Raw genomic sequence first — 268830 nt, 5'->3', positions numbered from 1 at the left:
TCCGCAAGGCCGTCGGGGGCCGGGACCGGAGCTCACGGACGCAGGAGCCTGAGAGAAAGCGGTAGGACCGCGGATCCTGTGGCGAGGCTGTGGGGGTGGGGGCAGAGCTATGCGCTGCGGAGAGCTGCTCTTAGGGTCAGGGCGAGTGTAGACACGGACCCCCAGGCACTTGCAGGCAGGCTTTGGAAGCGGCTGATTTCCCGACGCGGGGCCGGGCCTTAGGTCTGTCTGTGGGCGTGGCTTGTCTCGCTGACCCCTGGGGCCGTTCAGGGCCCACCGAGGGAACGGACACGGTCCCCAGCTCGATGGAAGGGAGTTTGAGAGATTAACCACCTGTTCTGTTAACAGTCGAACAGGAAAAAAAAAAAAAAAAAAAAAGCCTGAAGTCCCACACCCTCTGCGAGACCTGCCTGGCTGGAGAAGAACCCAGGACTCCTGGTGTGAGGAAAGAGGGCTGGAAGGTGGGGCTCGGGGTCTGGGGCCTCACTCTGTTAGCTCCTTGTCGACCTTGATCTCATCACTTCACTTCTCCAGGCTTCAATTTCCTCATCTATGAAATGGGGATCACAAGAATCGCTACCTGACAGTGTTTGTGTCAGAATTAAATCGATTTGAAAATGCATTGTAGACTGCGACTCCTGTGCAATCAATGCAGTCGCTTTTATTTTTTTAAGATTGTATTTACTCATTTGACAGGGAGAAAGAGCACAAGCAGGGGAAACAGCAGTGGGAGAAATAGAAGCAGGCTCCCCCGTGAGCAGAAGTCCAACATATGGCCTGGATCCCAGAGCCCCAGGATCGTGAGCCCAGAGGAAGGCAGAGCCCTACCCTAACCAACCGACTGAGCCACCCAGGCACCCTAGTCGCTTTTATTTATTGAGTGCTTACCATCGGCCAGGCCTAGATCTGAGCATATTCCTGTGTTATCTCAACTTTACAGTAGCCTGCAGGAGTAACTGTAGTTAGCAACACTCCCATTATACAGTAGGGAAAACTTAGATATAGAAGGCCTAAATGGCCTCTACCACACATTCGTGAATAGGACAGGGAAAGGACTCAAACCCACACTTGTTTGACACCAGTGCCTAAGCACTGAACCACTGCCAGACAGCTGCCAAATACAGAAGTGAGGTGAGATCATTACAGAAAAATCCCACCAAATTGCACACTTCACCCAGCCTTCCTATCTGCTCCTGTCTCTAGCTTCCACTCCTAGCAGTAATGTGTTAGGTGATACTTAGGGCCACGTCATTATGTAGACTGCCTGCATCTCCAGGTAGATATGATCAAAGGAAAAAGAAAACTTAAAAAAAAAAAAAAAAAAAAGGATACCTGGGTGGCTGAGCAGTTGAGCGTCTGCCTTCCGCCCATGGCGTAATCCTGGGATCCAAGATCGAGTCCCGCATCAGGGTCCCTACATGGAACCTGCTTCTCCCTCTGCCTATGTCTCTCTGTGTGTGTCTCTCATGAATAAATAAAATTTTTTTTAAAAAAAAAAGGAAAAAGAAAACAGTTACATATACAAGTTGTCCACAGCAAATGTATGTTTGCAAATAACTAGAGACCAGCCCAACTGTCCAACAATAAGGGAATGACTCTACACCACTGAAAATCCACTGAGACCACATGTATACTACATATGTATTACATACACATGTATATATAATACATAGATGCCATTTATTCAACTTGCTGTACATTGGCACATGAGCTGGCTAATTTATAGACATTGTCATTTAAACCTCACACATCTGGGGATCCCTGGGTAGCGCAGCAGTTTAGCGCCTGCCTTTGGCCCAGGGCGCGATCCTGGAGACCCGGGATCGAATCCCGCGTCGGGCTCCCAGTGCATGGAGCCTGCTTCTCCCTCTGCCTGTGTCTCTGCCTCTCTCTCTCTCTCTCTGTGTGACTATTGTAAATAAATAAAAATTAAAAAAAATAAAATAAAAAATAAACCTCACACATCCTGCACAGCCTGTATATTATCTCCATTTTATAGATGGGGAAAGTGAGACAGCACTAATAAGAACAGACCTGTATTCTAACCTGGCTCTGTCTGGCTACCAAGCCCATTTACTTCTCCTTTCTTCAGCCCACATAGCAGCAAAGGATGAGTTTACAATCCATTCATTCATTCAACAATACCTACTGAATATCTCCCTTTTTTTTTAAAGATTTTATTATTTATGAGAAACACAGAGAGAGAGGGGCAGAGACACAGGCAGAGGGAGAAGCAGACTCCATGCAGGGAGCCCGATGTGGGACTCGATCCTGGAACTCCAGGATCACGCCCTGGGTCAGAGGCAGGCGCTAAACCGCTGAGCCACCCAGGTATCCCCAACAATACCTACTGAATATCTCCTATATGCCAGTCACAGTGCTAGGTACACAAGCCCTAGGTTCCAACAAGATAAACAAGTAGGGTGGGGTTTTTTAAGGTTTTTATTTATTCATGAGAGGCACAGAGAGAGGCAGAGACATAGGCAGAGGGAGGAGAAGCAGGCTCTACACAGGGAGCCCGATGCAGGGAGTCCGATGCAAGGAGCCTGATGTGGGACTTGATCCCAGAACTCCAGGATCACGTCCTGAGCCAAAGGCAGATGCTCAACCTCTGAGCCACCCACACGACCCGATACACAAGTAGTTCTAAACAAGATAAGTGGCTCACCTCACAGGACACACAGCCCACTGAGAGGTAGGATCCCACAGTGGTTAAGAGGATCGGTGTTGTATCCTGATTTTCTACGTTCAAATTTTTACTGTGCCCTTTTTGTCCCCCATCTTTATTGAGATATAACTGACATATATCACTATGCCAGTTTCTATCTCTGTGGTCCTAGGTGACTTTTTTAATACCCATAACTTTCCATTTAATAATCTATAAAATAAGAATATTGAAATTACTATCCCTAGATTATTATAAGGAAAAAATAAAATAATGCTGATAAACTGCTTAGCACAATTCCTGGGTATAGTAAGCACTGAAAAAATATGAGTTATAATTATCTTGGAAAATAGGCATCAGTCAAATAGTTTTATTTTATTTTTAAAGATTTTATTTATTTATTCATGAGAATACACAGAGAGGAGAGAGAGAGGCAGAGACACAGGCAGAGGGAGAAGCAGGCTCCATGCAGGGAGCCCGACATGGGACTCGATCCTGGGTCTCCAGGATCACACCCTGGGCTGAAGGCGGCCCCAAACCGCTGAGCCACCTGGGCTGCCCAGTCAAATACTTTTAATTTAGAGTGATAAGTATCAAAACAGAAAAGACACAACTAAAACACACACACACACACACACACAGGGTATGATATGTATATATGATATATGATATTCAGTAAATATGAGAGAAAGAGAAAGTGAGAGAGGAAATAGAGGAGGAAGAAAGAAAGAAATATAGCATTATGTAGTGATTTTTTAAGGTGTTTTGTTTTGTTTTGTTTAGGAATCTCTACACCCAATGTGGGACTTGAATTCACAACTCTGAAATTAAGAGTCACATGCTTTTCTGACTGAGTCAGGCAGGCACCCTTATGCATTGATATTTTAAAAGTATGAGTCTTATGCTCTAAAGACGGTAGAGCAACCTGAGAAAATTAAGGGTAAACACTTGTGATAAATGAGAACTTCATTCCACTTGGCTTTTGGAAGCTTCACTCTAAAGGTAGAGAGGGAGAGGAGGAGGGATCAAGCAGGAGGCAAGAGACCTGGGGAGGATAAGAGATCAGACTTCTTTCCCAGGAGCAAAGCCTGAAGCCAGATCCTTAAAAGTCCCCCCACGTATTGCCCTGCTTAAAAAAGACTAAAGAGCCCCAGACAGACTTGTTGAGAAAGAGCTCTGATACAGAATTCCTCCCCTGGGAGACTGTTTTCTATGGTTATAATGGGATGGGAGGAAGGAGAGAGGTGATGTGTCCAGAATAAGAGGAGGCTAGCAGAGAAGGGCAAAGGATGTAGAGCCAGAAAAAAGACTGATGTATGAATGTGTATATGTACATGTGTATGTGTGGGTATATATATGAGTATGTGTGTGTATTTTATGTTTTGTGTGTGTGTGTGTGTGTGTGTGTGTGTGTGTCAGCAATCACACAGTATGGACAATGCCAATCTGCTGTGCCCCAAACAGCCCACCCCCAGGAACTCTGTAGTTGGAGGAACACTCTACCCCTCCACTGTGGTCAGCTGATGCCTCTCTGCTATAGCCCAGAAATTGGCCTTAAACACACACACACACACACACACACACACACACACACACAGGCCTGGCTCACCACCAAACCACAGGGCACAGCTCCCAGAAAAAAACAGTTCAGTCCCAAGGGATGAGAGGGAGAAGGGCAGAGAGGAAGGGGAGCTGCCCAGCTAACTAGTCTCAAATTCACTCTGAAGGCCCTACAGTCTGGATCTAGAGTCTGGAGCCCTAGTCAAGCAAGGAAGCCTCTCTATGCATGGGCTCCAAGGCAGGAAGCAGAGATTCTTACATCCCTGACCTCCCAGACCCAAAGATGGCAGGATTATGTGAGTTTACACAATCCATTGCTTAACTGCTTTCCATAGATCATCTCATTTAATCTTCAAGACAACCTAGGAAGTAGGTCCTGTTATTATCCACAGTAGGCAGAGGAGGAAACCATGGCTCAGGGACCTGAAGTGATAAGCCCAGTCGGTCTGGCACCAGGACTTATTGTGACATCACACTGCACCCCAGGAGAAGTTTGAATCTTACTGGAGGCTGAGAGGCTTGCAAAGCCTAAGAGTCCATAGTGCCCTGTGGGATAGAAACCAAACCAAGTGCTTCCCTTATGCGTCACTTTTTAATCTGCAGTGTAGCCTTGTAAGGCAGGCTTTATCATCTCCATTTTGCAGAGGAAGAAACCAAGGCTTAGAGAGGGAAGGGGATTTGTCCAGAGTCATGCAGCTAATAAATGGCAGAGCCTGAATATGAACTGAGTTATTTCTGATTACAAAGCTTTAGTCCTTTCTACTGGACTATCCCAGGATCCTAGCCAAAGTCAGATTCACAGAATATAGGCATGTGAAACTTAGAGATAAAGGAATGTTAGTATCCTTTAGTCTTGGTGGTTAGAAGGAGGACCCATCAAATGTCACCAACTCCAATTCCCCACCCAACCCCAACCAAGAAGCCCCTTAATAGCATCCCATAGGGACACCTGGGTGGCTCAGAGGTTGAATGTCTGCGTTCAGCTCAGGGCATGATCCTGGAGTCCCAGGATCGAGTCCCACATCAGGCTCCCCACAGAGAGCCTGCTTCTCCCTCTGCCTATGTCTCTGACTCTCTCTGTGTGTCTCTCATGAATAAATAAATAAAATCTTAAAAAAAAAAAAAAAAGAGCAGGGATGCCTGGGTGGCTCAGCAGTTGACCATCTGCCTTGGGCTCAGGGAGTGATCCTGGGGTCCTGAGATCTAGTCCCACATCGGGCTCCCTGCGTGGAGCCTGCTTCTCCCTCTGCCTGTGTCTCTGCCTCTCTATCTCTCTGTGTCTCTCATGAATAAATAAATAAAATCTTTTAAAAATAATAATACATAAATACATACATAAATAAATAGCATCCCATAGAGCTTACCCTCTAGCCTGAGCTTGGATGCCTCCAGCAATGGGGACTTCACCTCTCCACAAGGCAACCCATTCAAGGTAAAAGGCCACTCCCCACCACCTAAGCCCAGGCAGGGAGAGGGAATTCACACTCACATTTTTTAATCTTGCTGTCTCAGTACAGGGGACTCAGGCTGCCTTCTTAAAATGCTTGTCCAAATCGGGGCACCGGGGTGGCTCAGTCAGTTGAACATTTGACTCTTGATTTCAGCTCAGGTCATGATCTCTGTGTCGTGAGACTGATACTTAGGTTGGGCTCTGCGCTCAGTGGGAGTCTGCTTGAAATCCTCTCCCTCTCCCTCTGCCTGCTTGTACTCTGTCTCTCTGTCAAATAAATAAATATAATATTTTTTAAAAGATTTATTTATTTATTTTAGAGAGCGAGTGAGGGAGGGGAGGGGCAGAGGGAGAGGGAGAAGTTCCCCCCCTGAGCAGATAGCCCAGTGTGGGGCTCGATACCAGGACCCTGGGATTATGACCTGAGCCAAAGCCAGACAGTTAACTGACTGAGCCACCCAGGTGCCCCTAAATAAATAAATCATTAAAGAAAAGAAATCTTGTTCAAATTAAAGCTGAGAAAAAATATAATTATCCCATGACCATTGTATTCATTTCCTCCACAGCACTCATCACAATTTGTACCTTATGCTTAAAGTGTTTGTTTACCTAACTATCATCTGTCTCCCCCACTAGACTGGACACCCTTTGAGGGCAGCAACTCTATCTACCTAGCACAGTGCCTGGCACTATAAATATCTCTTAAGTGAATGAATGAATGAATGAATGAATGCTGAGGGAGAGTAATAAGAGCTTAAGTCCCTGAAAGATAAATAGAGAGATGGTTTTCCAGGCTGAAGGCTGGGAGAGGGGCTGAGCTCAGCACTTCATACCTTTAGGCAGGATCTCATGATTTCCCACTGTTAGGGAGGGCACTGTATTGCCCACCATTAAAGCCCCACAACAAGACCTAATAAACAGTAAAAGTCCAGTAATGTTTGATAAATGAATGATGAATAGCAGAAAAGGTTCTGGTTTCCACTTAAAAGGATGCCATCCACAACTGGAATTCTTTCCTTCTTACTTTATTTCTCAATAAATTTTGTTTAGTGGGGCTCAGGTAGGTAGGAAAATCACATCCTTTCTGATCAGACACTTCTTGGGCTTCCTCTCTCAATGTATCTAACATCATTTACTTATTCATTCAAAAATATTTACTAAGTCCCAACTCTGAGGCAAACATGGTACCATGTACCAGGGATAAACGATGGACGGGTGTATACACTACTAGGGCACCTGCCTGACTCAGTCCGTAGAGTATATGACTCTTGATTTCAAGGTCATGAGTTCAAGCCCCACATTGGGTGTGGAGCCCACTTAAAACTGAATGAATCAGAGATGGCTGGGTGGTTCAGCGGTTGAGTGTCTGCCTTCAGCTCAAGGTATGATCCTGCAGTCCCGGGATTGAGTCCCACATCGGGCTCCCTACATGGAGCCTGCTTCTCCCTCTGCCTGTGTCTCTGCCTCTCTCTCTTTGTGTCTCTTGTGAATAAATAAACACAATCTTTAAAACAAAATGAATGAATGAATGAAGGAGATTGTATATATGCCCACCCCACCCTAATGAAATCTATAGTCTAATGGGGAAGTCTTTCTTTAAAAAAAAAAAAAAAGATTGTATTTATTTATTCACGAGAGACACAGAGAGAGAGAGAGGCAGAGACACAGGCAGAGGGAGAAGCAGGCTCCATGCAGGGAACCAGATGTGGGACTCCATGACGGATCCCAGGATCACACCCTGAGCTGAAGACAGATGCTCAACCGCTGAGCCACCCAGGAATCCTGAGGGAGTCTTTCTTAAATAAAACAAAACAATTAAAATTATTACCAAATCGGGAAGCCCGAGTGGCTCAGCGGTTTAGCACGGCCTTTGGCCCAGGGCGTGATCCCAGAGTTTCGGGATCGAGTCCCACGTCTGGCTCCCTGCGTGGAGCCTGCTTCTCCCTCTGCCTGTGTCTCTGCCTCTCTCTCTCTCTCTCTCTCTCTCTCTCTCTCTCTGCGTTTCTCATGAGTAAATAAATAAAATCTTTAAAAAAAATTATTACCAAATCTAATGTGTGCCTGAAGAAAAAAATGAACAGAGGACAATGATGGAAGATAACGAGGCAGGAGGACCCTCTGGAGGATAGTAAGGGAAGGAGATATTTTCAAGCCAAGACCTAACAGTTAACCAGGAGGGATGCCTAGGGTGGCTCAGCGTTGAGCACCTGCCTTTGGATCAGGTCCTGATCCCAGGGTCTGGAGATCAATTCCCCCATCAGGCTCCCTACGGGGGAGCCTGCTTCTCCCTCTGCCTATGTCTGGGCCTCTCTGTGTGTCTCTCGTGAATAAATAAGTAAAATATTTAAATAAATAAATAAATAAATAAATAAATAAATAAATAAATAAATAAATGTTAACCAGGAGGCAAATATGCCTGGAGGAAAGAGCCTGTGCAAAGGTCCTGTAATGGGAAAGACTTTGGCTTCTTTGGATGGCTCTAGTGACCAAGGGAGGAGGCACAGAGAAGTCAAGTCACAAGAGCCAAACAATGCAGATCTTCTGAAATAAAGAAATACACCCAGATTTTATTCCAAGCTAGAGGATACTGGAGGGTTTCAGTGTAGGACATGGTTTGTTTGGTAGGATTACACTGAATGTTTTATTAACTATTAAAATTATTTAAGGAACTCCTGGGTGGCTTAGTCACTTAAGCATCTGACTCCTGATTTCAGCTCAGGTCTCAGTCTCAGGGTCATGAGCTCATGCCCTACATCTAAATTAATTAATTGAGGGATCCCTGGGTGGCGCAGCGGTTTGGCTCCTGCCCTTGGCCCAGGGTGCGATCCTGGAGACCAGGGATCGAATCCCACGTCGGGCTTCCGGTGCATGGAGCCTGCTTCTCCCTCTGCCTGTGTCTCTGCCTCTCTCTCTCTCTCTGTGACTATCATAAATAAATAATAAATTTAAAAAAATAAATTAATTAATTGATTGATTAATTAATATATACATATTTTAAAAATAATTACAACATCTAGGTAATATGTAAAGAATAAGAAAACAATCATGCACCTAGCATGCGGTTTAAAGAATAGAAGATGATCATAAATAAATAAACACTAAAATAAAGAACAGAACATAATCAATTCATCTGAGGCCTTCTGACCCCCCTCTCTGATCACATTCCTCCTTCCCACATCCAGTGACTACCACTAACAAATTTTGTTATAATCGTGTCCTTACATTTCATTACAGTGGTAATATATATGCATGAATCTTAAACAAGCTATTATTTACATTTACTATTTCTTGAATGTCTTACTAATGGACCCTTCTCCTTCTACTATTTGTAAGTTATATTCCCTAATTATATTAATTCTGTTACCTTCAATTACTCTCTCCCAAATTATTTGCTGTATTTACCTAGTACTTTGGCTATCACTTGTTTTTCTCAATCCCACAAATTAGATATCACTGTTGCTTTACACAGTGAGGATTCATTCAAAGTAACCTACATTTTTTTCTTTGCTCTTCACTCTTTCTTGCATCTCAGTACTTTCTTCTGGGGTTATTTTCCTTCTCTGAATTATATCCTTTAGAATTTCCCATAGTAAGTGAGGGCACACTAGTAGTAAACTCTCTGGTTTTCTTTCTTTCTTTCTTTCTTTCTTTCTTTCTTTCTTTCTTTCTTTCTTTCTTTCTGTTTTGACTTAAAGAATTTTATTTTGGGGTGCCTGGTGGCTCAGTTGCCTAAGTGTCTGCCTTCAGCTCATGATCTTGGCGTCCTGGGATCAAGTCCCACATAGAGCTCCCTGCTTAGTGGGGAGCCTGCTTGTCCCTCTCCCTCTGCTCCCTTCTCTCCCTGCTTGAACTATCATTCTCATTTACTCTCTCTCTCAAATAAATAAATAAATATATTTTTTAAATTTTATTTTCTTCCTCCAGATAGGATGGAGGACACAAGTTAGAAATTTTACCAAAGATTAACAATAATCTTTGATTCTTCAGAGATGGTGCAGGCTTCTAGACGGTCCTCAGTGTACACAAAGCCTTGTGAGGGGCAGCCCGGGTGGTTCAGCGGTTTAACGCTTCTTTCAGCCCAGGGTGTGATGCTGGAGACCCGGGATCCAATCCCACATCGGGCTCCCTGCATGGAGCCTGCTTCCTCCTTCTGCCTGTGTCTGTGCTTCTGTGTGTGTGTGTGTGTGTGTGTGTGTGTGTGTGTGTGTCTTATGAATAAATAAAATCTTTAAAAAAAAAAAAGCCTTGTGAGACTGATTCAATGGGAACTATTAAGTACCCTTTCTCAGTAAAACACAGGGTCAGTGGTTTTCAAGAGGGCACCTGGGTGGCTCAGTCAGTTGAGCAACTGACTCTTGATTTTATCTTCGAGTCATGATCTCAGGGTGGGAGATGGAAGTCTGGGATAGAAGGCTCCCCCAGTGCACTGTCTCTCTCTAAAATATAAATTTTTTTAAGGTTTTTATTTATTCATGAGAGACTCAGAGAGAGAGGCAGAGAAACAGGCAGAGTGAGAAGCAGGCTCCATGCAGGGAGCCTGACGTAGAACTCCATCCCCGGACCCCAGGATCACTCAACCGCTGAGCCACCCAGGCATCCCCAAAAAAAATTTTTAATAAAGATTTTTATTATAATTATAATAAAAGATTGTTTTTAATTTTTTTAATTTTTATTTATTTATGATAGCCACAGAGAGAGAGAGGCAGAGACACAGGCAGAGGGAGAAGCAGGCTCCATGCACCGGGAGCCCGATGTGGGATTCGATCCCGGGTCTCCAGGATTGCGCCCTGGGCCAAAGGCGGCACTAAACTGCTGCACCACACAGGGATCCCTAATAAAAGATTTTTATTATAATTATAATATATTATAATCTTTATAAATATTTATTCTAGTTTTGCAATTAGGCTGTTCCTTAAATGTTAAACATAGGGTTATCATATGACCCAGCACTTCTACTCTTAGGTACATACCTGTCTCTCTCATAAATAAATTATATATATATGTATATATATATATATGAAAAAAACTTTTATATATGAAAATATAAAATGAAAATCTGACTAGATTATGGTGGTAGCCTCATAACTCTGTAAATATACTAAAACCACTGTATACTTTAATTTTATTTATTTATTTTTAAGATTTTATTTATTTATTCATGAGAGACACAGAGAGAGAGAGGCAGAGACACAGGCAGAGGGAGAAGCATGCTCCATGCAAGGAGCCTGATGTGGGACTCGATCCCGGGTCTCCAGGGTCACACCCTGGACTGCAGGCGGCGCTAAACCGCTGAGCCCCCGGGGCTGCCCACTCTTTAATTTTAAAAAAGATTTTATTTATCTATTTGACAGGGAGAGAGAGCACAAGCAGGAGGAGTGGCAGAGGGAGAGGGAGAAGCAAGCTCCCCGCTGAGCAGGGAACCTGACATGGAGCTGGATCCCAGGACCCCAGGACCATGACCCAAGCTGAAGGCAGATGCTTAACCAACTGAGCCACCCAAGTGCCCCCCACTGTACACTTTAAATCAGTAAACTTTATGATATGTAAATTATATCTCAATACCACAATGTACTTATGTGATTCCAGTCTTATTCCAATGAAAGAAAATTTATAATTTTCAGAACCAGATTCCACCATCATACTTGACTCATGTCCCTGAATATGAGAGAGAAGATCTAGAATGGTTGATTGTTACTCCTGTCCAGTCATGTCTGAGATTTATATGTGGCAAGCCTTAATGAATTGATAATTTCCTTTATTTCCATATCATAAGTTGTATGATTCAGATGTTGCAGAAATACTTGTGTATCAGAATAGGTTTTGCCAAAAAAAAAAGAAGAAGAAGAAAAGAATAGGTTGTGCCATATCCATTTCACTCTTAGCAGCTCAGTAATATATTTTTAGATTTTTATCCAACACTTGTATTTTTTTTTTTTTTTGAGCAGGAGAGTTGTTCAGAGTATCTAATCCCCTAAACTGTTAATTGATCTATGTTTGTAAAAGATCCCTCTAGCCACCGAACAGAATATGGACAATATGAGGAAGCAGTGAGACCATTTAAGAGTATTCAGGGCAGCCCCGGGTGGCGCAGCGGTTTAGCGCCGCCTTCAGCCCAGGGCCTGATCCTGGAGACCCGGGATTGAGTCCCTCGTCGCTTCTCCCTCTGCCTGTATCTCTGCCTCTCTCTCTCAGTGTCTCTCACTAATAAATAAATAAAATCTTAACAACAACAAAAAAGAGTATTCAGGTTAATATTACTGGGTAAAAAACAACCCCACTCAAGGCTTAAAACAGTGACAGTCAATTATGTATTCACTATCTGCAACTGGGTCAGAGCTCAGTGGGGACAGCTTATCTCTGTCCCACATAATAGTTGAGCAGCGGCTTGCCTGGAGGATGGAAGATCTATTTTCAAGATAGCTCATTCATATGCCTAGCAAATTGGTATGGACTTGGCTGAGAGCCCAGGTGAGGCTGGGACTGGGGGCTGCTGTTCCTGTCCATGAGCTGCTGGACTTCCCCACAGCATGGTGGTTGGAGTGCAAGATCAAGTGTCCCAGGGTGGCTGGGTGGCTCAGTCCATTAAGTGTCTGCCTTTGGCTTAGGGTTCAGGTTCCCAGGGTCCTGGGATAGAGCCCCACATCAGGCTCCCTGCTCCCTGCTCGGTAAGAAGCCTACTTCTCCCTCTCCCTCTGCCACTACCCCTGCTTGTGCCTCTCACTCTGTCAAATAAAAATCTTAAAAAAAAAAAAAAAAAAAAAAAAGATCAAGTGTCCCAGGGAAGCAAGGTGGAAGGTCATGGTATTCTTATTATCTAGTCTGGGAAGTCCCATAACATCATTTCTATTGTGCTCTATTGATCAAGACAGTCACAAAAGTCCCCCATATCAAGAAGAGGAGAATTTGACTCCACCTCTTGATGCAAGAATAAGAGGTTTCTAGAAGAGCATATGGAATGGGAGCTATTGTTATGGCCATCCCTGGAAAATACAATCTGTACAGAGGCTGTTGAAGTTGTCCATATGGCAGATGGTGGCAACCAGGACTAGGGAGTGGCTGCAGCAGGGATGGAGAGGAGTAAATATAATTAGGAGGTATTGAGGAGGGAAGATGGATAAGACTTGCTAAAGGCTTGGGTGCAGGAGGTTAGGGAGAGTCAACAGCAGTTGGAAGGCGTTGAAAGTATGTGACAGATGAAGATAACCCAGGAAGGGCACAGAGAAAGAAGAAAAATGAACCAAGGGCTGCACCCTGGGATAGAAAGCAAGCAAAAGAGGAGAGAGCAAGGTTAAACAACCATCTCAGGAAGCAAGACATTTATTCTTGTGTGTGTTCTGCTGAGTGGAGGATTAAGAGAGGGTTTTTCTCTTTCAATCATTTAAGGGCCCTCATTCTAACCCTCCGGGCAAGAAAATAAACACTGTGGGGGGATGATAATGGTTCAAACTGGGTTTTGATAATGCTCAGGTAAGAAGCAAGAGGGTTTCAGATGCTAGGAGTACAGAGACAGGAGTCAGGGTTTGGCTTTTTTCCTAGAGATAATGAGGAGTCAAGAAGGTGTCAACCTTGGCAGAGACAGAGTCACGGTCTAAGAGCTTTTACTCCCAAATCCAACACTTCATAAAGGAGGAACCAGAGGTCCTAGAGGGCCTCACTAGCCTTGTCTTCCACCCCCCACCCCCGCCCACCCCAGACCAGTATTGGTCACTGGCAAAAGACACTGTTAAGAAGCTGGAGACCAGCTTATGATGCTGAGGCCACATGGTTTCCACAGTCTACCGCCACATCTGACTGGTGCCAGCAGAGGGCAGCAGAAAGCGGGAGCTGGCGGGTCTACGCAGGCTGGCCTTCAGCCGGGGCAGAAGGTGGGAGTCTAGAATGAGGGTAGCACTTCCTTCCTTCCTCATGTAAGAATTATACAGGGCAGGTGGCTCGGCGGTTGAGCATCTGCCTTTGGCTCAGAGCATGATCCTGGAGTCCCAGGATCGAGTTCTATGTCGGGCTCCCTGCATGGAGCCTGCTTCTCCCTCTACCTGTGTCTCTGCCTCTCTTTCTCTCTGTGTGTCTCATGAATAAATAAATAAAATATTTTTTAAAAAAGAATTACAAAGGGGATCCCTGGGTGGCGCAGCGGTTTGGCGCCTGCCTTTGGCCCAGGGCGCGATCCTGGCGACCCGGGATCGAATCCCACATCGGGCTCCCGATGCATGGAGCCTGCTTCTCTCTCTCCTCTCTCTCTCTCTGTGACTATCATAAATAAAAATAAAAAAAAAATAAAAAAAAATAAAAAAAAGAATTACAAAAAAAAAAAAAGAATTACACATCCACCCATTATACATACAGATGATGATTAAAATAATTGTTACCATTATTATACCAGCCACTATTTTTCAAGGCCATCCCATCTCGGCACCCCTACCACCCAGTCACTGACCCAGCTGATGGAAAAAGAACCAGTTTTGTGGGGTCAGGGCAAACTTGACCTCTCACCCTGGCTCTTCCACTAACACCATGTGACCTCAAACATGTCACTTCTTCTCTGAGGCCTACTTTCTGCGTCTGTAAAATGGGGATAGTAAAATGCTAAAGGGCTCTGAAAGAGCTAAATGAGCCTGTTGGGAAGAGCCCCCTTCGATTTTAATTCCTTCTTCTGGCTTCCATAGACTGTTTTGTTTCAACAAATGTTATTAATGTCACTTAACAAACATTCACTCGGGATGCCTGGGTGGCTCAGTGGTTGAGCCTCTGACTTTGGCTCAGGTTATGATCCTGGGGTCCTGGGATAGAGTCCCACATCAGGGCCCCCACAGGGAGCCTGCTTCTCCCTCTGCCTATGTCTCTGCCTCTCTCTGTGTGTCTCTCATGAATAAATAAAATCTTTAAAAACAAAAAAACATTCACTCTGTGCACGCTCTGTTCCTGGACCTATCCTGGGTGCTTGAGGACACAGTATGGGCATCCCAAATGGACAGGAACCAGGAAAGCCTCTGTGTAGGGGTAGGTCTCCACATGCTATCCCTCACCCCCTCCCAACTGGAAAGCATATAACAGGCCCCTTCTATCACCCTAGTGCAGCTCTTTCTACCCACAGGTTCTGTCCCCATGATTTAATAAAACCACCTTTTTGCACCAAAGACATCTCAAGAATTCTCTCTTGGCCATCGACCTAGAACCCTAGTATCTTTTCCTACATCATCCACCAAGTCTAGGGTCTGCCTATCTGGATTAAGAGCCAGGATTCCAAATTCCTGTTGCCTTGCTTGAAATTTTTCTTGTGCCACTCACTATGTGACCCTGGGCAGCTGACCCTGTTTTCTGAGCTTCAACTGCATCATCTGTAAAATGGGGATAGTTGCAGTACCTAGAAGATCCAAGTGACATTTATTCTTTTTAAAGTTTTATTTATTTAAGTAATCTCTACATCCCATGTGAGGCTTGAACTCATGACCCCAAGATCAAGAGTTGCATGTTCTTCTCATTGAGCTGACCAGGTGCCCCCAGAGTGACATTTAAAAGTGACCAAAATTTTTCCTTCCTCTGCCTGTGTCTCTGCCTCTATCTGTGTGTCTCTCATGAATAAATAAATAAATCTTTAAAAGTGACCACCCAAAAATTGTTTTAAGATTTTATTCATTTATTCATGAGACACACAGAGACACAGGCAGAAGGATAAACAGGCTCCATGCAGGGAGCCCGATGCAGGACTCGATCCCGGGACTCCAGGATCACTCCCTGAGCTAAAGGCAGACACATAACCACTGAGCCACCCAGGTCTCCCTAAAGGTGACAAAAACAAATTTAAAATAGGGGCAACCTGAGTGGCTCTGTGGGTTACGCGTCTGCCTTTGGCTCAGGTCATGATCCCAGGGTCCTGGGATGGAGCCCCACATCAGACTCCCTGTTCATCGGGGAGCCTGCTACTCCCTCTGCCTCTGCCTGCTGCTCCTCCTCCTCATGTTCATGCTCTTTCTCTGTTTCTCTCTCCTTCTATCTCTCAAATAACTAAATAATAAAAAAAATTTTAAAAAAGAAATATAAGTGACAATGCATAAGCAAATGCACGTAGTAAGTGCTCAATAAATTTGAAATCAAAACAGTGCTAGCCTCCGGTAAAGTTATTTCTCACCTGAACAGACTTTACTGCTCACTCAGGTCACCAACTACCCTCTTCAGGTATACCAAAGCAGGCTGGTATCAGAGAGGAAGCACAACCCCAGTATCTGAAGATTGGCTCTGTGGGGACTTGGGCATCTTGCCTTTAGGTTCTTCAGTTTCCTATCTAAAAATACTGATTCACAGTTGTCCCTACCTGTGAGGTTCTCCAGAGGTGAAATGAAGGCCATACCTAGAAAGCGCTTAGCAGTGTCCTATAAGTGAGTACACAGCATAGATTCAGTTTCTTATTTATTTATTTATTTTTTTTTTTTTTTTACTGTTTCTAGTACCATTCTATTTTCCACATCCACTCTGTCAACATTTCTTACAGAGTCAACCTCCTAAAGCCTCTCAAAGCAGTCTTCATGCTCCACTTCCAGACCTGGTCCTGCCTATCATCCCACATCTCTACTCTGGGCTTCTTCAGACACCAGTTGCCAGGCCCCATCTCAGAGCCTGGGATCCAGCAGGTCTGTAAACTCCTGGGCGATGAAGACACTGTGGGGCAAGTCACACATTGACACCTTCTGCTTCTTCTTCTTTTTTTTTTTTTGAAAACCTTCCGCTTCTAAGCTCTCTTCCCAGCCTCTCTCACTCAGGGGTCTTCTTCTTCTTCTTCTTCTTCTTCTTCTTCTTCTTCTTCTTCTTCTTCTTCTTCTTCTTCTTCTTCTTCTTTAGATTTTATTTATTTTATTCATAAGAGACACAGAAAGAGAGGCAGAGACATAGGCAGAAGAGAAGCAGGCTCCATGCAGGGAAACTGATGATGCAGGACTCGATCCCAGGACTCCGGGATCATGCCCTGGGCCTAAGGCAGATGCTCAACCACTGAGCCACCCAGGTGCCCAGGGGTCTTGTGTCTTACCCTTCTCTAGGCAAGGGGCTCAGAACTGGAGTGACTGGGGCAGGAGATCACTCAGAGTCAGAGGCCACAGGTTATCTGCGAGGGTAATTTTAGGGCCTAAAATCCCACACACACCCCTCCCTGTACCTCTCCCAAACCCCACTTCAGCATACACACATGCACACACACACACACACACACACACCCCAAAAGAGCAGTGCTGGGAGCTCCCCTCTACTCACGCACTACAGGAGTCCCAAGCTGTGGAGTGTGGAAGGAGCTCCCCCAGGGCCCAGAATCTACCACCCTCATGCTGCATCCAGAACAATCCTTCATCCTTTTCTCACAGATGTTTCACTCACCCTCCTCTCTGCTCTGAAATTCCCTCAAAAGCATTCACTAGTAATTTTTCCAAATCACAGTAATTACCTTATTACTTTGATATTAATAGACTTCACTTGGCATCAAGGAGCCAGTTGGAACATGCTCGGACCCATTGCGTGGGGAGGGATTCCTAGAGGCAGACTGGCATGAAGGCTGGCCTGGCTGCAACTCCATGTCTAGCCTCTGTTAACCTCCCTCCCCATCTGCCTTCCTGCCTTCATGCCCCTGCCCAGGTAAGAGAATCCTGGAAGCAGACTCCTGAGAAACAGTGGAGGTCAAATCATCCCCTCTCCAGACACCTAGAGTCACCCAGCAAAATAGAGACAGCACCCAGAAGGGACACCCAGGGCAGCCTTTCCCCCTCCTCCCCTTTGCTGCACCCCAAGACAGATCTGAATTGAAGACCCTTCAAACCCTAGCCCTCATAGGGGAGTCAAAAATGACTCCTTGCCTCACAATAGTAACTAGTACTGATTGAGTATGGTCCATAAGTTCTCCAGGTGAAAACTGACTTAACCCTGGCAGACAGCCTCTCCTCTGTTGTCCTGCCTGTCACTCCTTTGCAGTGTACTCAATAAACATCTATCTCCTTTAAAAAAAATTTTTTTTTTTACTTAATCCTTACAGCCCCCTATAAGGTAACTGTTGTCATTTAACCCATTTTACAGATAAGGAAACAGAGTCCTGGTCAAGAAGAAGGTCACAGAGACACCTGGGTGGCTCAGTGGTTGAGCGTCTGCCTTTGGCTCAGGGCATAATCCAGAAGTCCCAGGACAGAGTCCTGCATCGGGCTCCCTGTGAAGAACCTGCTTCTCCCTCTGCCTATGTCTCTGCTTCTCTCTCTATGTGTCTCTCATGAATAAATAAATAAAATCTTAAAAAAAAAAAAAAAGGAAGAAGAAGATTACACATTGTAACTTGGAGAGTCCTCAAGGGAGATCCCAGGCCTGAACTACTCAACTACTGATGCCCTAGGATCCTCCTCTCCTCATTCCAAGGCCTTTTTTGTCTCTAGCAGTGCCAGCACCCTCTTTCTGGGTCCCAGGATAATAATGAGATGTAGCTCATATGTACTGGGAGCTAACTCCATACCAGATGCTTTCCAGGAATTATCTTACTTCTCCCTCAGGACTGTTTCTTGTGATAAAGATTTAATTAGCTCCATTTCAGATGAGAGCTTAGGTGATCCCAAGAACTCACTCTCAGTAACAGATCTGGAATGAATTCAGGTGGGCCTGACTCCCAAGTCTATTCTTCCAACCTCGAGACTTGGCAAGTGCCCTCTTCTGTAGGCTTCAGTTCTTCCATTATAATAGTCACAGGGACCACTGATGAGGGCTCACTGAGTGCCAGGCACCAGTTTGCCACAATCCCTATCTGGCCCATTGCACTTGATCTTATTAGTACATTTGAATCTGTGACCAGTCATAACCACTGGGAAACACTGCCTTGGTCATACCTGCCCACTCTCAGGTGGATGATGAGTGGGGTTCGAAGTCCAAGGTTCTCCAGGGACATTGCTTGGGAAATTTCCTCCATAAATGGGATGGGGGAAGGGATCTTCTAGGCAGAAAGGCTGCCCAGGGCAAGGCAGGCCAAGGCTGAGAGTGATTGGCAGTCAGACTAGCCCAGCCACGCCAGTCAGGGTGGGGGGAGCAGTACAGAGGATCCTTTGTCAGGCCAGAAGCTGCAAGGCCGCCCCATCCCTACCATCTGGCTCCAGCTCCAGCCCAGTGATGCATGATGGGGAAACAGGGGTGAGGGTGCTGGGGGCTACCCACCTGCTCTGCCTCCTGGGATAAGCCAACCCAAGACCTCCCAGGCCCATCTGGCCAACATATCCCCAAGCCCTAACCACCCCCGGGGACTCCTTTCGACAGGCTGAAATTGGCCGGGAGTGTGGCCAGCCTGTCAGGGTCACAGGTCATCGTTAATCTGCCAGAACAAGGGAAGGCGGGCGGGTGGGCAGGCAGCCGGTGTGGGCAAAGCCCTGGCAGTTCCTGCCGTCTGTTCTGGTGGCTGTGGAGAAGGATTTTCCTCTTTTGGGAGTCAGGGAGATGGGCCGGAAAGAATACAGGACGCTAGGAAACTTGCAGATGCACACATCTTGCTACCTAACGATTGCACTTCTGTGTGGGGACCCCAGAGAAGCTCTCACAAAGTGTAATTGCAGCAATAGGTGTGATAGCAAAATACTGGCAATAATCTAAATGCCCATCAATAGGGGACTGGATAAATATAAGAACCTAGGGATGCCTGGGTGGCTCAGTGGTTGAGCATCTGCCTTCAGCTCTGGGCCTGATCCTGGTCCGGGGATAGAGTTCCCCATTGGGCTCCCTGCGAGGAGCCTGTCTCTCCCTGTGTCTTTCTCTCTGCCTCTCTCTGTGTGTCTCTCATGAATAAACAAATGAATAAAATCTTTAAAATATATATATATATATATATATATATATATATATATATATATATATATATAAAAGAACCTAGACAACTGTCCTCAATGTTACTCAACTACTGGGCCTGAGAAATGAGGCCCCCCCATGTCAACATGACTCAACTGTCCGATCCAGGGAATTCTTGCCTGGAAAGAAAGGACTGGAAACCAATAAATAACTTCACTATTTGCCCCAGGAAATTCTTGCAAATCAATTTGAGAAGTTTGTTCACTGTGGCAAATACCTCTCTTTGACAATAAACAAATGAATTGTAGTCTATACTGTGGAAAAGTCTACAGCAAGTAAAGGGAATGGACTCAAAATGGATGGATCTTGAAAATATAAGGTAAAGTGGAAAAAATCAAGTTGCAAAAATATGTGGGAAAAATATGCTGACATATGTGACTTTTTAAAAATATTTTATTTATTTATTCATGAGAGACACAGAGAGAGACACACACACAGGCAGAGGGAGAAGCAGGCTCCACACAGGGAGCCTGATGCGGGACTCAATCCCAGCACTCCGGGATCACGCCCTGGGAGGGAGGCAGACGTTCAACCACTGAGCCACCCAGGAGTCCCCATATGTGACATTTTTAAAAACACACAAATAATATTGTTTATGACTTTAGTGCAACAGAAGCACACTCATATAAAAACAAGTCCAAGTATAAAAACATGTATGTGATGTATGGAAACCCAAAATTTGAAGCATTTTTGGAAACCATCAAACTTTCTGATGGGGAGGCAGGGAGAGCAGTTGGGTGAAGAAGGAGTAAACAAAGCTTTCAACTGAAGCTATAATGTTTTATCATTTTTGTTGAAAAGAAAAACAAAAAAGATTTGAAGTAACATGATTAAAATGGTAGTACAGTTTTTGATTATTTGGGGAAATAGGTACCCAGATTTTTTTTTAATTTCCTAAATTTTTTTAAGATTTTTTATTTATTTATTCATGATAGACATAGAGAGAGAGAGAGAGAGGCAGAGACACAGGCAGAGGGAGAAGCAGGCCTCATGCTGGGAGTCCGATGTGGGACTCTATCCCGGGACTCCAGGATCATGCCCTGGGCCAAAGGCAGGCGCTAAACCCCTGAGCCAACCAGGGATCCCCAAAATTGTTTTTTTAATTTCCTTTTTTTGTTTTTAAGTAATCCCTATGCCCAACATGGGATTCAAACTCATGACCCCAAAATCAAGAGTCACCAACTGAGTCAACTAGGCGCCCCCGTGTTCTTGCCTTTAGTTCTTTTGAATATAGACCCAAAAGTGAAATTTCTAGCTCATATAATAATTCTATATATTTTTTAAAAATTCTATATTTAAATTTTCAAGAAATTGCCATACCATTTTCCGTAGCACCATTTTACATTCCCATTAGCAGTGCTCGAGGGTTTCAATTTCACATCCTCACCAACTCTTGTCTCTTTTTTGGGGGGGTAACATCCGACCTAATGGGTGTGTGAAGTGGACTTTCAATTTTTAAAAAAAAATTTATTTATTTATTCATGAAAGACATAGAGAAGCAGAAACATAGGCAGAGGGAGAAGCAGGTTTTCTGCAGGGAACCTGATGCGGGACTCGATCCCAGGACCCAAGAATCACGACCTGAGCCAAAGGCCAAAGGCAGGCACTCAACTACTGAGCCACCCAGGCATCTCAATGGGCTTTAAATTTTTTAAGATTTATTTATTTATTACACAGAGAGAGAGCTCACACATGTGCCAGTGAGGAAGGAGGTAGGGTGGGCAGAGGAAGAGAGAGAATCTCAAGCAGGATCCCACACCCATAAGAAGACAGGCCAGAGTCAAGGACCTGCAGGAGTCAGAGGTTCAGTGGCCTAACCAATGGGATTGAGCCACGCAGGCGCCCCAGGGCTTTTTTTTTTCTTTAATGCAAATACCTTAATGCAAATAATCTTGTAGACTTTTTGCTTTCTTTTCTTTTTTTTTTTTTTTAAGATTTTATTTATTTATTCACGAGAGACACAGAGAGACAGAAAGGCAGAGACACAGGCAGAGGAGGAAGCAGGCTCCATGCAGGGAGCCCAACATGGGAGTCGATCCCAGGTCTCTAGGATCACACCCTGGGCTGAAGGCGGCACCAAACCACTGAGCCACCCAGGGATCCCCTAGGCTTTTCTATATTAAAAAAGAAGAAGAAGGAAAAGAAAAAAAAAAAAAAAAGGGATGCCCGGGTGGCTCAGCAGTTGAGTCTCCGCTTTTGGCTCAGGATGGGATCCTGGGATCCTGGGATCTAGTTCCACATCAGGCTCCTTGTATGGAGCCTGCTTCTCTTTCTGCCTATGTTTCTGCCCCTCTCTCTCTGTGTCTCTCATGAATAAATAAATAAAATCTTAAAAATAATAATAAAAATTTATAAAAACATTTCCAGAGCTAAAGGAAGAAGGGCAGGTCAGACTCAAGTCCACAATCCAGGAGTTAGGCCTGTGTGGCATTGGACAAGTCGCTTCATCTGTATGAGCCCTCGGTTTCGCCACCCAAGGAAAGGAAGAGTTACCTCATTCCCAGAATTAAGGAAGTAACAATTATTCAGATGTTTGTACAAAGAAAAAAAATTGGTCAGAAGGTCAATTTGTCAGCCTACTAAGATTTGGGAAGCAGACTATGGGTGAAGAAAATTGGGAAGTCCAGTAACCCTCTAGTGAGGACCAGGCATTTTCTTTTTTTTTTTTTAATTTTTTTAAAATTTTTATTATTATTTATTTATGATAGTCACACACACAGAGAGAGAGGCAGAGACACAGGCAGAGGGAGAAGCAGGCTCCATGCACCGGGAGCCCAACGTGGGATTCGATCCCAGGTCTCCAGGATCGCGCACTGGGCCAAAGGCAGGCGCCAAATCGCTGAGCCACCCAGGGATCCCGGACCAGGCATTTTCAATTTTTTTTTTTTTTTTGGCATTTTCAATTTTTAAAGCCCTCTCCATTATTAAAAAAAAAAAAAGGAAGTGGAGCCTCAGAGGGTCTAGGGACCTGCTCATACACCAGGCAGAGATGGGATCTGATCCCAGAGCTGAAACTCTAAGCCCCACTGCTTTGCATATGACCTTTTCCTGATCTTAATATTTCAATAGATTAGGGTTGCAGGTCAGAAAGTCTGAGTAACTCGATGATAACAATAATTAATATTTAGTATCTGCCATGTGCCAGGCACCATGCTACACTCAGGATCCTCATACCCTAGTAAGGATGTATGCTTCTTGCTCACTGATTGTGAAATGGAGTCTTAGAAAAGTCAGGAGTTTTGCCCAAAGTCATTAAGCTAATAATGCAGGCCAAATATTGGTGTTTGGTCTGTGTGGCTGCAGGGTTGGAACTCGCTATCTAAGTATAGAAGACACTATAATTTGAAACCTGAAAAAAAAAAAAAAAGAAACCTGAACACACCAGGACTATGCCACCAGTGCACATTCTTGGCCCCCTTTGCCTCCCAGGGAATAAAGAAATTCCTCAGACCACTTTTCTGCTGTCCCTCCTTGTGTACCTTTCTCCTTCCCAGGCATGGGCACAGCCTATGAGACTTCCCATGAAACTTTGAGGTTGGCCTGCCACAGGTCCTTGGGCACCATGGTGGGGAACCTGTAGTGATGTCACAGCATCTCTGAACTTGATCAGCAGCACCTTCTTCCCAGGCTGCAGATGCTTCTACAGCTATGTGATCTTCATTTTGGTCTCCTGGGACCCCAAAGCCTCCTCCCAGGCCCAGTCAGCCCCAAGCCAGGTAGATCCTTGCCCAGGTACCAGGTACTTGACTCTTGCTTGTGCGTCCTCAAAAGAGCCAAGTCAGCTCACACATATACACGTTACCAAGAGGTGGCCCTGGAGGAGAGCTGGTGGGGAGACGGGTGTAACTGGTGAAAAGGATTAAGAGTACACATATCATATTATGATGAGCACTAAACAATGTATAGAATTGTTGAAACAGGGGTGCTCGGGTGGCTCAGTCAGTTAAGCGTCTGCCTTTGGCTCAAGTCATGGTCCCAGGGTCCTGGGATGGAGCCCCATCTAGCCTCCCTGCCTGGTGGGAGGAACGAGGGGAACTTCTCCCTCTCCCCCCTGCTTTTGCTATCTCTCAAATAAATAAAAGTTCTTCAAAAACTATATTGTAGGGCGGCCCTGGTGGCGCAGCAGTTTGGCGCCTGCCTTTGGCCCAGGGCGTGATCCTGGACACCCGGGATCAAATCCCACGTCAGGCTCCCGGTGCATGGAGCCTGCTTCTCCCTCTGCCTGTGTCTCTGCCTCCCTCTCTCTCTGTGACTATCATAAAAAAAAAAAAAAAAAAAAAAAAAAACCTTGGGACACCTGGGTGGCTCAGCAGTTGAGCGTCTGCCTTCTGCTTGCGATGTGATCCTGGATTTCCCGGATCAAGTCCTGCATCAGTCTACTGCATGGAGCCTGCTTCTCCTCCCTCTGCCTGTGTCTCTGCCTCTCTCTGTCTCTCTCATGAAAAATGAATAAACTCTTAAAAAATAAATGATAAAAATAAATAAAATTAAAAAAAAATGGACACACCTGGCTGGCTCAGTCCATAGAAAATGTGACTCTTGATCTTGGGGTTATAAATTCAAGCTCCATGTTGAGTGTAGGTGTGATTTAAAAATAAAATTTTGTTTTTAAGATTTTATTTTTATTTGAGAGAGAGAGAGGGAGGGAGTATGAACAGGGGATGGAGAGACAGAGGGACAAGCAGACTCCCTGCAAAGTGGGGAGCCCAAGGTGTGACTCTATCCCAGGACCCTGAGATCACAATCTGGGCCAAAGTCAGATGCTTAACTGACTGAGCCACCCAGGTGCCCCTTAAATATAAAATCTTACTCTGGGAAACAAACAAGGGGTAGTGGAGGGGGAGGTGGGCAGGGGGATGGGGTGACTGGGTGATGGGCACTGATGGGGGTGCTTGACGGGATGAGCACTGGGTATTATACTATATGTTGGCAAATGAACTCCAATAAAAAAATATACAAAAAATTAAAAGAGGTGACCTTGGGTCATCCTCACCTCCAGATTCCCGGCACTTACTCCTGTGCTCTGCCCTTTTATCATCATCTCTTTCCAGTAATCAGCTTAGACTTCAGGCCTTCATAGAGGAGAACAGAAACCAGTTTAGGCTTTAGAATCAGGCCTCAGGCCACAGACTAGTTTTTAAAGACAGGGGAGGGGCACCTGGCTGGCTCAGTTGGTAGAACATGCAACTCGATCTCAAGAGTTGTAAATTCCATGGAACACCTGGGTGGCTCAGCTTTGACTCAGGGCATGGTCCCAGTTTGGGGATCAAGTCCCACACTGGGCTCCCTGTGAGGAACCTGCTTCTCCCTCTGCCTATGTCTCTGCCTCTTTCTGTGTGTCTCATGAATAAATAAATAAAATCTAAAAAAAAAAAAAGTTGCAAGTTCCAGCCCCACATTGGGTGTGGAGCCTACTTAAAAATAAATAAATATGGGGATCCCTGGGTGGCTCAGTGGTTTAGCGCCTGCCTTTGGCTCAGGTCCCACATAGGGCTCCTGGCATGGCGCCTGCTTCTGTCTCTGCCTCTCTCTCTCTCTCTCTCTCTCTCTCTCTGTCTCTCATGAACAAATAAATAAAATCTTAAAAAATAAAAATAAATAAATATTTTTTAAATGAAAATTAAAAAATAAAGGCAAGGAAAAGAGGCCTGGACTAGAATAATTGTGAATAATTATTATCATCATAGTTACACTAATTACTGTACCAAAAGAGCAACAACAGCAATTGCTGAGCTTGAGAGCTTATCAGTATGCTAAACACAAATTTTCTCATTTAATCATTTCATTTTCTTAAGAATGCTATAAAATTGATTTCTTCCCATTTTGAAAAAGGGAAAACCAAGTTCAGAGGGGTTAAGGAACTTGCTTGAGGTCACACAGCTGCCAAGTGGTAGAACCCAAAGAGTGAAGAGACCTGGTAACCTAGATCTTACCCTGCCTGATGCTTCCTGAGGGACTGGGAAAGTTAAACACTTTTAGAGCTTCAGTTTGCATAGACGCAGAGGGGAGGAAAAGACGGAGGATAGAATAAGAGCCAAGAAGCATGGAGCTGAGGTTATGAAGGCCAGGACACGAGCTATCTTTCCACAGTGTCAGCTTTATTCAATCATACAGCAAGATTAACGTAATTATAAAGCAGGTTTAGGATTCCAAAGTCAATGACATTTCACTATGCATTTAACTTGGCCTCATACACATGACACAAAACAAAGCACAATACAAAGTCATGCAACGAACGTGATACAACAAGGTTAAGACGTTAACAAATCAAACCCAAAGTCAGTCTGTGAACTTGAGATGAAGACTTGGTCCTGGGTCGGCTCTCGGCGCCTACTGCTCATTATGTTCAGGCAGTGGAGGATCTCTGTTATGTTCAGAGATCACTCAGGCCTCGGGCAGTTACCTTTCTAATGTGGTCTGACGTGGAAGAGTCAGTGTCTGGAAAGTGTGACAGTTTGCTGCAGAAATCCTCCCTTTTTAAAGGAATCTGATCAGTGTTTAGCCCTTCCAGACATCTTCTGGTTCTAGTGATTATCACTTCTCGGTTCTTCCAGACTCTCTTGGCTCTGTTAGTTATCAGTTCTGTGGGCTGCCAGCATGTTCTGGTTCTAGCGATATCTATTCTCAGCTCATCGCCCTTGGCTGCCTTCCTTATTTATTACGTCACTCCGTGGTATGAGGGACTGCTTGACATGAGTGACTCCATCTTGCTTTCTGTAAGCAACACAGTTTGTTATGCAGTGGAACCAGTATCCTAAGGACTGCAAGTAAAATCTAATTAAGCATATGAGGTAGGAATTTAGTCTCATTTCACAGATGAGGACTGGATGGTATAGAGAGGTTAAGTGACAGCCAGCGCCACACACTTTGTGGATACAGATTTACATCCAAATCTATTAAACAAAACAAAAAAACAAAAACAAAAAACAAATCTATTAAACTCCAAAGCATTCACATTGTGACTGTTACCCCAGAGGTCAGTCAGTCAGGAAATTCCTGATCCAAAACCAAAGGTCTTGAGTGCTATGTGAGGTTTGGACTTTTTCCTCTCTGGATCTGCACTAACCAATACAACAGCCATCAGCCACATGTAGTTATTTATAATTGTACTTAACAGTTCAGTTCCCCTGTCATATTAACCACATTGCAACTGCTCAACCACATGTAGGTAATGACTACTGTACCAGACAAGCAGATATAGAATGTCTCCATCAGGGGCACCTGGGTGGCTCAGTTTGTTAAGAGTCTGCCTTCAGCTAGATCATGATCCTGGGGTCCTGGGATGGAGCTCTACACTGGGTTCCCTACTCAGCAGGAGAGTCTGCTTCTCCTTCTGCCCCTGCCCCTCCCCACCGTTCATGCTCTTTCTGTCTCTTTCATTTTTTAAAAAAGATTTTATTTAAAAAATAAAAATAAATAAAAAAGATTTTATTTATTTATTCATGAGAGACACAGAGAGAGGCAGAGGGAGAAGCAGGCTCCCTGCAGGGAGCCTGATGTGGGACTCGATCCCAGGGCCCCAGATCACACCCTAAGCCAAAGGCAGGCCCTCAATCACTGAGCCACTCAGGCATCCCTTTGTCTCTCTCTCAAAAACCAAAAACAAAAAACCCACAGCATTTCCATCATCTCAGAGACTTCTGTTGGCAAGTGCTGATGGAGATGTGGGGGAGGCAAGACACTGAAGCACCGAAGCAACAGGAATAGAAGCGGGGCAGGTATTTAGGTTGGAACCATCATTCATTCGGAGTCTGGGGAGGAGAGAGGTGGGTACCTGTCCAGTTAAAGTAAACAAGTTATGGTAAAAAGACAGAACCCAGATGGCAGGTGGGGGCAGGGAGGTGGAGGCCCTGAGGGAGCAGGGAGGCATGCCCAAGAGTTCAGCCTTCTGCTTCCCACAGACCTAGAATCCCCTACTTGCCACTTGCCTTATGGCTTTGGGCCACGTGTACATGCAACTTTTCTGAGCTTCAGTTCCTTCAACCAGAAAGTGGAAATAATAAAAGTACCAGCTGCACAAGGCTTGTTGTGAGTTTTAGAGGGATAATGTGGATAAAGTGAGCTTCTCCTACCATCTGTGATAAGGGAACAGTTTACGGTTTCTTTTTTCTTCTTTTCAATTTACTGTTTCCAATCCACTGTGGGCTGATACTTTTTTGTAAAACACATTGGAAAAAGAGTCACGTGCCTGGATGTCATAGCAATGTCAAACTATCATAAAAGTTCCTTTTTTAAAAAAATTTTATTTATTTATTTATGAGAGACACAGAGAGAGAGAGGCAGAAACACAGGGAGAGGGAGAAGCAGGCTCCATGCAGGGAGCCCAATGTGGGACTCGATCCCGGGACTCCAGGGTCACACTCTGGGCTGAAGACTGCACTAAACTGCTGAGCCACCTGGGCTGCCCTGAAGTTCCTAAACACTCTTCATTCCTTATTTAAAAAAAAAATAAATAAATTTTAAGATTTTATTTCTTTATTCATGAGAGACATAGAGAGAAAGGGAGGCAGAGACATAGGCAGAGGGAGAAGCAGTTTCCCTGTAGGGAGCCTGATGTGGGACTTGATCCTGGGACTCCAGGATAATGCCCTAAGCCAAAGGCAGACACTCAACCACTGAGCCACCCAAGTGTCCCTCTTCATTTCTTACATATTTTGTGGTGACAATTTTGGAACTAACACTATCCAGGAGCCACACTTTGAGTAGCAATCATTATAGATGACTTAGTTTCATGGCTGACACAGCCAAGGGCAGCCATTCCTATTATTAATAATGATATTGATGGGGGTGCCTGGGTGGCTCTGTCAGCTAAGCAGCTGCCTTTGGCTCAGGTCATTATCCCAAGGTCCTGGACTCCCTGCTCAGCCGGGAGCCTGCTTCTCCCTCTCCCCATCGCCCCCCCACCTCATGCTCTCTCTATCTCTCCCTCTCTCAAATAAATAAATTAAATCTTTTTTAAAAATTATATTGATGGAGAAATGAATAATAAATGTGGGGAATGGGAGAAACAGTCAGGCCATACCAAATTATAGTTAATATTCATAAGGGCAAGAGGTAGGACAGGCCCAGATACAGTCAGAGTCCTCTCACTCAATGCAGTAGGAAGAGAGCTACATAGGCCATAGGCCTGTTTGGAAGCAGACCTGGAATTGGGGCCTGACTAGCCCAAATGTGCATTTATATATATATATTTTTTAAGATTTATTCACCTATCTGAGAGAGAGAAGCTGGGGGAGGAGGGGGAAGGCAGAAGGAGGAGACAAGCAGGGTGCCAGATGCAGGGCTCAATCCTAGGACCCTGAGTGGAGACCAAGAATCATCAGATGCTTAATCTACTGGGCCACCATGTATATTATTTTTACCAATTTCTCTTCTCCTGAAACTCTGGTGTCATGGCTCAAAGGTAGGGAAACAGATCCTTCTGCAACAGTTTGTCTTATCATTTGAATGGCTGGGTAGGGGGCAGGTTCCAACTCCAAACCTCTCTACCCTCCTGCCATAGGACTCTTGTACATGCTATTTGTATTTTCCTCCTGGGCATTATTCCTGCCTTCACCTGGTTAACTCCCACTGATCACTGAGAGTTTTGCTCCGTAGCTGCTTTCACATGTTTCCTGATTTTTAAGGAAGCCTAACAGCCAATGTGGGGCTTGAACTCAGGACCTCCAGCTCATGAGTCACATTCTCTATTGACTAAGCCAGCCAGGTGCCCCAGGGAGGGTTCCTGATTGATTAGAATTTCATGGCTTCAGAGTTGTATTAGTTAGAATTTCACAACTAGAGAATACTATTGATTAGAATTTTATGGCACCAGAGAAGTATTGATTAGCATCCCATGGCCCCAGAATTCTATTACTTAGAAATTCATGACTTGAGAATGCTATTGATTCAAATTTTATGGTGTCTTAGCATTCCATCAATGCATGCTTCCCTCCAGACCAATCCTCAGCTCTATGCTCAAACTGTTACCTTCTCAGGGAGGTCTTCTCTTACCTCCCTATTTCAAAAGGTCTGTCTGCCACCTGCTCCTGTTTATTTTTCTCCATGGTAATGATCACCACTTAACATACCCAATACATTATATACTGCCTCCTGTACTAGAATGTAAGAAGCTCCACCAGGGCAGCAATTTGTTTCTGTCTTGTTCACTGCTGTATTGCCAAGGCCTAGAACAGTGCCTTGCACACAGTAGATGTTCAATAAATATTTGCTCAATGTTTACAAATGAATCAATTACATAATGAATAAACTGTTGGAATTACTACATAAAGGTACCATGCAATCATTTTTAAGAGTGACTGCCAACTTAACCACTTACCTTCTGTACCTGACTCAATTCAGCTCAGGATGGAGAGGGGAGTGTCTCTCTCTCTAGCTGTGCTCCTCTCCCTAAGTCAGAGGTCTTATCTGAGTCAAGATCTAGGCTCTGAAGAGAGGAAAAGGAATTGAAATGGGGAAGTGAGTCTAAAAGGGGTACCTACAATCTGGAACCCTACTAACTTTTCAGATCTCGAATGTTACCATCATCTTTTCCAGGAATTTCTCCCTGATGACCAGATTAACTTCGTTCCCTTGTCAAATGTCCTCATACACCCTGTTCACAGCACTCTGTACTGTGTTTAGAGATGGGCTTGGTGACTGTTGAGATCCATAGATATGGACCACATCTGCTTTGTCCCTTATGCCTAGACCAGTGCCTGCCACACAACAGGTGCTCCAGAGCTGTTTGTGGAATGAACAGAAGATACCATATCACACTCCTGTTGGTAGGATGGAAAGGGATATGTAAGGGTCAATAATAGCCGGGAAAAAAAAAAAATAGCCGAGGGTGAGAGAATGTCAGAGGAGGACCCTCAGGGGACTATGAGTTTGGGTGCCCAGCCTCCCTCTGGAGCCAGGGAGAGGGTAGGATGGGCAAACCTTTCTTGTAAAGGGACAGATAGTAAAGCATTGGCTGCCCTATTGTTGGAGCGATTAATCATAGACAATATGTAAACAATAAAGTCGGCTGCATTCAAAAAAAACCCTTCACTTACAGACATAAAATTTGAACTTAGTATCACACGTCACAAACAACATTCTTACTTTGGTCTTCTCAGTAGTTAAAACGTGTAAACACTTCATAAACAGTACCAGTGAGGAAGGCAAGGTCTGTAATTTGCAAAACCCCCAAATAAAACTTTAAGTAGAAAGTAAGGGTGGGGGGCGCCTGTGTGGTTCAGTGGTTGAGCATCTGTCTTTGGCTCAGGTTCTGATCCCAGGATCCAGTCCCCGCATCAGGCTCCCCACAGGAAGCCTGCTTCTCCCTCTGCCGCTGTCTCTGCCTCTCTCTGTCTCTCATGAATAATCACAATATTTAAAAAAAAAAAAAAGAAAGAAAGGGTGGGAGACTAAGAAGAAAGGATGTTTTGTAAGTCTTTCATGTTACACTAATGTCTTTTTTTTTTTTTTTTAGATTTTATTTATTTATTCATGAGAGACAAAGATTGAGAGAGAGGCACAGACACAGGCAGAGGGAAAAGCAGGTTCCATGCAGGGAGCCAGACACGGGACTCGATCCTGGGTCTCCAGGATCACACCCTGGGCTGATGGTGGCACTAAACCTCTGAGCCACCCAGGCTACCCCCCATGTTACACTAATGTCTTAAGCACTCTGAGCTTCAGGCTCCTCCTTTAGAAAGGGAGAGAATAAAAGTCCTTGGTTCCCTAGGTGGTCCTGAGGATGAACAGAAATAACACCTTCCATTCTAGACGGGTGGGCTGAGCTACTGGGCTACTAATGTTAATAATAATAATTATTATTATCACCAAGGGATCTGTGGGAAGAGCAAGTGCAAGGATGCTTGCAAAGCCCCCAGCAAAAAGTCTGGCACTAAAGACTTCCATGGAAGCTCCTAACTTCCTGTCCCTCCCCAACTCTAGGTCACACAAGATAGACCTCCCCAGCATCCTGCACTGGCCTCTCAGGTCTCCTGCTCCCCAGGCCTTGTCCAAGACAGGAGAAGGTGTCCATGGCAGCTGGCCAGGGCACGGGAGAGGACCGGGTGTGGAGGGAGGAGGGTTCTGACCGGGTCCCCCGCCCATTGTCTGAGCCAGCCAGCCCCGCCAGCCAGCTGATGTCCTAGGTCTCCGACACCAGCTGGCTGGCCCCACCCCCACCACAATTCCCCCTCCTTGTCACTTGGCCTCCGCCCCCACCCACCCTCAGTCTAGAAAGATGCAGGGTGTGACCAGAGGATCTGAGCTTTGTCCCCCAAATTGTAGATTGATTTGCATTCCTTCAGCAATTTGCACACTCCATTCACTTGTAAAGAGCTAGAAGTTGCAAAGCCTGCAAGGGGTCTTTGAGTGTATTTTATCTGACCTGGTTTTGAAAATGTGATTTTGGGTGTTCCCTCTCAAACTTCAGTCTTTCCCAATTCTGGAACAGGGACCGGATGATTTGGCTACTCTGATCCTCAGTTTCTTCATCTGTAAAATGGGGACAATCACACCTTTCCTACAGAGTAGCAGTGGGGAGTAAATAAGAGAATGTACCTGGCACAAAGTGTATGCAAATGTTAACTTGCTATTACTTAACCATATCATCCTAATGTCCTCCAGAGCCAACTATTAAACCTGTACTGTCCAATAAGGCAATCAAAAGTGGTTATTTAAATTGAAATTGGGGACGCCTGGGTAGCTCAGTGGTTGAGCGTCTGCCTTTGGCCCAGGGCATGATTCTGGAGTTTCGGGATCGAGTCCCACATTGTGCTCCCTGCGAGGAGCCTCCTTGCTTCTCCCTCTGCCGGTGTCTCTGCCTTTCTGTGTCTCTCATGAATAAATAAATAAAATCTTTAAAAAAATAAATTGAGGTATCCCTGGGTGGCGCAGTGGTTTGGCGCCTGTCTTTGGCCGGGGGCGCGATCCTGGAGACCCGGGATCGAATCCCACGTCGGGCTCCCGGTGCATGGAGCCTGCTTCTCCCTCTGACTGTGTCTCTGCCTCTCTCTCTCTCTCTCTGTGACTGTCATAAAAAATAAATAAATAAATAAATAAATAAATAAATAAATAAATAAATAAATAAATAAATAAATAAAATAAATTGAAATTAAATTAAATCGGAACTTTACATCCTCAGTCACACCAGCCACACTTTGACTGCTCTATGTTCTGGTGGCTGTCATACCTAGCAGCGCAGATACAGAACATTCTCATTACCGAAGAAAGTTGTATTAAGCTGTGGGGGTGCAAACCCTCTAATTCCCCAGAGCTTTTCTCCTTTTCCCAAATAAGGCTCTCCCTGTCGCAGTGTTTCTCCCCACCCCCTTCAAGGTAATGACCTCGGTGAGTGGGTGGGTGTTCTTTTGTTCTCTGCACCTGGGCTGGAGGGTGGAGAACAGGTGTGGAGCTGTGCCCTGGAGCACGGAGGGGGTGGGCGCGATCATCCGCTTTGTAAAGCAAACAGCTGCACCCAATTCTACTCCAGCCACCCGCAGGAGCCTCCTTGGGCCCGGATGCGGATGAGGGAGGGGAGACACTGGGAGTTCCAGGCCCTGTCCTCACCGCCTCTCATAGGCGGTTTAAGGTCACACAACGTGTCTGAGCCTGGGATGAGCAGTTTCCAGCACAGCTGACACCTGGAGAAGGTGCACCAGATGGGAGGCCCAGAGTGGAGGGGAGGAGAGGATTAGCAACCTCTCAATGCCAAGGCTCAGCTGCACCAGGGCTGAAAGGCATAAATAGGTCACATTCAAGCTATTTCCAACAACAGCATCCGCTGTGGTACTACCTCACTTTTGGAGTTTAACAACCACGGCAAGACATGCACACCTCCACGTGGCTGAGGACTGGCATCCCAAAGTTAACATCCTGGAAACGGAATCCTTGCTTTTGCCTCCAGGATATGTCTGTTCATTCTACAGCTGTCTCTACCTCAGGGGATGGCTGCCTCATCCTTCCAGTGGTCTGGCCCAGAACCTTCGGATCGTCCTTTGCCCTTCTTTTTCCCATACTCTACAAAGGAGCCATCAACAACTCCTACTGGCCTCACCTTCAAAATATATCTTGAGGGGTGCCTGGCTGGCTTAGTTGGTGGAGCATGCAACTCTTGATTTCTTGACCTCAGAATTTGAGCCCCACGTTGGGTGTAGAGATTACTTAAAAATATATTTTTTAAAATCTTAAAATCAGGGGCACCTAGGTGTAGGTACAGTTGGTTAAGCATCTGCCTTCAGCTCAGATCATGATCTCAGGGTCCTGGGATCGAGTTCTGTCAGGCTCCCAGCTCAGTAGGGAGTCTGTTTCTCTCTCACTCTTTCTCTCAAATAAATAAAATCTTTTTTAAACATCTTAAAATTAATCAATTGATCTTGAATCCAACCCCTCCTCACCATGGGCCTGCTGTCATCTTGGTCTGAGTCACCATTGTCTCCCTCTCAGATTGCTGTGGCAGCTTTCCACCATTGCCTCCTCCAGTATACTCTTCATCCTGGAGGCATGAAGATCATGTCACTCTTCTGCTCCAAACTATTTAATGGCTCTGAAATTCACAAAGTCAGTTTCCTTACTGTGGCCTACTGGGCCCCATTTATCTGGCCCTGACACATACTGGTGTCCTTTCGGTGCCATGCACACACCTGCCTCAGGCCCTTTGCTCTTGCTACCCTCCATCAGGAGCCACTCTTAACTCACACAGCTGCTAGCAACTTTCTTACCTTCTTTCTTCTTCTTCCTTCTTCTTACCTTAAGGTCTTAAGAATGGAAATACTCTTTTCAGAGAAGATTTTCTTTTTTTCTAAATTTTATTTCTTTGAGAGTGAGAGAACAGGAGCAGGGGGAGTGGGAGAGGGGCAGAGAAAAGAGGGAGAAGCAGACTCCCCACTGAGCAGGGAGTCAGCCATGGGGCTCAATCCCAGGACCCTGAGATAGATCATGACCTGAGCAGAAGGCAGACGCTTAACCAACTGAGCCACCCAGGAGCCCCAGAGAAGGCTTTGTCACCTTATATAAAACACTACTAGCTGGGCCCCCATGCCTCTGTCTTGTTTTATTTCTCCTTAGAGCACCCATCACAGTATTTATTTACTTGCTCATGGTCAGTTCATTGTCTGCGTCCCCTCGCAAGAACAGGTGGCTCCATGGGTCAGGGATTTTGGCTATCTCGTCCACTGCTATGTCCCCAGTATTCACATAGTAGGTGCTCAGTAAAGGGAGGAAGCACAAGCCTTGTGCTAGGAACCACACTTAGGACCTAATATGGTTATCTCGCCTAATCCCCAAGGCCCCTATGGCAGGCACTGTTATTATCTGACTTTTCAGATGGAGAAACGAGGCTTAGAGGCACCAACTGGCCCCAAATTAGTAATAGACTTAAAGTGTGTCTCTTGTACCACTCCCCCACATACAATCAGAATTGACAGTCAGGGAGCTGAAGGAGACTGAATTCTGAGCGCCCCAGGGCATTCAGTTGCATAAGTATGACGTCTGAGACCCTCTGCTCTATGAGTGGGCAGCTCTCAATAGAGAGTCTTTCAGACCTCAGAGGAGACTCTAAATCTCTGGATTTCACTTTTCTTTTAGTGTGGCTGGTGGCCAATTGTTTAAAGGGAGGAATAAAAAAGCAAATCAGAGCCCTCCAGGGAGTACTTGAAACCTTTCATATGCGTTCCCTTGCCTCAGGCTGTGTCATCCTTTCCCAGTCTCCAAGTGGCTGCCCTGCCTCCCCACCCAGCTGAAAAGAGTAGTGTGGCTGAGGGTCTGAAAAGCTCTGTGCCAGGGAACGTACTGGGAGATCTAAGGGATATAAGACTTTGTAGGCCCTGCTGGGCAGTTTGAATTTTATTCTTAGGACATTGAGAAGTCTTGGAAGTATTTGTTTTCTCTTGTTTTTGTTTCTGATTTTTTTTTATTTTTTAATTTTTTTTTAATTTTTATTTATTTATGATAGTCACAGAAAGAGAGAGAGAGAGGCAGAGACATAGGCAGAGGGAGAAGCAGGCTCCATGCACCGGGAACCCGATATGGGATTCGATCCCGGGTCTCCAGGATCGCGCCCTGAGCCAAAGGCAGGCGCCAAACCGCTGAGCCACCCAGGGATCCCTGATTTTTTTTTTTAATTTCAACTATTCATGAGAGACACAGACAGAGGCAGAGACATGAGCAGAGGGAGAAGTAGGTTCCTTGCGGGGAGCCCCAGTGTGGGACTTGATCCCAGGATCCCAGGATCAAGACCTGAGCCAAAAGCAGACACTCAATCACTGAGCCACCCAGGTGTCCCTAGTTCTGATTTTTGACTGAGGAAAAACATATAGAACATCAATCATAAGTGTGAATTTCTCAAGCTGAACACACCTATGTTAAGGTGAGCACCCAGATCAAGAAGCAGAATTATCATCAGTGCCCAGAATCCCTCCTGGAGTGCCAGCCTAATCACCATCCTCCCATCCTACAGCTCACCACTATCCCCATTTTTAAAAAAAATATATTTATTTATTTATTTATTCATGAGACAGAGAGGCAGAGACATAGGCAGAGGGAGAAGCAGGCTCCATGCAGGGAGCCCGATGCGGGACTCAATCCTCAGACTGGAGGATCTGAGCCAAAGGCAGATGCTCAACCACTGAGCCAGGCGTCCCACTATCCCCAATTCTAATAGCACAGATAAGTGTTATCTATTTTTGAAATTTTGTATGTAAATAGAACTTCACAGTATATATACTTTTTTTGTGTCTGGCTTTTTTTTTTTTTTTTTTTTTTGAGAAAGAGAACAAGCAGGTGGAGCAGCAGGCAGAGGGAAAGAAGCAGGCTCCCCAAAAACCAGGGAGCCGATGTGGGGCTTGAAGCCAGGACCCTGGGATCACGACCTGAGCCGAAGGCAGACCCTTAACTGACTGAGCCACCCAAACATCCCTGTGTCTAGCTTCTTCAACTCAACATTATGTGAGATTCATTTCTATTGTCTGTATAGCAATAATTTTTTCACTATCCTTGATATGTAGTATTCCATTATATGACTATATCACTATTCTCCTGTTGTTTTTTTTAATTTATTTGATAGAGAGAAGGGGGTAAAGAGAAGCAGGGGCAGGGCAGAGGGACAGGGAGAAGCAGAATCCCTGCTGAGCAGGGAGCCCCACATGGACCTGGGGCTCGATTCCAGGACCCTGGGGTCACGACCCAAGCCAAAGGCAGATGCCCAACCATCTAAGTCATCCAGGCGCCCCTATTCTCCTGTTGACAAACACTTGGGAACTTTCTTGTTTGGGCTCTTGTAAACAAAGCTCCTACACTTGTGTACATGTCTTCTTTTTTTTTTTTAAGATTTATTTATTTATTTATTTATTTATTTATTTATTTATTTATTTATTTATGATAGACAGAGAGAGAGAGAGAGAGAGAGAGAGAGAGGCAGAGACACAGGAGGAGGGAGAAGCAGGCTCCATGCTGGGAGCCCAACGTGGGATTCGGTCCCGCGTCTCCAGGATCGCGCCCTGGGCCAAAGGCAGGCGCTAAACCGCTGCGCCACCCAGGGATCCCCTGTGTACATATCTTCTCATGCACATGTATTTTCTCATTCCTCTCCTGTATCTAGCTTGGAGTGAAAAGCTGCATGACAGGACAGGCATAGCTTTGGCCTTCATAAATATAGTTTTCCTAAGTGGTTGTACCGCTTATACTCCCACCACCAGAGTATGAGAGTTCATGACGGTTTCAGGTACGGAGTGACACAATATGCACCCTAGTCCAACATCTATGGACTAGATAGCACTGTCTATGGCACCTTCTCATCAGACATCCTGGGCCCAAGGACCAATCATTAACAAGATCCCTGCCCCTGAGGAGTTCACAGCTTATCTGGAGGGTTTAAAACTGCTCCAGGGCACCGGGGTAGCTCAGTGATTGTCTGCCTTCAGCCCAGGGAATGACCCTGGGGATCCAGTCCCACTTCAGACTCCCTGAATGGAGCCTTGTCCCTCTGCCCCTGTCTCTCTCTGTGTGTCTTTCATGAATAAATAAATAAAATTTTTACAAAACAAAAACTGTGCTCCAGTTGGAGTTCATGGGGTCTGTGTTCAGTACAAGGGACCCTATATTGTCTGGAGTGACTATGGGACCTAGAAAAATGAATGGATGTGGAGGAACATGACAACAGTCAGAGAGGACTTTAAGATTTATTTATCTCTAGGCCTAAAGAAGATCCAGGGACCAATGTGGGCAGAGGCCTGGAGGACAGCGTTTGTTATCTGGAGAAGAGCAAATGTAGTGACCTACAGGTTTTCCAATCAGTCACTTAACCAGCTGTGTGTACTGGGACAAACCACTCCATCTTTGTGGGCCTCAGTCTTCTCATCCATGAAAAAGGATAATATGATAGCATTCAACCTAGCAGGACTGTGAGCTATTGATTGAACTTTGCCCCCAGTACAGGCACGGAGGAAACATTCAATCAATGTAGTTCTTGTGAAGTATTTCTTTTTACTTTTTTTTTTTTTTAAGATTTTATTTATTTATTCATGAGAAACACAGAAAGGCAGAGACATAGAGAGTAAAGCAGGCTTCCTGCGGGGAGCCTGATGCAGGATACCTGGACCCTGGGATCATGACATGAGGACCTGAGCAGAAGGCAGATGTCAACCACTGAGCCACCCAGGTGTCCTCTTCTTGTGAAGTATTTCTGTTTGACTGAAGAGGAATGTAGGGCAGGCAGAAGGTGAGGGTAAGTGAAACTACAGTGCTTGAATATCATGCATTTGAATAGTTCCCGTCAGGCCATGAGGAGCCAGTTAGGATTTAAAGGAGGCTGGAGGGATGCCTGGGTGGCTCAGTGGTTTAGCGCCTACCTTCGGCCCAGGGCGTGACCCTGGAGTTCTGAGATTGAGTCCCACATCGGGCTCCCTGCATGGAACCTGCTTCTTCTCTGCTGTGTCTCTGCCTCTCTCTCTCTCTCTCTCTCTCTCTCTCTCTGTGTGTGTGTGTCTCTCATGAATAAATAAATAAAATCTATTTAAAAAAAAAAAAAGGAGGCTGGAGAATGGGCAGGGAAACTAAATCAGGGGTGAGCTGTGGTCAGATCCTCCAGAGGACAGGTAGCAAAGGGGCAGGAAAACCAATTTGCAGAACTCTGCAATAAGCAGTGTGCATGTCTGCAGCCATGACATATTTGTAATAAAATATCTAAAGGGAGACCAAATAAATAAATAAATAAAGAGGATGATGAGAACATCAGCCTGGACGTTGAAAGTGAGCGTGAGGAGAAATGGATTCTGCAAAGTCAAAGGGATGGAGAACAGTATAGTAGTTGAGAGAAGCAAGCCTCTGTATCCTTGCCTGCAGAGCATGGGGTGCACTACTTTGGGGTGGCATCCCATTCTCCTCTCAGTCACTTCTGAGTCTCATGAATTTACTGACCCATCGGGGGCAATACTGGCCAGTAGCAGTAGATCACATTTTCATCTATAAATGCAGGAGAGTTATACAAGTGATTTTAATAGCCATTGTTAGGGTGTTGTGAGATGAGCATGCACAACCACTATTGATGGAAATCAGATTGGGTAAAACTATAAATGTTGTTATTCTTTGATCCAATAATTCCATTCTGGAAAAAAATCTGTTTTTAGAATCAGAAAATAGGAAAGACTGATGTACAGTGATGTTCAATAAGGCATTATTTATGATAGAAAAAATAAAAAAGCAGCAGCCCTAATGATTACATGTATCAGATTCTACCAAAAAGTAGACTATTATTTGACCATCCACTGAAGTGACGTTGATGGGTAATTTTTATGACACAGAGAAATGCTGTTATACACAGCATTTAATGGCAAAAAAAAGGGGGGGGGAGGCAGGATGCAGAAATGCATTAAGAGCATGATCTCAATTAGGAACAAATACTCATGAAGAGAAAGAAATTGAGGCTATTGAGGAAAATAGTGAGAGCATTTATTTCTCAGTGTTAAGGACTAAGCGTGATTTTCATTTTCTTTCTAATCTTGTCATAGAGCACACAAACTCGTCACCATGAGTATTCTCACATTCCTCTCATGATCCTAAATAATACTGAAGTTTAATATAACTCAGCTTGTTTGCATTTCCCTCTGGGGGCTCTTGGACTCTTCAGCCTTCTATGGAGGAAAAAGTCTTGCTTACTAGAAAAGCCCCGGCCATGCCAAATAGTTCTCCAGTGCACAGAGAGGCTTTCTCAAGTGCCAGGGACATTTCAGGCTCCTGTTTATCCAACAAGGATCATATATCTTTAAATCGCTTCCCTTCACTGCCTGTCATCTGGCCAGACCTTGTGTTTATCATACATTAGCAGAAGGGGCATGGCCAGTGCAGATGGCAGGCAGCATGCACTTCTCCCTGCCACCCATCTTTATCCTCTTAGTCACTAAAGAAAAACAATCACTTGGTTTGGACAAGAAACAGCCAGGGCCACGAGCAATTTCCTCAGGTCTATCAAGTCTATAATTCCTTTAAAAAGTTGTGAGAGAATGTCAGAATTCTTTTTTATATTTTAATTAATTAATTAATTAATTAATTAATTATTTAAACTAATCTCTACACCTAACTGGGGCTTAAACTCATAACCCAGAGATCAAGACTCACATGCTTTACCGAGTGAGCGGGCTAAGGTGCCCCAGGAATGTCAGAATTCAATTTTGTCACCTCAGACTAAGCTTCTGACTCAGGCAAATTATTTTTTGGTAAGTCTCTTAACCTCTCTGAGTCTCAGCTCCTTTGGCTGGAAAATGGAGCTGTTGCAAAGGCGCCTTATAAATTCAGTTTATAAGGCACCCAGTCCTGACTCTGCCTCTTAAACGTTAGTGTCCCTGAGCCCCTAGGCCTTAGGAAACCAACCAACCACAGGCTGATGTGCTGTGACTCCGTTTCCAGAGGGCCTCTCTTCCCCACCTTCAATACATATACAACACACATCCTACCATTTCTTAAGAATGATGAAGAAATAGAAAAGGTAATGAACCTATGGAGACCAATTTATTTTCTCTATATCAGAAACCAAACAGAACTTGAGAAAGCTATAGGTGTGAAGCCAGGCCTGCCTAGTCTTCAGCAAAAAAGTTTTATTTTAAAAAACAGTAGAATGTGGTATATCCAAGAAATGGAATACTACGTGACAATAAAAAGGAAGGTAAACTATTGATGGATATAACACAGATGAATCTCAAAATCATTGTGCCAGATGAAAGAAGCCAGAAAAGAGAGTACATGCTATATGTATTCACATGCAATTCTAGAAAATGCAAACCAATGCATAGTGATGGAAAGTAGGATTGCCTGGGTGGCTTAGCTGGTTAAATGTCCCAACTCTTGATTTCCACTCAGGTCATGATCTCAGGGTTGTGAGATCAAGCCCTGAATCAGGCTCCTGGCTCAGCATGGAGTCTTCTTGAAATTCTTTCTCTCTGTCCCCTGCCCCTTCCCCCATGTTTTCTCTATCTCTTTCTAAAATAAACAAATAAAATCTTAAAAAGGAAGGAAGGAAGGAAGATTGATCAATCAGTGGTTACCTGGGTTCAGATGCAGGTAGAAGGATGATTACAAAGGAACATGAAGAATCTTATAGGGGTGGAAATGTTCCTTATCTTGATGGTGATTTTACAGGTATATACAACTGTCAAAATTTATCAAATTGAGCCGTTTAAATTGATGTGGTTCATTATACATAAGTGGTACGCCTCAATAAAGTTTTTAGTTTCTTTTTCTTTTTTTAAGTAAGTTCTACAACCAACCCAGGTCTGAATTCATGACTCTGAAGGATCATGAGTCACATGCTCTATGGACTGAACCAGTCAGGCATCCCTCAACAAAGTTGTTTGTTTGTTTTAGATTATTTATTTATTTATTATTCATTCATTCATTCATTCATTCATGAGAGACACACACACACACACACACACACAGAGAGAGAGAGAGAGAGAGAGAGAGAGAGAGAGGCAGAGACACAGGCAGAGGGAGAAACAGGCTCCATGCAGGGAGCCTGACGCGGGACTCCATCCCAGGACTCCCAGATCATACCCTGCGCCAAAGGCAGTCACTAAACTGCTAAGCCATTCAGGGATCCCCTTTTTTAAGTTGTTAAAAAAGCAATTTCAGTGGGATGCCTGGGTGGCTCAGGGATTGAGCATCTGCCTTTGGCTCAGGTTGTGATCCCAGGGTCCTGGGATTGAGTTCCACATCAGGCTCCCCTTGGGGAGCCTGCATCTCCCTCTGCCTGTGTCTCTGCCTCCTCTCCATGTCTCTCAGGAATAAATAAATAAAATCTTTAAAAAAATCATCTAGGGATGCCTGGGTGGCTCAGTGGTTGAGCGTCAGCCTTTGGCTAAGGGCATGATCCTGGAATCCCGGGATCGAATTCTGCATGGGGTTCCCCGCAGGAAGCCTACTACTCTCTCTGTTTGTGTCTCCTCCTCTCTCTGCGTCTCTCATGAATTAATAAATAAAATCTTTAAAAAAATCATTTAAAAAAGCAATTGGTGTGTGTGTACATGTGTGTGTATGTGCATTTGTGTGAGCATGTGCATGCCAGTCTGGTTCAATAGGTAGAGTAGGACTCTTGGGGTTGTGGGTTTGAGCCCTATAATGGGTGCAGAGATTACTAAAAATTAATAAATAAATACACTTAAAAAACAATTATAAAAGCAGGGGAAAGTAGGATGGGGAGTGACTTCCTAATGAGCATGGGGTTTCTTTTTGGGGTAATAAAAATGTTCTAAAGTTAGATTCTGGTGCTGGTTGCACAACATTGTGACTATGATAAAAACTACCAAATTATACACTTTAAATGGGCAAATGTGTAGTATATGAGTCATATGTCAATAAAACTGTTAAACAAAAACCAATCACATAGCTATAGTAATAGAAGTCAGTATAGTAGTGGGCAATCTTTGGATGGGATATTGACAGGAAAGTGATACTAGAAAGCCTTTTAGGGTGGTGGAAAATGATATAAGTAGTAGTTATAGGCATTAACCTGAAACAATTCATTGAACCGTATGTATGAAATTCATGCATATTTGCCATATATATATCATTATATTTCAATTTTTCAATTTTTAAAAAAATTTACTTATTTTTAAAGATTTTTATATATTTTTTTAAAACAAGCTCTTTGCTTAACATGGGGTTCAATCTTTTGACTCAGAGATGAAGAGTTGTATACTCTACTGACTATGTTAGCCAGGCACCAATTTTTCACTTTTTTTTTTTTTAGGATTTTATTTATTTATTCATGAGACACACACACACACACACACACACACACACACACATAGAGAGGCAGAAACACAGGCAGAGGGAGAAGCAGGCTCCATGCAGGGAGCCCGATGTGAGACTCGATCCTGGGTATCCAGGATCATGCCCTGGGCCAAAGGCATGCACTAAACCACTGAGTCACCCAGGGATCCCAAACTTGGAACTTGTTAAAATGTTCAGTTCTTTGAGTTTTGACAAATGCATACAATCATATAACCATCATGATAAACAGATATAGAACATTCCCATCAGCCCCAGAGTTTCCCTGTACTCTTTTATAGTCATACTTTACCCCTACCATAGGTAACTGATGACACAGATCCATTTTCTGTTCCTATATTTTGCCTTTAAAAAAAATCCCATGGGATCCCTGGGTGGCGCAGCGGTTTGGCGCCTGCCTTTGGCCCAGGGCGCGATCCTGGAGACCCGGGATCGAATCCCACATCGGGCTCCCGGTGCATGGAGCCTGCTTCTCCCTCTGCCTGTGTTTCTGCCTCTCTCTCTCTCTCACTGTGTGCCTATCATAAAAAAAAAAATAAAAAAAAAAAAGAACTGCTAAAAAAAATCCCATGGGGTGCCTGTCTGGCTCAGTTGATGAAGTGTCTGACTTTTTTTTTTAATATACATTTTTAAATTTTTTATTTTTTTAAAAGATTTTTATTTATGTATTCATGAGAGACAGAGAGAGAGAGGCAGAGGCACAGGCAGAGAGAGAAGCAGGCTCCATGCAGGGAGCCCAATGCGGACTTGGTCCTGGAACTCCAGGACCACACCCTGGGCCGAAGGCAGGCACTAAACCGCTGAGCCACCTGGGCTGCCCTAAGTGTCTGACTTTTTTTTTTTTATCTTATTTTTTATTTATGATAGGCACACAGTGAGAGAGAGAGAGACAGAGACATAGGTAGAGGGAGAAGCAGGCTCCATGCGCTGGGAGCCCGACATGGGATTCGATCCCGGGTCCCCAGGATCGCGCCCTGGGCCAAAGGCAGGCGCCAAACCACTGCGCCACCCAGGGATCCCAGTGTTTGGCTCTTGATTTCAACTCAGGTCATGTTCTTCTCAGGTGTCGTGAGGTAGAGCCCCATGTGAGGCTGCAGTCTGCTTGAGATTCTCTCCCTCCCCCTCTGCCTCTTTCCTCACTCACACTCTCTCTCAAATAAATAAATAAATAAAATCTTTAAAAAAAATAAACATGCATGGGGTACTTGGCTGGCAGTCTGGTTGAGATTCTTCTCCCTCTGCCTCTGCCCCTCCTCTGCTCTCTGGCACTCTCTCTCTCCCCTTTGATAGAAATGAATGAATCTTTACATCCCATGAGTGAAATCATAGAATATGTAAACTTTTGAGTCTGTCTTCTTTGTTTTATTTTATCTTATTTATTTATCTTATTTTTTTGAGTAATCTCAACACACAATATGAGGCTCAAAGTCACAACCCCAAGATCAACAGTCACATGATCTTCCAACTGAGCCAACTAGCTTCATCAAGTCTGGCTTCTTTGAAATTCATCCATATTATTATGAGTATCAGAAATTTCTCCCTTTGGGGGAGCCTGGGTGGCTTGGTTGGCTAAGTGTCCAACTCTTGATTTCAGTTTCAGTTATGATCTCAGGGTCATGAGAATGGAGCCTAAGGCTGGGCTTAGCAGGAAGTCTGCTTCTCTCCTTCACCCCCTGCTCACTCACATGCTTGTGCAATCTCTCTCTCTTTAAATAAATCAATAAATCTTTTAAAAAAAATTTGTTCCTTTCTATCACTAGTGTTCATTTGTATGATGAATATACCACAGTTTGTTATCCATTCACTAGTTGAGGGACATTTAGATTATTGACAGTTTTTTGGTAATTTTGAAGAAGACTGCTATAAAAGTCAGTACAGATTTTTCTGTAAATACGTTTTTAGGGGTACCTGGCTGGTTCAGTCAGTAGAGCATGCAACTCTTGATCTCAGAGTTGTAAATTCATTAAATTCATGCCCCATGTTGGGTGTATTTTATTTTTACTTAAAAACAAAATATTTGGGACACCTGGGTGGCTCAGCGGTTGAGTGTCTGCCTTCAGCTCAGGGCATGATCCCAGGATCCGGGACCGAGTCCCGCATCAGGCTCCTTGTGAGGACACTGTTCTCCCTCTGCCTATGTCTCTGCCTCTCTCTCTCTCTCATGAATAAATAAACAAATCTTTAAAACAATAAGCAAAAAGGGCAGCCCGGGTGGCTCAGTGGTTTAGCTCTGCCTTCAGCCTAGGGCGTGGTCCTGGAGACCCAGGATCCAGTCCCATGTCAGGCTTCCTGCATGGAACCTGCTTCTCCCTCTGCCTGTGTCTCTGCCTCTCTCTCTCTCTCTGTCTCTCATGAATAAATAAATAAATAAAATCTTTAAAAAATAATAAAAATAAAAATAATTTTTAAAAAATAAAATGTAGGGATCCCTGGGTGGCTCAGCGGTTTGGCGCCTGCCTTTGGCCCAGGGCACGATCCTGAAGACCCGGAATCGAATCCCATGTCGGGCTCCCGGTGCATGGAGCCTGCTCCTCCCTCTGCCTGTGTCTCTGCCTCTCTCTCTCTCTCTCTCTCTGTGACTATCATAAATAAATAAAAATTTATTAAAAATAAAATAAAATTTAAATTTAAAATTGAAAACAAACATAAGTTTTTAAACCAGCCTTGCATTCCCACGATAATTCCAATTTGACCATAGTGCACTATCAAATTTATTTTCAAATTCAATTTGTTAATATTTTCTTTAAGATTTTTGCTTATTTATGTCTTCATGAGACATATTGGTCTCTAGTTTTCTTTTCTGGTAATATCTTAGTGTGGTGTTGCTATCAGCGTAATCTTAGCTTCATAAAATGAGTTGGAAATGTTTCCTCTTTAATTTTCTGGAAAAGACTGTGTAAAATTGATACTATTTCTTCTTAAATATTTGGTAGAATTAGCTAGTGAAGCTGTTTGGCTCTGAGGTTCTCTTGGCTAAAAGAGTTTTTCTTTCTTAAAGACTTCTTTATTTGAGAGAAAGAAAGAGAGTGGGAGTGGGGAGACAGAAGGAGAGGGAGAGACAGAATCTCCAGAAGACTTCCTGATGAGCTAAGCGAGGAGCCCGTCACAGGGCTCCATCTCATGAGACCATGACCTGAGCCAAAATCAAGTGTTGAAATTTAACAGACTGAGCTACCTGGGCACCCTTTAGAATATCAACATTTTGAGTGAGTTTCAATAGATTGTGTCTTTTAAGAAATTGGTGAATCTTGGGACGCTCCGGTGGCTCAGTGGTTAAGCTCCGCTTTCCGCTCAGGGTGTGATCCTGGAGTCCCAGGATTGAGTCCCACATCAGGCTCCCTGAGGGAAGTCAGCTTCTCTCTCTGCCTAGGTTTCTGCCTCTGTGTGTGTGTCTCTCTCTCATGAATAAATAAATAAAATCTTAAAAAAAAAAGAAATTGGTGAATCTTATCTGAGTTATCAAATTTATAGGCATAAAATTGTTATTACCCTTTCACTATTGATAAAATCTATAGTAATAGTCACTCTCTCATTGTTCTTTCTTTGTTTCTTTCTTTCTTTTTTTTAAGATTTTATCTATTTGAGAGAGAGAGAAGGAGCAGCAGGGAGAGGGAGAAGTAGATTTCCTGCTGAGCAAGGAGCCCTCTGGAAGGCTCCATCCCAGGACCCTGGGATCATGACCTGAGCCAAAGGCAGATGCTTGTCCAACTGAGCCACCCAGGTGCCCTTCCCTTTTTCATTCTTAATATCGATATATTGTGTTCTCTTTTTATTGTTAGTCTTTTTTTTTTTTTAAACCAGAACGTTTATTGTGAATAATCATTGAAATCCTTAAGATGATCAACAGCTGCCCTCTTGGGCTTAGGTGTTGTTCCTTCATGGAATCCATGCCTAAATCTACAGTAGACAATTTTTAGGTGCCTCATTCAAACGGTCCCAATGGTATTTCGTCTTTTCGCCTTGGAACTCCAGTTATACTTTCTCTTTCCTTTGGCAGAGTAGCGACATTTGCCACAGGTGGATTCTGAAGGTGGTAGGCCTGAGAGTCACAGGGCAGCACAATATGTGGTCTTATTGTGACACTTTCCAAATGATGACTGTCCCCTTTGTCATCTTGTTTCCACGGCAGACTCTCTTATTGTTAGTCTTGTTGCAGGCTTAGCAATTTTGTCAATCTTTTCAAAGAACTAGAAACTTTTGCTTTCATTTTTTTTAAGATTTTATTTATTCATGAGAGACACAGAGAGAGAGAGAGAGAGAAAGAGAGAGAGAGAGGGAAAGAATGAGAGGCACAGACACAGGCAAAGGGATAAACACGCTCTATGCAGGGAGCCCAACGTGGGACTCAATCCTGGGTCTCCAGGATCAGGCCCCGGGCTGAAGGCAGCACTAAACCGCTGAGCCACCCAGGCTGCCCTCATTATTATTTCTTATAGCCAGGTTGCCTTGAGTTTAATTTGCTTTCCTCTTCTAGTTTTCTAAAACAGAAGGTTAGATCACTGATTTGAGACCTTTCCTCTTGTGTAATATAAGCACATAATGTTATAAATCTCTCTCCAGGGGCACCTTGGTGGCTCAGTGGTGGAGTGTCTGCCTTTGACTCAGGTCATGATCCTGGGGTCCTGGGATCTAGTCTAGTATCAGACAACGCGCAGGGAGCCTGCCTTTCTTTCTGTGTGTCACTCATGTATATATAAATAAAGTCTTTAAAAAAAAATTTCCCTCTAAACATAGCTTGGGCTGTATCCCATAAGTTTTTGTTTAAAGATTTATTTATTTGTTTGAGAGGGAGCAAGAGAGAGTGTGAGTGTGGAGAGGAGGAGAGTGGAGATAGACCAGCAGATTCTGCACTGAGCATGGAGCCAACAGGGCTTGGCTGGATTCTATGACCTTAAGGCTATGACCTGAGCTGAAATCAAAAGTTACCTAACTGACTGAGCCACACAGGAGTCCCTCTCTGATTCTTTTAAAGGTTCTTGTGATTATACTGGACCTACCTGGGTAATCCAGGATAATTTTCCCATCTCAGGGTCCTTAAGTCAATCACATTTGTGAAGTCCCTTTTGCTTTGTAAGGTAACATATTCACAGGTTCCAGGAATAAGAATGTCCACATGATATTGCTTGCAGACTGGAACAATGTTGTGTTTTGTTTTGTTTTTAAGATTTCATTTATTTATTTATTTATTTATTTGTTTGTTTATTTATTTATTTAAGATTTTATTTATTTATTCATGAGAGACACAGAGAAAAAGGCAGAGACATAGGCAGAGGGAGAAGCAGGCTCCCCTCAGAGAGCTTGATGTGGGACTTGATCCAGGGACTCCAGGATCACACCCTGAGCCAAAGGCAGATGCTCAACCACTGAGCCAGCCAGGCATCCCAATCCTCTTCTTTCCTAAATATACTTCTATGACCCCCAAGGGTATGTGATGGGAGGGGCCAAAGGGGAGACTAGAAAGACTATTATTTGCACTCCTATAGCCCCTTTAGTCTACCTCTCCTTTAATATTTCCCTTATTTATTTAACAGATATTTATGGAATACCAACTCTGTCCCAGGCACTGGAGATACAATGGTGAAAACTAGAAAGCTTTTATGGAGCTCGTGGCCTACAGAGAAAGACAGATGGTAATCCAGAAATGGGGAAAATAAATGCCAAATGACAAGTAGGTCGTGTGCCACGAGAAGATATGCATGGCATTATAGGAGTGGATGTAAGGAGTTCTGACAAGTCTGGAGGGTGGAAGAGGGCTTCCCCGAGGAAGTACCAGATAAGCTGATACCTAAAGAGTATATAGGAGTGAAGTGGGGGTGGTGGGGTGCTGGAAGGAGGACCATGGTTCCCAGAGTTGAGGCCAGAGCTCTGGTATACATTGGGACTCAAGACGCTTGTGTGGCCAGCATGAGGGTGGTGGAGATGCAGCCACAGCAGTAAGCCAGGTCTGACTAGGCAAGGCAGGGTAAGTGAGTCTTCAGGAAGAAGTAGAAAGCATTTTTCTTTTCCTCCACCTCCAGAGGACAGCCCACTTACGGTTCCAGGTCTGGGATCTTCCTGATAAGCAGGGTCTGTGAGTATGTTTCTAAGTCAGTTTCTTGCTTCAAATGATTTTGAGAACCACTGAGTTAGGGGCTAGTTTCTCACTGAATATTTCATGAATGAATTCGTCCTTGTTGGGCTGAACATGGTGGCTAAACATTTTTGTGCAGCCTCTGGGCAACCAATTTATAGTACATGTTCTTGGGCTTTCTTCCCTGTTTCCTTCTAGACTTAATTCAGCAAGTATTTCTTTATTTCTCTTTTTTTAGTTTTCTGGTTTTTTTTTAAGATTTTATTTATTCATGCTCCATGCAGGGAGCCTGACGGGGCGGGGCGGGGGGGGGGCAGACGGACACTCAATCCCGGGGCCTCCAGGACCATGCCCTGGGCTGAAGGTGGTGCTAAACCACTGAACCACCTGGGCTGCCCTTTTTTAAGGTTTTTAATTTATTATTATTATTCTTTTAAAGTTTATTTTTTATTTTTAAAGATCTTATTTATTTATCTTACAGCAAACGACCAAGCATGCTAGAGCAGGAGGAAGGGCAGAAGAAGAGAGAAAGATAATCTCTTATTTAAAAAATATTTTATTTTTCTTATTTATTTATTTTAGGATTTTATTTAGTTATTCATGAGAGACACAGAGAGAAGGTAGAGAGACACACGCAGAGGGAAAAGCAGGCTCCATGCAGAGAGCTCCATGTGGGACTGGATCCAGGTACTCTGGGATCACGCCCTGAGCCGAAGGCAGATGCTCAACCACTGAGCTACCCAGGGGTCCCAACATTTTAATTTTTTAAAGATTTTATTTATTTATTATGGTGCATGAGAGAGAGAGAGAGAGAGAGAGAGAGAGAGAGAAGAGAGAAGAAGAAGAAGAAGAAGAAGAAGAAGAAGCAGAGGTGCAGAGGCAGAAAGAGAGAACCAGGCTCTCTGCTGACAGGGAGCCCAACGTGGGATTCATCCCCAAGACCCTGGGATCATGACTTGAGCCAAAGGCAGATGCTTAACCAACTGAGCCACCCAGGTGTCCCAAGAGTTTATTTTTAAGAAATCTCTATGTTCAACATGAGGCTTGAATTCGACCTCAAGATCAAGAGTCACATGCTCACTAAGTCGGCCAAGTGTTCCTCAGCAAGCATTTCTTAAATGTCTATATCACAAAAATATTTAAAATGTTGCAGCTGGTGTGCCTAAGTGGTTCAGTTGGTTAAGTGTCTGCCTTTGGCTCAGGTCCTGATCCCGGGGTCCTGTGATCCAGCTCCACATCCCTGCTCTCAGCTCAGCAGGAAGTCTGCTTCTCCCTCTCCCTCTGCCTCTGCTCCTCAGCTTCTTCTCTCTGTCTCTCTGTCTCTCTCTCTCTCTCTCATAAGCTCCAATAAATAAACAAAACCTTAAAAATAAAATGTTGCAGTTATTGTATCCCCGATAGCCAAGTGCTAAAAGAAGGCAAAGCAACAGGATTCAAATGGTAATGGAAGGGAGCCTGGGTGGCTCAGTGGTTGAGTATCTGCCTTTGACTTAGGTCCTGATCCTGGGGTGCTGGGATTGAGTCCTGCATGGAACTCCCTGCAGCGATCCTGCTTCTCTCTGCCTATGTCTCTGCCTCTTTCTGTGTCTCTCATGAATAAGTAAAATCTTAAAAAATTAAAAAAAAATTTAAGTAGACTCCACACACACAATATGGGGCTTGAACTCAGGACCCTATGATTAAGAGTCATATGCTTTGGGACACCTGGGTGGCTCAGCTGTTGAGCCTCTGTCTTTGGCCTGGGGCCTGATCCTGGGGTCAGGGATCAAGTCCTGCATTGGTCTCCTGCAGAGAGCCTGTTTTTCCCTCTGCCTGTGTCTCTGCCTCTCTCTCCATCTCTCTCATGAATGAATAAATAAAATCTTAAAAAAAAAAAAAAGTCATATGCTCTACTGAGTCAGGCACCACAAAATGGAATTTTTTTGAGCACCTACTATGTTTTAGCAACTTCCAGGCTGGAAGGGTAGAGGCTAGGGGGGATAGTGAATAGGAATAGAAATTAGAAAAAAAAGAAAAAGGGCAACCCAGGTGGCTCGGCAGTTTAGCACCGCCTTCAGCCCAGGGCCTGATCCTGGAGACCCGGGATCGAGTCCCGAGTCCCACATCGGGCTCCCTGCATGGAGTCTGCTTCTCCCTCTGCCTCTCTCTCTCTCTGTCTCTCATGAATAAAGAAATAAAATCTTAAAAAAAAAAAAAAAGGAAGTGCATATACAATAATTGCAACAATTAAAAAATGTAGCAGGAGGGTGCCTGGATGACTCAGTTGGTTGAACATCTGACTCTTGGTTTTGGCTCAGGTCCTGAGATCTACAGGTCCTGAGATCAAACCCAGCATTGGGCTTAGCACTCAGCAGGGAGTCTGCTGGAGATTCTTTCTCCTCCTCTGCTCTCTTCCCTGCCCCCACCATGCTGGAGGGTGCATGTGCCCTTTCTTTAATAAATAAATCTTTTTAAAGAAAATGTAGCAGGTATTGTTATTTATTTAATTATTATTATTTTAAAAATATTTTATTTGTTTTTTCACGAGAGACACAGAGAGACAGAGGCAGAGACACAAGCAGAGGGAGAAGCAGGGCATAGATGCAGGGAGCCTGATGTGGGATTTGATTCGAGGACTCCAGGATCATGCCCTGGGCCGAAGGCAGGCACTAAATCTGTGAGCCATTCAGGGATCCCATGTATTGTGTTTTTTATGCAACAATCCTGTGTGCTAGGTCCTATCATGAGCCATTTGCTAAGGCTCAGAGAGATGAAATGACTTATCTGAGGCTATATAGTTAGTAAATGTGAAGCCATGATGTATATCTAGCCCGGCTAGCTCTGGTGTGTGGGCTCTTGGATTTAACACTATTTTAGAGTGTACATAGTATGTAGGTGTTGAAAAATTATCCAATTATCCAAAACTTGGAAGTAAAGCAAAAGAATAGCTTCATGGAACTCCAATTTGCTTTTCCAGTTTTCAATTATGTATTGGCAACCTTTTCTTATTACCAAACTACTTTGGTAGGTAGATCTACCTACTTTTCAAATGTTGCATATTATTTTCTACAGTTTATTTTACTAGTCATCCATGTAGGGCATTCAAGCCAATTTTGAAGTTTGTTCTTTTACGATTTTGATGTATATTTCCTTCCTATGCATCTTTTTGTACACATGAGCAAATATTTCTTTGGGATAGAGACCCACAAGTGGAATTTCCAATCTAATGCATGAAATATGGCAACTCATTGCCTGTTTTCCTGATTATGAGAGAGGTCAAGCATCTATTTTAATGTTTATTAGCCATACGGATTTTCTTTTCTGTGTATTGTCTATTTTTTTTATAATTTTTTTCTTTCTTTTTTAATGATAGTCACAGAGAGAGAGAGAGAGAGAGAGAGGCAGAGACACAGGCAAAGGGAGAAGCAGGCTCCATGCACCGGGAGCCAGACGTGGGATTCGATCCCGGGTCTCCAGGATCGCGCCCTGGGCCAAAGGCAGGCGCCAAACCGCTGCGCCACCCAGGGATCCCCGTCTATTTTGTCTTTTAAAATATTTTATTTATTTATTCATGAGAGACACAGAGAGAGAGAGGCAGAGACACAGGCAGAGGGAGGAGCAGGCTCCATGCAGGAAGCCCCATGCGGGACTTGAATTTGGACTCCAGGACTATGTCCTGGGCCAAAGGCAGGCGTCAAACTGCTGAGCCACCCAGGGATCCCCTGTGTATTGTCTATTTATCACCTTTGTCCATTTTTTTTTTTTAGATTTAATTTATTTATTCATGAGAGACACAGAGAGAGGCAGAGACATAGGCAGAGGGAGAAGCAGGCTGCCCTCCTCAGAGACATAGGCAGAGGGAGAAGCAGGCTCCCCTCAGAGAGCCTGATGTGGGACTCGATCCCGGGACTCCAGGATCACACCCTGAGCTAAAGGCAGAAGTTCAACCGCTGAGCCACTGAGGCATCCTCATTTTTCTTTTTAAGTAATCTCTCTCTGCACCCAAGGTGAGAGCTCAAATTCAGGACCTCAAGATCAAGAGTTGCATGCTCTATTGGCTGAGCCAGCTAGGTGTCCCCATCCACTTTGTATTAAATTACCTTTCTTTTATTGGTTTACAAGAGTTTTTTAATTTATTTTGAATATTGATCCTTTGTTGGATACATTGCAAATATTTTATCCCCATCTTTTGCTTATAAAAGAAAGCAAATTTATTATTTTTAAAAAAGATTTAATTTATTTATTCATGACAGACACACAGAGAGAGAGGCAGAGACACAGGCAGAGGGAGAAGCAGGCTCCACTCCATGCAGGGAGCCTGATGTGGGACTCGATCCCTGGTCTCTAGGATCATGCCCTGGGCTGAAGGCAGGGCTAAACCGCAGAGCCACCAGGGCTGCCCTATGCCGTCTTAGTACATAGAGGAGTTTGGAATTTTAAAATTTATTTATTTATTTATTTATTTATTTATTTATTTATAAAATAGTTTCCATGCACAATGTGGGGCTTGGACTCATCACCCTGAGATCAAGGGTCACATGCTCTCCTGACTGAACCATCGAGATGCCCTGGAGTTTGTAATTTTTAATCTCGTTTTAATTTTAATTCCTGTTTTTGAGTTTTGGGGAGGCAGAATAGTTCAGAGTAGTCTGAAGTTTCTGGGTTCCAATCCCATCTCTGCTTTAAGCTAACAGTAAGGAGGAGGCAAGTTGGTTGGTGGGAAAGGCCCTTCTGCGTGTATAGCAAAGGGAAAATAATACCCTCTCTCCCTCATTGTGAGGATTAACTGGAAGAGTGTATGGTAATAGCGCCTGAAGATGATAAAGAGCTCAGTAATAGACATGATAGCTAATGGTTATTAATATCATGATGACGACATTTTATTTTATTTTTTAAAGACTTAGGTAGGGATCCCTGGGTGGCGCAGCGGTTTGGCGCCTGCCTTTCGCCCGGGGCGCGATCCTGGAGACCCGGAATCGAATCCCACGTCGGGCTCCCGGTGCATGGAGCCTGCTTCTCCCTCTGCCTGTGTCTCTGCCTCTCTCTCTCTCTCTGTGACTATCATAGATAAATAAAAATTAAAAAAAAATAAAGACTTATTTATTTATTTTATGATAGATACAGAGACACAGGCAGAGGGAGAAGCAGGCTCCAAGCCGGGAGCCCGATGAGGGACTCGATCCGGGCACTCCAGGATCGCGCCCTGGGCCAAAGGCAGGCGCCAAACCGCTGAGCCACCCAGGGATCCCGATGACGACGTTTTTAAACATCTGGAATAGGGTCGGCCAAAAAGGTGGAAGTGACTTACCCAACAACCTGCTCTGGGCGAGCAGGCCTTAACCTGAACTCAGGTGCGGCGCGGTCCCCTCCCCCCTGAGCCCCGCCTCCTAGGGCCCCGCCTCCGCCTCAGGGCCCGGCCCCTGCCCGGGCCGCAGCCGGAAGCCCAGCGCCAGACGAGGGGGCCAGGCGCGTGACGGGCGCGCATGACACAGGAGGGGCGGGCCTGAGAAGCTGGATGCTCTGGGATAGGGCCTCAGGTTCGCGCGGAAGGGGCGGGGCGGGTCAGGAGGCGGGGCTTAGCTGGAGGGGCCTTGGGGCCGGGCTTCCGCGTGCGTTGGTCCGGCGGGCGAGGGCGCGCGGCGGGGGCGTGCCCGGCGGGCGGGGCGGAGCCAGCCGGGGGGCGGGGCGGCGCGCGGCCTAACGGCGGCGGCGGCGGCGCCTGTGCGGTGGCAGGCGAGCGTCGCGGCTTCAGGTCCCGCGGCGGCGCCCGTGAGGAACCCGGGCCGCGGGTGGAAGCGGGAGCCGCGCGGTGGAGGCGCTTGGCGATGGTGGGCGTCCCTGGAGCGGCCGCCTTCCAGCGTAAGCAGGGCGGGAAGGCGGGAGGCTGAGGGGGGCGTGTGAGGGGCCTTCTGCTCCACAAGCGCGAGCTCCCGAGAGGCCCCCGGCGCGAGGCGGGGTTGGGGAAACTGAGGCGCGAGGCAGGGCGGCGGATCCAAGGTCACGCGGCGGGCCGGGCCTTCCCGGGTGCGCGAGGCCGTCCGGGCGCCTCCTGCGTCTCCCCGAGGGCTCGGGGCTCGCGATGTGAGCTAAGCTGTGGGGACCGCGGCCTCGGAGCCCAGGCCCTGCCGGAGTCTGTCCGACTTACCGGCGGACAAGGATTGTTTTGTTCTCCCGGCGCTGGGGCCACTAAGTCCGACTCTGGGGAAGTATTACACACGCCCAATTTCAAGGGGTGTGTGGCGGATGGTGGAGGAGGCGAGGATGGCCTCTGAGGGGGCCTGTTGAGTGCGGGCTCAGGGATCAGACTGCCTGGGTTCACGTCTTGGCTCCCCTGCTGAGGGGATGTGACCTTGGGTCTTTCTGAGCCTCAGTTCTTTCTTCTGCAAAATGGGGGTGTGAAGAGTATTTCCACCCCTACAACCCACGCCAGGGTTCTTGGCTTTTGTGGGGCCAGTAGAACGCTTGGCCCAGGCTGGGACATACACAAGGGTGAAAACTGTTATTATTGTAATCGCTGATAAACCTTATCCAGGGTGAACCTCTCTCGGAAAAGCCCGAAATTGCGCTCTGGTTGTTAAACAGATGTTTTAAGATTTTGTCTTAGGTTGGTCCTGCTTTATGATGATCCACTTGTTTTTCTTACCTCCATTTCTCCATTCTAGAAATTTGTCTAGTGTTCCTCCTAGAAATTTTGAGATCCTGGGGGGGAAGGGGTGGTATCTCTTAATAACAATAAAATTTTAATTGTTTCTGGTTACAATAGTGATAGCATTTTTTGATCGGGCGTTTTGCATTCTATTCGTGTAATATTTATTAAATCATTAAGTAAAAAGTACCATTCCCGGCCCTGGGAATATAGCACAAAACTGGATATACCACACATAGTGTTTTGAGTTTGATTTGGGGAGAGGGAAGACAAGGCAAGAGAGGAAACAGGTAAGTCCATTTTGCCTGTTTTCTCGTCATTTAATCCTGGTGGTAGTATAAATAAGAGTTAAGTATTTGAATATGCCTATTTTGCAGCAGATGAAATTGAGGAATGGAGGGAACCCTGTGATCTAGCCTCAGAGCCTTCAGTCTTTCATATAAAAGGGAGGCTTTATGCCTCCTCTCTTTGATACTCATTAAAAGTTGGATTACAGAAATGCAAAGTAGGTACATCCAGCAATGCCTCTTCATAGTCAGGCCGGCAGTTGCCGCTTTTGATAGTTTGATCCTTTCCTCTCAAAACTTAAAATGAAAGAGAGGCAGAGGTGAGTGACCCTTTAGGGTCTAAGATGCACCATCTCCTAAAGTGAAAGGGCTTTGTGAACTTAAATTTTTTATGTCCATATCTGCTTTATGCAATTTTCGGTTTAAAATATACCCTCAAGTACAATTTTTGGCTCTATTATGTAACAAAGATTGACTGATTGATTTTAGTGTTCCTAATAGAATTCTAGTTTGCATTCTTAGCATGCTTAATACACTTTTTCTTTTAATCTGGAAGCATATAATAAATTGCATTAAAATATCGAGAGGATTTTTTCAGTGAGGTTTCCATGATACAGTTGGATTCAGCATTGACCATCTGCTAAGCACTAGGGCCTGTACTAATGTAGGGCTTACAAAGATGAATAAAGCAGGCACTTGCCTCTAAGAGCTTACCTATAGTCTTGATTGGCTAATGTGTTTAACTGAAGTGCTGGGCAGAGAATGAAGGAGCTCAGAGTCCTTGGGGGAAGTAGTCTAGAGCATTGGCTTCAAATGTTTTTACTGTTCTATCAGTAGATATAGGGTTGAGTATGAACACATGTGAATGTTTTAAGTTACAATTACAGTGCTAACTGTAGTCTATTTTATGTACATTTTATAACACGTGCAAAAATAGACATTTTGCAGAGGATGAGCTAAAACAAATATAAGTAGAAGTTCCAATATCGTCTTTTTACACCCTGGTGTGAATGATAACTATGCATCTTGAGGATGGGGACCATTGGTCTTGTAGTGGGACCTTCTCAACCCCTGAGGTCTGTTGAGATTCACTTCTGGAGTTGTGCATAGGTTGAAATCTTAGGGTCCAATCCTATTAGCTTTGAGACTTTGGGTACATTATTTAACCTTTCCGTGCACTTGATTTTCCTCATCTCTTAAAATTGAGTTGATGGGAGTTTCTGCTTCATTTGCAGTTTTGTGATGATTGATAATATATATGGTAATTATACGGTAATATATGTAGTGTACTTACACTGTGCTTGACCCACTATTTTGGATGCCGTTTATGGGTATGAGTAAGACTTAGGATTTCACAGTCTAGTAGGGGCCTTGGCACCTCTTTGTGGATAAAGTTCTTTAAGTGCTTGAAACAAAGTCTTTTGGGAATACATGGTAGGAATAACTAATTGTTCTTTAAGGTTCCAAGTAAGGTTTAGGTGAGGAGGTGACATTTGAACCAGGCCTAAGGAGAGGGTTTTTTTTCCAGGAGGAGGAGAGGTAGACCTCTTTTGATACTGAGCGGATACTTGGATTCTTTTGAGGGTTTAGTGAGTAGTTCTCCAGATCTGGACCTGCAGGGAACCCCATTAAAGCTTGTATACCTTGTTAATAGGATAACAGTGAGTTCTGGCTGGAGTTGTTACTGGTAGGGGCCAGATGGCAAGGAAGCCTATTCCAGAACTTTTCACAGCACCACAGCTCTTTTCTCTCTGATGACACTTACCTCATTCTGCCTTCTTAGTTATCTAAGAATATAAACTCCTAAATGTAAGTTCCTTAAGAGTTTTAGTATCTGCATTTTTGTGATCTTGCTTTGCCTAACAAGGTAAGTGGAAAGTCCATAAGCATGGAGAAAGGTATAGAAGTCATTGGACCTTCAAGAAATTCTAACAGTAAAAAAAAAAAAAAAAAAAGAAATTCTAACAGTTACAAATAAAATGGTAAATGACCATACTTACTAGTGACAACTTGATTACAAATATGGTAGAAAAACAAAACAAAACAAAACAAAAAATATGGTAGATAGGCCCTGTGCATTACTATTTAAAAGGGGTGAGAATTGTCATGTTCAGTAACACTTTCCTTATCTGGCATTTGACCAATAACATAAAAGAAGACACGTGAACACGTGAAAGTATACCAGAAAGACTTCCTGGAGATTGAATTAGGTAGCTTCCATTTGGTCTTCTCTCCATTTTTTTTTTTTAAGATTTTATTTATTTATTCATGAGAGAGAGGCAGAGACACAGGCAGACAGAGAAGCAGGCTCCATGCAAGGAGCCTGATGTGGGACTTGAACCTGGGAATCCAGGATCACACCTTGAGCCAAAGGCAGGCCCTCAACCACTGAGCCACCCAGGCGTCCCTCTTCTCTCCATTTTTTTTTAAGATTTATTTATTTATTTATTTATTTATTTATTTATTTATTTATTTATTTATTTATGATGAGAGAGAGAGAGAGAGAGAGAGAGAGGGAGAGAGAGGGAGGGAGAGGCAGAGACACAGGAGGAGGGAGAAGCAGGCTCCATGCCAGGAGCCTGACGCGGGACTCGATCCAGAGATCTCGCCCTGGGCCAAAGGCAGGCGCTAAACCGCTGAGCTGCCCAGGGATCCTTCTCTCCATTTGTTGCCTGTTTTCTGCTCTGAGAGGCCAACTTACCTATAGGAACTACATCAAGAGCTTCCTTTCTGTCTGAGGTTAGGGAATTTTCATTTCCCTGATCCCTTCCTATGGGTGTTGTCTCTAGCTGGTTGTGTACTTTATTTTATTTTATTTTAATTAATTAATTAATTTATTTATTTATGGTTGTGTACTTTGAATGAAGATTGCTATTCCTCTAAAGGAGATCCACTCTAGGACTCACTCCTTCTGGATTTGGAAAGTTTTTTTTTTTTTTTTTTTTTTTGCTTTGTTCCTCTGGCTTAGTAGTGTTCTCTCAAGTCTCAGGATACTACAACTATCCCTTGTGATTATCTACCTTTATAATCCTGTTTTTAAACCCTTCTTGAAAAAAAAAAACCCTCCTTGAATTATCCTTACTCTGGAGTATGCTATCTTTCTTGCTGGGACCATGACTATGATTGAAGCTTGTATACTTTGTTAATAGCCTAACATCTCAAACTTTCACTCAGAGCTCACTCATCCTGTACATTCTTCAAATAAAGATACTTGTCTGACCCCAATTTATAAACAGATTTTAAAGTTTATTTATGGGCAGCCCTAGTGGCGCAGTGGTTTAGCGCGCCTGCAGCCCAGGGTATGATCCTGGGGACCCGGGATCAAGTCCCATGTCAGGCTCCCTGCTTGTACTTGCTTTTCCCTCTGCCTGTGCCTCTGCCCCCCCCCCCCCCCCCCGTCTCTCTCTGTCTCTCATGAATAAATAAATAAAATCTTAAAAAAAATAATAAAGTTTTGTTATTTAACTTCTACACCCAACATGGGCCTCAAACTCATGACTTCCAACTGAGCTGGCTAGCCACTCCCTTGTAAGCAGATTTTATTTTATTTTCCTTTTTTATTTATTAAAGATTTTTATTTATTATTTGAGAGGAGAGTATGCCTGCATGTGTGCCCCAGTACAAGCAGGGGGAGTGGCAGAAGGAAAGGGAGAAGCAGACCCCCCCCCCACACTGAACAGGAAGCCTGAGGCATGGCTCTGAGCTCATGACCTGAGCCAAAGGCAGATGCTAAACCAACTGAGCCACACAGGCACCCCTTGTAAGCAGATTTTTAAAAGTAACAAATCAGATGGAAAGGTGGAAGGCTACCCCAGGTAAGCATACTGACAGTGAGAGGGTCTTATCCTCTCCTGTGGTCCTTATCTATTATGCCACACTGATGCATTTAGTCATTTTCCTCCAAACTGTTGGATGAGAAAAAAAAAAAAAAACCCACAAAAGTTAGAAGCACCATAATCTATGACCACACAATTAAGACCAGTTAAATTGCAATTAGGAGCCTATTCAAAAAGGCAGAGATACATGAGACAGGTTGTTGATCATAATGGAAAAAGAAGAATTTGCAGGCAAATTTGGTTTGAGCCCCAGTTCTGGGAAGTTTTTCAAGTTCTGAGACTTTGTTTAATCTATAAATGATAATTCTTGCCTAATAATGATAATAACTAATAGTGAATGCTTATTTTTTTATTTTAAAGATTTTATTTTATTCATGAGACACACACACACACACACACAGAGAGAGAGAGAGAGAGAGAGAGAGAGAGAGGTAGAGACACAGGCAGAGGGAGAAGCAGGCCCCATGCAGGGAGCCTGATGTGGGACTCAATCCGGGTCTTCAGGATCATGCCCTGGGCCAAAGGTGGCGCTAAACCGCTGAGCCATCCAGGGATCCCCTGAATGTTTATTTTGGGACAGATATCATGCACTTACCTTTTGCCTTTTAATCCTCCAGTCTTTTAGGTGGGTGTATATCCTGATTTTACAAATTAGGTGATTGACTCAGAAGTTTTAGAACTAATAAATGACCAAGCCCAGATTAAAAATCTAGATCTTTTGGACAGCAGAGCTTGAGCTCTTAACATTATGATAGCTCTTATTTAAAATGTGTTGATTGGGGGATCCCTGGGTGGCGCAGTGGTTTGGCGCCTGCCTTTGGCCCAGGGCGCGATCCTGGAGACCCGGGATCGAATCCCACGTCGGGCTCCCGGTGCATGGAGCCTGCTTCTCCCTCTGCCTGTGTCTCTGCCTCTCTCTCTCTCACTGTGTGCCTATCATAAATAAATAAAAATTAAAAAAATATTTAAAATGTGTTGACTGGGACAGCCTGGGTGGCATGCTGCCTTCAGCCCAGAGTGTGATCTAGGAGACCCCGGGGTCGAGTCCCATGTCGGGCTTCCTGCATGGAGCCTGCTTCTCCCTCTGCCTGTGTCTCTGCCTCTCTCTCTCTCTCTCTCTGTCTGTCATGAATAAATAAATAAAATCTTTAAAAAAAATAAAATAAAAAAATAAAAAAATGTGTTGACTGGGGCATCTGGCTGGCTTGGTTAGTGGAGCATGCGATTCTTGATCTCAGAGTTGTAGGCTGGAGTCCCACGTTGGGTGTAGAGATTAATTAATTAGTTAATTTATTTTTATTTTTTTTAGTTAATTTATTTTGGTAGAGAGTAATTAAAAATTTTTTTTGAAAGATTTATTTATTTATTCATGAGACAGAGAAGCAGAGACACAGGCAGAGAGAGAAGCAGGCTCCCCACTGGGAATCCCATGGGAGCTCAATGTAGGACTCCATCCAGGATCCCAGGATCATGCCCTGAGCCAAAGGCAGCCGCTCAATCGCCCAGTTACTCAGGTGTCCCCGAAAAGATCATTTAAAAGATAGTATACAAGAAATGCAGCACTAGGATCAAGATGAGTTAATTCACTAAGTTCATACCTCTTCCGGGATAAAGAAAAAAATGAGAGGAAAGAGCTGTGGAAAAAAGATTTCTCACTTGCTAGTTTTATCCTCATTCCTTAAAGTATAGTTTTGAACCTAATAGTATAGAAAACAGTCACTGAATTATAAAGATTTACTTCAAATTTGTGAAAGCTTGAAGGCTTAATGAGGGACAGTATCTCCCTGGTTATTGTTTTTGCTTTGGTAAGATTACCAAGAAGAGAGGCCTTATTATTATCCCTGTACTGACTGGCCCCATGTGCAATATGAGCTAGTATATGTACAAGTGACAGGTCCTGTCTCTGGGTTTTATTATGGCTGGTTAAGTAGCTTTTTGCCTTCATCTCTGGTTTCTGTCTGTAGCTCCTTGAAGGCCTTGAGGCTATCTGAAATTATAGAGGCTGGGGTACCATAAATTAAACTTGTGAAATGAGTCCATTGCAGATATGTCAAGTGAGCTGGACTTTTCAGTCCAGTCAAATTCTTTAAAAAGAGGGTCTTTGCTAGGTTTTCTGAAGGGTGTTTTTCATATATGTCATCTTATGTAATTCTTGGAACAACCTCGGGAGGGAGTTAGCATCTCTGTTTTACAGATGAGGAAGTAAGGCTCAGAGAACTTACATAAATTGCCCAAGGTCACACAGTTAAATCAGTAGCAGATGCACTATTCAAATTTAGTTCAATCCTCGTGTTGAGTTCACTCATTTTACATTGAGACTTGAGTCTAAAACCCACTGTTTTTTACTAACCCCCTGTTCCTTTTTACTGACTGGAGGTTTTTAGACATGTATTCCTTGGATCCCCGTATTCCCTGAACATACGTGATTTCCTGTCATCTTTCTTCAGCAACTTTCTTGCCCTAACGTCTTCTCTTATTAAAAAAAAGTCCTAGGAATTGGAATATCATCTAGAGAACACTACTATACTAGGTCTTGATATTGTTCTGAGGTATCCTGAATTAGCCTTAGAGATGAATTTTTTAAAAAAGGCAACAGGAATTCTCAGCATCCTTTACCAATTTATCCCATATGTTTCCTGATCTTAGCAGTGAAAACAGATGACGGCAGTGAACATCAAAAGCCCCAAAAATGTCCATATTAATTTTGCATTGCCCCATGAGGAGCTGTCAAATATGGATCATCCCACATGGTATATGGACTTACACAGTGAACCTTTAGTTTTGAATGTGGCTCTTTAAGATTTGGTTCTACTCTTCTATTTTGTATTGCCATAATTAAATGCAGAAATCAAAGTAAAATTTAGAATAACCCAAAGCTAGGTATCCTTCTGTCTGGATTTATAGCTTTGGAATTGGCTAGACCTTTCAATTAAATTAGCTGATGGCGACAAATATGTAATCTGACCTCCCCAGCAGCTCAACTGCAATGTTAATACCAGGCATAGCACAGCTCCCTTGACACACTACTTTGACCTTTTCCTCTCTTACAAATGTTTATCTTATTCCTTTGTTAACTTAGCCATCTCCATGCAGAGTTCATGCCTGCTTTTAATTTTTCAAAGACACATGAGAACAGACATTGGATGGCACAGATTTATTCACTTTTACCTTATATCCCTAGAACTACACTAATCATAGTTTTCTGTAATTCCTATGTATATTTATTTATTCATTCATTCATTCATTCATTCATTTATTTATTTTTAAATATAGCAGACAACTTTCTGCCCTGAAATGACTTAGAGTTATCTTTTCTTTTTTTAAAATTTTTATTTATTTATGATAGTCACAGAGAGAGAGAGAGAGAGAGAGAGGCAGAGAGGCAGAGACATAGGCAGAGGGAGAAGCAGGCTCCATGCACCGGGAGCCCGAAGTGGGATTCGATCCTGGGTCTCCAGAATCTCGCCCTGGGCCAAAGGCAGGCGCTAAACCTCTGCGCCACCCAGGGATCCCCCTCCTATGTATTTTTTAAAGCTAGTTTTTACACTCTTCTTACCACTACCTGCTCTGTGCCTCTCCTCTCTATAAAATCTAAAATACTAGTGTCATTTTTCTTCACCAAAAATGTGGCAAGGCTTTTTGGTCCTTAATATTGAGGAAGTGATTATATCTTTGATTTTATTTCCCTCTAGAGAATTGGAGCCAACCTTGAAGGGAGTAAAGGCAGGCATAAAGCAAGTCCTCTTTATGACTGAGAGTAAAAGGTAGAGGTGGTTTAGGAGAAGGAAGTTCTAAGTGGTAAGGAGGTAGGGGAAGAGGTGATATTGGTTTTAGTTTCTCCAGCATTCATTCTCCAGCTGCTTAGGGTCAGCAGCTCCAGTTTTTGTATGCTTCACCTTAATTTTCCCTTGGTAGGTTGGTCTGGGTAAGTGGTTTTAGTTTCTTTGTTTTTTTTTTTTTTTCTTTGTTTTTTTTTTTTAAGATTTTATTTATTTATTCATGAGAGACACAGAGAGGCAGAGACATAGGCAAAGGGAGAGGGAGAAGCAGGCTTTCCTCAGGGAGCTGGATGTGGGACTTGATCCCTGAAAACTCCAGGATCACCCCTGCTAGCCAGGTGCCTCTCTGGCTAAGTGGTTTTATCTATACTCTTAACCTCTTCCTAAGTATGTTACATGATACTATAAGGTGCTTTAGAAAAACACAAACATATACAAGGATGGTGATTTGCATTATAAAAAACTTTTTGTACTCTTTTTAAGTTTGTACTTTGCCACAATTTTATTTTACTTATTTATTTATTTTATTTTTTATTTTTTAAGATTTTATTTATTTATTCATGACACACACACACACACACACACACACACACACACACACAGAGGCAGAGACACAGGCAGAGGGAGAAGCAGGTTCCATGCAGGGAGCCCGACACAGGACTCAATCCCGGATCTCCAGGATCGCACCCTGGGCTGAAGGCAGCGCTAAACCCCTGAGCCACTGGGGCTGCCCCACAATTTTACTTAAGAAAAAGTTGCAAAACTGGGATGCCTGGGTGGCTCAGCGATTGAGCACCTGCTTTCGGCCCAGAGCATGATCCTGGAGTTGGGGGATCCAGTCCTACATCAAGCTTCCTGCATGGATCCTCCTTCTCTCTCTGCCTATGTCTCTGCCTCTCTCTCTCTCTCTCTGTGTCTCTTGTGAATAAATAAATAAAATCTTTGGAAAAAAAAAAGAAAAAGTTGCAAGACTAGTATTAAAATTTGTTTGTTCTTTACCTTAATTCCTCAGATGTTAACACTTTACTATTTTTCTGTTTCTGTTTATACTGTGTATTATTACTTAACCCTTTTGTGTAAGTTACAGCTGTGATAACTCTTTACCCTAAATAATATAATGTATATTTCCTATAAACTAGGCCATTCTCTTATATAACCACAATATACTTATCAAGATCTAGAGATACTCTTGATATAATAGTATTATCTAATAATAGTATTTGAATTTTGCCATTTATCCCAATAATGTTATTTATAGGAAAAAAATTTTTTTTCTAGTCTAGGATCCAATCCAGGATATATATCATATTTAGTTTTACTGTCTCTATAGTCTCCTTCAATTTGGAAGAATCTTTTGGTCTTATCTTTTGTGACCTTGAGTCTTTTTAACAATGTAGGCCTTTTTTTTTTTTTTTTTTTTGGTAGAATGTCCCTCAATTTGAATTTGTTTTCCTTATGAATAAATTCAGATTATACATATTGGCAGGAGTATCACAAAGGGAAATTAGATCCTTCTCAGTGCACCATATCAGGAGGCACATGATGTTCATTTGCCTAGGACTATTGATGTTTGATCACTTGTTTAAGACATTGTCTGCTTGGTTTCTCCACTATAGAGTTAATATTTTTTTCCTTTTTAATGAGTAAGAATTAATGTGGGGAGATACTGAATTTATATAAATATCTTGTTATCAAACTTTGCTTGGTTTCTCCACTATAGAGTTAATATTTTTTCCTTTTTAATGAGTAAGAATTAATGTGGGGGGGGAGATACTGAGTTTATATAAATATCTTGTTATCAAACTTTTGCCTACTAGTTTTAACATCTATTTTGATAATGCTTGCCTGAGTCAATTTTTACTATGATATTTGGACTATGTTTTTCTATTTCTATTAGTTACTTACTAGTTAATATTCTATTACAGAGGATTTCCTTAACCATATTTATTTATATATATTAATGTGGGTTCTTATTTTAGTAGGTTATAATCTGTTATTTATTGTGTATGTTATTTATTTATTTATTTATTTATTTTTTTAAGATTTTATTTATTCATAGAGACACAGAGAGAGAGAGACAGGCAGAGACAGGCAGAGGGAGAAGCAGGCTCCATGCAGGGAGCCTGACATGGAACCCGATCCCGGGTCAGCAGGATCATGCCCTGGGCCAAAGGCAGGTGCCAAACCTTCTGAGCCACCCAGGGAATCCCAGATTTATTTATTTTTATTTTATTTTATTTTTAAGATTTATTTATTATTATTTAAGATTTTATTTTATTTATTCATGAGAGACACAGAGAGAGAGAGAGGCAGAGACACAGACAGAGGGAGAGGCAGAGTCCATGCAGGGAGCCTGACGCAGAACTCGATTCCGGGACCTCAGGATCAGGCCCTGGGCCGAAGGCAGGCGCCAAACCCCTGAGCCACCCAGGGATCCCCCTTATTTATTATTTTTAAAACATTATTGGAGAGCTAGCAAGCAAGCCAGCATGAGCTGGGGGAGGGGCATAGAGAGAGGGAGGAGCAGACTCCTGGCTGCTCACAGGGCCCCATGTGGGGCTCAATCCCAGGACCCTGAGATCATGACCTGAACTGAAGTCAGATGCTTAACCAACTGAGCCATCCAGTGCCCCTGGCACCCCTTTTCTCATTCATTCATTCATTCATTCATTCATTATGAGAGACAGAGACTCAAGAGACCTAGGCAGAGGGGGAAGTGGCTCTCTGTGGTGAACCCGATGTGGGGCTTGATCCCAGGACCAGGACCGGAGCCAAAGGCAGATGCTCAACCACTGAGGTACCCAGGTGCCCCCCCCCCTTATTTTTCTTAATATTTATTATCTTCCCTTTCTACCTGAGCCTTGAAATCAGCCATTTCTCCAAGATGTTTCTCAGAATTCTTGTTAATGGAGAAGATTATTTTGAAATCAGTATCTAGGTGTTGTGTGTGCTCATTGCTATATCATTGCTTCTAGATTGTTTTAATGGACAGAGCTAGGAAATGGATACATATACATATATTTACATATACACACACATCTAACTTTTTTCTACTTGTATCTGTATATAATAGATACCATGAATATACTAATGTTTCCACTCCAAAAGTTAATTTAGCCTTTCTCCTTTTTGTTTGTAAAACCCTTCCCTTGCCAAGGGGTAGTAAGCCTGACTCATATAATGCACAAATTACTTATTTCCTAGGGTACTCAGAAAATAGCTCCAGAATTGTTAATTTCTGGGGAATAGCAACTAAGTGGAATTCAATTGGTAAACCTGTGTCTAGGTTGTATGTTGTCTTTAGTCTGTGAGGGTATGTGGTCAATGTATTGTGTTTGAAAGTTACTTTTTGTAGCTCCTCAATCATTTAAATGCAATTCAACTTAAGAGAATGTGATGGAACAATTTTAAGGAACTTTAAGGAACAATTTTATCATATAAAGCCAGACATGGGTGAAAAAACAACTCCTGTATGGTTTCATTGTTTTCTTGGTGCTTCTATCTTGGTAAAATTTCAAAATAACTTGAAATTCTTAATTTCAGGGACACCTGGGTGATGCAGTGGTTGAGCCTCTGTCTTTGGCTCAGGGCGTGATGGTGAAGTTTTGTGATTGAGTCCCACATTGGGCTCCCGCAAGGATTCTGCTTTTCCCTCTGCCTATGTCTCTGCCTTCTATGTCTCTCATGAATAAATAAAATCTTAAAAAGAAGGGCAGACATAGTTAAAAAAAAAAAAGAAATTCTTAATTTCAAGTACATCTCAGTATTTTTGTTCACTTTTTGAGAGGACATTTGATTGACTCTCAGCCATTGAAGTTATCTTCCTTACTCCAGATGTAGTTTTTATTTTTTTCAGATGAATAGTTTTGTTTTTTGTAAATACTTTATTATTTATTTATATATGTATGTAGTAAGGCTTTTCATTTCTTTTTTTTTTTTTAAGAGTGAGCATGTGCAAGCAAGGTTGGTGGGGTGGAGGGAGAGGAGTGAGACATGGAGCTCGATCTGGTGACATGAGCCAAAACCAGGAGTTGGACACTTGCCTAAATGAGCCATCCAGGTGCCCTTCAGATGAATAGCTTGCTTATTTATTTATTTATTTATTTATTTATTCATTCATTCATTTATTTATTTATTTATTTATTTATTTATTTCAACAGACAATCAATATTAAGAAAGGTTGATTTAAGCATCTTGTGATTGGGATGCCTGGATGGCTCAGCGGTTGAGCGTCTGCCTTCGGCTCAGGGTGTGATCCTGGGATTTGGGATCAAGTCCCACATCTGGCTCCCTTCGAGGAGCCCGCTTCTCCCTCTGCCTGTGTCTCTACCTCTCTCTCTTTGTCTCTCATAATAAATCTTCAAAAAAAAAGTCTTAAAAAAAAAGGCATCTGTGATGGTGACTTCAACCTCAACTCTAGGCTCAATACTGATGGTGGTGGTCTGCTTAATCTCAGGACTGTGCAGATCAAGGAGTCACTTGTGGGTCCTCATCTGAAAATGATCCCGTCTTAGAACCTTCACCTCAAGGAGTCTTTCTTGTGGTGATTCTCAGAGTCTTAGTAGGCATCCACACTGGTCCTTTCACTTTGAGATTCTTTTCCTTTGCACCGCTCATCAGGTTAGCGCATACCTTTTCCAAAGATTTTACATGCGCCTGGTTAGAGTAATTCTAATTTGGTGAATCGCCACCTCTAGTTCCATGGGTGTCTTCCTGGTCTCTTTATTGTTTTTATTTATTTATTTATTTTTAAAGGTCTTATTTATTCATGAGAGACCCAGAGAGAGAGGCAGAGACATAGACATAGGGAGAAGCAGGCCCCCCACAGGGAGCCCCATGCGGGATTTGATTCCAGGACTCTGAGATCACAACCTGAGCCGAAGGCAGGTGCTCAACCACTGAGCCACCCAGGTGTCCCTAAATAAATACATCTTAAAAAAAGAAGTGTAGTAAGTGAAGACATAAGTGTTTATCCCTAGGCTTCCTTTCACCTCCAGCTCAGAAGCAGTGTAACATTGGGCTGTTCATATTTGGATTTTGAGTTTGTTTCATCTGTAAAATAAGGACAGCCTTATCTTTGTCTACTGAGAAGATAATTGACTGAGGGATTATAAAAGCATGTATAAAACCACCATGTGTTCTTACATGCATGATTTTATAATCTCCATTTTTAGTTGGTTCTATAGCTGTTCATGAAAGCCAAGTTTGCAGGAAAAATGTTTGTATAGGAATAAAGAAGAAGGAATGTAATATGAGACTGAACAGTAAAGTGGCCAGTACTACTATAGTACACACAAAGACAGAAGGTCCCCCTTTATTCATATTTACTTTGTTTTACCTAATACATGAATCTAGTTTTAAAATTAAGCAGTATAGATACAGCCCTTTCCTAGTCTAGGGGAAGCCATTTATTTAACCACTATATCGTGGTGCTCTTAGATAGATGCAGGGACTGTACTAAATGCCATGGGGCTGCCAAGGAGAGAAAGATTCAGTCCCTGTCCTCAGAGATCTTCAGCTTATATTTTCTTCTGTGTCCTAACACTTTGTTCAATGAAAGCCTTGAAAACTGGGTTTTAAGTAAATATGGATGGTAATGCCATCTTTTTTCCTTGAAATGTTGATTCTGTTGGAGAGAGTTGTGTTGGGAAACAGTAAAGCAAAGATTCTAGCTCAATCAGTGGGGTGTAGGGAATTTTTCAGGAAGAAAGTGGAATGCCAAAACATGCCTCAGCTGCTGAGCACCTAGCTACAGCTGTGGACATAACACTTGGCTTGCTGTGAACTTTCTAGGAGTCTTTAAATAGTCCATGCTAGTTTTTTTTTTTTTTTTTAAGATTTTATTTATTTGAGAATGAGAGCATGAGCTGGCGGTGGGGGAAGGTCAGGAAGAGGGAGAAGCAGACTCTCAGCAGAGAGCCTGATGCAGGGCTTGATCCTGGAGTGTGACTTGAGCTGAATGCAGACCTTTAGTTAACTGAACCACCCACATTCCCCACCCACCCCATGCTAGTTTTGTGGCTGTTGGATGCTGAGGAATGATGTGATAAATCAGTCTCCCTAAAAACCATAGTTATTAAATAGTAACTTGAGATCCTAAAATCAACTCCTGATTGTCCTATTTTTGTGCATTATTTTAGTTCACTTGCCAGTTTGGTCTCCTGGTTCTCTTTACTCTGATAGTTGAGTTCAATAAATCATTTATCTGAAGGGTCTAATATTTATTTTCTCCTAGAAAGACAGACACAGTTAATGATACAAGAAGGTGGACCAGGGCCACCTAGGTGGCTCAGTCAGTTGGGCATCCAACTTGGAGTCAGTTCAGTTGTTGATGTCTGGGTTGTGAGTTCAAGCTCTGAGTCGGGCTCCACGCTGGGTGTGGAGCCACTTTTTTAAAAAAAGGAGTAAATTATTACAGTAGCTAAAGGTCATTGATTTTCTAAGATACTCTTGATTTCTTTTTTTTTTTTTTAAGATTTTATTTATTTATTCAGGAGAGACACAGAGAGAGAGGCAGAGACACAGGCAGAGGGAGAATCAGGCTCCATGCAGGAAGCCTGATGTGGGAGTCCATCCTGAGACTCTGGGATCATGCTCTGAGCCAAAGGCAGATGCTCAACCACTGAGCTACCCAGGTGTCCCAGTTTTTTCTTTTCCAACATCTTTTAGAAAATTAATTTTTGGACTGGCAATGTATTTACATAATCCATTTATTTTTATTTATTTATTTTTTAAAAGATTTTATTTATTCATGAGAGACACATAGAGAGAGAGGGGCAGAGACACAGGGAGAGGGAGAAGCAGGCTCCATGTAGGAAGCCTGATGTGGGACTTGATCTCAGGACTCCGGAATCACACATCCAGAGCCAAAGGTGGATGCTCAACTGCTGAACCACCCAGGCATCCCTGCATTGTGTTTTATTGTATGGGTGCACCGTACTTTTTTTCCCCTATAGTCCATTATGGATGGACATCTAGATGCCAGTCTTTCTGTTAGAAACAAAGCTGCATAATTTTGTTAAAAATGTCATTTCATAAATCTGTGGAATTAAATTCCTAGAAGTAGAATTGCCGGGGAGGGAGAATACACTTTGTGTAATTTTTTTAAAGATTTTATTTATTTGACCAAGAGAGGGACCGCAAGCAAGCATTAGCTGGGGGGGGGGGGGGGAGCAGGGAGGGAGGGGAGAGGCAGAGGGAGAAGCAGACTACCCAGTGAGCAGAGAGCCCAATGCAGGACTGGATCCCAGGATGCTGGGATCATGACCTGAGCTGAAGGCAGCTGCTTAACTGAGCCACCCAGGGGCCCCTACACTTTGTATAATTTTGATAGATGTTACTATGTTACTCTCTGGAGATAGTATATCAATTTTGTACTCTTACCAGCAAAGCATGCAACCCAAGTAAAGAAGAGGTAGGAGATGGGGGAAGTTAAGACTGGATCAGGTTTGGAGGTACTAAAAGCAGTTATGTTACTGGAGTATAATGTACTAGGGGAAGAATGGCAGGAGATAAGATTAGAGAAGCAGGCAGGGATCGGGTATTTATTTTTATGCTTGGATTTTATTCTATAGCTAATAGAGAGCAAAAGAAAGGAAGAGGGAATGACATAGTTAAGATTGTGTTCTAGAGTTTTCTGGTGGTCAAATGAAGATGGATTTGAAGGGGCAAGACAGGAAGCAGCAACATAATTAGGTTAATGCAGTAGCCTTTTTGTCAGACCTTGCATCTCTATTTTGTGTGTGTGTGTGTGTGTGTGTGTGTGTTTAAGGATTTTATTTATTCATGAGAGACACACACAGAGAGAGAGAGGCAGAGACAAGACACAGGCAGAGGGAGAAGCAGGCTCCATTCAGGGAGCCTGATGCGGGACTCCATCCTGGGTCTCCAGGATCACGCCCTGGGTTGAAGGTAGACACTTAACCGCTGAGCCACAGGTATCCCATGATTTAGTGTTTGGAAACTTATCTCTCGTGACTTCCGAAAGGGATACATTATGCAAAGGGAGGCAGAGGAGATAAATTTAAAAGAGAAAGAAGGTATATCATTGAAGGTAGCAAGAAAGGCTTCGCTAAATATTCAGCTATATTTTGATGGATGAGTAGATCTTGGATTGGTAGATATGGAGAAATGGGATAAAGGAAATAATTTGAGGTCCTGAGAAGTGGAGTAAGCCAAGAGTAGGCAAACTTTCTATGAAGGGTCTAATAAATATGTTGGCTTTGTGGGATACATGGTCTCTGTCACATGTCTTCCTCCATTTATTTATTTATTTATTTATTTATTTATTTATTTATTTATTCCTTATTTATTTATAATTAAACAAAAAAAAAGATTTATTGATTTGAGAGAGAGCACAAGTGGCAGAGTTGGGGGATAAGGGAGAGGGAGAGGCAGACTCCCCATTGAGCAGGGAGCCCAACGTGGGGCTCCATCCCAGCACCCTGGGATCATGACCCAGAGCTGAAGGCAGTCACTTAACTGACTGAGCCATCCAGGCGCCCCCTCGCCTCCCTTTTTTAATGTAAAAATTGTTAGCCCACAGCCTTTACAGAAGCAGACTCTGGGCAGGGTTTGAAGGGGGTGAGGTGGGAGATGACTCCAGTTGCCAACTCTTGGAATAAGCAAAGGCATCCAAAGTGGAAGGTGCAAGATAAACTTAGTAAAACAGGAGTGAAGGCAGTTTGAGGCAGAGCTATGGAAAACTTTGAATGTTAGGCTAAAAATTTGTCCCCAAGGTAGGGGCATTGAAGAGTCACCTGTATATTGACATTGATGGTGATGACATCTTGCCTGGTACTGTAAACTTACTATATTAACAGCTATAGAAAGTCTGGCTAGAGAGTTCCTGGGTGGCTCAGTTGACTAAGCATATGCTTTTGGTCAGGTCATTGGTTCCATCAGGGTCCGGGGATTGAGCCCCATGTCAGGCTCCCTCTTCCTCTGTGTGTACTTTTTCTCAAATAAATAAAACATTTTTTTCTTTTCAAATATTTTATTTATTTATTTGAGAGACATGGTGAGAGAGAGCATGACCAGAAGGGAGGAGCAGAGGCAGAGGGAGAAGCGGACTCCCTGCTGAACAGGGAGCCTGACATGGGGTTCAACCCCAGGACCTCAGGGCCATGACCCAAGCTGAAGGCAGATGCCTAACCGACTGAGCCACCCAACCACCCCCCAGAGTAAAATCTTTAAAGAAAAAAATCTGACTGGGAGAATTGCCTTGTGTAGATGGTCACACTGCATGTTAGTGCTGCTGACATATTGCCATTACCATGAAATACTGAGGTGTAATCTACTCACTAGGATGTTGAGTGTTTCAGTGAGTGTTTAACTCAAAGAATCAAGGAGACATGCCTGGCTAGTTCAGTCCGTAGAGCATGTGATGCTTGATCTCAGGGCTGTGGTTCAAGCCCCACATTGGGGAGTAGAGATTCCTTTAAAAAAATGAAAAGAACCAAGGGAGTAGAAGAATAGGGTAGCTAAAAATTTCAGGAGTTCTATAGGTAGTTGCTCACAATTTTTTTTTTAAGATTTTATTTATTTATTCATGAGAGACAGAGAGAGGCAGAGACACAGGCAGAGAGAGAATCAGGCTCCATGCAGGGAGCCTGATGTGGGACTCGATCCTGGGACTCCAGGATCAGCCCTGGGCCAAAGGCAGGCACTCAGCTGCTGAGCCACCCAGGTGTCCCTTGCTCACAATTTTTTATTCTCCTAGTTTTGAAGAATTAGAAATAAGTATACAACAGTTCAGCTGATTGTTTCATTAAACAGCTTCCCCAGCTCTTAGCTTTCTGTGTTTTAAGCCTCTGGTTCTAGATGACTGGAAAACTGGTTTTCCTCTGGGGTGAGAGGATGGGTGGATTGGTGGTGTGTGATCAGATTTACCTTGGGGAGTGGGCACCTGGGTGGCTCAGTCAGTTGAATGTCTGCCTTTGGCTCAGGTCATGATCCCAGGGTCCTGGGATCGAGTACTGCATCGGGCTCCCTGTACAGCATGGAGCCTGCTTCTCCCTCTCCCTCTGCCATTCCCTCTGCTTGTGCTCTTTCTACTTCTGTGTATCAGATATATAAATATAATCTTTCAATTAGCAATAATCGCGGCTCGGATAAATCTCATTGGCTATGAGCACAAAGCTTAAATAAATAAAATCTTAAAAAAAAAAAAAGGACGCTTGGGTGGCTCAGCGGTTGAGTGTCTGCCTTCAGCTCAGGGCGTGACCCTTGGGATCCAGGATCAAGTCCCGCATTGGGCTCCCTGCATGGAGCCTGCTTCTCTCTCTGCCTATGTCTCTGCCTCTCTCTGTGTCTCTCATAAATAAATACACAAATCTTAAAAAAAAAAAGGAATTACCTTGGTGAGTTATTAGAATATCAATGTGCCATCCATATTGTGATAAAATTCTGTGAGAGGATGTCTCATATATTTTTGGAAATAGCCGCCCAGGTGATTCTCTACCATATCTTCCTGGTTAACAGCCATTGTTTAAACCATTTCTGTCCTTTCTTTACTGCCAGCACCTACCAGTGCTGCTGGTAGGATTATACTCCTAGAAGACAATTTCTTTTCTAGCATGAAGGAAAAGTTGAGATGTAACTTGGTATGCCATAAAGACTTATGACATATAGTGCATTTTTTGACAGCAAACATGTCTAACTCATATTGTCAACTTGTTTTTCCTCAGAAACTCTGGCCTTATGTTATTTTCAGTTGTTGATAATAAGCTTTGTGCTTGTATTAATAGAAGTCAGCTTTCTTCTCATTTTTATGAAACTACCTTTTATCAGCACAAAAACACAGTGATTGAATACTCTGCCTCTGATTGAATAGTTGCCTCTGTGTCCTTGAACTCCTTTTGAGCACCTGTTATGTCCACCTAGTGGACACACAGATATTTTGAGAAGGAATGCTCTAAATACAGGAAAGGCAAAAGAAAAGGATCTTTGAGGTCCTTCTCATTCCACAGTCTCTGGTTCCATGAATTAAGACCATAAATCTTCAGACCAGATAACATTGTACATGGTATCTAACAACCTTTAGCAATTGCTTATTTGTTTGTTTTGGTGGTTGCAGGTGAATAAGATAACTGCAGATTATAGGACATGCAAAGTTTGGAGACAGCAATTAAGTCAAATTCAGTTTATCAGGGCAGCCCCAGTGACGCAGCGGTTTAGCGGTTTAGTGCCGCCTGCAGCCCAGGGTATGATCCTGGAGACCCAGGATGGAGTCCCACATCGGGCTCCTTGCATGGAGCCTGCTTCTCCCTCTGCCTGCCTCTCTCTCTCTCTCTCTCTCTCTCTCTCTCTCTCTCTCTGTGGGTGTGTGTCTCTCATGAATAAATAAATAAAATCTTTAAAAAACAATGACTGATAAACTACATTTTTAAAATATATTTTTATATTTAGAGAGAGGGGCAGAGATGTAGGCAGAATGAGAAGCAGGCTCCCTCTAGGGAGTCCGATGCAGTACTCCATCCCGGATCCTGGGATCACATCGTTAGCTGAAGGCAGATGCTCAACAGCTCAGCCACTGAGCCACCCAGGCGTCCCTATCAGTCATCTTTTCAAATTAAGGCTATTGTTTCCATTTTTTTTTAAAGATTTTATTTATGAGAGACACAGAGAGAGAGAGGCAGAGACACAGGCAGAGGGAGAAGCAGTTCCATGCAGGGAGCCTGATACGGGACTCCATCCAGGGTCTCTAGGATTGCGTCCTGGGCTGAAGGCAGTGTTAAACCGCTGAGCCACTTGGGCTGGGCTGCCCGATTGTTTCCATTTTTAAAGCAATTGAAATTCTCCCTTTTTTTGAGGATTTTATTTTTTTTTTAAGTAATCTTTTAGACACAATATAGAGCTTGAACTCACAACCCTGAGATGAAGAGTTGCACACTCTACCCGCTCAGTCAGCCAGGCACCCTCCAATTCCATAATTTTTAAAGCACATGGTTATGGCAGTGAAAGCTGTAATATGCAGTAATCAAAGCTTTTTTTATATTCATAACTACCAATTTGGAAGTAAGTGTGACAGGATTATTTAGGTGGTTGATAGGGCCTTATAAAACCAAGAGGGGTTTGTTTGTTTATTTTAAGATTTTATTTATTTATTCATGAGAGAGAGAGAGGCAGAGACACAGAGGGAGAAGCAGGCTCCATGCAGGGAGCCTGATGTGGGACTGGATCCCAGGACTCCAGGATCATGCTCTGGGCCGAAGGCAGGTACCAAGCCACTGAGCCACCCAGGATTTCCCAAGAAGGGTTTATTTAAACTTCTGTCAAAAATAAGAAATTGTTATCTCATTAGGGCTTAATTGGTTGACTTCAGCTTTTGAGCTTGGAGACTGCTGAAGAGTTAATTTATTATGTGAGGGTTTAGCCCAGTGTAGAGCACAAACTTGCTTTAGGAAAAGAATCTCTTTGTGTATTTATTTGCCAGATTAATCCTGTTTACATGTGAACCCTTTTCTTGATTCCAGGGAAAACAGACAATCTATGCCAATTAAATATTAGAACATGACAGATTGATTTTGATTCCACAGATTAAAGAGGAAAAGAAAGCTTCAGGTTTTATTAAATTTACCTGGATGATATTTTAAAAAAGAAACTTTTTTTTTTTTAAAAGAAACTTTTGTGGAAAGATCTGTCAGTAACAGATGAATAAAGTTTTTTTCTTTAAATAGGTTCTTGTATCTAGGTAGACAGTATGGTATAGTGAGAAAGCATCTTTGGATTGGTTTTCTTAGCACCTGGATTCTAGTTTATAGGTGACTAGAAGGTGTAGCTTTATAATCCACTTAATCATGGATTATATTTTAAATTAAAATATTTTTTAATAAAAAATAATTTTTGCTATGGCTACTAATAAAGGATGTTTGTTTATTTATTTATCTATCTATCTATCTATCTATCTATCTATTTATTTATTTATTTATGACAGTCACACAGAGAGAGAGAGAGCAGAGACACAGGCAGAGGGAGAAGCAGGCTCCATGCACCGGGAGCCCGACTTGGGATTCGATCCTGGGTCTCCAAGATCGCGCCCTGGGCCAAAGGCAGGCGCCAAACCACTGCGCCACCCAGGGATCCCAATGAAGGATGTTTAAAAGATAAATGGGGTGCCTGGGTGGCTCACTTGGTTGAGCCTTCAACTCTTGATTTCTGCTCAGTTTATGATCTCATGTGGTGGGATAGAGCCCTGGTGGGGCTCCATCCTCAGCAGAGAGTCTGCTTCTCTCTTTCTCCCTCTGTCCCTTCTCCAGCTTGCACTGCTCTCTATCTAAAGTAAATGAATAAATCTTAAAAAAAAAAAAAATCATAGGGGCGCCTGGGTGGCTCAGTCAGTGAGATGTGTGCCTTTGGCTCGGGTCATGACCCCGGGGTTCTGGGATCAAGCCCCACATTGGGCTTCTGCTCAGCAAGGAGCCTGCTTCTCCCTCTCCCTCTGCCTGCCACTCCTGCTTGTACTCGCTCTCTGTCAAATAAATACATAAAATCTTAAAAAATGATTAGTGAAATATTAATTGCAATAACTGTTTAGAAGATAGCTTGACAGTGTTTCTCTTTTCCTGTAATTTTTCTGTCTATGCAAATTTTGTATTAAAAAACCCATAAACCATAAAGGTACAGCTCAGTGAATTTTCAGTGATCATACTTATGTAACTCCTATCCAGATCAAGAAATGGAATTTAACAGCAACTACTTCAGACCCACCTCTCACCCACAAGTTGTTCCCTTCTTCCCCAGGGTAACCAATATCCTGACCTCTTCACTCTTCATTAGGTTTGTCTTTTTTTTTTTTTCAAGGAACATTATATGTAAAAAGTCACATACTGTGTTTTCTTCTGTATCTGGCAGCTTTTGCTCAATGATAATATCACATGTTCTTGTGTCAGTAAGTCATTCTCATTGCCATATAGACTTCCATAGTAAAAATATACCACAGTTTATCCATTCTCTTGATGATGGATATTTTGGTTGTTTCCAATTTGGGGTTTTTAGGAATAATGCTTCAGGGAACATTCTTCTATGTCTAGGTATATGTATGTCTATGTCTAGGTATATGTATGTATGTTTTTCTGTTGGGTCAGTATTGGGCAGTGGAATTAGAGGGTCATTGATTGTGTATATGTTCAGCTTTAGTAGATACTGCTAAAGAGGTTCCCAGAGTTGTTGTATCAGTTTATATTTGCACCAGCAGTCTGTGAGAATTCCATTTATTCTACATTCTTAACAGTCTTAGCTTTTGCTGAGCCTCTACTTTGTACAAGGTCTGAGGGATGCAGTAGTGAACAAAATGGAACCCTCTCACAGATCTTGAAATTTAATGTGATTAGAAATATATTTTGAAAAAAAAAATATATTTTGAGAGACGCCTGGTGGCTCAGTGGTTGAGCATCTGCCTTTGGCTCAGGGCATGATCCCGGGATCTGGAATTGAGTCCCACCTCAGGCTCCCTGCAGGGAGCCTGCTTCTCCCTCTGCCTATGTCTCTGTGTCTCTCATGAATGAATGAATGAATAAATAAATAAATAAATAAATAAATAAATAAATAAATAAATAAAATAAAATAAAATAAAATAAAATAAAATAAAATAAAATAAAACATATTTTGTACACACTTGTTTAATATAGTTAGCACTAAAGTATTAAAAAGTACATTAGATAGAAGGTGATTGGGAGTGCTGTTAGAGTGGTTGAGGAAGACTTCTGATGAAGTGACATTTGGACAAAGATCTGAAGAAAGTACTCTGAGAGAGGAGGAATTCAGGCAAAGGGAATAAATAGCAAGTGTTAAAACCCTGAGGTGGAAGCATACTTGGTACATTCACAAAACAGCAAGGAGGCTAGTAAGGTTGGAACACATTGAGTAAGGGCAACAGCTCATCTCAGGGAGGTAAACAGGGCTAGACCATGGAGCACATTAAGAGTTATAGAAAGGGGGATCCCTGGGTGGCGCAGCGGTTTGGCGCCTGCCTTTGGCCCAGGGCGCGATCCTGGAGACCCGGGATCGAATCCCACGTCGGGCTCCCGGTGCATGGAGCCTGCTTCTCCCTCTGCCTGTGTCTCTGCCTCTCTCTCTTTCTCTCTCTGTGACTATCATAAATAAATAAAAATTAAAAAAAAAAAGAGTTATAGAAAGGATTTTGGATTTTCTGAATGAGATGGGAAAGCCTTTGGAAGGTTTGAGCTAAGTGACATTATTCTTTACCTTTTATTTTATTTATTATTTTTTAAAAAAAGATTGTATTTATTCATGAGAGACACAGAGACAGAGATACAGAGGGGAAAGTAGGCTCCTTGTAGGAGCCTGATATGGCACTCTAACCCTGGATTTGGGATCACCCCCTGAGCTAAAGGCAGACCTCAACTGCTGAGCCACCCAGGCATCCCATCTCCTTTGCCTGTTTTTTTTTTTTTAAAGATTTATTTATTTATTTATGATAGACACACACAGAGAGAGAGAGAGAGAGAGAGAGAGAGAGAGAGAGAGAGAGAGAGAGAGAGGCAGAGAGACACAGGAGGGAGAAGCAGGCTCCACGCCAGGAGCCCGACACTCCAGGATCCCGCCCTGGGCCAAAGGCAGGCGCTAAACCACTGAGCCACCCGGTCTGCCCTCCTTTGCCTTTTAAAGAGATTACTCTGCTCTTGGGGAAAACATTCTTCTTGGGACAAGAGTAGAAGCTGGAATGTGGATTAAATTAATGCTGTAGGACAAGAGAGAGGCATTTGGTGGTTTGGACCAGAATGTTAACAGTGGAGCTGAGGAGAAATAGTTGGATTCAGGATATTTTGAAGATACAGCTGATAGGATTTGCCTCAGTGGATTTGATATGAGCTGGAGGTTGTGTGTCAAGTATGACTCCAAGATTATTGGCTTAAATTGCTAATTTACCGATTTAGAGAAGACTGGGGAGACATTAGGAACCCCAGATAAGTTTGAGATAGGATGGTGAACCAAGAATTTGATAGAGTACCTTTGTATGTGAGATGTCTTTTATTTTTTAATTTAATTTTTAAAAAATACTTTATTTATTCATGAGAGAAAAAAGAGAGAGAGGCAGAGACACAGGCAGAGGGAGAAGCAGGCTCCATGCAGGAAGCCCAACGTGGATCCCGGGTCTCCAAGATCACTCCTTTGGCTGAAAGCAGAGCTAAACCACTGAGCCACCTGGGGTTCCCTCATTTGAATACTTGTAAAGCTCCTTATTTAGAATTTAGATTGTATAGATTTTTCTTCTTTTTTTTTTTGTGAGAGCTATTTGAGAAGGAAGTAAAATATAAGAATTAATTTATTGAGAAAGTTCCTGGGTACTTCTTTGAAAGATCGGTGACTGAAATTACTAGATTTTGTATAGATTTAGTCTCGCATAGTTTGTTACTGTTTGTAAAATGATCATTGCTGTAGTGACCTTAGAGATTCATTTTGACTTGTATATAGTATTTTATACATAAATTGTGTATAAAGTATATTGTGAATATCTGAAGAAAGCTTTAACCACATTGTTTTACATTGTATTTTAAAGCATATTTGTGATACGTACATAATTTGAAAAATAATAGTTTATTTGAGGATTTCACATATATTTTTCAGTGCTCAAAACAGTCTGTGAGTTGAGTAGCATTACCAGCTACATTTTATAGTTGAGGAAACAGGGCTGCATGGGTGATGAACTGACTGATTCAGGGCCTGTCTTCTGATAGGTAGAAGAGACAAGACCTGAACCCAAGTCCTAACTCCACAGCAATATATAGACTAACTGTGTTAGCTACCATGTTCTGTTTCTCAGCCTTGTTGAATGATTGATCATTTATTTTATAAGAGTATTCTGCTTTGACAGTAAAATTTTTGACAAGTATTTTACAAAAGTAATTCAAGACATTCTTAAAAAAAATTGTGACAAATATAGTGAAAAGTAAAAATTCCCTTTCACCTCATGACTGAAAGTTTGTATTTCCAGACTTCTTTTGATACCTTTACATACATCTGTAATACACAAATGAACAGTGTTTTTCATAAGTGGAATCATACTATACATAATATTTTACAGCATATTCATAATTTTTGGTCAGATGGAAAGTCCACAAAACTTCTCTTAGACCTTTGCTTTAAACAAGACCAAAGACACTTAACCTTTTCAGTTGTTTTAAGTACCTTGGAACAGATTTTATGAACGGCAGCAACATGTAGTATTGATTTGTTCAGTGTTAGTGAGATGCCTTTAAAAGTGATCACACCTTTCATTTCAGAGGACTTTCCAAATGCTCTATAAAAAAGGCAGATTTATGACTGACTGCCTCATGAGGTTGCCAGGCACCATTCAGATATTTTTCCCTTTCTCAGAAAGGGCAAGGTTGTCCATTTTGGAGCAGTGGGCTCTTGCAGATCCACCTATATTACCTGTGGTTGTAGGTGTAGGAGATGATGTTTCTCCATCTGTCTGCTAGTTAGAAAGAGCAATTAATGAGCCTGTAACTGGACAGAGCTGTACTGGAAATCAAAATAGGTCCCTTCTACTATTGATGACCTAGAGGAAGAAAAGATTCAGATGGACCAAACTCTCCAGACTTAAATTATAGAAGCCTTGCAGTTTTCAGTTCATTAATACTACAAAGATATTTTGGTGATTCCAAACCCCCCCCTTTGTAAACCAATACATATGACAGATGATGCATTTTGCTTTTGATATCTAACTTCATGATACATTTATCAAATGATAATCAAATTCCTATGCTGTGAATATTTTTCTCAGAAGGAAAAAGAAATCAAACTGCTTTTGTGGGATAAGTTCAACATTCATACAAGACCTGCTTTGAAAAAAAAAAAAAAAAAAAAAAAGACCTGCTTTGGGCCAGTCAGGGGACCAAGGAGACAAATTGGGGAGATAATGAAGTAGACTCTTGCGAGACAAAACAGATGAAACAGGAAATAAATTTCTATGTGTTTCAGAATTCCAGAGTAATGAAACTGAATAATGTCAAGTAACTGGTAAATGTAGGCTTATATTAAAATAATGATTAATGAGAAAATTGTGCATTTGTACACTTTGGTGTGTACCTCAAGCATCTGGGAAATTTGTTAAATATAATTCCTGGGATTTCACCTCCCAGAGATTTAAATACTAGAGATTGGGGTAGGGCCCAGGAATCTGCATTTCCTCAGGCTTCCTAAGTAGTTCTCTTATTTATTTTTTTAAAAGATTGTATTTATTTATTCATGAGAGACAAAGAGAGAGGCAGAGACATAGACAGAGGGAGAAGCAGGCTCCCTACAAGGAGCCCGATGTGGGACTTGATACCAGGATCCCAGGACCATGACCTGAGCCAAAGGCTCAACCACTGAGCCACCTAGGTGCCTCCTTAAGTAGTTCTCTTAAAGGGTGGTCTAAAAACAACTTTGGGAACCATTGCCTTTTGGTCTAAATCTGACAAAAAGACCATCTGAATTTTTTTTTAAGATTTTATTTATTTATTCATGAGAGACAGAGAGAGAGAGGTAGAGACACAGGCAGAGGGAGAAGCAGGCTCTCCACGGGGAGCCTGATGTAGGACTCAGTCGCAGGACCCAGGGATCACGACCTGAGCCAAAGGCAGGTGCTCAACCACTGAGCCACCCAGGTACCAAGATCTAAATCTTGCTAGAGGAAGCATTATAGGGAAGAAAAACCTAATAGGACACTTTGTGGTAAATGATAAATGGAGATGTTTGAGAAAGTATTAGGGAGAGAGGCTAGTTAATGCTGACTGTGGTAGGGAGGAGGAGGGATTGATGTTTTTTTGTTTAAAGATTTTATTTATTCATGAGAGACACACCAGGCAGAGACACAGGCAGAGGGAGAAGCAGGCTCCCTGCAGGGAGCCTAATGTGGGACTCATTCAGGGATTGGGGACTCCAGGATCAAGCCCTGGGCCTAAGGGAGGCGTTCAACCACTGAGCCACCCAGGTGCCCTGGGGCTGATGTTGGATTTTATTTTTCACCCAGGGCACATAACTTGAATTTGCTTTTTATATACCAGGTAATGCTGTGTTGTCTTTTGGTAACCAAGCTTTCATGTCCGTAGTTTACAGTATTCTTGAGATATTCCTAATTTCCAGGATTTCACATCATTTTCTCCATAAGCCATCAAATACCCTAAAAAGTGTAACTTTGCAGCATTCAGACTAACTCATGGACTATGGCATGAAATCATTTTTAACCTCATGAGTGGTTTTTGTTTTTTTTTTTTCCTAAGAAAAATGATCGTTTTTAGTTTACCAATATTGATGAATCTTCTTCAATGGGGAGAAAATTCTTTTGATAGAAGTTGATTTAAGGTAAAAAAAATTCTCATTTGTAAAGTTTCTTAAGTATAAAACTAGGAAGAAAGTCTCATTTCTGACATGATTTTTATTTAGCACTATGTTCATTCAGCACATTTATTACACTGACACTACGATTCTTAATAAGAAGTACTGGCTGCTGGTGGTTGAGCTTGTTTTACTAGGATTATCTTACTATAAATGTTCTATATTAAAGAGTTTGGGAAGTGGTTAATGACAACCAAATTTGTAATCTAGGATTGCTACACTTTGTAACAATTCTTTAACATTATTATTTATTCATTTTTAAATTCTTTGACATTATTATAGTAACTTCTTTAACATTGTGATATTTATGTTTGGGGATGAAAGGCATATTTAGCATCCTGTGGTTGGCCTTAATCTGGGCAATAAATGAAAATGCTGACTGGGGCTTGCCTGATATGCAGCTAGCATTGTTCTAACAAACTTCATGGAATGGATGTACAGAACCAGGTGTTTTACTTAAGCTGCAGCTGTACCATCTGTGGGAGCAGGTGGACAGATTTCTGTATCATCAGGAAAACACAGCTGGTAAGACTTAGGAGAAGAGCTAATTGGTTGCTTTTCTTCAGCCACAGCTCTCTCCAGTCACATACACCTACACACAGCTTTTTTTTTTTTTTTTTTTAACTTGCTTACAGGTGTTGACTCTGGTCAGGATAACAACAAAGGGACAAAAAAGGTGTACATTTAGCTGTTTGTGTTTTTATTGGATTGCCACTGAAGATAATTTAAAATTTTTTAAATATTTTATTTATTTATTCATGAGAGACACAGAGGGAGAGAGAGAGAGAGAGGTGGACACATAGGCAGAGGGAGAAGCAGGCTCCACACAGGGACCACAGGATCACGCCCTGGGCCAAAGGCAGACTCTAAACCACTGAGCCACCCAGGCATCCCCAATTCAAAGGTTTTGAAAAATTATTTAAAGTAATCTCTATACTAAATGTGGGGCTTGAACTCATGATCCCAAGTTCAAGAGTCATGCTCTTCCAACTGGGCCAGCCAGGTGCCTGGTTTTTTTTTAGCTTCAGTTTTGATATATATATATATATATTTTAAGATTTTTTATTTATTCATGAGAGATACAAGAGAGAGGCAGGCTCCCCACAGGGATCCCCACGAGGGACTCAATCCCAGATCCTGGGATCATGCCCCAGGCCAAAAGCAGACACTGAACTAGTGAGCCACCCAGGTGTCCCTAGTTTTGATTTTTTTTTTTTACTTTAGTTACTTCAGGATATTTCCAGCTCATTATATGAACTTTTCTGAGATAATTCATTATAAGGATAAATATAGTAATGTGTATATATAGTTTATGGCAGGCTCTTCTCTCTCAAGAACTGGGAAGTAAGCAAAAGGGCTTTTCATTAGGCAAAAGAAGAACAAAATAAAGATCATAGATCCCATCACTATGAAAGGAGGAGTTAGAGGGAAATAAAGACTCTAGAGTCCTAGATCCTTGGAAGTGAGATGAAAAAGCAAACATGACCTTTGTCCCTAACTATTCACAGATGAAAAAACTAAGATCTAGAGAAATTACTTCTCAGTATCATGGCTTATTTCCCTGGAGAATTGGGTTAAAATTCAAAATAACTTTAATTCTCAAATCTAGTGATATTTAACAAATAGCAAAGTGAGTAAGCTCATTTATGTAGGGGAGCAACTTTTTTTTTTTTTTAAAGATTTTATTTATTCATCAGAGACACAGAGAAAGGTAGAGACACAGGCAGAGAGAGAAGCAGGCTCCGTGCAGGGAGCCTGACACAGGATTCCATCCTGGGACTCTGGGAACCACGCCCTGAGCCAAAGGCAGACGCTCAACCGCTGAGCCACCCAGGAATCCCACAACTGGTTTTTGTACATAATTTCATCTCATCTAGGACTGCAAACTAAAATGAACCTGCATTACATTGTTGTTTCAGAAAGTTATTATACCATTGGGCTGTGTGCAGGGAAAACTTAAGGTTTAACTTCATATTTATGTACCTCAGTTTGTTTATTTCTCAGTTTAAGAGAGAGATGTGGCCAGCATTTGAGAGGGTTCAAAGAAGATCCCCAATTATGATTAAGAAAAAAGCCAGTTGAGGGGCACCTGGGTGGTTCAGTCAATTCAGTGTTCCACTTTTGGTTTGGGCTCAGGTCATGATCTCAGGATTATGGGATTGAGCCTCACCTTGGTATTCATGCTCAGCTCAGGTAGTCTGCTTAAAATTCTTTTTCTCCCTCTGCCCCTCCCTGTCCCCCTACCCCATGTCCTCTCTTCCTCTGCCCCTCCCTGTCTCCCTACCCCATGCCCTCTTTCTAAAATAAATAGGTAAATCTTTAAAAAAAAGGAAAGAAAAAACCAATTGAAAGGTTCAAGCAGCTATGCTTGATTAACAGAAAGCAGAGAGGAATGATGAGTCTTTAAGGGTAATTTTGCAGTGATCTAGATGTAAACTTCTTAGAACTAGAAAGGGTGGGGCAGGCAACATCAAATTTACCTTAACCAGGAGGAAAGTAGATTACACATTGTATATTCTGGGGATTAGCAGCATCACCTAGGAGCTTGTTAAAAATGCAGAATTTCAGGACACCTAGCCAGTTGACTTGGTAGAGTGTGTAGCTCTTGATCACGGAGTTTTGAATTTCAACCCCATGGTGAGTATAGATTTATTAAAAATAAATAAACTTGGGATGCTTTGATGGCTCAGCGGTTGAGTGTCTGCCTTCTCAGGGCGTGATCCCAGAGTCCCAGGATCGAGTCCCGCGCCAGTCTCTTTGCATGCAGCCTGCTTCTTCCTCTGCCTGTGTCTTGTCTCTCTGCCTCTCTCTCTCTGTCTTACTGTCTCTCTGTGTCTCTCATGAATAAATAAATAAAATCTTAAAAAAAATAAATATAAATAAACTTTAAAAATTTGAAATGTTATTGGGTTAAACCATAGACCTTGTAATGAATTAAGATGATTCTCTTTTTTTTTAAGATTTTATTTATTCATAAGAGACAGAGAGAAAGTCAGAGACATAGACAGAGGGAGAAGCAAAGCAGGCTCCATGCAGGGAGCCTGATGTGGGTCTTGATCCTGGGACTCTGGGATCCATGCCCTGAGCCGAAGGCAGGTGCTTAACTGCTGAGCCACCCAGGTGTCCCTGAAGGATAACTTTTAAAATGATGTACAGAAGAGCAGTTCATGACTGGAGTCCTGAATTTTTTGTTTGGCTTGGTTTATTTGGTTGGCTACCTTTCTTGAATCAAAGGCTGAGGCCTTGATCAGTTTTTGAATACTTCTGTCTCTAGGTCTTGGACGTGGAATCAAGGATATGAGTTATAAGTAGCCTCTTAAGCTATTCCACACCTTTTTGCCAGAGTGTATATATAATTATGCTTGACCTTCCTTATTATGTCCATTTTGGGGGGCAAGAATCAAGCTTCTCTGTCCAAGAACCAACTTTCAATCTGTTCCACCCAATACCAAGTCCTGGGCTGACAGTGCAGTGCCACCAGTTGGCTTGTGTGAGGAAGTGTTTTAACCTTTTCTTTTCCCCACTGGGAGTTTGCACTTCCCACAGTTGTTTTTACATTATGACATTGCTTGTTCTTTTTAATAACCTTCTATTCCTCTTTTTTTTTTTCTATTCCTCTTTTATTCTAGTGTAAATACTATAGGAGATCTTCCCATCTCTTTCCCCTTTACTTTGTTCTTTTTGTCAGTGGTGGAAAAAAAAAGGCTAAGATTACTCCCAGTATCTTTGTATTTTTTTTTCCAGTATCTTTGTATTAAGAAAAAGGAAAGCAGTAATACTTTAAAAAGTTGGGTTTTTTTGTTTTTGTTTTTTTTTTTTTTTAAGATTTTATTTGTTTATTCATGAGAGACACACATAGAGAGAGGCAGAGACACAGGCAGAGGGAGAAGCAGGCTCTATGCAGGGAGCCCAACGTGGGACTTGATCCCAGGACTCCAGGATCACTCCCTGTGCTGAAGACTGTGCTAAACCGCTGAGCCACCCAGGCTGCCCCCCCCCCCTTTTTTAAATGAAAATAGAGATCATTTAGGCTACTGTTGCAGGTATAGTGGGGAGTGTTGCAAAGACTCAGGTGGGAAAGCACAAGATAGTTGATAAAATGACAAATGCTTTCATTTAGGCCAGAATGCATTTCACTGTTACTGTATATCCTCTCATCTCTGTCTGTGGATTTTGAAAGTGCATTTTTGTTGTATTATTGTCCCACTAGAAAAAATTCTGATCTGTTGCAATTCCACATTTGAAACTGCTCCCTCTTGGATTCCATATCTTAGATCTTCCTAATAATTTCTGTGGTTACACTGGATCTGATCTGTTCCTGTGCTAAATGAAAGCTCACAATCCAAAACTGTGTAGGCATAAATGAGAGGCATATGGGAGTGGTGTAAAAGGAACTCTAGGAGTCTTCATATGCTTGGGTGGGCGAGCTAAACTAATAGCTCCCAGCAGTTCTTCTGAATCAGACATTGTGGAGCCAAGAGTCTAGCATTTGGAATTCCACTGCTTATGCAAAGGGTCTGTCTTTTATCCTCCAAACCACCATTTGTTAAATGGCTAATGACCCAGTGGACCTGTTGACAAGGGGGGGAGGCTGGCAAAGATCAAGTTTAAAGTAAAAGGGAACGAGAAATTCAAAGGTAGGAAAGTAAAAACAAAAAGTTTGATTATATCTTCACCTACCTTTTATTATTTTTTAACAATGTACATGGAGAATTTTGAATATAGACAGAATGATGTTATGAGCCTTGGGTTTGCTCTGGGCCTCTTTAGGTCTTGTCACCTTTGGCTTTACGCCATCAAACTCTTATTTGTTTTAGCTATACAGAACACTGTTTAGGGTTTGTGATGAGTAGGACATCTATTAACCTCTAATAGCTTAAGGAGCTAAGTGCTATTGGTCAAGGGGCAGAAAAGTGTAATTAATTCTATCAAGGAAGCACTATGAGGAGGGAACTTAGAAACCTTTATTGAGAAGGTAGCATTTGGATTTATTGCAGAAGGGTAGGGTAAGGGGGTAGGGACTGGATCCTTGATCTAGACAGCAGTGTAAGAGGTCTATTAGCTCTTTTCACTGGGCTATTTAGAACATGACATTTTTGTTACATTTATGACCCAAGAATACTTTGGATAAGCTTTTCCTCTTTGCTTTAAGCAACTTAGAAACATAAGTTAGTTTCAGGTATTTTCTGGTATACTATGTGATTCTTTGAAATACTTACTATCAAGATGAATTATACAAGGTATGTTAGACTCTTTTGAGAAATACCATTTCAAGGCAAACTGAGCCAAGTTTGATTGGACAGGACCCATGAGAGAAATATGGTTTTTTTCTGGATCTCTTATTTCAGTTGTAATTATCAGTGAAATAAGCCAGGAGAGCAATCTGACATTTGCATTTTAAAAAGCTGACTGGCCAAGGGGAATGCACCATAAGTAGTGTGTAATAGATTAATGAGGTATTGAGCTAACCTTCCTCTGCCTTATGCTCTGTCCTCTGTCTTTCTCAGGGAATGATTCCTCTTTGTGTTTCAGACCCTGTTTCTCACTGCCTACAGATGATGGTTGGCTTATTTCATTATCTTCTCATATCCAGCTATTTCAACCTGCATGGAATCCTCAGGGATCTCTCCATTCCCTCCTGAACAAACAGTGCTTCTTCGTGACTTTCTTTCTTTCTTTCTTTCTTTCTTTCTTTCTTTCTTTCTTTCTTTCTTTTCTTTGCCTTTCTTTTCTTTCTTTTCTTTCTTTTCTTTTCTTTTCTTTTCTTTTCTTTGCCTTTTCTTTTCTTTGCCTTTTCTTTTCTTTTCTTTTTTTTTTATTTTTTATTTTTTTATTTTTTTTTTTAATTTTTATTTATTTACGATAGTCACAGAGAGACAGAGAGAGAGAGAGAGGCAGAGACACAGGCAGATGGAGAAGCAGGCTCCATGCACCGGGAGCTCGACGTGGGATTCGATCCTGGGTCTCCAGGATCGCGCCCTGGGCCAAAGGCAGGCGCTAAACCCCTGCGCCACCCAGGGATCCCTTCTTTTCTTTTCTTTTCTTTTCTTTTCTTTTCTTTTCTTTTCTTTTCTTTTCTTTTCTTTTCTTTTCTTTTCTTTTCTTTTCTTTTCTTTTCTTTTCTTTTCTTTTCTTTTCTTTTCTTTTCTTTTCTGACACAGAGAGAGAGAAAGAGGCAGAGACACAGGCAGAGGGAGATGCCGGCTCCATGCCATGAGCTGGATGCAGGGCTCCATCCCGGAAATCCAGGATCGCGCCCTTGGGCCAAAGGCAGGCGCCAAACCGCTGAGCCACCTAGGGATCCCCCCCCTTCCTGACTTTTCTTAAACCTTTATCACTTGTTCCCCTTATATATACTTTGTTTTGTTCTTTTACTCTTTAAGAAATGGAGATATAATGGATGGTAAATATATATATTTAAAATGTGTAGTTTGATAAGTTTTGACATGGACACACCTGTGAAACCATCACTACAGTCAAGATAGTGAATATGTCAGTCACTCTGAGTTTCCTCATGCCCATTGAAAATCCCTCCCTTATTATGCTCCCTTGCACTATCTAAACACTGATCTCCTTTTATTTTTTTTATCATTTATTTATTTATTTTTAAAGATTTTATTTATTCATTTGACAGAGAGCATGAACATAAGCAGGGGGAGCAGCAGGCTCCCTGCTGAGCAAGGAATACAATGTGGGGGGTTGAATCCCAGGACCCCAGGATCATGATCCAAGCTGAAGGCAGACATTTACTGACTGAGCCACCCAGGCACCCAAAACTGATCTCCTTTTAATTACTATAGGGTTAGTTTGCAATTTCTATAGGGTTAATTATAAATATATGTATATTTTATATAAATGAAGTTATTCTGACTGTATATCCTATATCTTCCTTCATTCTCTTCCTTTCTTCTTTCTGGATTGTTTTTTTCAGCATAACTCTTGAGATGTATATATTAGTTGTTCATTTCTTTTCATTGTTGTAGTATTCCGTTGTTTGGATTTGGTACATTAGTTTATTTTTTATTCACCTATTGATAGATTCTTAAATTTTCCAGTTTTTGGTTAGTTCAAATAAAGTTACCTTTGTAAATACATATGAGTGACATGGCTGGATCAAAGAGGCAGAGGGAGATGCAGGCTCCCTGTGGGGAGCCTGATGTAGAATTATATCCCAGGACCCCAGGACCATGACCTGAGCCAAAGGCAGATGCTTATCTACTGAGTCCCTCCAAGATATTTTCAAAAGCTTATCTGCCATCCATATATCTTCCTTGGTGAAATGTTGCAATGTTGCTTTAAATCTTTACCCATTAAAACAAAATTTTTTTTATTAGTTAGTTTTGAGAATTCTTTATATATTCTGGGTATAAATCTTTTATTGGAACATGATATGCCTGAGCCACTCAGGTGTCCCACAAAGATTTTCTTTTATGCTTTCTTCTAGCAGTTGTATAGTTTTGGTTTTACATTTAATGTCTATTACCATCTTAAACTCATTTTGGCGTGTGGTGTGAGGTATTCATCAAAGTTCTTTTTTTTTTGCAATGAATATACAGTTTTAGGGACACCTGGATTGCTCAGTGGTTTAGCTAAGCCTGCCTTCGACCCAGGGCATGATCCGGAGTCCTGGGATCAAGTCCCACATCGGGCTCCCTGCATGGAGCCTGCTTCTCTATCTCTCTGTGTCTCTCATGAATAGATAAATAAAATCTTAAAAAAAATTACAGTTTTACCTTTTTTAAAAATAGCATTCATTCATTCATTCATTCATGAAAGACACAGAATGAGAGGCACACACACAAGACAGAGGGAGAAGCAGGCTCCTTGCTGATCAGGCAGCCCGATGTGAGACTTCATCCCAGGACCCTGGGATCATGACCTGAGGGGAAGGCAGATGCTTAACCAACTGAGCCACTCAGGCACCCTAGAGCTTACTTTATTTTATTTTTTTTAAGATTTTATTTATTTATTCATGAGAGACACACACACACAGAGAGAGAGAGAGAGAGAGAGAGGCAGAGACACAGGCAGAGGGAGAAGCACGCTCCATGCAGGGAGCCTGACTCTGGACTCCATCCTGGATCTCCAGGATCACGCCCTGGGCTGAAGGCAGGTGCTAAACCACTGAGCCACCGGGGCTGCCCTAGAGCTTACTTAAAAAAAAAAAAAAAAAAAAAAGTAACAATAAATTGGAAGAAAAGAATTTATAAAGAAAAGGTAGCTTTAAAAAAATAGTAATTGGGATCCCTGGGTGGCGCAGCGGTTTGGCGCCTGCCTTTGGCCCAGGGCGCGATCCTGGAGACCCGGGATCGAATCCCACGTCGGGCTCCCGGTGCATGGAGCCTGCTTCTCCCTCTGCCTGTGTCTCTGCCTCTCTCTCTCTCTCTCTCTCTGACTACATTAATTAAAAAAAAAAAAAAAAGAATAGTAATTGAAAGATTTTGATTTGGGCTATCAGGGTCAGTCCTGTGACAGGATGGAAGTCTGGATAACTAAATCATTTCATCTCTCTGTGCCACTTCATAAACATTTAAAAAAATTACATTGTTTAAAGGGTGCCTGGGTGGCTCAGTCATTTGAGTGATTAAGCATCTAGTCCAGATTCTTGGTTTCAACTTCAGTCTTGATCTCAGGGTTATAAGATTGAGCCCCTAGTTGAGCTGTTCCCCTCCTTACCCCTCAGGCTCCATGCTCAGCTGGGAGTCTGCTCAAGGTTCTCTTTCTCTCTTGCTCCCCTTACCCTTCCTCCCACTCGTGTGCACACTCTATCTAAATAAATCTTTTTTAAAAATTTCAGGGGTTCCTGGGTGGTCAGATAGTTAAGCATCTGCCTTCGGCTCAGGTCATGATCAGGGTCTTGGTATGGAGCCAGGTATCAGGCTCCCTGCCTACTTGTTGTCCCTCTCCTTCTCCCTCCAGTTCCACTTGCTTGTGCTCTCTTTCTGTCAAATAAGTAAATGCAGTCTTTTTTTTTTTTTTTTTTGAGATTTATTTATTCATGAAAGACACAGAGAGAGGCAGAGACATAGAGGAAGAGGCAGGCTCCATGTTGGGAGCCTGATGTGGAACTTGATCCCGGTACCCCGGAATCACGCCCTGAGCCAAAGGCAGATGCTCAACCATTGAGCCATCCAGGCATCTCTGTAAATACAGTCTTTAAAAAAAAAAATTGCAGCTGATAGGCTGTTCAGTACTCTTTGAAGGATACACATATACTTGTGTGTATGTATACATTAAAAATGATAGTCTGATTAATATGTATGGAGAAACAGCCCTTATAACATGCTGTTCAAAAAATAGTTTAAGACTTTCCTCTCTCTCTCTCTCTCTCTCTCTCTCTCTCTCTCTCTCTTTTATAGTTTAAGACTTTTCAAGTTCCATTAAGAAGTATTATGGTAAGGCCATGCTTATTAGAAAAAGATTTCCTAGGGTATTTAGCATTATAAAATAATGGGCTTTAAAACCAGAAGATGAGGAACGCTTGGGTGGCTCAGCGGTTTAGCGCCGCCTTCGGCCCAGGGCGTGATCCTGGAGTCCCGGGATGGAGTCCCACATCGGGCTCCCTGCATGGAGCCTGTTTCTCCTTCTGCCTGTGTCTTGTCTCTGCCTCTCTCTCTGTGTGTCTCTCATGAATAAATAAATAAAATCTGGGCAGCCCAGGTGGCTCAGCGGTTTAGTGCCGACTTCAGCCTAGGGTGTGATCCTGGAGACCCGGGATAGAGTCCCACATCGGGCTCCCTGCATGGAGTCTGCTTCTCCCTATGCCTGTGTCTCTGCCTCTCTGTCTTTGTGTCTCTCATGAATAAATAAGTAAAATCTTAAAAAAAAAAAAATCTTAAAACACCAGATGATACAGATTACTTTTGCTTGTCATGTTAAATATCCACAGCAGTCATTCAACACTGTTAGAACTTTCTTTAGTGCTTTGAATATAAAGTATATTAATAAAATCTTGACAACCAGGATACTTGTGAAACACCTAACTGGCATATGGCTGGCTGGCCAGTAATTGATTATACCTTTCACATTGTTTTTTTTTTTTTCACATTGTATTCTGGATTTGTGCTCTAGGGGCCACCATTCACATAGAATATAATGTGAAAAGTAACCCTAGAGTTGTGCAAGCTGAGTTATTTCATGTCTTTAGCTCTAATAAGTCAGTAAAGCAATTTTCAAATTGCTCAGAGCTAGAGTTCCAGATGTCCTGTGGGACACTAGAAAGAGATACGGGTTCTGGAACTAGTCACCAGCTGACACCTAACCTTCCGCATGGTACCATGGAAGAACTGTGATTAATATCCCTTTAATGGGGATCCCTGGGTGGCGCAGCGGTTTGGCGCCTGCCTTTGGCCCAGGGCGTGATCCTGGAGACCCGGGATCGAATCCCACATCGGGCTCCCGGTGCATGGAGCCTGCTTCTCCCTCTGCCTGTGTCTCTGCCTCTCTCTCTCTCTCTCTCTCTCTCTCTGTGACTATCATAAATAAATACAAATAAAAAAAAATCCCTTTAATGGCTAAATTTTTTTAATTCAGGTGATAGGTTGAAGTCAGGAATGTGGTCCAGCACTGAGGATACTAAAGGTGACAGTCATGATGTTGTTAAGAGGTCAATGATTAGAAGCAGTTTAGGCCCAAGTTAGAGTCATGATTTTGGTTTAGAATATGAATGGAAATCCATACACCTACCTGCCCCATCTCCACTGGCTGGAGATTGGCTGGTCATCATTCTTAGATTATACTGTGGGTATGTGGAAGGGACTTGAAATTGATGATTCACAGAGCTGAGCAAGGAAAGAAGAGATATTGCTCAGTTCCTTAGGTGTAGGCCTTCTTAGGGCTGAAGATGTATTTCTGCTCCTATCCAGTGCTAAGTAGTGGCTTGATTGTGGTGGAAAATATGGCTTATACATTCTAGCCTAGGCTGATTGATGCCCTCCCACTTTGATATGTTCTTTGCATGAAACCATTTTTTTTTGTTTTAGTTATTTTGATTTTCCTTGGTTATAGTAGGTATGTTTCTCCCAACTTATCTCCCAACTCATCTGAACTCAAAACCTGTCTTCTCACCAAACTCTTTCTTTGCTTAGCTGGAAGAGACTCACCCTGTCTTTTTGATACTTTTTACTTTATATCTTAGATTATTATATCTGGTGCTATGTGTACATTTATCCCCTACTATGTTAACAATCTTTTCGAAGGCAGGGACTTTGTCCTAATTATCTTTGCATCTCTTAGTGCCATAATTTCTCAGATTTTATTTTATTTTTTTAAAAAAGATTTTATTTTTTCATGAGAGACACACAGAGAAGAGAGAGAGAGAGAGAGAGAGAGAGAACCAGAGACACAGGCAGAGGGAGAAGCAGGCTCCATGCAGGAAGTCTGATGTGGGACTCGACCCCGGGTCTCCAGGATCAGGCCCTGGGCTGAAGGTGGCACTAAACTGCTGAGACCTGGGCCGCCCAATTTCTCAGATTTTATTGTATATATGAATTATCTGAAGAATTTGTTAAAGTTTAGGTTTTCTGGACCCCCTCCTCCGTATTCTGATTTTGTTGAGTCTGATAAGGACCTGAGAGCGTGTACTTTAAGGAGTTTCTCAGAGTTTCATCAAGTGGGCTCTGGGCCTGTATGATTTATTTATTTTATTTTTATTTATTATTATTTTAAGATTTTGTTTATTTATTCATGAGAGAGAGGGAGGCAGAGACAGGGGCAGAGGAAGAAGCAGGCTCCGATGTGGAACTCGATCTGGCGACTCCAGGATCACGCCCCGAACCAAAGGCAGATGCTCAACCACTGAGCCACCCAGGCGTCCCTGGGCCTATGGTTTAAAGTGCTGTTTTTGCTATTGATTGATTGAGAGATTTACTTATTTATTTAATTTTTAGAGAGAGAGAGAGAGAGAGAGAATGTAAATGAAAGCAGGGTGAGAGAGAGGGTGAGAGATATTCCCAAGCAGGCTCCACACTGAGCACAGAGCCCTAAGTGGCGCTCCATCTCTTGACCCTGAGATGATGACCTGGGCTGAAATCAAGAGTCAGACATTCTACTGACTGAGCCACTCAGGTGCTCAGTAGTTTAAAGTTTAAACTGGGCCCATATAGTTTAAAGCATATAGTCGAGCATTTTGTCTTGATAAATCATTGCTGAGTCAAAACCAGTAATCTTTGGTTATTCTGCTAGGAGAAATGATCTTAAAACCTGTTGATAGGGCAGCCCCAGTGGCTCAGGGGTTTAGCGCCGCCTTCAGCTCAGGGCGTGATCCTGGAGACACGGGATGGAGTCCCACATCAGGGTCCCTGCATGGAGCCTGCTTCTCCCTCTGCCTCTCTCTCTCTCTCTCTCTCTCTGTGTCTCTCCCTTATTTTTTTTAATAAAATCCTTTTTTTTTTTTAAGATTTTATTTATTGATTTACTCATGAGAGAGAGGGAGAGAGAGGCCCAGACATAGGTAGAAGGAGAAGCAGGCTCCATGCAGGGAGCCCAACGCGGGACTCAATCAATACTGGGTCTCCAGGATCCTGCCCTGGGCTGAAGGCAGCGCTAAACCACTGAGCCCCCGGGCTGCCCTCTCTCTGTGTCTCTCATGAGTAAATAAAATAATATCTTAAAAAAAAAAAAAAACCCAAAACCTGTTGGTAACTAGATTTACTTTGTTCCTGGCTATTGGGGGGGGGGGGTCTATGAACCCTTTGTATTCTCAGTTTAAGGTACCCTTTGACTTTATTTTTAAGATTTCTGATTAGTGTCAGTTATCCCAGGCAAAAAGCAAATTATGGATGTACATGCATTTGAATTTTGTCTTTAATCCAGCATGTTTTTTAAAAAATCTATAGCATGGCTGCCTTACTGAAAGCTATACTTTCAGTCTTTGGAGGAATTAACAGAAGAGGTATTCCTAACTAAACCTTAATTTACCCAATATAGAATTCATTAATTTCTATTGATACAACATTGTATTAGACATTATTAGGTGGGGAATGAAATATATATACTTGCGATTTTTCTGGTACAGTGGAGGTGATTAAGACAAACTCCTAAAACAACTAAGAGAACATTCAAGGGAACATATGAGGTAGGACCAAACAAATGGTTTGTATATAGTAAAAGCAGATAATTATTGGAATTTAGAGATGAACAGAGACTAGAGAATCTGGGAAGTCCTCAAGGAGAAGGTAGGAGCTAAACCTGAAGCTGAATTTGATCAGAGGAGCAGGGCATTCTTAAAGGGAAGAACATATGAAGATTCATATTTAAAAAAATTTTTTTTTGGACTTTATGTATTTGAGAGTGAGAGAGGGTGGGTACAGGAACCAGGGGAGGGGCGGAGGAAGAGGGAGAAGCCAACTCTATTGAGTGGGAAGCCCAAATCTAGGATTGATCCCAGGACCCTGGCCTCATGACCAGAGCTGAAGGCAGACGCTTAACCAACTGAACCACCTAGGCACCCCAGAAGATTCATCTTACAGGTGAAAAAAAATGGAGGCTTAGAAAGGGAAAGTGAGTGACAGATACTAGTTCCCTGACCACTGCTCTTTGTACTTTGTGCAGGATTGGGAGGTTTCCACTGTTATCAAGTAGAACACAGTAGTGTTTTGGTGGCTATATGTTTTTTCTTTTTCCTTTCCTTTCCTTTTCCCTTTCCTCTCCCTTTCCTCTCCCTTTCCTCTCCCTTTCCCTCTCCCTTTCCTCTCCCTTCCCTTCCCTTCCCTTCCCTTCCCTTCCCTTCCCTTCCCTTCCCTTCCCTTCCCTTCCCTTCCCTTCCCTTCCCTTCCCTTCCCTTCCCCTTCCCTTCCCTTCCCTTCCCTTTCCTTTCCTATTCCAGTTTTAATTGTAATAATCTCAAAGTTCAGAACCAAACTTATTTTTGTGAAAGAACAATGAATTTGGGACACCTGAGTGGCTCAGTGGTTGAGTGTCAGCCTTTGGCTTGGGGCATGATCCGGGTCCCGGGATCGAGTCCCATGTCAGGGCTTCCTTGCAGGGAGCCTGCTTTTTCCTCTGCCTGTGTCTCTGCCTCTCTTTGTCTCTTATGAATAAACAAAATCTTAAAAACAAAAAGAGAGCAATGAATTTGACAAAGTTGATCTTTTATTTGTACATATTTAGTTAACTTCACGCATTTTTAGAAGTATTAAAGAGAATTTGAAATAATGATTAATTATATTTTGCTGTGTGTATTCATTGCACACATATTTAGTATGGCGAGTACTTCTCTGGCCTTGATAGAAGGTGAGGATATCAGTTGTCATCTTTCTAGAGCAGTTGACCCAATGGATCAATGGATCCACTGGGATCACTTTTTATTCTTCTTCAGACACTTTCTTCATGTGGTCTAGGGTATTACTACACTGTTATTTTTCATCCTTTTTCACTTGGTGGCTATATCCTCTCAGTTTGTTTTGATGATTTCTTCTTTTCTTCCTGAACTCTTTAACACTGGGCTAGTTGTCCAGTCAGTGTCCAGTGTTCAATATAGTACTTGAATCTCTTGTCCTTATCTATACTTATTCCCTTGGTGAGCTCATGAGATCTCATGGCTCCAAATACTATGTGTAAGCTCACAATTCCCAGATATGTATCTCCAGCCTAGATCTCTTCCCTGAAATATAAATGGTTTGTTCAGTTGCCTACATGATACCTCCACTTGGTTATCTAATAGATAACCTCAAACTGAAAAGTGTCCAACTTGAACTTTTTTTTTTTTTAAGATTTTATTTATTTACTCATGAGAGGCAGAGACATAGGCAGAGGGAGAAGCAGGTTCCCTGCAAGGAGCCTGATGCGGGACTTGATCCCAGGACCCTGGGATCACACCTTGAGCCAAAGACAGATGCTCAGCCACCTGGAGCCTTCCAGGTACCCCCAGCTTTGAACTTCTGATCTCCCTCAAACTTTTTTTTTTTTTTTTTAATTTTCCCTAGCTCTGTCCTTTGCCAGAAACTTTGGAGTTAGGCTCACCTTCCCTCCGCTTTATTACTTCTAATTGGACTTTTTTTAAACATTTTATTTATTTATTCATGAGAGAGAGAGAGAGATTGAGAGAGAGAGAGAGGCAAAGGCAGAGACACAGGCAGAGGGAGAAGCAGGCTCCACGCAGGGAGCTGGCCGTGGGACCTGATCCGAGGTCTCCAGGATCACGTCCTGGGCCGAAGGTAGGCGCTAAACTGCTGAGCCACTGGGGCTGCCCTAATGGGACTTTTAAAACCGATTTTATTAAAATACATGCATTATAAAATTTATCATCTTAGCCATTTTGAAGTGTGCAGTTCAGTACTTTCACATTGTATTCACCCATCACCACCATCCATCTTACTAACCCTCTTCATCTTGTAAATGGAAACTTTTTTCCTTAATTCTATTCATTTATTCATGAGAGACACACGGAGGCAGAGACATAGGCAAGAGGGAGAAGTAGGTTCCTCATGGGATCCCAATGTGGGACTCCATCCCGGGACTCTGGGATCACGCCCTGAGTCAAAGGCTGATGACATTCAACCACTGAGCCACCCAGGTATCCCAGAAACTGCTTAACTTATAAAACAATAACTCCCTATTCTCCCCACCCTACCAGCCCCTGGCAACCACTATTAAACTTCTTGTCTTTATGATTTTGACAACTCTAAGTACCTGATGTAAGTGGAAAAGTGGGATCGAATGATGTTTTGTCATTTTGCTCCTGACTTACTTTACTTAGCAAAACGTCCTTAAGATTCATCTATGTTGTGTAGCACATTACAGAGTTTCCTTACTTTTTATTTATTTTTTATTTATTTTAAATTTTATTTATTTATTCATGAGAGATAGAGAGGCAGAAACACAGGCAGAGGGAGGAGAAGGCTCCTTGCAGGGAGCCAGACGTGGGACTGATCCCAGGCCTCCAGGATCACACCCTGGGCTGAAGGCAGCGCTGAACCGCTGAGCCACCTGGGCTGCCCTTCCTTACTTTTTAAAGCTGAGTTATACTCCATTGTAGTTATATACCACATTTTGTTTATTCATTCATCCATCAGTGGACGCTTAGCCTGCTTCCACATTTTAGCTGTTGTAAATAATGCTACTATGAACATGGGTGTACAAATACCTTAAGATCTTGCTTTCATTTCTTTTGCTATATATTCAGAGGTGCAGTTAATTGCTGGGTCACATGGTAATTCTATTTTTAATTTTTTGAGGAACCTTCTCCCCAGTGGCTATACATTTTACATTCTTGTCACCAGTGCACCAGGATTTTGCATGTCTTCCTAGGAGAAATGTCTGTTTAAGTCCTTGGTCCATTTTTGAATTGGATTGTTGTTGCATTTTAGGAGTTTTCTGTATATTCTGGATATTAATCACTTATCCGATATATGATCTGCAAATAATCCATTCTGTGGTTGCCATTTTTACTATATGGGTGGTTTTTTTTTTTCATATACAAAGTTTAAAACTTTTCATGAAGTCTAATTTCTCTTTTTCTTTTTCTTTTCTTTTTTTTGTTACCTTGCCCAAAATCTAGGAGTAACCTTGACACCCCCCCCTCCGCCATTACCAGCTTCTAATTAGGAGACACTTAAATCTGAAGAGCATCTTTTTTTTTTTTTTTTTTTTTTAAGATTTTATTGATTCATTCATGAGAGAAACAGAGAGAGGCAGAGGGAGAAGCAGGCTCCATGCAGGGAGCCCAATGTGGGACTCCATCCCTGGGCAGAAGGCAGTGGTAAACCGCTGAGCCACCCAGGCTGTCCCTGAATAGCATCTTAATTTCACTCCTCCCATTCTGGTCCAGCATCTCTGACCTGGCTTATTGGAGTTGCATGCTTGTTGTTTTCCCTCTTTTCATTCTTGCCTCACCGTCTGTTTTGACCATAGCAGCCAGGGTGGTTCAATTTATTTTGATTTAATTTTATTTCATTTTATTTTTATTTTTTCTCAGAGTGATCCAGTTTAGTCAGGTATTATAAATTCTTTACTTAGAACTCCATTTATGACTCCCATTTTACTTAAAACTAAAGTTTTTTCAGTGACCTTCAGGGTTTCTATGATCTCCCACCCTCCCCTAGTTCACCAGCTAATATCCTACTACTTTCCTAGCTCCAGCCACACAAATCTTGCAGTTCCTTGAATACCTTATAGTCTTTGCTTTGTGTCAGGACTTTCACCTAGACTTCTGCTTCTCTCCTTATTCCGTCGCTTATTTCTTTTCTTCTCAGTGAGGCCAACCTGGCTATGATATTTAAAATGGCATCCTGGGGTGCCTGGCTGGCTTAGTTGGAAGAGCATTGACTCTTGATTTTGGGATTGAGTTTGGGCCCCACATTGGGTATAGATATTACTTTAAAATACTTTTAGAAATAAATAAAATGGGACCCTGCCTTCCCCATCGCCCTTTATCAGCTTATCCCCTTTTTATTAGCTCAATTTTTAAATATTATATATTTTAGTTACTTATTTTATTTTCTGTCTCCCCTTGCCGGAATGTATATTCCAAAGGGGACAAGAGTTTTTCTGTTTTGTTTATTGACGTATCTCCATTGCCCAGGACATTGGCACATGGTAGATACTTAATAAATATATGTTGAATGAATGAATAAATGAATAGACTAGGAGGCAGGGTAGAGACACATGGTCCCTGTTCTCATGAAGTTTACAGTTTGTGGTTTGCTTTCAACAAACAAATGAAGTTAACCATATTTTCCATATTTTTTGTTTGGTTTGAATACATATAATTCAGAATCTTTGTGAAATAATAGGCATTTAAACTTTGGGAAATATTATTAAAAAGAATGCCATCTTGAGTTGTGGCTTGAATCAAATAGAAAAACTTAAAAAACATTAAAATAGAAAATCCATGTGTCAGAAAAGGTGAACAATCTCTAAAAAATAATTCTTAGGTCACTTTGGATCTTAATTTATTGCTGTGGAACATTTAATTACAAAAATGTTCTATTTCCTTGGAATAAGAAGAAATGTTTTGGCTTGTAAGTGGGATTCACAAACCAACTGATTTTTGCTCTTATTAGGGTTCTTTTATTTCTTTATTTTTTATAATCTACCATTACAAAAATCCTAAATTTCATTTAAACCCCAAATTCTATGATAGAAATAAAATACGGAAGACTTTTGAACAAATATCCAGTGTTGAAGGAACCGTAAATAGTAGAAATCATATTGATGCCAACTGAGGAAATATGATTAGACTTAGTCAATAAATAAATCTGTTAACATAATCTGCCATGTGCCAATTTAAATAATGAAAGCATTACTGTAGGAGGATGTTTTGTTAAATGTCCTACAAGGCCTGAGTCTTCTGTGCATACCTACCATGTCATAGACTTAATAATAATTAGGAAATAATAAGACTGATTTTTTTTTCTGCCTCTTAAATTGTTTATCTGAGGGAGGAGATACTAATACAAAAACTTTGGTGGGAAAAAAAAACTTTGATGGGACTGCTAATATATCTGTATAGTCTATTAGTGACACTTTCTTTCCTTTTTCCTGAATATTTGCGATGGTATCATAGAACAAACATTTCTCTGATTTTCATATATATATTTTAAATATTTTATTTATTTGAGAGAGAGAGCGCACGCGCATGCACACACACATGCACACAGAAGGAGAAGCAGACTCCTTGTTGAGCAGGGAGCTTGATGCAGGGCTGATCCCAGGATCCTAAGACCATGACTTAAGCTGAAAGCAGTTGGTTAACTGAGCCACCCAGGTGCCCCTGTGATTTTTATGTTTAAAAAATGAGGATAGGATAATTACTGCAGGTTATAAAACCTGGCCTTAGTGCCCATGCCCTAAAAACTAAAGGAAAAGAAATTTTCATTTGATGAGATTTTGAATTTGCCTACTCCAGAGAATTACTTTAGCTCACCAAGGATTGTTTGGATGTATGTTCTTTGTAATTAAATTTTACCACTTGAAATAGCAAAGAAAAACAAGTTAATATTGCTTCTCTGTTTTAGAGTCAGAATTTGTTAAAAGTATGACACATCAGGCCTCATTAAGAGAATTTTCAGGGATGCGGTAAAAGTAAAATTTTCTATGAAGATGCAGAAGATGGGCTCCTGGATGTTTCAGTTGGTTAAGCATTTCTTGATTTCAGCTCAAGTCATATGACCTCAGGATTTTGAAATTGTCCCTCTTAAGTAAGGTCTCTGTGCTGAACGTGGAGACCCCTGAAGATTCTCTTGCTCTCCTCTTCTACTTCCCTTTAAAAATAAAATTTTTTAAAAAAGAAAGAAAATGCAGAGGAATAATTACAATGAACTGAAGAATTTATAGGGATTTTCCAGCAGGAAGTATGAATTATATTTATCTGTAAGTTGTAAAATTATTTTATAAAAGTAGAAAACTATTAACCTTAATATTTTGTGTCTCCAACAGAAATATTGATTATATGCTTAAAATATTGAATGGTTTAAATTTTCTTATGTCTCATTTTTTTCTATTCTATCAAAAGACAGGAAATAAAAAGTCTGCTTGGCAGAAAGTTAATTTTGGTGCATGAAACACTCCATATAGGTGCTACCACTGTTTAAATGAAGGAATTCTGACAAAGCTGGTTGTAAAAACTTTCTGAAGTATTTTCCTAACTTTTGATCTAAAACCACTTAACTGAAGAGTAAAAAGAGGAAATAATCCCAACATATAAAGTGGGAAATTTATAAGGAAAATTGTATCTCTGGATTATTCAGGCTGTTGTATAAATGCTATGACTGTTGTATGTTTTAATCTTCACCTATAGTTTTGCTTTTACTTTGAGAGCTGAAAGTTTGGGTCACCTAACTGCCTATCATGGTCTGTGGACTTCAGTTTCTTCTGGGTAATAGACTTCAGCAATAGGTAAACCTCTCTTAAGTTATTTTAGGTATTTTAATCACAAACTTTATATATCAAATTCGATTTTGACTTCAGAATGAATTAGAAAAATCAAACCATAATAACAGTAGAAGAACATATGTAGAGTATGTTTTTATGATTTTTTAAAAAGATTTTATTTATTTATTCATGAGAGACACACAGAGAGAGGCAGAGACACAGGCATTGGGAGAAGCAGGCTCCTCAAGGGGAGCCCCACGTGAGACTTGATACCAGGAGCCTGGGATTGTGTCCTAAGAGGAAGGCAGATGCTCAACCGCTGAGCTATCCAGTCATCCCTTTTGTAATCTTTCTAAACATGACCTCAGAGTCAAACTCCTGATTAAAGTAATAATCTTATCAATATATCAGGAGAAACTACCATTTAAATAAACTTGGTTAGAGTAGAGCTTCCTGAAGGGTGGAGTAAGGAGCTTGGCAAATCTTTCCCCACAGAGCAGATTAAAATTAGGCAAAACTGTTTGAAACAATTATTTTAAATTTGTATTAGATTGTTTCCAGCAGTGTTTTTTTTAAATGCTTGCTTTATTTATTTATTTATTTTATTTATTTATTTATTTATTTATTTATTTATTTATTTATTTAATTTATGATAGTCACACACACAGAGAGAGGCAGAGACATAGGCAGAGGGAGAAGCAGGCTCCATGCACCGAGAGCCCAATGTGGGATTCAATCCCGGGTCTCCAGGATCGCGCCCTGGGCCAAAGGCAGGCGCTAAACCGCTGAGCCACCCAGGGATCCCTATTTCCAGCAGTGTTAACTCAGTAACCAAAAACTGGAAACAACCCAAATGTCCATCACTCGTTGGTAAATAAACACAATGTGCATATCCATCAATAGAATATTAGCCAGCAATAAAAAAGAAAATCGATACATGCTACAACATGGATGAACCCAGGAAATATTATACTAAATTAAATTAAATTAAAGAACTCAGGGATCCCTGGGTGGCTCAGCAGTTGAGCGTCTGCCTTCCGCTCAGGGCATGATCCTGGAGTTCCGGGATCGAGTTCCACATCGGGCTTCCTGTGTGGAGCCTGCTTCTCCCTTTGCCTGTGTCTCTGCCCCTCTCTCTCTCTCTGCATCTCTTGTGAATAAATAAATAAAATCTTTTTTTTTTTTTTTTTTTTTTTTTAAAGAAAGATCGTGGGACTTGATCCCAGGTCTCCAGGATCACACCCTGGGCTGAAGGCGGTGCTAAACTGCCAAGCCACCTGGGCTGCCCAATAAATAAAATCTTTAAAAAACTGAACTCAGAAAAGACAACATCTTTGTGTTTTGTTTGTTTGAGGAACACCTAATTCCACACCTAATGTGGGGCCTGAACTCACAGCCCTGAGATTGAGTCACATGTTCTACCCACTGAGCCAACCAGGTGTTCTGGGACAACAGATTTTGATTCTGTTTACATGAAATGTCCAGGAAAGGCTACTTTATAGGGATAGAGAACAGCTTAGTTGTTACCTAGTATTGTGGGTTGTAAATAGGATTTCCTATAAAGGAACATGAGGGATCTTTGGGGGAATAGAGATGTTCTAAAATGGGATTGTAGTGATGGTTGTACAATTATATAAATTTACTAAAAATCACTTAATTTACATTTAAAACAGGTAAATTTTATGATATGTATATTATACCTAAATAAAACTATTTTTTAAAGATTTTTAATTTTTGTTATTTATTTGACAGAAAGAGCACGATAGAGCATAAGTAGTGGGTAGTGGCAGAGGGAGAGGGAGAAGCAGGCTTCTCATGGACCAAGGATCCCAATGTGGGGCTCTATCCCAGGATCCTGGGATCATGACCTTAGCCAAAGGCATACGTTTAACCGACTGAATCAACCAGGAGCCCCCCCTCAATAAAACTTACTTTAAAATGTTCCCCCCTACCCCACCCCAGAGTTGCCCCGCAAATAGCATTCACTTAGATGGCTAATGCTTTTAGCTTATAGAGTTTAGGTGTTTTGAGAAGTTGGGGCCAGCAGGGCATAGAAAGAACACTATGTTAGGGTTCATGTTGTGATCTTAGGCACATCAAAGATACCAACCTTATTTCTTTGTTTGTTTTAAGATTGATTGGTGGATTGATTTGAGAGAAAATGCAGGAGCATGTGAGGGGCGGGGAGGGCCAGAGGGAGAGAATCTCATGTAAACTCCCTGCCCAGTGTGGAGCCCTGTGTGGGCTCCATCTCATGAACCCTGAGAGCATGACCTGAGCTGAAGCCAAGAGTTAGACCTTTAACTAATTGAGCCACCCAGGTGCCCCACACCTTATTTGTTTTTAAGTTTGTAAAATAGAGTTCAGGAAATACCTGACTTAAAATCCTACAAGAACTTGGACATCCACTTTTACTCTTCACATAAAGCTTTCTGAAATATATGAAGAGCTGTAGCTCCTAATAACTTGACAAATGTAATGCTCTACATAGTCCTTGCAAATAGGTATATGCCTCTTAGATGAATGATATCTTATTTGGGACAGAGCAGGGGCAGCAAAAATTGTCACAATGTTTGGGGAAACCCAGCTCTGGGCTAGTATTTTTTTTTTTTTAACATTTTATTTATTTGACAGAGCACAAGTAGGTAGAGTAGGAGGGAGAGCGAGAAGTAGGCTCCCCACTGAGCAGAGGGTCCAATGTGGGGCTCTATTCCAGGACCCTGGGATCATGACTTGAGCCGAAGGCAGACACTTAAGTGACTGAGCCACCTAGGCACCCTTGGGCTAGTAATTTTTAATTGTTATTAGCAAAATAGTCTTGAAATTATTAAAAGTTTTTGCCATTTCAAAAACAGCTACTCATAAAAATTCTTGAAGAGAACATAATTGATTTCAATACATCATAAACAAATAGGATATTTTAATTTATTTATCCAAGAAATAAGCATTGAATATGTTGATCAAGGCATAGTGATGGAGAATCAGGTTAACAAATAACTGAAAATGTTAAGTACCAGTGTGGTGTAGTATATACTGTCAGGCTTCAGGATAGCACTAGATGGGCCAGCTATCAACTCTGCTTGCTTGTTTTGGGAAAACCCTTGAGATAAGTCTTTAAACATGAATCATTTCCTAGGTGTACATAGAAGAGTTTATTTGACAGAAGTGTTCATAGTGAAGGAAATTGGTTGGTAGTCTGATTTGGGACGAGTAACTGGATATCATCCCTTAGGCCTTAGATTATAGATTATTTATTGATTTATTTTGGGAATTGAAAATTTGTTTCATTTATTTTCTGTGCTTCTGATTCATCCACTTTTAAAAATCTGCTATCACACTGAAATTGAATTCTTGATTTTAAATGATGATCCACAGCTGCTGCAGTCTGACTTGTGTCCCATAAGGGCTGATGACTCAAACATCAAGAGAATAGTTTTTCAGTTTTGTTTTCAAGATCACTTGTGAATTTGATTGCTTGTCTATTGTTTTAAGTTGACGCAAAATTCTTCCAAGCTTTGTAATGTTAGGTATGTAAAGCAAATAATCAGCAAATTGTGAAGTTCTTGAGAACTAATAAAACAAGAATCTATATGTTGTCATATAAATTGGAAAGTTAAAATATCTTGTTTCTGGAGAGTCATAAACTTCTGTTTTATTTTCAGGTTATTTAACTTAATGATATTCTTACTATGTCCACCTGGTCAGTTTAAAATAAAACAAAGAAACAAGTTTAAGCAAGAAAGAAACAAAGCTGTAGGGGACTTCTCCTAACACCTAGTCCTGTCCTCTAATTTGACAGATCAGTGGTTAACGATTTAGAGAACTCATTTGTAGCTGAATCTGAACAGTTACTCCAGGCTTTTTCTATTGAATGATAGAGAAAATCAGTGTCTCTTAAACTGTTTGCTATAAATGATCTAAAAATGAAGACACTCCACTTTCTGATCAATTGTATATTTCAGACTTTTAGCATTAATTGTAAAGCCCTGTAGAACTGAAAAGTGAGTGAGGCAGCCTTTGACCATGGAGGAGTTTGCAAGATTATCTGACATGTAGAAAGTGAGACAAATTGGTGTGTTGTCTGCCTATCCCTCTCAGCAGTATTCTGCGTGGTCTGTCCCTTTGCTTGTCCCTCCCCTCCATCTTCCTTCTACAGGCTTGATGCTGTCTAGTCATGAGGACTTTCTTCCAGTTCTTCACTGTAGCCTGTGTGGTTCCCATACCGTCTGTTCCCTCTCCCTGAAATACTTTTCATCTCCTTAAAAAAAAAAAAAAAAAAAAAAAAGCCTAGCTCAATTCTCCTTTAAGTTTCACTTTAACAAAATATACTCCTGTATAATATGTCCTTCACTAGCCCTCCCTCTCCCCCCTCATGTGAGGCCTGTAGTTCTCTTAATCATTTTCTTGTTTTTTTCTTTTCTAGCATTTACGGTTTATTATACATTTATTTTGTATGATAATTAGAATCTTTTCTCTCCAACAGACTGCAAGATACCTGTGGGCACGGACTGTATTTTTATTTATTGTTCTGTCTTCAATGCTTAGCATGACGGCTCACCCACAATAGGTGTTTGAATCTGTCTAAAGCTACCCTATTGGTATAAATCAGAGTTCAACACAGTTTTTTGTAAAGGACCGGAGAGTAAACATTTTTGACTTTGTGGGCTACATGATATCTGTCCTAACTGCTGTTGTCACGGGACAGCAGCTACAGAAAACGAATCTGTAAAGCAATGGGCATAATGTTGCTCCAGTAAAACTTTATTTACCAGAATAGTAAGCAGGCTATAGGTTTTTGATCTGTGTTGTAAATAATCATCTCTTAATGCTGTAAATAATCATTTTGTTAGACTTGAAAACTGTCTCTCTCATTATGCAATCTTGTAAACTCTCCCTAAGGGTTTTTTTTTTTTTTTTAAGACGATTTCGTTTTTGTATGGTAGTTGTTAAAGAAGTGTTTATTTGTATTTTTGAGAGGGAGAGAGAATCTTAAGCAGGCTCCATGCCCTGTGAGGGGCCCTACTGAGATCATGACCTGAGCCAAAATCAAGAGTCAGACTCTTGAGGCATCTGGGTGGCTCTATTCGGTTAAGTGTCTGCCTTTGACTCAGGGTCCTAGGATCAAGCCCTGTGTTAGGCTCCCTGCTCAGCAGCAAGTCAGCTTCTCCCTCTTTCTCTGCCCTTCCCCCTGCTTGTGTGCATGCCCTCTTTCTCTCTTGTTCTCTCTCTCAAATAAGTAAAATCTTTTTAAAAAAAAAAAAAAGTCAGATGCTTAACCAATTGAGCTACCCCAGGTGCCCCAAGAGGTGATTTTTCAAAAGACTAATCTTAAAGTAATTTTTCATTTAAATATATTGTCTTTAAGATTGTTATTATAATCATTTTCTTTTATTTAATAATGTATATTTTTACTTTCTCTAAGTTAAAGTACGATGGTATTTTCGTTAATTTTACATTTCTTTTTAAGTAAAACATGATTCTTTTTTTTTCATAAAGATTTTTTCAGTTATCTCTACACCCAATGGACGGTTGAACTCACATCCCCTGAGATCAAGAGTCATGTACTTCACTGAGTGAGCTGGCCAGGTGCACCAAAACATAATTCTTTATAAAAATAAACAGACTGTTTTGTTTTTTGGGGGGCAAAGTGTAGATTAAAATTTTATGATGTGTTATGTTTTCAAAAAAACCAAGCTTTTTATGACAATGTTTGAAATAAAAAACTTTTTTAAAGATTTATTTATTTTAGAGAGAAAATAGAGCTTGCACATGAGTGGGGAGAGGGACAGAGAAAGAGGCAGAAGGAGAGAACCTTTCAAGCAGACTCCTCACTGAGTGCAGAGCCCCATGAGGGTCTTGGTCCCATGACCCACGATATCATGACCTGAGCTGAAACTAAATGCTGGTCGCACAACCAACTGAGCCACCCAGTCCCAGTAGTGTTTGTTTGTTTGTTCTTTTAAGATTTTATTTATTTATTTGAGAGAACAAGAGAGCATGAGCAGTGGGGAGGGGGAGAAAGAGAGGGAGAAGCAGACTCCTTGCTGAGCAGGGAGTCTGATGTGGGCCCGATTCTAGGACCTTGGGATCATGACCTGAGCCAAAGGCAGGCAGATGCTTAATTGACTGTACCGTGAAAAGCAAATTGACTATCAGCATTGGTGTTTTCTTTTTTCTTATTTTTTTTTGATGTCATTGAAGGTCTAAAGAGGCATCTTTATGTGTTGGATAAAAGGTTTGATCTGATGAATCCAACTCAAAGGTCTGGATCTAAAGCATATTTGTAGAATAGTTTTTATTATTTAAGATTTATTTATAAGTTATATTAAATTATGTTTTCTATATTTAAATTTCTTATGCTCCTTTTTTAGCAGTGGTTCATTATAGGTATAAAATGAACATTACACAACTAAAATAACAATGTAGAATAACTCAGTGTTTAGAACCATCATGGCAGTAGTAATTTTCAAAGAAAAAAACCACAGGAGGGATTGTCATGATCATCTTTATTAGAACTTCATGAATTGCTGCAAATATTCACTTGATACTCGGAGGGGAGTTTTCAAATTTTTGACGTGAATGGGGACTTTTTTTCTTTTTGAGAAGTATTTATTTTATGGCTTGAACTATGTCCCATAGTTGGCCATGGCAGCTCCTTCTAACAGGCTTCAGTGTCTTTTTGACATATCCCCATCATTTCTGAGTAATCCTTTACTTTCTTGTACAAAATGTTGCATGCTTATCTTCTACCTTCTCTGTCTCACCAGGTATTAGCTATTTCTCTAAGGAGCCAGGGTTTTGTTTTGTTTTAAAGATTTTATTTATTTATTCACGACACACACACACACACACACACACACACACACAGGCAGAGACACAGGCTAGATGGTACTGGCTAGGTAGTTGAGCAAGTTAATGCTGGCTTTGGCAAGAGATTTCAGTTCCTTACCATAGGGACCTCTTCTTAGGGCTGAAGAAGTGTCTTCATGACATAGTGGCTGATTTCTTCCAGAGCCAGTGATCCAGGATAGCCAGGAACATCCTTTGCTTCATTTTCTTACTAGACCAAATATACTGCTCTGGCTTTGGATCCAGACCACCTGGTGCTAACACTTTCTAGTTTGGGGGATTAACTAATAATAATAACTATGTAATTAACTCTTAATGCCTTATTTCTGTTACTATAACATTGAGATAATGATTCTACCTACCTTAGAGACCCTTTGATATAGGGTCTTTGTGAAGATGCTGGCAATTAGAACAGTTACTGACACTTAGTAGTATTGGTAAATCCTCAGCCTACTGCTGCGGCTATTACCACCAGTACCACCTGGGTGAACTGAAGACCCAAAACGTAGCCAGTAGGTTGCCCTTGACAGAAATAGTCTTTTTCCTATTTGCCAAAACTTGCTATGACAGAAAAATTGTTGACAGATTCCAGACATCCAAAGTCTGATAGAAGATTAAAGGTTAGAGAATTATAGCCCACAGCTGTTTGATTATGTGTATGGAAGACCTTTCATTCCTAATCTGTGTTAATGGATATGTGTCCATATACTGTGACCCCAGGAATCACCCAGGTATCCCCACCCAGCCTTTTTATTTTCAAATATGGATTCCTAAGAAGTTGCAAACCAAAATTGTACATTGAGGTCCAGTGGACCCTTTACCCAGTTTATATCCTAGTGACAGCTATTGTTACAACTATAGTACAGTATCAATTTTCAGTGATCAGTTTTCATTATATGCTAGGTTTTTGAAGGCATAAGTGATTAAAACTGACCTTGAGCAGTTTAGTCCTTCTCTCTGGGTCCTCATTGTTTTATTTCCAAAACTGATTTTTTAATTTTGGCTCTTCATTGTTGAAACTTGCATTAGCAGTTTCTTTAATACCAAACATTGTTATTTCTCACATTCATATTTGCCTTGTTTTAAAACAATTTTTGCATTGTGTTCCCCATCTTTCATTTATAATCTTCACAGCATCAGAACCATGTTGCCTGCATTGTCTTATTTTAATCACGTGCCAGTTTTGCAGTGCTACCAAGTCTGGATCTGAGAGGCAGCTTGTGTGAATCATTTACATACATTTCTGTTTATATTCCCCAGATTAATTTGCAACTTTACATTTTTTATCCAATTGCACATTCAAAGCAGAGTTTTAATAATTCATTTTAAGAAGGAATTTGTCATAAGTAGGATTTAAAAATTGGCTCAAAGAGCAGAAGCTATTAAACAATAGCAGAAATCAGACAATATGTAGGACTTTAAATAGTAATTGTTAAGCATTTGAATGTTCCCAAAAATGTGAGTCTGTGAATCTATGTGTGTCTCTACATGTTATTCCACTAGGGACTTGCACAGATAGGTTTTGCACAATATCCTTGCTGTTATTGTCAGCCATAAACAAATTACACGTATTTAACAAGTTAATGTCAGATTGGCCAGGAGCCACTGGGAGGTGTGTACTTAGTGACATCAGCTGGCAAAGAGCCCTAGTAACAGGGAGGGTTGGAAGGATAGTGGAGGGAGAGGGAGCAGGAGGGAGGGAGAAAGAGAGAGACAGAGAGACTGACTGTATCTGGGGATTCTGGCAAGGTGAAGAGCTGGTCTGTTTGGCAGGACCTTCCCATCTGGGATCCATCTGTGTTTCCCTGGAATGGGACAGGCAGCTCTAGTCAGTGAGAAATCGCAGATGTGAGAGAGCTGACACATGTCCAGCTAATGAAAGAAGGAGGAAGGCTGGTCTCAGATTGGGCTTTGAAGATTAAGAGGAGGAAAAGAGGAGCTTTTTTATATTTATTTCGAATAAATTTGGTATATTAAGAATCTGGATTGTTATAATCTGTGCATTTGGGGTAAGTACATTTTAATTTAGTTTTAGGGGCTAAAGTGGACAATTTTCTGCCTTTCAAAGCTTTTTACTAATTTCAGATTATGATCATATGAATTTATATTTGGTATGAGGTTAGCCTTTAGCTACTCATTGTTGGTTTGATACTTCATTTTGTTCATATATCTGTATCATTTTTCAGTTGCCACCTTTATTTGAATGCCATGCTTTTTTGAATGGAAACTTGAATCAGACGTAACATGAATCCTGTGGCTAGGAAAGTAGTCTCACAAATATTTCTGTAAGGTATTTCCACATACAGTGTGTGATATTTTGAGGGGAATTTTTTTCTCCCTTAGTATGCATAATACAAATAGGCAGTGTTTAAAAGATGGCTTATAAGGTACTCTTCCTTATTGTCAGATTTTATTTCCGTGTATTCAGGTAAATTACAATTGAAAGAGAATTACAGTAAAACTAACAGTATCTTTTAATTTTAATGTAGTTGACTTTTCTATATTACATTTTACCCCTATGCTGTTTTCTTCTGTTTACTTCCTACATACAAAGTAAACAAGTAACATCACAAATCTGACTTGAATTGTCAGTTTGGAGTCATTTTGTTATAAAATAAATTCGCATGTACATAGCTATTGTATTATAGTCCTTCTTATTTGTGAAACATAATTTAGCTTTTTGCTATTTCTGTGCATTGTATTTATGTCTTCCAGGCCTCCAAATCCAGATACCTAAGGGGAGGGAGACTGCATGGGGTTTGGGAGTTAGACATATTATACAGCCATTTTTCACTAGTTTTCTGATCTCAAGCAAGTTACTTATTCTCTTTGGGTCTCTAGTTTGTGCAATTCCTGCCTGTTGTCATTATTGGGAAAATTTGGCACATAGAAGGCATTCAAGTTAGTTTCAGAAGTTTCTAGATGTTCATTATTTTGCTGTATTGGTTCCTAAACCCTTTGCTTTTCTTTTTAAGATTTTATTTTTAAGTAATCACACCCATCGTGGGGATTGAACTCAAAACCCTGAGATCAAAAGTTGCAGGGTCCACATACTGAGCCAGCCAGGTACCCCATACACCCTTTGCATTTTTAACTTCAAATTCTTGCTAAGAATGGATCTTGTGTAGAACTCTAGTTTTCTTGGTACCTTCTTCTTCACTGTACCTACCTCCCAGATCATTCTTACCGGTTATGAATGTCATATGCTTTCTTTGTTAAGCCTCGTTATGATTATAAATGATTTGGAAAGCATTTTAAATATTGTAATGTAAATGAGCCTGTTATATCAGAGCAGAACTTCTGAAAAAGTCAACAGGAGTGAAATACTGAATTATACTGTCTTGTCACAGTACTGTTTAAATTTTTTTTTTTTGTTGAAAATTCTACTAGTTTTCAAATAGGAATTTAAGAAAATACATTTATTCCTTAAAGTTCTTCAACCTTCAATTATGTCAGTTGGGTAATTATTTTAAGAGGATAGTACAATTCAGTTTTTTCTTTCAATTTTGCAGTCAGATCTCTTGAGGTGGGGGAGACTTTTTAAAGGAATCTTTTTTAGTATATGTGCTGCCGAAGCGAGCACAGGAATCTTTTTTATAAGTATTCTATTTTACCAGATTGGCCAAATGATGTAGTAAGAATTTTCAAATTTTGGGGTTTTTATCTTGGGTTTTTTTTTTTTTTCCTCTGAGTTTGTTTTGATAGGTGAACAGTTCAGCATCTTCAGGGACTTGCCTGAATATTTGAGAAGGGCATATGGAATTTACATGATACTCCTTCAGTGAGCAAGCATTAATTGCACCCTGGGAGATGTGCTCCTTGGAAGAGTGGGGAGAAGACAACTCACTGTTGAAGTGTAGCGTAGGCTGGATCTTCTGTGAAGGGCTTTCAAAAGGGAACTGCATATGCTGTGTGTCCATACTAGGAATACTTCTGATGCTGGAGTTTCAAGAAGCATTAAAAAGTGGTAAATGATATATATTTTAATATGTGAAGATCCACCAACTGCAACTAAACTGAAGGTGGTTAATTAAAAGTCCTAGTAGTACCACAGAGTTCAGGAAACTAGTTGCTTGTTACTGAGATAATACCAAGATAATCTTTGAGTTGAATACTAAAGAAAATCATACTACTTTCTAAAGATTATGAAAGCATTGTGAGGGCTCCTGATGGTTCAGTGGTTGAGCCTCTGCCTTTGGCTCAGGTCATGATCCTGGGGTTCCATGATCAAGTTCCTGCATCAGACTTCCTGCAGTCTTCTTCCTCTGCCTATGTCTCTGCTTCTCTCTGTGTGTCTCTCATGAATAAATAAATAAAATCTTTAAAAAAAAAAAGTATTGTGAGAAGCTTTACTGCTATGCAAAGAAGAAATCTCTCTCTCTTTTTTAAGTTGGCTCCATGCCCAATGTGGGGCTCAAACTGAGGATTCTGAGATCAAGACTTGCATACCCTACAGACTGAGCCAGCCAAGTGCCCCAGAAACCTAAATTGGCTTCCAGGAATGACCCAAGCAACGATTTTTTTTTTTTTTAAATCAGGGGGTCATGTTGGACTGAAATTATGTAATACAACATTGCCAATAAACTGATGATGAGGATAATGACATTTACATTGCATCTTTGGAATATCAAGGAAGGATGCTTTTGAGTTTGAATAAACAACTTTTTTATTTTTAAATATTTATTTATTCATCACACACACACACACACACACACACACACACACACACACACACACACACACAGAAAGGCAGAGACACAGGCAGAGGGAGAAGCAGGCTCCTCATAGGAGCCCGATGTAGGACCTGATCCCAGGATTCCAGTATCCTGCCCTGAGCCGAAGGCAGCCGCCCAACTGCTGAGCCACCCAGACATCCCGAATAAATATCTTTTATACACAACTGGAAGAATTCAAGTGAATCTGAAAGATTGGTTGAATCATTCATTGAAGGTTATTTGAAGTCCACTCAATGCTAGAAATGCTCCTGAGTCCCCAGAGAAAAATGTTAGGATTGAAGAGGATCTTAAGGACAGTCTAATCAAATCCATTATTTTGTAGATAGAAAAACTGAGGAAAGGGTAGTGAGGCAGTAAAAAGTCATCCTGGCCTAGTGTTTAATTACCCTACTTGGTGGTTGAGCTTAGATTGGAATTGTCTTGTGAATTTTCAGGACATTCATTTTGCAATCATTTTTTGATTTCCTGTTTTATGTGATGTTATATATAGTAAGGGATAAAAAAGTCACATAGAGGAGATAAAATGTACATGAATGCACAAAAGTAGGTAAGTCCTGGAAATTACTGCCAATTCAGGCAATCAGAGAACCTTCATGAGGCACAGTATTTGATCAGAACTTAGAACAGAAGGATTTAGACTCTTTGTCCAAAGAAACATGGTGGGTGAGTGGATGGAAAGGTTCAGTTTTCATTAGACTGCAGTGCCTTAAAGACTTTGTCAAATGCATAGCTACACAGTGTTAATTTCTACTATGCTTTCTATGCTTTCGATTACGCTCAGCTGTTGCTATCTTTCCAAATCAAAGAGTAATTGTGTGCTTCTGAGATACCTATCTGTATATATACATATTCCCCCACACCTTTTTAAAACCAGCAATGTCTACTTTACTATATGTGCTGCCGAAGCAAGCACTCAGCGAGGTCTAATTTAAAAGGTTTCTACTTTGCAGTGTGTAGTTAATTTTCCCTCCAAGTTCAAGGCAATAAATACAGGAATTAGTGATGACTCTATCTTGCAGAAAAATAACCCACTATAACTGGGTTTTATATTCTCACTGGTTGATGGGCTTTCCAAACAGTGTTTAAGACTTATGTGGCTTCATATTTATGCTGAGAAAGTTAAAATGCATATGTATTTACTTTCTAAAGCACGCCTAAATCTGCAAAAGCAACTCTGTGCTTTGTTTAAAGCAATAGCTAGTGGAAATCCCGTTAGCAGTCAATCCTGAGCAGCTTGTTGGAGATAGCTAGCAAGGTTGGGTACAATTCTATAGAGAATACACACACACACACACACACACACACACACGTCTGTAGTTTCTTCTCATAGCTGGAGTTCTCAAGTAAATAGAATATGTATTTTTTATTTAGTTGTAATTAGGACTGATGGAAGAAAAACAGTGAAAAGATTGTGTATAGGCTTTGGCTAATATTAGTAAGCATGAGCCGATTTAACCTTCACCTCTAAGTCCCAATTTGCTCACATGTAAAATAGAAGTAAAAATAGATGTTATTTGTATTTTAAAAAGTAACAAGCATGATGCTTGCATGAATACTGAATAAGATTTATCTTTCCATATGATTTTTCTTAGTCCCCCTTAAACATCAGAGTCACAGTAAATCACTAGACTTAGTTAAAATGTGCTTCTTGCATATTTTCAGTAAGTCTCCAAACTAACAGGGAACCAGTCTTGCTTTCTTAACTAATTCTTAGTCATGGGAGGAGGGTGCGTGTAGAGAATGTAGCAGCCTTAAAAACTCAAACCTGTTGCTGTGTGGCAAGCTGTTAATGTTTAGGGACCTTGCATTACTTACCCTGTTGGAAGAGCTGGGGGATGGGCCGCTTGGAGGGTGACAGATGTGCCCTCTGCTGCCGGCGGGCGCGTGCCGGCTCTGTCCCTCTGCTCCCAGCACCAGGTGCAGCCATTGTTCTGGCTGGTCTCTCTTCATCCGGCCTCGTCTGTTACTCTGCTCTTTCTAGCTCATTGTTTCTGTAGGAAATTAGCATTAAAAACCCATCTGAAACCCCCATGTCCCTCAACTGCAGGTGACTGTTATTGGCCCCAGCTGCCACCCTTGCGCTTGATTACTTCCATATGGGTCTGTGCAAAGAAGTAGTAGCCATTTATTGATTTCCACCACAACCCCCACCTCTATTACTCAAACGATAATACCCTGAAATCTATTAGACCCCCAATAGGCTGTATAGCTCAGTTGGCACTACAACTGTGATGAACGTTTTACAAGCAAAACTAATTACACCCTCTCCCCCTTTACCACCTCCTACACCTAAATGTTAAATGTAAAAAAACTAGAGTGTCATAAGTGGAATAGTAAGTCTTTCAAATGTTTGGAGATGAATCTGTTTCTGAGTGGTAAAGCTTTTTATACTTTGGATGGGCTTTTATGGAAAATTTTAGTCATTGGTTTAAATATTTCATACCACACCCATAACATTCAAGTAAACCATTGGCCGAGTAAGCTCCTAGGGTGGGTGGGGTTGACACAGAATTTTTGGTCGTGTGTTTTTGAGTTTATTAAATTTAATTGGGATGGGCAGTACATTAGGAAAGGGGCCTAGTTTAAAAAGATAATGTTTTATGGGAAAACTGCATGCAGTGAAAATTAGTTAAATCCTTTAATTTTACATTTTGTTGTTTGACTTCTGTGTTTGCACAAATGTTTTTCCAGTTTATTTATTAGGATAAATACCACAGTGAGGAATTTGGTATCCTAGACTTCTTTCTTCCTTCATCCATAAACAAATTTTAAGTGTTCTCTTTTGGTTATTGGTGTAAATCAAGATTGTAATCTCAAACAGGTTACCAGGCTTAAGACCCAAATAGAAATTGTTCTTGGCTCCTGATTGTGACCTCGACAAAGTCACTACTCCTATCAAGGAAAAGAATCTGGTAGCTTTTTAAGTAAATAGCCCAGAAAATTACGAGGGAGGTAATTGACTAATATCTTTTGATTGCTCAGTGTTTGTTTTTTTTATTTTAATAAAGATTTTATTTATTCATGAGAGACGCAGAGAGAGAGAGAGAGAGAGAGAGAGAGAGAGAGGCAGAGACATAGGCAGAAGGAGAAGCAGGCTCCGTGCAGGGAGCCTGACCTGGGACTCGATCCCGGTCCCCAGGATCAGGCCCTGTGCTGAAGGTTGCACTAAACCGCTGAGCCACCCGGGCTGCCCTGCTCAGTGTTTAGTTGTGCAGCTCAGTCATAAAGTAAAATCTTGAGTTTGTAACTTTTCTTTTCTTTAAATTTTATTTATTCATATGAGAGAGAGAGAGAGAGAGAGAGAGAGAGAGAGAGAGAAAGGCAGAGACACAGGCAGAGAGAGAAGCAGGGTCCATGCAGGGAGCCTGATAATGGAACTTGATCTCGGGTCTCAGGATCAGGCCCTGGGCTAAAAGGCGGCACTAAGCTGCTGAGCCACCTGGGCTGCCCAGTTTGTAACTTATCAAATTAAGATTTTTATTTTTTTTTTATTTTTAATTTTTATTTATGACAGTTACAGAGAGAGAGAGAGAGGGAGACAGAGACACAGGCAGAGGGAGAAGCAGGCTCCATGCACCGGGAGCCCGATGTGGGATTCGATCCCGGGTCTCCAGGATCGCGCCCCGGGCCAAAGACAGGCGCCAAACCACTGCGCCACCCAGGGATCCCCAAATTAAGATTTTTAATAATTCTGATATGTAAAGCAGCAATTTCAGTGTTTTAAACATAGCTGTCCGGGGGATCCCTGGGTGGTTTAGCTCCTGCTTTCTGCCCAGGGTGTGTTCCTGGAGTCCTGGGATCGAGTTCCGCGCATCGGGCTCCCTGCGTGGAGGAGCCTGCCTCTCTCTCTCTCTCTGTGTGTGTCTCATGAATAAATAAAATGTTTTTAAAAAAACTTAGCTATGTGATACTTCTAAATAATTACAGAATTTAAGACCATTTCTGTTGGGAAAATGTCTTTTTGCCTTTCTTCTTCTTTGTCTTTCTCTTCTGTAATTTTTAAAAGGTCCTAGAATTTGAAGAATTGGCAACTAGCATTTTACCTAACAGCACCTATGAAGGCAAGTCTCCAGGTAAAGTGGTGTGATTACATTTAGAGCAGGTTATAATTTGTAGTTTTTGTAGAGTCTTTTTATGAGCTTTTAAATTTGCTGCCTCATTTAAGCAGTGGAGTTAATGCAAGATTAGGTCAGGAAGGAGGAGAGTTGAGATTTGAAACAGTCTCCTGGCACTGAATTAAGTGCTTTCTTTTGAAGTTTGGAGCTGGTAAAAGTCGGAACTGATTGTAGGCATGATATTGCATCAGATATTACTGTCTTGATCTGTACAGGTGTTCTTAAAAGTTTTTCTTTATGTTTTTCATGAAGAATGGGGTTTTCCTTTAGTGGCCGGTCTGAAAGATAATAGTTCTTTTATTCTTTCAAAGGAAAAGAAGCCTTTGTTCAGTGCAAAACTGATTTTCTCTTCATCCCTTTTATTTTTATTTTTTAAAATTTAAAAAAGATTTTCTTTATTTATTCATGAGAGACACACACACACAGAGAGAGAGAGAGAGAGAGAGAGAGAGGCAGAGGGAGAAGCAGGCTCCCTATAGGGAGCCCGATGTGGGACCCAGTCCAGGGACTTTAGGATCTCACCCTGGGCCGAAGGCCACCCAAGGTGTCCCTTCTCTTCATCCCTTTTAATAAATTGCTCATACCATTCCTGGATCTAATGCCATAATGAAGATGCCAGTAGCTTTTTTTGTTTTTGAATGGGAACTATATCTTCAAAAGCAGAGTATATATCTGCTGTCCCAAATAGGGAAGCATGACAAATAGCCACATGTGCTTTGATTGCCCAAAGAATATTAATAGTAGAGATTCTTCAACAGGGCTTTAACTGGAGTGAGGCCAGTGAGGCACCTCAGCAAAAAAATTGAGGCATCACTCCCATGGTTGGCTCTGCACTTGAGTTTTGGGCTGTAGGAACCTTATTTCCACCCTCCCCCATCCTGGCACTGCTCTTCAGTCATGTCTGAAGTAGGAGGAAGATTGCAGATTTGGTAATTGACATAGAATTGTTGTTTTCCACCTTTATTTTGGAAAGTGAAAAAAGTGTTTGTCTTATAAGCCAAGGGAACTGTCTCTAACACCTCATCTTTGAAAAGCGTGTCTGGAGAAAGGGCAGGAGAACCATTGACTCGACTTGGGAATTCTGTTTTCTGGAGTCATTTTCAAACACTTCAATACAAGTATTTGAAAGTCCTTCAGCCTTTTGGTTTGTTTGTTGTTAATGTGCCACTTTAATCTACCTTCTCCTGTTTTGCCTATATAAATCAATACATACACTTGACAAATGAAAATAGTGGATGAGTTTGAAGATAGACATTCAAAGGATATTCCATGCTCCGTATTTCCTGCTTTTTTGAGAGTGATTGCTCAGTACCCTTTATTCTGCAGTCTCACCTTCTGTGGTTTATCCACATCTATATGCTGATAGCTCCTAAGTTTATATCTTTAAGTCATATTTGTCTTTTGAGCTCCAGAATTCTCTTACTGCCTACTGAATGAATACTTGGCATTTGTCAAACTTGTGTTGTTTAGATATATAGTTATAAATTTTTCAATCTTACTGGCTTTTAAGCAAGATGTATGAAAACTTTCACTGTGATTTGTGTTATCCACTTCTCTTGGCAATTCTGTCAAAATCCTGTTTTTGAACCTATGTTGTATACATACTTAGTTCTGAATTATTATATTTTCCTAATGAATCATTCTTTTGTCATTTGGATAAGGACCTTGTTTTTAGGGATGCCTGGGTGGTTCAGCGGTTGAGTATCTGCCTTCAGCTCAGGGTATGATCCTGTGGTCCCAGGATCTAGTCCCATATCAGGCTCCCCTCGAGGAGCCTGCTTCTCCCTCTGCCTCTGTCTCTGCCTCTCTCTGTGTGTTTCTCATGAATAAATAAATAAAATCTTTTTAAAAAATGACCGTTTTAGGTCCTGAATCATGGTTTTTTGGATTAAAGCCTATTTTCTCTAATATTAACATTTGCTAATACATTTGCCTGTTTTCATCATTTTTTTAAACTTTCAGCACTGCTAGGGTTTCGACATGAGTTCTATGAATATCAAATACTTGGAACTTGTTTGTTTGAATTCAATCTAGACATATTCTTTTACGTGGTAACTGGTCTGTTTATGTTTAATGGGTTACTGCTGTATTTAGACTTATTAGTATCATTTTAGGTTTTTTTTTTTAAGATTTTATTTACAACATTTCATGATTCAGAACTTGTCAATCTCAATATATTACCACTGTCAAGGATTTGATTGTCACGTTTATAACTCACCTCTAGTTAAAAGAATAATTATTTTTACTATTTTTACAGCTAATATTAATTCAGGTTTATTATCATCTACTCATTATTTCATATTTATTATAATTTTTTCCTTCTTGGTTAATTTTCCTTCCTGCCTAACTACCTCTGTTAATAGTTCTTAGAGAAATAGTCTATGAGTGGTAAATTCTTTTTTATGTGTCTGAAAATATCTTTATTTCACTTTTATTTGAATGATGGTTAACAGAGGTTAGATGGTATAAGCTGATAGTTATTTTCCATGAGCACTTGAGTGGTGATTTGTGGTGTTGTGGAGATGTGAAGTCTGCTTCCAGTCACATTGGTTTTTGTTCCTTTGTTGGGTTATATTTTCCTCTGTGGTTATTTTTAAGATTTTCTTCTTTAGGTTTGGTGTTCTGCAGTAGTACTATGGTGAGGTAAGTTGTGGATTTATTTGTACTGAGGACTTAGTATACTCCTTTAATCTGAGAATTCAGGTCTTCAGTTCTAGAAAATTTTTGTCTATGACCTCTTTGAATAGTGCCTCCTTTCCCTACTCTCTTTTGCTCTTTTATCTCCTAGAATTCTGCTAGATGTATGTCATAGTCTCTTATACTATTCTGTTTACTATCTTTTGTATTTTTTACCTTATGTCTTTGTGTACTGCATACTAGGTGATTTCCTCAGCACTATCTTCTAGTGCTCCACTTTTTAACTCTGTCTGATATGCTCTTTTTTTTTTTTTATATGCTCTTCAAAATGTTCATTGGGCATTTCCTTTCTAGAAGTTCTATTTAATTTTTTTATAAATATGCTTTAAAGAAACTCATGTCCAATCTTCTCATTATATTCTTTATCTCTCTCTTTTTTTAAGATTTTATTTATTTATTCATGATTGACACACGACACACACAGAGGCAGAGACCCAGGCAGAGGGAGAAGCGGGCTCCATGCTGGTAGCCGGATGTGGGACTCAAACCCTGGATTCCTGGATCATGCCCTGGGCTGAAGGCGGTGCTAAACCACTGGGCCACCTGGGCTGCCCCATGATAGTGAATTTAAGTGAATGATATCAAGGGAGTTCTTTGTACTGTTCATGAAAGTTTGAGTTGTTGTTTGTTTGTTTGTTTGTTTGTTTTTAAAGAATATTTCTAAGTTGAGATAAAGGAAATGAAGTACTGAGCAATAAATATAGTTAACAAGAAGAGTACTGGTCAATTTAGGGCTCCCTGAAGAAGTAAACTGAGCTGTTATCTGAATGACAACAAACAAGTTAACCTAGGGGATAGCATATGCAAGAATATTCCAGACAGAGAAAGGTATGCGAAAGTCTTATGGTGGGAATGAACTTGATATGTTCAACTGGTACAATAATGACGAGCGTAGTATATGAAAAGAAGAGGATAGAGAAGAAGTTAGAGAGAGAAAGACAGCTCTAATAGATGTTTGTAAGCCAGGATGAGGAATTTGGATTTTATTCTTTTTTTTTTAAATTTTTATTTATTTATGATAGTCACAGAGAGAGAGAGAGAGGCAGAGACACAGGCAGAGGGAGAAGCAGGCTCCATGCACCGGAAGCCCGACGTGGGATTTTATTTTATTTTATTTTTACAGAGAAAGAATTGTATGAGGGCATGGCTGACAGCAATAAAACTAGAAGTAAAAAGTTTGGATTAGGTTCATGGTAGTGCAAGATAAATGATTTTGGTATGTTTTGCTGGTATGTTTGGTGGTAGGTAGAATTTCCTTTTCTTTCTTTTTTAATTTTTTTAAAGATCTTATTTATTCATGAGAGACCGAGAGAGAGAGAGACATAGGCAGAGGGAGAAGCAGACTCCCTGCAAGGAGCTTGATATGGAACTCTATCTAGGATTGCGGGATTATGCCCTGAGCCAGAGGCAGACGCCCAACTGCTGAGCTACTCAGGCATCCCAGGTAGGTAGAATTTTCAGAACTTCTTGATGAATTGACTATTGAGCAAGAGAGAATACTTTCAAATAATTAGCATATCTGCCCTCTATTGTTTTTTTTTTTTTTAAGAATTATTTATTTATGGTGGGGGGATAGGTAGAGACATAGGCAGAGGGAGAAACAGGCTCTTCGCAGGAGCCGGATGTGGGACTCAGTCTCGGATTCATGACCTGAGCGGGATCATGACCTGAGTGGAAAGCAGATGCTCAACCACTGAGCCACCCACGCGTCCCTCTGCCCTCATTGTTATTCTTCCATTTATGTAAATACTTATTAAGTGCTCACTTTGGGAGAAACAGGTAGTAGATGATTAATAAGTAATATATGTAGTCTACAAGATATATTTTTTTTATATATTTAAAAAATGCTTGATTGTATACAAAAATGAGAAATGCTGGGGCACCTGAGTGGCTCAGTAAGTTGGGCATTTGCCTTCTGCTTAGGCCATGATCCACGGTCCCAGGATCCAGCCCTACCCTGGGTTACCTGCTTAGTAGGGGTCTACTTCTTCCTCTCCCTCTGCTCCTCCCCCTACTCCCTCTCTCTCTCTCCTTCCATCTCTCTCTTGCTCAAATAAATAAATAAAATCTTTTTTTGTTTGTTTTTTGTTAAATGAAAAATGCAGGACGCCTGGCTGGCTCAGTGGTTGAGCATCTGCCTTCGGCTCAGGTCGTGATCCTGAGGTCCTGGGATTGAGTCCTGTGTTGGGGTCCCTGCGGGAGCCTGCATCTCCCTCTGCCTATGTCTCTGCCTCTTTCTCTGTGTCTCTCATGAATAAATAAATAAAATCTTTTTTAAAAACTGAGAAATGTGGGGGATCCCTGGGTGGCTCAGTGGTTTGGCGCCTGCCTTTGGCCCAGGGCGTGATCCTGGAGTCCCAGGATCAAGTCCCACATTGGGCTCCCTTCATGGAGCCTGTTTCTCCCTCTGCCTGTGTCTCTGCCTCTCTGTCTCTGTCTCTCATGAATAAAATCTTTAAAAAAAAAAGTGAGAAATGCTAAGGAGAGAGGGAAAGGCTTTAAGCAATCCAGGTTAAGTAGAGGTAAGTATGGAAAGGGTGAGGATGGTCCCACCTGAAAAGTTGGTGATTTTGAGTATGCAAAGAGGTGATGGGTATAAAAGGTTCAGCATTTTATATGACACACTGTGCCTCTCACCTTTTGAGAACATATGATGAAGGTTGAAGATGATAGTTAATTGTAGAGTACAGTCTTGACTCTACCTGTGATGTTACATATATCTTTTTGAGCATAGGCAGGAAATCACCAAATGAAAGGCTAAAGAATTTGGAGTAAGGTTTAAAGAAATATAGCTCTCAGTGAGGCATGAAATGTACATGTGAAGAAAACATTCATAATAGTACAGGACTAATTTAATAATCCCCTTGTCTTTACAAATAGTTTGCAAGGTCTGTTTACTTGTTTCCAGATAGATTTTTAGGTGGTGGGAAGCCTGGATGGCTCAGTAGTTGAGTGTCCACCTTTGGCTCAGGTCATGGTCCCAGGGTCCTTGAATCAAGCCCCTTACAATCCTTCTCCCTTTTCATATGTCTCTGCCTCTCTTTCTGTGTCTGTCATGAATAAATAAATAAAATGTTTAAAAAACTTAGATTTTGGGATCCCTGGGTGGCACATCGGTTTGGCGCCTGCCTTTGGCCCAGGGCGCGATCCTGGAGACCCGGGATCGAATTCCGCGTCGGGCTCCCGGTGCATGGAGCCTGCTTCTTCCTCTGCCTGTGTCTCTGCCTCTCTCTCTCTCTCTCTCTTTCTCTCTGTTTGTGTGTGTGTGTGTGACTATCATAAATAAATAAAAAAAATAAAAAAGATTAAAAAAAAAACTTAGATTTTTAGGTGGTATATGATAAAAGATTTAAAAGCCCTTAAAACCAGCAGAGGACCAAGAGCCAAGGAATTTGAAGAAGGATCCTGAGTGAATGAAGCTGTTGCCACTCAGCCCTACATTAACCTTTTACCTAAAAACTTTGTGTTTTTACCTTGTTTTCATCATCTGGTTAGAGAACACCTATCTCAAAAGAGTCTTTTATCCTAGCCTAGTGAATCAGGAAAGGGCATGCTGGGAAGAGGTGATACTGAGGTCAGCTGTTCATGTATGAATAAAAGCCTGGAGAAGATTAAGAAAAGGTTCCCTGTAAAGTATCAGGTCAAAAGTAGAGGATAATAAGTCTAGAAAGGTAGTCAGTGTCTTGGTTATACAGCATATCTTCTGCTGTGTTCAGGACCATTAACAGCTTTCAGAGTTTGTTATTTCTGTTTTTGATTTAATCAAAGAAATGTGACTTGATTGGAATTTTGGTGATGGAGGCTTCTGGGCGAAAGTTGTATTTCATAGAGATAGTCTTAAAGTCAGGGAGAACATTTTGAATTGATATATACATAGGCAAGAGATTGTGACAGTCAGAATTTTGTCTGTTGTAGGTTGAATAGAGAGGGCCAGAGGATTTAAACCGGATTGGGGGAATGATGCGATGCAAAGTAATGATTTGTTTGTTTGTTTGTTTGTTATAAAAGATTTTATTTATTTATTCATGGGAGACAGAGAGAGAGAGAGAAGCACAGACAGGTAGAGGGAGAAACAGCGTCCATGCAGGGAGCCCCATGTGGGACTCGATCCCAGGACTCCGGCATCATGCCCTAAGCCAAAGGCAGACACCCAACCACTGAGCCACCTAGTCATCCTATGATTGGTTTTAAATACAAATGAAAACAAAAAGAGTGAGCTGATCAGTTGTTGGTTTTAATGTGGCCTGTAGAGGGTTTTTGTGCTTTCAAAGGGGGTTTAGAAAGACTGAATAAGCTTGGGTACTATATGTATTTTATTAGACATTTGGGGGTGGCAAAATAATTTCTGAAATATTTCTAGCAACTTTATTTTCATTTTTTAATCTACAAAATGAAAAAGTAAATTCTGGGGTTCTTTTTGATTAAATTAGCAAACCATATGGTGTTTACACAGACTGACTGCTATGCAAGGTGGCTGTGTTATTTTTCTCTTTCAGGATATGATGTTTTACCTGATGCCAGTGTTCTCAAGCATTTATTTTCTAGTGAACAGTATGTGAAACAATTATTCTAGTCATATTCTTTTTTATTTCATTTTATGTATTTATTTTTAAATTTAAATCCAGTATAGTTAATATACAGTGTATAGTATAAGGTGTATAGTATAGTGATTCAACAATTCCATGTATTATTACTCAGTGTTGCTCAAGATAAGTGTACTCTTAATACCCTTTACCTATTTTACAACTTCACCACCTCCTCTCTGGTAACCATCTGTTTGTCCTCTATAGGTAAGAGTCTGTTTTTTAGTTTGCCTCTCCCCCCCCCCCAGCTTTATTCATTTGTTTTGTTTCTGAAATTCTACACACGAGTGAAATCATATGGTATTTGTTTTTCTCTGACTGGCTTATTTCACTTAGCATTACACTCTGTAGATCCATCCATGTTGTTGCAAATGACAAGATCTCATTCTTTTTTTATGGTTGAATAATATTCCACCACTCACATCTTTATCTGTTCATCTGTTGATGGACACTTGGGCTGCTTCCATAATCTGTCTATTGTAAATAAAGCTGCAGTAAACGTAGGGGAGCATGTATCCCTTTCATCCCAACATCCCCGTAGTGTTTTCATATTCTTTGGGTAAATACCCAGTAATGTGATTACTGGATTATAGGGCAGTTCTATCTTTAGTTTTTTTTAAAGATTTTATTTATTCATGAGACACACACACACAGAGACAGAGACAGGAGCAGGCTCCCCCGGAGGCACCTGATGTGGGACTCGACCCAGATCCCAGGATCACACCCTGAGCCAAAGGTAGATGCTCAACCGCTGAGCCATCCAGGTATCCCTATCTTTAATTTTTTCAGTAAGTTCTATACTGTCTTCTACAGTGGCTGCACCAGTTTGCCTTTCTACCAATAGTGTGTGAGGGTTCCTATTTCACTGTATCCTCACCAACATTTATGTTTTTGATTTTAGCCATTCTGACCTATGTGAGGTGATGTCTCATTATGGTTTTGATTTGCATTTCCCTGATGATGAGCATCTTTTAATGTATCTGTTGGCCATTTGTATGTCTTCATGGGAGAAATGTCTGTTCATGTCTTCTGCCCACTTTTAGTTGGATTATTTGGGTGTTTTTATGTTGAGTTATATAAATTTTTTGTATATTTTTGTTTTGTTTTTAAGTAATCTGCATCCAATGTGAGACTTTTGAACTCACTACCTCGAGATGAAGAGTAGCATGCTCTACCACTGACTAGTGAGCATGGTGCCAGGTGCCCTATCTTACATATTTTGGATACTAACTTTTTACTGCATATGTCGTCTGCAAATATCTTCTCCCATTTCATAGGTTGTCTTTTAGTTTTGTTGGTTGTTTCTTTTGCTGTGCAGAAGCTTTTCATTTTGATAAAGTCCCAATAGTTTCTTTTTGTTGTTGTTTCCCTTGCCTCAGGAGACATACCTAGAATGATGTTATGGCCAGTGTCAGAGAAATTACTGCCTGAGACTCTTCTAGGATTTTTATGGTTTCAGGTCTCATATTTTGGTCCTTAATCAATTTTGAGTTTATTTTTATGTATGGTGAAGAAGGTGGTCCAATTTCATCCTTTTGCATTTTGCTATCCAGTTTTCCCAACACCATTTATTTGTTGAAGAGATTCTAGTCACATTTTTTCTTTATTAAAAGATTTATTCATGAGAGACACACAGAGAGAGGCAGAGATCTAGGCAGAGGGAGAACCAGGTCCTCTGGGGGGAGCCTGATGCGGAACTCAATCCCAAGACCCAGGACCACAACCGGAGCTGTTCAACCAACTGAGCCACGCAGGTGCCCCTAGTCACATTCTTTCTGAATGCCTCAATATGTATAGATGTCACCATTTATATAGTGTTTAGCCCTACTTTTGTATTAGTTTAGTATTTTTTAAAAAACCTAAATCTTCACTATAGGTTTATTTGCTGCTTTCCAACCTTTTCACATTATAGCACACAGAGAAATTGGTAATTCTGATTGGTCATTCCAGGCTGAGGAAATCAATATCTCAGTACACCCAGTCATTCATACCTCTTCATTGTTTCTTGGCATACAACTTGAGAAGTTCTGCTCTAATAGAAAAGGTATAGAAACCTGTCTATATTGCATTTTAGTTAACTGGAATTTCTAGGCTCTATGATATGCTAGGTATCAGATATGCTAGGTAATTGCTATGGTTATAAAAGCCAAGAGCTCAAGGAACTCCATGGGTTCGCTGAGAGAGACAGTCAGAAACAAATGGTGGCACATTATGACAAAGGACATTGCTCAGGTTTTTTTTTTTTTTTTTTAAGATTTTATTTATTTATTTGAGAGAGCAGAGAGAGAGCCTGAGTGGGAGGAGGCACAGAGGGAGAGGGAGAAGCAGGCTTCCCACAGAGCAAGGAGCCCGATGTGGGGCTCAATTCCAGGACCCTGGGACCATGACCTGAGCCGAAGGCAGGCCCTTAACTGACTGAGCCATCTGGACGCTCCTTTCATGCAGGTATCTATAAGGATCTGTGAGAGGGCAGATTTGGGAAAGTTTCACTCTGTCAGATGGCAGTTGAGTCTCTGGGTGGGCTAATGAGGTGAGGTTTGGGTTTAGCCTTAAAGTAGAAGTTTCCAAAGCGACTTAATCAAGGAAGGCAGTCAAACTGTGGAGAGGGAACAATCTGTTTTATAGGCTCTGTGCCTGTTTAATTTCTATTGGAGATCTCCTCTTAATATATAAGTAGATATCAGAACTTAGAAGTTTGCTGTGATGGCCACATGGTTATTTGCCCTGCTAAAGTGCCCATCTACCTTCCATTTACGTTCTTTCGATTTAGTCTGCACTATAGTAATAGCCTTATATTTGCATTGTACTTTTAATTTTCAAATCTGTTTATCTTTATAATACCTCCCCCCACCAAGGGATGGGGCAATAAAAACATGGTGGTAGTATTTTTATTATTACGGAGGAGAAACTGAGACATTGCCATCATATCAGCAATTTTCCCCCCAGGCTTGGTCTTTAAAAGGCAGGAATATAAAATCTTGAAGAGAAATTTCTATGATGACTGTCAGTTCCCAGATAATTTCTTTTTCCTTTGCTTTGATTCCAAAGGGATCTGTTTAACAGGAAGAACCTCTCACAGTTCTCTGGGCACAGCCATAGTGCTGACTTGATGGGGCAATGACCAGGAGGGAGCGAGCCAGCAACACAGACTGCACGGTTGCTGATCACAGAGCTCACAGCCTGACATCTGCAAGGTGCAGCTGTAGCCTTTTGCTGCGGCATATTCTTATTTCTGCTCCTACTTGCTGAAGAAGCACAGAGTTTGGAAGAAGAATGCAAGATAAACCATTCCAAACATAGAGTATGCTCCACCTCAAGGACTTATATTCTCTATTGGGTGAAGCTGTCTGTAAGATCCCAGAGTTGGTACTTTTCCCAGTTCATTTATTGCCATGTTTATTCCATCTTCCCCCATACCAATTTTAGTTTACTGCCAAAATAAGATTGAGCTATCTTAACAGATGAATTGAGTAGGTGCTAATTGCGTCACTAAAATGTTTGCCAAAGAGATCTTATTTTCTAGCTGGTTTTGACCTGTTTCTATCCTACAGTCTCTCTTGGAAAACACAGTAGAAATGCCTGGTAATGTTTTAGGGTGTCATTGTTAAAGCAGTAGTGGCTGTTATTGTTATTGTAGTTTTTAAAAGATTTTCTTTATTTGAGAAAGAGAGAACACAGAGGGAAGAGAGAGAAGGGGAAGGAAAAGCAGACTCACCCCTGAATGGAGAGCCTGACATGGAGCTTGATCCCAGGACCTTGAGATCATACCCTGAGCCAAAAGTAGACACTTAATCCACTGAGCCACCCAGGCACCCCTAAAACAGTAATTTTTTTTTAATTTTTATTTATTTATGATAGTCACACACAGAGAGAGAGAGAGGCAGAGACACAGGCAGAGGGAGAGGCAGGCTCCATGCACCGGGAGCCCGATGTGGGATTCGATCCCGGGTCTCCAGGATCGTGCCCTGGGCCAAAAGGAGGCGCTAAACCGCTGCGCCATCCAGGGATCCCCTAAAACAGTAATTTGAATGAGCAGTGATGGGTATTGATCCTTTATATTTGTGCCTATACATCGTATTTACCCCTTTTTCTTTTGGAAATAGGGATTTTTGGAAATATTGAAGGAAATGGCTTTTTTTTTAATCATTAATTTTGATGATCTATACTGGGAAGATAATTTTGAGAATCTATACAGGTGTGGTGCCAACATTTTCAAAATTATGGTTTTAATTTTTCTTACTCTTCAATCCATTCATTTGACAGAGTGGGCTTGCTTTGTCAGAAGCCTCTCTGATTATCAGTTGAGGACATAAATGGGTTCCTACTTAATAGCTTCTACTTTGCAGTATTCTAACTTGGGCCCATTTCAGCTATAGACTCTACATTTAACTTCACAGATCTGTGAAGAAAGAAAGTGTACAGAAATATGAAGTCTGCTCTAATATCTAAGATCTAAGAATTTCTTTTCTCATTAAATTCTTGGTCACAATGTATAAACTTGATTGAGTGCTAGCCCTCTAATAATTTACCCTTTCAGCATCATTCAGTGTAGATTTCTTTTGCTATAGTTACAGACTCAGAACTCAAACAGAACTGTCACATCTTAACTATATGACCTTGGACTTAATTTAACTTCCTTGAGTCTTATTTTCTGGCTGAGTAAAGCGTTAATCTTGGTGGTACCTTCCATTGTTTTGGTGTTGTGTAAATACACTGTTAACAGAGTGGTTAGTACCATTCTTTGCATATAATAAATAAATGTTATGTTATTGTTTGCAAATGAATGGAATGAGAGTAATATTTATTATTCTTATTATCCTTATTGCTTCTTGACTTCTATTATCCTTCTGTGCAAGATAGTCCCCCTACTCAAACCTTAAGTAAATTGGAAACCTGAAAAAAAAAAGATTGGAAACCTGCTTTATTATCAGTATGTATTAAGAAAAGGTGTATTGTATTCATGAGTATATGAAGAAAGGCTTTTAAATCAGTTTTCCTTTGTTATCAGTTGGTCACTTTTTTTTTTAGTTGGTCACTTTTTAGTGCTGTAAATAAATGGCTGCATAATACAAATAACATCAAAACGTCACAATTTACATAAGAATAATACAAACAGTTGCAGAAACAACGTAAGACCAAAAATTAATGGCCTCCTGCCAACACACACACACACACACACACACACACACACACCTGATTTTTTTCCTTTATGGGTAACCGCTTTGGTGTTTGTATACCAATTCAAATGTTGTAAATTTTCTACATCTCTAAAATTTTGTAATATTTTTAAAGGCAGTTTATAGGATTGAATTGATTTATGTTGGGTGTAATTCCCTTGGTAATTAATTAATATTTAAAAATTTATTTATTTATTTGAGAGAGAGAGGACACTAGTAGGGGGAGGGGCAGAGGGAGAGGCAGACTTAACTAAGCAGGGAACCAGACATGGACCTCTATCCCAGGACACCTGAACTAAAGGCAAATGTTTAACCGACTGAGCTCCACCCAGGTGCCCAAGAGTGTTAGTTTTTGAAAAATAGATCCTTGAAAATTGTTGGAATTGAAAAGTCAAGGCTATATAAGTAGAGAAATGAAGCCTAAGTTGAATATGGAAATGAGATAACCAATTCCTGTTAGTTTGGGGAAAGAATCCTAACCAAGGGAATTTTACTAAATGAACTTGTGCTTGCACCCATTTGCTGCTACTTTGCCTTCAATCAAGTCTTTTGCACTTTGTCCATATTATCAGGTTGTAGAGTTGTTATGCTCTGCAGTGCCCCCACAAAGCTGGCACAGCAACCCTTTGCCTGCAGTGCCTTGCAGCTATCAGCCAAAGGGGACAAACACATGGCATTGTAGTGTATTTCCAGATGTCATTCTATTCAGATGACTTAGAGTTTAGTTTAAGAAGGGTGTTTGCTCTAGAATAGGGGAAAAATTGTCACTTTGGCATAAGGCCCACCCTGGCACCATTCCCCTCACCTGTTACTGATTAGAAGTGAATGCTGGTCAGTCAGGTTGGAAGAACATGGATCTGATTATTAAACTTAGCCTTCAAGGATGAAATATTGCAGGAAATTTGAAGGATGGCATAAGCTGGCAGTACAGAAGAGTTGAAAGAAGACTCTTTCATACCTATTGTACAGAGATCTGATGTAGAGATAGCCTGAGTGATATCTACATGCCAAAAAGATATCATACCAAGAAAAACTTCCTGTAAAGGAGGGGAGAAGAATAGCTAGTGGAATCCTTTAAGCTGATTTTTAAAAATCTATATAATTCAAATAAAATACACAGATGCTGTGTTCAGTCTAATAAATTTCTTATGGTTGTCTACTTTTGTATAACCATAGTCCTAAATAAGAGTTAGAAAACTTATATTTACCAGAAAAGACTTCCTTACCTCCTGCAACCAGTATCTCATTTCTCCCCCTGTATTTCCTTTTCATGTAAGTGGAATCATATAGTATGTATTCTTTTCTGTCTGGCTTTTGTGTTTCTGAGTTTTATACAATGTAATTATGTTAATTAGTGGCTTTTTCCTTTTTAATTTTGTCATATTCCTTTGCGTGAATGTACATGAGTTTATCCATTCACCTGTTGGTAGACATTTGGGTTGGTTCCAGTTTTTTGCTATTATGAAGAAGACTGCTATAAACATACATTTGTGAACATACATTTTAATTTCTTTTGGGGTTGAATTAGTCATCGGGTAAGATGTATGTTTAACTTTATAAAAAACTGCTAAGCAGTTCTGCAACAGTCCAAAATAGTTGTACCTTTTACACTCCTGTCAGTAAGTATGAGAGTGCCATATGCTCCATATCCTATTTAACATTTTTTATTTTAGTATTTTTGTGAGTATATTATCATAGCTCATTATGGTTTTAATGTGCATTTCCTTGATGATTAGTGGTGTTGATTACCTGTATGTATTGGACATTGCTATGTCTTCCATTCTTAAGACATATTAATCTGGGAACCCTGGGTGGCGCAGTGGTTTAGCGCCTGCCTTTGGCCCAGGGTGCGATCCTGGAGACCCGGGATCGGGTCCCACGTTGGGCTCCCGGTGCATGGAGCCTGCTTCTCCCTCTGCCTATATCTCTGCCTCCTCTCTCTCTCTCTTTCTGTGACTATCATAAATAAATAAAAAATTTAAAAAAATTAAAAAGACATATTTATCTATACAAATCTTACTTTCAGAAATTAGGTTGTTTGTGTTTTTATTGTTGACTGTCAAAATTCTATATATAGTCTAGATAAGTCCTTCCTTTGTTAGATATATGAGCTGTGAGTAATTTTTTTAAAAAAATCTATGGTCCATCTGTCCATTTTCTTTCTTTTTTTTTTTTTTTTTATTTATTTATGATAGTCACAGAGAGAGAGAGAGAGAGAGAGGCAGAGACACAGGCAGAGGGAGAAGCAGGCTCCATGCACCAGGAGCCTGATGTGGGATTCGATCCTGGGTCTCCAGGATCAGGCCCTGGGCCAAAGGCAGGCGCCAAACCGCTGCGCCACCCAGGGATCCCCCATCTGTCCATTTTCTTAATGGTATCTGTGGATGAACAGAAGACTTAATTTTCATAAAGTCTGATGTATCAATTTAAGAAAATTTATGGTTTGTGCTTTTTTATGACCTGGCCAGGACTTTTTTGCTTAACGAAGGGTCATGAAGATACTCTTCTGTTCTTTTTCTAGAAATTTTCTGGGTGTTAGTCTCAATAATCCATGTTTAAATAGTTTTTGTAGATTGGATGGCAGGTTTGAGATTAATTTTTTTTCTACTGGACCTATCTAGCTTCAACAATATTTGTTAAAAGACTTTTCTTTCCTCATTGAATTGATTTGACACCTTTACTAAAAATCACTTGCCATTGAGTAGTTTGTGCTCTTTATTCTTTTTTGAGATTGCTTTGACTGTTCGTATCCTTAACATTATCACATACATAACTTCTTGATGTGTTTATCCGTTTTCTTTTTTGCCCCGCCCCCCTTTTAAGATTTCTATTTTATTTATTTGAGAGAGAGAGAGAGAAAGAGCCCGAGCCAGAGAACACAAGTAAGGGGAATAGCAGAAGAAGAGGGAGAAGCAGCCTCCTTGCTCCCCACCCCACCGCCCTTCCATGCAGAGCAGGGAGCCTGATGCAGGGCTCAGAACATTGGCATCATGGCCTGGGCCAAAGGCAGCCGCTCAACCAGCGAAGCCACCTAGTCATCCCTCTTTTTCTCTTTTTAATGCAGAGATAATCTTGAATTTCTAAAACTTTTACAAAATTGAAATACACATTTTATGTAATTTTAATAAAAAGTTGCAGAGTAATATTACTGCACAGTATAATTTCCCTGTTATGTTTAGAATAAAGCGTATATATGTAAAAGTATGGAACAAAGTATTAAAATAGAAGAATGCTTTTGGTTATTCCCCATAAGAAACAAAGCCAGCATTTACCTTGTTTTTAATTGGATTTAATTCAAGGTTGAGGGTTACTTGGGTGGGTCAGTTTGTTAATCATCTGCCTTCAGCTCAGGTCATGAACTCAGGTTTCTGGGATCAAGCTCCAAGTTGGGGTGAGCCTGCTCTTCCCATTCCCTCTCGTTCTCTCTCACTTAAATAATAAATAAAATCTTAAAAAAAATCAGGATTGAAGTTTTGGTCCTAATTCTCCATCCTGATTGTTTGCTTATTTTATCCTGATTGATTTTTTTTTAAAGATTTTATTTATTTATTCATGAGAGATAGAGCTAGACAGAGACATAGGCAGAGGGAGAAGCAAGCGCCTTGCAGGGAGCCTGGCAGTACTTGAACCCAGGACCCCAGGATAACGATCTGAGTCAAAGGCAGACACTTAACTGCTGAGCCACCCAGGTGCCTCTATCCTGATTGTTTTTTAATCTAATAGCCTTATTATTAGGAAAACATGTATAGGCCACTTGGAATTGCCTAAGAGTTGACTTAAACAAGTTTTAAAAAATTAAATAAAATCAAGTGTGTATTATGTCCTGGCTACTGGACTTGGCACTAGAATACAGCAGTGATCCAGACAGACATGGCTCCAAATCTCAAGGAGCTTACAATATGAGAGGCAGAGGCTGGCCTTTTCTGAAACAGAAATGAACAGATTATGCATTTGTGATCTTGTGATGTGAACAAAGGATTTTTGGTGTTCTTCATTATATAGGAGCTGATGGACATGTCAAAAAATATCACGCAGTGGGGCGCCTGGGTGGCTTATCACTAAACCTCTCCCTCCAACTCTTGATTTTGGCTCAAGTTATGATCTCAGGGTTGTGAGATCCAGTCCTGCATCAGACTCTGTGCTCCATGTGGAGTCGGCTTGAGATTCATTCTCATTCTCTCTCTCTCTCTCTCTCTCTCTCTCTCTCTCTCTCTCTCTCTCCCCCTCCCTCCCTCCCTCCCTTCCACCCTCCCCCCTTCCCCTCCCCCTTCCCCTCCCCTTGCTCGTATTCTTTCTTGAAATAAATAAATCTTTTAAAAAAAAATTACCGCCTAAGAAAGTGATCTCTCTTACCATTTGAGTAGGATTCATCTGCAGCATACAGATACCACTGCCATTTGTTTTTTTTTTCTTTGAAAAAAATTTTTAGTGTTATTTTTAAGAGACAGAGTGAGTGAGAGAGAATGCACACAAGCAGAGTGGGGGAGAGAGACAGGTTCTCCTGCTGAGCTTGATTTGGGGCTCAATACCAGGACCGGGGATCATGACCTGAACCAAAGGCAGACACTCAGCCAACTAATCGAGCCACTCAGGCACCCCTGGTTTTGTTTTTTAATGAAAATATGTCATGAATCCTTAGTATACAACAAGAACATTGTGATGAGCAAATATGTATGTCTATGGTTATGTCAGTAATGTAGTTTTTTTTAGTATTATCTTCTAAAATTTTCTTTGCAAAGACTTTTGTACCTGTGCTCAGTATTGTAACTCAGGTTCTTCTTTCTTTCTTTCTTTCTTTCTTTCTTTCTTTCTTTCTTTCTTTCTTTCTTCTTTCTTTCTTTCTTTTTTTTTTTTTTTTTTAAAGAGTGGGGTTGTTGTTTTAATCCAGAGGAACCAGAGGTGTTAGCCTATGTTTTAAAACTCACATTTGATAGTGGTACAAACAGCTGTCACACTGAATAATTGTCAAGTCATTATGAGGGTTTCCGTTGCTCACTAATCTGTAGGTATAAATCTGGATTTTTAACTACATGTGATTGGTAAAAATTAGTTCTTAGGAGAGTTTATGCTGTGTAGGCCATCTGTTCTGTGCTCAAACAGAATGAAAAGTTAGCCTCTAAATTTGTAAGCCAGTGAACTAAGATGTATGTTAAGAAGGTGGGATGCGCAAAGTCTCTAGAAGAGACATCCCTGTATTTGGTTGCAGAAGCAGTACTGTATGTGGATATAGTCTACTTTTGATGGGCAAGAATGTTTTTAGCTGATTCTCCATGGTGGCCATCAACCTGTTTTATCATTTAAATACAATACGATGGGATCCCTGGGTGGCACAGCAGTTTGGCGCCTGCCTTTGGCCCAGGGCGCGATCCTGGAGACCCGGGATCGAATCCCATGTCGGGCTCCCGGTGCATGGAGCCTGCTTCTCCCTCTGCCTGTGTCTCTGCCCCTCTCTCTCTCTCTCTCTCTCTCTCTCTCTGTGACTATCATAAATAAATAAAAACTTAAAAAAAAATAAATAAATACAATACGATTTGATTGTTTTTATAAGATTCACCTTATTCTTGCCTTTTTTGTATGTCTCTACTTCCAGTCTACTTGAAGTCCCTGATTTTAATTCTTTTTTTTTCCTCCTTTTAATTCTTTTTTTTTTCCTCCTTTTAATTCTTAATCACCTAGCTATCCTCTGAACTCTTTGAGGGTTAGCATTATAGCTTCATGTTTGTATTCCATGCACTTAGTACAGTCATGTTACTTAGGTCATGTTACTTGTATCATGTTAGTCTCTCAGTAATAATGATTGATAAAATGAATCATCATGGCAACTTCTTGCTTTAGGAATAACAGCACTCAGGGATCCCTGGGTGGCTCAGTGGATCTGCCTTTGGCCCAGGGCTTGACCCTGGAGTCCTGGGGTCGAATCCCAAGTTGGGCTCCCTGCATGGAGCCTGCTTCTCCCTCTGCCTGTGTCTCTGCCTCTCTCTTTCTGTATCTTTCATGAATAAATAAATAAAATCCTTTAAAAAAAAAAAAGACTTAAAAAAAAAAAAAAGGAATGACAGCACTCCCTTTCATTAAAACCAACTTCTTGGGGCATCAGGGTGGCTTAGTTGGCTTAAGTGTCCGACTCTTGATTTTGGTTCAAGTCTTGATCTCAGGGCCTTGAATTCAAGCCCCACGTTGGGCTCCATGCTGGGCGTGTAGCCTACTTTAAAAAATCAAGAACAAACAAAACAAAAAAACCAACTTCTTAGTTTTTCCACAGTCCCTTTCAGTTTTGCCTGATTGTCTTCGCTTTTTACATGTTTTTTTGGTTATTATCTCATGCTTTTTCCCTGTACATTTTATAAAGGATTTTTCTATGTTGCTGTATATTTATGTCATTATTTCAATGGAGAAGTACACTCTGAATGTGCATGCATTGTTTTCATCCTGTAACATCTACGATTAGATTCTATTTTTTTTTTATAATTTGTAATTGTAATTAGATTGCAGATTAATTAGATTGTGTTGCCATCTACCAGTCCTTTATACAGGAGCACTGTTGTATTAATTTGAGGAATCTGTTGCTTTGGTTTACCCATTACTGTAAAGTTGTTCTAGTCCCATGGTAATGGGCCTTTTCCTAGGGCCTAGCCCAAGCCCCTTATCCTTATCTGGTCTCATTTTCTTTGTCTGGACAGACTGACTGTATGGTTTTGCAGTTTAAAGTTCTTCAGCTGATTGGGGAGATACAATTATTCTTATGAATCAGTACTTTGAATATAATTTTTGATTAGCTTTGAGGGTGTGTCTTTATTTCTGAGTTCATTATGTTTATATGAAACATCTTAGTATTTTATATTAAGTAAATTGTATTAGGAAATATTTTTCAATCATTTAGAAAAGGATAAAATTACAATTGAGAATGAATTATTGTTGAATTAACATAAGAAATCATAGAGGGATGTTGTTTAATTAAGTAAGTCCTAAGTCACCTTGTTTCTATTTAGGTGGTGACCTAGTCAATGCCAGCAGTGCATTTGGAAACCATTTCCTCAGATGTATTTTTTCTGTAGGGAGTGGTATTGTAGTATGCTTTCATTTTCAGTACTTTCACTCCCTAAAGACAACTGTCTCAATGTTTGAAGCACTTTCCTGTACCTCTTCTTCTACCAACTGTACCATGCATTTAATTGTGGGCTTGCTCTCTATTTTCTTTCTTGATTGCATACTCTCATCTTTGTCATAAGGTTTAAGCGACATTTTTGGTTTACACCTTTCCCTCAGCCCATTAGGTAATCTCTAGCTAGCTTCTACACCTGGCTTCTTAGTAGATGCAGTAATAACAATAATAATAGTGGGTGATAGTGGTGGTGGTGGTGGTGGTATGTTTTGTGTAGTTTGCAGTTTAGAGCAGGATTATTAGGGACGCATGGGTGGCTCAGGGGTGGGCATCTGCCTTTGCCTCAGAGCATGATTCCAAATTCCCAGGACTGAGTCCTGCATGGGGCTCCTTGCATGAAGCCTGCTTCTCCTCCCTCCCTCTGCTTGTGTCTCTGCCTCTCTTTCTGTGTCTGTCATGAATAAATAAATAAAATCTTAAAAAAAAAACAAGATTATTAACCTGATGACAAAACAAATTGGACAGAGAGGCCAGCTTAACTGCCTGTTTTACATAGTGTACCATTTTAGATGTTCTTATTTGTTTACAGTGGTATCTTTTAAACTCACAATGAGCTTGTGACAGGTTAACTGCCATTCATCTTACAACCAAGTTACTGGGATTGTATCTTAGGGTAGTAGGTCTAAATTAAGAGCGTGTTTTTACCTGTCTATGCCTCTCAGGTGGGGTAGGACTGGGGTCTAGGGTTTCTGACCTTCAAATTTTTTTTTGTCATTCATCCTATTGCAAATATTCTGTGCCATTGTTCCCGGACCTTTAACTACTTGTTAAAATTTTTGTTTCAAAAATGAGGTCACTGTAACTAGATCATACTGCTTCTGTGTGAAGAAAGACTTAACATGTTAGGAATGCTTGGCAGCCCAGTGGATGTCTTATAATTCTCCTGTAGAAAAGGAAATTGAGTGAGAGAGCAAATGAGAATATTTTATAAGCAATCTTCTAAAAGGATTTGAGGAAATTAGTATTTATCTATTATTCCCACATGTCTTCAGTTCCATTCAATTTCATTTTTGTGTTCCTTTCCATACTGTGACCATATGTATCTTTTTTATAAATAATTGTAATTATACTGTATATATCATTTTTGTAGAAGACTTCCCCCACAATCTTGTACTGTATGCATTTTCCCAAGTGTTAAATGATTTTCATAATTATAATTTTTAATGCCTTTACAGTTCACATTGACATGCGGTTCCACCATTTAATTAACCATTCCTATGTGGTATAAATTGGTTTTTCCCTTGAGTTATTTTCTGAGGACAAATTCCCAGGAGTGAGGTCACACAGTCAAACTGTATGAAACATTTTTCTGGCAGAGAAATTGTTTTTTAACCACACTAATTGAATGTCAGTACTTTAACATACATTTATTTCTGTGCCTTTTCTTCCTAGTACATTAGTAATCCAATACTGTAACTAATGGAAAGTAACAAGCATATAGATAAAGCCCTACAGTTTGAACTGGAAATACATCATTATTTTCTCCCCAAATTCACTATCCTATTTTGTTAGGCTTTGGCAGAATGTTGGAGGACTGGCTGAGGGAATGTGGAGAAATTGATATTAAAACCTTGGCCATGGCAGATTTAAAGTAAACTTTAGGAGAAAAGCTTTACTATAGAAGGAAAGCATGACTATTCTTTCATGGTGGGCTTTTGAAATATGAGTTTAATCCTTTTGTCCTTCTTTGCACACCAGTCTCAATTTGATTATTGTCCCACTCCGCTAAACAGGTAGCTAATGAATAGTATGATACTTTTTTTGGGGGGGTGGGGGGGTGGTATGATACTTTATGTTGTGAGGGAGTGCCAGTACATGCTCATGTAATGCTGTCATTGTTGTAATAAATTAATATCCTTTTCCCCCTTATTTTAAAAATAAGTAAACAGAGATTCCTGTTAAGGTTGGTTCTTTACCCAAAACAGTGGAAATTGCTCATCCTGTCCTCTCTGAAGGTTTTAAGCAGAGATGGGATTCATGAAAGCCATTTATATTCTATAACAGATTCTTGCATTGAGTATGAGTTAAAAATAGATAAAATCTAAAGATCCTTCACAGTCAAGAGTTTCTAAATAATAAAAAGTGCTTTGTGGAGCATGGATGGCCAAGGGGAATTATAATAGAGAAGTAAAGATAGAAAAGCAGCTCTGAATCAGGAAAAGGTCCTGTGATCCTACAGAGGTATATGTTTTGACTGTTAATTTTTTTTCCTCAAAGATTCATAATTAGGGCGTAGAAATTCAAGATTGTCCTAGTTTGAAACTGGGAACTGGATTGCTAGCTTTTTCAGAGTATACAGGAGAGTCTCCAAGAATTGTCTTTACCTGAATCTAAACTTTGTTACTTAAATGTAATATTCTTTGTCTTTGTTGATTGAAATTCATTTTATTTTATTTTATTTTTATTTTTATTTTTTTTAAATTTTATTTATTTATTCATGAGGGACACAGAGACACAGAGAGAGGCAGAGACACAGGCAGTGGGAGAAGCAGGCTCCATACAGGGAGCCTGACGTGGGACTTGACCCCAGGTCCCCAGGATCACACCCTAGGCCAAAGGTGGCACCAAACCGCTGAGCCACCAGGGCCGCCTTGAAATTCATTTTAATTATATTTCCTTTGGTAGATTTGTATGGAAAACCAACTAAATCATTTTACATATGCTTAATTTTAACTTGTTTTGGCATTTAGAGCCATTAATCTTAACTCATGATTTCTGTCCCAAGGCGAATGAGAGGCAGATGCTCACATCTGGACCATTTGTTCTAAACATTGTTTCCTTCATATAGTTTACATTGCATTAGAACTTTGATAGTGATGAAGTCAGGAATTTAGAGTGAATCATTGGGTTTTCCCATTAAAACGAGAAGACTGAAACTTCAACTTAATGGAGACTTGTAGACTTGAGTATTATTTTTGTTGGTATTTTAATTGAAAATATGCATTATAATAAAGCACCTCAGTTCCATATGTATATTATATCCTTCAAAGATTGAGGCCCATTAAACGATTAGTTAATTAAATTCTTTTTATTTTGAGCTTATACCCTGAGAAGGAAAAATGAAAACTATCCTACTCGAAGTTGCTCAGCCTTTTTTTTTTTTTAAGATTTTATTTATTTATTCATAGAGATGCAGAGAGAGAGAGAGAGAGAGAGAGGCAGAGACACGGGCAGAGGGAGAAGCAGGCTCCATGCAGAGAGCCTGACGTGGAACTCAATCCCGGGACTCCAGGATCATGCCCTGGGCTGTAGGCGGCGCTAAACCGCTGCGCCACCGGGGCTGCCCGAAGTTACTCAGCATTAATTTTGTGAGGTCATCATTGTCCAGATTCCCCTTGAAATGACACAAAGATGAATTTGTTCCCATGGGTTATGGTCTGCTCTACATTGTTCTATTTTTTATTTGTTTTGATTGTCAGCACTAACCCAGCAGCTGGACAGTATTGACTACATATTATAAGCAAGTAACTGAGACTTTGAGGAGGAACTGTTCCTACTATCAAAGATCTAGAAAAGTAGTGGAGCCTCAGGTTAAACGATCTGTGTGACTCCAGAGACCCATATTTTTTTCTATCACTATATATATTCCTCTGTAAGAGCTATCTAACTATATTCCAGCCACAAGTAGAGGCTACATATGTAAAATTTTCTAGTAGCTTTATTTAAAAAGAACAGATGAAATTACTTTAATAATATATGTCTAAAATATTATTTCATGGGCACTTGAGTGGCTCATTCGTTTGGGCATCTGGCTTCTGCTCTGGTCATGATACCAGGGTTGTGGGATTGAGCCCCAAGTTGAGTTTGGCTCCGTACTCAGCAAGAAGCCTCTCTCTCTGCTCCTCCCCCTGCTTGGGCTCTCTCTCTCTCTCTTTTTTTTTTTTTTTTTTTTTAGATTTTTTTTATCTTTATTTATTTATGATAGTCACACACAGAGAGAGAAAGAGAGGCAGAGACACAGGCAGGCTCCATGCACCGGGAGCCCGACATGGGATTCGATCCCGCGTCTCCAGGATCGCGCCCTGGGCCAAAGGCAGGCGCTAAACCGCTGCGCCACCCAGGGATCCCTCTCTCTCTCTTTCAAATAAATAAATCTTTTAAAAAAATAAAGTACCATTTCAACAATCATTATTAAAACTATTGAGATATTATATTCCTTTTTTAATTTATTTTTTAAAAATTATTTATTCATGAGAGAAAGAGGCAGAGACATAGGCAGAGGGAGTAGCAGGCTCCATACAAGGAGCCCAATGTGAGACTCAATCCAAGAACTCCAGGATCATGCCCTGAGCCGAAGGCAGATACTCCATTGCTGAGCCACCTGGCGTCCCGTGTATTCCTTGTTTTAGTACTAAATCTTGAAACTGGGATCCCTGGGTGGCTCAGTGGTTTAGCGCCTGCCTTCTGTCCAGGGCATGCATGATCCTGGAGTCCCAGGATGGAGTCGTGTGCGCGTTGGGCTCCCTGCATGGAGCCTGCTTCTCCCTCTGTCTATCTCTCTCTCTCTCTCTCTCTCTCTCTCTCTCTCTCTCTCTCTCTCTCATATGAATAAATAAATAAAATCTTTAAAAAAATAGAAATAAATAAATCTTGAAACTTGGTATTATTTTATGTAAAGCATATCTGAATCTAGACTAGCCACATTTCTGGTGCTTATTAGCTGCGTGTAGCTAATTGGTACCATATTGGATAGTGCAGCTCTGTATTATGAAATCCTATACAAAAATCTATATTAGAAAATGTTAATTTGTGTAATGTTAATTTGTGTAATGTTATAGAAATAATCTTTGTATTACACATGGATTTGCCAGAAGCTTTCTCTGAATACCATAGTTTAGAGAATACTTGTTGATATGACTCAGGAGCACATCTGTCTACTCATAAACTCAAAAAATGTCTATAATCCCATTGTCTTGTTCACAGAGAACTTCCAGAAAGTAGTTAAACCAATCAAACCCTCAGCTAGTTTTTGATATTGCTTTAAAGTACTTGTTTCCCAGAAAGAGAGTTTAATAAGTAAACTCTTGGAAACCAGATTGAATTAAGCACATAGACATTTCCCCCCCTTCTTGGCATCCTACCGCTGTGAGCAGCAGGACTATGTAGTTTGGTGGGTTTACACAACCACTTGTCTTTTGATTACTCATGATAAGATAGTTTTCTTCAAATATTTGACAATGTTAAGACCCCAGGAGACAGAACTATTAGTGACCATTGCCCAGAACCACTTCTTAGTTATCTAGCATTTGGCATGTGCTTTCTTTATAGTAAGGTAAACCCCTCAGTGCCCAGAGTTCCATAACAGAAGTTCAGTGTCTGCCATTCAGGGAGGTTGTCCAGAAGCTTCCCATTTGGAAGAGGAGCTTGAACTTTAGTCTCTGATACTCCTGAGTCTGAAGTTCCTTTCTTGTTGTTATCTACCCTAAGGCTGAAACTCATAGGCTTGGTGATGGTTCTTCAGAGTGGAGAAACATTTGAATCAGCTCTTCAAATATTAAGGGATGTGAACCCAAGTTGGAACCCTAGCGTTGGGAAACTTTTTGTAAAGTTTGAAGAATAACTATGTACAGAAAAGAAAAACATTTGTACATCTAAGTTAACTAAAACATGGTAATGTGATTTAGAAAAAAATATTTTTTTAAGATTTTATTTATTCATGAGAGACACAGAGAGAGGCAGAGACATAGGCAGAGGGAGAAGCAGGCTCCATGCAGAGAGCCTGACATGGGGCTCAATCCCAGGTCTCCAGGATTACGCGCTGGGCTGAAGGTGGCACTAAACCACTGAGCCACCCAGGCTGCCTTAGAAAAATAAGAAAAATAATTTTTAAAAAGATTTTATGTATTTGACAGATTTTGAGAGAGAAAGAGAGAACAAGCAGGCAGAGCAATGGGCAGAGGGAGAGGGAGAAACAGGCTCCCTGCTGAGCAGAGACCCCTGTCATGAGGCTGGATCCTGGGACCATGACCTGAGCCAAAGGTAGATGCTTAACCAACTGAGCCACCCAGGAGCCCCTAGAAAAACAATTTTTTTTAAAAGATTTTATTTATTCATTCATGAGAGAATGGAGAGAGAGAGAGAGACAGACATAGGCAGAGGGAGAAGCAGGCTCCCTGTGGGGAGCCTGATGTGGGACTTGATCCCAGCGGGATCACGACCCAAACCAAAGGCAGACCCTCAACCACTGAGGGACAACCAGGTGTCCCTCAAACCATTATTCTTAATCTTGTAATGTCCTAGGCATCGTGACAGATGATGAAAATAGGACCACCAAATTGGAACAACACTGTTAGGAAAGATTTAAATGTATCTAGAGATAGGAGAAGGAAGGAGTTCTGGGAAGTGGAGACGGTTTGACCAGAGAACGACCATAACTTATAGGAGACCCACCTAATTGGGACATCGAACTGTTCATGAGAAGGGATGTCGGCAGTATTGGAGTTTAGCAACTGAGAACCGTGAAGGCCAGTCTAAGGACAAAAGATAACAGGATTCTTGATGCTGCTAATAGGATAGTGCATAGTAGTTTTAATTCCAGAGAAAGTCCAGTTAGATATGAGGGACATATCTAAGAAAAGGGGTGGAAGATGAGTGAATATGAGGAGGTAAAAGTGATGTCTGTACTGACTCTCAGAAAATGGGGAGATGTCAGGGGCACTGGGGTAGCTCAGTCTGTTTAGTGTCTGACTTGGTTTCAGCTCAGGCCGTGGTCTCAGGATTGTGAGATTGAGCCCTGCATCGGGGGTCTATGTTGGGCATGGAGCATGCTTAAGATTCTCTCTCCCTCTTCTTCTGTGTCCCCCTAGTTAAAAAAAAAAAAAAAGAAAGAAGAAAATGGATGTGAGAGAAAAGAGAATTCAAGTCCAGCCAAACTTTGGGAATGTGCCGCTTATATGATAATTGTGATTCAGGATTTCCTACTCTAAGTGCTGAGGGTATTTCCCCCAAAATGGGCATCAATTAAGCAAAGAAATATTTGCCTGACTGGTATAATGATGATAAATGCAAAAAAGAGAATAAGCAAGGACATGGGATGGTCTGGAAGGGAGAATAGAAAGCAACTTCAGTTAGGGAAACTCCTCCTGAGAAAGTGACATTTGTCAACATACGTAATGCAGAATAAGGGCAGGACAGCTAGGATATGAGATTGGAAAGATAACCATGAGTTAAGTCACCCATTCTAAAATTCTTTGGTTTCAGGACCTAAAAATTAAGAACTTCAAGAACTTCAAAGAACACTTTTCTTTTTTAAGTTTTTTTTTTTTTTAAGATTTTGTTTATTCATGAGCAACAGAGAGAGAGAGAGAGAGAGAGGCAGAGACACAGCAGAGGGAGAAGCAGGCCCCATGTAGGGAGCCCGACGTGGGACTCGATCCTAGGTCCCCAGGATCACACCCTGGGCTGCAGGCAACGCTAAACCGCTGCGCCACGGGGGCTGCCCAAAGAACACTTTTCATGGGAGACACACACTTCCATCAGAAATTGAAATAGATTTGAACCTATTACATAATTTTTTAAAAGATTTTTAATTAATTTATTCATGAGAGACCTAGAGAGAAAGCAGAGACACAGACATAGGGAGAAGCAGACTCCTCACAGGAGCCCAATGTGGGACTCAATCCCAGAACCCCAGGATCACACCCTGAGCCAAAGGCAGGCGCTCAACCACTGAGCCACCCCACTAGTCCCCCTATTACATATTATGAAAAACATTTTTTATGAAAAAGCTTTCAAAGAAAAAGTTTAATACGAGTGGCACCGTTTTTAAAGTTTTGCAAACTTTTGATTGGCTTAGTAGAAGATAACTGGATTCTCATTTGCTTCCACATGGAGTCTCTTACATTATCATTCATTGCGTAGTCACTGGAAAAGGCACTCATGAAAGCATAAGAGTAATGAAATCAGACTACCTCCTATTATGAAAATTATCCCTACACCCCCCCCCAAAGGTCTCTGGAATCCCTTAGAGTTCCCAGACCACAGTTTGAGAAGCATGAATATATCATTGCATTTAAGCCAAAGTAAAGAGTTTATGTTGTAAGAGCATTTGGAAACCATTAGAGCAGTTTAAGTAGATCTATAAAAGGATCTACTTGATTTTAAAAATTTTTACATCTTTTATTTAAAAAAAATTTTAAGTAAGCTCTGTGTGCAACATGGGGCTTAAACTTATGACCCTGAAATCAAGAATCCATGCTCTGTCAACTTAGCCAGTCACCCCTACTTGAGGTTTTTATTCAACACTTTGGCTGCTACATGCAAAATGGCTTAGAAAGGACAAAAAGCAAAAAAAAGCAGGATGAGTAGTTAGGAGGCAGTTACCTCAGGTAAGAGATGACAGTGGCTTGAGTTAAAATGGAACAGTGGAGATGAGATAAGTGATATATAGTAATATATTTTATAGTTGACTTGTCAGAATTTACTGATGGATTACTCTAGAAAGTTCAGTGTTCCAGAGAAATTGTAGCACCAAATGCATAGTAGATGGAACCAGAGAGACCCGGGTTGAATCTTAGCAAAGCCATTAACTTGCTGTGTGAGAAATTTTTATCATTTTTTTCTTGTCTCCAGAAAAACATGTAAGAAGGATTTTATTTAACCAGGACTACAGTTAACTGACCCATTGACAGTCTTTGATCTCTGAGTTATCTGACTTGAGCTGCATGTATTTGGCCAGAACAACAATGCCACACAATATTCAGAGGCTGCTGATACGCATTAGATTTAGATTTAGATTATGGTAGGAGTAACCTCCATGGGAAGGCAAGATGTTAATCAAATGCAGTTTTAAGTCATTTCTGTTCATGTGAGAAATATTAACTTGGTGGAGACTTGAAACAGATGGTGTGCAGTTGGAGTAGATAACTATATTATTCCAAATAAACATTTGCTGGAGCTGGGAAGCAAAAATCCATATTTCACTTTTCCCTATTTACATTATCAAGTCAGCTGTGTTGCTGCTGCTTTTAACTTGCATTAAGGTTATCAACAAGGTTTTGATGTTGGCAGGCAATTACAACATATCTTTAAATATTAAAGTCATTAGCATTGGAGGAGACCCGTTAGTTACTTTCAACATATAGTGGCATAATGATTATGAATACATTACTGATGGATAGCTGTCTCATAATATCTCCTGTATCAATAGTGTAACAGCACTTTCTCACTGGGTACTTTATGACCTTTCCACATCTTGCTTTCCTTCATGTTACAGAGGAGGAAAGCAGGACTCTGGAGTGACTTGTTCAAGGTCCCACAGCACATAAATTGGTAGAACAATCAGGATGCAAAGCTGTATCTTCCAGTTTTATTCCAGCCTTCTTTCCTCTCCATCTGAGGCATCATGAAGCAATTGTAATTGTTGTCTAATACTGAACTCATCATCTCTCCCCTCCAATATACTTTCCTTTTAGTGACCTCTGTCTTGGTCACTTGTTTTATCTTCCACATCTAATCAACCAACAAATCCTATTTATTATAACTAAATATGTTTGAAATCTGCCCCCCGCCCTTCCCATTCCTGTTGCTACTGCAGTCTCAGGCCAAGTCATCTCTCACTGTAACACTGTTTAATAAATCGTATCTTCCTGCATTATGATCTTAACATTTTTCCCATTGCAGCTAGTGATCTTTCTTTTCTTATGAAATATTTCAGGCTTACAAAATAAGAAAAAACACAGCATAACAAACACTCGTGTACCCACTCTTAGCTCTATCAAAATTTAGTAGTTTGTCTTATATTTTGCTTCAGATCTTTCAAAAAAGTGAAATATTAGAACTACAATCTGTAGCTGCCTAATACTCAGTTCCTTTTCTTCCGTTTGGTGTAGTTATTATCTTGAATTTGATATTTATTATTCCTTTGTTTTTATTTTTTAAGATTTTATTTATTATTTTATTTATTTTTTAAGATTTTATTTATTTATTCACGAGAGACACAGAGAGAAAGAGAGGCAGAGACACAGGCAGAGGGAGAAGCAGACTCCATGCAGGGATCAATCCTGGGACTCCAGGATCACGCCCTGGGCCAAAGGCAGACACTAAAGTGGTGAGCCACCCAGGGATCCCTAAAAGATTTCATTTGTTTATGTGAAAGAGCACAAGCAGGCAGAGGGGCAGAGGGAGCAGGAAAAGCAGGCTCCCCACCGAGCAGGGAGCCCGACCTGGTGCTGGATTCCAGGACCCCCCAAGACCTGGGGATCACGACCCGATGAAGGCAGATGCCTAACTTGAGCCACCCAGGCGCCCCCATTACCTTGTCTTTAAAGTTGTGTTTTTTTTTTTTTAATTTTATTCATGAGAGACACACAGAGAGAGGGAGAAACAGGCTCCATGCAGGGTGCCTGATGTGGGACTGGATCCAGGGAACTCCAGGACCACTCCTTGGGCTGTAGGTGGCACTAAACCGCTGAGCCACCGGGGCTGCCCCAGTTGTGTGTTCTTTTGTGGCATTTACATTTAACATGTTAATTTTTGAACCTAAATTTTAGTATTTGTTCATCAGATTACTCTAAAAATCTTGGGTGCATTCAATTAGAATTGCTTTGAGGGCAGCCCAGGTGGCTCAGCAGTTTAGCATTCGCTTCAGCCCAGGGTGTGATCCTGGAGACCTGGGATCAAGTCCCACATCCAGTTCCCTGCATGGAGCCTGTTTCTCCCTTTGCCTGTGTCTCTGCCTCTCTCTCTCTTTCTCTCTCTCTCTCTCTCTTTCTCTGTGTTTCTCATGAATAATAAATAAAATCTTAAAAAATTTTTTTCATTGAATTTCTACATTGAAATGAAGAGAAAATGTTGGTGATAATCATAAGCATAAGCATGCTAGAGCTTTCTAACTACTTAAATCTCTTTTTATGTCTTTTCAATTACTTACATTCATCATAAAGTTTATATTTTGTGTTAGGCTTATTTCTAGATTGTTTATAATTTTTGTTGTAATTCATATATTTTTGAAAATAGTATTTGTTTGCCAGGATATAGGAATCCAATTCATTTTTAAAATATTGAACTTCTATCTAACAGTCTTACTGAACTGCGTAATCTAATTATTGAATGGTAGATTCTCTTGGTTTTCTTTTATAGAAAGTCATCTGATATGTACAAAAGGACAGTTTCATTTCTTCCTTTCAGGTCTTCATACCCATTATTTCTTAACAGTCCTGCTGCTGTGGTTTGATTCTTGAATAAATGTTGACTGGAAGCTTTGATTTATCTCCTTTCTGAGATGAAAGGCATTGCTTGTAATAATACTTCACCAATAAGTATATTTTATATGGGTTTTTGGGAAATACCCTTTATCCAGTTAAGGAATTGATCTTCTCTTTCTAGTTTTCTTCATATTCATGAGTGGAAATTGGGTCTTAACGAAAGTTTTTTCTGTAATTATTTAAGTGATTTTAAGGTATTTCTTTTAATCTGTTAATATGTTGAATTATATTGGATTTTAAATATATAAAATTAACCTTGCATTCTAGGATAAACTCACCTTGATTGCAATTATAAAAAAATACATTACTGCATTTGGTTTGCCTTTTTTCTTTTTTTTAAAGATTTTATTTATTCATGAGAGAAACAGAAAGAGAGGCAGAGAGACAGGCAGAGGGAGAAGTAGGCTCCCTGGGGGGAGCCTTATACAGGACTTGATCCCAGGATACTGGGAACAGGACATGAGCCAAAGGCAGATGTGCTTAACCACTGAACCACCCTGGTGCCCCTGGTTTGCTTTTTTTCCTCACCTTTATTGTGGTATAATTTAGATCAGATAAAATCCATTTATTTCATGTATACAGTTTAAGTTTTAGCTATCATATCTAGTTGTGTTAGCATCATTACAATCAGGTTGTAGAATATTTCCATCACTATAGAAAGCTTGATCATGCTCTCTGACATGCCCCTTTGTAGTCCATTTCTTTCCATCAGTCTCAGATAGCTACTCATTTGCTTTTTGTCACTAATTTTGTCTCAAATTTTGTATAAATAGGATAATATGGTATGTAGTTTTGTTGTGTGTCTGGCATCTTTCACTTGGCCTAATGCTTTTGACATTTACCCATATTGTTGGATAAATTTATCAGTAGTGTGTTCCTTTTTGTTGTGGTATTGTAAATTTTTTTTTTAAAGATTTAATTTGAGAGAGCATGCAAGAGGAAGGGGAGGGGCAGAGGGAGAAGCAGACCCCCTGCTGAGCAGAGAGCTCCATCCCAGGACCCCAGGCCTCAGGTCATGAGCCAAAGGCAGACAGACCCTTAACTGACTGAACCACTCAGGCACCTCATGATTTGTATTTCTTTGGTAACTGGTATGCTGAGCATCTTTTTATGTCCTTATCAGCCATTAGTAAAGTTTCTTTTGGGAATTGTGTCTTTAAATCGCTCTTGCTCATTCTCGGTTTTTTGTTGTTATCAAGCTATTAGGGTCATTTATATACTCTGCATGTCTCTGTGTCTGGGATCAGATGGCACTGGTAGAAGATATAGAAAATAGGGAACCTAGGAAGGAAATTAGCATCATCGTGAAGCAAATGATCCTTCTCAGTTTGCTAGTCATCTTTGAGGTGTTTTATGTGTATCTGATTTTTGGAAGAATATCAGATAAGTAGCCTCATCTTTGCAACTCCTCAGCTAGCTCCAAGTTCCTGTTTTAGTAATAATGTTTTTTAAAAAATAATTTTCTATAATTTTCCTTGAAGGTTATAAGTAAATTCTCTTACATATCTAATCTTAAGAGAATAAAAATCTTATTCAGATGAACCAATTCAATGGATGCTGCAAAACAGACTTTAGAGGCACGGAAATAAACTAAAAATTAAAAACTTAATTTTTCCAATTTTTTAATCAGCCATTGCAGGGGTCAGTAAACTATGGCCCACTGCCTGTTTTTTAGTTTTATTTTTTATTTCTTTAAATTCAGTGAGTTAACATGTACAGTGTTACTGGTTTCAGAGGTAGAGGTCATTGATTCATCAGTCTTATATAATACCCAGTGCTCATTAATCTTGTGCCCTCCTTAATGTTCATCACCCTGTTACCCATCCTCCCCCCACACCCCAGCAGCCCTCAGTTTGTTTCCTATGATTTAGAGTCTGTTATGATTTGTGTTCCTTTATGATTTCATCATGTTTCACTTTTTCTTTTCTTCCCCTGTGATCTTCTGTTTTGCTTCTTAAATTCAGTGCCAGTGATAATTGTCTTTTTCTGATTGACTTATTTTGCTTAGCATAATACCCTCTAGTTTTTTCCATTGCCATTTGCAATGTCCTACTGCTTATTTTTGTAAATAAAGTTTTATTGGAACACAGCCAAGTCCATTCCTTTGTGCATTGTCTAAAGTGTGCTACAACAGCAGAGTTGAATAGTTCTGGCAGAGACCATATGGTCCACAAAGCCAAAAATATTTAATATTGCCCTTTGCAGAAAAAGTTTGCTGATCCCTGAGCTGTGAGAATGTATTTGATAAATTAATTTTATTTATGTTATTTATAAATGTGGAATGGGAAAATTTGTTTTTTCAATTCCTATTGTTAGTATATAGTAAAGCATTAATTTTGTTTTAATTGAGCTCTGTCTTCAAGGTCTCTTATAAAACACTTTCTGTAATTTCTTTGAGTCCTTATGCTTCAATTTCTGTTGAATGATAAATTATCTGTCATCATAAACAGTTATTCCTGGCTGTCTCTGCATGTGAAGCCTGCATGTTATTAGAAAGTTGGATGTGTTATCAGGCTCATGGCAGAGCTACACTGATGGGAAATGCTCATCCTTAAGCAGGTGCTATGCCCACAGTCAGTTTAACCAGCCTCAGAAGCCTACAAGTGCAACAGCAATTTTGATGTTCTTTCCTCTAACTTTAGCAAATTAGGATTGTCAGTTTTGGAAATGTTTCTCATCTGACAGTTAGACATTCAGAACATTTCTCTATCTTGGGAATGGTTAAAGAGAGACTGTGGGCAAGGAAATCTTTTTTTCTGATTTTTTTTTCCTTGGTTCTGATCCCAACTTTAGGGGCACTGTTTAAATTGTATCTTTCATGCTTTTGTCCTTGTGTGCTACCTGGCAAGTTCATGTAGCCTTCTCACTGACCTAGTTAATGCTCTATAAGGACGTCCTTGGCCTTCATACATGGTATCTTTCTACTTCTTTTATTCTTAGTACTTTGCAAACATTTCAATATGTGTTTCCCATAACTCGGGGCCCTGACTTCTCTTATCTCTTCCCCAAAGCCTGGCAAATATAGTGAGGTATTTTGCATGAGACCTAGACAGCCTCAAAATTCAGCTACAAATGATTATAGATAATCTCATTATTTGTCAATAGGGGATTATTTAAAAAAACGATGGTGTGTTCACACAGTGGAATATCCTGCATCTGTTAAAGAAAAAAGGTTGTGGAATTAAGAGTTTCAGAACATGCTTTGAAATTATAAAACAAGACAAAAGAACGACAACAAAAAAACTAAGGAACAGGGGATCCCTGGGTGGCTCGGCGGTTTAGCACCTGCCTTTGGCCCAGGGCGCAGTCCTGAAGTCCCAGGATCCAGTCTCAGGTTGGGCTCCTGGCATGGGGCCTGCTTCTCCCTCCGCCTGTGTCTCTGCCTTTCTCTCTCTCTCTCTCTCTCTCTCTCTCTCTCTCTCTCTCATAAATAAATAAACAAACAAATAAATAAATAAAATCTTGAAAGAAAAAAAAAAAAACTAAGGAACAGTACAGTTTGTGGTATAGATCCCTTGCCTAGGAGTCTATTGCTGTCTAACAAACCTCATTAAAACTTAGTTGCCTAGGGCAGCCCAGGTGGCTCAGCGGTTTAATGCCACCTTCAGTCCAGGGTGTGATCCTGGAGACCCGGCATTGAATCCCACGTTGTGCTCCCTGCATGGAGTCTGCTTCTCCCTCTGCCTGTGTCTCTGCCTCTCTCTCTCTCTCTCTCTCTCTCTCTCTCTCTCTCTCTCTCTCTCATGAATAAATATATAAAGTCTTAAAAAACAAAAAAGTCACCTAAAACAATAAGGGTTTTTTTTTTTTTTTGGATTTTTTTTTTTTCTTATGACTGTGAGTCAGACAGTTGTTCTGCTCTTGGTTCTTATTCATTCATATATGAATGTCTGCAATCAGCTAGCTGTAGACCAGACCTATTAGGTTAGGCTCTCATGTGTTTGGAGGGATCAGCTGGCCTTAGCTGGTACAACTCCTCTCTTCTCCATGTGGTCTCATCCTACCGCAGATGAGTCTGGATTTGCTTTCATCGCTGGGTGAAAGAGACGCGCAGAACTGGCACTCTGTTATTTCTATCACGTTACATTGGTCAAAGCCAGTCAGAGGGCCTGGCCAGATTCAGGGTATAGGGAAATAGATGCTACTTCTGATACGTTGCAAAGGTTGTGGCAGCAGAGAGGCCATTATCGGGGACAATCGATGTAACATCAACATATTTACACGTGTGTATAAATAGGGGTAGGATAGGAATTTAAAATGGTTCCCTATGAGGTGGGGTAAGTAGGGGCAGGAGCAAGGAAAATTTCTTTTTATATCATACTGATTTCTGAACCATATAAATATATGCTTATACATACAGAATAGAAAGTCATCCATTTTTGCCTCTGCCCCCAAAGAAAATTATGTTTAAAACTTCCCAATTGGGATCCCTGGGTGGCGCAGCGGTTTGGCGCCTGCCTTTGGCCCAGGGCGCGATCCTGGAGACCCGGGATCGAATCCCACGTCGGACTCCCAGTGCATGGAGCCTGCTTCTCCCTCTGCCTATGTCTCTCTCTCTCTCTCATTCTGTGTGACTATCATAAATAAATAAAAATTAAAAAAAAAATAAAACTTCCCAATTGTTTCTTAGGATTCTGAGTTGTTGTTGTTTTTAAGAAATAGATATAATGGCTTCCTTGGTCATCATGTTTGTTATGATCAGTAATCCTGTGCATCTGAAAGATCCTTATTCATCTCATTTTTCTCAGTGATGATAAGGAGCAATGACCATATCTTCTTCTACTGGAAGCTTAGCGTAGATAGAGATCTGAAGGGCCAAATAAAATTATTAATTTTAATAGATTTTTAATTTAATTCAAGTAAACATGGAGAGTATCTACTGTGTACTGATCATTATTATATATATTATGATACCCTTCACCGTAACTTGTGTTTGAAGTGATGAGAGAATCACTTTCATACAAAACAGGTAATGATAAAGCATTTTTCACATCAAGTTCATTTTTTACCTAAACATGCTTTCTCACGCAGTCCTGGGAGTTTTTATTCTTTCCAGCTGTCTGGGAAGTCCTTCTCCTGACATAATCGCATTTTTCTTACCTCATATTTATACATAACTCTTCTATTTTTTTTGTTCTATTGTCAGTCTCCAAAAGTATTTTTTCAAACTTTAAAAGCAGCTTATAAAGATTTGTAAATGCCTTCATTTGTGGGCAATTTAGCATATAAGATTCTTCTCAAGTAATATTTGTCTGGAATTTGTGTTTATGTTCAGTATTACTTCTTTTAGGGCTACAGAAAAGTTCCAGTCTTTAGTTTCGTGTCTGATTCTTCAAATTCTATGTGGGAAGGAAAAACATTGTTGTCACACAGAGAGCTGCTTATTGTGTTCTGTTTTCATGACATACATAGCATATTGCATGATGTAGAAGTAAGGTCATTCTTTCAGACATTCTTTTCCATGTTTACTCCTCCTCTCTAGCTCAAATTGTTTGGCTTTACAGGGTTAGGTGTTAAAGCCATTCAGTGATCTTGGAAATGCCTGTCATCATGTGTTTGGATTTTAATTTTTAAGCCATTTATATATTCTTGTCTTCAAAATATCTAAAGCAAAAGTCATAGAGTGACTAAATTATCCATTACTTTAAATCTGAAAATCTGTGTTTAGAATCAGTTGAACCTTTATAACAAAACTAAGGGTTATTTTGAGTTTCTAGGACTGAAGACTTTATTTCTCTTTGATAAGAGAACCACCACCAAGTAGTGGTGTTTATGACCTCAAAGTCCCACTTGAAAGGAATTTCTTCTCTTTGAAGTGTATCTACAGTTTTTGGGAGTTGAAAAGAGTTCAGGGTATGTGGTTCTTTCTATGAATTCAGCTAGAATATAAAACATGAGTATGCATTCCATGAAAATTCAGAAATGAAGTCACTGTAACAGTGATGACATAAAGACATGGCACAGTCACCAAACAGAGGGTGAAAATGCCTTCTTGTAACGTACCCCTTATTCACCATCTGAGCAGCTGCTGGCTTTGTCAGGTTATAAGCACTTGGATATATATCTCACACCACCACTTGGTCTTCATGATACCCAGCCTCCAGCAAAAATACCATCTTACATTGGACTTGGTGATTTTACAGCTATTAATTCTTGAATCATTCCATGTAATACTGCCGAAGTTAGATGGATTAACTGTTAATAGTATACCCATTTTCTTTGGAAATCAGATGTTAATATTAAGTCAGACATGGTCACATGGCTAGTTAGATGGTAAATACAGAACTTGGCACTAGGCTTCCTATTTTTAATCATTTCTCTTTTCTGAGTAAGTACCTTCTTTAACCTAGCAACTAGTCTAAGCATCATTTCTTACCCTTACATCTTTCCTACCTGGTCAGTCTTATTCTCTCTCATTTTATATTTGTTAAAAATGACCTAGAAAGGTGAAATGATTTGATAAAAGACTTATCAGTTAAAACAGAATGAGAATTCATATTAAATTTATCAGTCTCCATACACATGCCTTTTCTACTAGACGATGTTACTGAAACATGAGGAATAACACTAGTGTTGCAGGTTTGTGAGTAGTGATGTGAACAAGAGATACGGGTGGCTTTAGTCTGTAAAACAGTACTCTGAGGGCTGCGTTTTGTCAGTATCCAAGCTTTCAGTTGGTATATAACTCAGTGTTCTGCAGTTGAGCTCAGACTCTTCTCCGTTTTTCATTCTGCCAAGTGCTGAATGTTAAAACACATCTTGTTGTTAAGTCTTCCTCAGGCCTTTGGCGCCCTTGCTGTAAAGGCAGGTGGTCTGAAGAAAGGCTCCCTCTAGGTTGTTGCACACTATACACAACACATTATAGTGCGAGACAACTGTCAGTTCCTTCCTTCCCTTCTCCCTCCACCCTCCAGAAAGCTAGGCCCCAGATGGAAGAGCTGGAAACGTGTCAACCATTCTCTGAAGGGCATTGAGAAAAATACTGTCAACAAGAAAAAGGCAAACGCAGTAGCTCATTAGTCCACTAATCAGACAGGACGACCATCAATTTCACAAAGAAAATGTCCTGGACTGAGAGAGGGGAAGAGCTGGCAGTGTTGCCCTCATGGCTCTCAAAAGGGAGCTGCACATTTTCGTTAGTAACTTGAGGACATTACTTTCTTGATGGGCTTTATGGATTCATTATATCATTTCCCAAAATATGCCACCTCAGACTGAAGGATAAAACTAATATTTGGTGATACTGTCCTCATTAGAACATGCTCGTGAATGTGCGAATATGTACCTTGTTGCCAGTGTCATGAATGTATTTTGTCTACAGCTATGATTTAACAGTTCATTTGAACCTTTGGTACATCCATTTCTGGTGCTTTGAATTCACCGTTATTGGAGAATAGATATATAATACTTCAGTGTAAAGCTTGGAGTTACTCAGAGGAAAATAGTTCAATTTAAAGATGATTATGGTAACCCTGGCCCTGTTATTAACCAAGTACATAACATGTTCTCTTTAATGGGGAAAAATAACTGTGAAGATAATAGAATATTACTCCTTGTATAAAGTCCTGTTGATATTAACTCAGATCTTTTTTTCCCTAAAGCCCAGTATGGGGGCCTGAACTCATGACCCTGAGATCAAGACCTGAGCTGGGGAAAAAAAAAAAAAAAAAAAAGACCTGAGCTGAGTTTAAGAGTTGGACACTTAACCAATTGAGCCACGCAGGTGCCCCAGTGCAGACATATTATTAATGTCATTAAGTTTAATTTATCAAATTTCTCTTTCTGGAATTTGTAGTCTATTGTAATCAAACAGCTACTTAGGGAATAGCCTGTGCCTAATTTAGATTCAGCTCTACTTTTCATCTTTTGGGATATTATACATCATAAATGACATTTACAGGGATCCCTGAGTGGCGCAGCGGTTTGGCGCCTGCCTTTGGCCCAGGGCGCGATCCTGGAGACCCGGAATCGAATCCCACGTCGGGCTCCCGGTGCATGGAGCCTGCTTCTCCCTCTGCCTGTGTCTCTGCCTCTCTCTCTCTGTGTGACTATCATAAATAAATAAAAATTAAAAAAAAAAAACAAAAAAAATGACATTTACATGACTGATGTCAGAGATGTTGATTCTATCTCTTTTTTCCTACTTTAGTTTTACATATAAAAAATAGTACTTCAGGGGATCCCTGGGTGGCGCAGCGGTTTGGCGCCTGCCTTTGGCCCAGGGCGCGATCCTGGAGACCCGGGATCGAATCCCACGTCGGGCTCCTGGTGCATGGAGCCTGCTTCTCCCTCTGCCTATGTCTCTGCCTATGTCTCCGCCTTGTCTCTGCTTCTCTCTCTCTCTCTGTGTGACTATCATAAATAAATAATTAAAAAAATTTAAAAAAAAATAGTACTTCATCATTTGTAGTAATTTATGTATAACTGATTGTTTTTGTTTCCTGCCATGCAGTTGGTGCCTACTAGTCTAGATAGTCCCACATTTGTTTTTTTCCACTTAATAATTTGATTGATTGATTGATAAAGTTAAGTCAAAAAAGAATGCAGTTGAGATAAGCTGAATTTGTAACCTGGTTTCGTCCTTTCTCAGCCACCATCCTAATGTTAACTTAGACATCCTGTTACCCCTTGACTTTGCTGGCTTGTTTTAGTTTCCTATGATTACCTTAACAAAGTTCCACAAATTGGGTGGCTTAAGACAGCAATGATCTCTCACTGTTCAGGAGGCCAGAAGACCAAAATCAAGGTATAAGTAGGGTCGATTCCTCCTTGGGATCTCTGAGGAAGAATCTAGTCCATAGCCGTCTCCCAGCTTCTGGTGGTTGACAATAGTCCTAGGCATTGCTTGGCTTATAGCTGCATCACTCTGGTCTCTGCCATTAGCGTCCTAGTGAATTCTCGTTACGCAACTATGTCTTCTTCATGTAGTCTTCTCTTCTTGTGAGGGTATTCATATTGAATTTAAAACCGACCTACATAATCCAGGATGATCTTCTCTCAAGATCCTTATCTACATCTTTAAAGACCCTTTTTCCACATAAGCAATTACTCACAGTTGAAGGGATCAACAAGTACAGTAGTCCCCCACCCCTACTCCTTATCTGTAGGGGATACATTCTACAACCTCTGTGGATAAGTGAAACTGCAGATAGTACCAAGTCATATATATATATATATATAATATTTTTTTCCTGTACATACTGTAATAAAACTTAAATTATAAATTAGGTATAGTAAGAGATTAACAACAGTAATAATAGATCAGTTATAACAATATACAGTAATAAAAATTATGTGACTGTGGTCTCTCTCTCTCTCTCTCCACAGTATCTTACTGTACCATACTTACCCTTCTTTCTGTGATGATGTGAGATAATAAATGCCTATGTGATGAGGTGAATGACATAGGCATTTTGACCTAGTGTTAGGCCACTATTGACCTTCTGACTATAGATCAGAAAGAGACTCATTTTTTTCCAGACCATAGTTGACCACAGGTAATTGAAACTGTGGAAAGTGAAGCTAGCTAAGGGGAAGTATGGTAGATATCTTTTGGGGGCCAGTGTTCAGCATGTTGAAATTGGCGTCTTCTTCACTTTTCAGTCCTCTAGGAAGATATGTTTGTATTTCAAATTATTGTCATGATTTTTATTATCTTATAGAAGACTCTGACCTCCATTACTTTTATTCTCTATAGTTGGTCCTGAGAAAAGAGTGCCAGCAATGCCTGGGTCGCCTGTGGAAGTGAAGATACAGTCAAGATCCTCACCTCCTACCATGCCACCCCTGCCACCAATAAATCCTGGAGGACCCAGGCCAGTGTCATTTACTCCTACAGCATGTGAGACCTCTTCATTTTCTTGGGTTTGTGGTTCAGACTGACATTTAGTTATAAGTGACTGACTTGCTATTAAGTCTTTGCATATATTACTCAATTTTCAAAATAGCTGTTAAGATATTATATGTATATATATTCACAGAGAGATATGTACATATACATATATACACACACATATCTTACTTTTATAAATTACTTTTGCCCTCTGAGAATAGTACTTAGCTAATTTAGGCATTTGAAAATTTAGTGGTCTAAATATTTTGTTTTCATACTGTGGCTGGTAGGTAGCTATTTTAATTTCTTGGCTCTAAAATGAATTTAAATTATTATTTGGACAGGTGCCTTGGTGGCTCAGTTGGTTAAGCATCTGACTCTTGATCTTGAGGTGGTGATTTTGGGCCCTGCATTGGGCCCAGCGTGGAGCTTTACCTTTAAAATAAACAAATTTAAAAAAATAAATAAAAATAAAATAAAATACAAAACAAATTATTATATTGATGTATAAGAGTCAAAGTAAATTTCATATAATTACCAAACTATTTCTGAAAGTATGCTAGGACTATCATGGTGTGGGTCTTTTTTTTTTTTTTTTTTAAAGAGAGGGGAAGAGCAGAGGGAGAGAGAGAGAATATTAAGCAGGCTCCACACCTAGCACATGGCTCAGTCTTAAGACCCTGAGATCATGACCTGAGCCAAAATCAAGAATTGGAGGTTTAACTGACTGAGCCACCCAGGTGCCCCAGTAAGGCTCTTTATGAAAGAGAATGAGTATTGTGTTAGGTTTTCTGGGTCTACCACAACTAAATACCACCGACTGAGTGGCTTAAACAACAGAAATTTATTTTTTCACAGCTCTAAAGCATAGAAGTCCAAGATCAAGGTGTAAGCAGGTTTGGTTTCTTCTGAGACCTCTTTCCTTGGTTGCAGATAGCCAGCCTTCCTGCTGTGTCCTCCCATGTCCTTGCCTCTGTGCTTATGTATACCAGCTGTCCTTTCCTTTTCTCATAAGGACAGTAGTCCTATTAGATTAGGGACCACCCACATGATCTCACTTAACCTTCAAAGGCTCTGTCTCCAAATACAATCACATTCTGAGGTACCCGGGATTAGGATTACAACATAGGAATTTGTGGGGGACATAATTCAGTCCATAAGAATCACATTAGCTAATAAGTATATAATAGATGTTCATCCTTACTAGTTACCAAGGAAATGCAAACTAAAACCCAATGGGATACCTTATACACCTACAAGAATGTTCAAAATGGAAAAGAATTCCAAGTTTTGTTGGGCATGTGTGGAGTTACCTGAACACTCCATACATTGTTTGAGTATGAGAAAATTGGTAATATTTACTAAAGCTGAATTTTCAGAAACCCTCTAACTCCACAGTCACTCGTATGTAACAGACTGACTTATTAAACAGACAAAAATCAGAAGAAAACCTAATGTAAAATCTAAACATACATACATACAAGTCTAGATTTTAATCTTAGTTTTTCTGCCATTCTGTGCCCATGATATATCTCCAGTACATGTTGACTCTCTTACAGATATTTTATCTTGTAAAGCAGAACATGCTTGCTATTTGTGGGGTGCCCACAGTGCGTCAGAGCACTGTGCTAGGTGCCATATGCATTTTCTTATTTAAATATCATTACATAAGTTTACACAACTATCTTTACTCAAACATTTGTGGTTTTCATTTTTATTATTTTAAAAGGTAAGAGAAGAGTCTAGGAAGTACAGCTTTACAGAAGGTTTGATTATTATTATATTTCCAAAATATTTGATATTGAATGAGTGGTAGCTGCAGCAGTTGAGCCAGAGTGAATGAAATGAAGTTTTATATCCTTTTAAAAATTCTATTTCTGGGACGCCTGGGTGGCTCAGCGATTGAGTGTCTGCCTTCGGCCCAGGGCGTGATCCTGGAGGCCCAGGATCAAGTTCCATTTCGGGCTCCCTTTATGGAGCCTGCTTCTCCCTCTGCCTGTGTCTCTGCCTCTCTCCCTCTCTCTCTCTCTCTCTCTCTCTCTCTCTCTCTCTGTGTGTGTGTGTGTCTCTCTCATGAATAAATACATAAAATATTTTTTTAAAAAGTGCTTCTTAATACAGGTGATATCCAAGCATAAATAGGATGAGGAAGAGTTTGCCCGATCACGTTTGCATCAGGGTTAGTCAAAAAGTAGGAACAGTATGGCTGACTGAATATGACTGGCTTGGAGGAAGAAGAGGGAAGTGAAAGATTTTTCATGGTTAATGTCTTGGCATTGAACCCAATATAAGTAAATGTCAGTTTTCTAAGTTAAGTGGAGATTAAATAATTGCAGTCTCTAAATTTGTTATAAGACCTGATTTAAACTGTTTCTGTTTTTATTTTTATTTTTTAAAGATTTTATTTATTTATTCATGAGAGAGAGGCAGAGACATAGGCAGAGGGAGAAGCAGGCTTCATGCAGGGAGCCTGACATGGGACCCAATCCCAGGACCCAATCCTGGAACTCCAGGATCATGCCCTGGGCCAAAGGCAGGCATTAAACTGCTGAGCCACCCAGGGATCTCCAATGTTTGTTTTTAGATATCTGTTGTAGTTTTACTTTCCTAGACTTTCTTTTTTTTTTTTTTTTAAGATTTTATTTATTAATTCATGAGAGACACACAGAGAGAAAGAGAGAGAGAGAGGGAGGGAGGCACAGACATAGGCAGAGGGAAAAGCTGGCTCCATGCAGGGAGCCCGAGGTAGGACTTGCTCCCGGGACTCCAGGATCACACCCTGGGGTGAAGTTGGTGCTAAACCGATCAGCCACCCAGGGATCCCCTTCCTTCCTAGACTTTCAAGCCTGTATATGATTGAATGAAAATCTACTGACACTTAGCACCAGGTAGTTTTATTTCACTGTTCAGTGAAAAAGGAGATTTTTACTTAATACCTCCAAGAACTTAACTTTAGGATGGTATTTCAAATTAATTTAAATCTAGCAACAAATAACTAAGAACAATGGGAAAATAGGAAAACTGCAGGTAACCACATGTATTATTTGAGCAGAAATAAAGAATTGGTATGTCCTGTATAGTGTCTTTATTGAGTAACCAAGAATTTGGCAGCAGTAATATAGCATTGTTGGGGGGCAAGGAGAAACTGATGGGCACAATTACTCTGAATGGTCCAAGAGATATATACCTTATTGCAGGAATAGGTCATTAAATCTATAGCCTAGAGAAAACATTTCTCAAAAAAAAAAAAAAGAATGAAAGAAAAAACATTTTTCACTTTAACAGAACTGTTTTCTGATTGTTTCTTCACATGCTACATTGTAACTGACTGGTTTATTTCTTTGGACCCCTAAGATAAGGCAGAGATGGAAGACAAAAAATATGTGCAAGATGTGTGTCCAGTCAGGAAATATGTGTTCTACCAGACTCAGCTCATGCAGTACCTGTTGCAAGAAATCTTAATACTACCTATCCCTGCCCACTGCAACTGTAGTTAGATACCCCTTCTCCTTGTTCTTATAGAACTCCATACTATTCTTTTACCTAGTCTTTGTTATTTTGTTATTTTTTACCTAGTAATGTCTCACTATGTAGTAGCCTAATTGAGAGCAGAAAGAATTTCTTATAAACTCTTTTTTTTAAAGGTTTTATTTTATTTTATTTTATTTTATTTCAGATTTTATTTATTTATTCATAGACAGAGAGAGAGAGGCAGAAACACAGGCAGAGGGAGAAGCAGGCTACCTACAGGGAGCCAGATGTGGGACTCGATCCCGGGTCTCCAGGATCACACCCCAGGCTGCAGGTGGCGCCAAACCTCTGCGCCACCAGGGCTGCCTTTAAACTCTTTTTTTTTTTTTAAAGATTTTATTTATTCATGAGAGACACAGAGAGAGGCAGAGACATAGGCAGAGGGAGAAGCAGGCTACCTACAGGGAGCCCGATGTGGGACTCGACCCCAGGACTCCAGGATCACTCTCTGAGCCAAAGGCAAATGCTCAACCACTGAGCCACCTGGGCGTCCCCTTATAAACTTTAAGTATGTGTTTTACAAAATTCCAAGTGAATAAACGATAGTTAATTCAAACAAGAAGAAATTAACGCAGATCCATGTGTTTTGCACCTAAACAGAATCTTTCATTTTGGCTTTCTTTTAGTAAGCAATGGCATCAACCATTCTCCTCCTACCCTTAATGGTGCCCCATCACCGCCACAGAGATTCAGCAATGGTCCTGCCTCTTCCACATCATCTGCACTAACAAATCAACAATTGCCAGCCACTTGTGGTGCTCGGCAGCTCAGCAAATTGAAACGCTTCCTTACCACTCTGCAACAGTTCGGCAATGACATCTCACCTGAGATTGGGGAGAAGGTGCGGACTCTTGTTCTAGCACTGGTGGTAAGTACAACATCACTGTCCACAGCTACTTGAATGTGTGGCTCAGAACTCAAGCCAGCAAACCTGTAACAACATGGCAAAATCTAGAGACTAATACCGTTTTTATATAACTTGTATTTCACTTATGGATAACAATGTTTATTAAAGAAACAAATATAGAATGTTTTACCTTATTGTTTCTTATGGTGTTGATATAATTCCAGTAAGCAGCTTTGAATTTCTCCAAACACTGAGGTAGTTTTTTTTTTCCTTAGGAGTGATTAAGGGGTCAGGCAGGGCTGGACTGGGACCACCCTGGGGAGCCAGGCCGCACATCAGACCATAAGAGGCTTCAGGGCTGGGCTGGGGAGTTCAGGGCTGAGATCTACAGGGCAGGAGTCCAGTCCAGCTCCTGTAAGTGAAGCAACCACTCAGGCAATAATGGCCTGGAAAGATAACACTAGTGGGGGAGGAAATTTGAAGTGGAGAGCTGATGTAAAAGGGCCTAGATGAAAACAGCGTTGGGAAGGATAAAAGGGGGCTGATAGTATTTCATGGAGACAAAGGAATGTAACAGAGGACAAAGAAGCAAGACAAGCTGTTAAAGAATACACAGCAAGCACAGCTCTGGGTCCTTGTTGGCAACTTCTCATGTAGGCCCTACTTATTGCCCCACACAGCAATCTTTAGAAACAGAGGGCCTGGGAGGAAGCAGCTAGCAGACATCTTCTTTAAGCCCTCAAAGTGAGCCATGAAGTCCTTCAGATTTGGGAATGCCTCCAAGCACTTGGATTCGAATATATGCAGTACATCAAGGATGTTATAAACCAGGTACTCAGGGAGCACATCCAGGTACTCAGGCTTCAGTTTCTCAAAATCAGGGCTGTAGCAGTTCCTGGCAAAGTATAGGCAGGTATCCATAACCTCATTCTCCAAAATGTCCATGCAAATCTTTTCCTCTTCCATCTTCCCACATAGGTTGAAGAACTGCTACTTTAAAAGACTTCTTGGGGGATCTCTGGGTGGCTCGGCGGTTTAGGACCTGCCTTCAGCCCAGGGCGCGATCCCGGAGTCCCGGGATCGAGTCTTGCGTCGGGCTCCTACATGGAGCCTGCTTCTCCTCTGCCTGTGTCTCTGCCCCTCTCTCTCTCTCTCTCTCTCTCTTTCTCTCGCTATGTCTATCATGAATAAATAAATAAAATCTTAAAAAAAAAGACTGAGAAGTCTTTTTTTTTCCTTAATTTTTTTTTTAAAGATTTTATTTATTTATTCATGAGAGACAGAGAGGCAGAGACACAGGCAGATGGAGAAGCAGGCTCCATGCAGGGAGCCCAACATGGGACTCGATACCGGGTCTCCAGGATCATGCCTTGATCCGAAGGCAGTTGCTAAACTGCTGAGCCACCCAGGCTGCCTGACTTCCCAGTCTTAGAATTGAATAAAAACTTTCATAAAAGGCAAAATATAATAAATGACTTTTCCTCATTTCAGATTCAATCCCTTTTGTATTTTAGAGTTGTCTGTTACTCATTTTCATTGCTATATAATCTTTTCTTGTAGGAATATACCACAATTTATACTTTTTGCTCTCGATAGACTTTTGAGTCATTTGCATTTTGAAGCAGTCAGAGCACCCCAATTCTACCCCCAGGTTTTTGAGATTTCTTAAATGAATTCATAGAACTTGGCATACAGTTGTGGTCACAAGTAAAATTTATTACAGAAGCATAAGGTTACACAGCTGGATCTTAAAGGAAAGAGATATTGTTGGAATCTAGATGAATCCATCTGCAGGCTTCCTTATGCTCTTTCTCTCATGAATGGTCACACTGAGCTCATTCTTTCACCAGCAATGAAAATGCAACAATATATGTATAATGGTTTTGCTTAGGGAAGCCTTTGAGAGACTTAGCACCCAAGGTCTTTACTAGAGTCTGGCTACATTGGCATGTTTGCCAGCACCTACTGAAATTTCAGATTCCTAGAAGGAAAGTCAGTGTTTATTGTTTGCAAAAACAGGTTAGGCACAGTGAGATACTTTAGGAAAGTTTTTTATTTTTGCTTTGGTGGGAAAATGGTGTTTTTTGGTCAAATTTTGTACTATTAGATCTAGACTAATTAAATTGGCCTTTTATATGTCAAAATGAGTTTGAACATATTTGGAAGCAAAACAGACCTCAGAATGTCATACCAATTCTAGCAGGATTAAGTGAAGTCTATGTTTGAACGTAACTTAAAAGTAAAAGAAAAAAATGACAGACCTCATTTGCCAAAAAAAGTTTATCTTTTGGGATGCCTGAGTGGCTCAAGGGCTGAGCATCTGCCATCAACTCGGCATGATCCCAGAGTCCCGGGATTGAGTCCCATATCGGGCTCCTTGCATAGAGCCTGCTTTTCCTGTCTCTGCCTCTCTCTCTGCCTCTTTCTGTGTCTCTCATGAATAAATAAAATCTTAAAAAAAGAAAAAGTTTATCTTTTTTTAGTATAGAATTATTTATATGTAGACGTACCCAATTATCCAATTATCTACTTTATTTTTTTTTAAGATTTTATTTATTTATTCATTAGAGAGAGACACACACACACAGAGGCAGAGACACAGGCAGAGGGAGAAGCAGGCTCCATGCAGGAAGCCTGATGCGGGACTCAATCTCAGGACCCCAGGATCACGCCGTGGGCTGAAGGCAGGCGTTAAACCGCTGAGCCACCCAGGGATTCCCCCCAATTATCTACTTTAAATGGCCATGCTTGGGTTAATTTTTTTTTCCAATGATGTCATTAGTAGAGGGTAAAAATACACAAAACAAAATTTACCAACTTAGGGATCCTGGGTGGCTCAGCGGTTTGGTGCCTGCCTTCGGCCCAGGGGGTGATCCTGGGGTCCTGTGATCAAGTTCTGCATCGGGCTCCCTGCATGGAGCCTGTTTCTCCCTTTGCCTGTGTCTCTGCCTGTCTCTCTCTCTTTCTCTCCCTGTGTGTCTCTCATGAATAAATGAATAAAATCTTTAAAAAAATATTTTAAAAAATGATATATTAAAAGCAGCATGAACTCAACAGTAGAATGGAGAGGAAAAACAACAGGAAAAATGACCTATTCTGAACAACAGGGAGAAAGTGACTTAAAAAATCAACAGAACCTCAGAGACCTAAAGGAACATAACAGAAGATCTGAGTCACAGTGGGACAGAAGTATGGAGCTGAAATAATGACTGAATTTGCCCAAATTTGACAAAAGACCTAAATCTGCAGATTCAAAAAAGCAACATAGACCTTAAACAAGATTACCTGCCCCCCCTTAAAAAGATTTAAAAAAAAAAAATCTTAAAAGCCAAGAGGGAAAAACCCCTTACCTATAGAGGAAAAATTCCAGGGCCAGTGGCTTTTTTTTTTTTTTAAGTGCTGATAGAAAACTGTCAATTCAGAATCTTACATTTTTCAAAAATATACTTCTGGAACAATCAAAATATTCTCAGATGAAGCGAAACTAAGAGAAGTTGCCTCTAGGCAGACCTCCCCTAAAAGAGTGGCTAAAAGAAGTCCCTCTCAGAAGCAGAAAGAAAATGATAAAAGAAGAAATCTTAAAATACCATAGTAGATGAAAAAAAAATGGAAAGAGCAAAAATAAAAGCCAATACAATAGACTTTCCTTTGCTTAAGTTTTCTAAACTATGGTAGTTGAAGCAAAAGTTCTGACATTGTGTGATATCACTGTCTGTATATTTAAAGGAAGTGTTTAAGACAATTATATTCTAAACCAGAGAGCATAAAGGCAGATAAGGTTTCTATACTTTTGTATCTTTTTTTTTTTTTAAGATTTTATTTATTTATTTGAGAGTGAGAGCAAGTGAGTGAGAGAGCACCAGCACAGGGAGCAGCAGAGGGAGAGGGAGAAGCAGACTCCCCACTGATCAGGGAGCCTGATGCAGGGCTCAGTCCCAGGACCCTGACACCATGACCTGAGCCGGAGGCAGATGCTTAACTGTCTGAGCCATCCAGGCACCCCCTCTATAGTTCCGTATCTTGACTGCAGGGGTGATTACATGGAATACACATGTATACTAAAGTGATATAGAACTATACACAGTTTCATCAATGTTTATTCCCTTGTGATACTGCACTGTAGTTACAGAAAACTATGGGAGAACCTTTCTGTTCTGTTTTTACAACTTCCTATGATCATATTTATCTCTTAAAAGGTAAAAGAAATGTTAGTCGTTGGCCTATCTATACCCCTTATCTTCTAAGACCATGGTAGGTGTTGAATGTGGATGCCAAGAAAAATTAAGGCCATTGCACCTCAAGTTTAGCATTAGCACAAGTACAGCCATCTAGGCCCCTGGGAATAAGAGCTGAGCTTTATAGGAAAAACTGCAGGATATCCTAGGCAGGGAATCCCATATCGGAAAGACAATAAAGCTCAGAATGCCCCCAGTAGAGAATCCCATATCAGATCTTAAGAAACTCCCCCTCCCTTTCCCCCATATTGGAATGGAAAAAATTCCTCCACCCCTTCTGAAAATCCCCTAGACCAGCCCATAAAAACTGTAACCCACTTCGGGGTTCAAGCCTCTGCTCTGCTGTGTGGAGTATACTTGGACCCAAGCTCAAGCTTGTAAATAAATCCTCGTGTACTTGCATCAGTGTCAGCTCCTTGGTGGTTTCTTGGATTCGCAGTGTTGGGCACAACATTTGGGAGCTCGTCCAGGATGTTGCCCTTGTGATCCAGAGACCAGATCCCTCAACATTTTACATTCATCTACCTGTCATCTTTAAAGCCTTCTTTGTCCTCCCAAGTTTGATTCCAGCATGTCTTCTCCGTGTCCCAGTAGTCTCCTGCTCACTTCTGTCTTGATCATACTTTAATGTTTGTTTTCCTGCTACACTATGAATTCTTACAAAATACAACTATGCTTTTACTTAAATAACTGAAGGAGAGGGAAAGATAATGGCACTATTCCATTAATAGTGGCTTATCATCTCTCTCAGAGGATTGCCTTGCATCTGCAGTATATGTAGTCCTGTCCTGAGTGAGTTTCTTGGCCTAAGTCACTATTTCTCTAGCTACACACACCTCATTCTTTCCCTTCTTTGTCCACAAGAAAATTTAAAAGTCATTCAGGAATATTTTTCAATATATTTACTCTATTTGTGTTTACTTTTTCAGGCCTGATTACATTCATTGTAGTAGGGAAAAGCATGTTCTTTTACACTCTTTATATTTCTGATTAGCAGTACCTTTGGTTGCATTGTACAGATATCATATCAGGGAATCAGTTAAATTTTAAAAGGATCTTGGTGTGGGGCGGGCACCTGTGTGGCTCAGTCTGTTAAGCATCCAACTCTTGGTTTCAGCTCAGGTCAAGATCTCAGTGTGAGATCAATCCCACGTGGTGCTCTGCACTCAGTGTGTAGTTCTGCTCTTTCTCTCTCTTATAAATAAATAAATCTTTTAAAAAATAAAGAATTTTGGTGTGAAATGAGGTAAACTTCAAATATTTTCATTTAACATGGTTACATTTCCCTTCAGGAAAAAGTATGTATTTTTACTGAATATTAATATATTTGGAAAGTCAAACATAATTTCATATCCAGAAATAACTGCTATTGTAATCATCTTCCCAGACACTTAAAAGACTGTATAAATGTGTGTGTGTGTTGTTTCCAGAAATGGCTTATAGAAAAGCCTACTGTTCTTTTTCTGGTTTTTCGTTTAACAGTATGTTACAGACACCTTTCCCTATTAATACATGCAGATCTGTCCCTCCTCTGTTAATGTTCTGATGTATGACTGTACCATAATTTTTTTAAAGATTTACTCATTTATTTGAGGGAGAGAGAGCGGTGAGGAGGGGCAGAAGGAAAGAGTTTTAAGCAGATTCCATGCTGAATGTGACGCAGGGCTTGATCCCATGACCCCAAGATCACGATCCAAGCCGGCCAAAAACAAGAGTCTAATGCTTAACTGACTATACCATCTGGGCACCTCTGTACCATAATTTTTAAATGCAGTTTCCTGGTAGTCGATCTATATGTTTTCTGTATTGTTAAGAAGCAATATTGTGCTGGTAAATCATTTGGTACTTGTTACATCTTTGAACTCTTGGTGATTTTATAAAAATAAATCCCTAGTAGTGGTAGTTGTTCTTTCGTGGAGGCAAGAATTCAAATTAATGCTTAAATTTGTTTTGCTTTTTACTTACACTGTGTTTTAAGGAATTAAATAAAAATATATTGTGAACTTTGAAGAAAATATTTTTATATATTTTCTTTAGCAATAGAGCTGAGAATCCTATTTAAAGCTAGACTTTTGGGGATCCCTGGGTGGCTCAGAGGTTTAGTGCCTGCCTTTAGCCCAGGGCCTGATTCTGGAGTCCCGGGATGGAGTCCCACGTCGGGCTCCCAGCATGGAGCCTGCTTCTCCCTCCTCCAGTGTCTCTGCCTCACTCTCTCTGTGTCTATCGTGAATAAATAAATAAATAAATCTTTTAAAAAATAAAAATAAATAAAGCTAGACTTTTATTGGGGCACCTGGGTGTTATAGTTGGTTAAGCGTCCAACTCTTGTTCTTTGCTTAGGTTTTGATCTCAGGGTTGTGAGTTCAAGCCCCGCATTGGGCTCCATGCTGGATATGGCCTCTACTTAAAAGGAAAAAAAAAAAGCTACTCTTTTGAAAAAATACAAGTGAAGTGCTAATAACTTTACTGGAAATACTAAAATCTTCCTAATGTTTGTCTGTTTCCAGGTACTCTAATATATATAAGCAGACCATTCGAAGGTAGAGGGCACACGTTATTCTGCTTTGTTTCTTCTTCTTTTTCTTCTTTTTTTTTTTACTTCCTGTTTATAAGATTTAGGAAACTGATGTTAGGAGGTCGGCAGAGCCTATGAAGAAGTTGACATCCTAGACTCGTTCAGGATTATTCCTTCTAGGAACAGTGTAGGGTTGGTTTTCTGTATCTAAGGTGACTTGCCCTCTACTCCGCAATACAAGGGACCCATGTGCCTCTTTTCATGAATAGTGTGGAAAGGAGTAGCCTACTCTGCACCCCCAGCGGAGTGCAGAGCAGAATTTAGATTTGGAGTACTAAAGAAAAAATAAATGAGGCCAGATTTCTTTCACAAAGAAAGTTTGGTTGACCTTTGAGAGGGATCTCAGTTTATAGTAGTGCTTTTAAAATTATCATTTTCTTTGATTTAAATGGTTTAGCACAATCTGGGCAGCCCTGGTGGCGCAGCGGTTTAGCGCTGCCTGCAGCCCGGGGTGTGATCCTGGAGACCCGGGATCGAGTCCCACATCTGGTTCCCTGTGTGGGGCCTGCTTCTCCCTCTGCCTGTGTCTCTGCCTCTCTCTCTCTATTTCTCTATGAATAAATAAATAAAATCTTTAAAAAAATAAAAATAAATGGTTTAGCACAATCAGATTTATATTAAGAAGAACAGTATCCAGTTTTAGCAGTTGACAATATTATTTATTTTTTCAGAACTCAACAGTAACAATTGAAGAATTCCATTGCAAGCTTCAAGAGGCTACAAACTTTCCTCTTCGTCCTTTTGTGATTCCATTCCTCAAGGTAATTTTATGAGATAATTCCTGGATGTAATTTATGTTTCACATTTCCTCAAAATATGCTGCTGATCCCTATTCTATGATCTCAGGGTGACTTGCCACATTTTCATATCTTTATTTTACTTAGGTCTGCTAGAAAAATGTGAATGTAGTCTGCAGATAAGCCTTACTTATATACTTGGAGAGATAAGAATTGCAAAAGCCTTGAGTTGTGGTCCACATGTAGATACTGCTGGTACCACACAGAAGCAGGTGGAGCACGCAAATGAATGGGCTGGAGGTGACTGTGGGACGGTGTGGAGATTGGGCTCTTAGCAGAGGAAGTAATTGAACACTAAATCTTTTGTTTGTGGTGGTGAAATGTGTGTGTTTTGAGAAGAGGCTGTCAGACAAAGCAGAAGCCTTACACTTCCCACTTATCCTTAGGACAGAAGAGCTGTGGGAAGGCAATGTTGCTGTCTCCCCAACCCTAGTTAGTCTAGCTTCTGATCATGTCCTCTGGAATTCATGTTCCCTAAAACATAGCTTTTGGGAAGCATTGTTCAGAATTGCTTTACCAACCTGAGAAATAAGGCAGTATTAAATTTATATCTAATATGCCCTTTTAAAAAAACTTTTATTTGAAAATTCATACTCAAAAGTTGAAAACTGGTACAGTAAAATTCCTGTATACCACACTGTATCTTCAGTCACATTCTGCAAATGTTAATATTTTATCACATCTACATTATTATTTTTTTTGTCTTCTATTTATTTTTCCTTGGAAATATTTGAGGACTGCCTCGCTGACTTAGTGGAGTAAGATCTCTTGATCTTAGGGTTGCAAGTTCAAGCCCCATGTTGGGTATAGAGATTACTTTTAAAACAAAATATTTTGGGGGCACCTGCGTGGCTCAGTGGGTGAGCATCTGGCTTTGGCTCAGGTCATGATCCCAGGGTCCTGGGATCAAGTTCCACATTGGGCTTCTCATAGGGAGCCTGCTTTTCCCTCTGCCTATGTCTCTGCCTCTCTCTGTGTGTCTCTCATGAATAAATAAATAAAATCTTTAAATAAAATAAAAATATTTTATTTATTTTTGATTTTTTTATTGTTTGAGAAAGAGAGTTCAGGTAGGGGGCAGAGGGATAGGGAGGAGGAGACTCTCCACTGAGCAACCCTGAGATCGTGACCTGAGCCTAAGGCAATGTTTAACCAACTAAGACACCACCCAGGTGCCCTTGAGGACAGGATTATTGGCATATATATATGTAAAATTGGCTTCTATAGAGTAGGCAGGGGAAGTCAGTTGAAGCTCTTCTACACATAATTTTATATATGTCCATAGATAGCAATGATTTTGCATTGCTAACAGTTATCTTTAATTTGCAAAGTATAAAGTAGCTAAAGGGTGATGAAAGACAAGAGTCAAATACCAGTGTGCTCTAGACTAGGCATGGTTTGGAAAACTATGACCCAGATCCAGCTCACCATATAGTTTTTTATAGCTCTGGAGAGGAAAATTGTTTTTAGACTCTACATCCAGGGCGCCTGGCTGGCTCAGTGGGTTAGCGTCTGCCTTTGGTTCATGTCATAATACTGGGTTCCTGGGATCAAGCCCCCCGTCAAGTTCCCTGCTCCATGAGGAATCTGCTTCTCCCACTCCCTCTGCTCTTCTCACTGCTTGTGTGCTTGCTCTCTGTCAAATAAAGAAAGAAAATCTTTAAAAAAAAATTTTTTTTTTTAAATAAACTCTACACCTAATGTGGGACTTAAAGTCACTGCCCCAAGATTAAGATCTAATGCTCCACTGACTGAGTCATCCAGGCATTGTAAGAAGAATGTTTTTTAAAAGTAAACATTTGTAATCAGTTCGTGATAGGGAACACTAACTCTGAGCTCCAATTAAGGTAAATGTAATCCTCAATCCAACCCTCCAACAAAATGAATTCCATCCTTTTTATTAGTAGTGCACTAATATTACAAAAAATTATATTCCATTGTTTATGTTGTTGACCTTTGTCAACACAGAGTTTGTGGAAGTTTGTTTTCTCTCTTGTATAGGAGTTCCCCACATAATATCTTCAGTATTGCTTCTTGACTCACAAAGCCTAAAGTATTTGCTAAAATAAATATACCCCTTTTTACCTGCTTTTACCTTCACTTCCTAAGAAATATAATAGTGTAGGAGCCTGGGTGGCTCAGTTGGTGGAGCATGCAGCTCTTGATTTCAGGGTTGTGAGTTTGAGCCCCTCATTGGGTGTAGAGATTACTTAAAAAAAGTCTTTTGGGACATCCTGGGTGGCTCAGTGTTTGGGTGGCTGCCTTCAGCTCAGGTCGTGATCCTGGGATCCAGGATCGAGTTCGGCATCAGGCTCCTACAAAGAGCCTACTTCTTCCTCTGCCTGTCTCTGCTTCTCTCGGTCTCTCATGAATAAGCAAATAAATCTTAAAGAAATAAAATAAAACAAAATCTTTAAGCAAATATTATAATGGGGGACCTAGGTGGTTCAGTCAGTTACCTGCCTTCGGCTCAGAAGTGTGTAAATATAATGTAATGTAATATAATATTTTGAAAATGGGTCATGTTACTGAAGTATTTATCAATTTCTTAAGTCTTTATTTATCTTATTTTTTTTAATTTTTTTTAATTTATTTATGATAGAGAGAGAGAGAGAGAGAGGCAGAGACATAGGCAGAGGGAGAAGCAGGCTCCATGCACCGGGAGCCCGACGTGGGACTCGATCCCGGGTCTCCAGGATCACGCCCTGGGCCAAAGGCAGGTGCTAAACCGCTGCGCCACCCAGGGATCCCCCTTATCTTATTTTTTAAAAAGATTTTATTTATTTATTCATGAGAGACCCGAGAAAGAGAGAGAAGCAGAGACATAGGCAGAGAGAGAAATAGGCTCCATGCAGGGAACCCAATGTGGGACTCAATCCTGGGACTCCAGGTTTATGCCCTGGGCTGAAGGCAGGTGCTTAACTGCTGACCCACCCAGGCATCCCTCTTAATTCTTTTAAAATTAGAGTTAAGGGCACCTGGGTTTCAGCTCAGGTCTTGATCTTGGAGTCCTGGGATGGAACCCCACCTTGGCTCACTACTCAGCCTGGAATCTGCTTCTTTCCCTCTTCCTCTGCCTCTCCCCCTGCTCACATGCATGTTCTCTCTCTCTGTCTGTCTCAAAAATAAATAAATAAATCTTAAAATAAAAAAAGGATTTAAAACTAAAGTATAGCTAACAAACAGAAAATGCATAGGTGTCAGGTGCCTAGGCTCTATGTGGCTCTGTTCTGATAGCATTGAAGCCTCTGTTCTCAGAGCAGTCTTTGGAGCCTTATTCAGCCCTGAAACAGCTGTACTGGTTCTATCTTGGTTTCTTTGCTCTGTGTCAGAGCTGATAGACAATTATTTCCCTTAAGACTCCAGAACCAAGGGCAGCCCAGGTGGCTCAGCGGTTTAGTGCCGCCTTCAGCTTAGGGTGTGATCCTGGAGACCCGGGATCAAGTCCCACGTTAGGTTCCCTGCATGGAGCCTGTTTCTCGCTCTGCCTGTGTCTCTGCCTCTCTCTGTGTGTGTTTCTCATGAATAAATAAATAAAATCTTAAAAAAAAAAAAGACTCCAGAACCAAGAAAGATTTGTGAAATTTCTGTTAATAGGAAATAATTAGCATATTTTTAAAAATTCATTCAAGGCATATATCACAGATGTAAAGATCTGTTATGGTATTTTTTAAAATTATGTTTTTGTGTTTTAGAGTTGCTACAAGATTGAGGTGGTAAAACAGACTTTATTTGTTTGTTTATTTATTTATAAAGACTTTATTTATTTATTCATGAGAGACACACAGAGAGAGGCAGAGACACAGGCAGAGGGAGAAGCAGGCTCTACGCAGGGAGCCCGACATGGGACTCGATCCCGGTTCCTCAGGATCATGCCCTGGGTCAAAGGTGGCACTAAATCGCTGAGCCACCCGGGCTGCCCTAGAACAGATTTTAAAAGTGTTTTATATTGTCAAATTCCCTATTCGTAACTCTGTTATTTTGGAAAACAGCATGAGGTAGGTTGTTATGGCAGCTCTTTTGCTAACGTTTGGATTTTGTCAATTTCTGCTTTAAAACAGTCACTAATTATGGTGCCTGCTAAATTAACCCTTGGTAAAGGAATGACTACTTGGATCTATTAAAAATCTCCTTTTATTCATCTGTTGCCCTTGAGATAAAGACTTGTATTATGAGCTCAGTCTGAATTGTTCTTAAATTTGGGTAGAAAAATAATTATTTTTTTTAATGGAAGGAATATAGGAAAAGTACATTTTACATGTGAAGGGCTTAGAGTGATGTTTATAGATGTATAGGGTATTTCATATGTCTGTCCCCATTAAAGATTTTCTGAGTTTGAAAAGGGAATATAAACCATACATAGTTATTTATCCTTTTACAAAATAAGGAAACATATCCAACTAGAGTGCCACACCAAGAAATAGATTTTGCCCATGGATTACTTGTGCATCCTCAGAGCTTATTGTCAACACTCCCAATACTTTCTTCAAAACCCTATATTCCTATCAGCCCAGAATAATTACTGCTTCCAGAATTCCATGACAGCTGTCACATGAAAGGTTGACCAGTGCTGTCAGAGATTGGTTGGGATTTGAAAGCCAGAAACCAAGACTTACTTGTAACGATAGAGGAAAGAGGGAATTCTTCCTACCTCTGTGTAGATAGTACTAATTCTCTAACTGAGCAGTCTTCAAAAATAAGTGCTTAAAAAAGTTTTTTTTTTAAATTTTAAGTTGGCTCCATGCCTTACTTGGGTCTTGAACTCTCAAACCTGAGATCAGAAGTCACATGGTCTACCAGCTGAGCTAGCCACATGCCCCCAAAATGTATAAATTTTTAACTTACTATGTTCAAGAAACCTTCATTGAGCTTTGACTCTGTACTAGGCCACAAAAACAAATAAAGCAGAGTCTTCCTCTTTAGGGTATTTATACCTTGTTGGGGCAAGTGACAAGTTAACCAGTAATTCAAGTTCTGTATTATAGATGCCACTTTTCTCAGAGAGAGGCCTAATAAAAATCAGGCTCACAAGGAGAGAAGGGCTTTTGTCTTGTTTGTGAAAGTCTTTTCATTTGCCAAGCCCTGTTGTGTAGGGCCCAACACCTGGAAAACTGCTTTCCAGCCCCTGCCTCTTCTTTTCAAGGCCAATCTGCCCCTGCTGCAGCGGGAACTGCTGCACTGCGCTCGAGCCGCCAAGCAGACCCCATCCCAGTACCTGGCTCAGCACGAACACCTTCTGCTCAACACAAGTATTGCATCGCCTGCTGACTCTTCAGAGCTGCTCATAGAAGTTCATGGAAATGGAAAGAGGCCCAGTCCAGAGAGGTGAGCAGAGAAGTGCTTTGTTGTCCTTTTCTGGAATTACTCTGAGCTTCCCCTTTGTGAAAGATAGAATTTGATTACTGTAGTTATATATAGGTATGGACTTAATTTCTAAGGTTAGATTTATTTTGCCCCAACATTAGACTGCAGAATGTTTCTCAAATCTATAGGTGTAAAATAAATAAAATCTTAAAAAATAAAATCTATAGGCATACCCCCCCAGGCTCAAGTACTTTTCAAAAACTCTTCAGATGAAAAAAAAAAAACAAAAAACAAAAACTCTTCAGATGACTCTATATCCCTGGTGAGAGACTCCACTCTATTCCACTCTCCACATTCTGTGGGTCTTCTAATCCAGAATCATAAGAAGTACAGAAGGTCCAAAGCATTTTTCCAATTTATGAAATCTAGTAATAAAATATAACAATTAATAATTGATACTTGTGGGATCCCTGGGTGGCGCAGCGGTTTGGCGCCTGCCTTTGGCCCAGGGCACGATCCTGGAGACCCGGGATCGAATCCCACATCGGGCTCCCGGTGCATGGAGCCTGCTTCTCCCTCTGCCTGTGTCTCTGCCTCCCTCTCTGTGACTATCATAAATTAAAATAAATAAATAAATAAATAAATAAATAAATAATTGATACTTGTTAGTAAATCACCTTTTAATTTATTCTGAAAATTCCAATATGAGTGTCTGAAAGTGTTATTCAAAGAAGCAATATTTTAACACAATGGAAAATGTGTGAAAATTCAAGCTAAATGACTGGAAACTGTACCAATTTGCAAGTGTATTCATTGTGTGAGCCTTTTTTCTCCAATGTGACGAATTGTTTCTTTCCAAAAACTGTCCTCCAGAGCATCACATTTGACCTGAAACATCACTGAAGGTAGTTGAGCCTATAATCCTCTATATCCTATCACAGAAGAAAATTCTATCATCTCTCCTTTGCTTCATGGAGTTGAGATGTTTCTGTCTGGTTTTGGATAGATTTGACCTCTAATTTCATGCTGGAATAAATCAGCAATTTCTCTTATCTGCCTGGCGCCTGGAGACATTTCAGGTCATGCCTTATGTCACACCATGGTTCCTATTTGTGAAAGTGCATATAGCACGACGTCAGTGCTTAGGACATGTTTGTGTGAACATTATTTGATGGGCTCAAATCTGTACTTCTGTTTCTTCTACAGAAGGGAAGAGAACAGTTTTGAAAGAGATACAATTCCTCCTGAGCCTCCCGCCAAGAGAGTGTGCACCATCAGCCCTGCTCCCCGACATAGTCCTGCCCTCACTGTACCCCTCATGAATCCTGGGGGCCAGTTCCATCCTACTCCTCCACCTCTTCAACACTACACCTTAGAAGATATTGCAACTTCACATCTGTATCGTGAACCCAACAAGATGCTAGAACATCGTGAAGTTCGTGATAGACACCACAATCTTAGTAAGTGACATAAGCAGCATGGTAGTGGTTTAAATTCAGCTTGAATTTTTATGTTTCTTTCCTAGTCAGTTATAAAAAGCAAAGTGATACAATCAGTGCTTTTTTTCCCCACTGATCAGATAAAACAATATACATTAAAAAAAAATATTAGAGTTGTAGTGATCTCATTTCAAATTGATCTCCCTTCATAACTTATTGCTATTCTTACATGATAGAAGTAGAATTGAATAAATTTTAGGAAATACACATTAAAATATTTAATAATAAAGAGGTATCACTTATTCTCAAATGTTACAGAAAACTAGAATATGTTAAAACAAAAAAAAAATAAAACAAATAAGCTAAAATATTAACATTTGGGAAATCTGCTTGAAGGATGGATGAGAAGTCTTTATACTATTCTTGTAGTGTTTCTGTAAGTGTGGATTTATTTCAGAGTAAAGTGTTTTTAAAATTAAAAAAGATATGAGATATGTAGTCTTAAAAGCAGAAGATCAAGAGGTAAGGCATATCTAAATTTAAATTTTGACCCTGCATCCTAACTAGCTGTGTGATTTTATGCAAGTTGCTTAGGCTCTTTGAGCCTTAGTTTATTCAATTTTTAAAATGGAGATGATACTACTACCTGTGCTGGGTCATTGCTACGTTTGGAATGCCTCGCACATGCATCATCAGTGACCATTAAATTTAAGAGGAAGCAAAAAGGCCCCTAACAAACATTATCCAAGATCCGTTTTGAACAAAGCTTGTTGTGTTATCCTCATACAAGTTTACTATAGGTTTCTTTGGAGTAACTACTGAACAGAAAACAGAAGAGCTGTTAATTTCCCGGTTTTTCTCTTCATTTCCATTTGTGGGGTGCCCCATGGAGTAATAAAAAATTGCAGCACATTTGCTTGTCCACATTCTGACTTAGACTTAGCCCACTAGCACCTTTCAGAGGCAAGGATCATAGTAGGGCTCTGGCTTCATGCAGTGGTTGCTGAATGGTGGGGGCCATGACAACAAATGGTGTTCTCAGCTGCCAACATTTACTTACGGGTACTGCTTAGGTTGCAATATATGTACATCATATGTACATTGTCTCATTCAGTCCTCACACTGGTCCTGTGCAGTTTTCACCGTCTTTTTACAGATAAGAGGTGAGGGGATTGTGGCCAAAATCAGATAGCTAGAGTGGCAGAGACAAGATTCAGACCCCAGCTATCTGATTCCCAAAGCTTGGATACATTGCCAGTATGCTGTGGCACCTCCCTTGGCAGCTTTTTGTGTGGTCCAGTCCCTTTTCTCCCATATCACTCTCTTTTTACGTTGAAAATGAAGCTTGCTATTGATTTCTTTTGTATTCATACATATACTTTTAACTAGTTTGATCCATTACTTTCTGAGGAAGAAGTGTGCTAAAAACAAGCTGAGCTGTGTTGTGCTCAGATTTTCCTTTCATTTCTAACAATTTTAGAAAAAAAATTTTTTTTGTCTTGATGTGTTCTCCTTGAAAGATCTTCAGTCCTCCTCCTGCATGGTTTGTTTTAGGTTTAACCATTTGTCTTCCTGGCTGGTTATAGATTCTTTAATTTTCCCTAGTCCTCTTGAAAGCATGTGCCCTAGTTCTCAATTCTTACCAAACCACTTATTCCCTCCTCCTTTTAAACAAATATATTGCAGCCCCTCCTCTTTACTCTCCTAAAATGGAAGTTATGGATACTATAGCCTGTCTTAGAACTTTAGGATCAATATTCTAATTCATAATATATAAGAAATTATTAGAATATGTTAGTGCTCAGGCATGACTGCACAAGAAGATCCCATAAAATAAGCAGGTGCTTACACAGATACAGGTTTACTATCAATATAACACCTGTAAATTTAGGTTGGTAACAGCCATGTTATATTAATGATTTCAATGCTGTGAGCAGTGGTGTCATATGTGGTATCATATGATTTTTCAAAATAGTGGAAAGTTATTCATTATACCTTTGATTCACACAGTCATTGCATTCCTACAAATTTAAATATAAATCAAAACCATACAAAAATATTTTGGGGGCATCTGGGTGGCTCAGTTGGTTAAGCATCTGCCTTCGGCTCAGGTCATTCATGATTCCAGAGTCCTGAGATCAAGCCCCACATCAGGCTCCCTGCTTAGCAGGGAATCTGCTTTTCCCTCTCCCCCTTGCTTGTGCTCTCTCTGGCTATCTCTCTCTCTCTCTCTCTCTCTCTCTCTCTCTCTCTCTCTCTCTCTCTCAAGTAAATAAATAAAATCTTAAAAAAAAAAATTGTGCGAGGCACCTGACTCTTCAGTCAGTAGAGCATTAACTCAATCCTCAGGATTGAGTTCAGGTCCCATGTTGAGCATAGAGCTTACTTAAAAATGTACATATTTTTTAGTAATACTATGTTGTTTCCAAATGCTTGTACAGTACCCACTCTGTTTGGGATGGTTAAGTATTTGCATTGTGTTACATCCTTGCCAGTACTAAGGGTTATCTGACAATTTAGTTTTTTCCAATATATGGATATGAAATGCTATCTTAGTAGAGATTTTTACTTGTACTCTTACAGTTTTACTGTCTTCATGTGTTTATGGACCATCTATGCTTTTCTGTCTGTGGCATATCTTTTTATTTCTTTTGACTGTTTTTCCTTTGGGCTGTTTGCCTTTTTAACTGATTTGTCAGAGTTTGTTATATATTCTAAATGGTGATTTGTTGTTGTTGTTGGCTTTATGTCATTTTGTGTTTCCTACACTCCATTTTGAATCATTGCCCTAGTAGTGTGCTCACAGTTGGTACGGATGTGTGTGTTTTTACTTGATAGAATTTTGTTTATTGTATTCTTTCCTCTGTCTTCAAATTTAATCTCTCATTTCTAATAGGTCTAAATGGAGGCTATCAAGATGAGTTGGTAGACCACCGGTTGACCGAAAGGGAGTGGGCAGATGAATGGAAACATCTTGATCATGTAAGAATCTTATGACGTATAATTTTCCTATTATATTTTACTTCTTAATATTACCAATAGTAATGGAGTACATATGCCTGATGTGAAGTTAACCAGATCCATATCATCTACAATAAAAACTGATTCATGAGGACAACTGGTTGGCTCAGTCTGTTGAGCATGTGACTCTCAATTTCAGGATTGTGAGATCAAGCACTTCAAGTCCCATTTTGGGTGTAGAGCCTACTTATGAATTAATAAAATGAAATAAAATAAACCTGATGTATCTGCTACTCCCCTAGCTAGAGAGATAAGAGTAACTCCCAAATCTTTGCAGTGGGGTAATTACTTCAGGATATAACCAAATGAAGTCAAGTCAAAAAAAAGTAAAAAAAAAAATAAATAACCAAATGAAGTCATAAAGTATAATGGTTAAAAACGGGGCTGTGGGGCAGCCTGGGTGGCTCAACGGTTTAGCGCCGCCTTCAGCCCAGGGCGTGATCCCAGAGAGCTGGGATTGAATCCCACATCAGGCCCCCTGCATGGAGCCTGCTTCTTCCTCTGCCTGTGTCTCTGCCTCTCTCTCTCTGTGTTTCTCATGAATAAATAAATAAAAACCTTTAATAAAAATCAATTTTAAAAAACGAGGCTGTGAGTTCAGATCTCAGCTTTGCTACTCCCTATCTTTGTGCAATGGGCAAGTTGTTTTTAATGTTTCTAGCCTTAATTTTTATATCTTAAAAAAAGAATACTGTAATATTTTAATTCACAGCAAGGTAGGTGATAATATAATAGAAGGTGCTTATCACAGGATCTAATATATAGGAAATGCTAAATAAATGGTGCTTCTCTAGAAACAAATGAGAGGGACTCCTGGTTGGCTCACTGGGTTAAGTGGCTGTCTTCTGCCTAATCTAGTAACTTGATGTATTTAGGCAGAGATAATATGGTTTTATCAGAATATTTAAAGAATTATGGTGAGAGACTCTGGCTGCTTCAACCTGGAAGAATCCAAAAAGTGTTATTTTGAAATCCAAAAAAAATATTGTGCATTGTATATATATTTAAAAAGAACCTGTTGGGGATACCTGAGTAGCTCAGTTGGTTAAGTGTTCCCCACTCTTGATTTTGGCTAAGGTCATGATCTCAGGATTGTGATATTCAACCCCATGTTGTGGCTGTGCTGGGCATGGAGCCTGCTTAGGATTCTGTCTCCCTCCCCACCAAATTAAATAAATAAGTAAAAAGAAGCTGTTAAGCAAGGCTTTCATATATAGGCTGATATTGCTAAACTGTAAGATACTTAAGCCTTCATTCTTTATAGTTTACCTGTCCTTAATTTTCAGTATTGGTTATTTGACAGTCCTAATCTTATATCTGCCTGACTTCCTCTCTGATTTAGGCTCTGAATTGCATTATGGAAATGGTAGAGAAGACAAGGCGCTCCATGGCGGTTCTGCGGCGCTGTCAGGAATCTGATCGTGAAGAACTCAACTACTGGAAAAGAAGATGTAACGAAAACACAGAGATGAGGAAGACAGGGAGTGATCTGGTCTCCAGGCAGCACAGTCCCGGGAGTGCAGATTCTCTCAGCAATGGTAAGGGCGGAGTCTCCCCTATGATGGCAGGGAAGACTTTTGGTAGATTGTGGAGTTAGAAAGACCCAGGTGAGTTTGAAGAGTAAATGATAAAATATGTCAAGGATTCAGTACATGGCAGGTTCAAGAAATACTATTTAACTTGGGGATAATGAGAATATTTATGGTTTTGTTCTGTTTTTAACTCTCTGTGTGTGTGTGTGTGTGTGTGTGTGTGTGTGTGTGTGTGTGCGTGCTAGGTGATGATGAAAGAATCGTTGTCTCCCTGGTTGAATGTCCTAGGTACTCTCATGTACATCACATTTATTCCTCAGTAGTAGCCCTGAAAAATCTAAAAATGTTCCTGTCATCTTCCCTCCTCTCCCTCTCACTCCCCATCCAGGAAAATACCATTTATCAACCTCTGTCTGGAGGCCTTTATAAAAAATTCTATTATACCAAGCTGAGTTATCCCATCTTGCCTTTTCATAGCCTGAAGATGCAGAGGTATGAACAACTGTTCTCTCAATCCGGGATACATGCAGTGCCACAGTGTTTTCCCCCAAAATGTTCCATCACATTCATTTAGTAACTGAAAAGGTGCCCTATCCAAAGACACAGTTAAATGAGAGGCCATCTGTGATCAGACTTTTTCCCCATCCACCCACCCACTTCAAGCTCCATCTTTTCACCAGGGAGAATGAATCGTTTATTGTGACAGATCTAGCATGTTCCACAGACAACAGCTGTTAGTCTAAAAAAGACTTCAAAATAAAAGAGGCAAAGACATTGGTAACCAAAGGATCCCACTCCCCACCCCTCCCACAGAGGTGACTCTTGAGGCAGCCATAGGTGAGCAACATTGTGCAGTATATCACATTAAGACATCAAAGAACACTTGTAGCTGCAGTGTGATTGCTTTTATAAAAACTTTAGAGCTTGGGCTGCCTGACTGGCACAGTCAGAGGAGCATGTGTTTCCTAACCTCGGGGTCATGTGTTTGAGCCCCATGTTGGGTGTAGAGGTTAACAATCAATCCATCCACTGATGAGTTAATCAATACATATATACAAATGTACAGATAACTTCAGAGCTCATCATATCCCTCACCATCTGAACCTTCATAAGTAGTCCCTATAACAACTTGCAGAAACATACAAAGTTCCCCAACCAAATCAACTACGTTCTAACAGTCTGCATGTGTCGAGGTGAGTGGCATACAGTGCAGTGCAGAGTGAGCTGCAGTCCTGAGGCAGCTCTTCTCTAGCCCCGATGGCAAGTCTTGCTGGGGGAATTAAAACATTACTCTGCATTACTCTCTATTCATCTTTTTCAGTATCTTTATTTATGCATAGTATACATATTTTATATTTTTATTTTACTGTTTGTTGCAGTAGAGAAAGAAAGCATCATTCATCTCCTAAATAATCATGCTATTCAAAATGTGGAGCAAAACCATTCTAAACCAGTTTGTTACTGGACTGTGATCATATGAGAAGCTTGCCACAGCATGTATTGGGGTACACTTTTGCTTACTTTGAGAAGAGTCCTCTACATTAAACAGTGTGCTTAGAGACATAGTGGTCGGGCATTCTGGCGTAAGTTCCCGATCTCTTTATGGACCACAGTGGTGTGCAGACTAGCATTTGGAGCAGCACTGTTCTACATTCTGCAGTATTCTTGGACATAGCACACAGACATATCAATGACTTTTAAATAATTAGATAATCTGTGATTTGTGGGTATTTTTAATTTTTTTCATAATTCGTGTTTTAAATCTTTTGGGTGTACAGAAACTGCTGGTGATTTATTTACTTACATGTTTAGTATTTAAGTGTTTTGGTGATTTGGGGAGAAATTGACTAAGATACTGCATAGCATTTTTTACTTTTCCCATTTAAAATAATGAAATATAGGTTCCTTCTATCTGAACATTGGTGAGTCACAACATTTTCAGGGATAAATTTGCTTCAGACAACAAGGAATGTATTTTGGTATTTTATTTAAGGAAGCATAAATAAGTAGGAAAAGCGTAAGGAAAAACAAGAAAATGATCATCAAAAAAAAAAAAAGAAAATGATCATCACAGAGATCAAGAGAATGATTTTCTCTAGGGGTGTAGGATGGAGGCTATAGGTGATGGAGTACAGAGTTGGGCATTCATCATCTCTATGAGCTCTTTTGACTGTAGGAGTGTAAGTCTGGTCAGCATCCTTTAAACAGGACTGTGGCTTACCACTAGCCATCTCTTGGGGATTTAGGGCTGCTAGAAGTGTCTTTTTTGACCTATAGGTTTGTGGATGTTCACTTTAATATTTTTATGAACTTGTTATTCATCCAAATCAGATGAGTTTCAGAAACTATGAATAGATAGGGAAGATAGTTACTGAAAAAAAATTTTTTTAATTATCCAGAACTGAAAGTCAGTATTCCAACTTGAACCAGTCTATAAATTAAACAACACTGGAGAAGAAACAAATATCAGCATCATTAAAACTTAGAAAATGGGGATCCCTGGGTGGTGCAGTGGTTTGGCGCCTGCCTTTGGCCCAGGGTGCAATCCTGGAGACCCAGGATCGAATCCCACGTCGGCCTCCCGGTGCATGGAGCCTGCTTCTCCCTCTGCCTGTGTCTCTGCCTCTCTCTCTCTCTCTCTCTCTCTCTCTGTGACCATCTTAAAAATAATAATAATAATAAAAAAACAAAAACTTAGAAAATGGGACACTTGGGTGGCTCAACGGTTGGACATCTGCCTTCAGCCCAGGGCGTGATCCTGGAGACCCTGGATCGAATCCCACATTGGGCTTCCTGCATGGAGCCTGCTTCTCCCTCTGCTTGTGTCTCTGCCTCTCTCTCTCTCTCTGTCTCTCTCATGAATAAATAAATAAATAAAATGTTTAAAAAAATTTTTGACCAAACCAAAACCATTAATTTTAATTAATCACCCTCAGTTTTTCAAAACATGTACCTCCTGAGGCACCTGGATGGCTTGGTTAGGGGTCAGTCTCTTGGTTTCATCTCATATCATGATCTCATGGGTCCTGAGACTGAGCCCTGCTTTGGGCTCTGTGCTCAGCAGGGAGTCTGCTTGATGGTTCTCTCCCTCTGCCCCCCTCACTGGAGCACCCTTGCTCCCACTTGATCTCTCTGTCTCTCAAATAAATAAATAAATCTTTTTTGAAAAATGTACCTCCTATCTACCCTTTATCATGTTTTACCACAACAGGGTATGATATACCTTAAAAGAGGGAAGTAAATCAGAAAGTAGAAGACATGGAATTGATTAAACAGGACCCATCACACATAAGGGAATGCCTAGCCTGGTTAGGGAGGGTCCTAAGCAACAGGGTGTACCACGAGCATTTGAGGCTGGAATATCCCAAAAGCTTGCTAGAAGTTTTTTCAAGAAAATGGAATTTATAATATTTATACCATAGGGACACCTGGGTGGCTCAGTGATTGAGTGTTTACCTTCATTCAGCTCAGGTTATGATCGTGGGGTTTGGGATCGAGTCCTGCATCACGCTCCCTGTGGGATAGCCTGCTTCTCCCTCTATGTCTTTGCCTCTCTTTGTGCGTCTCTCATGAATAAATAAATAAATAAATCTTTTTTAAAAAGTAATTTATACAATAGGAAGAGAAGTTAAGATTGAGAAATAATTAGACTAAACAAGGCAAATATTAACTCTCAAAAAAAAAAAAACTTGTTAAGTATATAAAAAGATTCATAGATGGTGCCTGGGTGGCTCAGTTAAGGGTCTGCTTTTGGCTCAGGTCATGATCCCAAGGTCCTGGGATCGAGTCCTACATCAGGCTCCCTGCTCCACAGGAAACCTGCTTCTTCCTCTCCCTCTGGCTGCCCTGCGTGTGTGTGTACTTCCCCCCCGCCCCCAATCAAATAAATAAAATCTGTTAAAAAAGAAAAAAAAGATTCAGGGCAGCCCCTGTGGCCCAGTGGTTTAGCCACCTGCCTTCGGCCCACGGCATTATCCTGGAGACCCGGGATCGAGTCCCACATCGGGCTCCCTGCATGGAGCCTGCTTCTCCCTCTGCCAGTGTCTGTGCCTCTCTCTCTCTCATATGAATGAATAAATAAAATCTTAAAAAAAAAAAAAAGATTCATAGAATCTGAACCACATGACTCAACTGGGATTAGTATTTACATTCAATACTGTAAATATTGACTACCGGTATAACAGAATTTGAATATCTCTGGAGGAACAGAAGGGGAATAAATTGTGAATGTGTCTGTGGTAGAGTGAGAGTGGAGGTTAAAAGAGAATGAAATGGCTGGTTAGGGATCCCTGGGTGGCGCAGCGGTTTGGCGCCTGCCTTTGGCCCAGGGCGCGATCCTGGAGCCCCGGGATTGAATCCCACATCAGGCTCCCTGCATGGAGCCTGCTTCTCCCTCTGCCTGTGTCTCTGCCTCTCTCTCTGTGTGACTATCATAAATAAATAAAAATTTAAAAAAAATGAAATGGCTGGTTAGCCAGTAATGGCCACAGTTGAAATAATCAGCATGTAGCAATACCTAAAGAAAGACACTTTAACAGTGTTACAATAGAAAATATGTAAGACCAACAGAGAGGTGGTGCTCCTAGTATGGTTTGGAAGACCTTACTCACTAATGCTGGATTCTAAGTCACGCACATTCTTTCAGTAGTTTAATTCTAGGTGCCCATGACATCACAAAAAAAAAAAAAAGTGGATACTTTTGGAAAATTGCTGATACCCTGGCCCCATGTCAAGATTCTGATTTAATTGGACTAAGATGGGACCTGTGATTTTTCAAACATCTTGCATTTTTGTCTTCGGATGTATTCTTAGCTATAAAATTAATATGTTTTGAATATAGGTATTTTTATTCATTTGATCTTGGTTTTTGTTTTCTCTCCCACCTCTTACCCCAATTGGTTTTTGATGGATAAGATAGCTAATATTTATGGAATCAAATCCATCACTTCCTTTTATACTTTGTTCCTTGACCTTCATCCTCATCCAATATACAACCGATTTCATCTATATTACATTCAAATCCGTATATTTGGGTATTAGCAATCTAATTTAAAACTTACTACCATCAAATAACGAATACCCACCCATCCTTTAGATGCTGAAATAATCACTAATACTCCATTTTGTTGAATACTTCAGCCTGTTTTCTTCATTGATCTTTCTGACCGTATTAGTATTCAAATTTAATAATCATAGTTTATCTGGATTCTTATTGTGTTCTAGCCAGTGCTAAAGTTTCACATGTGTTTTCTTTTTTTTTTTTTTTTTTAAAGCTTTTATTTATTCATGAGAGACAGAGAAAGAAAGAGTCAGAGACACACACAGAGGGGGAAGCAGGCTCCATGCATGGAGCCTGATGTGGGACTTGATCCTGGGACTCCAGGATCACGCGCTGGGCCGAAGGCAGGCGCTAAACCACTGACCACCCAGGGATCCCCCTCACATGTGCTTTCAAAGCTGTCTGTTGAGATATAGGAATAGCTATTACATTCTTTGACAGACAACAACACTGAGGCTTAAATAAGTTAAAAAGTTGGCCAAAACAGTCATATTACTAGTACGTATTATAAGTATAGCATTCTAGAACCAGTACACACTCATAGCTGATCCACTGTATTTTCTTGAGTTTTTTTTTTTAATATTTTATTTATTCATGAGAAACACAGAGAGAGAGAGAAAGAGACAGAGACACAGGCAGAGGGAGAAGCAGGCTCCATGCAGGGAGCCTGACGTGGGGCTCGATCCCGGGTTTCCAGGATCAGGCCTTGGGCTGAAGGTGGTGCTAAACCGCTGAACCACTCGGGCTGCCCTTTCTTGAGTATTTTAATTTGGTTATTCTCTCAGTTTTTTAAATGGGTTACATTGTAAAAAGGGCAAACATTGGGATACCTGGGTGGGTGGCTCGGTGGTTGAGCATCTGCCCCCAGCTCAGGGCATGGTCCCGGAGTCCCAGGATGGAGTCCTGCATTGTACTCCCCTTGAGGAGCCTGCTTCTCCCTCAGCCTGTGTCTCTGCGTCTCTCTGTGTCTCTCATGAATGAATAAATAAAATCTTTAAAAAAAAAAAAAAAACAAAGAAAGGCAAGTATTACAGAAACCTACAAATTGTGAAAAACCTGCCACCACCCGCTGTTTCTCTCCTGCTCCCATAGACTCATTTATTAAGAAATTTGTTTGCTCTTACAGAATTTTCTATATATATACTAAAGAACATTTTCCCCAATTTTTTATCGTGAAGTTTTTCAAACACATAAAAATGTTTTGAATAAGACAGTTAGAGCACTCATGTGCCCTGTATCTGGTTTCACTTGTTTTTCACATTTTGCCATATTTTCTTTACCTCATTATAGATGAGTAGGTAGATGTAGGTTCAGTCTCCCCCAACCATCATGACACTCATCCTTAAATGTTTTGTTCTATTTCTCCTAAGAACTTAGCATTCTCTTAAATAGCCAAAATACCATTGTGATTTATTTACATTATCTGTCTTGCCTTTGATTACAGTAGCCTCTGAGACTCAGCTTTTCTTAGTGAACCAGTTGAAAATCCTGATTTTTGTTCCTTTCTGGGTTTAGAAGTACAGTTATTCTGATTTATGGAAATGCCATGTTAAATGTATGTAGTTTCCAGCTATGTTTTGAGTAAGCTGAGAAGTTCCTTTCAGGTTAAATTTCTCACCTTTTACATCTGTCAGATAAATAAAATCTTAGGAACTGGGCACATACAATGAATATGACCAAGGCATATTGATAACAGAAATGAAGTAGCTTTTCCCTTGGTTGATCAGGACTTACCTCACATCCCCACAAGTAAACAAATGTTTCTTCTGTCATTTAATAACCTGTGGTAGCTTGTCTACACACTCAATCCTTTTTTCTCACTGGTTTTCCTTACTTAAGATTCCATTGAGGGGATCCCTGGGTTGCTCAGTGGTTTGGCGCCTGCCTTTGGCCTGGGGCACAATCCTGGAGTCCCAGAGTCGAGTCCCATGTCGGGCTCCCTGCATGGAGCCTGCTTCTCCCTCTGCCTGTGTCTCTGCCTCTCTCTCTCTCTCTCTCTCTCTCTCATAAATAAATAAACAAATAAATAAATCTTTTTAAAAAAAGATTCTATTGAATTTGATCCATTGCCTTCTTTAGCTTGTATCACTTTGATTCTTCTGATCCTAGATTTTTTCCCCAATTTTTATTTCATGAGTCTCATCCTTGAGTTTCTAGGTGTTTGACAAATGGCTACATGGATCAGGAATCTCACCCGTGTTAAATAGAGCCCTTCTGTTTTCCATAGTAGCGCTTCCTAGAGAGCCCAGTGTCGCAAAAAGTATTAGTTCTGTCAATATTTTAAACTTATCGGGTCTCTTCTTGGGATGATGAAAATGCTTGAGAATTAGATAGTGGGGATGGTTGTACAACATTGTGAGTGTACTAAATGGTGCCTCATTATCCCCTCCTAGCTATCTGGGGAATACAGCAGTAGGTTTTTTGTGCCGATAGCTCCTGGAATGGGAGGGATTCCGTCCCTGTCCCAGACCAGTTTACACCCAGTTGTGAAGCATTCTCAGGAGGAGTAACCATTTTATAAACCTCCCTTGGCAAACATTTCATGCCAGGCTACCCTCCCCTGCCGTACTGTTTCCCTGATTCCTTTTTGCACCATGGGTTGGTGAGTATTCAGAGCATAAAATCTGTTTTTCAGCTTAGCCTCAGTAAAGCATAAGGAAATTTGAAAGTCTGCTGGAATTGACTCATTTAAAAAAAAAAAGCTTAATGGGCCCTCTTCTTATAAAATATTATATCTTAAAATCACAATAAACATGTCTGTGTGTGTGTGTGTGTGTGTGTGTGTACACAACCCCTACCAGTGGGGTTACCACTGGGGTGCCTCTTTGGGATACATTTGAAATGCACTATTCTATATCAGAGTATTTTCTTTACTACTTGCTTTTTATTTGTTTATAAGCATTTTAAGAAACTTTAAAGGCAACCTCTTTAAATCACATGTAAAGGGGATCCCTGCATGGCTCAGCGGTTTACCACCTGCCTTCGGCCCAGGCATGATCCTGGAGTCAAGTCCCACATTGGGCTCCCTGCGTGGGGCGTGCTTCTCCCTCTGCCTGTGTCTCTGCCTCTCTCTCTCTTCTCTCTCTCTGTGTGTCTCTCATAAATAAGTAAAATTTTTAAAAAATAAATAAATAAATCACCTGTAAAAATTCAAAGTTACCCTTCCCCACCCCTAATTCAGAGTTACCAAGAAACAAAAGCCATATTCTCTGACATGTCTACAGAGCAGTTAAGAGAGATCTATGCACGATGGGAATTGTTATATTGGATAGGGATATACATGCATATATTTGTATAAGTATCTATCTGTACTTATGTTTACATTTTAGGAAGTATCTTAAAAATACATCCACGGTTATAGGAAAAACAATAAGGACATATAGATAAAATAAGAAAGTGAAGATCACTTTTAATCTCACTACTTTGAATTGAAATACCGTTACTATTTGAGGCATATGTGTGTGTTTTAAAACTACACATTTAGTGTACTTTTTTGTAATCTGATTTTATTCCTTGTCAGAATTTTTTATAAAAAATTTTTCATAAAAATGAAACATGTTGGTTATAGATCATGTCTAACCCTGTGCTGTTTATCCTTTCTGTAGATTCACAGCGAGAATTCAGCAGTAGGCCAGGAACAGGATATGTACCTGTGGAGTTTTGGAAAAAAACTGGTACGTATCTGTCTGCTTCTAGGTCACACATACTCACTAATTTGTGCGAGTATGGAACACATGTTTGGGGGAAAGGTGGTTGTCTCCTTATTTTCTCTTCAGAAGTCTCAGCTCCTGCCACTCCACTTCGAGCTTTCACTTACATCCGGATTTCCTCTCACATTACTCTGCAGGTCAAGAATTTAGAATGACTTCAGACTGTCCATTGAAGCTCCTTGCATGCCCTTCTGCTGGGTCACCCCAAGGCATTAAGTAACCAACTTTTCCTTCTGTATTTATAGCCTTATTTCTGAGCATATAGCTCAGTTCATTTTTGCCTGTTGGCTTCACTTGAATCTACACACACTGTGTTCGCACATTACCTGATACATTCTGGTCTTGCAACAGCCCTCCACTCTTTCTTTCACCTTCGTTATCTCCATCTTTGTCAAGACTGTTCTTGGTGGACCTCATTTTCTAGGAGGCTAAAAGAAAAGTGGGTCTGCCTATTGTGGTAAGACACTGGGTGAAACTAACCTCATGTCCCTGTTGCTGCCCTTGTCCAGACATGAGCTTTCTTTTTCTTCTACACTCCCTTTTCCAGGACCATTTTTTTGTAGTCCAGTACAGTTCTTGGTTTTCTTCCTAAGATAAAATTTACTTTTACAAAAGTTAATACTTGTCCTTCATAGAGACTCTTTCAGGACCATCAAGACCATTATAAACAAATGAACTAAAGATGTGAACACATTGTGAGAAATACAAATAAACATTACTGCAAAATGTTTGTTCCAACTGTCAAGAAAGTACAAGATAAAGTCCCCCAGAGTCTTTATTGACATATTTGTTGACCTGTTTTTAGAGGATCTTGTTAACGACACTAAATGATTCATTAGAGTTTTACATATGAAATTATTACATGTTACCAGCCTTGAGTATGTGCAAATTTTTTTTTTTTTAAGATCTTATTTCTAAGTACCCAACATGGGCTTGAACTTGCAGCTTTGAGGTCAAGAATTGACACTTTATTGACTGAGCTAGGCACCCTAGTACATGCAAATTCTTAAAATCATTCCTGTTTCATGCTTTTGAATTCTTCCTTTCAAAAGCATGTGATCCAAACTTAGCCACACAAATTGTTTAAAAAAAAGACAATATGTGTAAAATTAGCATTTTTAGTATATTCTATGTGAATTTACAGTGCAATACCACAGAATGCTATTTTGCCATTAAAAATAGCTTGCACATAGGTGGCTCAGTTGGTTAAATGTCCACATCTTGGTTTCAGCTCAGGTCATGATATCAAGGATTGTAGGATGGAGCCCCACTATGGGCTCTGCCCTCAGCAGAGAGCCTGCTTGAAGATTCCCTCTGTCCTCCCCCCCCCCCCCCGCTTGTACTCTTTCTTTCTCTCCCTCTCTCTCACAAATAAATAAGTCTTTATTTTTCTTTCTTTTTTTTAATTTGGAAAACTACACGGCAACTTGGAAACATCATTGCAGTTGGAAATGGGGAAATACATATTACCAAGAAGTAGACTAAAATTATGGGAAATGAAGGTAGCAATTGTTAAGGTAGAGAGAAAGATTACCATGCACAAGATCTAACTTGTGCATGGTAATAATGATTTCCTATTTGGGAGGTACATTTGGTTAACTGGTTAAGAGTCAAACTTTAGTGTTAACGGCTGGATTTGAGACTTTCCTTTGCTGTGCTGTCATCTGTGACCAAGTGGGACAATCATAACTTTGGACAGGGCTTTGGAAGCCCAGGTTCCTGGCATGCCTACATTTGTATCTTCAGCTTGCCATTCTCTGCTGAGTTCAGTCTTATATACCCAGCTGCCTCCTGACTGGATGTCCCAGGGGCACTTTGGTCTTCTCACTTGCCTCCGCATGGCATTTTGTTTATTATTTGTTTCATTTCATAGCACTATCACTCTTCAATTTCACCTCTGCCTCTAGACCCTTAGATGCTACTGGCCTCATCTTGCTTCATACCTTCTTCTGTGCCACTTGTTTGTGCCTAAATTCAGTCTCTTCTATCAGGTGGATTTCTACTGCCCCCTGCCTCTCCCAGACTGTCTCTGCCTTCAGTTCTTTCTCCTTGCATAGACCTTTCAGGAATTCATGTTTTCTTTAGAAGAACCAAAGGCCTTAGCATGGGATGCAGGACTTTCCAAAAATTCATTTCCACCTACCATGTCAACCAAGACACATTTTCTTGAATTCTCCCATGCCACTTGTAGAGCTGACCACTTTTCTCCTTGGAACTCTGTCTCCTGTACTGACATACGTCATGCACCCCAGGCCACCTTTGTACTTGATCACAAACAGTTAGGTGAATATGGACTATGTCGTCGTCCTATAGATATCCCCAGTCCTTAGCACAGTGCCCACTTCCATCTACACACCCAACAAATGAGCACATGAACAGATGAGTGAGTATAAGAAAAGTGAACGTGTATGTCATATGTTAAACCCTGTGTATTTTTGGAAAAGTTCTTTTGTTTCAGCTCCATTCCTTCTTGCAAGTGACAGAGAATGGGAGGGAAAACATTTCTCGGCCAGTTGATTTTACTGTCACTTTCTTCTAGAAGAAGCTGTGAATAAGGTGAAAATTCAGGCCATGTCAGAAGTACAGAAAGCTGTTGCTGAGGCAGAGCAAAAAGCCTTCGAAGTGATTGCAACAGAGAGAGCTCGGATGGAGCAAACTATAGCAGACGTCAAACGGCAGGCGGCAGAGGATGCCTTCCTCGTCATAAATGAGCAAGAAGAGTCAACAGAGGTCAGAGTTCTGTTAGCCCTGGGGGCCAGGGCTGGGGTTGGGGCAGCTTCAGTCACCGAGCCCACTGTTTTCTTCTTAAGTGCTAGGCACTAAGACACAACAGTCAGCTCTTGAACTAGATGGTTCTGATTTTTTCTAATACCAGAAGAATTTTGTTTCTTAATGATTCTTATATAAATCAGCTCATTGTATCAGTTTCAATTTTAAAACCTCACCCTGAAGACAAAGTTTGTTGATTATGATGACCACCTTTGACTAGTGGGTTCATCATGTGCCAGAGACCCAGAGTTAAGGGTGTGTGTTGCCTTTTTGAGCCTCACAGTGACTCTGTAAGGTAGGTATTGTTTGTTGGGTTCCAATTTTAAATGAGGAAACTGTGGCTTAAGGAATTAATACTTAGAATAGTAGAATAGAATCCCTCAGTACTGAAACCAGGGTACAGAGGTAAGGAGATACCAGGGCCCTAGAGCATTTGGTCTGCTTATAATGAGGATAGTTATTTTATAGGTTGAAGTGACAGGTCGAGCAGACCTGCCCATCTCTCCAAGACCCAGAACACGGTGATGCTTCTATACAGGACACTCTTGTACCACAATGAGGACAAAACCGAAAAGAAAAAAGCATAGGACAAAAGCATAGTCTTTTGGGATATAATAAAGTTCTTCTGTAACTTTGATTTCAGTCATTTTTCAGCTTTGAGATAAACTTGAAGTCCTGAAACAAGCCTAATTGTGTAAGAGGCAGATCTATCTACCAGTTGAGACCTAAAGAACTAGGGGTTTGTCATGAGAGTGTGTACACAGAAAGAAAGAGAGGCAGAAACGCAGGCAGAGGGAAAAGCAGTCTCCATGCAGGGCGCCCGACGTGGGACTCGATCCCGGGTCCCCAGGATCAGGCCCTGGCCTAAGGTGGCGCTTAACAGCTGAGCCACCCCGGCTGCCCTGTTACTGTCTAATCCTATGTAAATGATCCCCTTCAGTATAGTAGTGCTAGGTGTGGCCATGTGAAGAGGAACATGCCTAAGTATTATGTGGCTATCACAGCGGTTGTGGGAAAATGCCTGTTGCACCCCAACAAGGACACTGAATTGTGAGAAAATACTTCCATTAGCCCTTTTCTTATCCTTTTTTCTTCCTACTTTTTCTTTAGAATGGTTTTTGAGCAGTGACATCTCTGTTATATTTAATTCTGTATCTGTTCATATTTACCTGCTTTTATATCTATGTTTATCTTTAACTGTGTCTGCCTCCAAAAAAGGAGTGGAACATTTTGGCTAAGACCATGAATTCTGGATTTGGACTATGTGGTTTAAAACCCAGCTTACCACTTATAGCATTGTGCTGTGAAGGACCTATAATTTTAAACAGTGTACAAAGTGGCCTACAGGTGAGGCACACACCAGCATCCATGCCAGCAAACTATACCTTTGCTTTTACAAAAGGCCTATGTTAGTACCTATTTTCCCTTGCTTGAAGAAATCTGAAGAGAATTTTCACTTTAATGAGAAAGGGCAAAAGGCAAAAACAGCATTCAGCATTTGTTATGCAGCAAGCTGTTAGAGGCAGTATACACCTTGAACAGCAAGAACAGCCCTGGCAAGCTCCTTCACCTGGAACTCCACTCTCAGCATCCAGCTGCGGGAGCTTTGAACTGGGTCTGTGATCTTTATCTCAATTTATATTATGCATCATTAACAAGATGTGTCCTAAAGAAAAGCCTAAGAGAAATTATTTTTTGGGTCTGGGAACACTCAAAATTTTTCCATATAAATTAATGCTGATAGCTTTTCCACTTTACACCATTTCTGTTTATGAAAAGTTTCATAGGAAGGATTCACTTCCAGATGTCAGGGGAACCTATAGTAGTGGCATAGACTGATGATCTGTGCTTAAGGAAATTCTAGAATCCCCTTGGTGACTTCCCTGGTCAAAACTCAAAAGGTTTATAACCTTCTCCCACTAGCTACAAAGGGACTGCTTGGCCGTATGTGTTGCTGTACCTTTGAGGAATGCTGATCTGAAGGGTGACTATAACAATAATACACTTTTTGCCTTATATCTTGGCAGAAAGCCTTGTGGTTGCGGGAAAAAGACACAGGAAAAGGAAACCTAAAAGAGTCTTTTTTGACACTTTCATTGCTCTGACTGCTCTAGCTGCTCTGACACTAACCATGTTCTTAGATTTCTATGATCTACCTCTGGTGGGGGGTCTGTTTGTCTTCATTTTGTCCCATAAATTATGAAATAATCTATTTTAGATACATAATGGCAGCCAAGGTGAAAGTACTTACTAGTGGTTTGGTACTCACTCTGGCCTAGGGACACCTGGGTGGCTCAGTGGTTGGGCATCTGCCTTCGGCCCAGGGTGTGATCCTGGGATCCTGGGACCAAGTCCTATGTTGGGCTCCCTACATGGAACCTGCTTCTCCCTCTGCCTGTGTCTCTGCCTCTCTGTGTGTCTTTCATGAATAAATAAATACAATCTTTAAAAAAACAAAAAACAAAAAAACAACCCTGTCCTGGTTTGAGATGCTCTTGCAGGCTTAAACAGAGAGGGAGTAGAGGCTCTCTCATTCAGCTGGGGCTGACCATGAGGCTGACACATTGACCTGTGTTTCCACGGTAGCCCCATGGGGGCAGTAACTGGTTTCTTCCCTATAAGTGTTAATGCTCTGCCAAAACATCATTGGGAGTCAGTCTATCAGACTCAAAAGTGTGACATTCTTTGGAGTGTCGTTTGCTTGAGGATCTGTAAATACATCCCAAGAAAGACATCTCTGTTCCCTATTCTGGTCCTGTGGTGTTGGTGCTGGGCAAGTTTGCACAGTCCCTAGAGTAAGTGTCCAGATTACATTTCTTCCCCAAGGGGATTATGGACTGGTCAAACCAGGCCTCAGATTGGCTTCTGCCATTCTAGAGACCCTGTGGTGGGGGTTGGTGGCCAGCTGGTTGGTGCTCAGGTCCTCCCTGAGACCTAAGAAAGCCTGGCCTCTTCCTGGTAGTTTCACCTGCCAATGCCAGAGGCATTTTATCTTCTGAGTGGGTCCTGGGGGCATCAGGTGCAGGCTCATTGGTGGAGTCCTCAGGGGAGCTTCTGGCAGGTGGAGGTATACGCTGGGCAGGTGCTAGAAGTGGCAGCCTTCTCCATGGTGCTGCTCTTCCCTTCTTAGCTAATTGGGAGAAGCGTGATGCTGTCTGTTCAATGACTGTTTTGCTGCTGCTTTCACAGGAGTGCCACTCACAGCTCTACCCAAGTTTCATTGGCTCATAGCTTCTGTCAGAATTCATGCTTTCTCAGTTGATGCTCTCCCTTCCTCAGCCTACCCACCCCCCAGTGCATTTCTGCTAAAGCTCAGCAATAGCTGCCCCTCCCTTGGCAAGTACAAGGAGTAGCAGGAAAATCTCCAGGGCCCTGAGCTCTGAGGTGTGGCAGGGGCTCCTTTAAACAAGCTAGAAGTAGTCCCATGACTCCCAATCCACCTGTGATGAGACACACCCCTGAAAGGAGAATAGGCACAGAGGATGACTACCCACACTCCTGGTCCCCTGGCAGATGACTTTTTTAAAGCATCAGGTGTTGTGGGTGCAAATAATCAAGATTATTCCTCTGTTGAGAGCAGCAAGAGAAAAAAACATCTAAACGCGTGTGCATGTGTGGTGTCAGGAACCCTGGGACAGGGTTTAGTTTGGTCACTGAGGATTAAATGTGAGTCAAAACAGTGAGTAGGTGCCTTCAGCGGGAGGCGAGAACTACCACCTGCCCTTCCCTGGCACTCTTGGCCTTGCTGTCCTGCCAACCCGTGGCAGGCAGTTTGCCTCTTATACCAATGAAATTCAGAGAGGCATGTGTATCTCCCTGCACAGTGCAGATGACAGAGAGTGCTAAGCCTGCCTCACAAGAGCCAAGTAACTAACCCTTGCCTTGTCTTGCAGAACTGCTGGAACTGTGGCCGTAAAGCCAGTGAGACCTGCAGTGGCTGCAATATTGCACGATACTGTGGGTCTTTCTGCCAGCACAAGGACTGGGAGCGGCACCACCGCCTTTGTGGCCAGAACCTGCATGGCCAGAGTCCCCATAGCCAGAGCCGGCCACTGCTTCCTGGAGGGAGGGGCTCTTCAGCCAGGTCCACCGACTGCAGTGTGCCAAGCCCGGCTCTGGATAAGACCTCCGCAACCACCTCACGCTCCTCAACACCCGCCTCTGTGACAGCCATTGACACCAACGGACTCTGAGCCCCAGACTCCCTTCTTCTGATGACCTCACAGCCCCACAAAACATGGCACAGGGGGTCTGGCTGTTTGAACCAGTGCAATTAGATGTTGGGTCATTGGCAAAAAAGTGAAGTGGAGACAGGAAGAGTGCAAGCCCAGCAAACACTGCTCCACAGCCTCTTCAGACACTTGCCCCAGTTTCCTGTCTGTGTTCTTGGGGGAGCCAGTGTGCCGTTCTCTCTGCACATGGGTAGCTGGCCAGAGCTGCCACCTCCCTCCTGGGCTTCCGGGTTTGTTCCTATCGCAGCTGAAATTGGCATGGCTGGCCCCTTTTCAGTGTAGACCACCAGCTCCCATCCCTGCCTCTTAAGGCAGCAGACTGTTAGAGGTGCCCCACTAGGCTGGAGGCAGTTCGCCCCATGCACTGCCTCCTACTACACCATCCTGCAGCAGAGGCCTGGAGACTGACAGCAGGCTGCAGAGGAGATCCCCTCTGCCAGGGTGGCCTCTTTTGCCCCTGAACAGCAACTTTACCTTCATTTCTACCCTTCACAGATGCCGCTGATGAGCCCCGCCAGGACTTTGGGCAGGCAAAAGCAGCACTCAGGACTCTCCTCGACCCAGCTGTACAGACTTGTTAAGATTATCAGAAATCACAGGAAAGAAGTCACCGTTTCACTAAAAGCACCCATAATAATGAAAATACAAATAAAACTTCCTCCAAGCATCACAGATGATTTTGGACAAGATTTTCCAACCTGGCTTGCTACTTTAGTTTGGGACCTGTTTTTTTCTCTTACTTGATTTTGCTTATGCAGAAAATAGTTTCCAGCGCATGGATTGGTCTGCAGGAGAATGAGACTCAATTGTGGATAGTCTGTTCTCTCTGAGCATGTTGGCCAAACTAGTATCGTCAAATCATTGAATGGATGATCTATTGGAAATGCAGAACCTTTTGTCACCGCTTGGCTGTTTGCACAGTCGTCTTGTTCTGTGTCCCTTTTATTTCAGACCACGCATGTCCAGATCACTGTGTGGATTTTCTTCTCGTGGTCTGTGTTTGGCCCCTTTTGATATGATTGTCCCATAGGATGTGATGTGTTGTGGCTAGGACTTGCCTCAGCAGTCAAGACCTGGTCACATCTCAGCAGCCTTCCTGGACCTGAAAGAATTCTTCAAACCTTGTCCATAATACATATTACATCAATTTATTATCAGGCATACAATCTCGGTTTCCCTTATGTTATCTATTTGATAGCTTCCCCTTGAGCTAAGAAATGTTCCATAAAATATGACAGCCATTTTGAGAGAGGCTTACCAATTTTTCTTCCCATCATCAGGGAGTTTTCCAGATCTGTTTACCTGGCTTTCCAAAGTTGACATCACCTATACCCCTTCTACAATGTTAGGAACAACTGCAGCATATATTCTTCCCCACCATTTGTGTTTTGTTTGGAGCCCAATGACCCTGACCTTCTCTCCGTCCACCTCCAAGCCTCCAGCACCCTCTTGACTCAAGCAATCAGTTGGCGTGAGTTGGTTGGCCCTGCTCTGGCTGGCCCATGAAAGCCCAGCTTTAGATGGCTATCTTCTGTGTGCTGGCCAGAGTAAAATAAAAGTTCTCAGTCTCATCAAGGAAAAAGAATCAGTATAGTAGCATTGCCCTCACATACCAGTGTAGCTTTCTGTGAGAACTTTCAAGTCCCTAATTTACTTTACCTAAAGATTGTCTATCTTACAAAGAAACTCAGTGCAAGGCACCTTTAAAATACCTAGATTTCCATTGCATAACGTAAGGCATATCCAGAGAATGAATAACAGAATAATGTTAACTTTATTGTGGAATTCCTTAAACTGCAGCAACTGGTGGTACATCCTGACTTCAACAGAAATGAAATTAGGACCCCAGGCAGGACTTGCCTACATTGCCATTTAGAAGGAAAAAAAAAAAAAAGAGGGGATATCTCATGAGAAGGTGATGGAGCAGAGGAAGAGGTTATCTCGTGGCACCTGTTGGGTCTGACCTCAGTTCGTGGTCATTTCGTTGGCAAGATGAACACCTGGGGAAGTTTTCAGTGGCCACCTGACTAGCCAGGGTAGCCCAGGTTTTTCCTGGTTGGAATTAAGAGCCCAAACCAACAAATACTATTCATCAGACTCCATGTTAATTTCTGTAGCTAAGGTTTCATTTTGTTATACAGGTCCTATCTGACGATTGTGGGCTGTGGTTCTCAACAACAGCTAAGTTTGCAGAGTTATTGTGATGCTGTTCTAGACTGTTTTGTTCATGTGCTGCCCAGAGGCCAGGCTGAAAATCTGGGTAGTACTCTACAGTCTAGTTCAGTTCTCAGACCACTTGCTTTTAATTTTGATCACTTTCACATCTAGGTTGTTAGGATATCTGTTCAAGACTTCCTATTTAGATGTAAAGAATCCCTTTCTTCATCCTTATCTGAAATTTTCCTGCTCTTTGGCACTGTCTTTGGGTGGGGGGAGGGGTTGAAGGGGCCAGGGTGAGTCCAGCTTTCCCACTTGGTTTCTACTGTCTGCTCACCATCCCAGATACAGGTTTGGAGTACAAGTTCAGGCTTCTCACTTCCATGTAATTAGACTCAAATCATCTTTATATAATCAGGCTGCTTAGAGGACCAACGTTGATAGTTACTATTTGGGGGACAAACAAGACTAAGGGGATCAGAGTCGTGGTAAGTGGTGGTACTGAAGGTCATGTCAGGGCAGTTCCAGGCTCTTTGTACTAGTGTGGGAATGTACAGCAAATGCAACACATGCCTGCCCACCAGCAGAGCACATCTGGAGGATGAGGCCAGTGTTCAGCATCAACCACTGAGGGTCACTGATGGATATGAGACTTTGTTGTCCTCTACATGCAAGGAATGATTGCAGAACCCAGAGAAGGCCAAGTGGCCAAACTGGGAGCCATCTTTAAATGTTCTGATTGATGCTTAAGGGCTGGATCTTCATAACCTCAGTCCTCTGGCTCCCTGCCACCTGTATCATGCCTGACTCCATTTGGTGGGGAAAATGGACTTGGGAAGAAGTTGGTTAATTATACCTGCTCAGGAATAGGGAGCCCACCCTAGGAGTTGTGAGCATGAGTGGGACTTCGACTTTGGAGGGTCTCTGCAGCTCCAGGGGTGGGCCTCAAGCAGATGTGCTCAGGCACAGTCATGTGACCCTGAGGTTACAGAGCAAGTGGATCTTGGATAGTGCTGAGTCATACGTATACTAGTGGATCTGAGTCTAGAAGCCAGACACATCTACCTAGCACAGATCGGTGTGGTGTTGACTGCAGCATGGACATCATTTGCTTATCTGGGTCTGTTACTCTACCAGGAGCTCCTCACTTGGTGTCAGCATGAGCATCTTCAGCTTCTAGCCAGAAAATCTACACTTTACTCTGTATGCATTGTTCCAAAGTCAGATTGATCCCAGGGCTGTCACCTGCTTGCAAAGGGTGTAGACCTTGTTCTGGGTAGTTCCAGATGATATTTCAGCAAGTGGAGTTGAAGGTTCAGCAACACTTTGGAATTGTATGGTAGGGAGTTCTTCATAATGACCAGGTAGCCATTTGTCCTGGAAACTATGGAATGGATTATGGATTGAATATATCATTGAAAATAGAATACATTTTCGAAGCTTTTGTCAGAACTGGTGTCAGAACCAGGTCAGTAGACCAAGCCAACTTAGATTTGGGAGTGGGGGACGTTTGGTTTGGTTTGATTTGGGGGGGGGTTGTCTTTTGTTTGGGTTCTTTTTTTTTTTTTTTTTTTTTTTTTTTAGCTCTTTGCAGAGAATTGGGTGGTGGCATGTTTGAACCAAATGTAAGAAAAGCCAGAGGGATCTGGACTGTTTGCCAGCATGGGCCAGTTTGTCCGGGGTGATAGCGGGCTGGGCGAGCTGCTGAATAGGGCCCTTCCAGCTCTGAGTGTCTAGTTCTTAGGAAACCAAAACGTTGACTACCTGCCTCTTTGCCCACGTGTGTTGACATGCTCATTTCCAAAGATGATGGTGCAGGTGACCTTTTCCATCGTGAGCCAGAAGGTTAGGAGGCCTGAGGGTGGACCTTATGTCCCCCTTGCCCTCCACAACCCCAGACATGGCACTTCCCCTGCAGACCCCATCTGGTCAGGCCCACAACTGCCCAGTGTACACTCATTCATGCTTATACCAAATAGGGCATGTGCGGCTGGCAGCTGGCAGAGACAGCCCCATCCTTGCATTGGAGTTGGCGGAGAGAAGCAGCAATAAGCATTAGGTGAATGATTGAAAGTGCTGTTTGGCTCAGCAGTCTTCAGTCCACTTTCACGGCTTTCCAAGTTCCTGATGAGGCTACAAAAGCTCCGTCCATAAAAGAAAGCCAATAATGTAAATAAATAGAAAATTATGCCTCCGAGTGTGGTTTTAAGGGGGGGGTATGATGAATGTGAAAGCACCCACAGGATGCGGTAGTCTGGTTTCTGTGCTTTGTCATTTTACTCAGATAGGAATTTTTGTTACTTAACTCTGTGCATAACTTATTTAATGTACTGTATAAATGAACCAAAACTGTTAAATATGTATTTAGTTTGTTCTACCTAAAAGTAGTCAATAAAAAGGCTATATTCCTTTTCTGACTCGAGCTGGAACGGGACTGGCAGGGAAGGTGGTATACATACCACCATAAGAGGTCCTGTCAGCTAACTTCTGTGTACACTCCGCCTTCTTTTGTGGGGGGGGCCTCCAGCAGTTCTTGCCATGATCTAAAGAGCACCCAGGCTAGTGGAAGGCAGAGGTACTGCTAAGGAGCTAGTTTCAGTTCTAGGCCTCTGGGAAGCCAGTGAGGGGCCCAGGCCCAGTCAGGCTGGCTGCCCATTCTGGGCCTGCAGTCAAGGGCAGCAGCAGCTTACAGACACTCCCGGTTCTTCACTAGTTCTCCTCCCCATTAAGTGATCTTTAAATACAGAAAATAGAACCACAGAAAGAAAAAGCCTCAAGCAGATATAGTGGCCTTGTAGGTACTTTTTTCTAATAGCTCGTATGTATTTCCTTAGAGATTTTTAACATACCTGGACTTGTGAATATTCATTCCTGTTCCTTTACATTGATGTTAAGTCCTATGAGTTAACTGTTGCCTATACATTTATTTCCTTAGTGGTTGTATGATTTAATTGAGGCTATAATTTTCTTAACTCTTCACCTCCTCCCAGGTAATTGGACTGCTTTCAAGTTTTTTGTGTCTAACATACTGAAGTGAACATTTTCCTTCACAGGATTTATTTCTTTGGGTTAATTTTCTGAGGTGGGAGTTCTAGAACTGAACATTTCTTGGATCCCTGGAGCATGCGTTCAAACTGCTTTCCCTGAACACCCACTAGCTTGCGGTGCTTCCCGCAGACCCTGTGTTGTACTTAACAAGGCTCTGAGGTGGTCTAACCAGTTGTGACATGACCCAAATTGGTGCAGACACACCCATGCACACCTGGCCAGTTTCCTAGCCAGTAACCTGAGGACTCACTTCCCAAGGCCCTGGCCCCATCCTCACTCCTGTCACCTGCCCTGGACCTTTTTTTTCCCCCCTAAGATTTCACTTATTTGGAGAAAGAGAGCCTGAGAGGGAAAGGGACAATGGGACTCCATGCTGAGTACGGAGGCAGATGTGGGACTTGATCACACGACCCTGAGACCAACGCATGCGCCCCTGCCCTAGACCTACTTCTAAGCAGCCTTGCCCTAGAGGCTTCTTGGCACCACCAGCTTAACAGGCCCTCAAAATGCAAAGGGAGTGATCTCAGGTTGGGCTGTGGCCACGGCCCCAGAAGGCAAGGTGGAGGCTCTGCTGTATGATCTTTCATGCAGATGGTGCCAACTGCCAGTCTTTTGGCAGCTGCCCAATGCTGCAGTCCACCACCTAGAACAATAACAGGATATCAGCCTTGTGACTGTCAGCCTAACAAAAGCACATTTGGTAGGCAAGTCAGCAATCCACAGTCTGCCTTAGCTCTGAAAAAAAAAAAAAAGTCCTAGGGACTGAAGTGATAATATGATATAATATTAAGTTTGCTATAGAAATTTCAAGTGTGGGATGGTTGGGTGGCTGCCTTTGGCTCAAGTCGTGATCCCAGGATAGGGATAAAGTTCTGCATCAGGCTTCTGTGAAGAGCCTGCTTCACCCTCTGCCTATCTCTCTCTCTCTCTCTCTCTCTCTCTCTCTCTCTCTCTCTCTCTCTCTCCTCATGAATAGATAAATCTTTTAAAATATAAACTGCAAGCCAATATATTTGCCATTACCATAAAAAACCTACAGGCTGGATAAATCCAATGAGTATACTTTTAACTGAATTGCTGAGGTCACAGATGAGAAAGGATAGGAAATCCGTGAAGGCCAAGAAAAAATTAGAGGAGTATAGTAAACCAAAACCTCAGAGGTGGTTGAACACAAAAGAAGAAACCTGTACTGCCACCAGTCAGAAGAAATTTCAAGAAATTGGAGTGTGAGGGATTAACTGCCTCTGGGGCACTATAAACCTGCAAAATAGAGAAGCAAATCTGAGACCTTCCCAGGAAGCCAGGTCACTGGCTTTGGCCTCAGCGAAAAGGCAAAGGGGGAAATCGGTCTGCAAAGGGAACTGAGCAGAAAACTCCGCCCTTCTGAAGAAGGAGAATCTGACTGAAGACTCAGGTCTGAAGTTCAGATTTTCATGCTCCTGAGGCTGAGGAATTAACATTTCTAGGCTTGCAGTACCTCCTGGTGTCTGGCAGAAGCAAAAATGCAAATCCTCCAAAGAAAAATCAAAATACCAAAAATAATGATCTATCAATTATAGTGTCCAAAAAAATGACTAAACTAACCCAAGGAAATGAGCCACTATGAGCAAGAGTCAGCAGGAACGGTAAAGCATTGATTTAGACCCCTGGAACTTCAGATATTCGGATCACGTACAGAATGTAACTGAAACCACTAAAGCTGGTGCTGGAAAAAAAACTAAGTAAACAGACTAAAGAACCAAGCAGATTTGAGAATCCAGCTCTGCGGAGGACAATCATTGAAATTGTCCATGCACTGCTGACCAGCATCGTAGGTGCATCTGAAAATGAGTGAAGCATGGACTATATGTATAGACAAGGTGATGGAAAATAGGAAAGAGCTGTTCCTTCTGTAAGGTAGGTTTCAAGTGGAGAGCCCTTTCAAAGTTTACAAAGTGTGGAGTCAAGGCACCTACTGACCTGTTTTTCTCCCTATAAAGGGAAATAATTGGCGTGAGAATTGGCCTGAGATGATGACACAATCTCAGAATGACCAAACACATCAACCTGAACTCTTGCTTGCCTGTGCTTGTTCCTTGCTGGTATTTCAGGGTCCTGAGTTGGATGTATCCCCTCCTCGGCTGTGCCCCCTCCCTGGAGGGTTGGGGGAACCTACAGACCCCACTCACCCACCCTGCCTCTGGGGCCCCAGGACAGCTTCATTGCCTGGTGCTGGGCGCCCTCTTGTGGAAAGAGCCAGACTTGCTCCCTCTGGTGCCTCCAGCCCGCAAGCCGGATTCCTTCCTCTCCAGGAACTTTTCCTTTCCCCTTAGCACTAACCTTTTCTGAAACTGCCTTTTTGCCCCGTGAGTTCAGCTAACATTATCTGGGTGCCTCCTAGGGAATTCCAGAAATGAAGAGGATTCACCCCACCACCACCTACCTTCTGATGGCTGGGCCCTGGATGAACCATACCATCCACCCTCCACCTCTGTGCTCCCACAGCTCTTCCTTGCTGCCCCAGCTGCCATCCTGCAGCCCCAAGGTTTGGCTTCCTTCTGTCCTTATAGCTGTCACTGTCCTCCAGCCCCTGGGCTGGCTTCCATTACTAGAGGACACCCAAGATCTTCCTCAGCATTGTTCATGCTTGACAGCAGGATGCTGTGGGTGCCAGGGAGTAGATCCAGCTGTGTGACTTGGAGCAAGAGCCTTGCTCCCTGAGCTTACTTCTTCGTCTGTAAATCGAGGATCCTAGTGACGCCTACACCTTGGGTTGTTGTGAGGTGAAATGTGATCGTGTGGGACTTAGCCCAGCACAGGGCCTGGCACCCAGGAGGGCTTTGTAAACAGAAGCTGTTCTCATAGCCTGCTTCTCCCTCTGCCAGTATGTGATTTCCTTGAGGATTCATCTTTGTCTCAGTATCCCGCCTGGAGCGTGGTGTCTTACGTGTTTCTTTTGGGAATAATTTCCTGGGGGCAACTCGGTAAACCATGTGACTCTTGATCCCAGGGTTACGAGTTCAACCCCATTAGGTGTGTAGACCTTTTAAAAAGTATATATAATCATTTTCTAAAGGCCCACCTAATTCTCAGTCCCTCTGTTTTGACCCATCAGAGGCTGTGTATTTGTTGCCCTCCGACAGCTAGAGCCCCATGGCAGCCATTTAGACTGCGTGCACCTGGCCTGGCACTGGGCCAGTCCCTAGGATAGGTTTGAATGTGTGCAGGTGAGTCAGTGGCACAGGTGGGAGGAAAGTGAGGAGGCAGGTGCAGGGAGTGGGTGAGAGGGTTGGGGGTGGTAGCTGGTAGAAGGACCTAGGGGATCTCCCAGCATCAGTACCTGCCTGCCCTTGACCTGGGAGCTGTCACCAGCACCTCCCACAAAGCAGGTGCCCAGTGGCTGCTGAAATGAGCAGAAGAGCCACCCAAAACAGGGCATGGAGAGCAAGGACTGGAAAGGTGACCCAGACCTGATGGCTTTGACCTGCTACTGCATTTCTGTGCTGGGCGGGGTGGGTGGGTGGGGAGCCTGGGGGAGGCCAAGAGGGAGTGACTGAGGCTGCATTGTAGGCAAGCTCAGCTCCTGTGTTTCAGGGAGAGGAGGCTCACACACTGGCAGTGGGGCTGATTGCTAGGGGCCTTGAATACCAATTCCAGAACTCAAACTTGATCTTGATGCTGAAAGCAGTGTGGTCTGTTCCCTTATGGGAGAAGGACTGTAGGGGGTCAACTAGAGATGGGAAGCCCAAGGAAGAGGCTGCCGCAGTGTCCTAGGTTAGAGGTGATGGCGGCCACACCATCACATCACACCACCAGGGGGTTAAGGTGACCACAAGATGGAGATGAAGGTGGCTTTCCAGAGCCAAGTGCACACAATGTAAAAGGCCTGGCAGCCTTCTCGGTGCCCCTGCACCCCCGCTAAGAACTGCTAGCTCTGCCCCCACCCCCACCCCCAGGGTACCCCTGACAGCTTCCTGGCTCCCCGCTACCTGCAAGACATCATGTGAACTCCCTGGGCCTGGCCACCTGGCTGCCTCCAAGCCCTTCCACCCCATGGCTCCACCTCCTGCTCCTTTTGTGTGCTGCACTCTCCCCACCCAGCCACCGCTCACAGCCTTCAGACACCCCTACTCATCCTTCAGCTGGATCTCAGGCCAACCCTGGCGACTGAGCTCGCGCCCTTCCACTTGCCGCACCCTCCCCAGCACCTCCAAGCTTCAGTGAGGGAGGGTGGACACCACCCATTGTTATTAAAAACAAAAAAAAAAAATTAGCTTTCAGCTCCCAACTCCAGGGCAGGTTGGGGCAGGCAAGGGAACCTCAGGAGACAGTCCCTTAAGAGGTGTCAGCATCTTTGTTCAGTTACCAATAGGAAGATTATTTTAGTTTTGAGGGTTTGCTGTCGCTGTTTTTGTGGAGGAAACAGAACAGAAGCAACTAGAACACAGGGCAGAAAGCAGGATTATTTCCTCCCGGATGGGCTCCTTCTTTAACCAGGACACTGGAACCCACTCAAGCCTGCCCAGAGCTGTGTGGCACCATGCTGGCTGCAGTTTCCAGGAACTGCAGGGAGACCGGGAAGAGGGGGGCAGGAGCACAGGCTGGCATGGGGCTGGCCAGGAAGCCACCGGGGACTCCTATGCTGGTTCTTTGTCCTGGGTGGCCCGGCCAGTGGGAGCAGCTGTGTCCCCCCTCAAGTCTGATCTCCTGCGGGGTCACTAGGGAAGACCCTGCCTAGAGTCCCAGACCAGGCCGTCCACCCTGAGCTGGTGTCATCCTGGCACCACCAGGGCATTCAGGAACATTGGTGAACTGTCACTTAGCCCACTGGCCAGTCACCCCTGGCTTGAAACCTACCACGCTTCCTCAGCAAGGAGCGCCTCTGAGGCCGGGCTGCCTCCCCACCTCCGCCTCAGCCCTCCGTCCCCTTGCCCCAGCCTCAGCCCACTGCTGGGCTTCCTTCAGTTCCGCGAGGCAAGCTCTCCTCACCACCAGACCCCTCACCGGGCCAGAGCCTGATCACGTGTTTTCCTGCCTAAAAACTCCTGACCCCGACACACTCCAGACCAGGTCAAAGGCCGTCCTGTCCGTCCTGTCCTATGCAGTTGTGGTGCCATGTGCTTCCCCTTTAGAGCTGCAAAGGTCAGTCACCTCTCTCCATGCCTCCCAATCCCTTCTCCCCAGGTGGCTCCATTCTGCATCTGGTTCTGTCAGGTGACAGGGGTGGTGACAAATCAGTCTGGAAGAGGCTGGGGGAGGAAGGTTCTGTCAGGGGACAGGACCTCCACAGGCACCCAGCCACACTATCTGGGACCCGAGAAGGCTCTGTGTCCCCAACTCCAGATCACACCCTGTTGGCAAGGAGGGTGGTGGTGAAGCTAGGATAGCTTCAGTTCGGGGAGCTGAGAGCAGAGACCCAATCCAGTCCACTCCCTTTCCCAGGCAAAGACCCCAGAACCAGAGTTTGTGGAAGTGAGAGGGCGCTGAATTGAGGAAACCGGTGTCAGCTGTGATGAAGTTCCCACCACCTACAGGCATGGGGGCCCAAGATGGGAAATGGTTGATTTCTAAAGAAAGGTTGCCTGCCCTAAGTCACTGGTCTGAGACACAAACCAACCCCAGAGCCTGATTGCCTTGCCAAGGGAGAGGACACAACACCAGAGGTGACCACTTCCTTTATTGCCTCTCCTGGGGTCCTGGGCTGAGGTTCAGAGGTATCAGGGAGGAGCAGGTGACACTGGGCCCAAATTATTGCTACTTGGCAAGGTCACCCTGGGACTTCCCATAGTGCCCTGAGTATGGGTGGGCATGAGCATGCAAATTATATGCAAATGACATGCAAACCAACCCAGGATCCTGCAGAGGGCTCTGGTGCAGAGGAGGATACTGGAAGAGTTGGGAGCCTGCCAGCCCGGGAGGGTGATGAGGAAACCCAGGTCCTTACCCCACACTGCAGATGGATCTGGCCCAGCCTCAGGGGTCGAGGTTTGGTGTGTGTGTGGGGGGGTGTCCCTGAGCATCAGCCCTGGTTCTGCTGCTGGCTGAGGAAGAGCAGAAACCTGGCCCCAGGACAGCAGGAAGAAAGCAGGGTACCCACGAAGCAGCCAGACAGCCCGAGGCCCACCCAGAGAGGGAAGCAACCCGCTCTGTGCCACACAAGACTGGGATGGAAGGGACCAGAATCCAAGCCTCCTGAGCCAGGCAGAGGCCAGAGTGCCTCAAAGGCCAAAGCTACAAACAATAAAATACACTGATTGATAAACAGAAAGCAAGCAGCCCAATTCCTGATCCCTGGGCTGAGAGACTCTCCAGCAGCTGGTCTGGGGGGCCTCTGAGAGCCCAGCCCCAGGTCTAAGACAGGCAGCGTCCTTGGTCTTGGTGCTGAGTTGACCAGTCCAGAAGCTCCAGAATGAGGCAGCTGGGCCCCAGGGCCTTGGCTTATACAGGTCAGGCTCAGTTATTATTCATAATCCACCAGGAGGCTAGGGGTCAGAGGTTGAGGATCAGAGGCCATCAGGGGCCCACTGCTGCTCCACAGGGCAGTAGAGAGGGGTGGGAGCCACAGCATACCTGGGAAGAACACAGTGGTGAGGGTGTCCGGAGCCCGCAGGTGGTCAATGAGGATGCGCTGGAAGGCCTTACTACAAGCAGAATGCTGGTGCCTGGGGAGGGACCTGAGGCTGGAGCTGGTGCCCGCAGGGCAAGACCACCTGGCTGAAAGCTCCCCGCTCCCAGCCCGCGCCTGCTGTCTGGATCTGGATCCCAGTCCTGCCTCATACAGGCTCTGAGCCTCAGTTCCCTCTGTGAAATGGGGGAAAATAGTGCAGACTGTACTGGGGCACAGAGCGAGTATGTGAAGTGCAGGGTGTGGCCCGGTGCTAACTGCTTACTGAGCGCTTACCCCCTGTCGTGTCCCTGGCATTGTGTTCAGCTCCTCATACACCATTTTGTTTGGTTCACAGGAGGGTGGACCTCTTATCTCTTGGAAAGGAGCCTTCTGGGGCTCAGAGGGGATGAGAAACCCTCCTGAAGTCACACAGCCAATGAATAGAGGACAATTGGAACCCAGCCTGACTCACTCCCGGGCCCATACTCAATAAACTTTAACTTCCAGACACCATCCATACCTTCTCCAAGAGGCCTCATCCCGCCAGAACTCATACAGGGTGAAAGAGGCATTGTCCAGCATCTTCTGGGCAGACACACTGTGGAGGCCAAAGAGATGGCCAGGCCAGGCCCAGGCTACCACCACCACCACTGCCCACCCAACCAGGGTGTCTAGTGGGAGCCCTGGCCCAGGATGCCCAGCCCCAGCCCTTTGCCCAGCTCAGCCCCCTCCCCTGACCTTGGCCAACCCACTAGCCCGCTAGGGACTCACTGCAGGCAATGGCTCTGGGCCCCTGTGAAGTCCACATAGCAGCACAGGGCACGGTGGAAATCCTGCAGGGCCTCCTCTGCCACCTGCACCTGCCGCTGGGCCACGAGGATGTGCTGACAAGAGAGGCAGCCTGGTGAGCAAGGGTAAGGCGAGGCGGCCGAGGGACCAACGTGGCCTTCTGGGGACTCCGCCCTTCTCAGCTTACACCAGCCCCGGCCCACCGTGATGTCGAGCTCCCCCCCCCCAACCTGGCCCCCACATCCCTGACTCCCTCGTCCTCTCCCTGTGGCCAAGGTCACTGCCTTGATCCAGCCATCGGCCCTTTCTCCTGCAGTATTGCCACTATTTCCCCCTCTTACTGCCGTCCACACTGCCCAGGCCCAGCTTTTAGGAATGCAGGTGAGGGAAACTAATGGCAGTGATCTCTACAGGGTCACGGAGCAAGTGCCAGAGCCCAGCACCTGCGCGCCAGGCTTGGGGGATGAGGGCTGGGCCAATCCTGGGGAATCATAGAGGCCCAGGGGGCAGCTGGCCCTATGAGCCCGTGCACTTCCAGAGCACCTCCTCCGGGCCCGATCCCCAGTGCCTGTCCCTCTCCTGGACTCACCGAGCCAGGCCCCTCGGTAAGCTCTTCATGCAGAGGTTCCAGCCTAGGGGCCTGTGAAGGACACGGAGTGTGGGCAGGGCTCCCAGTGTGTGACTGGCTTAGGTGATTCCAGAAAAGGTCCTCCCCCCTGGGGCACCAGCCGCGTGGCTGCTCACCTTACACTCGAGCTGGTCAATGAGCTCCTGGAGACGGTTGACTTGGAGCCGCCAATGCATCTCGGCTTCTGAGCTCTGCCCTGGGATGGGAGACCCACAGTGGAAGGTCAGGCCCGGGCCCCCCTATGTCGGGAAACTCTCAGGATGAACCGAGGGGCAGTCGAGGAGTGGGCCCTGAGCTAGCCCCGCACCCTCCTCCACCAGACGTCCCATTCTGCCACAGGCGCACCTGTGTCTGAGGAGCCAGGAGACCAGTTGGGTGACCGACTAACACTCCGCAGGGCCCTGCGCCCTGCCCGCCGGCTGCCATGGGGCCTGCTCTGCACCTCCACGCTGTCTTCATCTGACCTAGGGAAGTGGGGGGGGGGTTAACCCACTGCTCCCAGGCCCACGGGCCAAGGACTGGGGCCCCAGAACAGGGCCAGACACAGGTGGGGCACAACAGGTTTCCTGGGACACAGAGCCAGCCTCAAAGCCAGCCACCCCCTCTCAGCCTCCCTGGCCAAGAACAAGAACGTGGGCTCTGGGATACCGGAGCTACGGAATGAGATGGAAGCTGAGGGCCCCGGAATGTGGAGACCATGACCTGCAGGGCACCTCACATACCGTGGGCCCTGGGCCTGGGCCTCCAGGGTGTCCGACGCCCCTTCCAGCGAACTCTGCAGGGCCTGTAGCTGGCTCACTGTCTCCCGCAGGAGGAAGCGGGTCACAAACTGGTCAACCTTGGAGGCCCGCTCATACTCCTGAGGGCAGAGGGTCAACATTTCCTGGCCTCAAGCACGTATTTCTGGACAGGGGACCACAGCCTTGCCCCCTCACCCCCACCCTCTACCCATCAAAGCAACGAGGCAGCATGAAGAGCAGAGAGCATGCAACCAGAGTGGGAGCAGTGCTGGGACTGGGAGCAGGGCCTGGACTCCTCTCGTGAGGGCCTGGCCTCCCTTTCTGGGAGGTGTGAGGCACTGACAGGGAGGCATCTGCCCCTTTCTGGGCCACAAGGCCCCTTCCCTGCTGGGGCCACCAGCTTCCGCCAGGGTGGCCCCAGGCACAGCTAGGCTGGTAGCGGGGAGGGCAGGTCACAGGGCATCCAAAGGCCAGTTTTTGACACAGGCAAAGGATGGTGTGATGTGGCCCCAGACTCACCAGCTGGCCCTACACTCATAATCTGTGCATGCATTCATTCATTCTCTCATCCATGCAACAAACATTTACCTTTTCCTAGGAGCTGCAGATACAAGACAGATAGCCAGGTCACTGTCCTTACACACACACCAGCACTGATCCCTACATCACTAGCCTCCACTCAGCCCCTCCCAACGTGGGCAGAAAGACAAGGCCGACACGTGCCAGGCCCTATGCTGCTCATGTGGGATGCTCAGAGACTCTCCAACTACCTTCGCCTCCTTGTGCCTCAGTTTCCTCCCCTAGAAAACAGGGATGATAATAGCCATCTCACCGAGCTGTTGAAAAACTTCAATGAGTTAATTCCTACAGAGGACACAGCCCAGGATGGGAGTCCTGAGGAGCCATGGTCTAGCCAGGTGCTTGCCCACCCTCCACGAGGGGCTCCAGAGGCACCATCCATCCGGGGCTTCATCTCCTGTCCGTGACCTGCCTCAGCTCAGCCATCAGAGGAGGCCTGCTGGACCAGGCTTATGAGATGGGAGGCAGGAACAGACTGGGGGCTGGGTCCTCTCACTCTTACACAGGCCAATGGCTTCTGACCTGTCTGTCCCAGCCTGGTCTCCACACTTCCTGGCCATGCTCTGAGCTCCCTGAAATCCAATAAATTCCCTTTTGAGCACTTAAGATAATTGATCAGTTCTGTTACTTGCAACCAAAAAAAACCCAGCTAACGTAAAAGTATCCACTCTGTGCAAGGCCCTGTTACAAGCAGAATTTCATTCAATCTTCATAACAACTTACAGGAACCATATTGACTCCATTTTGCAGATGAGAAGACTGAGGCCTAGAGCAATTGACTACCTTGGCCAAGACCATACAACCAGTTAGTGGCAGAGTCAGAATTCAGAACAGGACCACAAAAAACTCCTCTCCGCTCACCACTAAGCATCTTACAAGCCCTGCCTCTTTCGTGATTATCAGCCCACTTTTATAACAGAAACCAAGGCCACAAGTCAAAGTCAATGGAGCCAGATTTGCGTGTGGGTTCTGGGAGGAGGAGCTTAGAGTCTGGAGCTGGTGAGGTTGACCAATGAGGTCACAATGTGGTCTCCAGGGACAGAGCAGGGGCGGGGTGCTCCCCACCCCAGCCAGAAGGCAGGGCAGAGGCAGCATGGGCTGTGGCCCCCAGTGGTGACCGGCCCTGCCATGGGAAACAACAGTTCTCACAAGAGGACCAAAGTGCCCAAGCAGGCCCCCAAGGAGAGCCCACCTGCCATGGACAAGGCTGGGCGGAAACCGTTCTTTAGCCACTTCAAGAGGAAGAAGCCAAGTGTGAGTGCCAGGGCGCTAGGGGTTGGGGGGAGTCAGGGGTGTTTGAACAGGTGGCCAAGAGGGGACGCGGAGTCTAGGCCCTGTGGGCCTAAGTCCGAGGGGCACAGAAGGCCTTGGATAACGCCTCCTGAGCATCAGGGTCCCAGAAGCCCAGAAAGGGATAAGGATTCAAGAAACCAGGAGAAACCGGGAGACCGGGGAGTCCAGGAGGAGGGCAGGAAGGGGTTCCCCCAACTCTGACAGATCGGTAGAGGGCCCCGCATGGGGAATCAGAGGCTGTGGGCACAGGGTATTCCCTTAAGCCCCCTTTCCAGCTCCTAGCCTCAAAACGTACTGTTTTTCCGGGGCGCGTTAAAGTCCCAGCGCCAAGGCTAGGAGGGCAGGCAGAGCCCACAAACACGCGCGGCGCAAGGGCTCGAGAGGCCAGCCTAGGGCGGGCGAGGGCTCCCAGAGGGGCGGCAGGCGTCCGGGGTGATGGGACGGGGCAGACCCACTCCCGCCCCCGGGCACGGAGGGAAGGGGGGGTCCTGGAAACGTGGAGGGCAGAGTCCCGGGAGACAGGGCCCGGCGGGTGAGGATCCTCACCAAGAAGGCGCCGTGCCCCCCTCGCTCTCACGCTGCTGCGCCCCCCCCCCGGCCCCCCAGGCCAAGATCGTGCTGCTGTTCCCCGCGGACAAGCGGCAGCAGCCGGCCGAGGTGGCGGCGGGCTCCGGCGCGCGGCCCGGGCGGCCCGGCGAGGACGCGGCGGGCATCCCCGGGGGCCCCCCGGCGGCGGCGCCCACGCTGCGAGGAGCGGGCGACGGCGCGGCCCCGAGCGAGGGCGCACGCGCGCGCGAGATGAAGACGATCCTGGCGCTGCTGCTGCTGCTGCTGCTGCTGCTGGACGCGCGGCTGCGGGAGGAGAGGCGCTGCGCGGCGGGCGGCGGCGCGGGCGGCGGCGCGGGCGCGGGGGCGCGGGCGGGGGCGGGGCCGAGGCCGCGCAGGGCGGGCAGCGGCTGGAGGCGCGCGCGCTGAGCGAGGGCGGCGCGGACCGCGAGGCCGACCCCGCCGGGGAGCAGCCGCGCCAGCGGAGCCGCCGAGCGCCCGGCCCGGCCCAATAAAGAGTGCATAGCAAACCCTGGCGCCAGCTAGCTCTGTTCGGGGGAAACTGAGGCCCAGAGCGAGACAGGGATGAACCCGGTGTACTGATGGCAGAGCAACAGGCTCTGGTGCCAGAACCTGTGTGCGCCTCCTCCTTGGGAGCCACGCGTCAGAACCCCTGCCCCGAGCTGGCGTGGGGACACCCTGCCACGGTGGAGGGAAGCTATTTCCCTCCAACTCCAGGCCCTGGTCAGACCCTCCCAGGTCTACAGGTCCAAGGGAGGGGAGTTTGGGCAAACCCTGGCTTGGCCAAGCTAGGGGGAGGGGCCTGGTTCCCACAGAGGCCTAAAGGGTCCAAGAGTCCCCAACACTCACAAGTCTTTCTTAGGCACGGTGGAGGGCCCCAGGCAAACAGCCACCACCCTGGAATGAACTGTGAAGGCTCCACAACCAGCAGGGCTGGGGCCTGGGACTCACGTTCTGTCTGCGAGAGCACCAGGCTGGGGTGTGTGGGCCTCTGTTCCCTCACTCCTGCCCCACTTTGCTTGGGAACCACCAAGTCACCTCAGTCACTTGTCTTCCAACCTCCTCAGTGCCATCCCTTTGCCCACACTGCAGCCAGAAACCTCTTCCAAACCACTTAGCTATCTGCAGGACAGTTCACTGATTCTCCGTGGCCCACAAAGAAATGCCCAAATTTCCTGTTGTCGTGTGCAGGCCCCAGCCTTAGTCTCTCCCTCTAGGGCTTCTGAGTGACTTCTAACCTCACCCCTGCTCTGGCTATATTGCCACTGTGGTCTCCAATGCAAGGTTTACCTCCCTAATTCACCCAGGAGAGGCCTGGCATGCTTTCTGTGAGAAAGATCCAGCTGTTTGTCCTCATTCTCCTGGGTCCTGAACCCAGCTTCAGACCTGAGTGCTGCCCAGCTCTACTGAACCTGTAGCCACCCTTCCACTGGTGACCACCTCAGAATGTCCCAAAGAGGGCAGATGCAGCAGGGGTGAAGATCCTATCTCATTAAAGACAGAGGCTCAACTTCTGCTGAAGATGCGCTTTCGTTACTGTCGACATCTCTTCCATATCCCCTGCATCAGGCTGGAGGTTGCATGGCCCATAGCATCTCTCCAAATAAATGCTTGTAAGAACAGACCCTTACCTACCATCCATGTGGTTACAATCAGGGTAACCATGTTCCTCAATGTGGCCACACATTCTGGCCATGCGTGATCGGCCCAGGTGGTCCTATCAGCCTCTACCCTGGGACTGTAATTCTGGAGCTCTGAGAGACTGTTTGCTACATGAACATATGTGGGCTTAAGCCAGTCTTCAGAAGAATAAACAGTGCAGAGACAATACACATCCTGCAGTCAGGCTGTACTTCCAGACTGTTCATGAAACCTGATTTCATCTTTGCCCTTGGTTCCTATAAGACATATAAGCTCCTTGCAATAAAAGCCCTATTTTAGCTTAAGCTCACCTAAGTAGGTCTTCCACCTGCAACCAAAATGGTCCTAAAGAAAACAGACTCTGCAGAGACAAGAAGTGGCCTTTTTCCTGTGGAAGGATTATTACTACCTTTTGGAGGAAGAAATTGAGTCCAGAGAGACAGTAGGACTTGCTCGAGCCCAGAGAGAGATTGGGACTTGCTCAGGGCCACACAATGAGTCATCTTCAGAACTGAAGTGATAAACACAGCTCCTCAAGAGTCCATACATGGAAGCCCCTGAAAGTAGGGTCCCTGTGTAGGCTGCCTGGGCCCCTCAGGGCTGAGCACAGAGGTCCTCAGAGTGGCTGTAGATCTATGATTAAGAGCTTTCTCTTCAGGGACGCGTGGGTGGCTCAGCAGCTCAGCGGTTTACCACCTGCCTTTGGCCCAGGTTGTGATCCTGGAGGCCTGGGTTCGAGTCCCACATCGGGCTCCCTGCAGGGAGCCTGCTTCTCCCTCTGCCTGTGTCTCTGCCTCGCTCTCTCTGTGTCTCTCATGAATAATTTTTTTTAAAGAGCTTTCTCTTCAGCACTGGGGTGGGGAAGGGGGCGTGGCTCCACATCTGGCCAGAATACATCAGATAATCTGAAGTAGTTTGGGGAGCGAATCAGATTGGTTGTGCTGGGCAGCGGAGACCAGATCCCCCAACGCCAAAGTCACCACTCTTGGCCTTGCCCTAGGAGAGAGGAATGGAGTTTTCATGGGTGGGCTGTGGAAGCACAGCAGGTACTGAGGACTGAGGTCACAATGAGTGCAATCCAAGTTCTTTTCCTTCCTTCTCTGACCACCCCCTCCCACCTCCACAACCAGGAAAGACTTAAGTCAAGGCCAGGAGAGAGGTGCCAGGAGATCTCCTGGGGCTCAAGGACTAGGCTGGACGCCTGGGCCCCCTAGGAAGGATATGTCCGGGGGACATCCCCACAAGGCCCCCTCCGTGTTAGAGCTCTGCGGCTCCTGTTGGCTTCTCATTATCTAGAAGGATTTGATGTGGCCCTCCCATCATCCCTCTCTGCCACGGCCGGGGAAGGGGGCCACGTAGCAGAGGCGAGTCCTCAGAGAGGTGGGTCTGGTGCAAGGTGAGCCTTGAGCCTGGGGCCACAGGAGGGCGACGAGGGCCAGAAGCGGCTGGAGCCAGGCGGGGCCTCGGGGCTGTGGGCGGAGCCAGAAGCTGCCAAGAGCCGTCCAGGCCGGCGGAAGAGTGGAAGCTCGGGCCCAGGGGCTGCAGCCAAGAGAGCGCGCTAGTTCCGCAGCCAGAGAGGCCGGGGCTTCGGCCTGGAGCCAGAGCCGAGAGCCGAAAGGCAGGCCTCGAGCTCCAGCGGGGCCAGCAGAGGCGGAGCCTCAGGGCCGGGCCGCCGAAGGCCGCGGTGGCCTCGCTGTGCGGCAGCAGGCGGCTCCGACGGCCGCCGTCGCGGGGCCGCGTGGCGGTGGTGCTGGACCAGGGCTCGGGCTTCGTCAAGGCGGGCTTCGCGGGCGAGCAGCAGCCGCGCCTGGTGCTGAAGAGCTCCAGCCCGGGGCCCGGCGCACTGGGCTGCGAGCTGGGGGACGGGGTGGCGCGGGCGCACCCCATCAAGCACGGCGTGGTCGCGGACTGGCAGGCGCTGGAGGGGCTGTGGGAGCGCCTGCTGGTGGGCGGCCTGCGGGTGTGCCCGGAGCGGTGGCCCGTGCTGGTGAGTGACTCGCCGTCGGCGCCGCCCGCGGGCCGCGAGAAGGCAGCCGAGCTGCTGTTCGAGGCCCTGGCGGTGCCCGCGTGCCACATGGCCAGCACCGCGTTGCTGGCGCTCTGCTCCGCTGGCGCGTTCAGCGGGCTGGCCGTGGAGGCAGGCGCGGGCGTGTGCCACGCCACGCCCATCTATGCGGGCCACTCGTGGCAGGAGGCCACCTTCCGGCTGGACGTGGCAGGCAGCACCCTGTCGCGCTACCTGCGGGACCTGCTGGTGGCAGCGTTCCCCGACCTCCAGCTGCGGGCCCTGCCCCGCAAGGCTATCACACAGCTCAAGAAACGCTGCTGCTATGTGTCGCTGGACTTTGAGGGTGACCTTCTTAACCCTGACCGCCACCACCCGGCCACTTTCTGCTTAGGCAATGGCTGCTCTGTCTGTCTCAGCAGCGAGCGCTTCCGCTGCCCCGAACCCATCTTCCAGCCGCGTCTGCTAGGCCAGACCAAGCCAGGACTGCCTGCACTGGTCTTCCAGGCATTGCAGAAGGTTCCCGCAAGGCTACGCACTCGGCTCGCTGATACCGTGGTGCTGGCCGGTGGCTCCACACTCTTCCCTGGCTTCACTGAGCGCCTGGAAATGGAGCTGGAGGCACAGTGCCGGAGGCATGGCTATGGGGCCCTGAGGCCGCACCTGGTGGCCAAGCCTGGGCGTGGCACAGCAGTATGGACAGGCGGCTCCATGGTGGCCTCCTTGCGCTCCTTCCAATGCCACTGGATAACCCGGGCCATGTACCAGGAGTATGGCTCCAGGCTAGTGCATGAAGTGTTCAACTGAGTTACGCTGTACCGGAGGGTGGGGCGCCGTGAGCAGCTGCAGAGGCAGAGGCTTGGTGGGCTGCCCTATAGCTCTATCAGAGGCACTGAGTTCCAGATAAAAGTCTCAAGTGATTGGAGCTGGCAGAGTCATCATGCGCAGATGGGTCATCCCCACCCCTTACTGAGCCAGGAGGAGGTGATCCGGACCCCTAGGACCCCCACTGTGACCTACAACTTGAATCTACCTAAACAGTGCCAGTTCAGGCAATACCAGTCCAGGTGCCTACCCTCAGGGCCCTGTTTCCATGGCAATGAGGAAGGCAACAACCCCACTTGTGTCTAGGACACAGATACGGAAATTACAATACATCAACCCCTCATCATGTGCCATTTGGATTCCCATCCTATGCCAAAGTTCAAGGGATGGCCCTTTGAAAACCTATAAAATCCCATGGGGAAGCAATGAGAAAAGGAAGCCCTGTCCTCAACTGCTCACTGACTCACTGAGGGCCTCAGTTTCCCCTTCTGTAAAAAGTGGGGTCAGGCACAATTCTGGGCCTCCTCACTGTTCCCTTCTGGCCTCCTTATCAAGAGCTATGGGGCAATGGGAAGTGGAGACATCTCTTAAAAGGAACACATAAAGGGAGGGGTGGCTTGTATTTCTGAAGTCACTATCTTGAGAAACTAGAGCCCTGGCTGTGAGCACTGTTTGTGCTTATATGCACATGTGGCCACATATGCAAACAAAACACTTGGGTGCACACATGCCAGCCTTACACATCTCCTCAAGACAGGCCCTGCCCCACCAGGTTCCACACGCCTCATGGCCTATGGCCGTGTGTGAGCATGCCCCACCTCCCACCCCATCCCTGCTGGATCTTGGGCTTGATACCCCACAACAGCTAGGTCTGGCCAGTAACAGAAACTGAGGTGGCCACAGCTCCAGGTATTAGGTGGCTGCTGTGTGCCAGGCATAGTTCTGGGTGTTGGAAATAGAGTAGAGAACGAGAAAGACAAAAATCCCTGCCTTCATTCTCATTTGTCGCATCAAATGTATGGAAGTAAGCTCTATTATGATCCCTAGTTTACAAATGAGGAAACTGAGGCCTGGGGAGATAAAGGTGCACAGCTAGGAAGTGAGAGAGCCATGACTTGAACGCAAGCCTCTAGCTTCACAGCCCTGAGCCATGACAGTGGAGGCTCCCACAGCACAGCAGACACCCCTGCCCTCATTCCCATCAAACCCTCCACTCACCAGCTTGGTGGTGTCCATGGCAGTGAGCACTGCACAGTTCAGCGACTCCAGTGCGGCCAGCACCGGCCGGTAGACACCCAGGTGTTCTGAGAAATAGTCTGCGGGCAGAGGAGGTGCTCAAAGGTTCCCGGACCAGCCCCCACCTGCTCCGTGGCCTCACTGACCCAACCTGGAATTCCTCAGCAGCCAAGCAGGCCTCAAATCCTGAGCCAAGCCCATCCTGTTCCACTAGGAGAGAAAAACCGTCTCTCATCATGCCCACCTGCCCAGGGGTCCCGGGAGACCAGAGCTCCCGGTGGGCCTACTCACCACACAGTCTCTCTGTTTCCAAATTGCTGTGGGATGAAGAGAAGGCACCCCTCAGTCCCACAGACGTAAGCCTGTGGCCTGGCACTTTGAAGCCATGCTCCTCCCACTGCCCTCCCAGCTCAGCCTGACGAGGAGGCTACTTCTGTCTCTCCCCCAGGTGAAGCTGCTCTGTGGGCCCGGAGGGGCAGCAAGGGTACTCCTGAGGGTAAAAATTCAGACCCACCCTTGGCCTCCAAGGGGATTTCAGGCCCAGTGAGAGAGATGTGGACACAGGCCAGAGAGGAGTGGTCAGAACTGGGAACGGGAAGCCAAGTCTGGGGAAATCCTAGAAAGCACCAGATGTTACTTGGGAGGTTAGGAAGGGCTTCCAGGAGGATGCTACTTTAGATAGGCCTTGAGGGACAGGAATTTGATTGGAGTGTCTGGTGGTGTGGGGAGGTGGCAGCCCTGAAGACCAAAGGTCCAGCTCAAGTTTCAAATAGGGAAGGGCATGGAAGCCTTGAATGCTGACCCAGAGGCTGGGATTTATCCTAAGGAGATATTGAGGGAGAGGGAGGGACAGCTGCGGATGCATGTGCACCCAGGTGAGGAAGCATGGGGAGGGAAGCGTGCATCTCCTGCTAAGGCCTGGAGATGCGGCAGCACGCTTGGGGAGGGAGTGCGTGTTCAGGCACTTGCGTCCATGGGTGGAAGCAGGCTATCCTCAGGCATCCTTTGGTTCCTGCAAAGTGGGAATGGGTGGGGGGACACCTGTGGGCTGAACCAGGGGTGGTGACTCAGACCTGGCTATTTTGGGGTCCCAGCTAGGAGTGTGACGGACAAGGCTGGAGCCAGGGAGGGGGGTGAGTGGGTGGGTAATGTTGGCGTCAGGCCCTGGCACCTCTCTCTCTATGCAACCCCCCATCCTCCATAAGGAAGCAAGGCAGCAGGGGACACAGTGGGGCTGGGACAGCCTAGCCTCACACCTACCCACGGCTCATCCACCCCCTCTCGTACTTACTCGGTGGAGTGCCCATCAATGCTGCTGAACAGCTCCCGCAGCTCCCCAGGGCTGAGAACCCCATCAGCAAAGTAATTCTGGAATTCCTCAAATGAGAGCTTACCATCATCTGGGGGGGGGGGGCAAAGAGCAGAGCTGGTATCCCTGAACCCTGCCACCAGATTCAGACCCCCCCCCCCCCCCCCCCGGTGTAATGGAATTCTGAGCATGGTAGGGGGAGCTGAAGACAAAAGGGTCCTTAGAGGTGCCCACTTAAGGCAACAAGGCCCACTTTGCAGGCACCCAATGGACAGAGCAGCACACACATGGCATTGCACAGCGACTCAATAAAGGTTTGCCAAATGAAGAAACAAATGAACAGCCTGGGATGCGGCCAGATCACGGCAGGACCCAGACGTCACTTGGAGGACTTGGGGGCTGAGTCGGCTGGCCAGCCTGGCTCCAGGCTGCTCTGGACCCACGCCCTTCCCAGAGAAGCCACTGGGAGGCAGATAAGATCTTCCTATGAGGAGCTGGAGCTCCTGCAAGCAGCAGCAGCAGGCTGGCTTAGGAGGAAATGATCTCCTCTCTGCAGGGTCCCTGTGACAGATAGTTACACAGTCTGAGCACCACTGGGATGGCCAAAGACACTGCGGATTTGGTTTGTAAGGTCTTTAAGCAGGTGGGGTTGGGGGAGCAGAGCTGGGGAAGGACCTGAGCCTCCCCAGGCAGAACACTGTTCCACACAAGGACACAAATGAAACCATGTGTCCTGATCAAGGGGTTGGGACACCATCCTGTCTCCAGGAGACTTAGACACGAAAGGGTCTGAAGACCCCAGATGGAAGTGAGGCCAAGGAGGACTGGCTGCCACAGCTCAGACCCTCACCTGGCCGATCAGGGCACAGTGGGCTGCCCCAAGTCATCAGTGGGCAGCAAGTGCTTGCGGCTCCTTTAAGGGCTCCTGCTTGAGCTTTCAAGGTTTTCCCAGACCAAGATCTGAGACTGCCCAGCACCCAGGGTAGGGGAGGCTGATTGCTTGGACTCACCACCACCCTGGGCTAGGTCCAGGTGGTTGGTCATACGAAAAGTTACTGAGCCCTGTAAAGGTCTAAGTAAAATCCTCCACAGGCCTCATCTCCACACTCCACCTTTCCAAGCCCCTGACACAGGGAGCCTGGGACCAAGCATCACTCAGACTTGGGTTCAAGGCCTACCACTTAAAGGCTGTGTGACTTCAGGCAACTTGCTTCACCTCTTTGGGCTTCTGCTCTTTTGTATGTGAAATGGGGTGAAGAATTCCCACCTAGCTGGTGGTTGTGAGGACAGCATGAAGTCATATAGAAGAGTTACCCATAACTGTGCCAGGGCACTGTGTGAGAGTACGCCCCCACCTCCAGCTTCTGACTAAACCACATTCCCTCCACTCTCCATCCTGCTAAGCTTAACTCCAAACGGCACTCCCTCTGGGAAGGATGCCTGGAGTGATTCTTCTGATTTGGGTCTCCCTAAGATTGTTCTCCATTCTAGACTGTGCCCCCAAACCCGACATTGTGCTGATCCTCCCTGATGCCTCCCACCGAACCCCCACACTGTGGACCCTGGGGAAGTCACACTCACCATTCTTGTCCGCTCTGCGGAAAACCTAGAGGACAAAGGGGCATAGATGGGAACTGTAAGTGCTGCCCGGGAGGCAAGGGCCCCCACCCAACTCATTAGGGCCTCAGCGGGCCAGGCTGCCCCCACCTCGCCCTTCCTCCTGCCCAGCCTGCTCCCAACTCCCTACCCAGATCAGCCCTGCAGGAGGCTTTCCACTGAGGGGGGCACAGGAAGATCACACAGCAGGTCCCACTTGCTCACTTCTCCTGCAGGCCTGGCCTCATGGTGGGCGCTCCAGGCCAGCTGCCGGCACCCCTACCTCCCACACCTGGAGTCTATCCTGGATGCTGTGTAATGCATCAGACCTTGGCACGGTCCCAGCACGAGGGAGGGAGGACGGGCCACGTTCCTGGGCCCTCGTCCTAGACCCGAACCCCTCATCTCTGCAGCATGGCCATGGCCCATCCACAGACCGCCTGCTTACGGCTGTCTCCCTGGCTGCTTAGGAGCCTGATGTGTGGGCAGTGGCTAGCCCTTCCTTTGTGGGTGCCTGGAGTTAACCCTTCCCGGTCTGGGGCTTCTTATGAGTCTGACTCAGTGTGTGAAGGCCTCTGGGCAGGCTCGTGTGTGTGTGTGTGTGTGTGTGTGTGTGTGTGTGTGTGTGTGTGTATGCGCACCTGTGTGTGCACATGTGCAAGGGGGAGTGAGAGTGCCAGAATGCAAGGCTGGACAGGCTGTATTTACAGAAAAGAAGAGATGAAGGGCAACAGAGGCAGATAGAGAGGAAGAGTCAAGACATGGTCAGGGACCAGAGAGTTCCAGATCACCCCAAGCAGCCCAGTAGATGGGAGACCAGCACACCTGGCAAGGAGAGGCAGGCCAAAGACTGAAGAGAAAATCCCTATCAGCTCCAGGTCCTGACTGCCACTCCTCTCCAGCTGTTTTCTCTGTCAGTGAAGCATTGGCATGAATTTAACCCCTGACCAGACACCTGACTCAGAGGCGGCCTGCCACTGGCTCAGGGTCACACAGCAGCCCAATGTGGCCTGGGGGGCAGACGGAGATGGCAGGGAGGGGTGCGACGCTGTGGACGAGGACATCTGGGGCCACACCCTAGCATGCCTCTGACTCCATGTGTGATCATGAACATATTCCGGACTCCTCCGGCCTTGGTTTTTCCATCTGGGAAGTGGGACAGATAAGTCTCTTCCATCCAGGGTTGTGATCAAGGTGCTGAGTCACTGGGGGCAGCAGGGAGGGGACAGGAGTACAGTCTCTCCCATAGGCAGAGACCTCTGAAAGTGGGGCATTAGTGGGCCAGGATGGGGATGAGCACCAGGGTGAAAGGGGGGAAGGGGCTCAGGGCAGTGATGGAGGCCTGGCTAGGGTGCTCCATGCTACTGCCCCCAGGGGGGCTGTGGACCCACCTGCCACCCACGAGAGGGATGTACAGACCACTGTGGGCAATCCTGATCAGCTGTGGGACCCGACGGCCCCTGGGTCAGATCTCAGGGACTCTTGGGATCAGTGCTTGGGTCAGGAGTCAGGGGGCTGTCTTTTCTTTCAGGCTCCCCTGCCTGGGTCAGCCCAGCCGGGGGCTGCTATAGAGGCGGCCGCTCCAGTGATCAAGTGTTGACCGTCTCCACCGCATCAGACACACAGATGGGGTGGACTTGGGGGTGGGGGAGGCAGCAGGAGCAGTGCCGCGCAGCCAGGGGACCAGGAGAGATAAGGAGACAGAGAATGGACACAATGGAAACGAGATAAAGACGACGGAGAAGGGAGGCAGCAGGGGCAGAGAGAGACAGTGAGAAGCAGAGAGCCAGAGACGGGAGCAGGGGCCCAGGCAGATCTGGAGGGAGACACACGGGCAAGGGGAGACCCGGAGAGCAGACGGACCGGGGGACGGCGCCAACGCCGGGGCCAGAGGGCCCGCGCCCCCCACCCGCCCCCCACTCACGTCCTGGAAGAGCGCAAGTCCGGCGGGCCGGGCGGCGGGCGCGGGCGCGGGGGGCCGCCGGGGCTCGGGCGCGGGCGGCCGGAGCAGGCACACGGTGAGCAGCCCCGCGCACGCCATGGCGCCGCCACCCACTCGGCAACGGCTCTCGGCTGGGGCTCGCTGCGGCTGGGGCTCGGGCTGGGGCTCGGGCTGGGGCTCTGGCCGCCGCCGCCTCGGACTCGGGGGCCTCCCGCCCGCCGCGCCGGCGCGCACGCCCGCGGCCCCGCCCCCCGCGGCTCCACCCCGCCCCTCCCGGGGGCCTCGCCGCGCCTCCGCCAGAGCCCGCCGCGGGCTTCGGGGGCCCGACCGCCCCGGCCCCGCCGTTCCGGGACCAGAGGCTCCGGGCGGGCTGGCGGCCGGAATCGGGAGCCGCCCGGGGCCAGTTCTGGCTCAGACGGGCTCTGTGGGCCTGGGAGGGCTGGGAGTACTACACAGCCGGGAACAGGGCGGAGGGGCCGCACGAGCCCACCAAGGGCAGGTCCCGCACCACCGGGAGCAAGTCGCCGCCGGGCCACAGAGGGACACCGGGGGGCAAGGCCTGCAAGGGACTAACTTTTCTGCAAAATGGGAGCAATCCTAGAGACCATAAAGGATTATTGCGGGGACTCACCCCACTGACTGCAGAGGGCTTAAAATAGAAACTGGCCCACAGAAAGCTCACCTAGGGGCTAAACAGGTCTGTGTGGACTGCCCCCCAGGCCCCTCCAAACTCAACACTGCCCTTTCCCCTCCCCTCTGCCATTCCGGCTCCCTCTTCAATTCATCTTCCAACACCAGCCAAAGGGAGCGTTTAAAATAAGAAACAGGAGATCACTGCTGAGCCTCAGCAGGTCACTCCTGGTCCCCTGAACACAGCCTCAAACTTAATTCTCTCCACTCTGGCCCTCCCCTTAGGACCCCACACTGGTGCCCTGCTCGCTCCTGCCTTTGCCCACACCACTTTTGTCTGCTAGGGGTGTTCGTATTGTCCTCCTTTAACTGTCCTACAGCTCCCAGCTCACACATCACCTCTTCTAGGAAGCCCTCTGATTTTCTCATTCATCTAAATCTCCTCCAGTCAACCCTGAAAGCCCCAGGAGGAACTTGTGGCCCCAGAACCTGAAAGAACCTGATAGAGAATCATCCTGTTGTAATTATTTGTTGCAGGTTACAAATGCCCAGAAACGCCTGGAAGGAACACAGCAATCCCAGTGGCCTCTCTGGGGCTGGGGAAAGGAGGGGAGTTCACTTACGACTTCATTGGATTGGTTTTTAAGTTAGGACAAAAACGGTGACGAAGCCTACCTTTCTTTGTGGCTGTGAGGCTCAAGTGGAATGAAACCAAACAGGGGCAAGGAGAAGGGAAGCAGACAAGGGGTGTTTTCCCAGCAACTTGGACCTCTCCCATCCCCGGATTTGCTCCCAGCACAGTCCCAATACCCAGCCCAAACACCATCAAAATATTTATTAAAACCAAAGCAGGAGGGAACAGAGCGGTTAGGAAGGCAAATCAAAGTGCAGATTGGAGGGTGGGGCAGAGCAACGAGTGGGGCAGAGAAACGAGCGGGACAGAGGGGCCCCCCGCAGTCTGGGCCAGGGGAAGCCCTTCAGCCACCCCTCCTACCCACCCGGTCAGTGAAGGTCCCCCACTCACCTCTCGCATCTCACATCCATCCTGGGGGGCAGTTGGGGCCCTGTAGTGACCCCAGGGGAGGGACCACCCCCTTGATCCACCCATGGCTGTCAGTCAGTCGGTCCGTCCGTCTGGCTCCCTCCCTCACTTTCCCAATAAATAAACCACTCAGGCCTCAGCTCCTTCGGAGGAGGGCAAAGAATAGCTCAGGGACCCCTGCTCTGCTCAGGGCTATAGGGAGTTGGGGCAACAGCCCCACATCCCTCCTACCCTTTGCTGGTGCCCCAGGCTTGCCAAAGAGGCCTCGATAAATAAATAACGCTCCATTAAAGCTTCGATCAGAAAAACCTTTAAGACGACAGAAGTGCTCTCGCTGTCCTGCAAACAAGCAGGCCAAGGCCTCGCCACCTGGCCTGGTCAGCGCACAGGATTCTGGGGGCAGGTGGCCACCCTGGGCCTCGTGGGGCCCCTGGAGCAAGGAGACCAAAAGTGCAGTTAGAGCCCCCACCACGCGCACACATGGACTCATGCACACACACGTGGACACACTGGGGCGTGTTTTCAGTGCACGCACAGATGTGTTCACCTTCATTCCCCGGTACATGCACACACACATGCTCACACACCATTCACCCCGTGTAACACACATGTTGGGTGTTGGGTGCATGCACATACACACCACAAACAGAATCCTTCCCTTCCTGGCTTGCTTAGCCTCCTGGCAGTAGCCAGGCTCCAGAGCAAGAAAGCTTCTGGAGATAGGGGAGAGGGGTATAAATTAAATGTTTCCAATTGGGCTGGGAGGACGGCCAGGGGTAGGGGGCTCCAAGGCTGCAGAGACAGGGTGGGCATCTCAGGAGGCCCTGGTCCCCCTAAGCCCCATCAGAAATCCAGAGGGGTAAGGTCCCCAAAGTCACAGTCGAAGAGGTCTCTGATGCCCTCACCCTCCTCAAGGCCAAAGTGGTAGTCGAGAGCCTCGTGGGGTGGGGACAGGCTGATGAACTCCTCAGGGAGGAGGCCGGAAAAATCCTCCCGCGCATGTTCCAGGAGCGAGTCGGCCGCCACCAGCGGGGACAGGCGGTCCTCGTCCACGGGGGCCCGCAGGCCACCCATCCGGGAAAGCAGAGGTTCTGGGGAGATGGGGGAGCATCACAGGCCGGGGATGGCCCACAGGGAGGGCAGAGGGGGTATCCTGCCGGCCCACCCAGCTGGGAGAGGGACCCTGACCCACCCCACCCACCCTCCCTTCACCCACCTTGCTCCAGGCTGAGCAGGGACTGGCTGGGATCCGAAGCAGGGGATGAGGGGGGAGATGATGGTGGTGGCACTGTGGTGGCAGGGTCAACTGGCCTGTCTTCCTCCCCAGAAGCTGTCCCCTGGGATGGGGTCTTCCCAGGGCTGATCCCGCCTGCACTCTCCTCAGGGCACAGGAAAACGTCAATGGGGCCTTGTTTGCTCTTAAGGGAGATCTGAAAGGTCTGGGTGGAGGCAGCAAGCAGGGTAAATTGAGGCTCGGCTGACCACCAACCCTGCCCAGCCTGTCCTGGTCAGGTCTGGAGTCCTGGGTCTCACCTCTGAGGAGTCTATGGCTTGGAGCTGGGTCTCAGGAGGGGCCTTGATCACCATGACCATCTGCTCTGCAGGGTCTGCGATGCTACGAAGGTCCTGGCAGGTCACATAGGCCAGGGTTGGTAGAGTCAAGGACCACATGACCTTTGACCTCTGGGGTCACCCACCCAGAGTTCATAAGAGAGTTATAAGAGATTACTTAAAAATAAAATCTTTTTTTAAAAAAGTGTTTTCTATTTTTTATGAATGAAAGACAAATAAGAACTTAGATCTCTAATCTTGAAGCCACTGCCATGTACCAAATCACTACCAAATAAATGTTTGCTATTGCTGGAACTAGCTTTTCTAGTTTGAATCTCTGCTGTTTGGGGATTGATTACTTTCCCCTCTTACAGATAAAGCTGATGCTCGGAGAGGTTATGTAACTTGTCCAGCCTAACAGAATAAGTGCTCAGCCCAGAACTGGCACCAAAGCCAGAGCACCACCTCCTCCCCAAATTCAGGGCCTAGAGTAGACTTGTTAGTCCCACTTGGATGGGGCCCCACCCGCCCATCCTGTCCTCCATGGCAGTCGGCCGACAGCCCAAGGATATCGCTGGCTGTCGGAGTCCTCAGCGAGCAGCCGCAGTTGTGTGGTACAGATATGGATCAGGTGGTCCAGCTGCCGCTCACTCTCCTGCAGCTGCCGGAGGTCTTGAGTCAGTCCTTCAAGCCGCCCACTGATCCCCACTGCTGCATGGCTGCCTCTGCAGGAGACAAAGGGAAAGTTTGCAGTTCTTGGCTCAGCCCTAACCCTCAGCATCCAGTCTGCTGCTGCCTGTTCTGTGAGACCCACACAAGCCCTTGTCCTTCTCTGGGTCTAACTCCTGGGCTGGGAAACAGCAGAGGGCTGAAGCGGGCCTCCAAGTCAGGCTGGCCAGGGTCTGAAGTCGGGCCTGAAAGACCCCTCACGGAGGGCTGGGTAAGTGGGTGATGGCACAGGTGTGCCATGGAATCCTACAAGTTTGTATAAAAGGACGAGAATGTATCAGATGTACAGACACGGATGTACTTCCAATATGTGTTGTCAAGTAAAAAGGGGGAAAAAAAAAAGGATGCAGAATGGAATGATGTACCAAAAGCTGAAAAGGAAAATGTGTCAGAGAGGGCAGTGGCATGGCTAAAAGAGGTGAGAGGGGGAAAATAAAACAAGAATTAACAAGATTAGGGGTGCCTGGGTGGCTCAGTCGGTTGAGCATCTGCCTTGGGCTCAGATCATGATCCCAGGGTCCTGGATGGAGACCCACACCCTGCTCAGCAGGGAGCCTGCTTCTCCCTCTCCCTCTGCCTGCTGCTCCCCTGCTTGTGCTCTGTCAAATAAAGTCTTTCCAAAAAAATTAACAAGAATTAACAATCCTACTGAGGGTGACAGAGGGCATAAGAGCCATCACCTAATGGTAAGAGGGGTAGGCAACAGCTGGGAAGGGCACAGGGAACTTTCTGTGGTGCCGGACATGTTCTTTATCCTGATCTGGATGGTGACTCCCCAGACGAAGAAATACACGAGGGTGCGCTGAGCTGCGTATGTGATATCTGTGGAAACTTCCTCAGAGAAGCCACCTCCCCCTCCGAGCCTCAGTTTCCCCAGCTAGACGATGAGGATGTAGACAGCCATGGTGGGGATCGCTATCAGCTCCTCCACGCTGGCCTGGCCCCAGGCCTTAGCCTCCGCCTGACCTCCTGAAGGGCTGGTACCTACAGCCACTGGATGTGGTTCTTAGACTTCTTGGCAATGAGCTGGATGCCCTCGAGGACGTTGGTGATGTCATAGATGCGCCGTTTCTGCACCTTCAACACCTCAGCCGCCCAGTTCAGATCAACAACGCCATCAGCCGAGCGGCTCAGCAGCTCCAGGAAGCGTTTTGTGGTCAGATTCAGTGAGGTCTCATAGCGTGACTTCTCCCCTGGGGATTTCACACCTAGGGGTCCAGGCAAGGAGGGCTCCCTCAGTACCGCCCCCACACCTAGGTGGGCTAGCCTTCCTGGCAGTGCAGGACAGGAGTGGGATGGGCAGATGGCTCCTTCCCCTTGGCAAAGCCAACCGGGAGGGCCTGGGGCTGCTGCCTGCCAACCACGAGACGTTCCTCTTCTGGCTGGGGAACTCCCCACCCCCCAGGGCCTGGGGAAGCCATGCCAGGCAGCCACTCCAGCTGCCCCTCAGGGCCCCCAGAGGCCTGGCTCCAGTCCAGGCCTGACAGATCAGAGTTTACTCTGCAAGCATGTTTGTCCACACCCCCAACTTGGGCCCGGTCAGGGGGCCTGCCCCAGCCCCAGCTCTGTGGGTACCTTTTCCTGGGTGGCGGCCTCTGCCCCGGGCTGGCCCACTGCTCTCAGCCAGGTACTGATGGTCAGTTTCCAGGTCCAACCTCCGCTTTACCTGTGGCAGAAACAATGGGATGATGCCTAATAACCAGGAGCAAGGCCACAAAGACTGGGCTCAGGGCTTGGTGCTCCTGGGCCACCCCTGCCCCATTTTCTCTATCACGTCGCCTAAGTGTATGAGGGAGGGGGAGATCCCAGGGGACCCAGTCCTACCGCACAGGACAGATCAGTCAACCATGGGGCGCAGAAGACCTGAGTTTAAGTTCTAGCTCCACCAGTATTTCCCTGGGTGCCTATGGCAGTTTTAAAATCTGTCTGCAAATCTGATACTCTCCCTTTCAAAAAACAAAACAAAACAAAAAAATAGAGCCTAATTCTCCTCCCCTTAAATATGGACCAGATCTGGTAACTTGCTTCTTAAGAGCAGTGGGATGGAAGTGATGACAAGTCACTTCTCAGACTGGGTCAGAGCTGCACTGGAGCTTCCTCCTTGTTTTCTATAATGGACCACTCACTCTGGGGAGAGCCACTGCCATGTCACGCAGGCCCGAGTGGCAAGGCATTGAGGCCTTGTCCAGTAGCAACATCAGTCTTAGAAACAAGTCCTTCAACCCGGGTCACGCCTTCTGATGACTGCAGCCTCGCCCAACATTTTGGCTTACAATCTCAGCAGAGATCCTGCGCCAGAAGCACTGAGCAGTCTCCTCTGAATTCCTGCCCCACCAAAATCTGTGTGATAATAATTGTTTGTTATTGGGGGTTTTTTTATTGGTTTTTTTTTTTTTTAAGATTTTATTTTATTTACTCATGAGAGATACAGAGCAAGAGAGAGGCAGAGACACAGGCAGAGGAAGAAGCAGGCTCCATGCAGGGAGCCTGACATGGGACTCGATCCCAGGTCTCCAGGATCCCGCCCTGGGCTGTAGGCGGTGCTAAACTGCTGACGCCACGGGGGCTGCCCTTTTTTATTGTTTTTAATTTCAATGCCAGTATATTAACACACAGTGTTGTATTAGGACTTGTTGTTTTAAGCCATCAGGATACAGGTCCCTTGGGCAAGTTACCTTCTCTCCTCTCTGGATTCTGTGAACATGGTGGCAGCTAGTACTCACCACGTTTTGCACGTTAGTTCATTCCGTCCTATGGACTAGCAGCACAATAATGGCTCCACTTTATGGATAAAGTAACTGAAGCCCAGAGAGGCCCAAGTCAGACAGCCAGGAAGCAGCCAAGCCAGGATTCCTGTCCAGAACACCCTCTGACTTAGTCACACACACGGGAGGATGGAGATTGCCCCAGAAGTGTCTCAGGCATCTCAGGCCCATCCTGACCCACCCCAGTCCTCCCCCACCCACGGGGTGTCCCAAGCTAGACCCTCACTGGGCAGCCATCTGGTAGCCTTCGAGAAATCTCTCACCACAGCCACTATCTCCTCCCATTTGGACCACTCAACCAACTCCCTGCCTCCACCTATCCTTCTCCACCCTAGTGCCCTCCTCTGCCACTTCTCCACGTAAACTTCTGCTCAGACGTGTTTTCTCACAAACTTGTGCCTCCAAGTGTTAGCCTGAGCCGTTTCCCTCCCATGAATGCCCCCACCTGCCTTCACACCAACTCTCAACACCTCTGCGGGAAGGCACCTTACTCCTTACTTAGGTCTTCTGATCCCCTGCAAGAGACCAGGCCAAAATGCCTCAAACTTGACCTTTCCCCACAATATCTCTTGCAACCAATTTCTGGAGATGTATTTGTCTCACCCAGGAGGCAGTGCCCCGAGGCAGGCGCTGGGCCAGAATTATGGAATCATCACCGTTCGCAGGGCCTGGTGTTAACTCCTGTCTGCTGTGTGAACCTCTGCACGTGCCAACGAGCCCTCGCTCTCACCGCACACTCATGGATGCCCTCAGGTGCCCCGGGGATAGAAGTGCTCACACATGTCGAGTGTCTCTTGTGTACCGAGCCCTGCTAAATAATGGCTTTACCTGCATCCAGTCATCAAACCCTCTGCCCAGACCTTGCAACAGATGCCATGATGACCTCCACTTCCCAAGAGGCCTGACAATGAGAGATAGGGCCAGGATGTGAGCCCTAATGGGCTGACCCAGAGCCCATATTCCTACCTACCATGTGTCCTGCTTCCCTGCAGCTTCGTCCAGAGACCAGCCCCCAAAAGTCATGTGTGTCTCCTCTCCGGCCTTGCCCCTTAGGCCTGAACCTAGCATCCTCCTGCCAATTGCACCCCTCATCTCCCTGCTCCTCAGGCCCATGCCCACTGTGATGACAGGTCAATGCCACACCCTAAAGCAAGGGCTCAAGCAGGTCTCCATTTCAGCCACCACACTCTAGAGAGCTTGGCACAGGAACCTAAAAAGGCAGAGGTGAAGACACACAGAACACTGTGGTGAAAAAATGTGGACATCTCCAACATCTATGGAAGGGGAGCCACAAAAAGTGTGGCTCATCCAGTCCCTGGAATACCACGTAGCTGTCAAGGACTAATGAAGGGTGACACAGAATCCTCTCAAAGACATAATGACAAGAAAAATATCATCAGAGGGCAATGCATTTACATGATCCCTTTTTGGATTAAAAACATGAAACATTTTTCTCTGGTTCAGTGTCTAATATTCTAGAATCCATTCTAGGGGTAACCTCTGTATGGTATGTGGGTGGAGGACAACCATGGGGGGACTGTTACTATATCTATAAAATGGGGATGATCCAATGTTTGAACATAGAAACAAAGGAAAAACTACAATTTTTAAAATTTAAGGGGAAAAAAAAGCTGTCACAACCATCTTTTAAAAAAAAACATGCTTAGGAAAAGAAAACAGGAGGAAAAATGAATGGTGTTGGCATCCTTCAACTTTTTAGCCTCTTAACTTTTTCTATAGTAAATGTTTTAATTTGCTTTTTAACAGCTATGACAACAGGATAGAGGTGGACAGGAAGTGCCAGGAGGAATGGCTGAGTTGTAGAGTCTTGCATGCTAGAGGTGCTCAATGAATGCTCACTGATGTAGAAGCTGAACCCGTAGCTTGTTTCAAAGACTGCCTCACACAAATGTCAGTGCAGAGGGTCAGAGGAGGCCACAGTTCAATCGGCCAGTGGCTGACCAGAGGTACAAGAGTGGAGAGTCTTGGAGGGGGTGTTTCTGGACTTCAGCTCTGGGACGGTGCCAGCCCTCACCCCCACCCACCGGCAGAAAATGGATACTAGTGCTTCAGTGCTGTGAGGGCAGAGGCTCCTTCTTTGCCCATTGTCTAGTACCTTTTGGGCAGTTCACTAACTCAATAGTAGAATGAATGGAATGCTCAGGCCCACAAGGCTGCCCCTGACACTGCTGGGGGTGGGGTGGAGTACATTTCCTCAGCCCAGTCTCTGGCAGCCCTCTGGGCCTGGATCTCAGCTTCTATAGCCCCAGGTCGGCTAAGTACTTGTCAGTCAGCTAAATGCAGTTTTCAGGTCCAAGCTCCAGGCTGGCACCTGCAGAGAAAAAAGGCCCCTGGGATAGAGGTGACCCACCCCTTAGTACAATCCTCCTCCCTTTACCCATCAGAAGGGTTCCTAACTTCCTTAAACCTGTATTATTAACATTTCTAGGAGGCAAGGCATCCCAGTGGCAAACTAGTTAACAGCTCAGGAAGTCTGGACTGGTCCCACCATTCCACTAGCTGAATGACCTATCATCTCTAGGTCTCAGCTTCCCTATCTGTAAAAGGGGATGGTTGTTGAGAGAGTTAACTGGGTGAAGTGCTTGGCACACAGCCTGACATATAAAACAGTCTCAAAACAATGGTGGCTCCTATTGTTATTATTATTAGCGTCTTGGTGATTCCGGAAGGAAGGCAGAGCTAGGCTGGGCGAGGGGCCAAGGGAGTTAGGGGAGACTTGCCGGGATGCCTCAGGGACCAGCTGCCACCCAGGCCCCCATAAGCAGTTGGATAGCTTCCACCTCCTTGCCTGGGCTCTGCTTCACCCCTCCTACTTGCTCCAGGCCCCCTGCTGAGACCCCCTCCTGCCTGGCTGGCCTGGCCCCTGCCCCCTGCCAGCAGCCTTCCATGCCCCACCTTCACCCACAGGCCCTGACAGTCAAGCTGGTCTCCACGCCCAGTCCTGCAGCTCACAGGTCCAAGCTCCAGGCCTCTAGGCCCTGCTCTCCAGTAATTAAGCAATCTTTTCTGCCCCCCCCCCCCCCCAGTCCAAATTGCTCCTGAGCCTCTTGCTGCTCAGGGAGCACTTTATCAAGGTATCTCCCTGGAATATTTACTCTCTCCTGGCACTGGGGGCCTCCACTCCAGCTCCCAGAGGCCCAGCCCACCCATTACTTCCCTGGGGGCCTAGGGGTCTGCCTGCCTGATTAATGAGGCTCCATGGCAACCAGGGCCTGTGAGGGTGGAGGGTGGCAGATGGAAAGACAGGCAGAGGGAGGGGATCAGCAGCTGGCCCAGCCACCCCGCCCCTGCAGAGAAGGCCTCCCAGCCAGGAGGCCTGTCCCCAGAGGCCCAGAGGCCCAGAGGCCCAGGCCTGCACCTGGCAGTGGAGCATCTAGGCAGGAAGGAGGGTCTCCTCAATGACTCTTTCAGCAGTCTGGCCCCAGGATAGCCCCCTCGACCTCCTCAAGGGGCCATGTCCACTACCCTGCCACGAGTTCTGGTCTGGAGCCAGCAGGCCTCAGTTCAAACCCCAGCCCCACCACTTGCAGCCGTATGACCGGGGGCAAGTCACTTCCCCTCTCCGGGCCTCCGTTCAGATGGGCACAGCGACAACACTGAGCTCACAGCATGGTTGTGAGTTCTGGCTCGAAGTTCGCCAGAGACCGGGCATGCAGGCAACACCAGCTGAATACACGTGGGCTATTATTACCACTGAGTCTGACCCTCGAGCGGCTCCGGGAAAGCCGAGGCCCAGAGCAGAGGAGCAAACAGCGACTGGCCCGAGGTCACTCCGCATCCCGGGGCGGGGCCCGGAGGCCCAACCCAGGCTCGACCCCGCCCAGCCCAGGAGCCTCGGCCCACCCCCTCCCCCCGCCCCCGTTGCCTCCGGGCCAAAAACCGCGCCCCGACCGGGTCTGCACGGGGGTCCAGACGTGCACTCGGCCCTGTGTCCCTGGTGTCCGTACCGGCGGGCGGCCGAGCGCAGGGCGCGGCGCGCTGGGCGTGGGCCGGGGCGCCTGCGGCGTGGCGAAGAGCAGCAGGTCGGGGTCACGGGGGCCAGCGGCCGGCGCGGCCGGGCCGGCGGGGGCCGGCGGGGCGCTGGCGTCCTGCGCCGTGGAGATGATGACGATCTGCGAGGAGTCGAGCAGCCGCAGCGCGCCGGCCCCGAGCAGGGCCTCCAGCGCCGGCGCGCATGGGCCGCCTGCGGGGGCCCCGGCCACGGCCATGGCGCTCACGGCCCGCGCGGCCCGGGTGGCAGGCGGCGGCGGCGGCGCGGGCCCATGGCGGCAGGCCGCGGCGAGGGCTCGATCCCGCTCCGCCCCCGGCCGCCGCTGCCTGCAAAGTCCCGGCCACTTTTACGCGCCAAATCCTTTTTGCCGCGAAAGAGCCACGAGCCGCCGAGCGCTCTTACCATTGGCTGTCGGGCTCGTGACGTAGGCGACGGCGACGGGGTCCATTGGCTGCAGCGTGCCGGACCGGCGGCGGTGGGCGGGACGGGGCGTCGGCGCGAGGAGGCGCGGCCAATCGCGGGACCGGGCGCGCGCAGGCTTTGTCGGGGCGGTGCCAGGAGCTCTCGCACTCCCCGCCCCCAGCCGGGACTGTCCCTACCCCAGGCGTGGTGGCGCGGCTCGCACCCCGACGCACCGCAGACTCCGGGTCCCTGTATGTGGAGCCCTTTAGGACCGTGTCCGTTCTGCGCTTCACACCGTATTCGGACCTCCCGTGACCCCTAGACTCCGCCACCTGTAGCCCCAACAACCTTAGTCTGAATCACTTAGAAACTGCCCTTCCTCTTTTCAATGGTCAGGCCTGTCTCCAAAGCCCCAGCTGCCGCTCCCATCCTCAACTTGCCCCATCTATACCATTTACTTTCAAATCCTGCACCTGCCCTGTCCCCCTCACCCGGAGCCCCAGCAGAGGCGGGCTGTTAGAAAATGAGGAGGGACATCTGGCCCAATACAGCTTGGGGCTTTCCCGTGAGCCCCCCTTTAGCTGGAATCTCTTCAATAGCCGATGCACAGCTTCTGCTTGAACTCATTTATTCACCCATTTATTCAACAAACGTTTTTGAGAGCCTGCTCTGTGCCCCATTCTTAGTTCAGACCTTGAAGAGCTCGGTCTTGTGAAAAGAGAAGGCGAGGAATAGAAGTAACGAATGCTTGGAATATGAGGAGGAATTTCCACCATTAACTCCACGTTAGAGTTCACAAAGGGAGGAGGTAAGGGTGCTGAGCATGAAAATGCAGTTAATCCGGAGGCCCTGGGACCTCTCCATCAGCCATTTCTCATTGCTCAGGTCAGCTGATTTGACCAATATTGTCCTCTCCTCTGTGCCAGGCCTTGTGCCAGCTTTGAGGGCAGAGACGTGAGACTTGATCATTTCTATGAACTTGCCTGCCATCTGGTGGAGATGACCCACGGGGGGGTGGGGGGGGGGAGAAGCTAATACACAAACAAGGATCAAATCCCTAAACCCAGAATATACATGACTTCCTCCAGAGAGCCCTCCAGAGTCCTAATTACTCACTTCCTCCATTGCCCAGTGCCGCCTCTGTCCCAACACTGACCACACACTCAGTTTCTCCATCTGCCTCTCCTAGTAGACTGGGAGCTCCAACAGGGCCTCCTCTCAACACTGGTAAGACCCAAAGGAGGTGCTGAGAAAGGTTAGGAATGGAACAGGCTGTTGCTTGAGGCTACCCAGAGTGCAGCAAGGAGACTCAGCTCTCCGAAAGGAGTCCTTCGTCCTCTGGCACTTGACTTCAGAATCACCTGAGTACTTGTTAGCTTTGGGCCAATCCCTGCCTTACCAATTTAGAATCTGTAAGTGCCCAGGAATCTGTATTTTCACCAGCAATCCCCTACCCACCCACCCCCCCCGCCAGGTGATTTTAATGCAGGTTCACATTTAAGGACAAATAGTATATCAATATAACCAAAATGTGTGGTGCACCCTTGAATTATCAGCCCCTTGGGCAGCCCTGGTGGCTCAGTGGTTTAGCGCCGCCTTCAGCTCAGGGTGTGATCCTGGAGACCCGGAATCGAGTCCCACGTCGGGCTCTCTGCATGGAGCCTGCTTCTTCCTCTGCCTGTGTCTCTGCCTCTCTCTCTCTGTGTGTCTCTCATGAATAAATAAATAGAATCTTAAAAAAAAAAAGAATTATCAGCCCCTTGAGGACAATTCTCAATTCCAGTTTCCTCATCTGTAAAATGGGTACATTGTCCTGGCCTCTTCCTGAGTTGCCATCAGGATAAAAAACATAAGGAATCTGCTGAAAGTTCTATAAACAATGAGGTGGTTTAGGAAAGCAGCAGGAGTTTCCTAAGCAGTTTTTGAAATAACTCATTGTAGGGGGCTGCCTAGATGGCTCAGTCAGTTAAGCATCTGACTCTTGGTTGTGGTTCAGGTCATGATCTCAGCATTGTGAGATGGAGCCCTGTGTTGGGCTCTGCACTAGGTGTGGAGCCTGTTTGGTATTCTCTCTCCCCTTCTCCCTCTGCCCCTCCCTGCCCCACTCACACTCTCTCTCTAAAAAAGGAAAGAAAGGAAGAAAGGAAGGGAAGGAGAAAGAAAGACTTTGTTGTAAATCCTAGACTGTGTCAGCACTAGAAGGGACCATAGAGACTGTGTCTGCTTCTTACTGTAGAGATGGGAAAATTGAGACTCATTCAGGAGTAGGGACTTGTGGGGTCATCCAGGGATAGAAGCTGGCCTACGCTGGATTCCCAGCCATGGGATCAACCTGCCCCCTTCTCCCTAGAGAAGCCACCATTATTGGAATGGTAGATCTCATTTGAAATAACAAAGCCAGACTCTAACAGAGAGTAAGAGAAGCCAGCAACATTCCCCTTCCAGATGGAGTTTCCTTTCTCTGTAACTTCCCAAAGCGTCTTAATAACAGTAGTATTTGCTTTGTAAAGCACTCTCATACCCACTAGTCATTCAACAAACGGTTATTGAGCACCTGTCTTCTGCCAAGCCCTGTACTGGTTGCTGGAGAAGGAACATTGCTGTTATTGCCCCATTTCATGATGAGGAAATTGAGGCCCAAAGGCCATGAGCTTACCTAGCAGGTGAAAAGGCTATTATTCATGCTTGGTGAGGTCCAAGCCAGGGGTTTACCAAAGCCCTGCCCTCCACAAAGTGTTCAAGTACCCAGGCTCCCACAGGTGCCCATCTTCCCACAATCCTTCTAGTCCTACTGCAGCGGAAAGGAGCAAAGACCAGAATTCCCAGTGTGAAATCAAGAAAGAGATAAGGGGCTTCTGTATCTATTAATACCCACTTGAAAGCAGCAAAAGCCTGAAAGATGGGGCCCCTTGGCCTCAAGCCTGGGAGATACTGATAAGGCTGTTCTCAACATCAACAGTTCTCTTTAGGCTGGTAGGCTTCCAGAAAATCCACAATTACTGGGCAGCCACTTCCAGTGATGATCTCCTTTCAACCAATAATCCCCTAAGTGAAGCTTGTTTATCCACCCAGTGCAGGAAGAAGAAGGTTCAGAGAGGGGCACTCACAGCTCAAGGTCAGAGAGCAGAAATGAGATGGGAACTTAGCCTGTTGCATTGTCAAACCCTAGGGCCTGCCCTTCATACCTCATCACTCCCTGTGAATACCCCAAGAGCCAGGCTCACGGCTGGGCTGTCAAGATTATAATGTGTGGTTTCCAAAGGATATTATGGTGGATAGTGGCTTAATTAGCAAGTGTTCACCCCCATCACCATTTCCACAAACATCTAACTCTAGAGGAGTCCAAAGAGGTGGAAGCTCCTGGACCCATCGTCCTCAGTATAGAGACATGTTTCCCTTGAATTTTTCCAAGAGGCAGGATTGTGTAGAAGTGACAGGAAGAGCTCCTAAATCAAGTGGATATAAATGGGAACCTTGGTCTGTGTGACCGTGGACAAGTCATTTTCTTTTTTTTTTTTTAAGGTTATTTATTTATTCACACACACACACACAGAGAGAGAGAGAGAGAGAGAAGCAGAAACATAGGCAAAGGGAGAAGCAGGCTCCATGCAGGGAGCCTGATGTGGGACTCAATCCTGGGACTCCAGGATTACATCCTGAGCCGAAGCCAGCCAGGTGTCCCAGTCAATTCATTTCTTTTTTTTTTTTTTTTAAGATTTTATGTATTTATTAGATACAGAGACACAGGCAGAGGGAGAAGCAGGCTCCATGCAGGGAGCCCCATGCAAGACTTGATCCCAGGTCTCCAGGATCACGCCCTGGGCCAAAGGCAGATGCTCAACCACAGAGCCACCCGGGCTGCCCAATCCCCTCATTTCTTTTCTTTTTTTTTTTTTTTTTAATTTATTTGTGATAGTCACACACAGAGAGAGAGAGGCAGAGACACAGGTAGAGGGAGAAGCAGGCTCCACGCACCGGGAGCCCGACGTGGGATTCGATCCCGGGTCTCCAGGATCACGCCCTGGGCCAAAGGCAGGCGCCAAACTGCCACGCCACCCAGGGATCCCCCCCTCATTTCTTAAACGTCATTCAATCCACAGATATTTACTGAGCAATGGTGTCAGACGTTGTGCTAGGTGTTGGGGAGACGGCTGGAAGCAAAACACACCCATCTCTGATACCTGGAGCTCACAGTCCAGTGGGAAAGTCAGAATTATTTCCATGAACCTGCACAATATGCTCATTAAGAAGTTTGACAAACAACACAAATAATTCAAGCTTATTTATTCCACATACACCACCTCATCTAAACGCACATTCTTACGTTTTTCAAAAAAAGTTTTTTGGGATGCCTGGGTGGCGCAGCGGTTTAGCACCTTCTTTCCGCCCAGGGCATGATCCTGGAGTCCTGGGATGGAGTCCCACATCGGGCTCATCAGGCTCCCTGCATGGAGCCTGCTTCTCCCTCTGCCTGTGTCTCTGCCTCTCTCTGTGTGTCTCTCATGAATAAATACATAAAATCTTTTTTAGGGGCTCCCTGGGTGGCTCAATGGTTTCGCGCCTGCCTTTGGCCCAGGGCACGATCCTGGAGTCCCAGGATCAAGTCCCGCGGCTCCCGGCATGGAGCCTGCTTCTTCCCTCTGCCTGTGTCTCTGCCTCTCTCTCTCTCTCTCTCTCTCTCTGTGTCTATCATAAATAAATAAAAATAAATCTTTAAAAAAATCTTTTTAGGGGATCCCTGGGTGGCGCAGCGGTTTGGCGCCTGCCTTTGCCCAGGGCGCGATCCTGGAGACCCGGGATCGAATCCCACGTCGGGCTCCCGGTGCGTGGAGCCTGCTTCTCCCTCTGCCTGTGTCTCTGCCTCTCTCTCTCTGTGTGTGACTATCATAAATATACATATATATATTTTTTTAATTAATTTAAAAAAGTAAAAATAAAAAAAAAATTTTAAATCTCCAAACATGAACATCCCATCATTATAAAGACTGCATAATTGGAAGAGATGATTCTGTGGTGACTTAATTTTATTAAGGGGCACAGAGACATCCATTGTTGAGTTCTGGCAAAGGGAGGTGGGGTGTTTTATGTCTGCAAAATCACATTTGTCTCGAATGATCCCTCATTGCTACACTGAATTCCCTGACTGACGGTTTGCTGTCCCTGGAGATGTTCTGTCCCTGTGCCAGTTCTGGCTGTGTCTGAACACAGGGCTCTTCCCCATCTGAGAGGCCATCAAGCATAGGAGCGAGCCTTAGGAGTGAGGCTGACCCCAACCACATGGCGTGGCTGGATGACCTCTAGTAGGTGATTTACGCTCTCCAAGAGCTTTGCTTGCCCCATCCATAGAACAAGGAGCAAAGCCTCCTTACAGGATGCATGTCAGAGTTAAATGAGAAAACAAGCAGATTTGCAAACTGTCCCACAGGTATCATTTAATTTGTCTGCAGAGTTTGGCGTGTGTGTGTGTGTGTGTGTGTGTGTGTGTTGTTTTTGTTTTTTTCTGAATTGTGAATTAGTTTCAAATTTTCTTAAATTGTGAAATGCCGTATCAAAATTCAACTATCCGACTTTCCTTTAAGACAGGAATATCTGGCAGTACTAGCCAGGCCGTCAGAGCGCTGAGTGCTGTGCCCTGTTTAGCCAGAGTCTTGACCCTCTAGGCCACCAGAGGCCCTGCCTGGCTCGCCTCACTCCATGACCTTGCTTGCCCTGCCATTCCAGGCACCTGAATTTGCAATCCCCAACGCCTGTGCCTGGCCAGGGGTAAGCGCCCCACAAATGGTTACTACTGGCAATATTCTTAGGGCCGAAGAACTAACCAGCACCTTCACAGCTCCTCTGCGTTGCAGGTAACTAAAGAGAAGACATGGGCATGGAAAAGGAGGAAAAGTGGGCATTCGTAGTGCCATGGGAGACATGGGGCATGGTGCCAGCCAACAGCTGCCTGTGTGGCCTTGGCTAAGTCCTTGGCTACCAATCAGTCCATATGTTCAGTAGGGTATGGGCCAGAGGGTCCAGTCTAGTGTAAGTGGTCTCAGGTCGATAAGCCGTCCTCCTTCCCCCAAAACCCCGTTACTCACTGAACTCATGCTCTGGGAACCTCTCTTTTCACCAAGGCTCACCTGGTGCCACTTCCATTCTCTGCATCACCCCAACCTCTGAGATGGGATTCTGCTTTTCCAAGGAAAGGAGGAGAAACAGACATAGTAGCTGTGCTTGCCCAGACTAGGGCCCCACAGTCAGTAAGGGACCCTTAGAGCAGAGGGACTCTGTTTCAGCTATAAAGGGAGAATGATAACAATAATGTTTACCGGATAGGGTTGTGGGGACATGAAAGTGCTTAGAACAGTGCCTGGTGCAGAGAGAGCGCTCAGTAAATGTCAGCTGCTATTAGGAATCAAAGAGAAGTTACTGAAGCAGCTTGCTCACATCTCCTCTCCAGGCGGCGAGGAAGCAAGGAAAACTGTTCTAGAGAGGCTGCAGAAAAGATGAATTTTCATGAAGCAATCCTTGCACTGTCCCCCATCCCCTGGGCACAGGTAGACACAAAGATATGGAGAAAAATATGTTCAGAGAGCAATGAAGTGTGTAGATGTAGTGACCCCATATTCCATAGATTCTAAGACCATCCCCCCCTATTTTAATATCTCTGAAATTGAGGTGCATCAGACTATGGCATGTCCTAAATGTAGTTGGTAGCTCTTTTTCTCTCTTAGGGGCTCAAAATAATGTTGTAGCTCATCTTTGATGGTGCCTTAGAGGTAATGAGACCTAGTGTACAAAATGCACCGGGCATGGTGCCTGCTATGTCACAAGCCCTCAGATTATTCTCATGATCTTCAGCATCACCAGCACATTCGAGGTTGGCCATGGCAGCTTTTTCTTCCTTTTTCTCGTTTTCTCCCTGACACCTGCTGACCTGCATTTGGTCCTGGGGTTGACGGGCACATGGCAAATGCAGTTAGGGAGAGGAGGACAGAGGGTTCAGGATAGGAAGAGAAAGGCTTTTTATAATATATTAAGATATTCAGAGAGGAGGAGCCATGGATTTTTTTGTTGTTGTTGTTAAAAAAAAAAAAATCCCTGCTGGAAGCCAGAGTTATATATATGCCAAACAGGCCAGGAAACCCAGCAGGCCTCCTGGAGCTGGCAATGAACCGAATCAGGGGCATTGTGTCCAGGCCACTGGCTGGCTGAGGGGGCATTGTTAGGGCCTGGCCCTGTCTGGGAAGAGGGGGCTGGAGGGGGCAGGGGGAGTGTGTTCCCATGACTCCCTGGGGAGTAACAACAATTGGGGCCAGCTGGGAAGCCCGCATGCCAGGGGCCCCAGGGCTATAGGGGGCTGAAGCAGCAAGGGGGGGCAAGGTCAGGGCTTCCCTTTCTCAGGTGGGGGGGTGAGGCCTAAGGAGGGGGAACACGGGGGTCATTCACTACACCCCTCTTCCTCACCGCCCCCAGCCCTGGGCCACAGAGTCTCTCCAAATTACACCCCATATGTGCCCACTTCGCTCTACCTCATAAGCCCACTCTGGTCCAAACAGCCATGTTCTCTCACACAGACCCCCGCATGGCTCCCTTACTGGATCCTTGCTGCCAGCCTGGCTCCCCTACACCCTTCTCCACTTGTAGTGAGAAGAATCCTTCCAAAATGTAAAGCACATCACATCCCTCCCGTGCTTAAACCTGCCAAAGGCTGCCCAGAACACTTAGAAGAAAACCCAAACTACTTACTCGGGCCCACAAAGCCTTCCTGATAGGCCCAGCCAGCTTCTTAGCCTCCATTTCCAGCCCTCCAGCACACCCCCACCATTCTGTCCCAGCCACACAGGCCTCCTGCCAGGCCCTGGAATGCTTTCAGCTGGTTCCCTCTGCACACTTTGCAGATCCTGTGCTGGAAACACCCTTCCTCTGTATCTTTGCATGGCTCTCTCCTCTTCATGGGTCTCAGGGAGGCCTTTCCTGGAAAATAGACCCTCTTGTTCTCTCCCCTTCCAAGTCATTCTATTACAGTGCCCTGTACTACTGACTTCAGAGAACCCGCTATTCTCCAAAATTATCTTATTTTTGTATTCATGTGTCAGCCTTCCCAGGCTGGACTGTAAGTCTCTGGTGGGCAGGACCCGACTCTTTCATTGCTGGGTCCTAGCGCCCGATATCACTGGTTGCTTGGTACTTCGTAAGGACTCAGCCAATATCAGCCAGTATTTTTATTATTCCTGTGATCAGGGCATGACAGCTGCCATGTGGTCAGGCTGGGAAGGTCAGTCTCAAGCAAGTTCTGAATCTGTGATCCATGAACCCAAGTTCCAGGAACTTAGACAGAAAAAAAAAATTACACCTATATATTCACCAGCTTCTGACTACAATGTAACATCTACTTGCACTTCAGGCAGGCACTAGACCAGAGGCCTATTAACAGCAACAGAAACCACAGCTACTTCCATGCCCTGTCACAGCTGTTGCAGGGTCTTGAGATATGTTTATGTCTAGGGCACCTGTGGAATCATGACACTTTTAGACCTGCCAATATTTATTTAGCATGTAAAAAAAAAGTATAATATTTATAATTATCTCAAGTCAATATAATTCTTGTCTTTGTAATCCTATGTTTGTTTGTTTGTTTGTTTGTTTAGAGATTGGGCACCCTTGAGCAGTGGAGGGGGGGGGAGAGGGGCAGAGGGAGAGAATCTTAAGCAGATTCAATGCACAAGATGTGGGGCTTGATCTCATGACCTGAGCTGAGATCAAGTGTCAGACACTTAACCAACTGAGCCACCCAGGGGCCCCCTATGTATTTTATTACTGAGTTTTAAAAACAGCATTTTGAGAGGGGTCCATAGCTTTCACCAGATGCCAAAGGGGTTCATGACACAGACTAAAAAGACCACCTAAAAAGGAGAGTCTTAAAAGAGCCGATGTGGTCTGGCCCTGGTCCTTCTGTCAGCAGACACCAAGCACACAGGGAGAGCCTGAAGAAGCCTGGAAAAGCAATGAGAACATGGTTTCCGACAGAGACCCTGTGACCTACATTTCCATTTTGCTTGGTTTCCTGTCTTGTTTATGAAATCGTGACATCTACAAAGCTCTGGGTGCAGAGTCCTGGTACAGAAAGCAGGGAGCCCTCGGTTAGGAAGCCCTCTCTGAAAACAATGCTCAGAAGAGAGTCCAGCTTTCTCTCCATCCCCCAGCTGGGCCCATGCAGCCTGCAGCTCACATGAGCAAGTCCTACAGGAGACCCTCTGGTTACAATGAAACCCCTCTCACCTGAAATACTCTTTAGGGCTGAAGTAAGACACACTCTCTCCCTATCCATTTGGAACATGACAAGGGAAGGAAAAAAAATAACGTTTCGTTTTATAAATACCCCCTAATTCGTTAAAGAAAGCAACTCATCTGGAGCCACAGATTGTGGTGATGTGGGGTACACTCTGGGAGGTGGAGTTGCTGCACAATGTTCTGGTTTAGCAGGGCATCACGTTCAAAGCCTGATTCTTATGAACCCAAGTGAACAATGGAGAAAAAAATGTCATCTCCAGGATTCTTTCTGGGGCCTGAGATGGGAAAGGCAGGAGCAGGGAGCATCACAGGAGGCAGTTTCTTGGCATCTCTACCTGTCAATCATTGCTATCACATGGGCTCACTGAATAATCTCTAATTTGGGAGTGGAGCAGCAGAAGGTCCCCAAATTAACCTCACTTTTGTCCTTTCCATTTCACTTGGAGCTCCATGGGCCTGAATGTCTGGGGTCATCGACAGTAAGGCTCCAGATATCTAGAGCAGTTCATCTCACACACTGATGGTAGTAAGAACCTGACTGAGATATTCGAGTCAGGGGTGGAGCTGCGGTGGGAGCCAGCTCAAAGAAAGGACTCACTTTCATTTTAGACTACTGACTGAAGAGAAACTGAACATGCAGAGGGCAAGGAAGAAATGCCAAAGACTAGTTGAGATGACAATGCAATGTAAACACTTCTCAGAAGACAGGAGCACCTGGCTGGCTCAGTCGGTGGAACATGTAACTCTTGATCTTGGGGTTGTGAGTTTGAGCCCCACATTGGGTGTAGAGATTACTAAAAACTAAAGTCTTTAGGGGCCCCTGGGTGGTGTAGTTTGGTTAAGTGCCCAACTCTTGATTTCAGCTAGGGTAGTGATCTCAGGGGTGTGGGATGAAGTCACATATTGGGCTCTATACTCAGTAGGGAGTAGGCTTCAGATTTTCTTTGCCCCTCCCCCACTTGCATTCTTTATCTCATAAATAAATAAATAAATCTTAACCGAAAATCTTTAAGGCTGCCTGGGTGACTTAGCCAGTTAGGTATCTTTTTTTTTCTTTTTAAGATTTTATTTATTTATTCATGAAAGACATGGAGAAAGAGAGAGGCAGAGACATAGGCAGAGGGGGATCCCTGGGTGGCGCAGCGGTTTGGCGCCTGCCTTTGGCCCGGGGTGCGATCCTGGAGACCCGGGATCGAATCCCACATCGGGCTCCTGGTGCATGGAGCCTGCTTCTCCCTCTGCCTGTGTCTCTGCCTCTCTCTCTGTGACTATCATAAATAAATAAAAATCTAAAAAAAAAAAAAAAAAAAAAAAAACAGACATAGGCAGAGGGAGAAGCAGGCTCCATGCAGGGAGCCCGATGTGGGACTCGATCCTGGGTCTCCAGGATCATGCCCTGAGCTGAAGGCAGACGCTCAGCCACTGAGCCACTCAGGTGTCCTGGCATCTGACTCTTGATTTCAGTTCAGGTCTTGATTTCAGGGTTGTGAGTTTTATAAGAAAAAAAAAAAGTAAAATAAAGATAGGTGGCTGTGCACAGAATATCTCAGAAAGGCTGCACTAGAAAGTGCTGATAATGAGTGCCCCTGGTAAAAGAGGGAGTTTGGGGGTGGAGCTTGGATGTAGGAGGAAGCCTGACTTTTTCTTGTGATACACCTTTTGTACTATGTAAGTTCTGTACTGTACAGGAGGTATTGATTAAAAATTATTTTTTGCAGTCTTGAATGTCAGAAGACTTCATAGGAATGTGGCAGGTGCTAAGTAAACACGTAAACCATTGTACTATTTCAGGACCTAGCATTTATAGAGTGCCTACTGTGTGCCAAGGGCCCTTTGGCAACACCCGTTTTACAGATCTTAGGAAATGGAAGCTCAGCTAGGAAGGAGCCAAGTGGGGACTCCTCCCAGGTCTGCTGGAAGCCAGAGCTCTGCTCCTCAGCAAGGACCACACAGCCTTGCTCCCTGGAGTGAGCAGTTGGAGGCACCAGATGCTCTGGCAGGATCCAGAGAGATGCCATCTGTGAGGGAAACCTATTCTTAGAGAGCAGAGACAGTCGGTGGTGCAGCCCCCCGCAGCAGTGGGGGACACTGGGCAGGCAGAGAGCCAAGGCTCTACCTTCAGCTGAGAAAGAGGAGAGGCTAAAAGCAGGGGCTACTCAGTTCTTAGGACCACCCTTCCTCCTATGTTTGGATGCTATATTAGAAATAACAGCAAACATTTATTGAGTGCTTACTTTATACTCATCACATTGTTTAATCCACCAGACCATCCTGTGAAGTGAGTGATATTAGCATGCCTATTTTATAGATGAAGAAACAGGGGTACAGAATGGTTAAGTCACTTGCCCGAGTGAACAAGGCTGAGCTCAGGCACACCTGCTCCAAAGCCTATGTCCATAACCCCCACCTACTCTCAGCTTGCTGCACCAGAGGCCAATTTTAGTTTGAGTTTCCTCAATAACAGACCCCAAGACAAGGATTTCAGTACAAGTGGTTTATTTGGGAAGTGGTCCCATGTTAGGGGCATGAGCAAGACAGGGAAGGGGGGCTAGTTATCAAGCAAGTGACCATTGCAGGCAGCCATAGTTCATTCCTGCTGGGGAACTCTGTGAGCCAGTGTGGAGCACGCACCTCAGAGTTATCGGATGTGTTAATCCTCCAGACCTGCTGTGGGTGCCAGAGCAGGTGCCAGTGGCAAGCGAGAGCCCTCAGGCAGAAAGATATAGTAGTGGCAGTTGGAAAAGTTGGCTGGTGTGCAGCAAAGCAGTAAGCTAGAGGGGATTGGGTGGAGCACCTCCAGCATCTGCTTGCTGATGGCCACCTCCTTCCTCCCCAGGACCTTGGGATTCTCCAAGCATGCAGCACAACATAATGGCTGAGAACACTGCTGTTAGAATCAGACATAATCCCATCGTGATGACCTAACAGGTCTGTGACTCAGTTTCCTCATTTGTAACGGGATGACAGTTGGCTGCATATCATTCCCTACTACCTTGTTACTCCAGGTATGGCTCAAACCGGCAGCACCAACAGCCTGTGAGAAACACAGAATCTCTGGCCCCACTCCAAACTCACTAAGTCAGAATCTACACTTTAATAAGAACACCAGTGACTCATGTGCACATTTCTACTAGTACTTTCTAAAAAGAGACTGAAGTATTCCTACTAGACCAAATTGGTGGGCCATGGACCAAATCTTCCTGGAGACCTGTTTGATTTGTCCGGCGCAGTGATCTTAAAAATCAGACTGGCACGTGAGTCTCCAGTTCCCCATGCTGCCATCACTTCCTAATGCACTGCATTTTCTTTTCTTTTAAGATTTTATTTATTCATGAGAGACACAGAGAGAGAGAACAGCAGAGAGGGAACAGGCTCCATGCAAGGAGCCCAACCTGGGACTTGATCCAGGACCCCAGGATCATGCCCTGGGTGGAAGGCAGGCGCTAAACCACTGAGCCACCCAGGGATCCCCTGCACAGCATTTTCATTTATGGACCTTGCCAGACCCCTCTGGGCATCTGAGTTTGCAGCCTCCTCTGAAACTCATCCTATAACCAGCTAATATTTGCATAGCATAGCTTAGGTTTCTAAATTTAACATAAGGCACTGGAAAAAAAAAAAAGGGTTTTGAACCCAGACAGCTCTGGGTTTAAACCCTGATTTGGCTATCATAATGGTTGTATTATCTTGGGCAAGTTACTTCCCGCCTCTGACCCTCAGTGTCCACATCTGTGAAATGAGGATCAAAATACCTAACTGCGAGGTCATTGTATGGGTTGAAAATATCTGCAAAGCACCTGGGGGGGAAGTAGGAGCTCACTAAATTGAAGTAATTAGTAGTAGCAGCTCTTATAATTATACAAGTCCAATGTGGACACTGGATGTGTATTAGGATTATCCTCATTTTACACGAAACTAAGGCTCTGAGAGGTTAAAAATCTTCCCCAAGGTCACACAGTAGTGGAGTGAGGACTCAAACTCATACCCCCTAGCTCTATATCTGCACTGTCCACTAGAATTTTCTGCAAGGATGAATGTGTTCCATATCTGTGTTATCCAATATGGTAGCCACTAGCCACACATGGCTACAGAGCACTTGAGATATGGCTGGTTCCAATTGAGACACACTCTAAGTATATACCACATGCCTGATTCTGAAGACTCAGTACAAGAACAAAGGATATAAAATATCTCTAATTTTTATATTAATTTTTATGTTAAAATAATATTTTAGAAATCCTGGGTTAAAATATATAAGTAAGATTAATCTCACCTGCTTCCTTCTGCTTTTTTTTTCACGTGGCTACTAAGGAAAATTTCGATTACATATATGGATCACGCTATGCTTCCATTAGACAGTGGAATCCTAGAGTGTCTCTAATAGAACACCACCTGAGCCGAGGAATTTAATATTTTCTAAAAACATACTTGCAACCTTCTGCCCACAAGCAAGGAGCCCTGTTCCATAGAATGGTCGAAGACCGTACCCACCAGAAAGAGACTTCAGGGCCCTCCTCTGAGCTCGATGACCCCTGACACCCAGAGGGGGTGGTTTTCCCTGGTCTCACAGTAGCCAGCAACACAGCTAGAATCACGTCCAAGGCTCCATAGCCCTATTCACCATTCAAGAGTACCTAATGGGATGTGGAAATCAGTGCTTTTGCTTCAGCAAATGGAACCCTGGGACAATATAAGTTGGAGTCCAAGAATCGTGATCTTGAGAAGGAAGGATCCTTTGGGATGATTCACCGATGGAGCCAATCTCGAGTGAAGAAGCCCCCATCAGCACCTTAGGGCCATGTTATTTTGAGGGGAGGCTCTTGTTGTAGAGGAGGAAATCTGAGATGTCATGCCATACATTGCTATCCTGGTACAGGTATGTCATGGAGGACTGCAGTGAGGGCTGCAGAGTGGGCCGATGGTACTCAAAGAGCCACAGCACCAGCCCCCACACGACTGCGGTGAACAGACGGAATAGGTCCCACCTGGGTTCAGGAATGTAGCCCTTCTCCATGCCCAGGCGGCATAGAGCAAACAGGACTCGTGAGAGCAGGTACATGTTGATCTGCAGGGAGGGAATGACAGAGGATTATGGGAGGGCACAGCCACTGGGAACCTTCTGCCCAACCCCTGGAGGTACTGGAGCATCTACTGCACACTGGGTCAGTGTCTTTCTTTTCTTTCTTTCTTTCTTTCTTTCTTTCTTTCTTTCTTTCTTTCTTTCTTTCTTTTTCTTTCTTTCTTTCTTCTTTCTTTCCTTTCTTCCTTCCTTCCTTTTTTCTTTCTTCTTTCCTTCCTTCCTTCCTTCCTTCCTCCCTCCCTCCCTCCCTCCCTCCCTCCCTCCCTCCCTCCCTCCCTCCCTCTCTTTTTAGTTTATTTATTTATTTTAGTAATCTTTACACCCAATGTAGAACTCAAACCCATGGCTCCAAGCTCAGGAGTCTCATGTTCTTCCAACTAAGCCAGCCAGGAACTCCTAGATCAGTGTTTTTCAAAGCTAGTATGCAAGAAGATTTGAAGTGGTAGGTAGTAGGTATTTTAAAGATTTTTTAATTTATTCATTTGAAGGAGAGAGAGAGAGGGAAAGAGAGAGAAAGAGAGAGAGAGAAAGAGAGAGAGAGAGAGAGAAGGGGGAGTGGAGAGGCAAAGAGAGGAAAGAATCTTAAGCAGGCTCCATGCCCAGCGCAGAGTGTGACACCAAGGCTTAATCTCAAGACCCTGAGATTGTGACCTGAGGCAAAATCAAGAGTCAGATGCTCAACCAACTGAGCCACCCAGGCACCCCTGTAGTAGATATTTTATAATGTTGCTATTTATTTCTATAATTATCATTCTTGTTCATTAAAATGTTTAGAAAATGAATATATTTACATGGTTCAAAACTGAAAGGTAGGGGCACCTAGTGGCTTCAGTGGTTGAGCATCTGCTTTTGGCTCAGGTCGTGATCCTGGGGTCCTGGGATCGAGTCCCCCATCGGGTTCCTTGCATGGAGCTTGCCTCTTCCTCTGCCTGTGTCTCTGCCTCTCTCTGTGTCTCTCATGAATAAATAAATAAAATTTTTAAAAAAAGCAAAGCAAAACAAACAAACAAAAAAAAACTGAAAGGTAACCAGACACCAAAAACCACGATCTACAAAAAAAAAATTTATTTTATTTTATTTTATTTTTTTTCAAAAAAAAATTTTAAATTGACAAATTGGGGATCTCTGGGTGGCTCAGTGGTTTAGCACCTGCCTTTGGCCCAGGGCCCGATCCTGGAGAACTGGGATCGAGTCCCACGTCGGGCTCCCTGCATGGAGCCTGCTTCTCCCTCTGTCTGTGTCTATGCCTCGCTCTCTCTCTATGTCTATCATGAATAAGTAAACTTAAAAAAAATAAAAATAAAAATAAATAAAATTGATAAATTGGATCTCATCAAAATTTAAAATTGTTTGGTTGTGAAAGCCCATATGAAAAGGCTAAAAAGAGGGATCCCTGGATGGCATAGCGGTTTGGCACCTGCCTTTGGCCCAGGGCGTGATCCTGGAGACCCGGGATCGAATCCCACATCGGGCTCTCGGTGCATGGAGCCTGCTTCTCCCTCTGCCTGTGTCTCTGCCTCTCTTTCTTTCTTTCTCTCTCTCTCTCTCTCTCTATCATAAATAAATAAAAAAAATTTTAAAAAAATTAAAAAAAACATTCCATTTGGTTTAAAAAAAAAGAAAAGGCTGAAAAGAAAAGCTGCAGCTGGGAGAAAATATTTACAAACACATATCTGACAAAAACTAGTATCTGGAATATATTTAAAAAAAACTCTCAAAACTCAATGGTAAAAAAAGAAACAATCCAATTAGAAAATGAGCAAAAGATGCAAACAGATGTTTGAACTGGTTCCACAGATGGAAAATAAACACATGTAAAGATGTTCCCTAATGTTTAGCCATTAGGGAAATGCAAATTAAAACCACAATGAGAAGCACTACACACCTATCAAAATGGCTAAAAAAAATGTGATAAACCAAATGCTGGTTAGGATGTGGAGGAAATGGATCATTTGTATATTCCTGATGGAAATGTAAAATAGTACAGTCACTCTGGAAAATACATTGGCAGTTTCTTAAAAAATTAAACATGCAGGGGGATCCCTGGGTGGCTCAGCGGTTTAGTGCCTGCCTTTGGCCCAGGGCGCGATCCTGGAGTCCCGGGATCGAGTCCCACGTCGGGCTCCTGGCACAGAGCCTGCTTCTCCCTCTGCCTGTGTCTCTGCCTCTCTCTCTCTCTCTCTCTCTCTCTCTCTCTGTGTCTATCATGAATGAATGAATTAATTAATTAATTAAACATGCAGGGATGCCTGGGTGGCTCAGTGGTTAAGCATTTGCCTTTGGCTCAGGGCATGATCCTAGGGTCCAGGATTGAGCCCCATATCCGGCTCCTTGCAGGAAGCCTGCTGCTCCCTCTTCCTGTGTCTCTCATGAATAAAGAAGTAAAATCTTAAAAAAAAAAAAACATGCACGGAGGGTGCCTGGCTGGCTCAGTAGGTAGAATGTGCAACTCTTGATCTCAGAGTTCTGAGTTTGAGCCTCACATTGGGTATAGAGATTATGTAAAGATAAAAATCTTAAACAAAATTAAACATGTATGTATCATATGACCCAGCAATTGCACCCTTGGGCATTTATTCCAGAGTAACAAAAACCTATGGTCACCCTAAAACTTGTACAAGAATCTTCTTAGCTGTATTTCTAATAGCCAAAAGCTGGAAACAACCCAGTTGTCCTTCAGTAAGTGAAGGTTTTACCAAAGAGTGGTGCATCCCTCCCCTGGAATGATCTATGGATACACACACACAACCTGGATGAATCTCGAGGGAATTATGCTGTGTGCAAGAAGCCAGTTCCCAAAGGTTACATACTGTAATGACTCTACTTATATAACATTTTTGAAATGACAAAATTTTAGAAATGGAGGTCAGAGTAGTTGTTGCCAGGGGTCAGGGAAAGGAAGGAAGAGAGAGGGAGATGGTATGACCAGGATTCCTAGCCCTTGGAAGTTCTTAGCCCAGGGCTCACTTGCTTGCTAGCTTTCTTCCTTTCTCCTTCTTTTTTTTTTTTTTAAGATAGATTTATTTATTTATTTATTTATTTATTTATTTATTTATTTATTTATTTATTTATTTATGTATTTATTTATTTAATTTGACAGAGAGAAAAAGCATAAGTAGGCAGAGTGGCAGGCAGAGGGAGAGAGAGAAGCAGACTCCCGGCTGAGCAAGGAGCCCAATGTGGGGCTTGATCCCAAGATCCTGGGATCACAACCTGAGGTGAAGGCAGATGCTCAACCGACTGAGCCACCCAGGTGCCACTCCAACCAGTGACATTTTTAACAAAAAAGCAAACCTCGGGAAACTCAAAATACAAATTCTCCTATCTATAGATCCCACAGTTCTGTGGTAAGTAAATTTCAGATGTATTGACACGCGTAAGGAGATGTCTGAATGAAGATGTAGGCTAGTGTGTGTGTCCTGGCAAAAGGCTAGAGAGCCCCTAGATAGTGTCCACCTAGAGACTGGGGAAATCAAGACTGGTCCACCCACCCAACAGAGAGCTCTGCTCATGTTAAAAAGAAGGACAGATCGAAAGAAGGGTCTCGCAGACACATTATTCTGTGAAGAAAAAGAATAGTGTGATCTCATTGGTAGAAAACTCCTGGCATGTACAGACACAAGCACAGACAATTTCTGAAGGGCCACACAAGACACAGTTAAAGTGTTCCTGGACAGTGGCTTGACAATTGGAGGGGGATGGTAACGATCTTTTTAATATACTTTCTAATTTTATTGTGACCTACCCCCAAGCACTAGAAGCATGCCAGGCACACAGGGGGTGCTTAGTCTGTTTTTTTTTTTTTTTAAGATTTTATTTATTTATTCATGAGACACACACACACACACACACACACACACACAGAGGCAGAGACCCAGGCAGAGGGAGAAGCAGGCTCCATGCAGGGAGCCCGATGTGGGACTTGGTCCCGGGTCTCCAGGATCATGCCCTGGGCTGAAGGCAGGCGCTAAACTGCTGAGCCACCCCGGCATCCCAGTCTGCATTTTTTTAAATGTGAAAATGAAACATGATTCTTAGAATTTGAAAGTATTTCTAAATTTGAGGGAGGCAAAGAGAGGGGCTGCCAACTTTTCATGTCACCCAAGAAAAACTTTAAAACAAGTGTTTCATTTCACAAAAAAAAAAAGGGATTTTAACCCAGAAAACTGTCAGGATACAGAATAAGAGACCATCCTTTGAGTGCAATAAGTTTTGTTTTATGAAATTGTTACTCCAGAGTCATCTTTTTTTTTTTTTAAGTAAGCTTTATGCCTAACATGGGACTTGAACTCATGACTCTGAGATCAAGAGTCATATGCTCTACTGACTGAGCCAGCCACCCAAGTGCCCCCAGAGCCATTTTTTTTTCTTATTTCACTGCACAGTGTCTTTGTTTTTTAATCTTTGCTCCAGTGCTCACTTCAGCAGCATGTAGACTAAAATTGCAATGATACAGAGAAGATTAATATGGCCCTTGAGCAAGGATGACACAGAAATTCATGAAGCATTCCATATTTAAAAAAAAAAATCTTTGCTCCAGAGAACACCACATATATTGACTTGGGGAACCATGAATTTCAACAAGCTGTTTGGTTTACAGATGGTGAAACAGAGAGAAAGTGATCTTCCCAAGGTCACACAGGGACTGCTGGATCAAAGATCCTCAGATATGGAAGGGAGGAAAGAGCTCATCTTCTTTGACATTCACCCAAATTTTATACCTGGACCATGTGCCTCCCCACCCAGCCCCCTAAGCCCTGAGCCCTATCCTGGGGAAGGGTCTTTACCTGGCTGTTGATGTTATTGTTATCTCCAAACACCAGCAAGCTCCCGATGAAGGCAGCCAGGAACGAGTGCACCTGGTAGGTGTTGCCCTGCACATGGGACTGCAGGGCGCAGAGCCCCTTATAGGTGAACACAAAGCAGGCCAGGTTCCGGGAGTGAGTGTACGTGGTTTGCAGGATGGCCCACAGCTTGTCCTGGAAGCTGCACAAATACAGGGGGCCCCCATGAGCACAGACCCAACTGTTCCAGGGGCATTCACCCATTGGGCATGCAAACGTGAACCAGCAAAGAGCTCAGGCCGGGACTCACCCACCCCAGGCCTCTAGCCTCCATGTCCTCAGGGCTTATCCCCAACCAGATTTAGGCCTCGATTCCATGCCACTTCCTCAGAGAGGGCTTCCCTGACCATTCTGTCCCTTTCTCCTACTTTTCCTTCACAGCTCTTATACCAGCTGACATTAATATGCTTAATCCCTTCCCACTCCCACCCTACCCCAGTGTAAGCTACCAGAGAGTGGTGTCTATACCTGGCTTGTTGATCCCCAGGGCCCAGAACAGGGCCTGGCACATAGAAGGTGCTCAGTAAATGGGTTTTCTTTTTTGGCATGAGCAGGTGAAGACATGAATGAAGGAGTAAGGGAGAGCCTACTATGTACTGGAACTGGGGGTATGATTCTGAGGAAAAATGCTTGCTGCCTTCATAGGGTATGTGATCTAATGGGAGAGAAAAACATAAATAATCAGAGAAAAAAAAAATCACAGAGCAAGGGTCAAACTTGGACCTTGACCAGAGATGACCCTGGGATCTGAAGGATGAGGAGTCAATGAGGTCGAGAGGGGGAAAGGGACTGCATACCAGGCAGAGGGATCAGCAGGTACAAAGGTCCAGAGGAGAGACAGAGAGTGGGGAGTAAGGGGACAGAGAGAAACCATCAAGCCTAAGCAGAGAATGTGGGGAGAGTGGGGCCATGCTGTTTTGTCTTTATCCTGAGAAAAGTGCACTTTTTAAATTGGGAAAGGATTCTATTTATCCTTTAAAATTAAGTCACTAGGGGGAATTAGGAGAACACAGGGGAAGGGCAACGTGTACTCTGGGAGGTCAATTCAAGGATGATGCAACCAAGTGCTCTCAAGGATAGATGAGAACATTGAGGTGGGTCTATGTGGAAGTCTGCCAGGTGAGTGGAGACAGCCAAGAGTCAGATGGTTCTTGCCTCAGAGGAACATGTGCCCAGTGTTGCCAGTTTTCTTTTTTTTCTTAATCTCTCTTTTTTTTAAATAAACATTATGCCCAACCTGGGGCTCAAACTCAAAACCCCAAGATCAAGAGTCACATGCTGTACTGACTGACCCAGCCACATGCCTCTACTGTTGCCAGTTCTAATGAAAGAAAACTGGATTTCCCAGTTATTAAGTGTTGGTGCTAATCTTGCCTTCAAAATGTTTCTAGAGGGCACCTGGGTGGCTCAGTTGGTTAAATATCAGCCTTTGTCTCAGGTCAGGCTTTCATGATCTCAAGTTACTGCATCCTGGAATCCAGCTCTGCGTTGGGCTCCCGCCTCAGTGAGGAGCCTCCTTCTCCCTCTGCCCCTCCTCCTGCTCCTGCTCTCTGTCAAATAAATGAATAATAAAAAAAAAATATTAAGGGACACCTGGGTGGCTCAGCAGTTGAGCGTCTGCCTTCGGCTCAGGGCGTGATCTCGGGGTCCAAAGATTGAGTCCCACATCGTGCTCTCTGCAAATCTTTTTTATTTTTTATTTTTTTTAAAGGTTTTTATTTATTTATTCATGAGAGACACAGAGAATAGAGAGAAAGACAGACAGGCAGGCAGGCAGAGGGAGAAGCAGGCTCCATGCAGGGAGCCCGATGCAGGACTCGATCCCGGGTCTCCAGGATCATGCCCTGGGCTGAAGGCAGCACTAAACCGCTGAGCCACCTGGGCTACCCTAAAAATCCTTTTAAAAAAAATCTTAGGGGATCCCTGGGTGGCTCAGTGGTTTAGCACCTGCCTTCAGCCCGGGTTGTGATCCTGCATTGGGCTCCCTGCACAGAGCCTGCCTCTCTCTCTCTCTGTGTGCCTCTCATGAATAAATACATAAAATCTTTAAAAAAAAAAAAAGTGTTTCTAGAATTTTTTTTTTTCTAGAATCTGATCACTTCTCACCTAACTGCCACCACCAATGCCTGAGGAACCAGCATTGCTCACCTTGATCATTGCCTGTTTTGTTTACTGTTCTATCCTTAGTACATAGAACAGTGTCTGGCACATAGCAGATGTTCAATAAATATTTACCATTTGAATGAATGAGTTCAATTTTAAGAAAATGGAGGGTAGGGATGCCTGGGTGGCTCAGTGGTTGAGTGTCTGCCTTTGGCTAAGGGCGTGATCCTGGAGTCCCGGGATCGAGTCCTGCATTGGGCTTCCTGCATGGAGCCTGCTTCTCCCTCTGCCTGTGTCTCTGCCTCTCTCTGTCTCTCATGAATAAATAAATAAAATCTTAAAAAAAAATGGAGGGTAAAAAACAAAAATCAATGAATCAGGGGCACGTAGGTGGCTCAAGTGGTTGAGTGGTGTATCCCTTTGGCTCAGGTCTAAATCCCGGGGTTCTAGGATCAAGTCCTGCATCAGGCACCTTGCAGGGAGCCTGCTTCTCCCTCTGCCTATGTCTCTGCCTTTCTTTGTGTCTCTTATGAATAAATAAATAAAATATTTAAAAAGAAAATCAATGAGTCAATAAAAGCAAAAATACAAAAGCAGGGCCGAATTCCAGCCCCATGTTGGGTGTAGTGATTACTTTAAAAAAAAAAAAAAAAGCAATCCTGGGGCACCTGGGCAGCTCAGTTGATTAAGCATCTGACTTCAGCTCAGGTCATGATCTTGGGCTCCTGGGATTGAGCCTCGTGTAGGGCTCCCAGCTCACTCAGGAGTCTGCCTCTCCCTCTCCCTCGGCCCCTCCCCCGCTCACACTCTCTCTCAAATAAATAAATATAACCTTAAAAAAAAAAAAGAGCAATCCTTAAAAAAAGAAAAAAAAAGAGAGAGAGAGACAATCTTGCAGGCTGGATTTGGCTGATGGGCTATCCATGTGTGTTCCTTACAAGCTCCAGGTGAGGTTCTATACATTACAAACCGGGACAGAGTAGTTTCCGAGAAGTGCCGTGAGGACAACGTTATGAGGGATGGAGGAAGACCAAGAAGTCTGGGTGAGCGAGGTAGGTCACGGACAGTTTTCCCAAGGAAGCGATCCTCACATAACTGGTGTGGGTTGCCAGGAAGGAAATAAGGAAATAAAGGTGGGGTAGAAGAGGAAAGAGTATGCCTGGAGGGGGTTACTGCATCTGCAATGTGTGGAGGTGGAACGTGGCATGGCAGCAAGTCCTGGGTGCCAGGGGTGCTCCAGTGTGCAAGGGAATAGTGTAGGTTACAGTGGAGGCCAGGCAGCAGAGGGCCTTATGGTTGTTGTTTTTTTTTTTTTTTTTTTTAGTTTTTAATTCCAGCATAGTTAACATACACTATTATATTAGTTTCAGGTGTACAATAGAGTGATTCAATACTAGTCGCAGAAGGCCTCTTAAGGAATGAAGCTAGGCTTCTCTGGGGGACAGTGGGAGCCAGGGTGGTTTTTGAGCATGAATCAGAGTCATACTTAAGGAGATGGTGGTGTCAGGTGGACAGGCTAGACCTAGGTAGGAAGCTAGTTGCAGGTGTCCTGCTGCTGAGGGCTGACCGGACTCTCCCCCAGCCTGAGAGGTGTGCAGAGGGGGTGGGTACCTGCCACTCCGGAAGAGAAGGGTCATGACCAGCGCGTGAGGGGCCCGGATTTTGGCTCCATAGCTGTAGAAACGAAAGGAAACAGTTACTACAGCATCACTGCCTCACATTTTCTTTCTGGGCTCTCTGACTCCTTGTCCCCCGCTCTAGCCCTAATCCTAATGTTACCCTGGAAGGGGAGATAATGCTGGCCTTCAAGTTAGATCTGGGTTCAAATCCCAGCTCTGACACATTGGGGAGGGGGACGCGGGGGCTCAGCCTTGCTATTTAACTTCTCTGAGCCTCAGTCTGCCTAACAGCAAAAGAGGACGTCCAGCTAGAGGGCTGGTTATAATTTAAATGAAAGGCGACAATGTGTGTCAAAGGCCTCCACTGTCCCCACCCAACTGGAGTTGTTCCCTCAGTTCCACCCTGACTTTCCCAGTAGAGTCAGACTCATCTTTTTAAAACTTAAATCATATTACATCCCAACTTAAAAGCTGCCTATACTTTTCCAGTACTCAGAATAAAATCCAGTCTCCTCCCACAGCCTTGAAAGTGCTGCAGGATTTGGCTCCTGCTTGCTTCTCCTACCTCTCACACCTCTCTTCTGTTCAAGCCCCATGGCCTTCCTGGAGCTCCTCTGACCTGCCAGTTCTCCCCTGCCTCTGGGCAGGCTGTTCCCTCCGCCCAGACTGCTCCTTCTTACTCCTCATGTAGCCACCAAGTCCTCAGTCTTCCAGTCTCAGCTGGCACCTCTATGGAGGCTCCTTACCCACCAGACAAGGTGAAGGCAATATTTTCATTGCCACGGAGCTCCAAGCTTCTCTGCAGCATTTTACACTCTGGATCATTTCTGGAAAGTTCTATCTTTTGCTTGGTCAATCTTAAAGTTAACGAAGTTCCTAAAGCAGTTGCTGAGTAACATTGTACTTCCTTCTACCTGTTCAAAATGTATTTCTTTCCAACTATTATACACAAGAGGACCTCAGCTTTGTAAAAATGGATTTAAAGGGACGCCTGAGTGGCTAGGTGTTGAGCACCTGCCTTCGGCTCAGGGTGTGATCCTGGAGTCCCAGGATAGAGTCCCACATCGGGCTCCCTGCATGGAGCCTGCTTCTCCCTCTGCCTCTGTCTCTGCCTCTCTCTTCTGTATCTCTCATGAATGAATAAATAAAATCTTTTAAAAAATGGATTTTAAAAAAAGACTGGAAGGAAATATACCACAACATTGTTAGCCATGTTCCCTGAGCTATAGGAATATGGGAATTTACAATTGTCCTTTTAAAACTTTTCCATATTTCCAAAATGATCTGTAACGGTTAAGCACTGCTTTTAAAATTAAAATAATTGAGGGGCGCCTGGGTGGCTCCATAAGTTGAATGTCCAACTCTTGATTTTGGCTCAGGTATGACCTCAGGGTGGTGAGATTGAGCCCCACACTCAGCACACTCAGAGGAGAGTCCGCTTGAGATTCTCTGTCCCTCTCTCTCTGCCCCTCCCCACCTGGTGCACGCCCCACCTGGTGCATGCCTTCTCTCTAAATAAGGGCACCTGGGTGGCTCTGCTGGTTAAGCACCTGCCTTTGGCTCAGGTCGTGACTCCGGAGTCCTGGGATCCAGCCCCCAATCAGGTTTCCTGCTCCCTAGGGAGCCTCCTTCTCCCTCTGCCTTCCCCCCTGCTTGTGTATTTTCTGTCAAATAAAATCTTAAAAACAAAACAAAACAAAACAAAAACCAGCACACAGATAGGTGGCCCCAAGGTTTGAAGAGAGGCAGTCCAGAGGCAGTCTCACCACCATGCCACAGTGCGACTAGCAAGTCAACTCCAAGAAGACACATCTTTGTTCGGTTTGTTTACTGTGCATCCCCTTTTAGCACAGTAGGCTCTCAATGAAAGATAGCTGTTATGCATGAGTTTTAAAGGAGGGGGACTTCCCTCCAGTTCCCAGCCACGTGAAATGACCCCAAGACCTCTTTTCCAGCAGATCTGATGGCCAGGGTGGAATCAATTTGCCCAACAAACATCTGTAGCTTCTTTTAGTCATTGTCACTCCTCAAGCTTATGCCCCAGGAGTTCCCCTGGCCGGATGGGGGGCTTAGAGCTAGAGCCATACAGATGAGGAGTGAGAAACGGGATGGGAGCCCACAAGCAGCTTAACGGTGGGAGCAGAGACAGAGGCGCCGCTGGCCTGCTAGATGCCAGTGGCCACTTCTCCTTGTGCAAAAGGGACCGTTGAAGCCAGACACACCCAAGATCATAAAGCAGGGTGGTGGGGAAGGTAGGCCCAAACGGGGATGAAAGGGCTGGCCTGGGAGGTGGTCAAGGCAAGTGGGCCAGGTTGCAAAGCATGGAGGACCCGAAACTGCCCCACCTGGGAAGGCGCACGGAACCCCAAATCCCCAGCGCCCACTGTGCAGATGGTGGGCTCCGAGGCCTGGAGACACGCTAGGGCTGCTCAAGAACACATAGCGTGGCGACGGGCCCAGGGTCCGCTGCTCGGACCCTAGCGGGACCCAGCCCCCCGCCCCCGCGCAGCCCCACGGCCCCACTCACACTGCCCCGTTCCGGAAGCCCTTAAGCATGGCCAGCGCGGCGTGGTACCGGCGCTTGCGCAGCAGCGCATTGACTGCATGGAGCAGAGCCTGCAGCTGCGGCGGGAGGGCCATAGCTCGGGAGGCGCGAGGGGTGCAGGCGAGCAGCAGGACCAGCACTGACAGCCCGGGTTCCGGCGGCGCAGCCCCGCAGCTCCCGGCCGAGCAGCCGCGTCTCGGCGCTCACAGGCTGCGTCTGCTGTCACTCTCACGGGAGAGCCGATCAGACGGCTCACGCGGGGCCCCGGAGGCTCGCACTGTCCCGAAGAGCGATCTGATGGGAAGGGAGGGAAAGCTGGTAACCAATCACAATGGGCTCCGCCCAACGCGCTCCGAGGGAGGTCAGAATCCCGCACCGGCGTCTTGTCCGACCCGGTAACCTGTTTCCAGCGTGCTTGGAAGGAGGTTTCTTGAAAGAGGAGCTGCCCTCCCTAGAATTAGGGGAGTGACCCCGAGAGGAGCCAGGACTCATCAACACAAGACAATTCTGGTTGGGTAACCGTGATCATAGCAAACTTCTTATTAGGTCATAAATAAAATGACACCTCAAGGGCTTCCATTTATTCTTCAAGTCCAAACTCCTTGCCACAGTCCACAAGAGGGACTATAACCTGGCCTCTCCCTCCTTCTCCAGACTCATATCCTGTTACTTGCCCCCTCATTCACTCCTCTCCAGCTAAATTGGCCTCCTTGCCATTCCTTGAGCAGGCCGAGAAGGCTCCTGTCTCAGCGCCTTTGCACCTGTTTCCCCGACCGGCATGCCTGACCCCCATGGTGGGCTCCTTCTCCATCTTCAGGTTTCAGATCAAATGCTACCTCTTCAGAGAGGGGTTCCTAGATGTCCCATCTAAAGAAGCACTGCCCTCTCTTTTATTTTCTTCATATAACTTTTCACTCTTTGAAATGGTTTGTTACAGGTCCATCGTCCATTGTCCCTACCAGGCTGTAAATTCCATGACCGCAGAAACCTTGTCTGTCTTGTTTTCTGCTGTAACCCCAGCACTTAGCACATGGTGGGTGTCCAACATGTACTTGTTGAAGCAATACAGTTTGGGGTTGACATCTTCCAGAGTACTGGTGGGTGGAATTTATGTGTGTCACTATGTGCAGTTGTCATTGGATAATTGCTACACGTTGAGCTGGGGAGCGGGGGCTCTGGCTTGAGAGGGTATCCCCTAGTACTTGGGCCATGTGGTATTTATCCATGATATTATTGCCTGGGTCAGTGTCAGATGATGGTGTCAGAGGTCAGTGAAGGATTATCCTTGGTCTATTTTATCACTGAAACTGGATTCTTTCTTTCTTTCTTTCTTTCTTTCTTTCTTTCTTTCTTTCTTTCTTTCTTTAATTCTTTTTGGTAATAGTGAACTAGTTTATTCAGTTAGTCTTTCATTTGAAAATAGTGGCAATGTTACATAAAATATAAAAAATATTCTCCTTGGAGATGCCTGGGTGGCTCAGTGGTTGAGTGGCTGCCTTTGGCCCAGGGCATGATCCTGGAGTCCTGGGATCAGGTTCTGCATCCGGCTTCCTGCATGGAGCCTGCTTCTCTCTCTGCTTGTGTATCTGCCTGTCTCTGTGTGTCTTTCATGAATAAATAAAGATCTTTTTAAAAAATAAAATAAAAAATCCTCCAAAAACACTGAAACAGGGATGCCTGGGTGGCACAGCAGTTGAACGTCTGCCGTTGGCTCAGGCTGTGATCCTGGGATCTGGGATCAAGTCTCACATTGGGCTCCCTGCATGGAGCCTGCTTCTCCCTCTGCCTATGTCTCTGCCTCTCTCTCTCTCTCTTTCTGTCTCTCATGAATAAATAAATAAAATATTTAAAAAAAACACTGAAACATTTGTAGGTGGCTGTCTTCTTCTTATCTTCACATGTTTCTTCCCTCTGTACATATCTGTGTCCAAATTTCCTTTTTATATAAGGACACCAGTCATACTGGATTAGGACTCACCTATATAACTTCATTTAAATACTTCTTTAAAGGCCCAATCTCCAAATACAGTCACATTCTGAGGTACTAGGGGTTAGAATGTCAACATATGAATTCGGGGGGGGACGGGGGGGGGGACACAATTCAGGCCATAGCAACCATCACGTTTTTGCTGTCTCCTACCAATACCAATGAACAAGATGTCAGGGCCCAGCATTGCAATGTGTGTCCTCACTTCCTTTCCCTTGCAGCTGGGCATCTAGTTTAAGCTGCTCATGATTTCTCCCATCCCCATGGAGAAGTTAACTTTTCTGGGGTGGCTGGAACACTCATTGTAGAGGGGAAGTTTTCCACTTTCTCTCTGGAACACTGGAACTTCCAAACACTGGAAGCTTCCCAAACTTTCCTTCCTCCCTGCTTGGCTCCATACCTAGAATTGCCATATTTCTTATACCAGGAGTCTCTAAGCTGTGATTTGATTCAGTTCAGTGCCAACCAACTACCCCTAAGGAAATAGGACCTAGGACTGATAAGTTTGGGTGGAGGAAGAGATAGAGGTGAGGAGCAGAAAGTTCAGAGCAGGGGTTTGCCTGAATGGGGAGCCTGCTTAAGATAGGTTCCACATCCCTGAAAGCTCATTCAGTTGTTTCATCAGTCAAGGAGTCAATTAACAAGCATTTCCCAGGTTACTCTATGTCTGGCTCTGAGTTTCAAGCAGAATGGATGAAGCACCTTCCCTGCCCAGAGAGCTCCTATGGTGGGGGGATGTGAAGGAAAGGGGAATTTCCAAGAAAAGTATCACATGATAGCAGTAGTACCAGGTACTGTGAGAAACAGGAATAGCAAGGGAGGGAGGGATCCCATCCAGGCAAATCAGGGAAAGCTTTTTAGAGGAAGCACAAAGGCAAGTTTGTGTTGTTCCAAAGAGGGTGAAAGAACAGCATTTTGGTAAGAAAACAGAATTTGCAAAGGCCTGAAGAAAAGATAAAAATCAACTATGTGCATTCGGGCATGTGGATGGCTCAGTTGGTTGGGTGTCTGCTTTCTGCTTGGGTCATGATCCCAGGGTCCTGGGATCAAGCCTAGCATTTGGCTCTCTGCTCTACGGGGAGCCTGCTTCTCCCTCTCCTTCTGCCTACCACTCAGCCTACTTTTGTGCTTGCTTACTCTCTCTAATAGATAAATAAAATCTTTTAAAAAATCAACTATGTGCATATATACCTGGATATATGAAAATATACGGAAAATTGCCAAGACAAGTGTCAGTGGAATCTTTTACTGTCCAGTGCCTCCCATCACCCTCAGGACTAAACCTCAGCCCTCCCGACTGGCCTTGTCTGTCTCTCCATCCTCATCTTCCTGTACCCATACCTCACTTATCATCCTCAGTTGCTCCTTTACAGTCTTTGGCCTTCTTTCATTGAGACCTCAGGGTGTGTTTACTTGCCCAATATGATACAGCTAATAAGCTCTGCGTAGTTTCCTTTTCTCCATGTGACTCCATCTCACTTCTCAAGTCCACCTCCTCAGAGAGGCCTTCCCTGACCACCCTGTCTAAAGTAGCTTCCTTCCCTCCAGAGGGGGAAAAAATTACAGTCACAGAATATTTCTCTATTTTTTTCTTGTGTATAGTCAGTCCATCTTGCCTGCAGGACTATGACTCCATGAAAGCAAGGATTTTTGTCTTTATGTTCATGGCTATGACCCCAGTATCTAGAACAATGTCTAACACAAAATGTATGTAATAAATATTTATTTTATATTTCTAAGATTTTTTTTGAATTTTTTATAAGCTTTTATTTCAGTGATCAAAAGAATGCAGTAAATGGAATCTATACTAGGTTAACATTAGGCATGCACCTCTACCTGAAACTGCTGTTAGCTTTTGACTGGCCTAAATCTTTATAACCTATTTAGGCCCATCTTTGAATTTTTTGGACCCTGATATACAGGGTAAGTAAGCTTCTTCCTTGTGGCAGGTTAGTACTGAGAAATATGCTCACTGGCTAGATTCCTTTATATCTAAAGACCTCTAGACACTCAGGCTACCTGTACTACCTTGAGACCATACCTTATACATTAAAGTAAATCACAGCATAAGGGAAGGAGATAATCTAGAAAGTTGAGTGTATTGTATTAACATCCCATAGATTTCTTTCCAGCACTGATAGTCAAAACACTAGATAAGGCCTATAGTTAAGTACCAAATTACTTTTCTCCACCTGCTACCCTTCCTGAGAGACACAAAGATGTATCAATCTCCCCAGAAATCTGAAATGAATCCACACAAATGACAGATATTACTGTGGTCCCACTATCAAATTAGAGAAAGCAGTTCTACTATCAAAATTATAGAGGGCAGTTTATGGGACTTTGAGAGAGCATAGTCCCATATACAGTAATATGCATCTAGTAGTTTTCCCATTCATCTGTCAGTTGTTTTCACAAGATTAGCATTAAACAAACACAACTAAATACCTATATGACCCTCAAAACCCCCACACACACAAAATTGGTCTTTGTTCATTCTCAGATGACAGGATGTCCCAAGAGTGACAAAGGTGGGAGCCAATCCCCCCATAGCCTTTTCTTCAACTATCCCATCAACCGTTCTTCATTTCTTAAACTAGCTTCCTTTTCCAAAGAGGTACTGCTGAGATCAGTCAGAAATGCTTTCTGAGAAAGCTGGCTTGGATTTCTGGGTCTGTTCCAGTCGATTCAAGATGAATTGGCTTGTATCAATGAAGCGCTCAACGCAGTTCACAAAACAGGCCTCAGCCCGACTGTCCAACTTTGGCCCAGGCTTGTCCATGCACTTCTCCCAACAAAGTTCCGTCATCTGGTGCACCAGTTGCTGGAAGCGTTGCTTTTGAGTCTCCACCTCGATGAAATGCTGCAGCTGTGGATCCACCGAGCCCAAACCCGCCACGAATGAAGATGAGGAGGAATCCATCCCAGCACCGCCACACGTGCCTAGACGAACTGTGCTCCAACTCACCGACCTTCACGTATCTCCGCGACAGAACCGGAACCACAACCTATTTCTAAGATTTTATTTATTTATTTGAGAGAGAAAATGAGCATGGAAAGGGGCATGGGGAGAAGAAGTAGGCTCCCTGCTGAGCAGGAAGCCTGATGTGGGACTCCATCCCAGGACCCTGAGATCATGACTTGAGACAAAGGCAGAGGCTTAATCAACTTGAGCCACTCAGGCACCCCTTTAATAAATATTTTAAATATCAGTTAACCCTTGAATAATGGGTTTGAGCTGTGCAGGTGAATATTTTATACTATAGTGCTATAAATGTATTTTCTCTTCTGATTTTTTTTTCTTTTTTTAAGATTTACCTTATTTATTTGAGAGAGAGAGAGAGAAAGGGAGAGAAAGAGAGAGCAAACACCAAGTAGGGGAAAGGACAGAAAGGGAAGGAGAGAGAGAATCCTAAGCAGACTGCCCACTGAGGGCTGAGCCTGACTCGAGGCTTGATCTCACAACCCTGAGACTGTGACCTGAGCAGAAACCAAGAGTCAGAAGCTTAACCTACTAAGCCACCCAGGCACGCCTGGTCTTTTAAAAAAGATTTTAGATAATCTGCACCCCATGTGGTGCTCAAACTCACAACTCCGAGGTTTTTTTTTTTAAGATTTTATTTATTAATGAGAGACACACAGAGAGAGAGAGAGACAGAGAGACAGAGAGACAGAGATACAAGCAGAGGGAAAAGCAGGCTCCATGCAGGGAGCCCATCGTGGGACTCAATCCCAGGACTCTAGGATCACGCCCTGGGCCAAAGGCAGGTGCTAAACCACTGAGCCACCCAGGGATCTCCCAACTCTGAGATTAAGAGTCACATGCTCTACCGTCTAAGCCAGCCAAATGCCCCCTTCCTTATGATTTTTTTTTTTTATGATAGTCACACACAGAGAAAGAGAGAGAGGCAGAGACACAGGCAGAGGGAGAAGCAGGCTCCATGCACCGGGAGCCCGACATGGGACTCGATCCTGCATCTCCAGGATCGCACCCTGGGCCAAAGGCAGGCGCCAAACCGCTGCGCCACCCAGGGATTCCCCCTTATGATTTTCTTAATAGCATTTTCTTTTTTCTAGCTTTATTATAAGAATACAGTATATAACACATATAATACACCAAATATTTGTTAACTGACTTTATGCTATTGGTCACAGTAGGCCATTAGTAGCTACATTATGGGGGAGTCAAAAGTTATACACAGGATTTTCAATTGTGTGCAGGGTTGGCACCCAAACCCCGTGTTGTTCAAGGGTCAATTCTAATTAGGTGAGTGTGAATGTATTACTACTTGAATAATTTTTTAAAAGAACAGTTATATATTGAGAAGCTCTTGAAGGGGAGAGAGGATGAGAATCTGAGGTCACTGGATCAATGGGGATGTTAAAGGAAATGCACGGAGGAAGGAACAATGGCCTCACTCCTGTCAGAGAGGCAACAGAAAGGGGGGATTTAGGGCTTGAAGGAGGGCCCTGGGTCTCCAAAATTCCCAGGAAAGGTGGTGAGGCATACAATCTAGAAAAAGAGTAGGTTCTTCAATGGGAGACATTTGCTCAGGGCTTTCTGTGTCATAGCAAGGGCAAATAGGAAGGGGGAAAGGGTATAGTATTGGGGGAAACAGGGGTGGTATTTGGAGCAAGATGGGGAGTTCACCAGTAGCAATAGGCCTTGAGGGGGTATGTAGGTGGAAGATCTGTGAGGCAACTTATCAGGAACAATGGCTGATAGTGTTCCTCAAGGGAAAAGGACCTTTGAACAAATATTTTTTACTCTTAGGAATCATATTTATTTAGTGAATATGAGAAAATGAAAATTCTGATTTTTATGGCTATTACTTTGGATGACACTAAAAGAGGCATTTAAGAAAAAACAATGAGAACATTTAGAGTCAAATTCACGGTAGTCCAACTGTTGGATCTGGCTACATTCATAGGAGATCATGATTGATGGTACCTCTCTGGTTGCCTCTCCCCTCCACACACTCCACAACTCTTCCTTGTGGTCCAAGTGTACTTCTTTGGAACCAGCGTCACACCTTGTAATTAAATAATTTTCAGGATTGAATGTCTGTCTGCTTCCCCCATCCCTGACTCCAGGGGAAAGGAGCACTGGGCCCTGGAGCTATTATAGGACTTGGTGCATAGTAGACCCTCAAGTAGTGGTTAATGGAGCCTGAACTAGGAAGAGAGAGAGAGAGAGTGGCATGGGATGGGGGAGGGGGTGTCCCAATGAGGACTGGAGTGGGGGAGAAATCCCTGGGAGACCTGGATAGGCTCTCTATAAGGCTGTGCTGGAGGTTGCTGAGGTGGGTATTGGGGTTTAACTGACAGAATGGGCAATCCCACGAGGCAAGGATGGAGGTCCCCAAAAGGTG

The 268830-nt window shown here is 43.8% G+C and overlaps 6 protein-coding genes and 1 non-coding gene across 9 annotated transcripts; 3 read left to right on the top strand and 4 right to left on the bottom strand.

Annotated features, from left to right (window-relative positions):
• The first annotated feature begins 54529 nt into the window (after positions 1–54529).
• CBFA2T2 (CBFA2/RUNX1 partner transcriptional co-repressor 2) lies at positions 54530–202503 on the top strand. Of its 2 annotated transcripts, none has more exons than XM_055304073.1 (11): positions 54530–54681; positions 158747–158890; positions 163039–163280; positions 170741–170830; positions 176010–176191; positions 177377–177630; positions 180506–180591; positions 181973–182168; positions 190827–190895; positions 193474–193661; positions 197594–202503. In XM_055304073.1, the coding sequence occupies exons 1-11, from the start codon at positions 54648–54650 to the stop codon at positions 197891–197893; spliced, it is 1785 nt and encodes a 594-aa protein (XP_055160048.1). In that variant the 5' UTR covers positions 54530–54647; the 3' UTR covers positions 197894–202503. The 2 variants fall into 2 exon arrangements, with proteins under 2 accessions (XP_055160048.1, XP_055160039.1); XM_055304064.1 differs by having other exon boundaries at positions 193471–193661.
• A 6273-nt stretch (positions 202504–208776) lies between these two features.
• NECAB3 (N-terminal EF-hand calcium binding protein 3) lies at positions 208777–225043 on the bottom strand. Of its 2 annotated transcripts, XM_055304727.1 has the most exons (13): positions 224856–225043; positions 222917–222941; positions 221318–221426; positions 220318–220343; positions 220009–220106; positions 211863–211999; positions 211486–211604; positions 211257–211336; positions 211102–211152; positions 210495–210607; positions 210244–210321; positions 209687–209778; positions 208777–209598 (listed from the first exon to the last, which is right to left on the bottom strand). In XM_055304727.1, the coding sequence occupies exons 1-13, from the start codon at positions 224970–224972 to the stop codon at positions 209570–209572; spliced, it is 1074 nt and encodes a 357-aa protein (XP_055160702.1). In that variant the 5' UTR covers positions 224973–225043; the 3' UTR covers positions 208777–209569. The 2 variants fall into 2 exon arrangements, with proteins under 2 accessions (XP_055160702.1, XP_055160713.1); XM_055304738.1 differs by lacking the exon at positions 211102–211152.
• ACTL10 (actin like 10) lies at positions 217268–219991 on the top strand. Its single transcript, XM_055304749.1, has one exon. The coding sequence runs from the start codon at positions 218035–218037 to the stop codon at positions 218770–218772; it is 738 nt and encodes a 245-aa protein (XP_055160724.1). The 5' UTR covers positions 217268–218034; the 3' UTR covers positions 218773–219991.
• Positions 225044–226323: 1280 nt separating the features above from the next.
• On the bottom strand, positions 226324–235881 carry E2F1 (E2F transcription factor 1). The gene is made up of 7 exons (XM_055304761.1): positions 235559–235881; positions 230401–230491; positions 229814–230033; positions 228669–228821; positions 228079–228193; positions 227762–227984; positions 226324–227636 (listed from the first exon to the last, which is right to left on the bottom strand). Exons 1-7 carry the CDS (start codon positions 235817–235819, stop codon positions 227389–227391), a joined length of 1311 nt encoding a protein of 436 aa, XP_055160736.1. The 5' UTR covers positions 235820–235881; the 3' UTR covers positions 226324–227388.
• Positions 235882–247547: 11666 nt separating this feature from the next.
• On the bottom strand, positions 247548–261676 carry PXMP4 (peroxisomal membrane protein 4). Its single transcript, XM_055307967.1, has 4 exons — positions 261454–261676; positions 258919–258981; positions 255148–255346; positions 247548–250345 (listed from the first exon to the last, which is right to left on the bottom strand). The coding sequence occupies exons 1-4, from the start codon at positions 261564–261566 to the stop codon at positions 250082–250084; spliced, it is 639 nt and encodes a 212-aa protein (XP_055163942.1). The 5' UTR covers positions 261567–261676; the 3' UTR covers positions 247548–250081.
• Positions 254773–254879, top strand: LOC129498755 (U6 spliceosomal RNA). The gene has a single exon (XR_008662197.1). It is a non-coding gene; the product is annotated as a U6 spliceosomal RNA (small nuclear RNA).
• Positions 261677–265538: 3862 nt separating the features above from the next.
• Positions 265539–268491, bottom strand: LOC129495524 (mitochondrial import inner membrane translocase subunit Tim8 A-like). The gene is made up of 2 exons (XM_055303111.1): positions 268410–268491; positions 265539–266472 (listed from the first exon to the last, which is right to left on the bottom strand). Exon 2 carries the CDS (start codon positions 266379–266381, stop codon positions 266088–266090), a length of 294 nt encoding a protein of 97 aa, XP_055159086.1. The 5' UTR covers positions 266382–266472; positions 268410–268491; the 3' UTR covers positions 265539–266087.
• Between the last annotated feature and the right edge of the window lie 339 nt (positions 268492–268830).

The sequence above is a fragment of the Nyctereutes procyonoides genome, unplaced genomic scaffold (genome assembly GCF_905146905.1).
Source record: "Nyctereutes procyonoides isolate TBG_1078 unplaced genomic scaffold, NYPRO_anot_genome, whole genome shotgun sequence".
Classification (NCBI taxonomy): Eukaryota; Metazoa; Chordata; class Mammalia; order Carnivora; family Canidae; genus Nyctereutes; species Nyctereutes procyonoides.
Note: the sequence above shows the minus strand (reverse complement) of the source record. Positions and strands in the feature narration are given on the sequence as shown.

Coding starts and splice junctions, on each gene's coding strand:
- CBFA2T2 (XM_055304064.1), top strand. CDS start 54,648: ATGGTGGGCGTCCCTGGAGCGGCCGCCTTCCAGC. Junction 163,281..170,740: donor CTCTTGTTCTAGCACTGGTG/GTAAGTACAACA, acceptor TTATTTTTTCAG/AACTCAACAGTAACAATTGA. Junction 176,192..177,376: donor AAGAGGCCCAGTCCAGAGAG/GTGAGCAGAGAA, acceptor TTTCTTCTACAG/AAGGGAAGAGAACAGTTTTG.
- ACTL10 (XM_055304749.1), top strand. CDS start 218,035: ATGGCCAGCACCGCGTTGCTGGCGCTCTGCTCCGCTGGCGCGTTCAGC.
- NECAB3 (XM_055304727.1), bottom strand. CDS start 224,972: ATGGCGTGCGCGGGGCTGCTCACCGTGTGCCTGCTCCGGCCGCCCGCG. Junction 211,337..211,485: donor TCCTGGCTCCTCAGACACAG/GTGCGCCTGTGG, acceptor CTCCCATCCCAG/GGCAGAGCTCAGAAGCCGAG. Junction 209,779..210,243: donor GATGAGGCCTCTTGGAGAAG/GTATGGATGGTG, acceptor GTCCCTCCCCAG/GCACCAGCATTCTGCTTGTA.
- E2F1 (XM_055304761.1), bottom strand. CDS start 235,819: ATGGCCGTGGCCGGGGCCCCCGCAGGCGGCCCATGCGCGCCGGCGCTG. Junction 230,034..230,400: donor AGGCCGCCACCCAGGAAAAG/GTACCCACAGAG, acceptor CTGGACCCCTAG/GTGTGAAATCCCCAGGGGAG. Junction 228,194..228,668: donor GAGGACTCCGACAGCCAGCG/ATATCCTTGGGC, acceptor GACTCTACCAAC/CCTGGCCTATGTGACCTGCC.
- PXMP4 (XM_055307967.1), bottom strand. CDS start 261,566: ATGGCCCTCCCGCCGCAGCTGCAGGCTCTGCTCCATGCAGTCAATGCG. Junction 258,982..261,453: donor GGCTTCCGGAACGGGGCAGT/GTGAGTGGGGCC, acceptor TCGTTTCTACAG/CTATGGAGCCAAAATCCGGG. Junction 250,346..255,147: donor ACAATAACATCAACAGCCAG/GTAAAGACCCTT, acceptor CCCTCCCTGCAG/ATCAACATGTACCTGCTCTC.
- LOC129495524 (XM_055303111.1), bottom strand. CDS start 266,381: ATGGATTCCTCCTCATCTTCATTCGTGGCGGGTTTGGGCTCGGTGGAT.